At 40.9% G+C, this 288,358-nt stretch overlaps 12 protein-coding genes across 35 annotated transcripts; 7 read left to right on the top strand and 5 right to left on the bottom strand.

Annotated features, from left to right (window-relative positions):
* The first annotated feature begins 13,770 nt into the window (after positions 1–13,770).
* On the top strand, positions 13,771–18,825 carry Mle (dosage compensation regulator mle). Of its 2 annotated transcripts, XM_076375024.1 has the most exons (10): positions 13,771–13,801; positions 13,876–13,963; positions 14,104–14,599; positions 15,074–15,120; positions 15,192–15,433; positions 15,500–17,138; positions 17,213–17,580; positions 17,654–17,923; positions 17,994–18,239; positions 18,320–18,825. In XM_076375024.1, exons 1-10 carry the CDS (start codon positions 13,793–13,795, stop codon positions 18,683–18,685), a joined length of 3,771 nt encoding a protein of 1,256 aa, XP_076231139.1. In that variant the 5' UTR covers positions 13,771–13,792; the 3' UTR covers positions 18,686–18,825. The 2 variants fall into 2 exon arrangements, with proteins under 2 accessions (XP_076231139.1, XP_076231140.1); XM_076375025.1 differs by lacking the exons at positions 13,771–13,801; positions 13,876–13,963; positions 14,104–14,599 and adding an exon at positions 14,862–14,952.
* Positions 18,826–19,047: 222 nt separating this feature from the next.
* Syd (JNK-interacting protein syd) lies at positions 19,048–29,184 on the top strand. Of its 9 annotated transcripts, none has more exons than XM_076393127.1 (17): positions 19,048–19,382; positions 20,044–20,377; positions 20,453–20,573; positions 20,918–21,325; positions 21,428–21,622; positions 21,698–21,733; positions 22,206–22,223; positions 22,311–22,368; positions 22,444–22,836; positions 22,922–23,101; positions 24,407–24,608; positions 24,680–25,554; positions 25,634–25,853; positions 25,936–26,221; positions 26,301–26,498; positions 26,583–26,672; positions 27,466–29,184. In XM_076393127.1, the coding sequence occupies exons 2-17, from the start codon at positions 20,051–20,053 to the stop codon at positions 27,600–27,602; spliced, it is 3,744 nt and encodes a 1,247-aa protein (XP_076249242.1). In that variant the 5' UTR covers positions 19,048–19,382; positions 20,044–20,050; the 3' UTR covers positions 27,603–29,184. The 9 variants fall into 9 exon arrangements, with proteins under 9 accessions (XP_076249242.1, XP_076249236.1, XP_076249245.1 ...); XM_076393121.1 differs by having other exon boundaries at positions 20,453–20,627; XM_076393124.1 differs by lacking the exon at positions 19,048–19,382 and adding an exon at positions 19,396–19,753 and having other exon boundaries at positions 20,453–20,627.
* Positions 29,185–32,871: 3,687 nt separating this feature from the next.
* Positions 32,872–46,389, top strand: Cat (catalase). The gene is made up of 8 exons (XM_076393414.1): positions 32,872–33,101; positions 39,912–40,086; positions 41,117–41,258; positions 43,235–43,385; positions 44,095–44,274; positions 44,811–45,002; positions 45,419–45,655; positions 45,881–46,389. The coding sequence occupies exons 1-8, from the start codon at positions 33,039–33,041 to the stop codon at positions 46,280–46,282; spliced, it is 1,542 nt and encodes a 513-aa protein (XP_076249529.1). The 5' UTR covers positions 32,872–33,038; the 3' UTR covers positions 46,283–46,389.
* Positions 46,390–50,378: 3,989 nt separating this feature from the next.
* Positions 50,379–51,510, top strand: Def1 (defensin 1). Its single transcript, XM_076392946.1, has 3 exons — positions 50,379–50,497; positions 50,797–50,977; positions 51,329–51,510. Exons 1-3 carry the CDS (start codon positions 50,428–50,430, stop codon positions 51,366–51,368), a joined length of 291 nt encoding a protein of 96 aa, XP_076249061.1. The 5' UTR covers positions 50,379–50,427; the 3' UTR covers positions 51,369–51,510.
* Positions 51,511–141,420: 89,910 nt separating this feature from the next.
* Dscam2 (Down syndrome cell adhesion molecule 2) lies at positions 141,421–240,663 on the top strand. 12 transcript variants are annotated; one of them, XM_076392960.1, is made up of 30 exons: positions 141,422–141,573; positions 204,496–204,846; positions 208,427–208,591; positions 215,526–215,672; positions 215,766–215,883; positions 218,727–218,888; positions 219,165–219,448; positions 224,911–225,055; positions 226,333–226,484; positions 227,145–227,417; positions 228,990–229,289; positions 232,481–232,600; positions 233,417–233,590; positions 233,748–233,898; positions 234,131–234,279; positions 234,356–234,487; positions 234,573–234,873; positions 235,413–235,591; positions 235,671–235,840; positions 235,930–236,068; positions 236,135–236,252; positions 236,320–236,771; positions 236,861–237,042; positions 237,118–237,511; positions 237,661–237,804; positions 237,882–238,067; positions 239,048–239,259; positions 239,466–239,619; positions 239,666–239,789; positions 240,382–240,541. In XM_076392960.1, the coding sequence occupies exons 1-30, from the start codon at positions 141,546–141,548 to the stop codon at positions 240,407–240,409; spliced, it is 5,634 nt and encodes a 1,877-aa protein (XP_076249075.1). In that variant the 5' UTR covers positions 141,422–141,545; the 3' UTR covers positions 240,410–240,541. The 12 variants fall into 12 exon arrangements, 11 of the variants coding, with proteins under 11 accessions (XP_076249076.1, XP_076249075.1, XP_076249068.1 ...); XM_076392953.1 differs by having other exon boundaries at positions 141,426–141,573; positions 240,429–240,663; XM_076392951.1 differs by having other exon boundaries at positions 141,427–141,573; positions 237,676–237,804; positions 240,411–240,663.
* A 5,582-nt stretch (positions 240,664–246,245) lies between these two features.
* Positions 246,246–247,589, bottom strand: LOC143188802 (tropomyosin). The gene is made up of 6 exons (XM_076393251.1): positions 247,350–247,589; positions 247,124–247,257; positions 246,832–247,020; positions 246,651–246,726; positions 246,443–246,575; positions 246,246–246,367 (listed from the first exon to the last, which is right to left on the bottom strand). Exons 1-6 carry the CDS (start codon positions 247,587–247,589, stop codon positions 246,285–246,287), a joined length of 855 nt encoding a protein of 284 aa, XP_076249366.1. The 3' UTR covers positions 246,246–246,284.
* A 1,071-nt stretch (positions 247,590–248,660) lies between these two features.
* Positions 248,661–251,433, bottom strand: LOC143188876 (tropomyosin). The gene is made up of 7 exons (XM_076393374.1): positions 251,282–251,433; positions 250,323–250,620; positions 250,097–250,230; positions 249,671–249,859; positions 249,518–249,593; positions 249,316–249,448; positions 248,661–249,257 (listed from the first exon to the last, which is right to left on the bottom strand). The coding sequence occupies exons 2-7, from the start codon at positions 250,560–250,562 to the stop codon at positions 249,175–249,177; spliced, it is 855 nt and encodes a 284-aa protein (XP_076249489.1). The 5' UTR covers positions 250,563–250,620; positions 251,282–251,433; the 3' UTR covers positions 248,661–249,174.
* Positions 251,434–254,006: 2,573 nt separating this feature from the next.
* LOC143177678 (death-associated protein kinase 1) lies at positions 254,007–261,773 on the bottom strand. Of its 3 annotated transcripts, none has more exons than XM_076375753.1 (20): positions 261,650–261,773; positions 260,981–261,062; positions 260,790–260,902; positions 260,569–260,729; positions 260,372–260,492; positions 259,986–260,286; positions 259,833–259,881; positions 259,288–259,404; positions 258,934–259,206; positions 258,681–258,863; positions 258,492–258,606; positions 257,928–258,119; positions 257,618–257,859; positions 256,344–256,433; positions 255,959–256,123; positions 255,666–255,884; positions 255,411–255,596; positions 255,041–255,334; positions 254,643–254,965; positions 254,007–254,568 (listed from the first exon to the last, which is right to left on the bottom strand). In XM_076375753.1, the coding sequence occupies exons 1-20, from the start codon at positions 261,690–261,692 to the stop codon at positions 254,406–254,408; spliced, it is 3,432 nt and encodes a 1,143-aa protein (XP_076231868.1). In that variant the 5' UTR covers positions 261,693–261,773; the 3' UTR covers positions 254,007–254,405. The 3 variants fall into 3 exon arrangements, with proteins under 3 accessions (XP_076231868.1, XP_076231869.1, XP_076231870.1); XM_076375754.1 differs by having other exon boundaries at positions 260,981–261,059; positions 261,650–261,751; XM_076375755.1 differs by lacking the exon at positions 256,344–256,433 and having other exon boundaries at positions 254,010–254,568.
* A 670-nt stretch (positions 261,774–262,443) lies between these two features.
* Cct3 (chaperonin containing TCP1 subunit 3) lies at positions 262,444–264,875 on the bottom strand. Its single transcript, XM_076375756.1, has 4 exons — positions 264,719–264,875; positions 264,559–264,620; positions 263,119–264,256; positions 262,444–263,033 (listed from the first exon to the last, which is right to left on the bottom strand). The coding sequence occupies exons 1-4, from the start codon at positions 264,753–264,755 to the stop codon at positions 262,618–262,620; spliced, it is 1,653 nt and encodes a 550-aa protein (XP_076231871.1). The 5' UTR covers positions 264,756–264,875; the 3' UTR covers positions 262,444–262,617.
* Positions 264,876–265,550: 675 nt separating this feature from the next.
* Positions 265,551–270,800, top strand: Dhps (Deoxyhypusine synthase). Of its 2 annotated transcripts, none has more exons than XM_076375757.1 (8): positions 265,551–265,672; positions 269,112–269,318; positions 269,399–269,673; positions 269,743–269,961; positions 270,024–270,216; positions 270,306–270,409; positions 270,473–270,598; positions 270,662–270,800. In XM_076375757.1, the coding sequence occupies exons 2-8, from the start codon at positions 269,213–269,215 to the stop codon at positions 270,758–270,760; spliced, it is 1,122 nt and encodes a 373-aa protein (XP_076231872.1). In that variant the 5' UTR covers positions 265,551–265,672; positions 269,112–269,212; the 3' UTR covers positions 270,761–270,800. The 2 variants fall into 2 exon arrangements, with proteins under 2 accessions (XP_076231872.1, XP_076231873.1); XM_076375758.1 differs by lacking the exon at positions 265,551–265,672 and adding an exon at positions 268,910–268,942.
* Positions 266,168–268,487, bottom strand: LOC143177303 (protein regulator of cytokinesis 1). Its single transcript, XM_076375171.1, has 3 exons — positions 268,440–268,487; positions 268,396–268,398; positions 266,168–268,347 (listed from the first exon to the last, which is right to left on the bottom strand). Exons 1-3 carry the CDS (start codon positions 268,485–268,487, stop codon positions 266,359–266,361), a joined length of 2,040 nt encoding a protein of 679 aa, XP_076231286.1. The 3' UTR covers positions 266,168–266,358.
* Positions 270,801–271,207: 407 nt separating the features above from the next.
* On the top strand, positions 271,208–287,657 carry LOC143177012 (uncharacterized). Its single transcript, XM_076374735.1, has 3 exons — positions 271,208–271,519; positions 275,265–275,347; positions 286,671–287,657. Exons 1-3 carry the CDS (start codon positions 271,424–271,426, stop codon positions 286,816–286,818), a joined length of 327 nt encoding a protein of 108 aa, XP_076230850.1. The 5' UTR covers positions 271,208–271,423; the 3' UTR covers positions 286,819–287,657.
* Positions 287,658–288,358: the final 701 nt, after the last annotated feature.

Genomic DNA, 288,358 nt, shown 5'->3' with positions numbered 1-288,358 from the left:
ATTTATGATATCGTGAGGTATCCAACAAACATATTAGGGTATTTTACTTTAATGTTATTATGTTTTTAATACGTTGATTGCCATGTCACTAATATATAGGCGACAATTGTTGCATGATTGTGAATAACAATAACAATTATGAATAGTACATTATTTTAGTAGAAGAGGAAAAGCACTTTAAAATAATTATGTAAATGAATTCAGAACAATTTTCTTTAAAGGTGAAGTCACTGCCAAAGTGCTAGTTTTTACTGAAGTTAAGGTGACAGTTAATGTATTAAAGTATACCCAGCCATTGTCGCCAGGGGATTTACCTATATATGTATACTTTTTTGTGGCCCACTTTTTAGAAGAACATATCAAAACAAAAATCGTTTCTCGAAGGTAGCGGTGACTCATTGAAAACGAAATGGACCTCGAGACTCGAGACGCGAAATTTTACGGTTGTCTCTTGCATAACGAAATTTGTGGACGATGTAAAGACTTTGAATTTGATTCGACCATACGGTTATTAGATTACGTATAAAGCATTTCAAGGTGGAAATATAAGATAATATTTCATGCTATTAGGAATCGGTGCCCGAATGAAAAATGTAGCGAGTTAACTACGTTTGAGGGATATAACGTTCTCTTCTTCGGCTGGCCTTTTGACGATGGTCAAGGCCATACGGCCGCCTAATCATGAGAAACTGAATAAACCCACGTCATGCATCCACGACGTTAGTGTGCATCAGCTGAAGAATTCTATTTGCTATAATAATCACGAATACGAAACGCGTGAAACGATAACTCCGACCACTACACATGGTTGATAGAAATTTACATCTCGGAGAACTTCTTACATTGCCTCGCTACAATTGAAGACCTCCACAAGAATTGACATCAATTGATCGAAAATATGAGGGGAAGCAATAATCGATTAATAACTGTTTGCTCTTTGAAATATAGAGTCAGGGTGTCCAAAATGAATATCCTACAAAATGATGAAGTATTAAATGATGAACGAATAATATTCGAGTGAGACACATGTAGTTAACAGAAGCTGTTTATAATTCAAGAGAAATCAGAAGTTCTCAGTTCCATCTAAAAATAATGAGTCAAATATTTTCATACGAATGGATTTAAATGGAACACTCAATATGTATCGCGAAAGAATTATCGAGTAAAGTGGTAGTAAACTGTATACACCAAGCCCAAATATACAAGCATATGGATAAGCAAACGGCTTATCTGCGTTCTAGTTACCAATGATTCCGCGTTTCACGCTCGTCGCAATTGGCCATTTAATCTCCTATTTTTTTCTATTAGGCAAACACAGAGCAATAGGAACAGTTCTAGTTTGATTGAGTTAGGTCTGGGCGCTGGATTTTTGATTTATCTCTCAGATTATGGTTTAATTACTTAACACGTATCTCTTTAGGTCGTGTGACCGTTTTTTTACTATTCGCCCGATAAGGCTGTGTCGTCTTTACATGCCGCGGAGAGGTCACGAATATCATAAAAGTTCAACGAAATTCGAATAAACTAGTTTCCGGAAAATTTCATTACGCTAGTGGACTTTGATAAATGAAATGTCTCCCAAAGCGTAAGTTTCTTTATGTAATTGTTTTCAGTGGACTGTGTATAAGTAACCTTTCGATCTTTGCTCTTGAAACGAATATTACATTTAATGTCAAGTGCAAGCCTAGCTACTTGGACGTACATCATACCACTGTGGATTTGTAATATTTGTATTTTCTACAGCATTATAAATTTATAGGAGACGTACAACAAACGGCCATTATCGATTTCATATATGATCCGTTCACAGGTCAAAGAGTTTAATTCCCCTGTTTGAATGTTTTAAATGTTAGTGTAGAAACACTTGACTGATGCTTAACATTTTATGTTGAAATAAATATGAATATTTGTATAATATATATAAAAAGAAATTTTAGAAATCTTTATAGGAAGGAAAATAGATACGTGAACGATAAAAAAAGTGTTGCACTTTAAGGTCAATATTGAAGACAAAAATTCCAGAAGACAAATAAAACACACTCGCGTAACCTTTGTTCTTTTGCAAATTCAGTATCTGTCAATGAAATCGTTATGAAATAAGCTACCTGCTATAATCTAACGGTATAACTCATGCAGTGTCCATAGTTAATGGGCGCGCCGCAAACAAGCAGGGCTGTGTGGACAATGTTGGGCACAGCGAAACTTGAAGACCAGTTGGTTTCGCCTCTAGAAATTGCTGACAGACCGTGTAAATCGACTATGCTGACTTTACGACTATACTCTGTGAATAAGTCACGTGAATCTATCCATTATTTACACCTGCCGCGTGGGAGGATCGATGTGTGCGACCTGAGCTTACCGCGCGATCGTTAACACAATATTTTGTCATTTATATGCGACAGATAGGGAGAATGCGTAATTAAAAAAACATGCACACAATATAACCTTCTTCCAACTTTAAGTGAGTCATAAATTTACCAAAAAATTTTACCATTAACCTTTTCTTCCTCAGGTAGTACTGTACGAAATGTTGAAACGGAAGTAAGATAATAGAGTCACTTTAATACCATTAGAAAAATAATTATTTAACGACCAGAAACTGTACAATGGTGCAGTTCACCTGTTATATAGATATATGCGGATTGAATAGTAAATTTGGTGGTGAATCATTGAGGTCACAATGCTCTAACATATCAGCTACGTAGATCCGCGTTAAGGGCTTAGGACACTTTGACAGGCTAAAAAAATATTCATGTTTTAAAAGAACAGCAGAAAAAAAGTTTGATAAATGTTTGTGACTTATTTTATAATGATATGAGCTATAAAAAACAGCGTTAATTTTGTTTTAAATACTATTTATTTAGGTTTGTAACAGTATTGTTATAATGGCTTTTTTTAAAGTAGCTAATTTTGAATTTTTGAACAAAAATTAAAAGTACCATTGTAAAATAAGCCACAAAAACTTATATTAATCAAACATTTACTTTCCTCTGCTGTTGTTATAAAATATGAGTAATTTTTGAACGCGTCAAAGTGTTTTAGTCCGAACACCTTAAGAAAATTGTTCCAAGAGGAAAATCTACTGCATACAGTACGAGAAGCATTTGAATAAGAATCCATTGAATTTGTCCTTGATTTTTATTAAGACGATTAGAGAGGAATGTTTTTATTATTAAGACAAACGGTCGCAACGATCGTGTATCCAACATTTTTACTTCAACACAGTCGCACCTCTTTATCGGTCAGAACGAACGTATCAAGAGGATCATCAGCAACGTTGCTGATAACGATGGACTCCGGCATAAGACATGACGCGAGGCTGAGAAAAAATACTAAATAACAGGTATGCAATAACTGTAACAATTTCGTTGCGACAAGAGATAGGTATAACGACATTTACATAACACAAGAGATACGTTCGAACAAGTGAAAACGCACGTGACGTTTCCGAGTCCAAGGTCGATCGACACGGACTTCATCGGAGAAAGGATTAAGCTTGGTGGTTCCCTAGGTCGAGAATGCTCGAATTTCGAAGAAGAATTGCATCAAAATTTTTTTAACATTCGAATGCAATAATTCTGCACCTGAGAGCCAATGTGACCCAAGTTCTTTTTTATTTCTCAAAAGACTCAAAAAATAAATATGATTATTTACTTCTTGATATAGTATTTGAAATAGCTTATATTATTAGATTTCCTTCATTTATAACGTAACTTAATTAAATTCCTATTATTTCAATAAAATTAAGAACAAACAGTAAGATTCTGTAAAAAACTGAATTTTGAGGAAAATGGACTTGGGTTAGTTTGACTCTAAGGTACAAAGTTATTTCTAGAATAATATAAAATATTTAGTTTGTATTCGAGTTTTTCATACATTTAGAATTATTCTTTTATTCTGGTTAAAAATGTAACTCAAATATGAGCATATTTTAAAATATGCTTATGCTTTAGAGTTTACAAGAATTCCGCTAACGGTTTCCCTTTCGATCTACACGGACTGCAATATTCATCTGCAGCTGTCTAGATGCACGTTTGTACATGATGCTGTCAGAATGTTAAATAACATTAAACGCATTCAACGAAAAGAGTTTCTACGTGGCCTGTGCTTAGCGGCACGTGTGCTGCACAGATACTCATGAATTGCGAAGAGATTTTACTCAACTGAAGAGTTCTTTGCACTTTACGATATTCTTTATCTATTTAATGAAGATCATATTCAGGAATTTGAACCTATAAAACTAAACTGGTTTCACTGCCGCCTCTAGAAGTTGCGAGGTCCGAAGCAACTAGTTTGTACAGTTTGAACAAAAAGATATTATAATACTGTATAATTTACAAACTGATGTATATTTTTCAAGAGACTACATTTTACAGCACATCCCGATTCTGTGGATTCGATCTTTAATTTCAATTTACTACAAGGGTAATACAGTTCTAAAAGTATGTTAAAACATTGGATGCCTCGACTATTACAAATACATTCATTTTTCTTATAAAATGTGGAAGTAACTGACAATAAAGTGCCAAGACCCTTTATGCGTGGGGCAAGTGCCTCGTTTGCACAATGCTAAAGCGGTACTGCTAGTTTTATTATTTTTGGGAACAATGTTTTATGTTCTGGATGTGAATAACTTAATAAAAGAAAGTTATGGTTAGTGACGTACACGTTTCGCAATGCAATAAGTGAAACACAAGTTGTACATTTACGTCTTTTCAGATCTATCAATTTTTAACCTCGTTGCTATAGCACAATGCTTTTCACGTGCTTATAGACACAAACATTGTAGAGGAATCGTTGCTTCTTTCAAAATTTCTTTGCTCAGTCTAATTTTACATCCGTTACTGTAGCAACGAATATTGTCAACATGTGTTTCTAGATGTCAAGTATCTTCAGCAATAACCATTGTAAAATATACGCTGATGCATTTTTATTTATTTATTTAAATTTGGTGCCATAAACCATTTAGTTTGTAAAGTAGTTACAAAATATACTAATATATCTGTATTAAAATATATAATTTTATATTTTAATTTTACACCTTTTTAGAAACAATATAAATCATTTTTAATGCCTTTATATTCGACTCCCTTAGAAAAACATAAATATGGGAACTAGAGAACTTTAATCGGATTAACACTAATTGGATCACATTAGAGCGAATGTTTTCATATTCTAGACATTGCCACATGATATGATTAAGGTTGATGAATCTTTATCTAAAACTCACCACTGGTAAAAGGGTCACGCATATTAAGATAGTAAGAAATAATGTTTGTGTAATTCATGTATTTCACTAATAATCACTTAATATCCTATATACCATTATTGATTAGAATTGCTAAATAAAATCATGTCGATCGTCTCTGAAATCGTTGTACAACCATTCGTTATTGAAGCAATGCACCGCTATTCGTTTCTCATAATCGATTGAACGCAATGCAATTGAATATCGCAACGAGCGTTATGAAACGCGACATAGGTGGTCAATTAAGCGTGCGTGCAACCGAATTGGATCATTCGCAATTTATCGGTTTGTTTGATCTGACGTTCGTTTAACACGTGATCATTGTTAGACAGCGACCGGTTGCAGGGAGCTACCTTTTCCAGTAGTTTTCAGATCAAATAGTGAATCTCCAGCCTTTAATTGACCATCGACTGCACATCGAACAAAACGAACTGTACGCGGCGGATGCAATGGTGCTGTAGTTTACGTAATTCTTGAACAACAACGCCAGATACTCGAACGACAAACATGGTAACTTTCCCCAAAAGGAGTTCTACTGTTTACATACGCGTGTGTGTGAAAGAGAACAAGAAGAAAAGGAGGCACGAAAACCGAATAATAATACTGGTTACGTGTATAATAGTGACGAACGATGAGGCCAGAGATCGATGTTAGATCAAAGAGTTATTCTAAATAGATATCAATTTGGAGTATATTCAAAAGTGGATTTCAATTTCTGAATGTGCCAAAGGAAAGTATAAGAAATCTGTGTTTCTTTATTCGGATTGCACAATGTCACAACATTCGTGAAATCAGTATTCGCGAATTGTGCCGAGATAACGAGAAAACAAAATAGGATAATCAAGTAGAAATCTTATCGTTTTTGTTCATGCGTAATTTAGAATTCAAATAATACTGGTTAACATAAATCTTTTCTATGTTATGCATGCCTAATTGCCTTATATCTGCTCACAACTCTTGTGTAGCTCGAATATATGAATATTTTAACAATAAGTAAGAGTTGAAACTGTACAATTATGATTCAGAAAAGCTAAAAAATGAAAAGTTTCTACTTAGGATTTTTCATTTGCATTGTATTTGTATGAATTAGTAAACTGTTTATAATAGTTATACATACATTCTTGAAATTGAAATTGTTTACGTATAAGTTTACGTGAAGAATACGCAAGAAATTCAAATATAGTTCGATTATACTTTTTGCTATCGGCATCATAGGGCCCTCGAAACCTCAGTAGTTACCATATGTACGTTTCCTTATCTCGATTATTAAAATTACTATTTGTATGTATTATTAATACATTTCATGTATCTCTGTAAATATTCAAACCATTTCCATAAATTCTATCCACAAATTTTCCACTGCAGTATCTCAAATAATGTTAATACATATCTACCACTTTCGAAAAAATTAACCACACATAGAAATAGTTCTAATCGCTTATCGTAACTGAAGTATTAACACATGTAACATGTAAACTTCGATAATTCCATGAAAAAAAAAAAAACGTTACTGTTACGAGTACGTTACGTTACCGTTACGTCAGATGACATACTTTGATAAAATTTTCCCTCCCAGAAATTACTATCCATTTCCCATGAAGTACCCTAACAAACAGCCAAATTTTTCCAACGCCCCATTCAATTATCTTATTTCGAAAAACGAGTGAAAGAGAAGCGCACAGAAAAGTTCTGCGCGCGATCGTCAGTGCATTGGCGAGTACTGAAACGGACAGGTCATCGACAGTTTCGCAGCAAAAAACCTGTTGCTTCGGTTACGTTGTCACACGAAGTTCAATCTTTATCCGCGTGGGCTCCTAGGAAGAGTGCCAATCGAAAATTGGAACCTTGGCCAAGTTCGCGAGTGACGCGAGACCGGCGATAGATTAGCCAGTTTCGAGCTACTCTCTATGGGAAGGTGAAAGAAAATCCTGAAACTGTCTCTACTCACCGCAAAGTTCACGATCTCAGCTGCGGGTTCGTTCAACGTTTCGATCTCAAAATACGATATTTTACACGACGCGTCGCGTCTTCTCACGCTTGGAACAATGGACTGTGTGCCAAGGGATAAAAGTCAATCGTCAACAACGATGCCAAGTATCGTCAAGATTTCATACAGATATCTTCGAACACGGTCAGACGGTAATTGACGGAAAGGCACCACTCATAATCGCCAATCACCGTGTACAAAGTCCTTTGCTGCGAATCGTGTACGTTCGACTTTTCTATACGAGGCTTTACGATCTTTTGGATGTATGGACTTACCGAAAGCGACTAATCCTGGCTGTGGCAGTATAAACACTTGGATAGTACGATACGAACGACATAACCCGCGCACCAAACTAAACCGGCCATATTGTTTACTGGAAGAGTATTTGGCCGTATGCCTGCTTTCACTGTTTTGCGGATCTCTCTGAAAACTATGAGAACGCCATCTCATAGAATTTTGAGGTAATTCTGTGGATGTTGTATATCTATCGGTATAGCAATGACATTTTCGAGCGCGAATTTAGTAGAATCACATACGAGTATATACTGTATACACTGTATACAGGATAGACTGGTCAAGCGAAGCTTTTTTCTGTTCTATGCTTTTGGGATTGTAAAGTCCTATTACCATTTTTATGTCACGCTCAACGTTAGCAGCTGGACGTGAAATAAGAGTGCAGCGCTACGAGTGGTAAAAATTCAAATTAAAATACCGATTGGAAGTCTAATACAGGGTGTCCTGATAAGTTAATAATACATTGATAAAGTATTTGCAGGAAGTCAAATAGTAGACACATAAAACTTGAAATTTCTATTTTTCTAAATACTAAAACTTTTTAATTAACAAGAGCTCCTTAATCAATTATTTTTAGACATGAATTAACACGATCACTTTCCAAAAAATTATTTTTCATTACGTTTGTAATCAGATAATTCTAATCCTCCGTATTCTACGGATAAATTCATATTACAGGTGAAAGTTGTCTAGTGATACCCTATACTCGTCTATGAATGATAGCTTTGGGAATTACATGTAAGACAATAATTAACCCCGCTAAAATTAGAAATTTCGAATTTGACCTTTAACCAAGGGAGAAAAGTTATACACACTTTCTACTACTATCTTATATTAATACAATTCGCAGCTATTAGCTCGGTCAGAACCGATTGCCCGGGTCTCACCACGAGGAGGTTGCTGCGAGTCGAGACCCACAGGGAGATAGATGGAAACAAAGTTCCATCGATCTCCCTTTACAAAAATCTTAAACTAACAAGTCAAAGACATGAATGGAAGCTAAGTTGCATGCATGCCTTTTACTTGGACCTTAAAAGTACGAAATTGTCGAGTTATCATTAGGAAGGGTTTGGTTAAGTTAGACTCTACCGCTAATGCAACCGTGAAATAGACGAGCGATGGTGTGAGCTCTACCACCTTGAAGGCCGGTAGGTCGGAGAGGCGCACGGCACTACATGATTCAGTCAATTGTCCATTGCTCCCTGCTGCCACATAGGAGCTACCGAAGTAGACCTAATTCCGACAGGCTGGTAAAGAGAATGTGCAAAAGGCGGAAACGTGTAGTTTCCACAGTCGAGTGTGTCTTTCCACACACCCTACTGTGTCCGTCGCGTCACTCCTAGTACAGACCCCCAAGAGGAGAACACACTCCACCGACCGACGATTCCACGGTTGGTCACATGCTTCTACCAAGAGAAGCAGAGGTGACTTCCTCACCAAAGATGAGGAACAAATTTCAAAAAAAGAAGTTAAGAAATGACAACTCGACAATTGTACAGTGATTTTACGCTAGAGAGGCAAAGACATGGATGGAAGCCAAGTTCCATCCACGCCTTTGCCTTGGATCTTAAAGTAGAGAAGTGCCAAGTAATCATAGAGTGGAGATTGAGAATATTTAGAGTCTACCGCGTAAGGCAACCATGAAATAGACAACCGGTGGTGCGAGTCCTTCCACCTTGAAGGCGGGTACTAGAAGAAGGCGACTGGCACCTCACAGCCCAGACAGTTGCCTGACTGAACTGTGGGGTTTCCACCTTCAAGTGTGTCATACCACACACCATCGAGTGTCCACATCGTCTCTCGCTAGTACAAACCCCCAAGGGAAGAAGAACAAGCTCCATCGACCGCCGATTCCACGGCTGCTAGTTGCTTCTACTAAGAGAAGCAGAGATCACCTCCTCACAGAAGGTGAGGAGCAAATGATCGAGCAAAGATGACTAAAATGTGACTACTCGGCAGTGTTACAAAGATTTTACAATAAAATCTTAAAAGTAGGGTCTTAAATATATTCTAAGAGATTGAGTCTTACAAACTAGGAGCGATAAATCCTTCGGTGGGTGCGACGTCTTCGTTCTTCGATCTTCAAGTAAGGAGTAAAACGAGAACCAGCGATGAAAGGAGAGCATATGAAGTGGAATACATTAAATACTGGGGCAGCGGCACCAGAACAAGAATAAGACAAGAGATAAAGAAAAATGTATGAATAGGTGGTAGGCCACCCCAAGAAGAAAAGAAAAATCATGTATCTTAAAAGAATCTTGAAAGTAGGATCTTGTACCAATTCTTAGAATTATACACTTATGAGCTAGAAGCGATGAATCCCTCGGCGGCTGCCAAATCTTCGTTCTTCAATCTTCAAGTTGAGGATAAAGAGAGATCCGGCGAAGAAAGAGTATGAAGAGTAATATGTCAATGATTGGGGGAGCCTCCCCAAGAATACCCCAACGATGGCACAGCCATTGGCCCGGACAGAACCGGCCCGGGTCTCACCGCGAGGAGGTTGCTGTGCTGGAGACCCATATGAAGATGAGAGAAATGAGAAAGGATCAACAGCACAATCCGTACTCCGAGTCAAGACAGAACACATTTAGACAGAAAACAGAATGGAACAACGTTGATTGCATTTTTCTTCGATGTTCACCTAAACCCTGAAATGTTAAAAATTAAAAATACAAATGAAATCCCTCGGGGGGTACGATGTCTTCGTTCGATGAATGATTTTCGTGTGAATGAAATAGGAATGATAATTATGACCAGCGATGAAATTGACAAGAGAGTAGAGAGACATGCAGCAAAGAGAGAAGAGACGAATAATAGAAGCATATCACTGATCGCTGAAACACGAGAGGAGCCACCCTTACCTAACTACCCTTATATCTAACACAAGATACACAGCCATTAGCACGGACAGAGCCGCCCCAGGTCTCACCACGAGGAGGTTGCTGTGCTGGAGACCCATAGGGAGATAGATGAAATCAAAGTTCCATCGATCTCCCTTTACAAAAATCTTAAACTAACAAGCCAAAGGCATGGATGGAAATCAAGTTCCATCCATATCCTTAGCTTGGACCTTAAAGTAGATAAGTGCCAAGTAATCATTGAGTGGAGATTGGGAATATTTAGAATCTACCGCGTAAAGCAACCATGAAATAGACAATCGGTGGTGCGAGTCCTTCCACCTTGAAGGCGGGTACTAGGAGAAGGCGACTAGCACCTCACAGCACAATCAGTTGCCTGATTGAACTGTGGGGTTTCCACCTTCAAGTGTGTCATACCACACACCATCGAGTGTCCACATCGTCTCTCGCTAGTACAAACCCCCAAGGGAAGAAGAACAAGCTCCATCGACCGCCGATTCCACAGTTGGAGATTTGCTTCTACTAAGAGAAGCAGATGACCTCCTCACAGAAGGTGAGGAGGAAGTAACCGAGCAAAGAGAGCTAAGAAGTGACAACTTGGCAGTGTTACAATGACTTTACAATGGAAACTTAGAACTAGGGTCTTAAAAATATTCTAAGCGATTGCGACTTATATACTAGAAGCGGTGAATCCCTCGGCGGATGCGACGTCTTCCTTCATACGAACAATAAAAAGTAAAGACAGAACTTTACGAACCAAAGGTGCTGAATCCCTCGGCGGATGAGATGTCTTCCGTAGTCTTAAGGATACGGTCTTAAGTTAAAATCTTAAAGTCTATAGTTTGAACTAGTAAACCAAAGACATGGATGGAAATTAAATTCCATCCATATCTTTAGCTTGGACCTTAAACTAGAGAAGTGCCAAGTAATCATTGAGAAAAGATTGGGAATAGTTAAAGTCTACCGCGTAAGGCAACCATGAAATAGACAACCGGTGGTGCGAGTCCTTCCACCTTGAAGGCGGGTACTAGAAGAAGGCGACTGGCACCTCACAGCCCAATCAGTTGCCTGATTGAACTGTGGGGTTTCCACCTGCAAGTGTGTCATACCACACACCATTCGGTGTCCACATCGTCTCTCGCTAGCACAAACCCCCAAGGGAAGAAGAACAAGCTCCATCGACCGCCGATTCCACGGCTGCTAGTTGCTTCTACTAAGAGAAGCAGCTCCTCACAGAAGGTGAGGAGCAAATGATCGAGCAAAGATGACTAAGATGTGACTACTCGGCAGTGTTACAAACGTTTTACAATAGTATCTTAAAAGTAGGGTCTTAAAAATATTTTCAGCAATTCAGACTTATATACTAAATGTGGTGAATCCCTCGGCGGATGAGACGTCTTCGTTCTTCAATCTTCAAGTTGAGGATAAAGAGAGAACCGGCGAAGAAAGAGTATGAAGAGTAATATGTCAATGATTGGGGGAGCCTCCCCAAGAATACCCCAACGATGGCACAGCCATTGGCCCGGACAGAACCGGCCCGGGTCTCACCACGAGGAGGTTGCTGTGTTGGAGACCCATATGAAGATGAGAGAAATGAGAAAGGATCGACAGAACAATCCGTACCCCCAATCAAGGGAGAACATATGTACACAGAAAACAAAAATGAATGACGTTCGTATTACCTTGTATTCTTCTTTTAATGCTTTAATTCGGTGTTCACTTAAACCCTGAAATATTAAAAATAAGTCATGGAAATAAAATCACTCGGGGAATACGATGTCTTCGTTTGATGAACGATCTTTATGTGATGATAATTGTTACCAGTAATGAAATAAAGAATAGAATAGAAAGACATGCAGCAGGGGTGAAAGGGAGGAATAACAGATGAATATCAGTGATTGCAAGAACAACGGATGAATCAGAGATCAAGAGACGTATATAAATGAATGAAGGACTATCCCCAAGAATAAGAGCAAACCCAGAGTTCAAGAGAAATACATAAATGGAACTATAGTTCCATCGACCTCCCTTTACAGAAATTTAAAAATCTTATAACTAGTAAGCCAAAGAGATGACTGAAAGACAAGTATAAGATGTAGAAATGGTAGCTGGATTCCATTGAATCCAAAATGTAACGGTAATAAAGAGACAAAGCATAACATATAGCCCTGTTAGGGGCGGGGTACATACAAAAGGGAGAAACCAGAAAAAAGGGGCACCAGTATAAATAAATTCAAAATTTGAGCAAAAACTCACCGGTTGTCCAAGATGACCACTGGTCATCGGTCAGCTGACCACTGGTCAGAGGTGTCCAGGGGTCCAGTGGGTCCGAGGTCCAGGCAGGTCCAGGGCCCAGGAGTCCCTCCAGGATCCCCAGGGAGGTCCGCACCCACCGGAGGACCCGTGGCGAGTGAGACACTCGTGCTCCTGCAGCGGTATTTATACTGTCTCGAGGAAGATAAGAAACCAATCAGAGAAGTTCGTCGGTTGGTTAGAATTTCGAGATTGATCTAACTAACAATACTTTTCGAAAAATTGATATTTTGCATAAAGTAATTATCTCAGCAACAATTTCTGGTACACGTATTGTTAATAACAATCACACACAGTGCGCACTTGTGTAAATTATTGATATTTGTAATTCTTAGTTAACAAATATGAAAATTATTAACTTTTCGCTCCCCCATTTCTGGTCACTCACTCCAGAGTTTCCGAAGGGTGCAGATCGTCCTGGCGATCATCTTTAGGAACTTCTTGGATTATTTTGGACTACTCTGGGTTACCTTGAATCACATTGACCAGTGACAGCTTGACTACTGTCAGTTGGTCAAACGTCTTTGGTTTACTAGTTTAGGTTTTAAACTTTAAAATTTGAAGAATTTGTGAAGGAAGACCGATGGGATTTTTATTCTATCAGTCTCCCCGTGGATCCTCGTGGCCCGTGTACTATCTACCCTTAAAGTTTTCAATCATTTTTAGAATAAATATCGTTGTTTTGGTATAAATTTTCTGCGATGACATATTTTTTGTAAATAACATTTTTGCTTGTTTTTTGAAATTACAGGGATGAATCAGATGAATGTGGAGGATACTTTAGTGGAACACCTTGTATATTGGATGGTATGGTAGGAACCTTTTCTCGTTTACTGGTATTATCAGCATCAGCGATGAAAACAGAATGTGTTCTCTACATCCACCGCTTGAAAATTGCAGAGGACGCTCGAAAACCAATATTTAGTAGCTTGTCCCTCCACCTGTGTCGCGCATGGTATATTCTCACAAGATGGCACAGATCAAACGCTGTCAACGACTAAGCCTTACACCACATACCGATCCAGTTCTACAGATCTGTGATTGATGTGTGTACATACACATAGGTTCTTGAATTTCCGTTGAAGCTATGCTATGGAAGCAGTAAAGTTTGATTCAATTTCTACGAAGGTTATATTGAGTACTCGATAAACACTGTGTTTCTGTCCCTTTACTAGAATTTCAAAATGGGTGATATAAAATCCTTCTTTCATCAATGGTGTGCGAAAAATACCAAAGAACCACAGTTCGATGTGAGACCAACAGGTACTGCCCAATAGATTCGTGTTTTTTTTATCATAAAAGGGATTTAAGTTGCCAGGGGCTAGCAGATGCAAAATTTCTTTAAGTATTGAAAATGAACTAAAATTTTTGGATGTTTTTTAACAAGTTTTGTAATTTTGTAGGACCAAAACATCGCCAACGTTTCCTCTGCGAATTACGTGTCCCTGGATTCGATTATGTAGGAGCAGGAAACTCAACCAACAAGAAAGATGCACAGGGCAATGCAGCTAGAGATTTTGTCAATTATTTGGTTCGTACAGGACATGTGAACCCCAATGATGTTCCAAAGGATGCAGGCACTGTCCAGCCACGAGATACAGACCCTGTCAAGACTGAATCTTTCAGTCCATCAAAATCTGTGTTTCAAGATGGAATGGGACCTAATGATATAGGCCAAGCATATAGAGCTTACAATGAACATGGTCAAGGCAATTATACATATATGGATAGAATAGCAGATCAAAAAAGAGTCGAAGATGCAGAAGATGTTGATGTAAATTCTGGAATTCATGGGAATTGGACTATAGAAAATGCTAAATCAAAGCTTCATCAATTTATGCAAACTAACAAAATTAATGCTGATTACAAATATACCCCACTTGGTCCAGATCATACGAGGTATGGGTCGTTTCAATGTAGCCCTTTATTTTTGCATTGGATTGGACTTATTGCTGCAATCTCATGACACTACTTGAAGTCCCTGATTCTGTTAGAAATTTTGTACACAGAATATAAGACAATCGCATGAGTGATTTTAATACCATTTGAAACTCAACAAGACCATTTTGGAGTACGCTATTGACTTGCAAACAATGCTGGTGCAAGAGAAGAAAATTGTTTTCTCTTGTGCACAGATGGAGACCATGTTTAACCAAAACTTTTATTGAAATGATTCAATAAGGGTTTTGGTGCAGTCAGTTATATAAACTTATTACAATGTGCTCCAATGTGATCTTGGATATTTTCAAGTGGTAAGTTGAAATTATGTTGTAATAATTACCTTTTGGATAAATTATGTTTAAATATGAATATATGCGCAGATTCTGGTATATTTTAATGTATTAATAATAAAATTTGATATTTCCTTCTCAGGAGCTTTATGGCTGAAATGACATTTTATGTGAAACAACTTGGAAGAAGTATGTCATTAAATTATTCAAATATTTTTAAGGAATATACAACAATAAATTCTCATTGAAACTATTTTTAGATGTTACTGGTCGTGAAACTGGTTCAAATAAACAAACTGCATCAAAAAGTTGTGCTTTGTCTCTCGTTCGGCAATTGTATCATCTTGGTGTTATTGAAGCATTTAGTGGTACTCTGAAGAAAAATAAAGAAGCAGAACAAATAAGGCCATATCCAGTCAAAATTTCACCAGATTTGGCAGATCAGATTTATGACGTTTTGTTAAATTTGAATATAAAACCTATTTCAGTGCAGTCCCCTGAGGTAAGATTTAAGGATTACAGCTATCATATTTCCACAATATTCCTCACATAAAGCTATATGTTATAGCCACCAATAGTTAAAGGAGAAGATTCTCAATCTACAGCCATATCTTTATTGACAAATCAAGTATTGGATGATTTTATTTCATCTGTACCACAACCTGCTGGAGTAGTAAGCTGGTCTCCTCCGCAACAAAATTGGAATCCATGGACTGGCTGCAATATAGATGAAGGTCCATTAGCTGCAATGAGTTTAGAACAATTGTCAGAGGACTTACAACGCGAACAACGCGATAGGCTACAGCAAGATGAGAACTTGCAAAAGAGTATTAAAGATAGATCTAATTTACCAGTTTATACAAAGAGAAATGAGATAATGACTGCTATTAATGATAATCCTGTAATTATCATTCGGGGAAATACAGGTTGTGGTAAAACGACTCAAGTATGCCAGTTTATTTTAGATGATTATATTGCATCAGGTCAAGGTGCATTTTGCAGCATAGCAATCACACAACCTAGAAGAATATCGGCTGTATCAGTGGCAGATCGAGTTGCTGTAGAAAGATGCGAAAGTTTAGGACAATCTGTTGGTTATTCTGTGCGATTTGAATCTTGTTTGCCTAGACCCTATGGAAGTATAATGTTTTGCACTGTTGGTGTGCTTTTAAGAAAACTGGAAGGTGGTTTACGAGGCGTCTCACATGTTATAGTTGACGAAATTCATGAACGAGACGTCAACTCTGACTTTATTATGGTGGTTCTCCGCGACATGATCCATATGTATCCCGATCTGCGAATTATTTTAATGTCGGCGACAATAGACACGACATTGTTCAGTAATTATTTCAATAATTGTCCGGTAATAGAAATACCAGGCAGGTCATATCCTGTACAACAATATTTCTTAGAAGACTGTATACAATTGACTAATTTTGTACCGCCAATGGATTCTAAGAAACGAAAAAATCGTGACCCAGATGATCTACCAACAGACGGAGAACCAGAAGAGAATTTGAATAAAGTTATTAGTGCGGACTATTCCATACAAACTAAGAACGCTATGGCGCAGCTTACGGAGAAAGAAATAAGTTTTGAACTTATAGAAGCTTTATTAAGATATATTAGCGATCAAGGTATTCCAGGCGCTGTGTTAATTTTCTTACCTGGCTGGAACTTAATATTTGCGCTGATGAAGCACCTACAGCAGCATCCGACTTACGGAGGATCTAGCTACGTAATCATACCGCTGCATTCACAATTACCTAGGGAAGATCAGCGTAAAGTCTTTGATCCGGTGCCACCAGGAATAACGAAAATAATCTTAGCTACAAATATTGCCGAAACGTCGATTACAATTAACGACGTAGTTTATGTAATAGATTCTTGCAAAGCTAAAATGAAACTCTTCACGTCTCATAATAATATGACAAATTACGCTACTGTATGGGCCAGTAAAACAAATTTGGAACAGAGAAAAGGTCGAGCTGGTCGTGTACGGCCAGGATTTTGTTTCCACTTATGCTCCAGGGCGCGTTTTAATAAAATGGATGAACACATGACGCCAGAAATGTTCAGAACACCTTTGCACGAGTTAGCATTAAGTATTAAATTGCTAAGATTAGGTAGCATTGGAAAATTCTTATCGAAAGCAATCGAACCACCGCCAATAGACGCTGTGATCGAAGCTGAAGTCATACTACGAGGTACGTTCTTTTCTTTTTATTGAATACAATTTAGTGTATTTAGTTATTTCATAATGAATATTTCCTTATTCTAGAAATGAAGTGTTTAGATGAAAATGACGAGTTAACACCGCTTGGTAAAATATTAGCCCGTTTGCCTATAGAACCACGATTAGGTAAAATGATGATTCTGGGTTGTATGTTTCGCGTCGGTGATGCACTTTCTACAATGGCTGCAAATAGCACAACATTCCCAGAAGTATATAACATGGGACCTGATGTAAGACGATTGTCTGCTCAACAAAAATGGTTCGCTGGTGCAAGATATAGTGACCACGTGGCAATGTTGCATGCTTTTCAAGCATGGGAAGAAGCCAGAGGTGGTGGAGAGTACGCAGAACAAGTATTTTGTGATTCGAAAAACTTAAGTATGCCTACATTAAGAGTCACGTGGGAAGCTAAGGTGCATTTAAAGAAACTTACAAATTCATTTTACTCTCAAACAATGCGTTTATAAAATACATTTATATTTATAGAATCAATTGCAAGCACTTCTACAAAGCGCTGGATTCCCAGAGGAAACTCTTTGCCCTGTTCCATTAAATTATCAAGCAGGCGCAGATGTTCGTCTTGATACAATTACTGCTTTACTATGCATGGGTCTTTATCCAAATGTTTGTTACCATAAAGAAAAAAGGAAAGTTCTTACTACCGAATCTAAAGCAGCGTTGATTCATAAGACGTCAGTAAATTGTAGTAACTTCGAACAGAATTTCCCATTTCCATTTTTCGTATTTGGAGAGAAGGTAACTTAGAACTCTTTTATGAAATACGCCTTACAATTACAGCTTGATAGTAATCTTCATTCTTTTATAGATCCGTACAAGAGCGGTATCTTGTAAGCAGATGACGATGGTGTCTCCAATTCATTTGTTACTATTTGGTTCCCGCAAAGTCGAGTACGTCGATGGCGTTGTAAAACTCGACAATTGGATTAATTTGGACATGAATCCAGAACATGCAGCGGCAATAGTGGCTCTGCGACCAGCCTTGGAAGGTCTTGTTGTAAAGGCCGCCAAAGAACCAGAAACTATTTTAGAGTTGAATCCCACCGAAGAAAAAGTATTACCTTACGATAAAACCTTCAAATATATTTCCGTGTACAATAAAGGAGGAGTACCTATATCTTGTTTTTTTTACAGGTATTAGGTTTAATTAAGTCATTGTGCGGAATGAATGCCTGCCGTTACGAACTGGATCAGATTACAGGCGGTGGTTTTCAGTCGAGAAGGCCACCGAGGGGACACGCGACTGGCTTTCATTCAGATGGCGCGAGCCCTGCAAAAATGATGCGAGGAAGCGGTGGTTTTCGCGGAGGTCCTCGTGGTGGCGGATTCAGCGGTGGTGGAGGTTTTAGTGGCGGCGGAGGAGGTGGCGATTACCCAAGAAACAATAATTACGGCGGTGGATATAGAGGTGGAGCGAATAGGGGATACGGAATGAATAATTCACGAGGTAGAGGTGGCGGAAATTGGGGCGGTAGAGGAGGCTTTAGAGGTCGTTATTAATTACGAACTTTTAAACACATTCGCAGACGCCTGATATGTACCAAACATCGCAAACTATATTTCACCTCTTTATTTAATTCACACCTTTTATGTTCCCCTCTTGAAAGTACAAATAAAACTTTAGAAATTATTAAATCTGAGTATTGATTACTATTCATTATTAATCTTTAGAAGCGTATAGGACGAAGATTCAAGATTGAAATGAAAGATCCGCTAAATATGTATGTGCAACGTAAGATCGTGATCAAAATAGCAGCGGAGCTCTAATGGCACAGCCATCTAACGGGCACGAAGGAAACAGAGAGAAATGAGTTTCCGTATCTTGCGATTTCATAGGTTTATTTGTGAACACGTCAGGGCATTCAACATCACGATACGTCCGTAACACTTGGTCGGTGGAGTAGTGGAGATCGCAGAAAAATGGCGAGAGTTTGCGTGTAAAGACGATCGTCAACAGAGTTGACAGAAACTAATGAAATTGGCTATTGTCAAACATGACAGCGTAATGCATGAAAAATGTTCCTTCTAGTCCGCGCCGCGGTGGTGCGTTTCGTGTAATCGGCCGGACCGACTTCGGTGAAGTGTTTCGAATCAAGTGAGAAAACGACGAGAAAAGGAGAGAGAGGAAGAGGAGCCAGGACAGACCCAGGTGGTTGCGAAACGTCACTGATCACAACACGGAACAGGCCACTTCAAGGCAAGACGTTCCACCTCGTCCTCGAGGGGACAACCTCTGCTATATGTAAAAATAGTGCGATAATGCGAACGATCAAGTATCACGGGGTTCAGCAGTTCTCCGCGACGGACTCGCGATGACCTGATTCAATCGTGGTCATTCTGAAACTATTTTCGATCTTGAATCGGTGCATCGTGCAAGGTTATGTGCAATAATGCGTCTGACGTTTGGATCCTTTACAGCCGTGTTTGGCACTAGTGCGACACAGAGTCACGATTAATTCCAAACCGTGTCAAGAGAGTGCGAATCACGTATTTTAATGATGCCTCGTTGATCGGAGATCTTTTGGTGAAAGAGATACGATACCGCTCAAATTAGTCTAAGTCCTCAGGGTTAAGTGTAATGATCATCTCTATGTCGCAGTAACGTGATCATCGTTCGCTCAATGTTCGCAAAAAGTCATATTTGTTTAATTTTTATTGAGTTGTGCAATAACACTTTTGATGTGTCATTCTTATTCTATAACATTACCTTACTTGGCAAAGTGCCTAAACAGTAGCTCCAGATTTGCCGTTGTGTATTCCTAGAAAAAGAAATATGGTATAAGTTGTGATAGAGTGAATTTACATTTTTGTAAATAATGAAACTGATTCAGTGCTTATTTAGGATTTTTGTATTACAGGTATAAAATGAGTCAAATGAGCCAGATGAGTCAAATGGAAATGGAGCAGGAAACGGTATATGGCACGCATGAAGACAATCATGTGGTCATGTCGGAGAAAGTTCAAACTCTGGCTGGGAGCATCTATCAGGAGTTTGAGAAAATGATAGTTCGTTATGATGAAGATGTAGTCAAAGACTTGATGCCACTTGTGGTCAATGTTCTAGAATGTCTAGACATATCTTATACAGAAAATCAAGAACGTGAAGTTGAATTAGAATTATTAAGGGAGGATAATGAACAATTGGTCACTCAATATGAAAGAGAAAAACAGTTAAGGAAAACATCTGATCAGGTATGAATTCTAATTTCAGTAGTATTGTACCTCTAAATCCTGATATTTTAATTAACATAATATTTTTTGAACCAGAAACTGCTTGAGCTTGAAGATGCTGCAGAGGATGAAAGGAAAGAACTTTTGTCAAAAATTGATAGCTTGGAATCAATTGTAAGAATGTTGGAACTGAAGACAAAGAATTCACATGATCACGGTACAAAAGTCAATGGCTCTCCCAGTCCATCCCTTCACAGAACATCCCTTCACAGTAGAGTAGAAAGTTTTTTTTCGTTTTATGTTGATTTAATTATTTGGTGGGATAAACTTAAGTGGACTGATTGGGATGTAAATTGCTGCATGTGCATATACGGAAGTTTATATTGTTTCTCTGTTTTTATTATTGTCTGCTTTAGTTATATCTTTATTTATATGTTAAATTATACATACACATATTTGTATAGTTGTATTCAGTGAGGTTTAGGGTGTGTTCTGTCGTAATTAATCCTTACAGTGAAGTGAATATAGCAGCTATGAAATATAGTTTTTGTATTTGTTTAGTTATTCGTCTTGAAGAAAAAGAAGCAGAACTAAAACGAGAATATACCCGCCTGCATGAGAGATATACCGAATTATTTAAGACGCATGTAGATTATATGGAAAGAACAAAGATGTTAGTTGGAAGTACAGAAAGATTAGAAAATGCAACTAGCGGTCGTGGTCCATCCCGTTTGCCGTCTCTTGGACTAGCACATATGTCCCGAAGTTCTGGACCATTAAGTTATGGTTTTCAGAGTTTAGAGGCCAGTATGAACGCCGAAGATATAGAAGAAGAGAATCTACCAAATGCTGCTAATTTGAGAACTGAGATGTTGGATAGTAGTAGTGAAGCAGCTATAGAAACCTCAGATAAGAGCCAGTTAACAGATAAACCAGCACAAGCAAATAAAACAACTGCTATTTCGAGACGTAAGTTGATCTAAGTATCGTTAAAATTTAAGTTGCTTCAATTATCTTATGTATGCAGTATTTATTTATTAGTGATACTCATATCTCATTGTTCATTCGCAGATGAAAGTCCAGAAACGGAAGTTCCCCCACCACTGGTCACACCAACATCGCCGAATGTAGAAAAATTAGCTACTACACCAAGTGGAAGGAGTAGAACAGAACTAGAACAACGAAGCGGCAATACATTGTATCAAGAACTCAGTTTTCAAGATGCAGACGCATTGGGTGAAATGGATGAAGGGGCAGATATTACTGGTAATCATTTCGATGATTTTGACATAATCCTAAGAATCTTTTTTTTAATCTAATACCACATCCTTAAAATCATAGGTAGTTGGGTTCATCCTGGAGAATATGCATCGTCTGGTATGTTTCATTAATTAACTAACAATCCATGAAATATCATTCTTTGTCTATTAATCCTTTGAGTTCCAACTCATTTCTATATATGAGGAAAACTTATTACATATATTGCTATATGCTTAATCATTCACGAATTAAATAATACAATATTCGTGTTTTGCGTTAAACCAGCATGCACAATGTTCTTTTACTAACAACAATACAACATATAAATTATCAGTTTTTGTGAAATAAATTATTTTATTTAAAGGTTTTTTTCAATATTATTATTGAAACGACTACATTCTAAGTATAGTGCGATCACGTCTAAATTTGAACTCTCAGGGTTAATATCACAGTAGAAAAATATATTATATATACATATAAGCCATGTACTAATTTTTTTTCTGTTTTTTCGTGTCCGCCTTCTTACCTCTGCTGGGTATGGTCATATTTTGACTATGTAATCGCATGATATAAATAATCCTCCATGCAGTCAATGACAACTTCTTTGGTAAGATATTAATCATTTTCTTTTAGTTTTACAACTATAATTTTATTATACTTTATTAAATATTCTAAACTAAATATATTTTTCTAGGAATGGGTAAAGAAGTGGAAAATCTCATCATGGAAAACAACGAACTTCTGGCTACCAAGTGAGTTTCTGCACTAATATTCAACGAGAGTATTATAATAACAATCACTTACATTTACATTATTCTACTTTCCAGAAATGCGCTCAACATTGTTAAAGATGACTTGATCGTCAAGGTAGATGAATTAACAAGCGAACAAGAAATATTACGTGAAGAAGTTCGAGGTTTACAACAAGCCAGAGAACGCTTACGCCAAAAAATCACTGCCCTTGAAGAAGAATTGAAGAAAGTTAAGGAAGAAGCCGAAGCAGCAGCAAAAGCAGCGAAGAGCGACGATGAGGAAGATGTACCATTAGCACAAAGAAAGAGGTTTACCAGAGTGGAGATGGCTAGGGTTCTCATGGAAAGAAATCAATATAAGGAACGATATATGGAACTTCAAGAAGCAGTTAGATGGACAGAAATGATAAGAGCTAGCAAAACTGATCCTTCTAGTATATCAGGGACAAAAGGTTCGGTGTGGAAGTTGTTAGTATCACTTTCGTAAATGAAAACTAATCTAATATCTGACTGAATAATAATTAATCATTTTCCTCCATTTTTTTGTCTGTAGTTTTAGTAGTCTCTTCACAGGAACCGCGGATCGAGGACCCCTGGTTCGAGGGCCACACACTTTACCACACATTAGGTACAGCGCGCCGACAAATCAAGTCGTTCCAGCACCACCCTTAAACACCATGCGTGGACGTACGTTGAAAGGTCGCCATGAGTTTTTCGACCAGGGAGACACCATGTGAGAAATCAATCAAATTCTAATACACGCACGTAGATATTATTATGTCAATTTGACACTAAACGCCTGCCAAATTCTTCTCTATTCCTTAAGTAGAGAATCGTTACGCTCTCTTTTCACTGCAGTCTCAAACTTCTGTGATTATTACCTCTACAACGAAAGTTTTTACATAAACCAATTTAAAGGGTAACCGCAACGAAAGTTTTATGCATATTATTTATTTTAATATTTTATTCAGGCTGTTGCAAGAAAAAAAGGATTTTATATTCTGTACGAAACAGAATTTTAAATAACTTGATTTCTAAGTAACTTTCTGTTGAACCGACCTCATCTTTACAGATTAGAGTCCTCTTTGGTCAGTTGGGATCCATAATCTTTTGTCGCGACTATCAATTAGTCTTGATCACTTTTAAGAAATGTGAGTCATGTCTGATTAATTTGTTGCCTGAACGATTTGGAAATGTGATGGTTTTTAACAAATTTGTCGTGACGATTTTCATTTCACCTGCCATTTTTTATTGAAAAGAAAGATTGTGGGTTTATATTACGCGCAATGTTAAATGCGCTTGTAATGAGGATTACGATCCATAGCACACAGACTAAATTTTCCTTCTTTTTCATAATTCACTTTTTATTAATATGACTATTTTTATTCTTATTTCTCGTGTACAAAGAAGATTGTAAATTATCATTTGTATGATATATTGTGAATCACTTTACCACTTATAGTAGTGATTATATACCTGATTACAGTAATTTCTAATTTAATTTTATCATTCAAGAATCATGCTTGAAAAGCAGTAGTTTTGTAAATAAGAAATTTGTACATTTTTGAAGGAAGAATAATATATGATCATTATTGATCAAGAAATAAATGAAATTTTGACTATATTATAAACATGGCTTTTATTTCACTCTTGCTCTGCGCTTTAATTTTTCGTTCGGGTTTCATCCTTGCCTCTCCTTCGTGGTATTGTCAAGAGATACCTGGTTTTCTGGTTAACAGTGGGGTGCTTATATTGGCCAGCAGGTAAATCTGTTCTGCTCTATATCTAACATTCTGCTTCTAAATTTGAACATAAATTTCATTATGCAAATAGTAACGAAGGTGAACATTAGATACAAGGGAAAGAACAGTTCAAGAGAATGTCTGGTGATCAAGACAGTCTACGTAGGAACAAATGGTTGAACAAACAACAAAGTGTTCAGTAAATTATACTAACTTCTATGTTTAAAAATCCTATCTTAACCACATATATTTTGTGAATGTGCGACAATTAATTAATGCTGAATACACATTTACAGATCTTCTGAAAAGCTCGTAGCCAGGCGTGCAAATGAACGAAGAGAACAATATCGTCAAGTTCGGGCTCACGTTAAAAAAGAAGATGGAAGGTTACAAGCTTACGGTTGGAGCTTGCCAGGAAAACCAAGTGCACCAGTTCGACAGCCTGTTCCTGTACCAGTCTATTGTAGACCTTTACAAGAATCAGAACCTGGCATGAAGGTATGTTTTGTGCATTTGTATGTTTAAAAAATAATATATTACGTAATACTTCTTTTGCTGCTATCATGTAGATATGGTGTGGTGCTGGTGTGATTCTGAGTGGTGGGAAGACACGTGATGGTGGATGTATGGTTGGAGGAAGTGTATTTTACGCTGCTGAAGCACAAGAAATAAGTACCAATTCAAAGGCTGAAGTTGAAGATGCTGTTGAACATCTGGATAAGGAGCTTCAGGAGAACGAAAATCAGAGAGTGGAGGCGGAACGATTAGAGCAGCAGCTTAGCTCCTTGGTCTGGATCTGTACATCGACTCAAAAGATGTCGAAAGTTACTGTGATAGACGCTAATAATCCAGCCGATATTTTGGAAGTTTTTAACGTTTGCCAAGGACATTTACTTTGCATTGCGAGCGTACCTGGAGCCAAAGAAAGTGACTACACACAAACTGTCAGCGAGGAGTCGATACGGACTACCAATGGTGTGGGCGATAACGAGAGCCATGAAGTGAACGCGAGTGCAGATACGGAACAGGATAATCAGAAGAGTAAACAGGAAGGTGTTTCGGAGCAAAATAAATCTGAATCGGACAACACCTCGGAAGATCAGAGCAACGAGAGTTCTGAGAAACTAGACGATAGTAATCAGAATACCGCTACTGAACCGCAAAGTTTAGATAGCGTGGATAGCGAAACGTTGAATCTAGGGAAAGTACATTTCGTGAAAGCCAACTTAGAAGTCTCATCCTCTCGGGCGAATAAAAAAGAAGATACAATCGAAGAGAAAGAAAGCGATGAAACTGAGGAAGAACCTATAGAGAAAATGTCTTCGATACAGCCGACAATGTGGCTCGGAGCTCAGAACGGTGCAGTATTCATTCATTCAGCTGTCGCGCAGTGGTCAGTCTGTCTACATTCGGTTAAACTGAAGGACGCTGCTTTAGCTATTGTGTATGTAGTCTCTATTAGATCATAACATGATTAATATTTCATATCTGTTGAATATTTAATATACTATCTTTTCTTTTAGACATGTACAGGGTCGAGTTCTCGTTGCTCTTGCCGATGGAACTGTCGCTATATTCAGAAGAGGTGCCGATGGACAATGGGATTTGTCTCAGTACCATGTGATTACATTGGGTAATCCACAACATTCAATCAGGTGCATGACTGCTGTTAGTGGCAGAACTGTATGGTGCGGATATAGGAATAAGATTCACGTGATAGATCCAGTCACGATGACTGTTGAGGTACGTATTTCCTCTTGAGACTGCAATCAACTTTACCCTACTCTAAACATCGTTTTAAATCACGCATGAAATCAATTTTCAGTATACTGTAGATGCTCATCCACGTCGGGAGTCACAAGTAAGACAATTAGCTTGGTTGGGTGAAGGAGTGTGGGTCAGCATCAGATTAGACTCAACGTTAAGACTTTATCATGCTCATACTTACCAGCATCTTCAAGATGTAGACATTGAGCCTTATGTTAGCAAAATGCTTGGGACTGGGAAGCTTGGCTTTTCTTTTGTAAGAATCACTGCATTACTCATTTCTTCAAATAGGCTGTGGATCGGTACAGGAAATGGAGTGATAATTTCGGTTCCTTTATCTGAAAGTAAGCGAACAGTTAATGTTGCGATTATTAATTTACACTCAACAATATTTTGCATAAATAAACTACGTATGTAAAATAGGTGCTGGAGGTTCGATGGCAGTGTCCAGAATTCAAGCGGGGAGTAACAAAGGCGATGCTCCAGGAGTTGGTGTCAGAATTTTCGCATCAGACCGTAGTGTTACACTGGGCAGTTTTATACCGTATTGCAGTATGGCTCATGCTCAACTTAGTTTCCATGGCCATAGGGATGCTGTGAAGATGTTCGTCGCAGTACCTGGTAAGCCTTACCTAGTGCTATCATTCATTTTTAAAATAATGTGAAAGTGGGAGTTATTTTAAAAATTTTTTAATTTTCTTGAAGGTTATGGTGGTCAAAGCGCATTGTCAGACGGTTCTCAACCAGCCATGCTTGTCCTTTCAGGCGGAGAAGGATACATAGATTTCAGAGTTGGTAAGTAGTTAATGACACGTTCAATGAACCATCAGTTTAAAGTATTGGATACTCATGGGGAATTAAGTGTGAAATATTTGTTATGTACCATTTCGTTAATATAAAAAAAATTCAGGGATGATAGAGTATTGTTTTACACGATTAATACTTCCAGCAGATGAGCCGGAAGACGAGAGTGATGTGGCAACTCATCTAATTGTATGGCAGCTGGTCAGGTATGCCCCCAGAGAAAAGTGAAAAGCGGTTAATGGGTCTTATGCTCGATTTATACAAATGTTTGTACGATTGTTTGATGATAATTAGACAACTCTGAATGGAACCAAACCTATACTAACTATTGAAAGTATGTTCTATGCACGGTGTAATGAAATTGAACTAACAAGTCCATGAGTAGTTAGAAATATCTCTAACCTGACATTAAAAAAAGTTTATACGTTTGCCTCGTATCAGTGCATTCAAATGTACAGCATACAGAATTTCTTACTACATACATTATTTCAAATGATAAAAGATGAAAAATCTTGATCTGAAATTGTCCGCTTTTGTACAGCACAAACTTATATTTCTGTAATAATTTTCATTAATACAAAGAAACTGTGTCTGCACCTCCAACTATTTCTCAAAGCAACTATACACCGTACCATTATCTGCTTCCTTCATTCTCTGGGGCTCGGGCATTTCCAGCTGACATGCATCGTGTTGTACAAAGTACAACTGATAAACGCACTTCTTTCTTCCGCATATTTATGGAAACATTGAGAGACAAATTTTATCGAGGAATTATGTTTATTAGGTGATGGAGAAGAAACAGAGGAGAGTATCGAAAGATCTACGAACGTAGTTGCTGTGAATGCCGAAGAACACGCGGAACAAAGTCACCTGATCGTGTGGCAGGTGCAATGTCCCGTGCCAGTGCCAATGAATGGTTAGCCTAGAAACTTTGAAATCACGCTGATCCCGGTGTATGGTCCAGCTTGAACTTCTCCAGGCGAATCAAGCATTTATTCGAATGGTTCACATCATTCGCTGTCAAGGCGTCGATAAATCATGTTCTGATCAAGTGATTCTTACTGCGCCGAACTAACATTCTATCTATTTAACTATACTTATGTAACAATTGTAGCGATGCACGCTAACGAGTCCATGAATAACGAGACAATTCTGTGAGAAATGGGAATACCATTTCAGAGAGTCATAAGGAGTATATTCTCAATATTTGTACGTTTAACAAGTTTCCTCGGAATTTCTTGCCGAACCACGAGGAACAGACTCGTTAGATATTTCCCGGGGAAGTATTTCGTTTTTTTTTTTTTAAATTAAAAGACAGTTAGAATCTCTGAACGCTTATAATCTTCAGCTTGTATTTAAAGCGCGTCTCTTTAAAGTACTATCGGTATACTAATTCGCTCTTACGCAATGGTAACGTAATTTATGGAAAGAATTATTTTAGCGATCCAGCGCCTCTTTCTGGGTCGTTGAACGTATAGTGTTTAGCGACGTGATTGTGAAAACGGCAATATTCAGTTTTGATGTATGTACCATATTTTCTGTAGAAAGATCCAACAAACCGTTTCGGAGTCAGTCCTGATCGAAAAGTGCTGGGAAAATAGCGTTACGTTTCCGTCGAACAATGTGATAATCGATTAAGATACTGGGCAAACTGAGTTTTAAAACTGCCGCGACATTTGCTACCTAGCTGCGACGATAACGTGATTACCATTGGGGGTATCGAAAGAACCTTCGTCACGTATGCGATTGCAGGGACGTGAGGTGCATTCAGCTTGGGCAGTTATTTAGGCATAATATATAATTGTACATTATTTTCGTTAGAGAATATATTATTTTCCAGACCTAAGTGGTTTAATTCGCGCCAATATACATATACATATGAAATGTAATATATTTTTTATGTTCTGCCGCTATCAGCTCTCCCCCTGAAACGTCACATTTGAACGCGAGCGTTCACGTTTATTCTGAAAAAGGCGTCTGAATGAATTTCTGTACATAATCGTGAAATGTTTATATAGCGAGTCTTGTAGATTTGTAATTTATGTTTTTCTGTCGATGAACGAAATAGATGCGATATCTATGCTAATAGCACACAAATACCACAGGAGGCAACACTTAGACCTCTCATTGATCGCTGTTACTTTGTTTTACCGTCGAACACTTTTCCCTTACTACCAAAGAACGACTTATTGTATTCTTTGTACGATTTCTAGTGAATGATCGTTTAAAGTTGCGCGTCTAGATTTGATGTAGCAATTCGACTAGGAATAACTTCTTGCATTCGTAATTGAAAAACGAAATGAGGGATGAGAAAGTAATTGGGCTTGCGAAATTTTTGTAAATTCTTATTTTAAAAGCGAGAAACTAAAATTCGAGAGATGTAAGTACGGCGTAAGGGCTGCGCATTAATTGTGTGAGCTCGCTTTCGGTGTCGAGCTCGGAATTGTACCTGGCTCAGATGAAGCTGCAATGGCGTTAATAAAGAAAATTGCGAAACAGGAAACTGGATTCTTTTCTTTTCGGACTTGTCAAGAATTTTTATTTTTACTGTACAATGTGTAATAATATTTATCTTGTTTTTAGAACATGAGTCTTTAGTTTCTTCCTCAACACATTATTTGAAACATCGTAAAATACCTCTTTATATTTAAAAATCGTAAACCAGTGAGGTTTTCCTTCGGATCTTCTACCACCGTATAAAAAGCTTGCGTAATAAACAAGTAGAAAGCGAATAGAATCACCACCAACATATACGTATATAATGTATTAGATAACAAAGAGTGCTACACCATTTAAGTAAGAATTGTTAAATATGCCTCTGCCTACTTTCTATTTATTTATTTCTCAATATTAATTCTGAAGTAAATTTAAATACGATTGTTTCACAAGTAAAACTAATTACAATAGCAACTGTTCTTTGCCCTCGAACTCGTTACCATATCGAGTTTAATACTACCTCTGGGTCAGAATCTGAAGTCCACTGGATTGGGCGCTAAACAATATTAAACCCAAGGATTCGCATTTGAGTAGTTTCTTGAGCAGTTCAACGCACAAAGGGGCCACTTTTTTACTAGAAACAGATTTCTTTGTGTTCTATTCTGACTAATATTGAACAATACTTTTTAAACTAAAAGGTGGCTAATACTTATGATTAGCCTTGGTTCTCGGAGGTTGAGCCCCTTTCATTCGTTGAAAAAATGTAAATTACTTTTCATAGAAAGGTCATAAAAATGGCTATTGAATACTAAAAAACTACTACGTATTATTAATGCTTAACCAGCGTCAAAATGCTAGTAATTCTGTTGGCCAGGTTTTTAATCAAGAGTGTTTATTCAGCTTCGCTCTGTTCTTTCAATTACACGATCTTATCGCCGCAGAATTTCTAATTAGTTTCGATTGTATGGCAACAATCAATTATTTATACTACCACAATTAGAGTACGGTTTTACCAACTTTATTCACATTACTATCTAAATTTAAACATGCAGTCTGAAGTTTTAAGCGCTTGAAGCATAGTAATAAATAGCACGCGAAATACTGTTGATCTCGAGCTAGATGAGACAGATTGCTAACATTAGGTTAAAGAAACAGTTTTGTTGAAAAAATTGTCTAGATTTGTAGTTAAAAGTGCACTTCGAAAAGAAGAATTTGTGTCCTCGCGTTACCGTCCTCAGACGTGCATTATTACATTTTATGTTATCATGGATTTGAAGAGGGCTACATAAAGAATTACGTTGTTCCAAAATAGTTAACTTTAAGTTAAGGAAGCAGTTTCATTGAAGCAGCTGTGTTTAAATTTACAGTCAAAGGTGCACTTTGTAAAGAAGAATTTGCGTCCTCACATTATCGTGGTCAAATGTGCATTATTATCTGTTACATTATCACGAGTTTGAAGAGCGCTACATAAAGAGTTACGTTGTTCCAAACAATTATTTTTGTGTAAGTTTTTTAAGTCAATTCTTTGTAGTGATACTTCGATAAGCAAATAAATTTTCCCTGCAGCTACAAAACTTCATGTTTGAAGAAAATGAAAATTTCACGTTTGAGAATTTTAAACTAGTTATATAGAATGAAAGTAGATGGTGGAGAATTTTTTTGTTCTGAAAATCATTGGTATATAAAATTTCATTTTTACGTAACAACAAAATTTGTGAATGAATATATTATGGTTTAACGATTCCAGGACGTCCTGTCGTCAAATTAAAACATCGTACCTGATTAGATATTATAGATATAGACTTGTACAGATATAGTATAAACATTTATAGAACATTGGGTACTTTGTTCAATAGAGAGTCTATAAATTCCTAAATACTTGATTAAATCAGCTATATGGTATCAGGTACTTGGGGATCTGATTAATGGTTTACTATACACTTTACTTCTTTTGTAGATATAATTAAATATCTTGTCAATTGAACGATTTATGCCTAGTCCTCACCTGGAGTACCTGATTACGTACTGTGCATCATAAGGTGTTTGATCAATTTTTATTATTTCTGATTTTCTACTGAACCCTTATCAAAATCTAAGGGATCGATTGAAATTTTGTTCTGGCAAAAAAAGTGGAAAGAAAAAATCGTATTCGAAGTATATATTACATAATTATTATTTAATATGCAATATTTCAAATTGATAAGAGTTATACCATTTGGCAAAATAATTCGTCAATACTCCTGAACAGTGTACTATCATATCTCTTCTTTTTTCGAGATGCATATCTCATAGATTAATGTGCCAAAGTTTTATTTACGCAAAATTATCAACTGCTGTTTTGATAATCAGCGCCTGGAATCCATTGTATGCAAATTCCAGCAATGCAATGTGTATTAAGTGTGATCGAACCTTCTTATAATTACAGTGCTGAGATACTACTATTTGACTATATATAGGTGCAGTTTTAATCACTGATAGTAATTGACGTCTTTCTCGAATAACAGACATGCAAGTAGTTGATACTTAGTTCAAAGCATGAATTAGAATATCAAGGTTAAAAAGGGTATCATTATAGAGTCTGATTTCATGAATCATTAGTTTCAAAACGTGAGGAATTCTGTTTCGCCAAATGGATTGCTTAAGAATGAAAGTAGTTCTCAAAATGTTTCGAACAAATATCGCTAATAAAAGATGAGATAAGATAAATGCATATTATTATTAACAATTTGTATCGTTCGTTTGATTTCAAAGTAATTTTTAAATGAATCCAAGTAGAACGACCATAAAACCACCTTTACACCGCAAACGATGCAAATTACACAAAGTCTTTGAATAATGTAGAAATCTAGCTGCACTTCGACTTATCTCATCGTCCAACTCACTGAACATGAGTTTTTCTTTTTTTTATCGCAAAACATATTTTCTCCGCTTTGCGTAACAGAGTTTAGGTACTTTTTCATCAAATCTTTCAGCAACTTCAATTGCAGTAACAGTAAGACCTTTGATTTCTCAAACACGCAAATGACTACTCCTTCACAGAACTGAAAAACATGCGTTCTTCCATTCCACGAAACCTGTCCACCTAAATCATTGTACTCTACCCAAAGTAGCACAACAAACATTTACATAAAGTCCCTCAGCTTCGATTACTCAACAAAGATTCCAAGGAAAAACATATTCCTCTACTCTCAAAAAGGCCACTGGTAACACTCTAGTATCCGCCCACCTAGGAACCTAACGAGTTCAAAGACTGAATATCACCTGGTGACGAGTTTACTATCAATTATTAACCAGATATCGCGAACAGTATCACCAAAACCGATAACATCTTCCATGAACACCTACCTAAGCTCTACGACAGTACAATTTCTATGCCACAATAACATTAAATTTGCGCGCCGATGCTATCGTGCTACAATCATCACGCAAATGCATCGCTGCAGTTATCTAGGCCACCGATAGCAGCAATAACTTCTATATCCAGAAACTGTTTCGGGTTTACCTAAACTTTCAATCTTTTTCCATTTCCTGATTGCCTAATTCTCCCCCTAGAAAGAAGAGCGCCTAAACCTGTTGGCAAAGCGACCGAGGTACAGGAGGATCCATTGGCGAGGGTCGAGGCGATCGTGATACGACGAACAGCACCGAAGAATGTCGAGGAGAGGCTCGGGCCTTATTCAGGTTGTTCGGGCGATCTCGTCGACTAAAGCATCGACACGCAACGTCGTTTCGCTTCGCGTTTACTACTGGCCGGCTAGCCGCTATGATAAAAGTCCGTTGTTATTGCGGCTGATCAGTTGCTGTCCGCAACGTGGCACGCAGAGGAGTGTGTTCCACACAAGAAAGATCTTGACCACCCTGGCTCTTAATCGGCTTTCGTTCAGGAATTACTGTTGCAAGAAAGAGATCGACGACGACGAGATGTGTGCTATGAGACGAGATCCTGCTGCTGAGCAGCTGAACGAGCATAAGAGGAGTTTGAAGGTAAATTGTTGTGAGCTTCTGTGACGATACTGCGACGAGTTGCCTAGGATTCCAGTTCTCTTATTTTTAGCTGCTCGTGGCTATCGATCGTGGCTATAGATCGCAATAGGCGTAGGTCATGGTTGAACTTCAAATTGGCGGGAAGTGGATGTTGACACCTGACTCTGGGTGAAAACAATGTGTGGTTCTTGTTGGATGGGTGAATGGGTAAATGTTTTTGGAGAATCTGTGATTGGATGATCGAGGATGAGGTAGTTTGGTAGAGTTTTAGTGTAGTTGAAAAGGAATGTTATGGTGTGAAGACAGTAATAAGGATGTGTATTAATAGCATTGTTGTAGTTGCTTGTTCCGTGGGAAAGTCGTAACAGTGGTATGATTGTAAGGTTGTTAATTATTATAAAATAGCCTTTGTGTTTCATACATGACTGAAGTTGAGTCACAAGAATATGAAGCTTCCCAGAATGGAGCATTTTCATCTACAAAAATATTACGTAAATGGAAATGAAAATTTTATGATTACAAAGTCTGTGTTTTTTGAGGTAAACTGTATGAAAGCGGTTTATAATTAGTGCTAGAATATTTAGAAAAATTCGGTTAAATAGAATTGTGACATGATGCACTCTATATGCATTTGATAATAACGCATGGTAATTGGGAGTCTGGATAGTGCACAAACGTCGTTCTCGAAGGATTAATGTTATTATAATAATTCTAGGTACGGTTGAAACTAATCTATAGTTGTCAATATACATAGCTACAAACGTATTATATGTATTTTCAATCATTGTTGAGGCTAAAATCAATATAATCGTCACCGCCATCAAATACCTAGTATCAAGTATCAGCTTTAAATGAATTAATTAATCGTGACAACTTTGCAAGTTTTATTCGGTTCTTATAAATTTCTGCGATTTAACGCATACATGACAATACATTTTCACAGAATACTACAGATACTACTGCATTTCATTATAAAATAAAAAAAAAAGAAATCAGAGAAGACAAAGTATTTACGCAAGAAATATTTTTCTAAGCCCCGAAGAATGAGAATACAAATTATGTCCAAGGACTGACTGCAAATTGACGAGGTTCTGTCAGTATCAACAATGTACCAATACACTGTTGATTATACGATGACAAATATGAAAGATGTCATTATGAATGATCATGAATTTCTGTGGATTACGTGTACATCGTACTGGCACAACTGTGATTGCATCTAAAATGACATTAACGATCTTGTTAAAAATGCTATGCAACTTGGATGCGAATTTCTTAACGATTTAAGTCTTCTAGTGAGTTATATAAGATCATCAACATGCAGTAACGTTTACATCTCTCCATCCAATTTTGGGTCAAAGTTAAACTTCGAACACATTGCGGTTTCAGCTGATAAAAGTAATCCATTCTCTCCTGAAAATAGTTTTGGAGCTCTTGCTTAAATTTCTTCATTATCGTTCGTCTTGGTGCTCGATAACTATTCGCATTCATTAGTCATACTATTCATTAGAACCTGAAATTTTCCATTTATCACCGTTCATTGCAGCAGCTATTTTTGAAATCTATTTGTCGCTTTCTTTGCTAAGTAGACATTTGTTGGAAGTCTGACTAACGTATCAAGCAATTACGAAATGATGTTTAAGGAAACAGTAATAACATTATGGTCAGGCGTGCTATTTTTATTGTCTTCTACATTTCTGTACACGTAATGTGAATTTGTCTTGATGCAAATTCAGATACGAGATATTTTTCAAATTTCTTTTTCGACGATTAGTTATCTATAATTTTTATTAAGCGATAACATTGCCTTAGAGAGAAAGATATATTTCTTTCCTCTAAGAGCATGGCCAAGTAAATCTGAATATCTCTTACGCACACATGTGAACCAAATGTTTCGCGAAATACGTATTATCCGCCTGGAATGGTTATGCAAACAAAGCTAATAATAGCGAATTCGCAGGGTTAATGATATTCGCTCCTCAACGCTTGTTGCCGACTTGTCCGTGAATATCTTTGATGCCTCGTATTTGCGTTTTCCTGCTATGTGAATCGATTAATCGTGCCGAAGGACTTTCTCTTCTGCGTGTTTTAAAACTGATAGATAATGTTTACTCAGTGATAGCGATAATAGAGAAGACAAGAGGACTTTGGATAAGAAAGACACGCGGTTTTTTTAGTAGAAAAAAAGAGAATATCTAAGCTATTTAAATGGCAAAAAATACTTAGCAGTACTTAATGATAAAACGATGCGATTTGTGCAATTTTCACTGTTGACGACTCATTTTGTTTATGATGTATTTAGTCAAAGTGAGACGAGAATTGTAACATTAATCAATTAGATGATGGCATGTATATTAATGATTGTCACAGAAATTAAAATATATCTATGCAATATAAGGAAAAAAGAAGTGTCTGAAAAATGGAACAAAGAGCTAGCGAATTTTGTTTGAAGAAACAGAAAGAGAAATGAGTTTTATGGATTACTATTCTATTAAAAGCTAATCATTAAATAATATTTACGAAACATTAGATTATTCATAATAGTACTACAATTAACGTCAACTCTCGAAATGTGACATTTTGGGAGCGTGCATTACTTCTTCAAACATTTGTATAACACTGAATAGTATGGGGTTTAACATATGATTCTCAAACAAATCAATCGTGACAAGTAAATATTCAGTAATCGGATACAACTTCAATAATCATAATGTATATTCTACAGCAATAATGAACCATATCACTACTACGAAAATGTTACTCAAGCAAATCACGATTAAACTTTCCTTCACTTTTCCTCGGTTACAAATAAAAAAATGAAACATGCATACAACATTTACTCAAGCATCACAAACTCTGGCCCCGCAAAGGGTTACCAAGATATAATATTGTTTTGTAGAGATAAGAACAATACTGATATCAAAACTCCGTGAATGTTTAACTTTTACAGATCACACTTGCATTTTTAGTCGATAATCACTGAGCATCTACGTACACCGATGTTGATCTTCGCTTACTTTTTATTTTATTTATTCGTCGATATCGCCTGATGTAAAATTTCAGGACTACGTTTACAACGTGAGAGTTGTCTTTGACAACCTGGGTGTGATTAATTGGAAGTTAAATTGCTCGTTAACTGGGTCATTTTTCAAACAGATCTACGGTGCACTTAACACTACAGTTATTAACGACAGCTGCACGCGTATTCATATTTTCTACTATTTTCAGACAAATGAAAAAATGAATTATTCACATGTTGCAACCAAATTCACAAAAAATCTCAAAATGTAGCACGTTAATATAAAAATTGAGCAATTTTCTAAAGAAGGACTATACCACTGTTCTAATTGTATTACTGATTCACTGCAGAAAGATTGTATGCATGAACGCGATCTCTTAACACGTTCGTTGGCGGGCATACAGAACACCAAATGCTATCGATAATGCTTCGACAGAGGCAGCGAACATATTAAAATATCATATCGCAACGTGATGCACAGCAGACCAGAGAACTAATTTTAGAACAATCCTGGTCGTGAGGCCAGTCGTGAAATAAATTCCCATGGTATCTGCGACGTGACACCATCACGGCTTCAAGAAGCCAGGCAATTTGTTCCGTGAAAAACGTACAGGCTACCAGTAGATACAACCTAATCGCTTAATAGCGAAATCACAGAAGTAATTTCTTAAAATGGAATGCACACATTAGATAAGCCCCTGGTATCTCGAAACTGAGTTACGTAAACAACGATATACATTGATCTATGTTTTCAATTGAGTTATGTTTCTCAAAAGTGTAGAAAGAAGTTTAAGAATTCTTGAACTAAACAGATACACATCATTAAAAATTAATTTCCATTAAAAATGTTCAGTTCTTCGCCTTTCGAACTCAAGGATACTACTATATAAGGAAGACACGCAATTGATATATTGCACCAACAAACGGGGAACATCAATTTCGTTTTAGCGACTACTCGTGCTTATCGAAACGTAAACATATTAGAAAATATTACTTTGCGTCCTTTTATCTCGTTCTATCGCGCATTCTCCCTCAGAAAGGTGGGAGCACTTGATTTATTGCTCCAGTTTAAATATTAACTCGTTTCCTTTCGTTGCGGTTAGTTTGCTTCGTTAAGGAACCTATCTATGCGGTGACTGTACACGCGACTAGGCGAACTGCATTTTTATAATCATTGCTGTTCTATGGCTACGTCATTCTTATTTATCTGGGTTGAATAATTCAACGGGCGAAATGATTGACACGTGCCGCGATTCTCCACGGAATTGCAGAAATTGCGCCACAGTCCACGCGATACATATATCGAACCGCAAACTGCCGGTTAGGTGTCCTGGACTGTCAGCGGCGGACGTCGATAATTGTCCGTAACGAGATTTCGAAGTATGTCCCCGTCGAGCGATAAACTATTTTTGCGATAAACAAAAATATCCGATTGAACGATCCCGAAAAATGTTAAATATTGATGGCTACGTTCGTTGGCAAGATGGACTTTTTATCAGATAAACGTCGTTTAAAGTTGGTCGATGTCAAGCACGATTATGATCTACTTTGCAGATAGAAAACTAGATCAGTTTTAAAAACTAGTGAATTTTTAATAGGTGTGCGTGATATGTTTCGAGACTGTTTTTGCGTCTGTAAATATGTGTTAGGAGAAACATGGGTGAAATTATTTTGTATTTAAATTTTGGCTATTTAGGATTTTTGAATATTCAATTTCTTTCAGTTTTTTCTTTTACTGATTTCGTTCGGTTTAAAATTTAGATCTTTATCTAATGCTGTTTAAGTAGAATTCTGTTAATAAAGCATATATTATTTCAATGGTTAATTTACAATTACATTTATGTAATCTTTATATTGCAATCGTTAATTATACGGGATAGGTAAAGCTTCAAAATTAACCGTTAATTATAGTCAACAACCTTCATTTTCCATGACATTTAAATCAGTATTTAAATTGTGATTATATGTGCGTTTGTCGACGATGAATATATATTTAAATACAAAATTGTTTCATATGCATCGTTACAGTAAATTGTAAAATAAAACTTTGTGATCTAACTGTACTCTAGAAATGGGAAAAATTTTATTTGAGCGTTAAAGAATGAATAAATTCATCAACGAAAAGCTGATACACGCGAGTAAACTTTTAATTGGTTCAAAATTTATTCGAATTTTATTTCCTGGTTTTGGGTAAAATATTTGACTGTCTAACTGTTTGTGTATTTACCTTGAATAAGATAAAATTTGTAAAATTTCAAAATTCAAATAGGAATTCGAAAGAATTTAAATCTTTAATTTGAAAGGACGATTGTAGTGTTCCCGATCAACATGACTTGTTTTGCATCAACAACCAAATATACCGTTAGGGATTAGCATGATATCGTTGCGCAGATTGCATTTTGCGATACAAAATACTCCATAATCGCGTGACACAATTAAAGTTAACACTGACTAATCCGTTGTTGCGGAATTACGCGAGGCTATATAGGTAGGCGGTGAAACTCGCCGCGTATCAGGATAGTTTCAGTCCGCATAGAGTTGTGGATTTGCTACGAGGAAAATGGTGAGAGAGTCCACCTGAAATTGTAATACTCATGTCTTCTGTCTGCCTTCCTCACCTAATATTCACTTTATACGAAGATGACTAATTTTAATACGTCCACACAAAGTTACCAGAACTTTCAATATTTAGCAATTGTATTTTGTTCAAATTTTAAGCGCAATCTCTTGTAAGTCTAGGTTGTCATTCTTTGCATTTACATAGATATCATAGCAGTAATTAGACATTAAACTCTACTTCTAGAGGTTAATGGTAAGGCGTGGATGATTGATTAGTAGGTATAATTTCCATATTTTCTTCAGCCCTTATGCTATTGGCGATAACTATTGTAACGATTGCAAAACATTACATGGTAGCAGCGTTACGGAGCATGACTATTCATCGTAGACTTCGTATTCGGTCTGACGATTCTTTTACCGTGAAGGCTCTATGCGTCTCGTTACATATACTTCTAAGAACGTATCATCGGTGTCAATTATGGTGCAATATATTGCAAGTAGTTGAGTTTGAATCTGAGCAGGTGCCCCTGAGATTTAAAAGTCACTTCTATTTTCTGAAATGAATTCACAATTTCGTTGTGTACCATAAGCTGTACCTCTTCCAATCCAGTCGTGCATAAATCGTAAGCATAGATGAAAGCAACTAGAAATTCTTTCAAAATAAAGCACTCTGTAAATTGAACTCAATTCCAGCCCAGCAAGCACAATCATTTCAAACACTAAATGCAGGAGTATTAAAAAGTCTAAGAAGATTGTCTTCAATTCCTTTTATCAATAGAAGTTACAGTTATTATAGGTCATCTGAAAAATTAAGGTCTCCAGAAGATTTTAATTCGAAAATAGCTCTTTACTTGATCACTAATTTAAATACATAATTCACAATTAAGCTCAATATCCCAGCAGTTAACCATGTTCCAATACCTGAAAAATAGCGTTAATTTTATCCAATTTTAATATCAATTCTAATATATTAGGTAACGCAATTAAAAATAAAAACTAGTGTCATAAAATAGTATCCACAGTTACTGAAACCTCATAGTTAAAATATCAAGACATACAGTTTTAGCTTGTTTACTTACTAGGACATCTGACATCTTAAACGTTTAGGTATTGGGACATTTACCTTAGACACAAATATACTTAAACAATATTAAAAATAAAATACAGCAAAGGTGAGATGGTAATACAAAGTATTCCAAATTCCATCTACATGTAGCCATTTCCTTCAACAGGGTGACTGTCCCGTGCTCTTAACCGGAAATGGAACACCGATCGCGGAGAAGAAGGCGAGTTTAACCGTGGGTCCACGCGGCCCCATGTTGATCCAGGATTTCGTTTACCTGGACGAAATGTCCCACTTCACCAGGGAAAGGATTCCAGAGCGTGTGGTGCACGCGAAAGGAGCTGGTACGTTCATTCGTCACGTTCTAATCGCATTAGAGGCTATTTACTGTATCACAGACCGGAAAAGATTTCTCGGCCGTTTGGGGATTTTCTGCGTCGGAGGAAATATCAGTTGATGTCGGGATTTGTTCCCGTTGCGGGAATTTTCTCCGTATCGCGCGAAACAGAGGGCAAATCGGGAGCAAGAGAAATAAGAGGGACTTATCGAGAACAGGAACTATTTAAGCGTTATTCCCATCGAGTTAGGACGAGTTAGCGAATTCGTGCGACTGGTCACGTGCTGACAGAGCGTTGACTTCTCGCAGCTGATAGCTCGAAACTGACTTTACCCTTTTAAGAAATACATGATGTGTACATGATAACTCGACTGCCGATCTTTATGTATTTATGGGAAATTTTAATAAACTAATATATACGGAGTTCATATAATACGCAAAAATGCACTAAATATCCAAAGTTAAGTACATTTTACAGTACTTGATGGCTAACGCGAATCTTTACTTAGGGTCCACTTTTTTAAATGTATTTACGAAAATAAGAATTTGCATAAATATTCGCAGTTCAATGATAACTAATCATATCGCAACGTATACTTTCAAAGTGGCACAACTGAAGAAACGTGATTTTTAAGTTACATTTCATAAATAATTTTTTCCAAAACTCATATATAATTTTTTCCTTCCTCTCAAAAACATACTTTTTGGGTTTCGTCACTTTTGTAATAGACATGCGACAGGTAAAAATAACGATAATTTGAAAATGTATTAGATAACTATTTTAATTGAGCGATTATTTTAATTGAGCAGTAAAAAATAAGTTAAACAGTGTTGGTTAAAAATTTCGATAATAATTTATGGTCAACTTAATTTCTCGTAGAATTCTACGGTAGTATACTGCAATGTATACTAAATAAGCTCTCTTTCTGATAATATCGAGAAAATCTACATGGAACGTTTTGAATATTCCATCAACTCGAAAGCCCCATAATCTCCTTGTTTCTAACTATTACTTTTTTTCATTCGACCTTTCCCAGGTGCATTCGGTTACTTCGAAGTCACCAACGACATCACGCAATATTGTAAGGCGAAGGTTTTCTCCAAGATTGGAAAACGAACACCCGTCGCCGTGAGATTCTCGACCGTGGGTGGTGAGATGGGTTCAGCAGACACAGTCAGGTAATTGTAAAACTTTTAATAAACTGAATGGAGATCTAGTTTTCCTCATTGAAATTTATAAGTGCACGATCAGTTACAAAATAAGAGTCCAAGTCTTACAGAGTGGATTGTACGTTAAACTGATTTATCCTATAAGTCGTGAGTCCTTGCTCGACACTGCACATACATATTTAATGCAGTTGATGAATCGATTAATACAGCTGAGATAAAGTAAAGTGGTCGTTCAGGCTTGTTTATTTTTCTCTATATTTTTATATCCTAAATATTGTGGCACAAAGTGACTCGTCGATGAGATCCCTAGGACTTTTATGAAATTTTGTAGAATATATCTTAAAGTCATATTGTTACTTATTGATAACAACCTAATTTAAAAATTCCAAGTGCAAGTTGTAGTTGAAAAGTGTGCAAAGTTCGCATTGGTGCAAAATCTTTTACAGGATGCCATTATATGACCTCCAGATATATCCTATCAAAGTTGATAAAAATCTGAAGAAATTTCATCGAAGATGTTCCTCCTAACTCCAATGAGCTACAATGAACAAAATGCCATAAAATTTTATCTCAACTTCAATAGACTATAGTAAAACCATAAATCAACATGAAACCACAGTATTTATTGATATTTAGTATATCATAGTAACGAGAAGAAAAAAACAGAAAATCAAGCTAATACTGTAATCGATAAAATACGAGATTAACGATATCAGCGAACAATATTAGATAGTTCTCCATACGACTAGCAAAATTGAAAAATATAAATCAAGGAAGACGAGTATGACACTGACGACCACTGCGGTACGCTCTTTATGGCTCGTGTTTCAGTTTTACGACAGTAAAATAAATTCGAATACTGCGTCCGGTCTCTCGTACAGCAAATAATCGAACGAAACACGGGAACACGTGACGGATACGACTGCCATTCGAAATTGAACCATTTAAAAGTCTGGCTCGATAAGTTTGAGGGACATCTGATTCGCTGTTCGTTGAATATTCATGCACCGCGTAGCGTGTAACTCGAACGAGATATAAAATAAAATGTTGTAACAATGGAAGCACATTAATATCTCATTTGTAGATCGCTGGAAGGAAACAAGCTTTCGCATTTTTTTTTCTTACTCGCTGTAACATTTGAAAGCTGTAGCATTTATAGATGAAACAGAAAATTAGCGATGCATATGGAATGCGCGAACATTTAATGAATCGCTGTACATCTCCGATTAGTAGCAAATCTCTATATAAATGTATGGTATAGTTGGCAAAAAGAACACGATGACATCCATGCTAATGAGCGTGGGACGTCGTTTCAAATCGTCGTAAACAGAAAGCACACGCATCACGGTTTTTACGATCCGCGATGCAGAAAAACATGACCATACATATGTACGCAGTACATCATTCCAGTGCAAATGGTTGATCATTGGCAATTCAGCGGTAAAAATGTTGCGCTTTCGAAGCACAACTGGCACGAGTTACAACCATAATTGGGACAAAAAAAGTCAATGATCCTGACGATTCGGGGTACGCACGTGCCGGAAGCAATGTAAACGCTCGGATCGCTGCTCCTTCTGTTCAAATTAGGCGACTTAGTCGAATGGAAAAACGCGGGAAAAAGCGAGCAGAAACGCGAATGAGCAGATCGTCCTTGCGAGATCGATCGATCAACCATGCGCACAGGCCCCGTGGCCTGTCGAAAGACTTCGCTTTTTTTTCTTCTTTTCTTTTTTTTTTCGAAATTGTCGGCGCAACGATTTCCAATGAATCACGCGATTGAACTGGTCCTTTTTTCTCTCTTGCGTTGCGTTTATAATGGATGACTCAATTTGTTGTTTCGCCGGTGTGCAATTGGAACGCGAGTTCGCGTGTGGAACGGACCGTTTATCGCCGCCGAGCAGAGCATTTCGATCGACGCCAAAACGATACGCCCTGGGGCCGTTTGTCCCCCCTCGAATAATTCTTATTTTTATTTTTATTCGCAGGGATCCCCGCGGTTTCGCGGTTAAATTCTACACCGAGGAGGGCATCTGGGACCTGGTCGGCAACAACACGCCTATCTTCTTCATCAAGGATCCACTTTTTTTCCCTAGCTTTATTCACACGCAGAAGAGGAACCCTGTTACCCATCTCAAGGCATGTTGACCCTTAATCGTTGCCATTGAGTCAAATTTCGATTTTTATTAATACTTTCATTCCTCGGTTTTATCCTTCTACTGTATCAGCCAACAGTGTGGAACCAACTGACTTTCTATTATTTTCTATTCTATTATCTAAATAATATGGACTAATCCTTGTAGCCATTTTCTATATTTGATATAGTGGCCTTTTTATTGTTATATCTTTCGTCTTATGTATTAAATTTCTAGCAAATAATTTGTATTCTTTTACTGACTGTATGGGTGTGGTTCTATACCTTTGGCTGACAGTATGTATAAAAATTCACGAGATATTGATTTTGCAAATATTTAATACCAACAGGTTTCAATTGAAGTATTCCTATTTCGAAACTGTGTGTCCATAGTTAAGAATCGATAACTGGTCTATGAATGTTTTACAGACTTTTGTGGCTTTTGTTTTGATCGTTGAAGTAGATAAGCTGCCTTCATGGTTCAATATTACGCGGACTTGTAACGAATTAGAAAAAAATTGAATACCAGAAGCCTTTTAATAGTTTCGTGTTGCTTCACTGAGCGGACCTTTCTCATTGAAAGTCGCATAATTGCGCGTTTACGCGATCGTTACGGGAGCAACTCTATTATCGTTCTACCGTGCACTGTATCCAGTGTTCCCTAATTATCGTGCGCCACTCTGAACGACGTGTTAATTGAATTGTCTTGCACAGGACGCCGACATGTTCTGGGACTTCATTTCTCTAAGACCAGAGTCGACGCACCAGGTCATGTTCCTGTTTGGAGATCGTGGTATTCCCGATGGTTATCGTCACATGAACGGTTACGGTTCCCACACGTTCAAACTCGTGAACGACCGAGACGAGATGGTCTGGTGTAAATTTCACTACAAGGTAAGGTTTCTACTGCGACGCAGTCGACGTCCTACAAGATCTAATAGAGGACTCAACTTGTAGGCTACTTGGAATGATTGACTCAGCTAGGTCTTGAATAGTTAGAGAGTAGATGAAGAAACTGTAGAAGTACCAATGAAATGAAAGATCTTCACAAAAATATACTTATCTAAAATATACGTATCTTACTGATTTTAGTCATTTTTTACTCAAAATAAATATCTATATTTATGATTAAACAGCTTATGCAGGTCTTTATGCTGTTATGGAAAATGCCAAAGTTCCAAAAGATACACAATCCATATAATATAAGAAAATCTAGAAACTACTGAAAGATAAATACACTTTATAATATTTGATGGGTGTAGCAAGTTTCATTAGGTTCCATTTCGCTGATATTATTTCGTAAAATCGATCACATTGCCAACATTGGTACGTCCAATATTGGTGTACAAATATAAGCGAAAATTGATTGAAATATTGTCTTTTCTTTCGGGATTACCGTCAAGTCATTTCAACAATATTCTTTCGCGCAGACCGACCAAGGAATCAAGAACCTTCCAGCCGAACAAGCAACCGAATTGAGCGCTTCTGATCCAGATTACTCTATCAGGGACCTTTATAATGCAATCGCTACCCACCGGTACCCGACCTGGTCGTTCTCCATTCAAGTTATGACTCAGAGCCAAGCGAAGACCTTCAGATGGAATCCATTCGACTTGACCAAGGTAACGAATAGCTACCACCAAAGTTTCTATTACGACCTGCTAGCTAGGATGATTACATTTAAATTTTATGCATACTCTGCGAAAAGCAAATTCAACGAGGAAAAAGCAGCGCTGAATTCCTAAATGACAATCAATAATTAACGAGCTCTGCTTTTCCTATAGAATTACAGCTCTATGGAGTTACAATATTTATTAGTGGCGTAGAATACTATAAAAATCGATAGTAGAAGCTTTGTATAACTTGTAAAGCAGGAAATCTAGGTAGAAGCAACTGACAAGTGTTTCAAAAACTTAGAAAGGGTTGAATTTAAGGTGTTCTGTGTCGAATTCTAAGCAATAGTATCGATTAAAATTCTCAAGAATTTCTAAGTGTGTGGAAGTGTGATTAAAGGAGTGGTCCCTTGTAAATTGAACAGGTATGGCCGCACGACGAATTCCCGCTCATCCCTGTTGGTAAGCTGGTGTTGGACCGAAATCCTGAAAATTACTTCGCTGACGTGGAGCAAATAGCCTTCGATCCGGCTCACATGGTACCCGGTATTGAACCAAGCCCTGACAAAATGCTACAGGGCCGACTGTTCGCTTACGGCGACACTCACAGGCATCGCCTTGGCCCGAATCATCTTCAGTTACCAGTCAACTGTCCGTACAAGGTAATTTCACCTTTCTTTACGTTCCTGTGCTGATTTCTCATAGGTTCTATGATAAAAGCAATGAGCCACTCACTCTAATTCCCCTACCACTGCATTTTCATTTTCTGCATCAATTAAACTTCGACTTTCAGTTCATAGACTTTTCCCATTTCCTTAATTTCCTGAAGTTCCCCTCCAAACTCCAAAATTCATCCTCCACCAATTAACAACTGCGTCATCTTTCAGACAATCTCGGCGATGAACTACCAACGAGACGGACTGATGCAGCTGTACAACCAAGATGGAGCACCCAACTACTTTCCCAATAGCTTCTGCGGCCCTAAGGAATGCCCAGCCGTTCGTTCTCCAAGTTTCCATGTGAGCGGCGACGTGGACCGCTATGAGCCCGAGAACGAGGACGACTTTGGACAGGCAACCATCTTCTGGAGAAAGGTCCTCGACGCTAACGCGAAGTCGAGGCTGGTGGACAACATAGTCAACCATCTTCGCAACGCATCGAATTTCATCATCGAAAGAGCGGTGAAGAACTTCACGGAAGTGGACCCCGAGCTTGGTAAAAGGCTAACTGATGGCCTCTGCAAGTCTGGAATCAAGATTAACGTGTTCGGCAAGACCGCCAGCTTGTGAAGCAATATTATTTTCCATTGTAATTAATATTATCGCACCTTAGATACGTACCATCATGTGATTGTTACACATTTTACACGAATAAAGATTATTACTTTTGGTTAGAATTTCTTGTTCGATATTCTGTAAATGATAACAGCGATGGCTTCTGCTGGATTTATGTGCATTTGAGATAACGATACCATGAAGAACATGAATTGATTACACGAGAAAATTGCTTGTAAGGCACTGCCTCTTGTATCGCTCTACAGGGAGTTGTAATTAGAACTGTAATTATTTCTCTTGAAGGAGAATAACGCTTTAAATATCGTACTCTATGATTTAACGTCGTGTCGCGTTTAACAGGTACAAATGATTACAAATTCTGGAACGTTAGATGAAGCAGAAGCTTCAGGAGAAGGATAGTGAATGACGTCTGAGCTAATGAATAAAGTAGTAATTACTCGTTATTGTATCCTGGTAAAATGATGGTATTAATAGTCGAATATTACTTGAGTTTCAAATTTGCTCATTTTTATTATATCTAGTATTACGTAGTTTCAGTTTATTGCAGAGTGAACTGAGTTGAACTGGGGGCACGTGAGCGATGTATGTGTTTGTAGAAACAGATTTACGTGTATGTAAAATTACAAAATATGTTAGAGCCTGGCAGTAAAATAGTATTATTGTACAAGTGCTATTGAACGATCTGTCTTTCGCAATTTGCGTTCACAATCGTCGATGTTCTGAACAGGAAAACACACAAAGCACAGATGTGCGCTGTACATTGACACAAATGCCTTCAGAAAATACACTGGCACGTGGATTCGTAAACTGACTTATAAATCCCTAAGAATTGTTGTAACATAGTATTTTGTAAACTTTTGTTACTATCCATAAATTATTAGGTATAAATAATAATGAGAAGAGGTACTGATATACAGAGTGTCCAGGCTGAAGCAGGCCATCTAAATATCTCCGTTTTTAATAACACGAAAATCTACAAAACTAAAAAATTCATCCTATATAAAAGATTGTTCTTACATGATATTCCAAATTGCATTCCCTACCACCTCTTAAAATACTGAAGGCTATACTTGTTACATCTTGTACATGCACTATTACCTTCCAAAAGAATATTTCACAATGTCTAAAAGGTAAAACTTGGACTCTCTAACTTCTAGTTAAAACGCCTCGAAGCAAAACAAGAACTCAATAAACATGAATATGTACATTGTATCCAAGACCCAGTTTAGACATTCTAAAAAAACTTGGACTCTCTAACTTCTAGTTAAAACGCCTCTAAACAGAGCAAGAACTCAATAAACATGAATACGTACATCGTATCCAAGACACAGCTTAGAACTTCTAAAAAAACTTGGACTCTCTAACATCTCTAGTTAAAACACCTCGAAACAGAGCAAGAACTCACTAAACATGAATATGTACATTCTATCCAAGGTCCAGCCTCGCACTCCCCCGAGTCACATTAAACGAGCGATCGATTATTAAAAATTAATTAGCGCGACGAGCCGCTCCTATTGATCACTGTTGCTATTCAATCTTGGTGCGTCACCAGTGTCTGGCGGCAAGGAACCGCGACTAAACGAAACTCAATACGGGAACGCGTTTCCCCTGTCCTCAGTGGAAACGTCGACGAGAAAACGCTCGCTATGATCGGCGTCAGTAACCCTTCGGGTTATCTCTGCCAGGGGAAGTCCACGCGTGCTTTGAATCTCGATGGTATTCGAGTTCCGTTTACAGAAGATGCAACCGTGTGCAGGCGCGACAGGATCAATTAAGCGTAGGAGAACGAGAGTACGCGCGACTTCGAGGCGCGAAATGTTTGCTCAGATATAGAGGGGCGTTCCCCGACAATCTCGCGGTTTATGTAGAATAGCGGAAAGACAAACGTTCACGGTCGCCTCTATTTGTCAGCGTTTATACCTTTCATGCGCAGGTATTTGGAAAGCGGAGAATAAATAAAATGAAAAAGAATCGATTGTTTTGCGGAATTATATATATGCACGTGTTGCGTTATTTTTCGGCTTAGCGTGTGTGTTTCTGGGGAGACAGAGTTATGTTGAATAGCTTTCGTATAGGATTATGGATGAGGCATCGCAATTTGTGTATGTCACGAAATTTGGAAATGGTAAGCTTCTTAGGAAAAGAATAGGAATATAAGTAGTAAAGGTTGAAATTATATTCTACCGCTAATGAAAGAGAAAATGTGAACAAATTTTTCCATTTCTTTCAAAATTTGTCACTTTGACTACTTCTGTGAAAAGCGATTACGTAAATCATTGGTGATTGTGGTTACAAGAAATGAATAATAGCTAGAATTAATCAACTTAATTTGTAGTACGTGCGTAATAAAATGCAGGAAATATACACCTAAAAAAGATTGTTTTATAAATGTAGATAACAGTATCATATGAAGACAGTAACAGCATGCAGTATGCATGTTGGGAAAACCGAGAGACAAAGTTGCGGGGAAGTACTTGACACTTATGCGATTGTTGATCTGTACGGCAATGTATGACTAGTTGCATATGTCAAGGGTCAACTTTGTTTAATTATTGCAATTTCCTGACTGCACTTCAAATTGAATAACCGAGAATATAACAAAGGTGGTTCAGGAAACATATTGGATGATCAAATAAAATATACTGTCACTGGAAATTGAAAAAGTCACAATAAATATCGAAAAACCACTACAGTGACAGATACACGTCGTCCAAAACATTTCTAAAAAATTGAGAAGTATAGTTATAAAAATATTTTGATGATCTAGTACATCTAATATTGTGTTCAGTATTGGTAAAAATGATATCACATTGCTTTTTATACAGACATTTTTACCTCTACTAATATTAATTAAAGTTTTGAGGCGCACCGAATGCAAAATAAACATATCTAGATGGGTTCAGGATTTATCATTAAAGCATAATACATATTATTATGGAATACTTTCTCATACATGAGAAAGTATTGGATGAGAACTATTGGAAACCTCAACGAGAATCAAAATGGTCAAAGTGTACATACTCGTTCCCTTTTTCCACGTAGTTGCAGCTATTATCATAGCTGCACCTATAGATAAATGAAATTTTTATTAATCCTATCAATATTCACAGCTTTTCGTTTTAATATGTACTTCACTATGTGTAAATATGCACGTTATACAGTATGCGGGGTGGGCTTTCGATTTCATCCACCTTAAGTAGTGAGCACTTAGTCAAACATAAGTTTTGATTAGCAGATTAAAGAGGGAAATGAGGTAAGATATTCGTAGGAATTTCAAATGAAGAGTTTGAGCCTCTCGTGTTGAATACCCAAAAAGGAGAACGTGTCGTTAGACGAAGATGATTTTCACCTAAGAACTTGTTCTTTCCATGAACGTAACCCATGGTGCTTGCACTGCTTATTGTGCTGACAAGCAAGGAAGTATGGGTGGTCGTTGCATAGATGGTATCTGCATTTGTAATACTAACGGAATCTCCCACACATTGATCTTCTTTCAAAATTTGAAAATCTGAACATTTAAAAATTCCATAATTTGTAGAGGGGAAAAAGTAATGGGAATGTATTTGCAATAATATATTTTCAGACACTTTTATAAAATCTTAAAAAATGATTGACTTACGTAAACATTGAGTATTTCATATGTACGTTAATATGCTACCTATCTTCACCTTTCAGAACAACTTATTAGCAGAAGTTCTGAGCCAAGCATTTCAGCTGTATTTAACCCTTTACGTGCCCCAGCGTTAGTCTAATGTAGTGTAATAAATATTATCATAGAATACCTTTCAATAAATGGTTCCCAAGTAAATAAACGTAATAATCTCAACTTTTGTTTAATTTATGTGTCCTATCTCTGGCTTGTCTAAGTTTGACCTCGAATCGAAATGGAAATATTGAAACTGACGTATCGTTTATCAGTAAGTATCTTGAATACAAACTTGCTTCATTGTTCAAACCGACGAGGAAGAGAATACGTCTATAGAAACGCAGCTGTACATATATTTATTAGGGACTTACCCTGACACAGCGATGCGGCTAGATGTCCGTATATAAACTCAACGAGCCTCCTGTCGATCATCAGTCATCTCTCAGTCCATTTCCTGAGTTCAGAACTATTGGAAACCTCCCAGAGAGCCAAGATGGTCAAAGTATACCTTCTCGCTGCTTTTCTTCTCGTAGCTGCAGCCGCTACCATGGCTGCACCTTTAGGTAATTCAAATTTTAATCAAATCAAAATATTTCAATATTCACAATTTTTCTTGATAACTCTCCAATATATTTTCTCATTGCGTACATGGTCTATCGCCAATATTATTTAATAATATTTAAATTTGATTCTGCAAGCACTGTGTATACGTAAAATATGTGTATATTTAAAATATGCTCTGATTGATTCCCTAGCTGCGAGTAAAAAAACAAGGGTGGGACATTTTTTACTTCACTTCCCCCAAAAGTTTTGATTAGCGGTTAAAGGGAGGAACGAGGTAAAATTTTCGTATGAATTTCAGATGAAGAGTTTGAACCTCTCGTGTTGGATGTCCAAGAAGAACGTGCCGTTAGACAAAGACGAGTGACCTGCGACCTTCTCTCCTTCAAGGGAATCGCTGAGCACAGTGCTTGCGCTGCCAACTGTCTCAGCATGGGCAAAGCTGGTGGTCGCTGCGAAAATGGTGTCTGCGTTTGCCGCAAGTACGTAATCCCTCACATTGATCCCCTTCGATCAGATATATTCCAATTTTCTTGAATATATGAAATTAAGCACACACGCACGAAAAGTACACGATAAAGGGAATTGTAATTCTACACTCAAGAATTGAACTTTAAATTGAGTATAGAACTCAATCACAATAGCATAGTTAGGCACAGACTTCGAAATAAGTACAGAAGTTCTAAAATTATAGTAAAGACTTTGAGTACCCCCTTGAGATTTTTAAGTCGTTAATATTGGAAAAGAAAAAGGTGGCGGAAATCTCTTTAGAATCTTAAAAATTTATTGGCTCACGTATACATAAATATATTGAACCATTTTTCTCCTTTCAGAACAACTTTCAAGGAGCTCTGGGATAAGCGTTTCGGCTAAATTGAACCCTTCACACGTCCTAGGGTCGATCCGATGGAATTTTCTACATAACATGAACAAGACTGACTACAGTTCCCCAGCGAACATAAAAATCCTCTGCAATACGTTTCTGATATACCTCTACAATGGATTCCCTATGTTTCGTCGAAAATTCTCTGGATTTCGTGCTCACTGAAATCCATCTTACTTAACGATACGCGTAACGACGGTCTTTTGTATAGATTTTAAGTTTGAAATAAATGAGATTAGACCCATAGAAAGTCTGTTTCTGAATGATCACCCTTGTTCCACGTACATATCTCGGTGAAACTAACGATCCCAGACCCGCTGGGTCACGCAGTCCCTTTCTAATTGAGAAGCTCCCGACACGAGAAATGGAATTTTCATTCGTTAACAAGTTCTCTGTCCGCGTTGTTCCCGCGAATCCCGTGCGAGCTTTCGCAAAAGATGGAATCACGATGGCCTTAAGCTGCATTCCCACGTGCATAAAATAAATTACATTTGAAATTGCTTAAAAGGGAGATACTTTTCAAAGATAACGCGTGACCACTACCTATCGTGAATTTTTTTTCCCTTTACTCTTGCAGTAATCTAGTGAAATTGATAAGTTATAACTTTGTCTAGTTTCTGTTTGTTAAATTTCCTTTCATTATATGATTACAATTTTTATAATAATACTAACAATATTCGCCAAAGTTGATTTATGTGTATATTAATTTATATGCAAGCATTTAATTAAAGAACGTATTCTGCTTCGATGAAACTCCATTTATTATCTTTTGTTAATGTTATACTATTCGTCTCTTGTCAATCTTCCCGATAAATGAATAAATACATTCTTATATATTTCGTAATTAATTTCTCAATGATATCTGTTTCTTATTCCTTTGTTTCATGGAAAGTTGATTCTCCACCATATCAGCTTTATAAATAAATAGATGGGAAATTTCAATTTAGTAATACATGCGACGTAAAGAAAAATCAATATTTGCCGTATCTCATAGTGAAATCGTTACTTCCTTCTTTGATTTTTATTATCTTCATTCGGCTGATACGATGGTTTCTGAGACATGTTTTCCTTTCACGACTTATTCATGGAAAAACGCTCGTGCAAAATATATTGGAGAACCACTTTGCCTTTGTAACTCGAAGGCAAGGCCATCTCTCTGTTAGCAGTTCTCTGAGCGTCGGTATTTGTGTTCTCCCAACTATGCGTATTTGAATATTTCGACTTTAAGTAGCAATCAGGGCATAAGGTAAATGTCTCAATACTTAACTATGTCCCGATGCTTGATCACTAACATTAATTTTATTCAATTTTAAGCTTAAACTCTAACGTATTACCCTTCATTAAAAACAAAAATTAGTGTCGTAAAATAGTACCCTAAATTAAAGTGGGTCTACACTACATGTTACGTAACAAAGTTATATAACTTTTTAGAAAACAGAAGAAAGACATTCGTGTAACATCTCTCTTTTTTGTTTTCTATAGTTATATAACCTGAGAGGTCATAACCACCTTTACTGAGAGGTCATAATTCAAGCATCGAGACACAATTTTTTAGGCTGTTCACTTACTGGAACACTTGAGATCTTAAGCGTCCGAGTATTAAGACATTTACCTTAATAAAATTGCAGAAAGGAGCGAAATGAATTCTCACGCTCTCACTATTCCTACAGCACAGTAACCGCGAAAAGTGTCTTCTTTCAGTTGAAAAGAAGCTCCTACTCCGCTCAAACCGAAAAGCTCGGCGATTCCAGGGTCGAAGGAAGGAAACGGATGAAAGGTCATGGATGAGCAATAGAGAGAACGAGAGTGCGAGGTGAAAAGGCACGAAAGGAAGAGCACCACTGGAAAACCAATATGCCTTGTGCTTCGGTATGCAATTAAAGGGTCGAGAGAGTTTACTGTCGATATTTTTCGACCAGCAATTATTGGAATCTTTTCTCCCCTCCCCGGATATAGCCAGGGTATAACCGAATCGAGTTCACCAGCCATGATGGTCCAGCAGGACTCTCCTGCGTGGAGGGCCCTTCAGGAGCGGACAAATGCGGCCACTATATGCACTTATGGTTCTTTCCACGCTTTCATTAAAAATTGGACTCTACTCTCCAAAGCGGCCAGTGTGCCTTCTCATCTCTTTTCTCTCGTTCTCCCTCACTTTCTAACCCGCGCACCCTCGTGCTCCCACTCTATCTCTCTATTCTTTCATCCATCCGCCAGGTCTACCCTCTATCCCCCTTTTTTTGCCACATTTCGCTCGTGTAGATCGTCAGGATATAGCTCGATGTCAGTCATATTCAGTGGCTGGCTTTTCATCTTTGTTCGCTACCCGAGCTCGGCTCCGCCACGATCGCTGGAAACTATTTTTTACGGTACTTTGTACGAGCGAACCCCCTCTCTTCAACTATAATTCAGATACTCTCGCTGAATTGCAAATAAAATTATCGGGCAGACCTCTTGCATGCTTCATTTGGAAATTATTCCCCATGCTCTGGCTGGTCCACTGTATAGTGAATCCTTGGGGCTTCTTTTGATAACGTATGAGTTGAGGTACCAGGGAGTTCAACTTGAGTCCAAGTTTAGATTTCATATAAGGGTCGCAGATTGGCGGAGCCTGTCTAATGAGGTTCTGGAATTAAAGCACTTGTGGATATTTTGAGGTACGACTAGTTGATGGAGCTTCAGAATTAGTGGAACTAATAAAATTTTCAGTAAATTTCTTATATTTCTAAAAACTGTAATAAAGCTTTTCATACATTTTATCAACATAACGAGTTATTTCTTCTGCCTAGGGCCTACAGCGTGGACTATCATTAAAAAATTCAAAATTCTATGGTCGAAACAGCGTAATCACTATTCACGGCTACCGAAGACACAAAGTCAAAACCCGATGCTCGTAATCTGAGCTTGCATTGTCCATTACACGTTTCATGTCAGCCCAACAATGGCTCCAATTTATCGTGTGATCATTTTGTGTTTGTATTTTTTAAAAATATCGTTCACGTAAACGCGCGCCACCCGCTCAAAGGCATCTCTTTATCGGCGAAAGAACAAACCAATACATGTGAAACACTCGAAAGGGAGGGTTGTTCGATTTTTGTAAATTCGTTCAATAAACGCGACTACGACTGACCTAGCTCACCCGCGCACTGGGTTCACGTACCCACGCCGCACACGTGCACACGTTATCAAATATACGGCCATGGACCGCGCGGAAAAAAACGCAGCTGCGAGCCGAAATTGCGCACTGCGGCGAACAACAAATCCCCAATGAAATTTTTCATTTAATTTATAACAGCGATTCGTGTACTGCACGCGCGTGGTTTCTTTGCATCGCGCGTGTTACACGGCCTCGGATCTTCGATCGTTCACGAAGAGATGTCTCCACGTGTTTCTGTGCCTTTCTAATTTTACTTCATTCGATACGATATTAATATTCCTGGCTGTATTTTCGGGCTTAATTGCTTGGAAAATTAGAGCTCATGGAAAATCTGTAATTTCATAGTTTTAATGTATTTTATTGTACAGGGCACCTGTGTATATTAACAAATATTTGTTACAGGAATGAAACATATTTTTGAATCTTTCTGTGATGGCCGAGCTGACTGGCATGATGTCACTGCATGGGTATGGGAACCACGAGTGTACATTGTATAGCGAAATTTGTGCTAAAGAATTTTTATGGATTTCATTAGGGTTTGGTTTGATACTTCAAATTCTTCTACAGAAACAATTTTGTGAATGGTCAGTAAGTATGACGAGCATAGTACACAGGGGACGGTTCAGGGACAGCCATTATAGTGGCCATTATAATCCAATTTTGCTTCCATATTTGAAACTTCATAAAAATACAAAAATTCAGACGATGAAAAGGTCCATATTTTAAACTAAAAATTCATAGCATTCTAGGATAATTCTATTATCCGTGAAAATCGGTGAAAATCGGGCGATGTGAAGGAAAGTTGATCGAAATATCGAGCGAACGTAACAACAGGTAACGGGCGGCTGAAAGGATTAAATTCGGTCCTGGAACGTGCGATTACAGCGTTCCATTTCGAAGGGGCAATCGTGATCGAGAGCTTTCACGCGGTACGAAAATCGTCAAATCGCATGGACGTTAGTTAATGAAACGTTATCATCGACTATTCGCGATTTACGTCTCGCAAATTTTATCTACGTCCAGGTGCATTACAGACTGATTTTGGGACGCAGCATCTATCGAGTGTCATCCACAGGCGACACGATCGTTGGAGCCAACCTTTCATTTCTGATCTTAAACGACCTTGGATCTTGAACGACAAGCAATTGCTCTGTTGCTTCGTGAAAAGAGAACCGACTACAGCGTTACATAAGGTAATAACGTATCGATGAAAAAGAGGGACCAAGTTGTCTGTTTCAACGATCCTCAACGAGTCCAACTTTCCCTCGAACGAGTTACCGATTTTCGAGCGCGTGATCGCTTTTGCAAGGACGTCTAGACGGTTTGCAAAATTAAATCCTCGGTTGTAACCGAAGACGAAGCGATTGCGAAAGATTCCACCGCAGTGCTGTGAATTTATTGAACGATTCCGCGAGCTGATCAATCGTCCAATTACTGAGTAATTATGCGTTTGAATAACGGCCGATTTAACTCTTCCTCGAGGGAGCTAGTTACTTTTTATCGACCATTGTATCTTCGTTAATGAAACAAATTGGTCGAAGATGCCATTGGTCGTCGAGGGAATACTCACGGCTGAAGCAGATTTCTCTTGCGTACTTCATAGACTGTTACACGATTTATAAAGTCAATTTTCTCTTAATATAGTACATACGAATGTCTAACGAAATGCTAATGTTCTACCATAATTAGTCAGAAAGTAGCTTGCAATATAGATCAAACTAAAACTTGATTTCGAGGAAATCAATACTGTTATACCTATTAATATCACTGAATATTGCCATAGGAATTAGACGATCAGAAATGCAAGAAATATTTGACATCTACTTACAATATTCCTATATTAAAATATTCCTATATTTCTATTCCTATATTCCTATATGTAAATAAATATTCCTATATTTCTATATATTTATTCCTCGAAAATGAGCGTACAAGTTATTCGCAATGAAACTATAAATATTACAAAATCTAGAAATTATATCACTTGTCAAGCCACCTTCGGTATTTACTGTAAACGAAACGACTAAATTCGCCTCTCATTACAACTCGAAATACATCGACTAACTTACAAGCCGCTTAATCGAGGAGTGTCTCGGCCAAGGAGTTAAAATTCATCTCGTAGTAACAATCACAGTGGACCGTGCAAACTATCAGGGAGTGCTTAACGGTCAGGGTTCGACAAGCGAAATCCCGCGTGTTTCCGCGAGCACGTTGTTTCTGCGACTCGCGAATTAGCAATTTACCTCGGCAGAACACTCCCGGGGCAAGCCGATCGTCCTGCAGGCCCCGGGATAAACGCAATTTGCTCGAAGGCAGGCTAATGCAAGAGTTAGTAGACAGGCGGTGCTGTGGGTCACGACGTAATCCGATTTCCTGAGCGTTAATTCGGGTACCAACCGAACCGACCTGTACTCCTGCGCGCTCGCATTATTTCCAAACCGGTCACTCGTTCCAGCGACACACGCGCGCCACTATTCGCCTCCAACGGTGTCTGCCTCGCCTGAGTGCCTTCGGTTCGCCTAATAATCTCGATAACACATCCCCCACGTTGCCCCAAGAATTTAGTACCTTGCTGCTAGTATATAAGCTGATGATACACGATCTTTTCATTTTCGTAGCATAATAAGGTGGTCACGCGAGGATCATAATATAGCTAATATTTCCTTCCCCCAAGCGAACTGAAATTTTCAAATTTAAAAGTTTTTAAACTTTCAAACTTTCAAATTTTCAAACTTTCGAATTCTCAAATTTTCGAATTTTTGAATTTTTGAATTTTTGAATTTTCAAATTATCAAATTCTCGAAGTTTTAAATTTTCAATTAAGGTAGGCGATCACAATTTCTTCAGTGCTTTCAAATTCGCCGCCCATGAGAAATTCATGAGCTATTGATTAAAATTGCAGAATAGTATTAGTGTTCTAGGCGTCAAATAAGGTCTTAAATTTTATGACATTTCATAATCTCCCAAAATAGTTATCTGAAAACATTGTTGTAGAACGCTTTAAATGTTAGCATGGTAAAATTGGGGTCACCTACTTTATTCAAACTTTCAAATTTTCAAATCCTCAAAGTTCTGAATATTCAAATTTATGGATTATAAATCTTCAAAGAATAATATGGGAAGAATATGGAAAATTGTAGGAATTTATGGCCCATTTTTTTTAAACCACTGAATACCTACTCATAATATTAAAAACCGATTGTTTTATAAACCTTTTGAGAAGAGAATAATACAATGCTTAATAAATCGCTCAACAATTGATAAATGACTTCACATGTTGGCATTATATTCCAAATTCTTAGGATATGATTAAAATTCCATTTAAAGATACCTTTGACATCTACGCTTCCTTTTACCCCATTTTCTACAACAATCGAAGTTCTACCATAACTTAAAATTTCCTACATATTTCCTTGTTGAAGGAAGTCCAGAACAACTATCAATCGAAAACACTATCACTAATGTAATAGATACAATTAATAATTACTCAACTGATTCTACACATAGTAGTAAACGAACCTGAACATTAAACTAACAAGTAGCTCTTCCTAATCAAGATCCCATCCTTCACCAGAAAAACCAACCGAGCAAAGTGCATCTGGATCTTCCCAGCCTGGGAACATCACTTTGCCGTGGTCAAGCCACCCTTCCAGACTCAACTACGAAAGGTAAACCTACCCCTGAGAGCCAGTAGTCTCTCGGGGGCGTGCAATGTTTGAGCACGCGAACGATTACGCAAACCTGGAGTAGAATCGGCCCAGGTCGTTGGCTATGGCCAGACGCCGACAAACGTTGCTCCAGGATGATCTTTGTGCTATTACTATTCACGCTGACGCGCATTACCGTGTATCGCGGTACGTATTTGGCTTACGACGATTACTAGAGGATCATAGGTCAGTCGAGCCCATTCAATCAATCAGCTGTTCGAGCATTAGCGTTTCCTGGCACGTACGAGCGACGCAGATCCTTCGCCCCCCGGCCCTGCCCAAGTGCCCAGCCGCCAGCCACTTCGCAGCTGCGGCTCGTCTTTGCCATGTTCGGGCTGTTGTTATTCCCTGTTGCGTCAAGCCATCGAACGATTCGCGGAATCCTAGAGGCAGTTGTGAATTTTCCTCGTAAGCAGTAGGTCGTAGACCACTTTTCTAAATTAATCTTTCAGCAAATTGTTCATAATTCATTTGCTTGAAATTCGGCTTAAAATAGATTTCCTTATAACTAAGAGCTACTTTTTGGGTATTTGATCATTGTGTTGGGATGATTGCTTATTCGTCGATATTTGTTTATTGACAATTATTTAGGATATTAGCAGAGTATTAATTGAATGAATTCATAATAGTAAAATAATTGTTTTAATCGAAACCAGTGACAAAATATCACGTTTCAATGGAAAATGCGTACCTACCTCGCTAACTGATAATTAGAAATGTTAATAATTTAGATCTGTTAATAGTTTACATGGCCTGTCAATTGTTATTAACAACATATGTAGCAGAAATTATTGCTGTAAAGATTAGTTTATGAGAAATCTGAAGTTTTCGCAAATTATTCTTTGCTCGATTAATCTGGCACTTCCCACCACCACAGAAATTATTTCATTGGTTGCCCCACTTCTGGTCAGGCAGGTACATATACTCCTGGAGGTGCAGGAGTGTCTCATTTGCGCGGGGCCCGCCGGCGGGTCTGGTCAGAACCACGTGGCCCCCTTGGACCCCTCCTGGACCCCTCCTGGACCCCTCCTGGACCCCTCCTGGACCCTCCTGGACCTTCCTGAACTCTCCTTGGACCCTCTTGGACCACGGTTGGACCTCTTTGGACCTTCCTGGACTCTCTTTGGATTCTCTTTGGATTCCCTTTGGATTCCCTTTGGATTCCCTTTGGATTCTCTTTGGATTCTCTTTGGATTCCCTTTGGACACACTTGGACACGTTAGTGGTTCTGAAGCCGAGTCCAGTCCAGAGGAGTAACCCTTGGTCTAGCCTTTAATGTTAACCTTTAACCAGCTTTTAGTCTATTGTTTTAGAAGCTCTATCTAAACATGATACAACCATGCACAATTCGACGTTATTCTCGTCGATCGATTCGCGTATTTATCAAACAGAGCGCGGGACAGTAGAGAAATATTGCAGCTAGTGCAATTGTAGACTAGTGCAGTATGTCATGGTATTAGAAATCGTCGTTGCATCGTCAGAAATCATTCGAGCGATCTCTGTTACGCGATACACGGTTAGCTCGGCACAGAATCTCAATTAACGTAGCTAGCGTAAACGTTTGCAAATCCATTTCAGTATTAGCAGTACCTACGTGTAATAATGTTATAACGAGGAGGTTGTGATTGTTGCTGTTGCGTAATAACGCGTATTATTTGGATTTCACGGCGTTGGTTCGTACCGACTGGTGAGCGAGCCATTAATTATGAAACTACGATTAAATTTCCATATTTTAAACTACGAAACTGAAACTACAGCATTTTTTATTCATATGACTGAAAAGTGTATTTTCACAGCAAAGATTTAACATAGCGGTGAATTTCATTTTCGGCATGGACAATATATTAATGGCAAGTCATTTTAATAAAACCTAGAGTTCCTGGATTTTCTACATTATACCACTTTACAAAATCAAGTTAAATGCAAGCCAGAATTGTACTGCTACGATAAAACTTTGACTGACCAAGTTTCATATATTCACAGTCTCTTTTATCCAGGGTTACAGGCATTCGATATAATGTCAGTGAAAGAGTGTTACACCATGACAATTAGTTATCAGAAGATTGCCTCACATTTGAATCTAGCGTTATGTTAATTAATCGAGGTTCCATTGCATTCTCAACTCATTCTATTCTATTTCGTACCATCTTATACGTAATATAATAAAATTATTAGTAACTCTAAGAAATTTCTAGTAAACCATCTTCAAACACAACCGTAATTCACACTAATTATAAATCTCTATACTCTCAGTCTTATTACATTCTCATGTTTGTGCTTATTCAGTCTTTCGAAATACTTCACCTAAGTGGTGTTATACTAGCAAACATTTCGCAATTCAGGAGTTAATTATAAAAATGCTTAAATCAGACGTAGATTCATAGATCTCGCACACAATACACGCCGAATGCAATACACGAACCAGCGCGAGCAGTTTTTCTCAGAGAAATTTATGTCCGTTTCGCTAGTCGAAGGGACGATTAATTGAGCAATAAGGCAAGAGATTTATTCGACGGTTACGTACTGTCTGACTGTTCGTAGCGTCGAACGAAGTAAGTCAGGATAATCCCTCGGCCGTTTTCCCGCTATTGATATTCCATTCATAGGATTCGCCGATTGGAGGGTCGTAATAAAGTTGCGCCGCGCGGTTAACCGATCGCCAGTTAACTGGTACGCTCGGTTAACCGTGTCGGCCGATCAACAATTTTATCCTATTAATCGACGTAACTGCGTTATTCAATTTCTTGCTCTCCAAATGTCCATCGGTCCGGTCGCTTCCCCGACGAAATACAATAATGACCACCATTCACCAGTAGACCGCCGAGCATTGAAAATTTTGAACCCTCCAACGTCATTAACGATGACTGACTAGCGCTAATAACTGTTCGTATTTTTAGATGGGCAACACCACGGTGGATGAATATATGACATAATGAGATTGTCCTCTCTGGCAGAATCGTAACAATGCATTCGATTAAGAGGAATCAGGTCAAAAGCTCAAAAGGCCATACATTACCTTCCTAGAATTTTAAGTAATTGTACATTTTAGGAGGCTTATTTTCTGCATTATCTAATATTAGAGAATTTAAATGAAGATACTGATTGAAGACCTAAAAAGAAGAAAAGGTAATTCTGTCATATCAATATTTAAATTTTCTCAGATCCTACTTGAACGCTGAAATAATAGAATTTTACTTAAGAATGACTCAAATGTAGAAATTACACAACTTCCCTGTAAATAAAGTTTCAAACTTACCCCAAATCTTATCCCAGTACCATTTCATTTGCAGCAAAGAAGTACCCTCACACCCTACTCCTGTGTATTAGCAAAACATGAACGTACACTTTAATTGGATGCCACTCCCCGTTACGTTGGTCCCCGAAAAAAGAATCAGGATCCCGCGGAGTAAGCAGGAATCATTTTCACTGTTTCAGCGGTCCAGGAACCAGGGCCAGGTTTAATGCACTTGTCGGTTAACTGTGGCCACGGCGAACGTAGTAAGCATGTAACGAGCAATCGCAGCGCGGAAATGATTTCATTGTTCAACGAAACTGATAGCGGTACGCAAATCCTGTAAAGATTTATCGCTTTGAAGGAGCACTTCATGCTAACTTCATCTGTATTCTTCCCTCGGATTCCAAGGGAAGGGAAACGAATAATTCGATTCTATCGGTTTACCGAGCTCGCGGAGTACACGAAGAAGAAGATTTACGGTAACGAGATCACGAAATAGAAGAGGAAAAGGAAGCCAAAGGGACGGAGGAAGGCAGAGGAGAACAGGCGTTAGAAACAAGACGGTTTAAACGAAAACGGGCTGGAATTTCGTCGCGAGAGAGGATCCGTGATTGAATATCCCTCTTCTGCCGTAATTATTTCTATAATCTGATAGATGTGATTGAATAACTGGTTGATCAGTTGAACGGAGTTATTGGAACGAAAATGAAATCATTTGGAAGCGAGAGGGTTTGATGGGACATTATATTTCTCTAGGCTCCTGTTACCAATGTTTGAAATGTGTTGAATGATCTGGGTGACACAATGATCATTTCTGTCTCTGGTTTGAAGAATCGTAGTGTCTCGTTTCGCGTTCATTTAACAGGGAAGAGTGGAGGCTTCATATTTTTTTTCACAAAACTACGTAGTATTAATTAAAATTCACAAAAATAAAAAGTCTAAAAAGTTTGTCAATTAGTAAAATACACAATTTAGTTTTTCATCAACCACTCTTTAAAGAAAGATATATCTCGTCTTCGGTTACGTGCAGTACACCCGATATATTCCTATTATTACAACCACGTTAGAATCGAGTGCAAAAGAGTGAACAATTTTAGTCACAAAGGGTGGATCGGCTCAAAGGATGGGCGGTCTGATAAAGCACCGAATACTTGATGATTATGCTCACGTCATTAGTGGGCCAAAATCTCTTTGAACTTTTGCAGGTCACGAGTTCAACCGTTCGCTTCCATGGAACGTACTCTTAAAACGTTACGATCGATTGATCCGGCCGGTTCGTCAGATAAGAAAAAGAGGAAAGCTGATTATGGAAGAGTTACCGTGCATGCGGCGAGGAGATAAAAATATTCGAGATGGAATGGGACGTTCGACAAGGGACTGGTCGATCCCGGTGTATCCCGCAGGAATTTTCCGAATAAAAATTTTGACGTTGTGCCAGCATATGAAAAATGGCGAATTACGAAATATCCATGCTTCATATCCGACTAAATTTCTATTATAACCGTTCGACTCGACATTTCCAGCGTAATGGAAATCTTATCTTCGTTCAAGTAGGGATTCGTTCGATTTTATTGGGTGCGATTCGAGTGAAAAAGTGAAATTTTATCTCCGATCGATCAGCGAATAGATCTCGACATGAATATCAATTTTTTATCGGGGCGAGTCGGTCGAAATTTTATCGGATTTCTCTTTTAACGTTACGCAAAAGCGCGAACGATTTTACCGTGTTACACGGGTCAAAACTAACAGGACTTTTGCGTTTGCCGATTCAATGCTAGCAGAAAATCGCACCCCACATGTAAATTCGTTCGATCCGACAGCCAACAACATATCTTTCCCCGCGCAACTCTTTGCTACCGCGCGCTACGATCCCCTCGCGAATTTCGATTTTACGGATTCTTCTAACTCGTTCGTTACACCCATCCCCCTATTTTCTATCACGATTTACAATCAAACCTCCTATCTGTGTGTCGAATCTACGTCGAATTTGAAACTAATGGAAGATCGAAATTCTAGTGTAATTATTGTAAGTAGGCGAAATCACTGATTCGATCACTATGTTCAGTATCTCGAAATCGCTACTCCATTACTAAATTAAGAACGAGGAATAATGGACTGTAGTCAATATTGATGAGTGATGCCAATTACTATCTGTACATAGTACAGAGGATATAGCACACTCTCGTTCAGGTAACAAATAGATAATTCTTTAGGGTACATAAATTACGCTTCCAGGCGGTTTTATGTACATATTTAATATACCGTAAAATCAGACGAATAGAAATATAATTTCAGGTGACACTAAATCCATTTGAAATACTATTTAAATATATAGTATTTCTATTCACTCCGTTTTACTTTATTTAATAAACCAAAATGGATTACAGACATGAATAGTTTAAGGAGATATGCCACCCTGTTAAAATAAACCGAATAATCTCGCTTCCCATTATAATAACTCTATTAATATTTGACTAAAGGGATTTTTCGAAAGTGAAGGACCAACCCTCAAAGCAAACCGCGTCTTCTGCAGAAAAAACCACCGCGTATCCCATTACCACTGTCTTATCAATGTCAACTATTCAATACAGCCGAGTGCAACACTTCCCAAGTAACAGGAGAAAATACAATCGAGATATCCTCGGCCTCAGCAAACGTGCACCGCGAGTTCGATACCCGCTAGTTGGAAACAAACAAGCATCATCTGAAGAGCGAATCGGACCGTCCGAACAGAAAAATTCAGCGGATGCGAGGCAGCGAGGAATAATAAATCAACGATGCATAAAAATCACAGCCCCTGCAGCGAGCGGACGTCGGATACTCTCGGCGGCAATGTTTCGGCCGTTTCTTGCCGCGGTCCCCTTAAATCGCCCTATGAATTCTCATCCTCTGTCGCAACCCTCTCACCCCCATTCGCCCCTAACCTGCTCTCACCGTTCCTCTCTTGCTACTTTCATTCGTCCTCGGCTCTCCGGGAACGTTTCGGTCGATCGATTTCGCCGTGGATACGCGCGGAGGCACTGGGAACGAGCGAAAGAGACGCTCGAACCGGGCAACGGGGAGGAAAAAAAAAAAAAAAAAAAAGAGCGGGAACGCCGAGAGAGGAGTCAAAGCGACGAACCACGCGGCAGAAGGAGAGGCAGAGAGAAAACGCGCGAGATAGAGCAGGAGAGAGAAAGAGAGAGAGAGAAAGGAAAGGGGGTGGAAAAAAGAAGGGAAGAGGAAGAGAGAGGGGGTTAGGGGCAGAGGAGGATGGAGAGAGAGAAAAAAAGGAACGCCGCCGCGGAAACGAGATCGCGAAATAAAAGGGTTGCGAGAGCCGGTTCCCGGACGCGGAGGGACAGAGAGGAGTGAAACAGAGGAACGAAAGAGAGCAGAGGAGGGAAGGAGAGACAGAGGAGAAGAGACGCAGACGCGTTGTGCCTGGTTTTCAACTACCCGCCTACAGGGGAAAGGACGGCTCGGCTGCTCTCGGTCTCTTCCTATTCCTCTCCCCCTCTTTCTCTGTTTTCCACCTTTTTTTTCCCTACACCCCTCCCGCCAGGTCCGCGGCCAGGGAAAACAAATTTTAGTTCTTCGTGCGGAGGCTGCGGCGTCGCTGTGTGGGTGCCACTACCACCGCTCGCCCCTGACACTATCACCATCGCCGCCCCTCTATGGGCACACTGGCTGGTCCACCTCCACTATTTCCCGCTACCGTCATCGACGGGGACCACCACCGTCTCCGACAGCGGCCCCCAGCATCAGCACCGCCATCTCCATCACCTTCCGAGGATAGCGGCAACGGGTGCACACCACCAGCACGCACGCACAGCGAGGCTCTGCGCGGCTACCGTGCATTCGCGTTCAATCCCTCTCGACGGCGGTGCGCGCCGCGGCGCTTTGAATGTAACTAATTAGTAACTACGTTCAGCGTGACGTAATAAGCAGCAGACGGTTTCCAGCGGCGCGGCCGGGCTCGGCGTACCGTGTGCGTCGACGCTCGTTATCGTTTTATTTCGAAATTTTCATCCCCTTGACTCGGCCGCCCCTTTGCGCCGACAACGACCGCCCCCCGCCGCTTCTTGCTTTTTTCCAAACCTCTCTGGCCCCCTACCGCGGCCGCCTGTCCTCTCGCCTTTGCTTTTCGCCCGTCGCGGAATCGCGTGAGAATTGTAGTGGCACTTGGGACCGATTTGGAAAACATTTCTTTTCTTCTTCTTTTTCTTTTGAAGGGAATAGGCGAGAGTTTAGGATTTGAAGAGATTTGGGGGATTGTAGAGTGACTGGTTGAAGAGGGTCAGTTTTTTTTGGATGTCTCTGGTGTGAAGATAATCAAAGATGCAATGACTCTGGCTTAGGAAATTTGTTCGATTTATCATGAGTTTGTGACTCGTTGGGAATGGGGAGTTTGTAGAGGGTAGGGGATGAAAGTTTTTGTAGCAAATTTATGCACTGATTTGTTTCTATGTTATCAAACAGGAAAGTGGAAGAAAATGAGAAGAATTCCGTGAAATGACAAGGATAACGACAAGTTTATAAGCTGGAAATACTGTTGTAGTCATGGAACTAGGTCAACGTTTGCCAAGGAAAACTTCATCGGAACCCACAAGTAGGTACATCTCAAGAATCAAGGCGATAAGCGGTGATTATTCGGCAAATTGAAACACATAAAATGTATTAACAAAAATGTAGAACATTTTTACTGAATTTCTTTTTAGATAGATTTCAATGAAGCACTAGGATCAATCTAGAATTAAAACTTCATCTGTTATAAGTTTTACATATTTCTACAACAGCTACAAATGAAAAGTGAATTTTCCTCATTACTTTGAGTATTTTAAAATTGAAATGCACAAGCTTGTTTAACACTAGAAGCATTGTTCTTTTATTGCAGGTACAGCTGCAATGTACTTCGTTTCATACGTCAATGGTACTCAAAGAAAATAAACTACACAGTCTGTAAACATTTACTGCAAAGTGTGTAATTATTTACCGAGTATAATCCATCGACTGCTACCATGCTAACTATTCTGCAGCACTTTGATTTAATGCTTGGAGCCATACAAGATCACATATACATTTAAGATACTTTTTTTCATTATTTTAAAATTCCACATTTACTGTCCCCCTCTATTTGAAAACCTTGAATCTCTGTACCTATGTGAACGAAAATTTGAATGTATTAAATATCTGAGAGGGGAAGGACCAGACAAGAGTGTATTTAACGAAAAACGTGAATGCCCAAAGAATTAAAAATCCCTGGATCTTTGTAGACGCGAGGCAGCCGTACGGTGAATTCAAGGAAAGGTAGTTGGAGCACTAGACGATGAAATCGGGAAGCGGTCGTCTCTCTAATTAAAATCCACCACGATCCGCTTACCCCGTCTGTCCGTGAATGACTATCTACCTCCCAGGGATTAACAACGATCCCATGACTATTACGCGGAGGCTGCTAAGTCACCGACCGGATCGCAATTAATCCGTGAAATATTTTTACCCTCAGATTTTCTCACCCCTTTCGATTTCTGGGCAGAACAGATATACGCAGCTTCCTTATTTTCAGAGTATCTTTCTTTATTACGAACGAAAGCAGAGAATATACGAGACTGTAGAGTTTTAACCTAAGAGTAAGCTATAAACGTAGAGACTTAAAGTCTTCTGTGGTTCCTGACCTCGCTGCTCTTGACGTTACTTTGGCTTTGATAGCGAGCAACTAGAGCGCTCTTGCTCTCTGGAGCTCGGTTACGCAAGACTGCAACAGCCTCTTCTGAATGTCACGACGGGGCTTCTGCGCAACTTACAAACGAATTGGTTTCCCTCCAATAACGATAGATACATATAGGTACATATCTGGGCAAACATTGTCGTTCAATTTGCGAATGGCGCACGAAACGTCGGCGCTTACGCAAATAAAATATTCGAGATGTTTTTTTTTATACGGCTATACAACGAAAGGGATTTGTTCAAATTTGAGTTTACACTGACTTTTTCCGGTGGAACCGTGCCCGACTTTTTTCCCCTCTTTTTCGACATCGACGGAATGGACGGTTTTTGTTAAATTGCCGCGTCGTTAGTGATCGATGCTACGAAACGGTTTACTTTGTCTGGATTTGCAGAGATAGAATAGCTACGTCATATTTCATTTCTGGAGATTTCAGAGCGCGATGAGAAAAATGCGAAATGCAGCGGTGGGAAGTCAACGCTTTCGACTGCCCATACTTTTACACTTTATTGTAGTATCGAAATTTATATAACTCTTAATTAACCCCTCAGCAAAGAGTTTCCATATTCAATATTAGTATACCCTGTGCCATAATTCTGTTTGAAATAAATATTATGCGCAATTTTTTCCACAATTTTAAAATCCCTGTGTATTATTTTATCTAGATAATACAAGTTTTTCAAGATTGTAATTTTCATTTCTCTTTGCATAGTGTTGCTACAGATAAAAATCTGCAAACCTTTCGCCAACTATGTTAGTCAAATAGTGGTTTGTTATTAAACGATGTATATAAAATTGGTATAATGCTATATAAATTATAGTATTGATTTTTAACACTATTTAGGATATTCAATTGACTAGCTTCATTGCAAGAAGCTTGACGTTGACAGACAAATTTTTACACAAATCACTTTTTTCATTAGCAATTCTAAAAAAACTGCACGGTCTGATTTATTGAAATTAATACATTCACTTCAGAATATTTCAATATAACTTGGTTCCAATTTTGGCAATGTTCTTGAATATATTTTTCCTATTTCAGATATAAAAAGTGTCTAAGAAACAGTCTTTTTTCGATTCTACCATACGTTACGTTATTAAAATGCATTAAATTTGATTAATAATTTCTCGCTAACTACACCATAAATCCATTCCATATTTTGCATAAGGGTTTCTTGCAGTCCAACCTAAGTTTTCCTCAAAATTTGAACTAAGTCTAACTTTTGTGTTTAGCTAAGAATTACCATAGAATGTGTAACTAACAATAAGTAGCAAATAGTAACACAACAGCCAACTAGTTAATGCTACCTTTAAAGTGTAAATCTCACCTCCCACCCTTCTCAGTTGCCTCGTTCTCCGCGTGGCCCGGTGGCGATATGATTTTAAATTCGCCGTATAACACGTTAAACCGCCAACTCTGTATCCTTATACCATGCTTAAGCCCTTATTTAGTTTATTAGCAACTTACAAACTCCGTTCGCTGCTTAGGGCTCGCTAGCAGCGGCGTTTATACATACCTACGGCTTCGTGTTCGCGGTTGTATAAAGTTCCGAGGTTTACGCACGCAACCGGAAACCAGCAGCTACTTTTACAGGATTAGCAATATTTCTCGCTCTACGTTCGTTACGAACGATTTCCCGTTCCCAGAATTCATTTCGTGCAAAATTGCGCGTTCTAATCTGCTCAGATTATCCATGTAATTTTCCGCAGAAAATGTTTCACCTTCTTCGCGATTATTTACATCAGCCTCCCTTCTTACGGCTTCCCTCCATGCGTCAGAATTAGCTGAATGAGAAGACGAAAGAAATGAATAAGATAATTGATCGAATACTTACGTTGTAACAGATACGTTAATGGCGATGAGACATGATTTATCACTGTCAAGAGTGACTTATACGACTTTTTTTACCGACTGTTTCCTGCTTCTCAATGAACGTATACATACCAGTATAACCAGATCCAGGACTGCTGAATATGAAATGAGTTGTCAGGCTAGTTCCTTCGTACGTGACGAAGCCAAGGTTTATGAACCTGAATTATTTATCAGTGTCCTAAACTTATATCTATTAAAGCTACCGAAGCAAAAGAAAAAAAAAAGCAAATAACGACCTCCTGGTCCATAAAATTTCGTCGTTATCGATTGATCGTCCGGTTATCGGCAGCAATTTACAGGAAGCAGTCCCATCGAGACGATTCGAAGCGATTTCGGGGGTATAGCGAATCGCCACCGATCAGCATGCGCGAGTGCATCGAAAAAGGCGAACGATTCAGGTATATCGCGGGGTGCTCTCAGCAGAAATTTCGCAGACCCATGAAATTTTACGTCGCGGGGATGCGGGCGTTATCCCGATTCCGGGAGCTTATCCGCCGCGAGAGCATTCGTCTCTTTCGTGGCGGTAACGGCTTTTACCAGCGCGTGTATGGCTCAGCCTGATTATAGTTACGCGATTGCCTTTTACGATCGTCTCGGCGCGCTCGCAAGATTCCACGAAACTAGTAATCGATGCCATAACCATCAGGGAAACGTCCTGGGACCGCGAACCGCTTTCCCAGCAGCCGGAAACCGGCCGTCACACAATCGCGCTTGTTTCTGCTGCGACTGAAACTGCCACTGTACTTCGACAGAGCATCGAAATACCCCATGCACCATAGTTAATACTTCAACAACCGCGCATTTCTGGCTGATGAAGCATTGTGCAAGGGAAAATGAAAATTATGTCGCTCGAAAGCGTCTGGTTTCTAAGTTAAATGACTGGGATTACTGGGAAATTAGTTAGTTAAATGGGAGGCTGTGTAACATTCGTATAGAGGCCATTGTTGGGAGATTAAATTTTTGATATTTTTTATTTTTGCATTTCGTACATTGTAGGTAGGTTGAAGTTTGTATTTTGTATTTCTGATTTTGGACTTTATTTTTATATTTTGTATTTTATACTTCCTTCTTTGAATTTAGTGTTCTGTGTCTCTAGGTTTCCAAGAAATGAAGTTCGAGTAATTTCTTTAAAGTTGAGAAAAGAATACATTAAAATTAACATCGTATAATCCCGATAATCTTAAAAATCTCAAAAACAACCCACATTCGATAGCGTACCTGAAGAAGTTCATTTTGAATACCAGGAAGAAGAATGGGATATATTCTAATTTTGCTAAACTAAGCTCTCTTCTTTTAAGGTGGATCATAAACTCTGAATTAATGTCTGATTCGTCTATCAAGACAGACGGAAAACTTTCCAAGAAGTTAAACCTGTGAATTTCCTGGGCCTAATTATTATCGCGTTTGCGTCTGAAAAGGTTTTTTATTATTCCAGCAAGTACCCAACGCGCCTCGACGAGCTAGATTACGACTAACGCTTAATTAGAATTTAATGTCCAGAGTATCGGAAAAGTCCCTGTGCAATAGGCTCCTCGGTAATGAGAGGACTAAGTCTCGGAGAACTGTGATTAAGCATTGACGAGTCATCGGTAGGTAGGTCTTTTGTAACACTTTCAAGTTTAATTAAAGCCCTAAGAGGATATAAATGTCGGTCTATGTTTTAAGAGTCATAATTTCAATCGCGAGAAACGTGGTGTATAATTATTTCATTCCCCTTGTGCTTTTCTAATTTCTATCAGATTTATGTGACCATTAATTTTAGCAAATTGTTCCCTAAGAAACTATTGTCAATAAACAGTAGTATTAACGTTTAATCATAAACATTACAGAAATCTCTTTCGAAGGATCGCCTAATTTTTTTTAGGTGCTACGTACCTACCTATTTTTCATAATCTGACTGATGATTTCCTCAAAGCCACCTTCTTGGAAAAGATTAATAGATTCAGAAGAATCCTCGACTCTTTCGACGCGGGTTTGAAATTTCTGCGAGAATTTCGAAGCAATCCATCACTCAAGTCCATAACAAATGAAGCACGCTAGCTTAATTTAAAATTCAACCTGGGTGGATCTCTCAAACTTAGATTCAAGAAGCAAAAATTAATAACCATTGGCTACAGAAAGGTCCAGTCAAAGGTATCGCTCTTCCTGAAGAAACTTAAAATTTAATTATACCTTTAGCTCACCATAATCAAACATTCTCTTCGAAATCCATTACCAAGAACCCTGAATAAAATATGTCAACTGCCCCTGTAGTCAAAGCGTTGAAGAATATATTGGAAAGCTAATAAAATGTCGCGCGTAACAAAATGATTGGTGAATAGGGCAACGCATCATCGCACGGCTGCGCGCAGAATTCATTTCCGCGGAAATATCGCGAAAGACCGATAGCGGAGGGCGAAGCATGACAAAGGACCGATAATAGCATCGATACGACGGAGATTAACGCGCTTTCTGTGTTGTATTTTTGCGGACAAAGCTCGAAGGTAATAACAAGCGGAAACGTAGGATTCGACCGAGTCGTCCGCGTTCATCAAAATTTAAACGAACAAGACCGCGATCAATTAGTTCGACGCAATTTGCGTTGTATCAATTTAACGGATCGTACACGCTGGTGCTGTTGTTTTTACATTCGCCCAGTAAACTCGATAAATTTGCCCGTGACGTTCGCCGAAAATTCTCGACCGTGAATTACGATCGGCCAGAGAAGAGTTTAAAACGTTGTCAGCGTTCTCGTGCACTGTGCAATCGATATTTGCATTTAGATAAACTTCAGGAGGGGAAGAGAGGGGTAAGATTCGAGAAAGATAGGCTATGACGTGGACGAGGGAAATGTTCTTCAAGCACGTTGAAACACTCAATCCGTTCGAAAATAGGCTTTTCGAAATTTGGTTTCTAGATGTACAGTAGAAGCTTGATTAACTGGATTATAAAGATAGTAGTACAGTAGAATATTCATTAAGATTTGGAATGAAAATTATAATTTAATAGTAAAACGATATAGATAGCCATCGCAAGAATACTTCAAATTAGAGTTCTGTCGTAAGTCGATTAGCCCAGGTTCTACTTCGTTAGAAAAATGAAAGGAATGGTTCTAATTGTGTCAGTACTTATTTTCTACCTTAACTTCAATTGAATATTAATTGTAAGCTTCCTATACTTTCTTCTGTTTTACCTTCCTGTGATAATATTTCTCCAATAGTCACTCGAGTACTAAAGTCAGGCCGTTTTGAGACAGGGAACAGATTTTCCCTTTCCTTCGGTCTGCTGTTGCCTCCACACCTACCACCACTTCTTCAGGCCCAGCACCCTTTGGTGCAGCAGGCCTTCCTTCCTATGTTCTCACTAGGGAGACATCAATTATATCTATTCGAAAATGCTCCAAAAGATGTACTCAAAAGATGACTGAAAAAGTAAAAAATTCTTGGTAAACGTATGTACATATACCAAGGGGCTGCAACATCAAAGGATGCTGGGCTTGGAGAAATAGTAGTGAGTGTGGGAGGCAACAGCAGACCGAAGGAAAAGGAAAATCCGTTCCCTGAATCAGAACGGATCGATTTTAGGTACCTAATGCATATAGTATCTTTATCGAATAAATAATCTAGAATGCGCACGATTCTTTCCTGTTTTTAACCCCTCAACGTGGGAACAGTCTGCCGAAGAGCAGTGTCGTGTTGCATGTAATTTCCAATTGGTGGAAAAGCTGGATCCTCCTTCGAGGCTATCACTATGTAGTTCGTCTGGGAAAGTATTGGCATATTTGAGTACTATTGTCGACCTGAGAAAGTACTGTCACGCTCGAGAACCATTGGTCCTCTCGCTGGAGAAATAAGGACTCGTCGTCCTGTGTCCAGAGCCCCTTTTTCAGTGACGAGTAAGACTCGTCAATCCACCTTAAGGGGTTAAATCAATCCAACGTTGTTTTTACCTAATTCGAAAAATCTTCGAACTTCTCTTCTGTAAATATTTCAACCTGTACGTGGATCAGCCGCGAGTATCCTTAAAAGTAGAGGGTATTCTTCTGTGCAGAGGAACTCATGAGTTTCGGTGGAAAAGCGCTCGAGAACCGACTAACTGCATTACCGTTCCTCACCTAGAAGTTGTCTTTGCCCAACAATTGGGGCGCGTACACGAAACGCTTACGAGAGCCTCGCATAGTTTCTTAACTTCATAACTTGCCTAGAACGAGAAATAATCAACGTTCCCTACTCGAAATTAATCTCGACGTTTCGTCGGGCCCTTCCCTGGAAAATGTTTGCTTCTGAGTTAGGAATTGGAGTAAGTGGTATAAGAGTCTGGGGTCTGAGGAAATCTGCAACCGCGACTGATAACGCCATGTATAAGTAACTTACCGAAGCGATAACAAACAGCGTATCAAAAGTTTGATGTCACTCGTATATAGTGAACGCTAAATCCCATCAAATGAGGGAACTAAAAGCGACATGCGCGATGAATTCAATTATATCCGCATAGCAGATGTTATCCAAATACACATATTCTTTTACCGCGTTTTTCCAGTAGATATTGACGAAACAAAATAACACAGAGCAAACTGGCACAGTGTGCAGAATAATTTTGGAAACAGACGCTGAACGAGCAGAGGAACCCCGTACGGTGGGTTGCCAGAGCGCTAATGTAACGAGAAATCTGGAGCTGCAAGGTAAAACAACAAACACACTACATTTTTAAAAAGAAGTGACTTTGTGTCTTAAATGAAATTTACACGATAAAATATTTTGATTCAATGAGATCAAATTAAATGAACTTTCTCCTTAAAAAAACGAGAATATAATAACATAAAAAAAATATTGTTTCTTAATATTTTATGAGCAAAAATACATATGTGATTTGCGTCATATTACCTGGTAAGCACAGAAATATCAGCTGTGAACTTTTGCTCCACAACCACAGAAAGTCGTTTATCCGATAACAGAAGAAACCCTCTTCGAAGACCTGGCATCGAACTAGAAGCTCGAAACTTTCATTAATAAATCTTCGGTACCAAACTACTGGGTCCAACATTGATACCATTCATAAAATGGTTTCTGCGAACTGTTTCCCAAGCTCTAATTATCCTTAAGGAAAAATCGTCCAGTTGATAGCGGGGATAGAAAGCGAAAAAGTTGGAGACGAGTCTGAGCGTCTCGTCGTTCGAAAACCGCCCACGTAATCGAAGCAACTTTCGGAATTATAATTAGTTCTATCGTATCGCCTGAGGCGCTGACTAGTAAATACTGTTTTGTATATACAGTTACAAGCGACTTGTAGAACTACGTGTAATTGGCAATCGGTGCTACAGGGACGACTGAATTTACTAGTTTAATGATGATATGGTTAACTGCAGGAAGTAGGAAGTTCGAGCTTTTGGGAAGTTCAAGATCTCTCCTAATTCTGAGGGGAAATGAACATCTAATTCGTTTGACCAGAAATATTAAATACAATTACTTTGCGACAAAACATTTAATTGGGTATTGAAGTACAAGAGGTACTTTGTGAAGAAAATAATGAAAGAAAATTCTTCAAATTTGGTGCTCACCTTTTTGGTAAGTCACTGTCAGAGACAACAAATTCTGAAATATATAAATCGAATACTTAATAATTTGTAAATCTGTATACCTGAAAATTTAAAGAGATGAAAAACAAGTCATCTCTTTCAATCCTTTCCCCTTTTCTCAAACACAATACAATACCACTTGCCCCTCAGATTTTAGTCCACGTGACAGTTCATAAAAATTCTCTCGGCTAAACAGCTTCGACTACATTAATTTTCCCAAGCAACACGAAAAAACTCGCAATACCCATTTCCCACCGAAACAGAAAACAAATTTCGAATTTCCCCAGAAGACAATTCCTCTCGCAGCTTGCCCCATCTGTTCCCACCCTCAGCCTCTCTCATTACCAACGACCATTCGATCTCACCTAAACGGACACGTATCACTGCTCCGGAACAATACTACTTCTTTAACGTCACGGAAGCGTAGGACCCCGAGGCGGGGGTGGTTCGCGGACCTCGACAGAGAAGGACACGCGGGAAGAACGTGGTCGATGCGGTGACTGACAGAGAAAGGTGAAAGTCGTGTCGTTGATTCCTTCTTCTGGCTCCCATTAGGAGCACGAGTAACGCGCGTCTCTTTATGCGTTAACGAGACCCTCCTCGGAGTCTCGGGGCTCACGCAAGCGCGGAGGAACAAGGGAAGACAGAAAAAGAAGGGAACGAGAGACGGACGAGTCGGTGGTGGATGGAGGCACAGGGAACAGGCGAGAAAGAGACTGAGGGAAGCGAAAAAGGTGGGCGGACGGGAGGAGCGGGGCAGAGAGAGGAGAAAAGGAGAGACAGAAGGGTGGAAAGAAGAGCAGGGAAAAGGAAATACCTCTGCAGAGGCTGGGAACATTCGCGTTTCACTCCAAGGAACACGCATATTTCCCCCGTCGGCACTAATACAGCCCCTCCGTCCCCTCCCCCCCACAGCCCCCGAGTTCGCGAGCTACACGCTGTACACTTTTATTCTAGCTCGTTCAAGCCCTCCGCCGCGCACACGCGCGACTGCGCGCGCGCGGACGCGAGCGGTCCTCGCGTGTCTAGGGGGTGGCAGGCACCGCGAGCACGTCGACGGTGGATATTGTTCGTCCTGCGACAATGTCGCCTTGATTAGGGAGTCGTCTCCTCTGCCAGTTTCGCGTGCCGGCACGCTGATTCCTTTCTCTTAACCGCGGCCTTCTCCCACCGCCGTCCCCTCTGATCCACCGACGAATCTCGCAGAAATGAGACACGTCGAGATGAAACGACGTCCACCACAGCCCCTAATGAGCACGCACCCGAGGCCTGCTTGCGTTTTATAATATTCCACTTTGACGGGCATCGTCGTGCCCCGCGAACTCCCTGTTCGACTACTATGGAAAATGTGGGACGTGGATCGCCGGGGGGAGGGGGGAGCTCGTTCGCGAGAGAAAATAGGAGGAACGGGACCTCGAGGAAGCTTTGATCACCCGCGAAGTACGAGCAGAAGCTTCTTTGAGATTCTGGGGACGACGAGGTGTTAGGTTTTACTTCGGTTTTCGACCCCCGGGCTGTTCTTTTGGAGGGACTTCTTCTTGTCGGGATGGGGTGGAAATAGGAATGTTGTATAGTGTATATTAAGAGATTGAAAAGGAATCCTGTTTTTATTATTGAGGGGTAGTGATGGCTTTGATTAGATTTTTTAAATGAAATGTTTCTGAATGTGATTCACGTGTTCGGTACCCCTAGTGGTATAAATTTCATGTACGTATAATAAATCTCTGAATTAAGAGTCGATGGATATCTATTTTATATATCTTTTAAGATAGGAAAATTATTTTCTTAGAAAATCCCCTTCTTCTGGTAGTTAAGTAGGTATCTTTGTGTAAATTAATCATTCCTACGAAATCGCCAGTCCGAAAACAAAATTTGATCATCTTATTTATTAAAGCAGAAAATATACCCTAAGCAGAAAAATCTACATAAGAATTGTCAAAGTAGGTAAAACCCCTCTAGTTCTTTCACCAACAAATTTTCCAAAAATCCCCTTTCAACCAAGTCTCCGAAGAAGGTTACCACCTAAATTTTGGATCAAGAAAAACCCTACCACGCAGCATAATCTTAAGAAAAATTGTAAGGTGTTTCAAAGTTTCGGCCAGCAAAGTATATCACCAAAGGAAAATGAGAACGGTGCATAAATAAAAATAGCTCAATGTTTCCAGACGACCTGCCTCGCAAACCAGCAAAGTTTCGCAAAAATTAGGATTTTCGGATCGCCCAAGTTCCCTTGTTAGGAAGAAAAATTGAGCTTAGGGGCAAGCAAAGCGGGGAAGAAGAAAGCAGTGGAGGCGGGAGGCGAGGGAAGTTGTAAGAAATTCGTTTCTCGCTAGTAAATCAGATTTTAAGTACCTGAAGTTTTGAACGAAATTCTCAGAGCGATGAGTCCTCAGTTCGCTGCAGCGCGACCGATTCTTTACGAGCAGAATATGAAATTGTCTCTTCAATTTCAGCGGGCAATTAACTCCGAGCTGGTGCCCGATACGATTACCAGGGTAATAACGTTAATTGGTACTTTTCCTTTGTACACGCTCGAATGTTGTAACTAACGAGGCAAGATGGAGCATTGCAAAGTCGAATCTCGGGAGACTGGGCTTCTGGACTGTTGCTTCAAAGTAATGACAAAAGAGAAGTCTGTACATAGTAAAGATGGTATCTATTATTTAAATATAAGAGTATCATACGCAGTCCTTAACGAATTTAGTACTCAAGTTTTTCCTTTACTTCCCTCTCTCGCAACTCGAGATATTTAAATTAGCGAAGTCTGCTATTTTTAAGTGGCTTTCAAATACGAACCTTTGAGGGAATCATATGTTCCTCTCTAAGAGAAAATGATAGCTGTATTCGCGATTAAAAATGTTTTACATTGAACTCCATTTCAAAAAATGTTTCGAAATTTTTGGGTAACCTAGCACGAAGTGTCGCTAATAAAAATAAAATTGACGCAGAGAAGAACTGGTTTCGTCTTTTTGCGGGGAAATGAATAAAACTCGTGACGCATTGTCAAAACAATCCTGATGCCTTTTACGCTCCCGAGGAATTGGATTTCGCAATGGCAACCTGGCCTTTCGCGACGTTTCGTAAACCGACGTGTCTCGTTTCAAAAATTCCATCGGACGAGAGGAATGGATTCCACGACAGGATCGCTATTTTTCAGGGGACGTTTCACAAAGGACCCGATTATTTTTCATGCTTTCAAACGGGAGCAGTTTGAAAAACGCTCGGCAGCTTCGGCGACTTTGCCAGGGTAAAACGACGTTCTGCTTAACCATTTCCCCTTTTCAGAGGAAAATCATCGTTCAAATGGAACTGTAGATGTTCTAAAGGCCAATTTAACAGAATTTCACTACGGTCAAACTCGAAGCAAACCTCGGAGCAGGAAAATGCATTCCCAGTTGGAATTATTAAGCACCCCATTCCACTCGCTGCGCAGGTCGTAAAAAAGCATACTTGTTAAAAAAAAAAAACATACACCTTTAATCCAATACACGCCACATGCACGTATTCTAAAATGTCTGTAACAAACACAAAGCCCGCTAGGACCTTAAAAAACGGCGAAAATTAGAAACGAGTTTCAGCTTCCATTGTAATGAAACAAATGGATTCAAAATGTACCAACACGTGAGCCCAAACCCTCTCCTTTTCACTCCGCCACGCGGGACAAACAGTCAATCGGTACCTCGCATATCTCAAGCGAGATTGTGCCCAAGTATCGAAAAATAAATCTAGACACGAATGTTAGAAGGATCTCCTACAAGATAGAATTCCAATCCAACAAATTCCGAAATCCTCCCCTCGAAATGCAAGGTTGTAACGACCCGATAAAGCGCTCTCGAGAATCCTCGCAACAGATTGCAACCTTTTCCGATGGAAGATCCCCGTGGAGAATCCTGCTCGTCGGGGGGATCTCAAAGCACGGTACACCCACATACTCCTCCTTCTCGCGGGGAACGCGTGGAACGCCTCGGTTGTAAGAGCTGTTGGAGCAGAAGAAGACGTGCCCGGAACCAGGGTTCGCTCTATTTCCCGAGAAGCGCGATTCGCGGTAGCACTTGAAGCACGGAGCTTCCTGCAACGAGCGGGATTTTCAGCCCCGCGCTAACCTGCACATAACTTACAGGCGTGTTCGTTCCGCTCGGACCGAAGCGATAGCAAGCGGTGCCGAATATCGTTCTTCGGCTTTACGACGCGGCCTTCGCGCGATCGATACGGCAAATTGAGCGTGACGAGTTCACCAGAGACTAGCGCGTATGCCTCCTGCTTTTGCATGATCGAAAGCTTCCTCTTCCCACGCGGCGTACGCTGCACCGTTTTTCCTAATATTCGTCCCTGTCGTCGTGGATCGCTTGTCGGCAAGTTCCTCTCGTTTGGCTTGAATCGGTTTACGAGCCGTCTGCGCTCGTCTTTTTTCCCCTCGCGCATAAATGAGATTGAAGGAGTTCGAGCTGTGGGACTGAGATTGTCGAAGCATTTTAGACGACAGTGTTGATAATAATATAAGATAAGGATCGTTTGGAATCTGGTATTTTAGAGACGGCAGTATTCATGAGTTAATGTATGTAGAACAGATTTGGAAATTTATTTATAATTAATGTTAGCTTAGAGGATTGACGGGGATTCAAAGATTATTTGTAAGATGAAAATCAAATCGACGTTATATTAAGTAAGACATGTGTTTTTACAGTTCCTCTCGTTTGGCTTTAATCGGTTTAGGAGCCGTCTGCGCTCGTTCTTTTTTCTCATGCATAAATGAGATTGAAGAAGTTTGACAAGGTGCGGAATGAGATTGTCGAAGCATTTTAGATGACAGAGGATTCAGCTTTATTTTAAGTGTGAGAATTTTGGGGTAAAAGGAGACTGTGTCCTGATTTGTCTTGAGATTAGTGGTCTGGGATGGTCTTAATGGAGTGATAAATTACAGCGATATTGAAGTTCGGTTTGCCTGAAATAACTGCTCGATTTGGGGGAATTATATTGTGTCTTTGGATTGGTTTGACTTAGACTTTGAGAGAGAGTCAAGTTTGTGAAGAGAAAAGTAATAATAGAGTGTGTTGAAAGTAGACGATAAGAAGACAAATAAGAATATTTTTTCGTCTACTATCTCATTACCTATAATATGTCTTGCTATACATAATTATATATCTTACTATGTATAGTGTAATGTCCCAAATTTTTTGTAGTACTTTTTATAAAAAAAAAACTTTACTCATACGTGTATACACAGTCTCTGCATTTCTCAAAATCTTTTCTCAAGAACTAGAAATCATGATTTCATGTATGATAATCATCTTCTGAAGTAAAAAAGCTGTGAAAGCAGAAGGTACAAATATGTTGTATTTGACGTCCTAATTTGATGCCCTAATACGCCCTTTTGAGAAAAGTGGGAAACGAGCAACCGCAGAATCAGCAGGATCTTCCTCAGTGACTCTCAAATTAAAACTCGAGTCAGCAAATAAAATAACAAAGAATATAGAAATTCTCAGAGATGTAATCTGCAATAAACAACATTCTAAATGACTCAATTTGATACATCGAATATAAAACAGCGTTGATTAAAAATTCTTCAATTTCATGAAAAAAAAGAGCAATTTATTCTCGCGTTATTCAATATAAATATCAGTTATACTATACGTTACTGTTGAATAACAAAAGGCACAGGAAAAATTGAAAAGCCAGAAAAATTGGGAAAAAACTAATACGCCGAGATTCGAGGTAAAATTTGAGAACCAACATTCGCATTACAGATGCAGAGGGACTCCGCATGATAGATACGTACTCACAGTTAAGAAGACTGGATGATGAAAAATAGAACTTTTCCATTGAAGGCGTGGAAGACAATCTCGTTATGTCGAGTGATCGATCAACGCGATAAGACTCCTCGATTGCCGCAAATGCTCTTTGAAGTCACAGTCGACGCCAAGATCGTGGACATGATATCTGAAACAATTCAAGCACAGAACGTTTGCTACCATTGAGCTACTATTGTACACCAGATTTCCTATAGAAGGTGATACCTCTGAAACATCACAAAATATACAATATATCTTCTCAAAATTACACATATTCGCAGTTTCTTTCACTTAAAAAATTCAAATCCCCTCTAAAATTTTTTATCACTCTCCCATTTCCCTTCGACATATTAATATCAATTTTAATCAGTTAGATTTCTCCCATGTGAAGCCCGTGCTTTCATAAAAATCAACGTTCCTCCTTTCAGGCTAGCGTTCAGGGAGTCCGTTCTTTTGGATCATCAGAAATTCTCACAGAAGCGTATCACTTCGCAAAGTTTCATCTACTTCCATAGGAATGCCTGGAATATGCAAATTGGTGAACTGGCAATCCCTCTCGAGTGTACCGACGAAAAAGTACGGAAATATATGTCACGTAAAATACAGAATCCAGCCGTATCGATTCGGGGAAGAAAAATAAGATACAGGGTAGGGTTGTTCGTGCGAGACTTTGTCTTCAACGGGTACTCTCACGAGTGTCTAGGCTTCGCGCTCGAAAAAGCGCCGCTCTTTCTGCCTGCCCTCTTTCTCGCGCGACGCGATGGGGAGAAGCTGGATGTTCGCGGTGAATGAAAAATTACAAGGGTAGGAAGCACGACGCCGCCAGGACATGGAATAATGATGGAAGGAAGAAGAACCGACGAGTCGTGGGCCTTCAACCTCCGCAGAGGCCATTCTCCCCTTCCGATTCAACTAAATGGGAATGGAACGCCTCGGAATGCCTCCGACAATCTGATCGACGATCTCAATGGAAGAACCGTTTACTCAAGGATTTACGAGTTTATTCAATATGTAGGTACAACATTTCTTGAGGGTGGCATTGCTTCGTGTTCGCTACTGTAATCTTTTCTCCCCTAGACAGCTTAAGTATTAGAAGCCTTGGATTGAATGGTTTAGGCTTTTGATTTCATGTTTATTGGAGGCATGTAAAGTTGAAAGGAAAAATATAATAAGAGTTTAAATACTTACAAATTTGAACATTTGATGATTTACGAATTTGATAATTAAATATTTGAAAATTTGAATACTTAAAAATGTTCAGATTTGAATATTCAAAAATTTGAATATTTAGAAATTTGAAAATTTAAAATTTGAATATTTAGAAATTTGAAAATTTAAAATTTGAATATTTAAAAATATGTAAATTTGAATATTGGAAAATTTGAAAAATTCTACATAGGTATATCCAGAAATTTGAGGATATCCAAATTACCAACGGCAATTGTCAACATCTCATAAATCATATCTGAGTCCCCTAAATACCTACATCCACTCCATTAGCAAAATAACCACTGTCCAATCACATAATTCCAATCCTAATTTTAGCCTGCCGTATTCTGCACACGACTTCATCCTCTCCACCGAACACGAGCAATACCCGCGGGTGGATTCGCGGAAAGCGCAAACTTCGATCGTTCCTGACAACAGTATAGCAGGAGCTTCCTTACAGGAAGTTTAGCACACGCTGGATCGAAATCGATGGAGGATACAGGTTGTTCGTTCGTCAGGTTTCCTTCTCGAAGCTCTCCTATCGAATTTCTATCTTACCGCGGTCTACTTGGTCCCGATGGACGGGCCAGGCTGCGTAAATTGGAGAGGCGCACCTTATGGGACCGATTGCGAAACGAGAGCGCGTCGCTGGGCGTCTAGTCGGCTGGGCGTCGAACCTGAAACGGGAGACGTCGAAACGAGGGTTGGAGGCGGCGACGCGATGCTCAAAAAGGACGAGGTGAAAGCACGAGGGTGAACAGAAGGAGACGGTGGCGAGAGGAAGGAGAAAGGAGTGGAGGATCGGAGACGTCGCAATTAGCTTTATTAGGAACGAGATCGAAGAGACAGGGCACGAAGAGGAAACCCCCAAGTAAAGCGGATCGTTTTCTCGGACGGACGACGTCCGTGGGACGACGACATTTGGTTGGTTTCGGTGCACGTGATAAAAGTACACGCCAGGGCTGTTCGTTGTCCGCTCGATTGGAACGCGATCCAGCCCGTCCTCGTCGTGTAAACACGATGGCTGTTAGGAAACTGGAGAGGATGTCCAGAGGGATGCTTTAGAACTATAGATAAAGAGTTGAACTTGTTAGGGACTCAATCTGTTAGGTGAAATTTTTCTGTACTGGGAAAACTGAATCATCTACAAAGTAACACCTGTTTGAAAGGAAATGTCATGCTGAGTTTGAAGCATTCGCTGGGAATTTGATAGGGACTGAGTTGGTCAAAATTTTTAATCTTAACCCTCATACGATGAATGCAGAGTGTCACTTTGATCCCAAATACAATGCAACGTGTCGAAATTTCTTTGTAAGAATCATACAAAAGATACACTTATTTCATGTATTAGGTACACAGGAAACTAGAACGAAGTAAAGTATGTAATCTCCAAAATTCGTTTCTATATATAATTCCTTCTAAAAACTAATTTGCAATGGAAATTCTATTACGGGTCAGAATCATCCTGCATTCGTCATCCACGTCCATCGAAAACCATTCACCGTCCGAGAATTAATTCTGTAATGTAGTCTTGCACTCTACTTCTATAAAAAGTGAATCCTATATATAGACTTTATGCATCATGAACTCAATCTTTCGAAAAATGAGGCTTATGTTATTTAGCCTTGCAGACACGAACCTCTAGTACAATTACTACAGACGCAAGCCATCAATCGCCCCCTTTAATCGGAACAAAAATTGAAGGCCTTTAAATACCGAATCGATGAGTAACAAGAAGCGCCATGAAGCAGAGGGGACGGTGCATTGAATCGTGTCGATGATAAATCGTCATCATGTTACAAAGCGTGTTACGATAATGTCTCGTTACGTATACCGATACACGGCGATTTCGTAAGCGGCACGTCGCCACGGTTATCGCGATTTCCTTCGCATCATTAATGCACCGTCGCGTCGGGCCTGCAATGATTTCTCGTGGCTGGAGACTGCCAGCCGTAATAAGGCGTATCCGCTATTGGGAATACTTTTACTCCGCAGGCTACTCAATTATTTCTGCGGCTTAATTATTGCGAAACCGCCGTGTCTGTGGCTCTTTCTTCTCCCCAGGGTTCGCCGCGCACGGACGGAAACTTCTTTGCCATCGACAAGAAGTTTATCGCCGGTCTTTGCCATCCACAGACGGGAATCCGCCAGAACGTAGCATCCGCTTAATTGTCGGATGGCGGAGGAGGAAATGGTCGTCGTGCAGTTTCATTTCTGCGTTTCGACGCGCCCGAGTTCCAACCTAAAGCTGGGGAAAAACGACCCGCGTAATATTTGTCTAGGGGAAATTTTTAAACTCGGACTCCGACGCTAGGAATTACGAGAGAGTGGCCAGCGCGATTCCTCTGGGGAAAATAAAATGGACATTGTGTCCAACGACAAGCTTTTTCGTCCCTGTAATGCCACGTTTCGAGTTATTAATGTCGTACCAAGGTAATTCCGTGTTATTATGTGGATGTCCTGGAGTTGAATGCTTGGAATCATGAAATGTACATTGTCCATAGTTTTTCTGGGTTTTGCCATCTCTTTAGATGCTCTGGGCGAGTCTGTTGTTAAATTCTTCACAATTGCTTAAGTACTGAGAATGTTAGAGATTTGAATGTTTTGAGACTGATAGAATGGGTAGAAATGACGTAATTGCAGTTGACTAAAGACACGATTTTTTATATATTCCTCTCAATTCCTATTTTACTTCTACGCAAACCTCTTTAGTTTGTTTTATTTCTATGCGAAACTCTTTTCAGAGCCCTTATTTTAGCTTCAAACAAAGCTCTCCATGTTATTTTAGTTCTACACTCCCTTAAGAGTTTTTATTTTAGTTCTACGCGAAGCACTCCACTTTATTTTACTTCCATGCAAAACTCTCTCCAGAGTTCTAATTAATTTTTCCGCAACTTAATATTCAATGGTAGCTCTATCAATTACTGTATATAAATCGAAACAAAATTGGTGCAATGCTTCAACATATGTATTTCACTTTGTCGATATAAAAAAGATTGAAAAATAAATAGCAAGTAGAATAAAAATTGTTGAATCCATTGTGTACAATATCCTACTGAAACAGCACCACAAAGAAGTATCAGTCCTGAAAACATTTCTATCAATCTGAAACATGCCATTATCCCAAATGTCCCAGAGATATCAAAAAAACTGAATCTATTAAAGAAAGTCTTCACATCTTCCAACATCAGCGCAAAAGTTGATCTTTCTCATCGCTCTTCTTTCTTCAGGAAAGAAGAAGCTCTTTGGTATTTCAGTTCACTCGCGCAAGTCGATTATCCACAGCGTTCCCTGAAAGATAATTACTACCATCATTGCCAGGAGATAATGTCAACGTCCGCGACGGATCACGTTCTACCATTTTCGATCAGCGATGTCGACCATCGTCGCGCCTCCCCGTCCTCCTCGACGATTACCGAAACTCCGCAGGATGGTCATCGAAACGCAGCTTCGCTATATCATTACGCGTTCAGAAGCATAATTTCTCATCGCGCAGGACCTCGTTATCCTTTCTTCTCGCCTCTCGCCATGTTTACCCAGCTAGCGGTCTCCTTACGACATCCTTGCGACACATCCTGCTTTTCGTATTAGCCAACAGCGGAGAATCACTCAGCCCGACGCGTTCCCGACAGCAAAAGGCGAAAGGTCGACACCGAGGTGGTTCTTCGCCACGGAGGTCTTCATCCTGCTCCGTCTGGCCGCTCAGCTTCTTTCTCCCGCTGACCGCTCCGCTCCTCGGCGCTGGTCCTTCAGTGTCCGCGGCGACGCGCCTCTCTGAGTGCATTTCCTCGTAACCACGTCCACTTAATCCTAGCGCGGCTTGCGAAATCCCGACGGGACACGGGGATGAACCAGGCCGCTTTGTCGCTCGTTTCCTACCAGCCACGCTCTCGATTGTGTAAAACGCCGAAGTCGAGACAGCCAGGCGCGAGCAACGATATAATTCATGTCGGGAATGATATTCGGTAACGGCCACTGATACTCGATGTTACGTCTCGATTGGACGTAGTCAGCCCCCGAACGGGCGGGCTTGACGGGCTGGTCAGAGTTCGGATGATTGATCGATGGCATCGCTGTGAGTTACGATCATTGCGACCCGTGTTCGACTGCCGCACTTTTTGGATACGTCCTGCACGTGGAATTTGTGCTGTTCGATTGGGAGCTCGGGACGCTGTGTTTGCTGGGACCCTGCGATCTTGGGAGTGGGTGAAACGGGTTATAGTTGCGATTATTGATATTTGAGGGGATTTTTGCTTTGCTTCTGTTTTTCATTCTTGTAGCTTTGAAAGGTTTTTTGGAATGGTTTGGTTAGAGACTCGCACACGAGATAAAATTGTCAAGATGTTATAGGAGTTTCCTAAGTACATTCAAATAAGGTAAATTTTTGTAGGATCTGTTACAGACCTTTGCGAAATTAAGGAAAGTAGTATGACTGAAACAGTAGGTTTATCAAATCTACATTACGATTCTATTAAGCTCAGGCCAGTTAGAGTATTTTTGTGAACTTTACAAGAAATTTCATTAACTGCAACTTAACATTTTTTTCTGTGGAAGAGAGTGGTATTTTAAGGAACTGTTTGTATCCTTTTTTGACTTCTATGGATTCTATAGAATTACGAAGTTCTACGGTCGCCTAGAACCTAATTTTTCTTTCAGTATTACTGCTACTTCTCGCAGTTCTGAAAATCTTTTGAGTCAGTTTGATATCTGAACCGTAGGGGATTAGAATTTCAGAAAATTGCTTATATCCTTTTTGGGTTTTTATGGATGCTATAGAACTGCAAACTTCTAACAATACTTAAGACTTAGATTCTAGGATGTGCTAAGAAGTCTTATAAGACCCTTATAGCGATCAGAATTCAGGCAAACATAGTACTGGAGACAACATGAAACCCCATTAAACCCCATTAAATTATCGTGGTGTAGTCATCCTATTCCACGAATCCCTTTGATCCTGGACTTATCTCCTCTGACTCCTGCGAATCAATAGATTTGATTTGTATCGGGTTCCAACAGGTGCTTCTTTGTCCATGTTGAATCTGATTATTCTAATACCATCAATGCTGAATCTCACGGGTCCAATTCTGCGTATCTTGCAGCTAATGTAACTATTGTCACTCGAGTCGGTATTATACACAGATATGGAATGAGATCTGCATTTCCAGAGGTATGAATATACATACACATCAACTAACGAATCCAAATAGAAAAAACCATACGACATTATACATACATAATTCTCAAGTTTCACAACGTAACAGATTATTGACGAGGAATATTATGCCACAGAAACGAATTTAAAGAAACATTATCGCAGTTAAATAATTCAACATCCAAACATACACTATTCGATAACAAACCCCTCCACTCCTTCCATCAATCATTTACCATCCCCACGCTCCTCTCCGTCAAATTCGTTCAAGATCGTCAATCGAATAACACTTCCTCCTTCATCGCGGGATAGAGTTCAGAGATCGTACGATAGAAGTCTATTCCATAATTCAGCCGTACGTGTCGCGCCACTTCTGAACAACTTTGTAACGATCAGTCGGTTATCGAAGCAACTTCCCTTCGAATCGAGTTGTTTTCTTTCCCTCCTCGTCGCTCGAGGGTACCGCAAAAGCGGCCGCGATAAACGATCGAAGGCTTGCGGCTGGGACGATTGTGGAACGCGGTGTCGTCGGCCTCCGCTAGCCTTGACACGGTGCACTCGAGGCTGCAGAAGACTAGATGCTGCCTCGCGTAAAGGAGAAAACACGAGGCCGAACTGTTCCCGCCGAGAGATAGAGAGCGGAGTCGAGGGAGAAAGAGAGAAGTCGTAAAAAGGCAACGCACATGGTTGAAATTGACCGTGCGCGATGCGACTCGCATGATCGTTACTCATAAACTGCAATTTTTTTCCTTGCTGGAAACTGCCCCCCAGTTGCGTCGACGTTCCATGGAGCGCAATTAACATGCACGTACACCGACGACGAAGCGGATGATCCAGTCGCGCGATGATTTTACTTTCGTCCTCGTCGGCTTGACTAAACGATGGGAACTGGTCGCAAACATACCGACGCAATCGATTGACTCGATTCAGTCTGTAGAACGGCCGACTACCAATTGCCGCCGCCGTTCTACAGACTGTTTAATTACGAATGCAAATTTGGCGTTCGCGCGACGGTGTGCCCTCTGATCGCATTATTATCGAATTCGCGTTTCATTCGTGTTGCGTTCAATGATTTCGGAGAAATCATATTTCGTGTAATACCGTAACACGATCGTGATGTTATTTGTTACAGCGATGGAAATAGCTGGAACAAATGTTTATGATTCGGCTATTGAACTTAATTCTTGCGCGATACCGTAAATTACTGAATAAACAAGGGACTAAAGGCTAGAAAATGTGAATAAATAAACGCCCCAATAAATAGATAAACGAATTCACTAATGGGGTAATATTTGAGGAAAATAAGAAAAGATCTTGTGATAATTGTTTTTTGTTAGGAAGTAGGTACAGTAGCTTCTGGGAAATATACTAAGGTGAAAATACAGGAGAACTTCAATTAACAAGGTGAACATCCGATTCAAAATTTAAACACTCTCATATAAAGGTTCATTTTTGTAGCATGTGATCTTAAAGTAGAATATTATTAAATCAGGGTTTGAGTTTCAGCCAAGGTGCTAGTGGATATTAAAGATAGATTAATCAAGATCCTACTGCACTATCAAACTTACCATTGCAACTAATATACTTTCTAATCTTAAGTGAATTTTTACAACTCTTGCTGCTCATAAAATCCAACATCTTCTCATCAACTTAATACTTAATTGCCCTTTCAACTCTCCTCATCTACCATAATCTCTACCATTATTCCACAGGAGGAGCTCATTACTCGATGTTCTATTTTCAAGCAGTCATGAATAAGCAGCTAACTACGAAACCCATAACAATCATACTACGAGGCCGCCATCCTAAATTCCCCACTGTAAATCGAGCTAGACAATCGAAACAGCGATCCAGCTAGTCCACCTTGAAGAGGCACAAACACACAAGAGCCGTATTTGCTGTTTGTCCAGTGTCTCGTCCTATTGCATGCCCGAAAAGCCAGTCTCGGTCAGTCGAGCCGACCTTTCCCATAATCCGCTTTCGCATCTCTGCTCGTGGCGCGACCAGCCGCAGGCATCGCGAGATAAAATCGACGATTAACGATTCAACGAGCGCGCTCCTATTCTTTCCAGGTTCAGTTGTTACTGCGATTCCATGGATCGTCTCGCGACTGGATTTACTCAGGAGGATCGTTCGAAACAGGCGCCTTAACGCAGAAGAAAAATCACGAGACGAGAATCGCAAAACAGAGACGAGGATCTAGATCTCCACAAGCGATTTGCATCAGCACGCGTCGAATCAATGCACGAACACGGTCTTACCCTATTTTTAATCCGCCCATTAAACGGCACTCTCACTCTCGCGTAAACTGTGTCAACCGACGACAATTAGTAGCTCCTTGCGCCCCAGCTACCAAGAAGGTAAATGGCCAAATTTCGAGCGTCGGCTCATTGTTTGCGAACAAAGAGCCGCGCACTGTTGCAGCAAATTGCACGGGCCCGGGTGAAAGCAGCGGCAGTTTTCAGAGTTGCTGGCTCCGCGCGTACCGATAGCGCCGACTTCGAACCCGTGGAACCTGATTTCTGGCGGCTTTCGAGTTTCAGATTATAACAGCGACAGGAGCTGTAGAATCCGGATGGGGATCGCTTCCCAGTTCAATGTTTTAGACAGTGACGACTTCGGAACACCGGAACCTGATCGCGATGATTTCCCAGTTCAGCTCGCCGAGAGGGACGACTTTGGACCGGTGGAACCTGATTCAAAACGGGATTTCCGATTGCAGAGCGCCGACAGTGACCGCCTCGAACTCGTCGAATCTCATTCAGGCGACTTTCGAATTTTAAGCGATGACAGCCAACTGCTCGGGGGCCCTGGTATTCGAATGGAATTATTGGACTTCCAGTCAACGGAACTGGAAGACTTTCGATTTGGAGGAACTAGTGGTCATCTGTGTTTTTGAAAGTGAAATGATTTTTATGAATGTGGATATGAAGACATGAAGGCTTCGCATATAGAGATATTTTTCTTTTCATTGTCTATGCAACTGATCAGAGAAACATCTCCCTTTTTTATTAAAATTTCATCGAGAATAGTGATGGTCGTAGAAATTGTATCACCTTAGAAATACCAGTATTTATGTTCGCTGCCGCATGAGTAGTAATCATTTGTGCTAATAGAAATTAATCAGCTTATCCAACACTTATTTGTACACATTTGCGCGTAAGAGTTTTATTTATCTATTTTACTCTTTGGTATAGAATGATTCATATCCTTACTGACTAATTACTGTGTACAAAACAGGGAATGGATTACGTGTGGTGTAGACGGAGCAGAAAAAGTTAATGCTATCACTGTACTTGTTTACATTCATGATCATTTTGTTGACATAGTTATATTGCCTATAATGTGTACGATGAGTTTCTGGCTAAAGAAGGTAATTATGTTTGGACGAAAGTGGAGTACGTGTAGATTGAATAAAGATAGAATTTCAGGACTATTTATAGATCCGTTTAATACCCCATAGCTAAACGTTAGATCATATACCAAGCACTTACTTCGAGAGTTGATAGATTTAAGCAGTTAAGTGCCTGTGAATAGTCATGGTCGTTTAAGAACATTGGATTACCTAATACACGAGTAGCTAAGCGTAAAAATTGATACTGCACGGGTATAATAATGGTGATTAGATACCTATGATGTAGCAACCAAATAACAGAACAATAATCAAAATGAGGCCTTACATATAGCACAGAGACATCTTAAAAACGTCTTAAAAACATCGAGTAAAGATGTCTAAATTACGTCTATATGAGGTTCAGACAAAAAATAGACATCTTTAAGACGTCTTATGAACGTAAATTCCAGAAGTCTTGAAGACATACATTGTTGCATGTTTTTAAGACGTCCAAATTATGTCGTAAGACATTCACGCATAAAATGGACATAAGATAGACGTCTTCAAGGCATCATGTGCTAACTGGGAAGGAGCAGTAGAATAATCTTAACGTATTAACAGTCCTAAAAAAAGGAAATTCTTAATCGAGTGTTTCATATTCGTTAACTATAAGCCTTCAATCGTCTCGCAGAAACCCAACAAGGAGGATACTTCAAAGCGTCTTCAACAATAAATAACCCTTTACCAATTCTTTACAAAAAGGAGACACCTCAAATTTAACAACTTCCGAGTGATAAACTTAATGAACTGTACTTCACTCTAGTCGTATTACAAATTCCTCACAATATCCACTTTATCTCCAAATCATATACCTACAACCAGCTTCACTCGCGCGCACCGCCACACTCACAGCAGTGACAGGACCGCCGTAAACTACACGAGCTGACGTCAGAGTCGTCCCCGTAAAATCGTTGACAGTAAGCCCTCATCCTGTAGCAAGAAGACGTCCCTACCACAAAGCGAGAGAAGCCTCGACAAAAACGATGCCCCATTTTCGGCAGCTGCAGGTTGCACACGCCAGCTGGCCGTTGCATTCTTATGCCCTTGTTGCGTAACGCTGGTCACGAGGCCGCTGAAATCGTTACGATGCTCGCGTAACAGGACTTTCTCCCGAGATATCGACCGTCGTCCAGGGATTACTCTCGTCCAGAGATGATTCTCCGAGCGAATGAACCGAGGTATCAAGGCAGAGGGACTGGGTTGGTAATCAGTGTCTCGGCTGAGGCGTCCCGCCAGCGTTTTCCGTTTCGCCGTGAAGCGGTAAGCAGGTGCGCGTGTACCGTGAACCCCGATAATTGTGGCTTCCTCTTAGCCTGCAGGTGGACGGAACGTTTAATACCAAAATGCGTCTCTGTGCGTCCTAGGGACACCAGCCGCGATTAGCCATAATGCACGTCGGCCTACTTTCGTGGATTAGTGTGACCACGCTTATGGTTCGCGCTCTCGAAATTGCATAAATTGTGAGGGCCATTACTAGGACGCTGTTGTGCACTTTTCGCTTCTCGCCTACTATTGTCCTCTCTTGTTTGTCGTCTCTGTTGGGAGAGGTTTGTGATCGCTGTGCGGACTCACGTTTATTTGCTCTGACGATGTCAATTACTATTTTATGTCCTTTAAGATAGGGGGAACCTGTTCTGGGATTCATAATTGGGTACAATTTATGTAGTCTTATGCTTTGGTCTTAATAGATAGTTTGTAGTTTTTTGCTGCGATGTAATTAGCGGTGTTAATGTATCTGAAAATAGTGTTGTCTGATAGTATGGGTTTTCTGTGTGTAATCGTCATTTTATCTGTCGTAGTATCATGTATTTATACATATATGTGTGTAGATATTTGGAAATATTGAAGTACATAAGTAGCTTCTTTAGGAAATTTTATTTTACTTTGTAGTAAGTTTGTACTTAAATAAGGAAAGTCAAATTATTTCAAATTAAGGTATCTTTTTGCTTGGTAATGTATTTTTCTTCAAGCAAGACTTCAATTATAGCATTGTTCTCGAATTACTCGTATTGCGATATTTAAAAGAATACGGACAGTACTCTTAAGGTACTTCACTTCGTAATTTAAGAAAGCTTGAATACCATGTTGCGTTGTTGGGCAATCAGTTCGTCTAACAGGGAGAGCGATGATTTGCATCCCGATAAGAAGCATCCAGAGAAACAAGGGAAGCGTTTTTACCGTCTACGCAACTTGTGACTTAATCTAAGCGTACTTAAGGCTTCCATTTTGCACTGTACTGATGGGAAAGTATTACTTCTGAGGTGTTATTACGATATGCCTGACTTAAAAATACAGTTGCAGCCTTCATTTCTAATTCAATTTTGCAATTCCTTCAGACTGAGGCACTTATTGGCACAGCAAAAAGTAGAGTCGATACTATGTTATATTACTATCTAATGATTTCCTTCGAAGACACACAATATTTCAATTAAGTGTGTCTGGAAACGTGGCACTTTGCTTTTTAATTAGTTAAACGTTCGAGAGGATAAAAGACATATAACAGTATAGAAGTTTAATTATGAAATACCAAATAGCTCGGTGGATGAGGTCAATTTTGCACGACATGCGGCGTAGTACAAAGAACTCTTTCATAGCCTTTTACGCTACTTGGAAACTCTCCATAATTTACGAGTCAACAGAAATCTATTGCAGCAAATGTGACTGTTACTACACAGACGATAGCCGCATTTACTGACTAGTATTAAAAAACCGAGGTTCAAGTCAACAGCGTTTAAGTAGTGCCATAACTAATTAAACATAGGTTATTAACAACTTCTCGTAAAATATGAAAGCATGCAGCGGCTTATTGATGATCAGACACTCGATGGAAAAATGGGAACGCGGAAAATGGGTCAAAAGTGATTACCACAGATACAAAGATTTCATTTTTCTTCGCTCGTTAGCAAAATATCATAAAAGTGATGCAAGAAAACTGTATAAACCTATCCTCGAAGAATCAGAGTATCTACTGAAATTCGCGGAGATTGCGAGCGCGATCACTCCGAAGATACATTTCAATTAAATCGTGTTGTGTATGGCTAAACGAATCCCTTCGAGAACGAGGGGACTCGCATGTCCACTAATTAACGGAAACAAAGAAGCGAGGTCAAAGATGATCTCTCGAGTTTCGCGTACTGAATTGAGGAATTCACACGATGTAGTCACAGTTATGATCCCATCTAGTCTCAGAACGACCTCTTTTGCGAGACAGACAACGTTAAACACGGTGTTGCAATCGACTAGATACTAAATATTCTTCTCATTGAAAGGTGTCTATTAGTCTTTCTTTGAATGATGTCTATTGAACTATCTACATCTGGACTAGGTCGAGGACACAAGGGAACAGTTAGTCACACGTAAGGTACACAGTGAATTTTAATTGTTTTGTTCGAAAAGAGAAAATTCATTTGTATTATTGCAACAGTGTAATTAAGGTAGACATTAAGATAGTCATAAATTATGAAACTGTTTTTTAAATAAGGAGATTTTAATGCTAAAAACTTCAAGTTTTGTTGAATAATCGTTGACAAGCTTGCAAATCCTGTTTATCGGGCCAACATAAATAAGCCAAGAGGTATTGTAACGATCTGGGCGGAAAATAGGAAAATTTCTAAAATGTCTCGAAGGAGCATGTAAGTTTATATATATAGGATAGCACTTGCAGGTTGCTTATGTGACCATTAATGATTTTGAAGAGAAACAAGAGGTCATCAACCAGTCTTCTAGATTCGAGAAACTTCAGATTTAGCTTACATTGAACAAGCTCACAGTTACGATCGTAGATACTCATATAGTATCCAAGTTTATAAGATGCAAATCTCAGAAATCTATGTTGAACCTATTCAATGAGGGTTTTATGCTCCACTTGCTCAGGGGACCAGATCATCGATGCATACTGCATACGCGACTTAACTAAAGCACAGTATAAGACCCTTACACCTTGTTCAGATTAGCCAAGTTACTTGGAATCAAGTGGTTTGAATTGAAACATAACTTGATTCAAGCTGTCACGCAAAAACAGATGCTGATTATTTAGTTATGTATTCTCCAAACGATACATATATTTTTGACAGCTTCCTCGACGTTCACATGTTTATCGATTTACTTGAAATTTGCCGCGTATTCTACAGTATGCATCATGGTATACATCAATTAATGTATATTTCAAGGCAAGGAAAAGTCGAAAGGACGACAACTTGACTGGGAATTTAAAAGGATATTTCAAGTCAAGTAAAAGAACAGGTTCCCACTGATCAAGTTCCTTCAAATCACTTTGCACTGAAGCTGCTTGAATTCCAGTAACTTGCCTAATCTGAACAAGGCTTTAGGGAATTCACATTCTTGAATTCGGTAGCGCATCGCATAATCAAGCCTAATGTTCTACAGACTTTACTGACGCTTTCTTTAATTTTCGGATCGACCATGAAGTAATAGCACAGCGTCAGCACATGACACGTCCTCCTTCGAGAATACGCTCGTGGTGACCACAATCAAATGAGCCATCTGCGCGCAGTACAATGGCTTTGCGTGCGATTGACTTGCACTCGGATCGACCGTCTTTCGCGCCGCGACTATCCTCGGTAATTAGAAGTTAAAGCGGATGGAGCGCGGCATAATGCGCGATACACGCGTTTCCCTTTTTTCGTTTGCCATCCCGCGCGTCGTATTCAAGCCGTCCTGGCGCAAGATAGTGCAGGGGACGCGGGAACGGAATTAATTGCCGCGCGTTACGCGCCGCGCGAGAACGGCCGCGGACCTTCCGATCAATACGAGTCGTTACACGGGAAAATATTTTCCCGCGAAAGTATGGGTACCGATGAATGGATCCACCATTGCGCCCCTGTGCAAAATAAAACAGGGAATGAGCGAATGAGTCGATGCTGGAGTAATTGGATGTCTTCTACTATCCGTCAATTCGAACAAATGCTTCCCCATTTGTCGGTGTCTACCTCTGTTTTATTGCTTTTATGTTTCTTAAGTAGAATCTTTTTTAACAGGTTTGTACTAATAATTTTGTGATACGAGAGAGTGTGATAATTGCATCTTTACGGAATGGTGCATTATTTACAGATTAATGGAGTTCTATCGTTATCTCAGGTAGTTTAAGTGATTACTGAAAAGTATATTCTGTTATAGCAAAAGACATTATAGGTTTATTGAGTGGTATGGTGGGGTCAGGGAATTTATACTATCTTAACTCTTTGTGTTTAGTGTAAAAAATATTTAAGGGTGCCTTGAAAAAATTTATGAACTAAAGAATTATAGAATTTCATAGAGTATTGTAATACTAGCATCATTGTAAACTGAGGATCAAGATTTTTAGTAGGTGAAGTATCCTCAATTTTAATTTTAAATTTCTGTTTTCCTTGTTCCTTATTCTTCTGCCATTTTGAATAATAATACAGGATTATTACGTAGCAACTAACAAAGAGTTCTTAGCTTCCATTGTTCTTTCTTGGCTTAAAACTGTCTCAAAGATAAAAGCCACACATCTATCTCCACATAATGTAGTAATATTTTTCTTTCCTTTACCCAACTCTCTGAAGAAACATCTTGCATTTTAATTAAATTTGATCCAAAATAATATTTCTCAAAAATGTCCTTTAACATTTCCTTGAACCGCCTTGCACCGGGAGGAATCATAGCAGCCAAGGAGAGCTAGGCGTTCAGCACCGAAGCGAGTCCTTGAAGAATAAAGCAGTCACTGTTGAGGAACTTCCCACTGGCTGCAATCATTTTTTATTGTCGATAAGTAAAAGCCTGGGAGTCCATAATCTCGATAAGGAGTAGCGTTAATCTTGGTAGCGAGCTGCAAAACCTCACGGAAGTTTCGCTCAGGATGAGTAAGCGGTCCCGACGCCAAGGACGAGAGTCCTTTCGAACTGTTTCGGAACCAGTTGAAAAAATTTGCGGGGGCATTCCACTCGCGGATATGGTAGGTGCCTTTCTCATGTTAATACTCATGGTCGCAATAAGGCGGCAACCTTGGTCTACCTACGAATACGAGCGTTTGGAGGATTCTCAGAAGCAAGTTGCTTCTTTCGCGAGCAAGATGGGCGATGAATCACGAGCGAAACGGAATTGCTGAATTTTTAAACCTTGGACCACGAATGGTGTGGCAGCTCGCATTCACGAGTTTTGACGTAGATTAGATCTTTCTCTTTGTTCTATTTTTGGCGTGAAACGAGTCACAGTTTGCTCATTAGTGTTTTTATAGAATTATTTTCGCTAATTAACTTTCGAGGACGATCTCAGAGAGGAGTCCCTTAATCCTCTTAGGGGCTTGTAGGGTATACATATGTAGAATGTTCGGCGATAGATGTCAGAAACTTTAAGGGGTCACTGTACGTGTCAAAACGGGAGGAGAATAAATAGTAACAAAATTGGGTTTAAGACTTTGTTTAAGAGCTATTAAGTGTTGAGACAATGTCTAAAAGTTGCATGTAATGTGTCTGACTTGGCAGTTATTCTACTGACTTTGCTGTGCCTGATTTATGATCTAATTTCTATTCTACTAACTTTAGTATGTCTGACTTGGGACTCATTCTACTGATTTTCCTATGTCTGACTTGGGACTTATTTTACTGATTTCGCTGTGTCTGATTGAACTAGAGAACGTTGGCAGTAGAATAAGTCCGAAGTCAGACACATTTCACTCGAATATTAACCGTGTTCTTAGTAATCAATATCTCTAAAAACGAAGTCTGAAACATGTTTCCATCGTTCTTGACTTTCGGTACAGATTGGCGTGTCGAAACTTCCTTTAACATTTCTGACACCTGTCGTCGAACACCCAGTTTATATGTATACGTAAAACATTGCATCTAAAACAATACCTTTCTTGGATGAAAGAACAATTCCCATCTTTCAACTCTCCGTTGCCAATAGTCTCCAAACAATCCCACCCCCTAATATCTATTTTCTCCATAGTCCATAGCTAGTACCTCGACAAAACAATTCTGTCCTACGAAACATCGAGTTTCGATCGCATCTTCCCTATCGCTACATCAAAACGCTTCTACATTCAGTCACGAACAATTTCCAGCAACTTCGCAGCCCCTCCGAACACATCACACGTCCTCCCCCTCTTTCACGCGCTTTTACTTTCCAGACGACGTTTAGGGAAAGCGATCGCTCGATCCTCCTTTATGGAGGAGGCGTCAGGGCGAACGCATCGGTCGCGAACTTGCCTGGAAATTTGATTTCTTGCTACAAAACTTATCGAGGCTGCGATCGATCTTTCGCGACGAACGAACATCGTTTCTCATCCGTCTCCTTTTCTCTCCCCCTGCCGTCCCTCGCTAGCTGTCGTTCTCTCAGCTCGAGGCAATTCTTCGTCGCTTCGGCGAGACGTTCGTCCGCGGGACGGGAATAGATTTGTGTATATTTCTCGAAATCGATTTGCCTCCGCTTCTGAATATTTTTCACGGTTCCCCGAGCACTTTGCGAGCCAGCCTCCTATTCCACTGGTTTATTTCGCGTCCCCGTCTGGAAAAATGCAAAACATCCGCGACGCTATCGACGTACCGGCTCGAAAAATGAACGGCATTCTTCATCGGGCGTAACCAGAGAGAAAACGTTTACCAGGACCAGGAATCTGGAGCATCTGGTCCACGTTCATCTTCCCCTCGGCCCTAGCTAGAGCGTCGACGTTAATTTTTACGATGACAGGACGTCGATTCAGGAATCTCCAACAACCTTGCCTCGACCGTCCCCTTGGTCGTTTCTCGCTCGAGCATCGATTCAATCTCGTTCAGATTGGAGAATGAACGTGTTTCAGTGGTATTAGGAGGTCCGAGCACCTTTTACCAGGATGCATCTTCCCGTACTCGTAAAGTCCAAGGTTATAGCGGAAGTTTGGAAACTGGAACAGCCAGAAAGAATCTGAAACTTTCGGCGAGTTCCTTGTTGGACACGTTTAAACCGCGATAAATGTTTCGCGAGTTTACGTATCGAGGTACATAGTCGGACCCCTGTTCGCGAAAAATTAGGTCCAACTTCTTAATTATTATTGAGGTTGCGGAAGATAAAATGTCTGCTTCTCTGGGAATTCAGGTTCAATCTGGTTCATAAAATACTTTGAAAGCTCAGTAGTTTTGATTTTATTGCTAGAGTGTAAGTATCTATTATTTGGTTAAAGTTTTCTGAACAGTATATTACTTGTGTAGGCGAACGTTTTCTAGAATTTTAAAAAGTAAAGTATTTAGAAATTTGAAAACTTAAAAATTTGAAAATTTAAACATTATGTAGATATCTAAAAATGACAATTACTTCATATTAATCAATTAGAAAGAATATGGTTCAGTAATACGGTCATTTTATCATCAGTCTCAGTGTCTTCAGCATCAATATCTGCGATTGGCATCACAGCATTAACCAGATTAAACTAAACAAAATTGGCTGTGCAATTTACATAACTTTGCTGTTATTATCCATTAATACAACTACATAAAAATAAACATGCCAACTCCAAATCCTCATTCAAAAGTACAATCCAATTTATCTAAACAACATCTGTTCTTACATCTATTTTTACCTTCAACCATTCTCTCTCACATAGACTCTTAACATCACCTACACATACACAATTCCAAAATTCCCCAAAAATTAAAATTCAAGGATCCCCCGTTCACCATTTCACGTGACCCATCTTTCACATCCTACTCACCAGCTCGCATCCTTCAACACCCAAAAATAGTTCCTCCCAACGAGCACCACGTTTCCCAACGAACGCATCGATTAACGTACTCCAAGGAGAAACAGAGAAGAGAATATCCGGGAGTTGAAAAAAATTTGATATCACAGAAACAGGACAGGGATCAGAAGCGAAAGAAGCTGGGATCAGCATCGATCTCGGTACGTGCCGCGCGTTCTACAGATTCCACCGAGAAAAGCTTGAAATTCATAATGGAGGGAGGCGAGGCGGCACGGCGGGGAAAAAAGCGTTCGAATTCCCACGCGACAGAATTCTCGTGTGATTCCTCGAGTGGAATTCCAGCGCGTCGACGAGCCGCCGCGCCGCTGGCGTCGGCCACCTGGAATTGCGACATCCGCGATTGGCAGCCGTCCACTGGCTCGCGCCGATGTTCGATCGCGCCGATAGATCGCCGAGAGACCGACCAGAAACCTTTTCGACCCGCGCGCGGACATTGTCCCGCGCGATCCTCGGCCCTCCTCGCTCGCGAACAATCGGCTCGTTTGCCAATCGCCTGTACGTGCGAACTCGTCCTCGTGCCTCGGACGGGTTCGCCTCTCTCAACGATTCAGAACATAGCACTAATTACCGGGGATTTATGTGAGAGATTACCGCGCTTCGCGCGACTAATTCCCTCTTAAATTGCATCTTCTTTTTCGCTGTTAGCTGCCTCGACGCGGCAGGAGGATTGGTCTTGCTCGTCTGCTTCTGTACGCACGTGTTTTGCCGCGCCTCTTGTACGTATGAAAAACGGGACGGTTACTACAGACGGTATTCAGAAGCCTTTTTGCAATTCTAATGGGCTTGTTTGCTGGGTGGTACACTTTCGCGGGTGACTGGGTTTTGTAACTGTTGGTTCACAAAAGTTGGAGGAGCTTAATGCAATGGCGGTTTCTTCTGGAGAATGTTGTGCAGTGTATGGAGGATTCGTGGAGAAAGTAGTGAATTCTAAATTTCATTTATGATGGTAATCAGTGGTGCCAGAAATGAGAGTTGCAGGAACTGCCTTTTCACTTTTGACGAATATTTAGGCTGGTAGGTTGGTGGGTGTGAAGCTGTCGATCATATATACTTGAGATCGTACAAATTACCATAATAGAAATTAGGAACACTGCTATTTGAATTTGAAAACTATTCTCTCATTTCCTTTCTTTAAATTAATGAAAAAAAGACGACTTTAATAATACCCATAAATTTTATAAAAAATCCAAGAACTATACACTACAGGTTCACTAGGCATAAAAGCGTCTCAACCATCTAAACTGCAAAGTTTTACGCTCGACAAAATTCGACAGTCAGAAACACATCTTACAATCCAGACCTTATGAGGAATAATGGACTAACCCCACTACTTTGAAAAATCAGAAAAATAGGCAAACTAAAATGTAAGGTTTCTTTGTTAGAAATTAATACTACCAATTCAATTATTGAAAAAATCTGGCTTAGTTCACTTTCGCAACTCATGTCTCAATTAGAAGGGGAAGAATCAACATTGATGGTCCAGGTACAAGCGAGAACGAGCCAGAAAGTATGGACAGAGGAGATGGAAGAGGTGGAAAATCAATTCCTGGAGAGTCTGGACCGCAGCTTTCTCGATAATTCGCGCGAACACCCTCGACGCTTACACCTCGTTTGACACAAGAGAACCCGCCTTGGGTGTCGGTTGTCAAAGTCGATGATAGACCCTTAACCTCTCCCTTGGTCCTATCGATGTACGAATAGCTTCTAGATGTTAATAGAGTGATGAGATTTTATCGTGAACCTCGCGAGGGCTTGGCGAACAATGGACAAGCGTGTCTGACTATGCACGGAAGATTCTACTTTAAAATTCCTCGGATGGCAAAAGCGAACGTTTGCATAATCCGCGGAGTTTGTTTAGAGGAGATAATAGTTTTGTTAAAAAAATTGTTTCCTTGAAATTAGGAAAAGGTAAAAGAAGTATGTAAGGAATTGAATCCTTTCAATTCTGAATGATCTATGTGTTATTTCTTAAAGGAGTATTTAATGTAAGTACTTCGCTGAATTTAATACTATTAGAAAACTAAAATTAGCGTTAAACAATTTCTTATGTTTACTCAACAGACTGGAATATGAATTACACAAATGGGATAACAGGTCTTTAAATGGTAGATGATTCTAATACCCAATGCTACAAAATTCTGAAATATACGAAAGATTAAGAGATAAGTCACACGACCTAAAAATTAAACCTAGTTACTAAAGAAATGATCAGGCAAGAAGAGACTACAATAAAAACTACCTTCTGAGATCCCCAGAATCTCCATACTTTAGTCTCCCTATTTCACTCTCGTTCAAAGTCAATCTACTCGCCGGAAGCATCGCGAAAGAGTTCGCGAAGTCGTAGAATCCCGAATAGGAATGGATTTCCAGCGTGGTGTCTGGGGGCCGTTCGCATTATGCACCGATGAAAATCCAGCTCTCGCTGACAGCAGAGTAATGCCACTTTTGAACCATCGGCATACATACTCTGGTCTAGCTCGGAAGCTGGTGCCCAACTATCCGTAACTTCATTAAAAGTTCGGTCGAATTTACGGAATGGCCTGTCAAACGTTTAACGTCCCACGAAATCGGTTCTTTCGTCCATCGAGCGTACAGTAGTCGAACCGCGCGACGTAACGCATCGTTCGAGGCGCTTAGTTTCAGAGTAGTCCCTTGTCGGATCGGAAAGTGGTCGAAATGTTTCAGCATCCGCCGCGCGCGAAACCAAGTCTCGTTCGACGACACTCAGACGACGTGGATGAGGGTAAGAAGAGAGAGAGAGGAGAGAAAAGTGAGAGAGAGAGAGAGAGAGAGTGGGAGTGAGGTTTCTTCGTGTTCGTGGCACGGGATTCGCGGGCAAAGACGTTTACGAGGAACGAGTTAAGTTGCGGATAAGGGTGGCTTTAAGTTCTCCCACAAGGAGCGCGGGCTCTTGAGTGCTCGTAGCCGACGGAGCGGAATCGATTTCTTGATAGACGTGCGCACTGATTCACGGCTCCGACGCGAGGCCTCGAGTGCGACGTCGACCAGACGACGAGCAAGACGAGCACGTTATCGCTTTAATCGCCATTGTCGGTAATGAAATTCATTAGAATCTCTCGGCTGTCGTGCCGCGACGAGAGACGCCGTCTGTTACCGACGACTATCAAGATGTTCGACCGGGCTCGAACAATATTGCACTGATTGCATTCGAAAGCAGTTGGTCGATCGAGGTGGCGGGGACTGCGGCTTTGGAACTTTGCATACTAATATATTTATTAAATGTATGTATAGGGTGTTTCATAATAATGAAAAGAAGTCATACAAACTATGTTCTGTCTGTCTTCGTAAAGAAACGAATTCTATAAACAAAAGAAAGTCGATGTTCGGCCTCTCTTTCCATGGATCGCAATAGTTCGTGGTTGCCACCTGATAAGGTCCTAACAACAATAATAGACAACATTGTATCACTTCGCTATTCAAAAAACGTTGCTTAACATGACTTTACAAATCTCGTTATTCAATAACTATCTAGAAAACAATTGAATTCTATTAAATTTCACTTCCGTATTTCTATGATTGTTTCAGATAGTACAAACCTCTAAGTAAAACAGGTAGATATTACGAAGTCAATGTAACAATTCCCAAAACCCCTAACAAAAGCAACGCCTTTTTAATCCTACACCCTCGACTTCCATTCTGTCTAACAAGGACACACTCGATCATTCTCAAAGGTTCAACACGTTGCCCAGCAATACGATTCGAATGACGATGTTAACAGCAGCGATAAAATTATAATGGGAAAGTTGTCGCGTTTAGAACACAACGATCGAAGTGGTCGAGGGGTCTCGAGGCACAAGTGCGTCAGAAACTTTCAATAGATGCTGTCGTTGTAGGAAGCCAGATGGTCAAGGAGAGCTGAAACAGTCAGTCGGTGGAGCTCTTGGCTCCTTAGGTTTCGCGAGCTCTATGGATCGCACGAAATTCAAAGGGTGCCCGGTCATAAATGAAACGTGGCCACGAACGATTACGAGACACGAGGGACGGAAGAGCGTGACCAGTTCGGACAAATTGCTCCTCGATTTATGGCGACAGCCACGAGAACTGTCCTCATGGTGGCCGTACGATTTGTGAGCTTCGCATGCAGGAAATGTCTCGGCGAGAAATACAGGCGGATAAAAAAGAAGGACGGTGCAACGACGTAACCGTATCGCTCGATGTCGAGCGTATCGATTTAAAACGCGACGTTATCGCGGTGCATCGTGGAATAAGAAATTAAGCGCTGGGACATGCATGCTTGATTAGTTGCAGAGAGGCGTGTGATTGAACATAATTTTTGTACGTGTCTGTACGTGAAGAGATATTGGAGGGGGTGTTTAAATTTATTTAGAAAGATTAAGAAGAAACTCCTTAGAATTATTAATGAGGAAATCTTAAATATGTAACTATATGTATACTTACTAGTTTTTCTAGCGTTTCTCCATTTTTTTTTTGTACTAAAAGAATCGAAATTTTATTTGATTAAAAACATATCTAAACTTCTGTAATTTTAATCGAACCGTATGTTTTAGGGATTTACTCCACCTTAAAACTTCTGTTACGACCATTGTTATTTTTGGAAAGTTGCAAATGGATCATTTTGGGTTATCCGGTCCTTTCAGTGCCAAATGCAATTTTCTGTTACCTAGAATTCTGTAGCTTAGAATTCGTTCAGAAAAAAAGAGAATGAAAAATATTAAAACCAGTGAAAAATTTCATACTGCTATTTATGAAACTCTTCCAAAACTCTGGGAAAGTGTACTCGAGGAATCAAAAGCGGGGATCGAGATGTCATTACGAGACGTGAATTCTCGGAGAGCAGAATCCGATGTAACACCGAGCCAATTATCGTCGTAGCAACTAATTAGGTGCACCAGCTCAGTTCAACGAACACGATGCTCTCCTATCGACTGTTCCATTCTGCTTCCTCACGGTGCATCATTATTAGCTCTGATTAATTAAAAGTACCAGAGGAATGAGAGCGCTTTATTGTTCCTCAAAATCTGCTCCGTAACCGTGTCACATGTTGTGAAACAGAGCGCTGTACCTCGAGGAAACTCATCTTGTTTTCTGTTCAACTTCTGATCATCGTTCATGACCTATTTACAGCATCGAGAGTTAATAATTTTCGGACTTTTACATTCTGTCTCTTTTACAGAGAAACATTGAGCAGGTATTTTAAAGCGAATTTCCTGCAACATTTTGTGAAAGTAGAAGTATCATTTATCTGATAAATAATAACGAAACGAACCGAAACGCTCTACTATTATTATGAAATAAGTAATAATTACTCCTTTCAAATGCTACATAACATATAAGTAGAAACAAACTGCAATAGATAGACACACAAGCTAGATCCTGTTTCTATTAAACCAGTCTACACATCGAAACTTTTCATTTCATATTGTTAAGTTTCCTCTTACTTACCCTACTTTTCTTCTACATCGCAAATTACAGCTCTCGCAACCTCCCATTTTCAAAGCCAATTTCCGAGAAAACGAAGATTCGCGCCAAGATATCATACTTCACCCTTTCCACCAGCTTCTTGAACAGGAATTACTTCACAGTTACACCACTGGTCCCGCCGCGAATCGAATTGCGACGCACGTAAGGAGGAGGGCGAAGAAAATTCGTACGCATTAATTATTCATACGCGAAAAAGAACATCGTTCTATTAAAAGGAGCAAGTGGCAAGAGGGGAAAAAGGGAATCGCCACGATGAATACTCATGTCGACCGCTTCCTGCCCGACAGCCCGACGGACAAATGCCGGAAAGAGCTTTAAAGCCCGCCTCGAGAGACAAGGATACATCGCGGACAAAGTATGCAAATGCAGCCCATAAAGCGTGCACCGGATAGATACAAACGGGAAGGATGAGTAATCGACGGTGGCCCGACGAACGCAGAAGTACAGGGTTCATTGCCACACGCTTCGTAAACTAAAATATATGGGAGGACCTGATCTTTGTTAAGATAGAAAGGCGAGGGTGGATGAATGAGCAGGGAAATTAAGCCTTCGTCAGAGTTGTCAAATGATCGAATCTTGATCATTTGAACATTCGTGTGAATGTGTCTACTGAAAGAAGTTGTTCCCTTTGGAAATCTGAGTATGAGAAAAATTATTTTCAGTCCTTTTTTCTTCTTTTTTTAGAACTCTATAATGTTTTGGCTAATAATATTGGGCAGTAATGGAGATATTTAAGTTTGCCTCCAAGAAAGTTCAGCCTGAAGTACAGAATTTAGTGAAAAAAATTGAAGAGTATTTTTAACTTAATGATGTCAAATGTTACATCTTTTACTAAATTCCAAAACTTTTTTCTTATATTGGAATTGCAAAATGGCAAATGGTAATATTGATATTTCTTTAAAATCTGGCATCGTACATTCCAAGATAAAGTGAATGACATGCAAATACAAAATTCGTATCGTTTAATACAAAACAGATAGTGATGGATTGCCATATTCGGAACGACGATATTCGATTGATGATTTGAAATTTAAATAAGGAGAAAATGTTGAAGATATCGTTTACAAAGTTCAGGTATCGTTACATCTAGGGGGATTAAGAATCTTAAACGCACGGCTCCCCTCTATGCAAGAAATTAAAGAATTCGCGGAAAAATTTCATAAAAAGGATGTACTCGCATAGAGAAAGCAGGAAATCCTGGTAAATGTGAATCCACGAGCAAACCTTTTCAGAGATAAAACCTCTCTTTAATCTGAGTAAAAACTTCTCTTCCTTGCCGATTCCTCCTTCGTCTACTTTTGTGCCCATCTCTCTGAATACCTTGAGCAATCTGTAAGATAATGATCGCGAAATTATTTTCCTAACGTTGACGAAGATGAAAGATTTTTACAGCGGTGTCGGAAACATTTACGTGGAAAATTTTACATCTCTATTTCAATGTAATCTCTTTCGTAGCGCTCACTTCTTTGGTCTATTTTTTTCTGGACATACGAGTAATTTAATATTCGTGTTTACTGCATCCTGTTTTCTATGCGCTTAGTGCAACTTTAGAAATTTATTACATTTAATTAAACTTATGTTTCGTTTACGAAGTATTATATTCTTATATTACAGCATCCCTCAAGATTTCCTGCTCCGCGAATACGCAATACCGATGATAAGGAATTACACGTAAGTTGCGAAACTTCTCATGCTAGGTTTCGCCTAACGAAACTTCCTCGTTTCGCGATCCACAGTGATCCAGATTTAATTAGACTTTCGTTTAATTGTACCTCTCTGCTCGTATACCAATGCACATCCGTGCCTGAGCCTGTACTGCTTACATTATGAGTCTTGCCCGTGACAAGTGCAGTCGTCGATATTTATCGTCAAACATATTTTTGAGTTAGTGGAATTCGAACTATCGGTAAATTAAAATTGTTAGACACCTAAGAGGATTCTTCCTCTAATTAGATTTAAATACAGAGGCTGCAGTTGCGGCGTTTTTGTTTGGAAATTCTAGAGAAGCAATTAGCTCAATATAACTTTAGATTTATTTCCAAGTTATTAGTAAAGTACACATAATTAAGCGATTACCTTCCTGTTTTTTCACATACAGGGTGTTAAAAAAAAGTGATTCAAGATTTTAAGAATTTATAGTACTATTATGTTATAGATTATCAATACAAGATTATTAGACCAGCATCAGGAAGGATTAGTTCATAAATAAATGCAAATTTAGTACAAACCTTCTTTGTATAGTAAATGTTCGATATTTCTCATTGAGAAACTCATTCGCAGTATTAAATATATGTAAGTAATAGAAGTCAATTTTTCATCGAAAGGATTGACTTTATGATGTATATTGATTGGACATCTTTTACCTCTCTCGTTGAGTACTATAAGTCCTTAAAGTCTTGAAACACTTTTTCCTAACACCCCGTATACTCTGGGAAAGGCGACAATGTAGATAAGTGTTTCATGAAAACTATTCTTGCCTATGCCCCTAATAGAGTCAAGACACGCACAGCAAGTTACGATACTCGAAGATAAGTATACTGCTTCTCCATGCTCCTTAGTTGAAAACTAAGTAAAACTAAGTATAAGGAAGTCCTGTTCTCTTCACTTGACGAAAACAAAGTAGAAGCTGAAGCATTATCAAACCACCGTATCTAATTGCAGCAGCACACCTTTCCTTTTCCTCAGTGTCCTATATAAATGCGATGACTCGCGCACCGTATTTTTGCGCAAGAGACACCGTGACAAACGAGCACTTTCCTTTGAAATCTACAGCAATTGAAAACGGAAGTCTACTCCTGGCTTCCTCCAGATTCCGCCACGCAATCCAGGGCTCCCAGATAAACGTTGAATGCCATCGTAGACCGTTCGTGACTTTTATTCACAATCAGAGGGGGATTGTCGATTATTCAAAGGAGTGGGGCGATGTTAAGAACTCCGCGGCGAGCATAATAGACGGGCAGCGAAGTACGCGCTTAATAATTAACGACGTATCCGTGGATGAGGAGAAATGAAAACCTACGGGGAAGCATTGGCCGACAAACAATGCCGCTCATTACCGCCCATATCGAAGGGATTGAGTCCTCATAACGAGATGCAAGTAGCGGCATTCGTGATTTCCACCGAGATAACCTAATTATCCGAAGGATGACCCCTACAACGGACTCCTTCGAACCCCTGATACGATATCGGTTATTAATTCACCTTTTAATCGATAGAGCGTTCATTCCGTGAATTCATCTCGAGTGCATTAATTCATAGGAAATAATCTTGGAGTCAAGAAAGTTTACGGTAATAGGGTTCTCCATTTCGATTAGTCTTCTTCATCATTCAACCAATAAAGATGAGTTAACTCATTGTGCGACAATTTTATTGTATTAGGATTACGGTGACAATTGATTTTAGATGAATATTAAATAGCTTAAGGAGAAATTATCGAGGATTTTCAGTGGAGGAAATGAAACTGATTAGTACTTACTTAAGAAATTGTAGGTAGGTAATTTTGAAACTTTGAATATTATCAAAAAGCACAAAAACTGAAATGATACATTATGTGCTCTTTTTGGGTGGATAGATGTACGATACTATTTATCTAAACGAATTGTAAATCTTCAACTAAAAATTCTTAATCATTCTGAAATGATTCATTTTAGCGATCAAAAACTGCACCCATTAAAATATTAACGCACCTCCTTTCTGTTACATGGATTTTAATTAAGCACAAATGCATTATTTACAGCTGTAACGTATAGTATATTCATACGAGATATTTCACACTATCTCCACACCCCAAAATCCACGTCCGTATTAATCATTCTAATCGCAGAAATCGACGTGCAAAATCTGACGAAACTTTAAACGGAGTCAGACTGCAAATAATGCTTCGTTAATGCGAAATTAATTGTTATCCACGGGCAGGAATTAAATGGATGTTTTCATCAATTTTAAACGAACGGTGTGTGGGTGCGTGCGCGACTACGTGCCGAGGACTACGGGTAATTAAAGAGAAATTATAAGCCAATTATAAATGATTAATTTGCCCGTTAAATCGGAATAACAGAGCAAACTGGGAACTCTGAACTGTCGATACTATGTTCCACGGACTACTGTACAGGCGGAGTTACGCAATTAGTGCAAGTTATTAGCAGTCCTTTCTTTTTGGAAGTTAAAAAAATAGGGTGAACGAAAAAGTTGCATGATACAATGAAATCTAATTTCCTATAACTGCGTATCTTTTTCCCGAGTAGATCACATGCATTGTGTAATTGCACTTGTTTTTAATGAATCCAAATAACTATTCTTTTAAGCGATTATTTTTTATGACGAATATTTGAAAATTTGAAAGTTTGAATATTTGAATATTCAAAAATTTGAAAATTTAAAAACTGAAAGTTTGAATATTTAAATATTCAAAAATTTGAAAATTTAAAAATCTGAAAATTCGAAAATTTGAAATTTTAAAAATTTGAATTCGATCATGTTTAGGGAGAAATATTTTCAATGTGTCTGAATTAAACCATCCCGATATGCCAAGGATTAAAAATATATAATTCTATTTTGAACCCTTGCACTTGCGTGGTACTTACACATCATCATAAAGATTCAATTTTTTCTACTGCATTTCTTTTTCAATTATAACCGGGAAAGCGATACATGGCTCCTTTTGAACACTATTTACTGTTCTCTGGTGATCGACCATCGTTCGCTTTCGAGAATTCCGTTTCTATTTCTACCAAATACTCCTTCGATACCCATTAACCCTTAACGACCGCAAGAACATCGGATTTCCGGTATTTCCAGGACACCATGGACGTTATTTTTCTTCTCGGTGGTTGGCCAACCAGAGCAGTCGCTTGTTACGTACTTCGAGACAACTTCCAGGACCGTCCACGGAGGACCGATTCGATCGATCGAATCGATAAATCAATTGGCCCAACCGCGACACCCTACCTCGGGTGTCTTAACGGAAAAGTTTCTCCATCGAACGCTGAAAATTCACCTGTTTCTCTCTTGCTTCGTTCCTCTGTTTACGACATTACACGCGTTGTAGCAACTATTAATTAAACTAAAGAATTCTTTTTCTTCGCTGACCTCATACACGAGAGCACTCGACCACTTCGTTTTCCCGGCTCTAAAACGCAATTTACTTGGTGTCCTGTGCTTTAAAAATATCCCCCACTTTTCTATTTCACTGCCTACAATTTCATGAAATATTTTTCGAATATTTTGTGTGACAGATGTTTCACTCTCGAAATTATTATGTCTCTTTCATGAAGCTAATTGTGCTGAATATGAAATACTTAATGAAACTGGTATCAGGTGATGAGAAATCAGTTATACAGATTAAACCACTGCTCCAGTTCAATCTTTTGCAAACTCCACTTTAAAGAATTTCATGAAGAGTGTAAGACCTTATACTCACTATACAATCCTATAACTTTATTCTATTTCTAGGTACCTAATAATAAATTATATAATATATTATTTTGAAGCAGTTGCGGTATGCTTCTTTATACTTTTACTACATCAATGCCTTCTTTGAATCCGCGGTTTTCACACTTATTACATCTCAATACAATTTTCAACTTACTCCATTTTTCACTCTTCCGTACATAGTTCCTCATAGTTATTTAATCCCTCGATTAATTTCCGCGAAGGATAAATTAAAATTTTTAATTATACCGAACACTGCTGTCAACATTGTCGTATCGCGTCAAGTGCAACCTGCTACAAACGCGATTGCAAAAATTTCAATGCATTTAATTGCATCTTACGAGCTTGCTTCTATGAATGGATTTACGCGTTCAAGCGGGAGCAATCGTTCGTCGCAGGAAAAAAAAAACGATAAAATATCGTCGGTCCTTCCGTGCCTTCGCTTTTTCCTTTCTTTGTTGCCGAGCGGTTCCCTCTTGTTGCTTGTTTTCCTTACTCGAGGCACGAAGGCGCACGCTTACAAATAGCTATGCACACACTTTCGAGCCGCGAGAAGGACCTCGGGCAAGGAAGAACCTCGGGGGAAAAAGGAAGAAACCGATCGATACTCTCTCGGCCTATAAACTCAACGATACGTGGGGCTTTTCAGTGAGAAAATCTCTCAGCGACGGCGAGTACGACCAGTTTTCACCTCTTGACCGTGAGGCACGTAATATTACGTCACGTGCCGGGGAAGCATCTCTCGCCGCGAAAGAGGGACAGAGAGGAACAGAGAGAGAGAGGAGCAGGAGAGAAAAAGAGGCTCGATTCTTGCTCTTTCAACGGGTTGGGAATGCCCGCATATTTCGTAATTCGCTATCGATATAGGTGCATATGCTTGATTATATATGAAGATGATATTTTATATTTATCAAGCATTTATGATTACTAACCCGTAAATTACGTTTCGCAAAAACCAGCTTTGTGCCTTTCTTTACGGTTCTTGGTAGTCCTTTGAATGTAATTCTAGTAATATTGCAATCGCGGGAAGTCGAGTAATCAGTTGAGAAAAATTAAGAGTAGTCATATCCTTTACTTCATGCGTATATTAAGTTACTATTGTGAGCAATTATTTTTTAAGTAAATAAATAATTCATATCGCAAGTGGAGCTCATATCAACCAAGGATCTTTTTCATACGAGACCATCATCACCTCATGATTCAGCAACTGAATATTTTTCGACACACGAATTTCAATTTTAACCTATCATATTTATTAGCGCACGAGTGATACAAAAATACAGAGAATCCTACTCGAAATTAATCAAAACTCTTCCCTACGGTCGCTCGCAACCCTTCAATTTTAATTTTCATTGAACTCCACTCGCTGGCAAAATGCAACTAAATGAAACATTGAACAATAAACACACGGCTACCTGTAACAGGTGTAACAACCTGTTTATGTGCTGTGTTAAATGGATCATCGAGAGGTGAACAGCCCGTGCTGGACGAGCAAACGTAATGGATATATACTATATACACGCTGCATGGAAATATTAATTGTACGGAAACGTACTAGGTACATAGGCGAATATAACACAGCAGTGGATTATCGACTTCGGAGCAGGCGAAAAATCCGATTAATATCGGGGATAACGAAACAGCTGATGACGAAACAGTCATTTGGTTGAGTTCGATCGGCAATTGGCACTGAGAAGGAACAGTGGATCCATTATTGCTCGTGAATTAACTTACCAACGCGACATTAAATTATTAAATTAGCCGCCCCGTGTGTTCCGCGCCCAGCGATAGCTCTGCGTTTATTCCTCAGCATCGCTACAACTGCGGAACTTTCACTGTTACGAATAATGTTGCACCCAGGATTGCGGAACGGTTCAAAGCGTTCAATTTGAATCCAGCCCGTTTTATGAGCAGAGAACAGAATTTCGTAAGGTTGCACAGACGTCGTTTGAGGTATATTGTATCGAGGAATTCGATTTGGGATTGGAGAAGTTGATGCCGCGTGACTGGGAAATGTTACGAAAATTGTTACTGTTAGTCAGCGATATATTTTAAAGGAAAATGTAGAGGCACCATTAATTTTTGAATGAAAGTTCACTTAGAACTGCAAATAATACTAAAGTGGTATTGCGTTCCACTTGAAAAATGGAAGTTCGATTCCTAAATCTACTGACGTGAAAAATTGAATGTAAAAATAGATCGATGACAAAATTGTATTGATTGTTACAGATGCAAGATGTAAGTTTGATACAAGGTAATGTAATTCTAGTTTTGAAATGCCTATAGCGAGTGATTTTTTGATGTTCAACTGATCTGCAAACTGCAGATGTAGATAATTAAAGAAGACAAATCGTCTATGTGCTTTATATTACAATTCATCTCAAACACTATGCAAGAGAACATAGATGTTGAACTCAATGGAAGACAGAGATTTATGTTCCCTTGTGCGATCAGAGGAAAAGGAGGAAACAGTGCTAAATTGCCAATTGAACATATAAAATTCCTCTCCGTGCATATTGCACTCGCTCCCATACCTTTCTGTGCATCTTTGTTCACGGCGTAACAGTGCAACTTTCACCGGTGAAGTGCAGGCTCGATAGGTCGATTCAGGCGTAGCGACTCACGAGCATCATTCAAATCCACGCGAGCTGCTTGCCTCTCTTGGCCAGCGAGAAGGGTCATCGTCGTCATTACCGTGAAAAGGAGGAACAAAGAGCAGCCAGTGTACACTGCGTGTACTCAACGTTACTCCAACGGAGTAGGGTTCGCCAGGATTATTAACAAAGGGGTGACCAGTTATAACAACTACTTACGCGACCCTTCGATTCGCGATCGATACTTTGGAACCCATTTTGAATTTCAGCTAATGATTGCTAATAATTAACGGAGGCTACTGATTAAAAGTTATGACTCTACACTGTTATAGCTGTTGCGATTCAATGTCACTGTATGGGGGAAACTAATTTCACATTGTAGAAGGTGGTAAGTTAGACTTACAATTAAAAAATTCTTATATTCATGTATTATATAAGTTAAGTATTACTTTGTTTTTTAAAGATTGAAGGAAAACGTCTACGTTGAACAGGGTTCGAGATAAAACTGTTACTAGTTAATCAGAAACATGCTGTTTCAGTTTCGATTGTATAATATTGAATAATTGAACTTTGTGATGGAATTACGTAAGCAGAGCAAGAAAAAGGTCGACAAGAAATGAAAGTGACAGCAAAAACTTTCAAGATCGCTGAAGCTAGATCAAGAGATTCATAAGTAATGGACATTAGCGAAATAGAAAATTCTTGCTCCCTCTGCGAAGATTCATTCACCTACTTCAATCTACTAAGCGCCAAAGTACAAATTTTTGAATCCCCTATTTTCAGCAGCTTGTCCAGATCGACAACTCATAGTGAACTTTGCACAACTCCAACATGAGTTCGCAACACTGAAAGGATTAACCTATTAAACAAGGAATTTCTCTTTCAAGAGCTCACCCAGAATACGTAATCGAACATGAAGTCTGCCAAATACTGATGAAATAACTCATAGAACAATATTGCAATTCTTAAGCAGCAGTAAAATGCTGGGGCTAACACAACTCCCTAGGCTCACTGTCCTCAACAGAAGAACTACCAAAGCAGTCGAAAAGACTAGCACGATGATTCCTTAAACAGGTTTGATGTTTTACAAATGTATTTTCTCCGATAACGTCGAATAAAATTAAAAGTATCTATAAATAAACGTTGCTTCTATGAATCAGTATTTTTCCAAAAACCTGCAACTAAAGTTTCAGGACACCGTTAAAAGTGGACATTCGTTAATCTCGACAGGTCTACTATCAAGGATTAAAATCCCCTCGAAAACTGAACTTGCGGTACCCAACCTCCAGAAATATTTACATAACGAGTGAGCCCGCCATTCTCGTTCAACAGGTTAATAATTGATGCTTCGAGACCAGCTCGAGATTGTGGGAGTCCGCTTAGACGAGCACAGTAGTAGCCATCAACGAAGACAAAGCCAGAGACAAAGAAGGCCGAGTGATCTCGTATTCCCAGCAAACGTAATTTCGAGGACCAGCTGAGTAGCACGAAGAAGTCTCTCTCTGTCCAAGCTCAGTGAAAGGCCAGAGAGGACCGCGCCGTCTCACGAGCGCGTCGTCCAACGTCGTTACCTTTTAATCTGTCGAACGAGAACGAAGCTTTCGCGGACATCACGCGCGAGACGATAGACTCGTCGCGGCGTTACTCCGCGTTTGCGGAAGCGAACCGATAACAGTTCGTCGCAAGAACGATCGTGCGCCGTCTCGAATCCATTAACGCCAATCCATTGTCTCGAGATCGGCGATTAAACGCGCGTATACGCTTGCAGACGAGCGTGTCTGATTCGCCGAGGAGCGAGTCGAGCGAGAAGTGAGCCAACGTCCCCTCGAGTTACCACGTTTTATCGCTGATTCCCCACTTACGCCGCGAGTAAACGGCTTATCACTCGAGACGCTGATCGATTATCGTCGCCGACGGAAAATCGCCCTGTTCAAGAACGAGATCGTTTTTAGGATTGAAAATGAGTTCATAGGGATATATGCGCAACTGGCGAGAACCTGGTTGGTTCAGAGAGAAGGTCTGATCCCTGTTGCAACTTTTCTCTACCGTGACAATAATGTTCGTTGCGCTTTATGTCGTCCAGTTACGGCCCGTTTTGTAACGTAACGTTCATGCCAGGGTTATATAATAATTAATTGAAGGAATCATGGTGGAAGAAAAATCTGGGGACTGGAGAGACGGATTGCGATCTGTGAACTGGGTCATTTTGTAACCAGAAATCCCTATAATATACTCGATAGTCGTTATGGTACTTTTTTTATGTTTTATGGTTCTTTGGTTAATTTATTAGAAATGAATTCTGAGATCAGGAATTTGTGAATGTGTTTGTAATATTATAGGAAAAGTAGAACTTCCGTGAGGGTAGAACTTGATAAAGCTTACAAGAAATAGTGAAAATTACTTCCCTTTAGTTTCTACTCATTTTCTACTTATATCGTAAATCGTTGATCTAATGTAGGTACTCTTTAAGGAAGACTCCAGGTTCTACGAGGATGAAGAGAAAGTTTCGTTTAATGAAATTATTATGAGTTAGTCTGCCCCGTAATACGAATGTTCAACGAATATCCTGGAACATATTTGTATTACAATATACCTACGCTAATAATAAGGTTTCGCATAGGAACCATCATCCACAGACAATAAAACTCGAAATCTTCAGCTTCAAATACACATCCCTGTCTCACCACCACAATAAAAACAAACGAACTTAATTTTATCGAACTGTTAATAATTCTACCAGTAAAACTTCCAATCCCCCAAAGTTCCTCAAAAGGCATCCACCTTCACCACAACGAAACCCAGCAACGATACCCTTTCCCCATTAACCAACAAGTATTTCGTAGTTAAATCCCAACCAGTTCCCAGGCCCCTTATTTTCCACGAAATTGCATAAAATCCCTGCATCTCGAGTCGCTGGTGGAGATCTGCCCGCCCACGCACGCGTTTCCCGCACAGGAACATCCTCTCCTCTGCTCCACGGCGTGCCAAGAAAATGCCGCCGACCTCGTTTAAGAAGAATCCCCCTCGCCGTGCCATCTCCAGCGGGTAAACATTCTACGAGCATCGAGATTATCGTCGGCTAATGAATCATCGTGTTTCCTCCGGCGAGGCAACGAGGTCGGCGAATTTCCACACGACGATCCTCCCCCTCCGCGGGATTTTGACAAAAACAATCGCGACCTGGGGCCTCGGCGGATCGCACGACCCTGTAACCTAGACAGCCTCCTCGAGGATTCACGATCGCTCGGTTAGATTAAACCGTATGAGCGCTTACGATCGTTACGTTGTTGCAAGGAGACCGAGAGAGAAGGAGAGGAGTCCACGCGCAGAGGGGGTTCGAGGTGCACCGGGGCAGACGAGCGACGGGTAGGGGATTTTTGTTGCGAGACGGTGGCGGTGGTGGGCAGGCACGAAAGTTAGGCGTTATGAACGGGCAGAAGAACAGGGAGCCAAAGGGGAGGGCGGAAGGGCGGGGGTCCGCGAAGAAAGGCAAGAGCTATAAAAGAGGTACCGGCGCCGACGATGGGCATCAAACACCTCAACATGAAGGTACGTGGTAAGAGCTGTGCGTGAGCGCCAGCATTTCTACCGTATTTTCCTTCTACTGGATCCTCTCGACGGATCCACGGCAGTTCGGTCCACTCACGTGATCTTTTCGTTGCAGGTGTTCGCGGTCACTATCTTCCTGGCGCTCGTTGCCACCACCTATGGTGAGTAGCTCATTCGTTCACGGGGAACACGAATATTTTGGTTTAGTGGAACTGTGGGGTGTATCGAGTGCGCGGAGGGAGGGTGGGACTAAGTGGGCATCGTTAGATTCGGGAATGGACTCTGAAGTGAGGATAAGCTTCTGACGTACGTGAGTCTGTGATCCACTTGAATTTGAGATAGTCATTTATAGTGGTATTTCTTATGAGTATCATTTCTTATAAGTATTTCTTTGGTTGAGCATTCTTCAATAGTCTTAGTAAGTTATTGTTTTAAGCATTAGTGTTTTTGTGACATAAATTTGAGCTGCTTTAGAAACTTTGTTGAGAATAGGAAAATTCGTCTATAAATTCTGCGACCCAGTTAGACTTAAATTTAGTTTTATAGTTAATGGATGAAAGATTTCGTGAAAATCGTTTTCTGTTCGATTTAACTCGACTCCGGACGATCGATCATTGCTTCCGTGGCTCTTCGCGCAAAAAGGCAACACGCTCGAAATTAACTTCTTACCCTCCCGGTGGGACGACTTAATCGAATCTGGCAGTAGTTAGGAAAGGAACAAAAAGCAGGACATTTTAAGATAGCTTGGGTCCATTTTCAAATAAAATATTCAGTGACTAGAAACTCAGAAAAAATGACAATCCATAAAACACAACAGACTATATCTTCAAAAGTAATTCTTCATACACACCCTATAAGAACAGACAAAAACACGATAATAAAAAATGTCGACTAAAAAACCGTTCATCTCTAGTTTCTTCAGACAGAAACCAATGACACCACAGACACACCTCTCCATCTACTCACACCTCCCAAACTGACCCACCAAACCCAACCAAAATACTCTCCAGCTTTCCAACCAACTCAGCAAATCCATACTAATCATCCGACCCAATCATCTCTAAAATCACTGAGTAATACGTTTCGCGTAGCTCCCTAGATAGCCTCGTAAATCGAATCTCTCCCGAGGAATCGCCTGAGAGATACATCCGCGAGTCAGCCTGGGGGAAGGCTCGAAAGTAGCCACCACGTATACCGGTTTTACGCCGATGGCTAAAGAAAACGATTTTGTGCGTTGCAGCTGGTTACATAAGCAGCGGCTGGTCCGGCGGCGGTGGTAGCGGCTGGTCAGGTGGCGGTGGAGGTTGGTCTGGCGGCGGTGGTGGCTGGAAATTAGGAGGTGGCGGCGGAGGCTGGTCAGGAGGAGGCGGCGGTGGAGGAGGAAAGATCATCAAGGTGATCACCGTGAGCGGCGGAGGCGGCGGATGGCCTAGCGGAGGCGGTGGATGGTCTGGCGGAGGTGGCGGATGGCCTAGCGGCGGTGGCGGATGGAAAGTTGGAGGCGGTGGATGGTCCAGCGGCGGTGGCGGATGGAAAGGTGGCGGCGGTGGATGGAGCGGCGGCGGCGGTGGTGGTAAGAAATGATTTTTACTCGAAGACACTTTTCTTAAGTTTGAGGACGAACGCACACGAGCGATATTTTAACGCACGATTTGACTGCGATCGCAGTGTTCTCTGTTTTCTTAATTACGAACAACGAAGACAGACATATGGTCGCAACGAGATCGTGCAGATCCCAATGGATGCACTTTTGAAGTCAAAATTTGAGGACGAGATTTTTGTTTCCTGTTTGAGAGTAGATTACTGCGTGATGTAACTGGAGTGCATGGGATAACTAAATTGGGGCACTGTCGAAGTCACTGACATGACGTCCCATTTGTACATTCAAGAGTACTTACTGAAGATTCAAGTATAGATAGAAGTTCAAAACTTCTTGAATATCTATATGATTCTTACAAAGTATAACAAGAACTGCATAAATTGGAAAGGAAAACGAATTGCATCAAAAAACATTCACTTTTAAACAACTACGAAAGCCGCTATAAATTATCCAAAATGAAGTAACCTAGAAGTATTACATTAGTGCAATTCATTTCCTATTTATTAAAAATAAATACGCAATCTATCAGAGTTTTCTAAAAATAATCTACGCAGCAAATTTTGCATTGAATTGGAGCAGTAAAAGAAACAGAATCGTCAAAAATATTTTACCCAGCACACATAACTACCCCAGCGTTCGCGTTAATATTAATGGCCGATAATATATGCTAATAACTTTTTCCCCGAACGCTGAAACACCGGAAAATTAGTCGCGTGGAATCGCCAAATGCGATATACCCTTCGCGGAGATAAATGGACGTCGAGCTTGCGAATTTACCGCCAGCAGTTTAAATACCAATTAAGCTGTTTGCGTGGCCCCGATACGGCGATAAACTCTCCCTAAACATGGGCTGGGCCAAAAAAGGGGAAGCGAAAAAAAAAACAAAAAAAAACAAAATAGAACAAGCAAGGAATTATATCAATCCACCGAAACGCTCATCTAGCGTTCGTTACGCGCAAGATCGGGCCCCGCGAGGCCAGTTCCTCATCCGGGCCGATCATTTAATTAAACAGAATCCGACTGGCGCAAAATAACGCGGGAATAACTTTCGACTAGGAATAATTGGGACGAAACGGCGTAACAAACAATCTCCCCCCGTCGCATTGTTTCGGTGCTTTTGATTAAAGGGGACGCGCGTTACAAAATAATTAAAAAACAACCGACCAGCCTGGCCGGATTCTGGGAGACAAAGGACACGTAAACAAAAGCCTCGAGGCCATCGTCCGATGAAGAGATGGGGGTGGCCTTCCGCCCCCGCAGCCATCCTTCGATTAACGCACGAAAAATTCTTTTCAGGCTGGTGGTAAAGGAGGCAGCCGGTTATCCACGGGTAATTGAAAGGAAGTTTGCTCACCGATCACCAACGCACATCTTGGCTGTAATATCACCGATCGTCGGTTCTACGAAGAGACCCTGACCCCCTCTGCCTGCGTCACCCTTGGAGAGACTATCGTCGGAGAGCGGAGAAGAAGCGCGACGATCCTAGAGACGCTACTGCTTCCACGGTCGAAGAAGAAATATACGTGCATAGAAAGAAATGGGTCGAACACCAGAGATTCGAGACTACGAACGCAACGACGCTATCGAGACTCCCCTTTCACCCAACGATCCACGCGTTACCCTTGAGGAAAGCCCTCGGAAGCAGTGGTCGAGATTGCCAATTCACTTCCGTCGAGACTCGCCGTCTCGTTGTCTGGACACGAAATCTCTGCTCTCCGTATACGATTCGAAATTCGGTATTCACGGACCCGTAAATTGGAACGCCAACGTACACCCTCCCGAGGAGGACACAGGGCGCTCTTCGACGAAATATTTAGGGAATATTGTATCGTAGATTTTCTTTGTACATTTGGAACACGTATCGCGAGGAAAACACACGCACCCTGTCCTGTGCGACTAAAACGACGACAAATGGAAAGGCGACTGCACTGTGCAGTATTTCTCCTCTCCCCTTTTTGTATATTTTTTTATAACCAACTTTGACAGAACGACGAGCAATGATTAAATCACATTGACACGAATCAAACTCTTGCTGTTGCATTTTATTTCTAGCTGTAATTTCCCGTCTATCATCCAGGGTTCGTCCATGATCTGTTTATAAGAATCGGCGAACATGTAATGTGTTTGACGCGCGAATATGCATCACGGGAGAATTAAACGCCTGTAAATTCCCGCTTCGACGATCTCCTTTCGATTTATGAATCCATGGCCACCTTGTACGCCGGGGAAAATTAAAATCGTAAATGGTTGCAGGGCGGGCGTGGCCTGCATGCGATATTGCTGAACGAATGGATTTACTATCGCTGCGACTCGGCAATAACATTCCCTACTCGCGATATTGCAACGGTGTAAATATCATGGACAAGGGGACGCGGTGGAAATGATCGACTCGAACATTTTTCGCGTATGTGGCAATTTGGTGACAAACGCGATACGGCCTTGATCAATCCTCGTTAGACACGCTTTCCGCGGCTTCAAGACGTTACTGTGAATTATGATGTGCGTATCAGTGGCACGATTTTACACGCTACACCGTGATTTTAAATATTTATGAGCTAGATTGAAGCAATACACGATGTTTTGAGGTTTGAAGATGGGTGTATGAAATAAAAGAAGAACTGACCATTAATTGGTATATGATGGAGAGCACAGTATTTGTATTGACTCTTGTTTTTAGGAAATGTATTCATGGACGATTTATAGAGATTCATAAACTGAGTAATAACATATAATAATTCTACTGATATTCTATAGACTAGTATTATTTATTCATTTTTTGCAGTTACTCAGTCTTTCAGTCGGTGTTATGATAATAAGAATACAGTAGAATGTAAACTGATTTAATAGCGGTCCATCTCGAAAGATAAGATTAACCATCACAGGGGTACTTCAGGGTTTAGTCTCGTGCTAAACCAGTTAGTAGAAGTGTGGTCTAATATTATATTTACTATATGACACCATAGCAGCTCAGGTTTGAGAGTGAACCGAGAGGAGTTTATAGTAGACTGAATTGAGAAGAATATAGAATTTAATTGGAGAGTTTCCTGTAGCTCTACAGGATTAGAGGTACAAGGTGAGAAATACGCTTTCACGTATTTCATGCAGATGTTAACTAGATCATGTCGAAATTTATTGATATAGTATCGATTGAATCAGACATTCCCTATATCCCCCTCTGTTTTCTAACACTTATATTGAAAAATTTAACACCAGTATATTAAAAAATGCTATTTAATTTTTACTTGTTCAAATAAGGCCCCTGAAATATAACTTTGGAGCATGAACGATAAGATTTACATTTCATACAAATATTTATGGGAAAAGCTCTCACATCGACATAAACTACGATCTGTGGCGAAGATACGTATCACATTTCGAATTCAAACAACAATCGAAATCTGTCGATTTATTCGTGCATGGTTCTTCTGAATAATTGATCACTGAAATTGTATCTGTCTGTAATAAATTTCAACAGATACCATACTGCAGGGTTCTTTTGATTGAAAATTTAGATACCATCAGTGGGGTAATATTCTATCTCTAAAAATTTCCAAGTGAAATTGCTCGAATTCCTTTGAGACGCACTTTGCCGAGTTACCGTTCCAAGTTGCTGACGTACCAGATAAGGGTAGACGACGTTAAATAGTTGAAAAGCGAACGTCGCGCGTCGTAACGTCACGTGAAAATGTTACAAGTCACAGTTGCAACTTTCATTCACTCTGCGCTGCCGTTTGCTCATCTGGGTTTCCTTAATTGGAAAAGTACGCCCGTTCCGACGCGACCGAGCGAATAACTTGTTAATTACTTCATACAGAGAACCGGTTGACAATGCGTTTCCTCGAATTTACACGAATCGATGCAACAGACCCATATACGCTCACATTCCCCACTAATATCGATGAAAAATCTACACTCGTATCCTTGCGAAACGCCTCACTTGACCATTTTAAACATGCAAGTCTCCGAGCCTCTGCATCTTTAACCCCCGTATTCTTTGAACTAATAAGAAACAGCGGAACTTGGCGTATACTGCAGCTGCAGAAGTTTGCGCGTTTCGTCGCGAACGAGCAAACAGCATCCCAGAGGCAGATGTACCTTAAAAATGTAAGACGCGCATGGTGCAAATTTCTTGGGCTAAGAAACCGGCTCGTGTTTCGTTAATGGCTTGTAATTCTTTCATAATCCTCTGCAGAGCTTTCTCCGAGGCTCGGCCGAGCCGGAGTTTCGTTTCTTAATTTTGCGCGCAATCGGTTCATTGGACACCGCGCGAAGGACGCGTGAGAAATTCAGCTGGGTTTTGGCGCACTTTCCTCAGGACTCGTTGCACGCCACGAATAGCGAGGAAAGGTGCGCGGTTGGGCCAATATCGCATTAATTAATTAATTTACGTAATTGAGTTACGCGGCAATTAAAGCACTTACGCGGTTGCGCGGCCTGAGAATTCTCGATGCGGGGATAAAATTTCATCTCGTAAATTAAAAGCGTGCCACACCCTTCGAAAACTCCTTTGCCGAGGAAATCTTGATCGCACAAAAGAAATTCGCGACGCGGTTAGTTTCAATTAACGACGCTATTATCGACCAGGCCAAATGCACCTCCAACGTTTGAATGTTTTGAGAAGAACCCCCTCGCAACCATTTTGAACTAGTTATGAAGTTGGTTAATTATGTACGAAATGGAAAATTTAAGTGAGCACAAGTGGTATCACTTTTGATTTATTTTGCGGGAGAAATCGCAGCGAGCGTTGGTTTGTGATACACAGCTATTGTTAATTGTTAGCTCGATGCTGGGGTCGAACTTTGTTCGTGACAGTACTGTATGAAAAGCTATTGACGTTACTGTTACGAGAACAGTCAACATAACTACTACAATTATTTATTGTGTTCTGTGTGCTTTTTGAGAAAGCTATATTTGTTTTTAATCTAGACTATGTAAAGTTAAACACTGTGTATTCATCAAGAATTTGTGTAATGAAAATACAGGTATGGTCTAGTTTAAAAGTGGAGAGTAAAAAAGTGTCATACTATGTACCGAACATTTGTTTCGATGATAGAAAAAAATACAAGCTTCAAATTTAATCGAAATAAAAAAACATACCATTAACCATCCTTCAAAATAAATCTTTATTTGTAATCTTGACCAAATAAACAATTCCGCAAATGCTCGTAGGTGGATGTGTACTACACAGTTGCAACTCTGGAAATATCCAGGCGTAATGATCCACTCGTACTACTGTATTGTAAGTTGCAAGCGATATCCGTCCAACTTAATAACCCACTAATTAGAAGTTTCTCGACCACTATGAGTGGCCATCGTTGCATCCCGCAGAACCATCCACAATTACAAAATTCCTAGTGCGTTATTGCTACACTAATAATTCTACCGTCCATCCCCTCACCTTTTCCTCTACAAACTAATTACTAATATTCCAATGAATATTCGTAAGCTCATTCTCCTTCACAAACTATGGCGCCAAGCGTGTAATATTTAAGTCCAGATAATGCATCAATCGCCAACTGTATAGTACGTGATATGTTTTCACGATAAATATTTCATTCATTTTCCAATTCATCCCTTTACTATTTAATAAGATATAAATTTTTCAATAAGAAGTAATCAATTTTTTCCTATAAATGATTCAATGAGCCAGTTAAAGATATTTTTATGGCACTGCTTCTAAAAATATAATACGATTCTTTTACAAATAAAAGTGTCTAACTAAATAAAATTTAAGTTTTAATAGTTTCTGTTGCTATGTAATCAGTTAAGAGATTTATTTATTTCGGTTTATTAGTGGGCATTTAAGTATGTATCAGGTTTTATACAGTTGAGACCATGAGTCTATAGTTAGTTTATCTTACTTCGTACTAACAATAAACGATTGCAGTCTCCTATTGATCTATAGACCGAAATACACGAAGTTCGCTCGCAACTATCGAAGTTCTACTGTCGGTACTAATTGTTAGTAGAAGCAATAATAATTGGGTTCAATGAAACAAAACCAGAGACTTTAGCGGGATCGATGTTCCAGCGTTATTTTTAATGCAACCAATTTACAGAATTGCTGGGCGCGCTCTTGAAGAAGCTTCGAAAAGCATCCACCGCTAATTGGACCCTTCAGATATCTGCTTTGAATAATTACCAAGCGTTCGTCTTGGAATTGTTCGCGCGAATACCGCATCCAACCCGATGCTTTTCTTTCTTCCCGCGTTGCTCGCGATGTTTTATCTTTTACGCGGTTCGTTCTAAATGCCCGCTTTCAATCTTTCCACAGACACGATGGGGGCCATTCTTCTCGATGGGTTCGTATCGTCAGTGCGTCCAAGCGAGATTTTTAAATGTCCCGAGCAATTTCGATGCCGCTCGCGAGCGTAATATACAATTTCCGAGAAGTTAACCGTGCGCTCGGGTTAACTCTCGATGATTTTCAACAAAGTTACGCTGGGTAACCTCCCCCCTAGAGTTTCCCTCGAGAAGTTTTTCATCAAATGTATGCAGTGGCCTCCATTAATCGCCCCTGCCATGCTGTGTTCTCGAACAATGTCGGTCAGCTTCTTGTCTCGGATAAAGCTGTTGATAAATTCGAAAATGAGCCTTGGCTGAATCGAAGTTACTTCCAAATCACCTTAAACCGAAGAACAGCGAGGATGTAACGATTCAACATTCCCAGAATTCATGAAACTTGCATCACAATACCATTCCGTACACCTGCAATTTTAGTCTCAAGCCGACACTTAATTCAAACGCATTCGGCCGACATTCAAATGCATACTAAACCTTCCACTGGAGAACACAGTCGTAGTCAAAATATGCTAACGCGTTCACTGTTCACTTGTTCACTAACCCACATCTAGGTCAGGATAGTTTTGACACAGTACCTATAACCATGGATCCCCCTTTCCCTCAATCCTTGAAGAGTTCTGAGCTCTGGAAGACTTAACCCAATTGAGTAACTCAATTACCGAAATAGCAAAATTAATCACTACTGCGTCCCATTCGACTGCTCTCCCAAACCTAAGGGTAACTGTAAGTTAAAGCGATGACAAACGTTTATTCCAAAACGACTACGTAACTAACATCGAAGGAAACTACGGAACTTCAGTTTAAAGAAAAAGGGAATCGAAAGCCTTCCTCACTAATATCAATACTCCAGTGGAACACTTTTTCAGCGAAGTCTAATGAAGCAATAACGAGTTCCTAATGGAGTTTCAGTCTGTAAGATCCCCTCGATAAAATGGCGCGCCGAGGAGAAGAAATCCAAGGGAACTAACTGGACGAGCATCGAAGAAGCCTCGGCCAGCGGAAGACGCGAACGTGACGAAGTTCTCGGTACTTCGTTTCGCTTAATGGCATATTGGACGCGCGTTCAGCCGCGCGCGACCAATTAGATTCCTGGTGAAGGGTCTTCAACGTAGACGACCGGGCTCCGGTCACATCAATTGTCGCATAAATTTATTGGACGCTGATGGGTTCGCAGCGGTGCAATCGACTGACACCAATTTACGAGATCGCCGTGCCCGCCATCCAGCTTGACCGACTGTTAAAACCAGCGACGCGCTATCGTTTCGCCCGCGCAACACCCTAACGCCTCCACTTATCCCTATTTTCATATTCAACGCGTATCGGGCAGGATGCAAATCGCGTTCGAGTCAACAGAGGCCCGGGGCTGATCGATAACCCACGCCCGCCAACATATTTATATTCAATTCCGCCGACCGTTATATCTACTGTGCGTTGCTGTTGGTAAGTTGACACAAGGGAACAGTATAGGGATAAGAGAGGCGAGCATGGTGCAGAAATGAGAAGTCAAGAAGGGCTTCGTAGGCCCCAGGCCTTGTCTGTTGATTTGTGTATTAATTAGTGACGAATGTGACTAGCTAATGTCTCTAAGTTCTAGTTTTTTGATTTCAATAAAGCAAGATTAAATTTGAAACTTTTTCGATTCTGTATATTGACAATGAGTTACAATTGTTTATTTAACAGCAGATACTTAGTTATTGTCGGGAGTTCAAAATATATCAGATGTCAGTGAATCCGATTGGCTCCACAGAAAAATAGAAAAATGGCACACACACATTTGGCTTATTGGTCGAATTGGTTCCACCTATTACTACTACTTGCAGCGAATCGAGCACCCCTCTTGTCACTGTGTCGTCTCTCTGACAACTCCTGAGATCCTAACAGTACTGTTCGTACTGTACTGTACTGTACTGTATGGTTTTATACAGATGCGCGAAGGAAACTTGGTATATAAGTACTATCCGTGTTCCATGAGAAGTCCCCTGGATAACATTGTCTCTGATGCTTTCCATGTGGGGTATAGCAGCCAATCTTGCTCAAAATTGCTCCCTACGAAAATTGAACTCAGGCAGACTGACTCCAGAAGACTCCGAGAGCCACCCAAAATTAGACCTAACATACCCAATAATAGGAAATAAAACTAGTGGGGATGTAGGCGATGACTCAATTCCATATGAAAAGGAATTCTTCCACAAAACTTTCATCCCCCATATCGCTGTCTCCATCGCAATCTAGACTAAACGAAAAATGTTTCTGGTTAGAAAAAGGTCTCTCCAAATCATATAAGAAACTGAAACATGACTAACCAATCAGACCCTCACTTCTACCGACTACCAATTTACCAGCAACGCACAGTGCTCTGCTCCCGCCTAACGTTTAACTCTTTCCCCAATGACCGTCTTTCGAGACCACGTACCCCGAAATTGCGCCTTGTGCCAGGCGTCGATATTGCCGACAATTCTATTCCGGTTAATGGCCATCGATGACGAGGAGCAATTAAATTAGCGCGGATTACGAAATGCTCGTCGGTGTGGGCGCGCGCGTGTGAAGTAGGGGTGACCGTGTGGGCGGGCGGGAAGGAGGGGACGGGTATAAATTTGGGGTAGGCCTGGTAGCGATACCATGTTTCAAACACATCTGTGCCACGCGCGACACCTCTCGCTCCCCCTTCATCCCATTCACTGCTCCCTATCTCCCTCGCCGTGATTCTGTTTCTGTTTTCCAATCGGGGACGATACGTGCCTCTCGCTTCACCCATCTCCCCTCCCTCTCACGCCCCGTTTTCCGTCTTCCTTTCACACCTCCCCTGTACCTCTACCCTCGTTTCGCCCCACTGTTCACCTGTCTCTGGCGCTCCACCTGTTCCAGAAGGGGGCCTGTAGCTCCACGCTCGTCTCACGTTGCGTTGACCCTTCTCCTCCACCCTTCACGGTCGTGTTTCACCCCTGGCAGGGAGGGTTGGTGGCATCCCCAGACTCGAATCGACCTGACGCTCACCGTGGCCGATTACAAATCTGACCAATTAGGCGCGCAACGTGTCCGCCGGATCCGAATTGGCGGACGTTCCAAAGGCGCCACAGGGTTGATCGGGTCTCCTCGAGGCCGACCGACCGCCCCGGTTTAATGACCCAAGCGAGGTGTCGCGGGAGAGGTTGCATAAGGGGTGCGTTCTGACGTTCTTGAATACGGGAACACGGTGAGTTTAATTTGGGATTCGGGGGCATGATTGATTGCCGATCGCTGGTCGCGCCGACGCGACGGAGTACCAGGCTCTTGGGTTAAAGCTGGATTCCACGTGGACGGAATTTGCTGCAGCCATTGAAGGGTATGAACGTGACGTTGTTGGATTCTAGGTTTGTGGAATATTTGATACTTTTAAGTAAAATTGAATGGAGATTTAGGTTGCGTTTATGGTGGACATATTTTCAACGTTGTCTAAGTCTTCTTTGTTACTTTTCAGGAGAGCCAAATGACAAATGCGATTAGCCATTTCCTAACATAATATTTAAAGTAGTTTGTATTATTAAATTTCCTTCACTTATAGAGTACCTGTTCGTCAGAAAATGCATCCAGTGTAACTGCTGTATTATTCAATAAAATATTCAGTGTAACGTTGCCCAGAAATCTATCCCTTGAAGAATTTTAGGGAATTCTTATATGCTTGGGTTTTCGATGGGGAGATAATGAAGACCTTAGTTTTTAGCTTAATCACCAACTAAAATTGTGATTTGGAATCTGAATTAGAGAGTACGCACAGAGTGACTTAACTGTATTGAACGGAATATGTTATCATAAGTATTCATCCTTTATGAATCTGGACTAAAGCTAGTCATCCAATAGGGTAATGACGAAGTAGCGTGTGATTTCAAGGGGAAAATTATTATTAATTTAATGAGTCGAGTGGTGAAAAGCTGGAGTAGACGGTAGTATAAAGTGATTTGTCATGAACCGCATAAATTACAGTTAAATTTAGCATGATACCCAACGTATTAAGGAAGATACATAAAACTCGAATATAAAATCCAAAAATACACATAGAAATGTACATATCGTAATACTATCCCTTCATCTCCAAAAGATAACACACCAAGTGACATAATGCCCCAATATTAAACTGCACAATCCCCTGCATCCTCACAAAGTACAAAGTTTAGCAACGCGCTAATTCCTCCCCCGGCAAACACACAAAATCAACCACCGTAAACGCTGATATTTGCCATACCACAGAATCCTTCTACGACCGCACAGCAGCGCATCAAGCGCACCCCTTGTCGTGTTCCGCCGGCGAGATATAATCGAACCAAAAACGAGAAACGGCGAGCAGAGAAGAAAAAACGAAGTAAGCGAGAGATCGTACGAAACGAACGTACGCTGGACGTAAAAATAAGAGCTCGCAAACATTTCGAGCGTCGGCCTCGATTCAATCGACATGCCCTACTCCCCCACTCTCCCTCCCCTTTCTCTCGCCCCAGTCGACCGGCTTTCAAATGTTGTCTTTTTTTTTTTTTTTTTTATTCTGCTCGAATTACCCGCCACGGTATTCTCCCGCGTACGCAACACACGGGGGGGCGGAAAGGAGAAAGAGGGCAGCCGAACGGGGCCGAAAAATTCGGATGCACGCGCGCTACCGGCGACGATAATTTATTATTCGCCGTTGGCCCACCACCGGCTTCGATCCATGCAGAGTGGCTCCGGGATCCGCGCGCGCTAGCAGCCGTTTCGAAAAGGGAAAGAGACGGAGAACGGGACGCGCTGCGGGTCGGAACGGGGGTGGCGATGCTCTGGGGTCAGCGTACCGCGGGAGGGGAGAGGTTAAAAAAGAGGAACAGAGACAAAAGGACGGGGAAAAATGCCAAAAAAGAGAAACGGGAAACGCGCGAGTCGGTGTTTTATTGCCGGTGGATTTGTCGTATTGACCGACGGTGGGACGGGGCTGGCGGGGGGGTTGAAAGGCGGAACAGAAGGGCAGGAAGATCCAACGGGAACGGCAAAAGTGACACTCACCTGCCACCGGTCGATATAGTCGATAAAAATGATGCTGCGGTGTGTAAATGATTTCGGGCTGGACCAGCGATTGGCGAACAATCTCCAGCCTTCTGCAGGTCTGATCGATACCTGGGCAACTTCGTTAGCTGGCGTGTTTTTCCTCGCGGCTCGTTTCAATCGCGTTCAATCCGACGCTCTGAAACAAGGGAGTCATTTTTCTGAGTTAGCCCCGGTGATTGGTTTCTCCGATCTCTGATTTCAGGGTGGGGTTGGTTTAAGGATTATGGCGGAATTCAGGGTGTGTCAAGGTGGACGTTCAGTAGAGAATCCAAATGTCGGAGGTGTGATACTGTTTTCAATATTTCATGAGGCGCGAGATTTAGTATTCTATTTGTGTAAATTAAAACTGAAGTTGTGAATGGTAATAGTAGTAGTAGTCCTTTGAAACTTTAGAAATCACCAAATTTTGAAGTATAAAGAATTATATATTTTTAAAAATCTAAATATTCAAAAATTTGAATATTTAAATATCAATATATTTGAAAATTTTTAAATATGAAAATTTAAAAATTTAAAAATTATAAATTTTAATGTCAGTGGTATTGAAGAAACAAAGCATAAGTGGAGTAGATGTACTATCAAATACTGCAATACAATATTTTCAGAAACACCTGCTTTAAAATTCCACATGAAGACCCTCAATCTTTTCATTGTTCCATGTTCACAAGTATACATGTATCTCCTGCGATCTGCAAGCCCTGAAATCGTCATTTCCCAGGTACAAAGGAGACAGGAGAGGTTGCCGCGCTAAACGAACATATGAAAATTTACGAGGCATAACTAATTCGTGGGGTGTTGGTGTCCGAATGGCGGAAGAGCTTTAGAATTTCGACGGTGCAGACGCGACGATCGCGAGAGGCGTGGGCGTTATAAAAATTACACGCATTTCCATCTGCGAGCGATACCATCAATCCACAAGTCTCAGGAATAAAAGGAAGGCGGAATGAGTCCCGCTGTGAATCGTCGGTTGATTCACGGGTTCGCAACCCCCTCTTGCTTTTTGTGCGACCTATCCTTCTTTGCCTACCTTGCACACGCCTTCCTGGTGTTCTCCTGCTCCCGCACTCGGACTCCGCGCTTCTTTCCGAGGAAGAGAGATTGAAATTGCGGATTAGAGACTACCTCTGGCGAGAGAGCAGGGGCGAACCGACAACTTTTGACCCCTGTGCAGGCGCGATGCGATTCATTGCGAGGTGAAAAGAGATTCGGTAGAGTACAATGTTTCATTAAGACTCTGAGCTACTGGTTGATAATAATTTAGGCGACTCCAAGTGGTACGAGTAAGAATTTTCAATGTAAAGTTTGCTGAGGATATAACTGCATTTATGCATCTTGAATTTCAAGATGATTCAGAAATAGATCAGAGAGAATAGGACAGTCGAAGTAATTGGATATTTATAGGTCAGTTTAAAGATCTAGATTTTTTTTAATTTGACGCATTAGGAAAAGATACTGCTGTTTGTTAACATAAATGCAGTTTTAATTGTAGAAAAAGAAAGAAAAATTCAGAAAATGTAAAAGTAAAGTGCTTGTATCCACCCTGATGCGAATGTTATTCTACAGGGAGTGTCGCTATCATCTGAGAACTACAGATTAAAACAGAATAGTAAATGCAGCTGTAATTTGCTAAAATCTCGAGATGCAGTGTTGCTAAAGAAACTAAACGTGAGTACATCACGTCGTCCTGAATATCTCCGAGCGGCGTTCAAAAGAACTTATCACTCCTGAGTGAGTTGGTGAATAATTGCAAGCTTTTACAATAGCAAGCTCTCGCAGGAGATTAATAACCTGTGAAACTAAAACATACCGACATTGATAGTACATAGGTTGAATATATTGAAAATATCATTTTTCTTGACTTGTTTCTACTGCAAAATTAAAAAATGCCCTCTAAAACAGGAACGACAAATTTTACCCATCTGTATTAATTAACTCTTAAATATTATCGACTATTAAATTATTTAACGTTAATTAATTAAACCATCACTTATTCCACGGTTTCTCATAACGTTGACGCAGCCACACCTTTACGTTAACCTGATTCATGATAGATACTAAAAGTTTTACGATAGATACTAAACATTTTAAAGAATCAACTAACATATGCTACGCGATTACTTTGACACGCCCGACTAAAATGATCCCAGGTGGTTGATTAAATAACCTCCAACGTGTGGAAGCGGATTCGGCCACGAAAGGTTTTCCAAGCATTAATCTTTAATCGCGACGACTAATGCTGCACCCCCCATGCACCAGAAGAATGATCGCGCAGCGTGTAAACGAGTGAAGGGAACTGTTTGCGAAAACTTCAACGATACGGCTGAGTAATTGGCTGACGGCTGAGGGATAATTAAAAATAATTACCATTCCAACGTTCCCTGCAGCGACAATCAATTAAACAGGTAGCGTTTTCCTTCGTCAAGTAATCCAGCCTTATTCTTTCCATTTGTTTTCTTTATCTGCACTCTAATGCTGCCTTCACTCCTGTACTCTACTTCTGTAATTAGTTTACTTCTTGGAGACACAAATGGGTTCTCCGTTGCAAGAGAACAGGTTCTTGTATGAGATGAAGATTATTATTATTTTACACTGATACATTTTTAAAAAAGGGTACGGTAAAAAGCAGTAGGTATTATATATTTTAATGGTGTCGTTCACTGGAAATACTGTGTGAATACCACAGGAGAAGAACTTGATAAGTCCATCTTTGTTCATTGTCTGTTTCTTCTTTTGTTATTTGGTAGCAAGAAGAAAATGTTTTTATATATCAGAATTGAAAAATCTTGACAAATTTTAAGATATAACTGCTTTCATAATCAGTGTACAGAGACATAATCTGACAAATCCTTGTGAAACAGGAAAAGAATATGATAAATTAACGAATAACTCAAAATTATTAAATAGCTTTTAATAAGAATGTAGGCTTACATGATTCGTTTTTATTATTTTGTACCATGCTGTTCAACGTAATTCTGAAAAACATGCCACTATCAGTATCAGACGCACGTGTGCTCAATGTCGTTTCACAGTGATTCGAGACCCGATATCTATTGCGTGTGCTATTTAAACATCGGAAACGGTAAGTAAGTGACCGACTGGCGAGGCTCACTGGTACTTCCGAGGATGGTCGAAACGTGTCAAAGTGGATAGCGGAATGGCATTCGTGTCGTTCAGCCGGAAAAGTCGACGGAGGGAGAGAGAGAATCCGAAGGAAGGAAGAAGCAAGCGATGGGATGGCGAAAGGGAGACTCTTAACTCGGTCCCAAGTTCGACTCGAAAGGCTAGAGTTCCCGTCCTTCAACGGCCGTCGCTCTTTAAACGCGAGGCAGAAAGACTCGCCCCGCTCAACACCCTTTTCTCCGATACGTACACACGACCATTCTCGTACTCGAAGGAAAGCGCGAGTGTTGCTGCTTCACATACAACTACTCACGCTTCGTGACATTTTATGATCGAACGCGGCCACTGTGCAACGCCAATTCGATTTTCCATTGCCTAACGAGCATTGCGTTACTCAACTGTTGCAGCTACCTACTATCGAGACGGTGAAGGAATTTATTGGATAGAGGGAGTTTCAGGACATGTCAAATTTCGTTCCTTTGTCGAAATTCTCGAAATGTGATTTTTATGTGGTATAATAGGAATAATTTTTTTGGTAGAAAGTGAAAAATTAAGTTGTTTTTTTTTTATAGTTAAAAGGGATGCATTATGTTCAAAGAATGAGTTCGGCTAATCAGAAAGCGATAATGCGTTTTGACATATTAGATATATGGTCATGTATGTACTATTCGTCTTTCAGAAATTCCCTGAAAAGCATTGTCTCTAATGGATTGTAGAGGACTTCTCGTAAAACTCGAATAGTACGTACACAGTAGAATATCCCAGGTGTAGTCAGACATCACTTGCAAGTGCCTCCACTGGCCTGATATTCATATACAAAAATCACAAGTGGTACAAACCACTTTAACTACTCATGAATGACATCAATACGACACAAATGATTAAAAAAATCAATAACAAATTAGAGCTATTCCTCACCTTCTAGTAAGACTTCTATGAAGTATAACACAAACAATGTATTGCAACAACCATATCTACAGACTATCTATTACAAAAAATACTAAACAATTTGAGACAGAATTCCAATTAAAAAAATTCACTTGTCTCAATATCATCTCAGCGATTAAAATCTTCAACCTATCAAGAGATCTTTCTCCGGAAACTTTCACGTCAGTTCGCTACACCAAAGCAACTGTTCGAAAATTAGGTAGTAACCATCAAAATCACGTTCCCGCTTGCGCAACGGTACCTCGATGCGTAGAGCATGAAGGTACATTGGTTTTAACGATAACGCGTTGCAAATGCAGACCGACTTTTATGTTCGTGAATAACCATCGGCTACGATAACTTTATCGAGTGGCGCTTTCATCGCTGATGCCTTTCAGTTCGTCGTGAAAAACGCGTTATATAACCCTCCCGGTCCGAAATGCGACAAACTCTCAAGCGTCGTGATTAACAATTTTCAGGCGGTAAGTTCAACGACCGTAAGACGCGAACAAATTCCGCATACATTCGCCACAGAAACGTGTAAAGTTTGTTCCCAGGGCATAAATTGGAACCAATTTCAATATTGAATACATGTCACAACTTCCAGGGAAACGCGCTCACGCGCGGTCGTTTAAAATGTCTCTCCCCCGCGTATACATATACATATGTATGCATGTATGCGAGCGAAAGCCATTTTATTCGGTCGAAGCGAAGTAAAATACGCTCGTTCTTTCTCTCTCTCCTGGGCTTCCACACGGGAAGAATTCACTTTACATTTTTACGTCCCGTCGAAAGAGGAAGAAGAAATCGACGCGAGATTACCACCGAGAGATGTATCCTTCAATGGCGGTGGCAGCCTTTCGTTTCTCCAGCCGACTTCCCAAGGCTTCACCCTCCTCTCTTCACCATTTAAGGTACTCGTCTCTTCGACGATTCAAATTTTAATTTAATTACGACGACGGCGACGTCGACGACGCGTTCCCCCCGCCGTGCCCCCTCCGCCATGGCTCCATCCTCTTTTTCCCCGCTATTTTTTCCTCCGGATCTCCCGGTCGGCCTCTTTCTTCCGCCACCTAACCCTCGCGAAATCTGAATTTAATTATGACCCTTCACGTAGCAGTTTTGCGCCCCCTCCCTCGCCCCTCGTCACAATTCGTGACCTATCTCACTCTCGCATCAGCAGTCTTCTGAACGCTAAGTCGCACCTTTCTTCCACCCCTGCACATCCCCTTCTCAGAGCTTCTCTATCCGAGAGCTAGGTAATCGTAGACAAGGGCGAAACGCTGGAAAGTGCCTTAAATTTTAAACGACGTTTAACCCTGCCGCGACCCCACGATCTACCCCTACTACCCCTCTGGCGCTGTATCTTCGTGCCTGATTGGCGAAACGCTTGATAAACGAGTCCCGTGGCCCTCGCGTCGCTGCAACTCTTGTGACTTGTCGAAGCGGACGAATCTTCTTGCTCCTGGGACTTGAATGCGTTTCGAGACGTGAAAAAAAGGTAGAGGAGAATGAGTAAGGGAGGATAAGTTGTCTGTCGATGAGTGCTACCGAGGTAACTCAATCATTTCTTTAATTGGCCAGGATTCCTTGGCCAATCTGAGTCGAAAGTCGTGAGCGTACTATGCACGCTACCAAGACGGATAATATCGATTGCGCGTCGAATAAATATTCCTATAAGGGAATAATAATGGTGCATTATGAAAAGTTGTAATAACGTATTCAGTATTGGTAGAAGGATACCCGCTTCAATCTTCATTAATTCACTTTCTGCTGCGTTCTGCCTTCGCAGAGACGTCTTACTCGTCTCCCGATTATCCTTCAGAAAGCATCTGTTGTATCGTCAATGCTTTCTTCCGTTCGATTCAACCCCCGACTCTTTCTCTCGTTTTCCCCCTTTTTTGCATTCGCTCCGCGGCTCGGTCTTATTACCCTCGATGCCGATCTCGTTCGAGATCCCGCGAGTATCAACGGCAATTAAGCTGATGCCAATTAAACAAACCAACTACCGTTAATTGATGATTTATACCTGTGATAGATTGGATCACACAAATTTCGAGTTTCGCGAGCTTATTTGGATGATTAGGGATTGGAGTGTCATTCACTCGGTTACGGCACTATCATCGTGAAGGGGCAAAGTTGCTGTATTTAAATTAATAAATTGATTTAAAACGATTGCATAATTCGTACAGAATCGAAGCAAATTCTGGGAACGAAATCATTTATTGGAAGCATACAGTAGTTAGTTTAGAAGCCCCTGCAAGCTGAAGTATGTGAAGTAATTAACTTCTTGATCTAGTTATGATTCTACCTCCTCTAATTTTAATTCTATGATCTGTAGGTACCTCAATACTTGTTATACACAGCTCCTTTAACTCTCGAAGAGCGGCTGTTTTACATTCATGTGCAGTGCCAGCGAACTCAGGATCACTTTTGACACAGCGTTCGTCGTTCGTGGGTTAATGTTGCTGTTAGTAGTGAACTACAGATATAACAAAAATATCATTCTTATCACAAAAATACTGTCGCGAAGAGTCGTGAAAATCATCGAATTTTCCTCGAGATCATTCCAATTCAAATTGAATGAAAATCCTTGAAAAGAATATTAAAACTAAATATGGGTACATTATTATATCATCCTCAATTGTTTCCCATTTCTATAACCCCAAAAGATTCATCTTCACCGAGCCTTCAGCCTCCATAATCAAAGACAACAAGACGAAACTGATCAAAATCATAGCTAAAACGAGCCAATCCCGTTCAGACTATGAAAATCTGTAGAAATCGATGCAGTTCGTCCGAGCTTTCTCGGCATTTGATGCAGCAGAACAGCCGTATTCTAATTAAACGGTACAACGGCCTGATCTCAGTATGGAATCCCAAGACCGGCATCGATTACCCAGCCAATTTGCGACGAGTCACTCTCCTCTCCCGCGCTCCTCGTCCCGATTGCTCTTCCATCAGCTTCGTTCTTCGAGTCCGTTTCGACGAGTTTCCTCGAGGAAATCCCACGAATGCGCTTGCATCGTGTCAAAGGGAGGCAGAAGTTAATACTGAAACGAGACCCTGACTGGTGAAAGGGTTGCATCAATGTATCGTCTCTGATACGTCGCCACAGATTTAAGGGGGAGTGACGAAGGCGAATATTCAGCAAACGTTTCGCAAAAGTTACTCATAATTTCACTTAGCCCTTCTCTTCCTCTCTGTCGTTAGCTTGATAGTTCATCAGTGGCTATGAGCTTCAACGCCGTGCAAAGGGGGTGCACGCGAGGAATATGAAGAAGAGAAGGACAGGTTGGTGGTATGAGGGAAACAAGGGACGGTAGAGCTACTGTTTATGTCAATTTCGTGCCTACGGTGCATCATAAAGGAAATAAAAGGGAACAATTGCACGGTCGCCAAGTGCAATTTACGCCTAGATATTATAAAAAGGGAAGAAAGCCAGGGAGGGGCGAGCGAAAGAGAGGGAGCAGAGAGAAAGAGGACTAATGGGAGGGACGAAATGGTCGGTAGAACGCGGAGAAAAGGGGTAACTAGTACAAAACAAACGGCCCTCCCCTGCTCCTCGCTACTCCTGCTGAATTGATATATCACGGCACGTCTAACCTCGCGTGTGCCGCGAGTGTTCTCACGTTCGTGCTTTTAGGATTCGATTATCGAACCGTCGATAAATCAATGATGAAAATAAATTTAAGTTATGAGTGTTTTTCACTATCAGGAATATGGGAAAAATACAGTCGCCCATAAGTACCCAATATATCCGAGCAATAAATTTGCCAGAACGAACACATTAAATAGTGAAGATTCAGTTCACTCGGTACAGCAATACAATCCCTGCTCAATACTGAAAAACTGAAAATTAAATTAGGTACATATTCTGAAACTAGGTCGTTGAACTCGTATCAACTTCCCACCGCTGAACCACTAACGAATTAGAGTTCTGAAAACTTATTTTTCAGCAATCAATCATTCCTGTCCCGTGGATCACTATTTTTTCCAAATACCCACGATAAATCCTCCAAGTAGTACATAACAATGACTCATTCAAACCCAAAAAAACAATTACCCTAAATTCCCAGCATCCCCGATACCCCAACAGTAGCAGTTACATCAAAAACACGCAGGTATAGAAAAGCAAAGGAAGATCGACCGCGTTTCAGATGCCCCGAGGGGGTTCACCTAGAAACGAGCGCGTTCCCATACCACTTCCGAGGGTCCCTAATTCGCTTCCCCCTCCGTCTACAGGGAGAACGTGACCCGGGGACAAATTTGAATTCGCGCAAACCGTTGCTTGGCTCTTTACGAGCGTCCGTCTCGCGTGGCGCGGGCTGCGCGACAGACAGAGAAAAAGAGCGTCAAGACAACAGCCTTAATAGCCAGTACAATGGGCGGATCTTCGAGTCTTTTACGTCGCACTTGACGAAACAATAGTCGAACGAGTAGCGGGCGATAGACCGACGGTACTGCTGCCGCCGCCGCTGCCAGTGGCGCTGGAGGGTGTCGAGGGTGTCGAGGATGCCGAAGAGGGGCTGCTGCTACCAGTAGACGACTCGGAATCCGTAGCCCCGGGTCGGGTTTTAACGACGTGCTCGGACACACGGCAGTCGTTGCATCCCTCTGCCTCGGATGCACGCTCTCCCCCATCCTCCCTCACCCAGTCCTCCTCGTTCCAACCCCCCCTCAGAGTTCCCCGCTGCTTCTACTTGGCCTGGCTCCATCTATCTCTCGCGCTCCCGCCTTCGTTTCGTTTTCGTGCACGCTGCAACCCCGGGACGCATCAAGCTCTGCCTGCACGCACACTAACCACCACCGCGCGCCCCCTGTGTTCCTCCCTGTTGCTCCTTTTCTCTTTCTCGTCAAGTGCTCCTCCTCCATCCTCCGCCCTCCCGTCACTCGCCTTCCCCCTTCTTCCCACCCGTCGTACCTCATCTCCCTTTTCAACCCCATCGCAATCTTGCTGCCTCCGTCCCTCTCTGACCACCCTGTGACAGTCACCTCCGTGCATCTCCGTCGGTCCTTTCATGCAGTTCAAGCTTGCCTGCGAGCTCCCCCGTCGCTTAACGTCAAAACTTTCGTGTCCCTAGCCGCTACCCAGACTCGCAGCCAATCAGCGTGTCCTTTCGTGCACAGGGTGTCCGGCTCTATTACGGTAACATCTACTCGAGGAAAACAAACCCCTCCTCGACTTGTTCTGGGAATTTTGGCAAGATGCTTCGTGGAGCACCGACTTTCAGGGATTTTCTGTATGTTTTTCTTATATCTTTAGCGATTCAGTTTTTGTGACTTCATCTGTTTTTTATTTTATTTGATGTAAATTTTGTGTAGTAAAGGATGGCTTGTAGTTTTCAGGGAAAGAAGCGTAAAAAAGGATAGCCTTCGCCTTGTCAGCTTTTGGCGAGCTTTCGAGGCACTGTGCTTCAGAAATTTGAATTTAATACGATGGAGTGAGAGAATCTGTTAGTCGAACTGTCTGCTCAACTGATTTTACTACGGAGTTTCTAGTTTGTTGCGAAAAGCTTTCGAGAAGTACAAAGAGTAGAACGCAGAGTGTATTCTTCCTATAGAGTTCTACAATCATATAACTCCACGTAGATTCTAGAAATAGTTTGTTCTGGAAAGTCGAGGAACAACGAGAAAAGGAAACCGAGTGTAGGATATTTTAATAAAGTCGTTAAGGGAATTCCAATACTATCATCTTCTGCAAATAATTACGAGATGAAAGTTGAACAGCTGAAGTACCCCGCTATTTTATTGGCTTCATTTTTCTTCTCCCCTCCCTGTCATAATATTCTTTGTTTTCTGAACGAAAGGACAACGTTGCGAGAAATGCGAGAGAGAGAGAGAAAGCAGGTCGACGAGACTCGTTTAAGTTGGAGTGAAAAATGTAAAGGGGGAGAGATAGAACGAAGGAGAGAGAGATGAGTATAAGGAAGAACTTCAAAGAATAAATTATACATTCCTACCTATCTTGCTGCTCGCCTGCGTGCACATAACTTACAAAGTTCCTCAAAGATGCAACGACTGCAAAACGTACTCCCTTTTTTATACGGCCGACGATACTCTAGCATCCACCCACTTTTTCCACCCCTTACGACGCACTAGCAGCTCGTTCAAGAAAGCTCAAGATGACAACAGGTAACAAGGAGGCAGTTCGGGTGCAAAATATGTACCGGGAGACACGATAAATTTTGAGGAAAACCATCATAAACTTCTTCGTAGAATATGAAATGTATGATACGTATAAAATGTTTAAAACAGAGAAAAAGTAACGTTTCACGCTAAAGTAGTTAAGAATAAACGTTAAACGTAAAAACATAAGAATAAAAGCTGAAACGAAATGAATTTCAAATATCTCGTTTCCTGGCAATAGTGGCAATCTATTGCACTGCAGGGTGTCTCGAACTGTTAAAAATGGAAACGTCATGAGGGTAAATTCATCAAACCGAATACATGCCCAACAGAGTGAAATTTCATGCCGCCAGACACTTCAAAGCTCACCCACACCACATCGAAAAGTTTCTGAAAGTTCAGTGTATGCAATCGTTACGCAACGTCCACCCTTTTGTTTTACTTCCAACAACCGCCGCATCTGCATACATCAATGGTGACCAGAATGAACGACCGCGAGTCGCGCGTGGCTTGCAAGGATTATATCGCAACTAGGACGCCCAAGTTTTAATCCTTGTATGGGAAATCATGAGTTATTTGCGTGAACGTGTTAAACATAAATGAAATTGCCTGAAATATCTCAGCTAAAAAGCGGGGCGTGAAATACCACCTAGTTTGCGTTTTGAAATTACTTTCGTTATACTGTTTTCTCGTCGGTGAACAGTGAACTGAAAATGTCACAGCGACAACTGTGATTACAACCCGCGATAAATTCAAGTGAATAAAAATTATAGTTTTCAAGTAAGCTGAATCGTTCAAATTGTGTTAGATGTGTATTGCATATTTGATGGTCTGGCATGATTCTGGTACAGTTAATCAAAATTTACAAGTTGTGATATTTCGAAAAATGTCGAACTTTAATAAAAGGAGTAAATTATTGAAGAATTAAAATCATATATGAGTATTAATCCTTCTGCACTGATTAAGAGATATTGACTGGAAATTACTTCTCCATTCATAATGCATTTTTAATAAAAATGCAATTTTAATAAAAATGCAATGTTGGTGCGTAACTCGTCGACTTTTAGTGATATATTTAAGATATGCTATAGAAATTACTATTAGTTATTCTAGTAGTAACTTCACAAGGGTTGAAAAATGGTAACAGTTATTATATAAATTAGAAATTAGTAGAAGAAAAAAGTTTCCATAATACGAGGACACAACTGACCTCAAAAACACTTCTATCTAAAGTAAAAATTATTGCTCTTGTTCTGACAGAACTAGTACTCAGTAGATACATGTAGCTATTAGAAACAGCGATACTTCAAGAAACACTGAAAACACAAATTAAATCAAAGATCAATTAAAACACAATTTCAACACACTCGTCTGCTCTTACCGCTTCCCAAATACAAACCCATGATCAACCTCAGTAAAGTAGTAAGAACATTCTACAAGTACAATTCTACCCACCCCTAAGTTCCCCACCACTACTCGCCTACATCTCCCATCACCCATACGCGGAACAGAGCGAGATCTTCGAATCTCAGCGCGCAAGAATCGCGAGGCATAATACGCGTCGCCTCTCCGAGCGCCTCCACCCCTTCGGATCGCTTGAAGCACGAGGGCACGTAACAAAGCAGGGCAAAGATCGCGAGGGGTCGGCTCAGTGGGAGACAGACTTTCCATCGGTGCAGCGCGCGAGACATCGAACCGAACCTATCGTCCTGGCTCCCCGAACCGAACGTCTTCGTGGATGGAGCCGGGGGCGAACAATAGCAAAACAGAAGTAGAAAAACAAGAGAAGGCAAGGCGGAAGCGGAGGCACGGAAAAGGGTAGAAAAAGTGTAACGCATCGTATCTCGGAACGGTGGATGCGTGCTGGTCCACGCGCAGCCCACGTCCTCCCTTTCATTCTTTGTGGCACCTGCAGCTACCCTCTCCAACCCGTACGCGGTACGCGGGCAGCCCGCGGAAGCGAGAGGACAGAGAGCAAAGGACGGAGGGAGGAGGATCGCGAGGAGAGGGTTGAACGCATGCGCAGGCTAAGCCGCGGGGGTTCTCCGGCACGATCAGTCGTGGCCGGCGGTGCCGGAGGCCAAAGACTTTCGCGAGGGTGGACGCGCCGCGTTTTCTGCCGGACCTCTTTCGCTCTACCTACACGCCTGTCTGTCCCCTTCTGTCCGCTTCGATCGCGCCGACTGCTCTGTGGTACTCGCTCCACACGCACGTATGACCCTGCCACCGCGTGCACTGTCGCGGTCGGCTGCACCACCATCGAGACCGACGTCGCCGTCGTCGGCGAGCTCCGCGCGCGCGACAGCCTCCTCTATCCCCGTGGCCGTCGATCTCGTCTCGTCGCGTGACTCGCCGAGTACGTGGAGGCGGAGAAGACGAGGAGCGACGTGAGGAGCGACGTGACAAGCGCCAGGACCAACACGAGGACAGTCACGGTGACGTTCGACCGGCGACTCCACGCTCTCCCTCCTCGCCTTCGCTGGGTGCAAGGTTGACCGAGGTCCAAGGACGCCGAACGAAAGATGCTGGCCCGCTGCCTAATTTTCGTCGGTAAGTGTACCAGGAGTCTTAAGAAGTTCTTAGGAAGTGCTCAGCTCGCGTGGTCTTAAGATCTAAGACAATCTAAGTGGAGGATGTCGGGGTTGATAGGGGGATAGACGAAGAGAACGGAGGTCCTCGTGGCTGGAGGATTATGAGAGATGCTAAAAGGTGGAATCGCTGTAGGATCTATTCGTACCTGTGCCCTGAATCGATAAGTGTCTCTATGGACACTGGGAAATTTGTTTCGAGTTCGGGCGTCAAGGTGGAGGATGGATACGTGAGGGGTGAAGGGAAAAGGGTATCTCGCGCGCAAAATTGCCGCGGGAATGGAAGCAGGACAGTGATTGTTCGATTGTATCTTTCGTGGAAACAATTAGAGGTTCGTGTACGTGTTCCGAAAAGTTTCGCCGGGTCGCGTACCGGAAACGAGATAACGGCGAGCACGTGACACTCGTGTAAATCTAATTTGTGGAATGCAGACGGCGAATCTGCCCCGTATCGATAGCACGGAGCAAAAGGATCGTTGGAAAAGTTCCCCGTGGTTGAATTGCACGGAGGCACTTCAGACACTGTGAATGATTCATGCGTGAAAGCGCTTCGCGTGAATCGTGCCGATACACATGTCCCTGATAGGACGTGCTATTGTTTCGTCGATACGAATGTCCAGCGAAATTCATTCACGCGTGACTTTGTTAATAGCTCTGACACCATTCGGAATCGAGCTCTGAGATTTTCGTGGCGAGTGGATTCTTCCTTGGAAAAGATTTGATGACTGTTGTTTCGATTTATGTAGAAATACTTCAAATACCTGAATAGAGTTATACGAAACTGCTTTTCATTTCCAACTCCGAAATTGCTAATAAAAATGATTTGACGACTGTAGTTTCGGTGTGCGTAGAAATACTTCAAATAGTTGAGCAGTGATATTCGAAACTGCTTTTCATTTCCAACTCCGAAATTGGCAATAAAAGTGATTCTATAGGGATTCTGAATTCGAAGTTGTCATGAGAACCGAAGAAATTAAAATTGTATTACTGTCGAAGCAAAACACGCATATTTTCATTCGCCAAACTATCTTTCTCATTAACAGATTCAGGAAGTATCAACTCGTTTCCGAGCATTTAACCCATCACAGTAATTTATGCGTCAATTTAATCTAGAAAAGTTTCATCTCATTAAGCTTCGGGTTTCGTAACGATCCAATTAGGCCCACTTTAATTCGAATTAAAAATCTAAGCGTAATTAGAAAAGACAACAAAGTCAGTTTATTCGGACTCCTTTTAACGCAGAGAAATCCTCGATCGGCTCTCCTCGTCAACGACACGTTGCTTCGAAGAATATTCCTCAGAAATTTTCTCGGTGAAAAAGTCTCGTTAGAGAGCGACCTCTCTCGAGTGTTCACAGGAAAAAAGGACGACCGTAATTTTATTCTGAAGAGAGCGCGTCTACCTGGAGAGCACGTTTTCATTCGAAATTTTGTTGGAAGCGCGCGCATAAAGGATATACTTGAATAAAAAATTAACTCCAGGTCGTGGTAACAAACGATACGGGAAAAAGAACAGTCAAAATCAACGGCGGAGCACTCTTCGCTACGGAGCGCTTTAAAATGTTAACTGCTTCCCCGTAATTACGATTTAGCTACCTATTTCCCTATCATCCCCATAACATCAATTTAAAAAAAAAAAAAAACGAGAGAGGAGAACGAAACCTCGCTCGAACTTAAAAATTGGCCTCACTAAATTAAACTCTATCTTCCAGTTAACTTGTTAATGGGAGAAAACGAGCTAACTCGTCGTTTAAAAGTTTTACCGCCCTGGTCGAAATGAATTCATTCACAAGAGATACGTAGGAGGCGTTATGTGGCTGAGAATTTATCATCGGTAATCGATGCAGAGTCAAATACCTATATTAATGAAAAAAAACAAAAAAAAGGAAAAACGAGCGGATCGTGGCTATCACGACAAAGTTGCTGTCGTATCGGAATCCACAAAGGGGTAAGGGGCGAGAAGGACATCTTATTCGCGTTCCAACGAAGAACAATACATTTGTCTGGCCAAGGAGAAGGCGACATCGCTCAGACAATGAAGAACGTCGATAATGATCGCGACGCATCTTAAGACCTCTCTCGTTAACGTTCTGCCCGGTTCTTTCGCTTCTTGCAGGAAGCTCTCTGTAGTTTCCTGAAGGAGCTCAACCCTCCCCCCACCAACCTGTTCCCAAGCCCCCCCTCCTACCAACCCCATCCAGCTCGACCACCCACCAGACCACTGTCCTCTCTTCGCCTCTACCGTTTTGCACTAATTGCGGACAATTCCAGACTTTAAATCTCTCGAATCTTGAAAGCCTTTAATCTCGACGGCCGAGCCTTAACGACGTCGCCGTGTTTCGTAGAGCGACAGTTTGAAATTTAAGCGCTCGAGGGGGCGGAACAGACACCCTTAATAAGGTTCCTCCATCCCCTCGTTTCCCTCCTCCTACCCTCGTACGTCGCCAGCTCTCTGTCTTTGGCTCATCTTCCCCTCTTTCCTTGTCGTTCACCTGACCTCACCTACGCGCTCGAATGCACAGAGGCGAGGCCGTTAATGGAATATTTTAATGGCTAAGCAAACCTTTAATCAACCCTTGCCCAACCGCCAGGACACATACAGCGGAATTAGGGATAAGTGGATAAGACATTCGCGATGTCTTCCGATTGGAATCGCTTGATGACACTGTGTCGAGGTACAAATGATTGGGTTTTCACGTATGGCTGTCTATGAGTCTTTTTATGCTTAATTGATATGATATCTGGCTTTCGCCTTGTCTCTCTAATTTTGTTGTATGAATTCAAAACGTTACACGGAGTTTGGAGACTATAGTAGTTTTTTCGTCACGGAAATTTGCGCGTCAGTGTAAGATGAAAGCGTCGGTGACTCATTAGACTTGCAAGAGAGAAGATTGGATAAAGTTTGCGAATTACTGTCAACAGCTCGAGCAAATGTAGTCGACGCTGAAGGCAGCATTGTGCTTAGAAAGCACATCGAGCTTTGTTCAGAGAAGTCCGGGGCGCAGCTATCACTTTGCGACGGACTTACGTACAATGAGACTTGGAACACTGAAGTTTATGACACATTACTTCAGGCTAGACGATTAGTACCTTGAAAAGTATTCAACTTTAAAAATTTGGCAGTAAAAAGCACCTTCTGTTGGTTAAAGTATTCGCCCAGCAATGAAATGAATCTTAAGAATGTGCACTTTATTTTTAGAGTCTAATTTCGTTGCATTATAACTGGAGTTTTAAATTAGTAATTTTCTTCACTTAAACGGCAAGGATATTATATCCTTATTTATGTGCTTTTCTTTAGGATAAACATTAACTCGATTTATGCTGTACCAATTAACCATGATAACCGAGGGGTAGATGTACTTCCCACTAAATATAATGTTCATCCTACATTGTGGAAGAGTCGCACCACCCTAACTTCCACATCACTGAATTTGATTCACCCACTGATCAGTTGCCCCGACCCCTACCTTGACCTATCACCCTCGCTTTTATTTTATGGACCTTTCAACACTTCTGCATTCACTGTGTTCGGTGAGACTGTATATCTCTGAATACTTCTATATTAGATCTGGAAGCATCTAGGATTGGCACTTCCAGCAGTACGTGATTGACCAGATAATACACTCACAGTCACGGATCAGAATCTATTGAGCCGAAGGTACACTGCCTTCAGTCAGTTCGATTCCCATTCACACTCCACTGCAAATCCTATTTTAGAATCAACTATGACCTCAGTCTCGTATCTGAATTTCAGTCTCGTTGTACCTCACTTTTAGTCAGTTTCCACTCTACTAGAACTTTTATTTCAGTTCATTAGACAGTCTCAGTTTAGCCTAAAACCACCCAAATTATTTTTTTCGCAATTTCAACCCACGAATAAAAACAGAAAGCCCCTTCGTTTTTACGGAATGCCCAATTACGGGAAAGTAAAAATATGGTTCGTTTCCACGAGTATCCCTCGGCCAGGGAACTAATGAAAAGCAGAATTGAATTCGGAATTTTTCTCGGCAACACTCGTGGAAAAAGTAACTCCCCGAAAGTGCCGGAAGTTATTCCTGCGAAACGAGATTTCGAACTCCCCCTAGCGAGAAAACTAACGGGGGTAGAAATGTTCGATATAATTACAGAGGATCGTGTAATTAAAGTTATCCACGCGCTCGAGGATCCTCTCGTCTCGGGTCGCTTTTCCAACGACCGACAGTGTCCATGTGAAACACGAAAAGAAACAAGAAAAGGGGCGCGGGTGGTCGGGGAGGGAGGAGGAACGTGAAAATATCGATCGCGAGTTTTATCGCGATACGTTGAGCGGAAGGTTGTCAAAAAAATAGCGAAACGTCAGGTGAACAGGCGAATAGCTTAACACTCCGCCTCGAAACACAAAAACGGGGAAACAGTGCGCAACGGGTGGCAGGGAGGCCAGCAGGGAGTGCTGTCAGTCACTGTGAAAATTATCGCTCAAGTATCCGAGCTTTGTACACGGATCCCTAGACAGTCTGAAGGGTTGCTCCTAGATGGTGGAAGCAACGCCAGGGGACGCAGAGACGAGAGGCGCGCTTCTCTCGTTGGCACGTCCTCCGATTATGTGGATAATGCGAGGCAACGTGACGAGCCTACGTATACATCCCGATGGGCATACGCCAGGGGTGGCTGAAACCACCCACCCCTCGAATAACTTATTCGTTACGGATAGAAACTCTGCGGAACTGATTCCGTACTACTGTCGCGCACTGGCAGAACTACCCTCATCACTGGACGGAAGAGACGGGACACTTGGCGACATGTAACATCACGAGCTCGTCGCAATGTTTAGTCATTCCTGGAACTCTGTTACATTTGCTTCATTATATTTTGCGGAAGTCCGAATTGCCATTTCTCAACGTGGCTGGAGAGTGTTGGAGTTAGACTGAAAGTGTTTGGGGATGGAAAATATTCTTTTTTTAACGAATTTCACAATGTGGTTGTTCTGTGAGGAATGAACCCAAAGGCTGAGGGTAGATTTTACGAATGATCCTTAATCGTGTATTCGTTAGTAGTAGTGTGCAGTTTTTTGACTATTTTCTTTGATGTTTTTAAAAAATAAAAAATAAGAAAGTATAGAAATTTTGTTAACTTGCTCTTGTGATGATATGAAACGATTTATTGTGAAAAAATAGCAATATTCGTGTAAAACAAAAATGTAATATTAGATCATATATAGTAGATGCAGTAAATTCATTTGCTTTTAGTTAGTTTTAAAGACTAAAGAATCTTTATCAAGAGGTGACCCAGTTAACAGGTTAATTACTAAGATATGTAAGATCTTCTGTATTACTTCTGCAAGACATTTTCAAGTTTAAGTTCATAGCTGTGAGTTAGAAAGTTTGTAAGCATTTTCTGTGTCTTCCTGCAGATGGTACTACTAAATGCACTATCACTCGACAAACTTAGCTTACAGTATCCAAGTTCTCTAGATTCTATGCTAGTTTTTATCTCCTTTTGTACCCTTTCCGTCCTTTCCTTAATTGCCCTTACATTTTCCCTAATTTTCTTTCACAAGTAAAGAACATTCTACTCATCATTAAAGACTATGTACACTGGTCAGCTCTTGTAGGATCAAAAAACAAATTGAGACTTCAATTTAGAAGTGATATAGCACTTGCTACTAGAAATAAAAATATTATAATAAAATTATAGTAATGCTGATCATGAGAACAATAGAGTTCCATTATCTTCATAATTAATAAAACTTATAATTTTCCTGAATATTTCCAATAAAAGTAAAGAATGATATAATCAAAATCTAATTAGTACTTGCTACATGCGAAGTCTCCGGTGCTGCATAAATTCACACATTGCTACTCCGCACTTGTTACTCCGAATAAATAGATATTAAGGGAAGAAAAGTGGAGTAATAACTGTTAGGGACGCCGCTATTCTCCGTATCGAGTGTAATACTCAACCACTCAGGATACTTTTTTCCTCATTCATTTAAACAGCTACTTCCTGTGCTTCTTTCTTCCACTAATATCGTCGGCACCAAGAAACTTTTACGACTCACAATTGCGAATCATATCTCGTCTCGTTTTACTTTATTTTTAATTCCATTCCTTCCACTCGATTTCTTCTGCCTTTTCCGCTCCGATCCCAGTTTTCAATTCTCCCGCAGCGTTCAACAAATTCATGTTGCGTATGCGTAACTGTTTGTCTATCATTCTCGACGAATAGAAGGAAAGCACAAGAACAGTAAATGATATTCCTAACCATTTCTGTTTTCTCATAACACATGCGAAATTCACTCGTGCACGCTCGCTTCTATTTCTATTTTACAAGTTGTTTCCTGAATTTATTTTTCCATTTGATGTCGCATGACATGAAAATAACGAGAAAGATTTCAATCTCTTCGATACTTATTTCTTCCTTTACGAGTATACAAACTGTCGTAGACGTTTGCAAACTCTTTGATGGGCTCTTGTGTCTCGTTCATATTGCCTTTCGTTAATGTCTCATGTTTTCTACTCGCTTTTGTTCATCAATCTATTCCCCCCTCCTACTGAGAGTTATATCCCGAGCTGTTAAACTTCGCTACCCTTTCATCGATCATCGTTCGCTCTACACGGATCGTTTGTACGACACGTTTTCTTGACAAATATTTCCTAGTTCGAGACGATTTATCATAGATCTATGAATAATAAAGTACATTCATCCGATACATTACTGGAGGAACATTTAATGCTTCTCGTATAGAGTGATAATCGATGCCTTCAATCTCCTATTTATTCTCACAAATTGCTTGTTAGTATGATCTCGAACTGCGTCGAGTAAACTACTGAGCTTTAGCTTTTCAATATAACCTTGTTAACAGATTTCAAAATTTAACAAAATGAGTTTCATGCAATTTTAACCTTTTGTACTTTAATAATATCTACTACCAGTGAAGTATGTCATTTTACATATTCATAATAGAGTAAATAATAAAATAGAAAATTACGAACAGTTAAATGCTCTTATTAACAGAAATCTTAAATTTCTAAGAACTGCAGCACAAAATTATTTGTACCAGTGAATTATATAAAATGATTGCTGCAATTTTTAAACTTTGATAGGAAAGGTAAAGCGCAGTAGATTTTTCGAAGCTCCTGGCTCTTCTTTCTGACCTACCCGATAGTTACGAACTTTCAATCGAAACCGCGAGCATTTCATGATAACAAGCCTCAACCATCCCCCAGAAACCACAATAGTACCCTTTAACTTGCCGAACGTTGACTCAGAGAAGGTGGTTATTGCGGGGAGAAAATTGAGGGACTGAAAGAACTGCGGAAAGTCGAGCAAAAGCGATTTAGATGCATCAGGATTGAAACTAAGGCTGTCCTTCCCTTGGGAAAGAAACTTCGCTCGAGATTATTCTCTTCGCTAACCAAAATTCACAATTGCAGATTACACTCTCTGCCATTTTCACATTATTACTTTAAATTGCACCCACCGACGCTGATGTAACTAATTTACGAAGATAATTTTTTGAATAATTCAAACACTTCCTCGACCTTCGCTCTCCATACTCTAGCAGCGTTTATTCAAACTACCAGAATTTCATCTTAAATGTTGATTTTTAAACTTTCTTACCAGTCCATGAAATATCATCGTCTGTAAGAAAACGCCTGTAAGATCTCAAGTTTCAACCAAGAAAGCGAATCATACGAGAAATCAGGCTTTAGTAAAGAAAAAATTGAAAACAAAAGGCAACTTTGAAGGAGCGATCCAAAACTCCCAAAACTTACAGACGTTCTTTTGCGAAGATTGGCAATCCCCTTAGCACTGCAAACAGTTTCCTACGAAAAACGATCACTGACTTGCGAGGACGCGGCAAGAAAAAGGATCAAGCAGCTTCGAGTCTTATGAGATGAAACAGTTCGAGACCGATCGAGCGGTTCTTCCCTTCGATAAAACTTTCGATGTTATGCCAGGGTCCCTCACGCGGAGTAGTTACAGCGAGATTGCATGTGAAAATCGTTCGGGAAATTTTGAGGGGAAGAAGAGCGTGGGAATGTCAGAACCAATTTTCAAGCGGGAGAGTTTGAGGAACATACGTGAGGGAGATCGACACGCGGCCAACTTTCAACTGTTCTGCTACTTCTGTACTTCTGTCATCGACCTTTGCGATGACGCGTTTCATGGTATCTTTGTATGTACATACACAGACGGTGATAGCTATGTTTCTCTTCGTTTAAAAAATTGAAATGTTTGAATATTTAAATAACTATCGGTATATTTGAAACTTTGCATATTTGAAAATTTGAAGATTTAAAAATTCAAATATTTGAAAATTTAAATATTCGAAAATACAAAAATTTTTAAGCTCGAGATCTGAAAAGATGAAATATCTGAAAGTTCTCACATTTGAAAGTTTTTAAATTTCCAACTTTTGAAATCTCTGAAAAAAGTAAGTATCAATTTTACTTATTGAAGGGGCTTTCCTTGTTAGATTGATCCACCACAGAAATGGACCATCAACGTAGCGAATACCCTCGGAATCACGCTATACCATCTTCGCCCTCATAAAATCTCGAAATATTAAACTATTCGATTAATCCCATCTCTTTTGTCCCGAATAATCCCTATCTCGGTACGCAGAAGAACGATCCAAGAACGGCAGGGGTTTCAGGGCTGAAGTCCTCTCGATCCGAGGCAGAGCACCATTGTGCCGGTAAATTAAATCGTCGTCGCCGGGTTAAAGGCGTCACAGTTTTACGCGCGATAAAACGACGAAAGGAGGGCCAATTTCCTGATCGACCATGGGTGAAACGTCGATCCTCCTCGCCCCCGCCCCGACAACACCGCCTTGGAACGTGTTCTCCTTGGCGCCCTTCTCGCCCCGCAACCCTCCCCGATCGACCCTCTTTCAGACTCTCAACCGTAACACGCACGCCAGTTGGTTCGTCGAGTGGTCCGTCGGGCCGTTTATTTTCATTCGCCGGGATTGCTTTTCATCGACGCTCGCGCGGGTGCACGACAAAAGCCACGCGCACACGCGTCTGCCCCTTTCACGCTCCGCGCGAGCCGAGGCTCGCGTGTGCGCCAGCACGCACCCCATGCGTGCACTCGCCTTCCTCCCGTAAAGCTTCGCTTTTTCATGGCTCCTCGCTTTAATGCAGCCTCCTTCGCAACATTCTCGATGACTTGTACCGCCCAGCCTGCTATGCACCCCCGCCCCGAGGCTCAGCGAACGAGTCGCGGGGCTAATTTGCACGGTAATGAGCTCATTATCCTGACTACTTCGCCGTGACGACGATATTAAGAGATAATTTAGATGGCGCCTCGGAACGGTATCAACCGGATCACCTTTGAGGGCCGAGCGGCCGATTACAACGAGGAAAGGAAATTGCGGGGGGCGGGGTGGTGAGAGAAGGAAAGCGCGAAGGAAAAACTTATTTTGGAGACGGAGGCTTGCTGGAGGTCTGATCGATAAATTAAGAACTCTGGTTTGTGCTGGTGGAAATGATTGGTACTGAGTGGGTTGTTGAAGGGGTTGTTTGATATCGGGGGTAAATTGGAGTATTTGTCTCCTTTGTCCTTGTTTCTGATTTACAGTCAGTTCTGTCAGTTAAAGTACAATGGAGCACTCAAAGCATCCACTGTTTTTTGTCAAGATATACTACAGTATGGAAAATGTATACTTGCAACTCAAAAATAAAGTTAAATAGAGAAAACAGTAACGATAACATTTTTCAATATTGTTGTACCTTCGAATTACCTCGATATTTTTATTCAGAAGTAGCCCGTCACCCTTTGCAGATGAAAATAATAAAAATATTTATTATTGCATACAGTAACTGGCGTTTGCAATGCAAACTTTGCATCCAGTGCCACAAAAGAATTGGACGCGTCTGATCATACACCGACCAATTCTACTTAACAGTACACTAGGTCGAAATCACGAGAATTCAATCGCTTCTCATTTGCTTACTCATTTGCTTACTCATTTTCTTCTGTATTAACCGTATCAGTAACAAAAGGTCACGGGAGTCAACTTTAAAGCCGTGAAAATTGATTCACACCTTCCACAGTAACACCGCCGCCACGTAACGACGTACGTAACGCGAGAACGGAACACGTCGATTAAATTTTCAAGAATCCCGCTTAAACTTTCGAGGGCGATCATTAAAGCACCGTCGATGTACAATATGCAGCAGCGCGCACGTGCTATTCGAGGGATCCCCGTATAACCAGGGGCGCTGGTCCGCCACGTATGACGGCCCAGACTCGGCTACGTTGCTCGCCGCTAAATTATTCCAGGATAAACGTGTTTACGTACGTTTAGTCGCGCGTCGTGCCACTTTAATCGGCCTGGCAAATAGGCGCGTCATCCTCGTCGAATTCGATCGAACACGCGCACGCATCAGCGAATAAACACCACGAACAGTCGCGACGCCAAGCAGACACGCTCGTTACCCTTTCTTCGCTTTACCGATTATCGCTTTATCGGCGACGTAACACGTCAATGCAATTTTCGAAGGAAGCAAAGGCCGAGCGCCAAACGCATGCACATCTATTTAATTCAGTCTCAGTGCACCCTGAAAAATTTAAATGGAAGCTCCATATACGGGCTCTGGGTCACGCTAAACGGTTAGGTTGATTTTCTTTCGATGTTTCGTTGTGGGAGTGGAATGGTGGTGCGATGAGGGATTATGCGCTAATATGAATTTAGAGAATAGAAATTTGGGATGTTTGAGCAGTTAGAATATGATTAGGGTCGGGTTAGTTCCTGGTATACCAACATTGAATCACTCAAGGACTCCAAAACTATTTCCTCATTACGATCATATTCAAATTTACAAATAATGAAATATTCAAATATACAAATTTTCAAATATTACAATATTCAAATATTCAAATATTGCAATATTCAAATTTTCAAATATTCAAATATGTAAATATTCAAATATTCAAATATACAAATTTTCAAATATTCAAACATTTAAACATTTAAATTTTCTCAAAATAGAAAGAAACATTGCTATCATCATCTGCAATAGACAGAGGCTGAATTCAGAAAGTAGAATCATAATAAAAATAATTAAAATATGCTAATTCTATAAACCCAGTACTTCATTGATAAAAACTCAAGAATATTAATCACATCACGTAACTATTCATTTACTTATATGTCATAATCAATAGCACCAAACATTATTCTACACAATACTGTCCTTTACCTATCACCTGACAAGAGAATTCTCTAACAGAAGTTTCTGTCACTTCCGAAATAAATTCCCCAGATCATGTTCCACCCTCTATGCCAGAAAGTCTATACCATAATCTAGTATACTTCATCGGGAAAGGACACGTTCAGAAAAGATACACTAAAGAAGAGACGTTCTCTGTGTCACGTTCATCGTACGTGTAATATCGCCCTGAACCCACTTCGAACCTTCGGTCGATCCATCGTTCCACAAAGAGTTAAGTTTCGAAGTTCGTGTCTGTAGCTGTACGGAGTTGATCGCTAGAACGTATTGCCAGGATAACCTCTGCTCCGACAGACCGGAACTGTAGCGTGAAAATTTAATAAACACCGCGTATGCAAATTGCAGAAGCCCGTGTTTAGATCCAGAGCGAACTTCTAACAAGTAGGAGGCATGCATCGTGCAAACTAAACCGCACTTACGCCAACATCCGCTCGCATATTCATCGGAGGGTTGACCGATCATATGACAGGGAAAGATCTTTTAATTCCTCCAGGAATCGCCAAGGAACCCTGTGAAACGAAAAGGGATTAAAGAGAAGATACGAGCTGAGCTGGGCTCAAAGCCAGACGGAAATCAGTGTTAAAACTGATCGATTCTCAATTCGAGAAAATTGATTAGTTCAATTTTCCGCCAAGGAAATTGAAGTTCGTGGCGTGCTTAATTCGGTTTAGAGAAACGCAGGACATCGGTTGAGACGAATGAAAGGGTACGGAATAAAGACGTCTCTCCTGGAAATTATATCGTACGATTGCTATCGGGCTTTCAACGTTGTCTTTCGTTAAATAAGTTACAACGATCGTGGAATTATCGAGGCGCCTCGACGGGACACCAAACCCGTTTCTATCGATCGAAACGCGAGTGAAAATCGAAATGCAACGCGCGACGCGTATCTTCTGACGCACTTAAAAAATTTCCCGCGCATTAGTCCAAGGTAACACGATTACCAGAGAGTTAATGCACTCACAGGAGTATGCGAAGCGGGAACAGTCCAGCATATTTCTCGCGTCATTTCGCGAGACATTTTGAGGAAAAATGTGCGCCGTTACGCTCGAACAAATAATTTCGTCGCTATCCTCCCCGCTGGCACAGTCGTAAAACAAACGATGTCAGTCCGTCCTCTTATTTTCAGCAGTAATTCACTGGAAACGTCGTATTTCCTGCGAGTTCTTTCCGAATAATTCAACTGTTTATGCGAATTAATTATTCTAATTAGTGTTTTGCGTGTCTCTCTGTGTATTAGTGTTCATACACCTGTGAATTATTTTCAATTAGCGTGGATCGATTGCCGTCATTAATCTTGATTTGCCTGGTATTTAGTTCCTCATCTTCCAGATTGCAGTATAAACTTTTTAAAGTGTTTCGTGACTGCTCATTAATCATAGTATCAGTCTGTCATAAATTCTTTTCTTAGAAGCAAGGTTTAAGGATGGTACCAGTGAAGGTGAACTTAATTGATGGAAAAATTGAAACAAATTGACAGTGCATGTAAAGTGCTTTTTGAAGATTTTTCTACTCTTTCTCTTCATTGAGAGACTGCAATCTGAATATACTCAGACTCATAAATAACCATCGTATTTTTTGCATATTAAAACTTCAATTTAAAAACTGATTAGAGCATTCCATACATCCCCTCGAAATATTGTCCTTTAATATCTTTAAAATAAGTGTATTGTAAAAAATACAAATTTGACAAAATTTCAAAAACTAAATTTTGCGAAGCGCAATGTACCTACGAGTACACGAAACTTTGAAATCGACTCACACCAAATAATCGAAACCAATAAACAAATAACCCCATCTCGTGAACAAACATTCAAGAACACATTGAGTGTTTCGCACCCCCAGTAATACGCCACTGAATCTCGATCCACCGTCACACCTGTTTCACCACCTGCTCCCCTCCAGTCTCCAAAACCTCCAGGACACGAATACGAATAGCTCCCCAAGAAATAGCGAAATCCTTCGCCACCGTCTTTAACGACTCCACTTCATGTCCAAGGGAGCGTGACTACTCTCGAACTACTTCGATAGCCACTTCTCGCGCCTCTGTTCTTCGTCCCTTCCGCCCCTCGTACCGCGCAGATTTCCATATCGGCTACGTGACGTTCTGCAAATTCCCCACGCATCACGGATTACGCCACGGATCAAAGCGGCAGAACGAACGAAGGAAGGAATTCTTGGTCGACGTTCTTGCACGTGTGTTCACCTGTGCACACACACGTACGCGCGCATATGCACGCCCATAACTCCACCCGCTCACACCCTTCTCCTTATCATACTCGAGCAGTGACCGACGCGGCATTATGTACCGATGTATCGCGATCTCGATAAAGCAACTACCCCCCAGCAACCTATCGTCCTCTTATGCTCTTCAAGAAGCTCCTGAACGAGCGTAGAGGAACAGAGAGGGAGGAAGGCCGAGGAAGGTAGACGGAGCGAGCTGGCTGGCACAACTCGCTCGATATCCATTAACCCCCTCCCCCGTGGCATCCCGAGTCTCTGTAGAGTTTAGAGGAGGCTATTCCCTCCTCGTTCATCGGGAAGACACAGGTCTATGGCTTCGTGAGAGGGCGAAGGCTCCTCTCGTTCGTTAACCTGCTGGAAACTGGAACTTTGGAAACGAGCCCGACTCGGGGATTTTTTATTTCTTTTTTCTTCCTTTCCCCTTTCCTCGTCGATGCTTATTTTATGTAGCCACGCACAGATATAAATTAGCGCGTTAATTACCGTGATCCTTTCAGTAGAATGTTAACTAGATACAGGGTGGTCAGTTTGGTAATTTGATTCATTTTGAAAAGTCTTTCTGGAACGAATTTTTTGTACACTATAGGAATGTACCCTTTAACCCTCGGTTAGTGGACTGTTTTACATTCATGTGTAGAACCAGCGGACTTAGGATCACTTTTGACCCAGCGTTTGCCGTTCGAAGGTTAAGAAGCTTCAGTTACTTTGATGCATAGGTATGTAAATTAGTATTATGCATTGCTGTATATATCATAAGCTGTGTATAGGCGACGTGACAATCAAAGTGCACGGTACAGACGTACGCTACATGACAGAGATATAGTGGGACTGTAAATTTGCTGAATAATCCATTTGAAGCCCTTGATTATTACCTATGCAATAGAACTAATGATACTGTATCATAATCTTCTTATAACGAAATGGATTCCTTGTTCAGCATTCTTCCCTACTTTTTCTTTCGCATCTTATTTCGCTCCTTCCACGGTCACGTCGCTACGCCTCAGTCATTTAATATTCATACGATATAACGCGGGGTCCCGTGGCCACGATGTTCGCGGGTGGCTTTAAAAAATGAACGACCACGAGGAAAGGACGCGTCCTCTCTGGCTTCTCTTGCGAAAAATAAGAAAGTGCATTTCATAGTCGCTGCCACTCATCTCGAAAGCTTGATGGCCACTCCCGTCGGTTAATTATGCGCATTTTATCGTGCCGCGCACTTAATGTAATTTCGCGACAGAGTGACGAGTGGCGACGGAGGGCGGGCTTGTTTACTGGCTATTGCGGATCCTTTGAGATGGGTGGTTTATCGCGGGGAACAAAGGCCGGATGATCGGTCGCGATGGTCGGGCGTGAAATCGAACGCACGGGATAATTGTAGTTATAGGATCACGATATTGATGGTTCTTTGAAGTGTAAAGCTGCTTTCGGGGGTTAGATTTGCGTTACTGGTTACGGTGGCCATAAAAAAATAGTCAGGAAGTTGGGTCAGAGTAGCGAAAGATATAAAGTGTCTGTAACTTCGAAGAATGTTTTGAAAGAAAACTGCATAAAGATGGAAAAATTGAGAAGCTAAGTGTTACTTAAAATGTTTGAAGATAGTGCAGTGTTTAAGAGATTTAATCTGAACACTACCAGGAAAATAAATTTTTCCACTCAGAGAAATTTCTTCGTATGAAAGATTACTATCTACTGTTTTGCATATTCCAACTTTTTGATATTTCCATCAGTATTTTTACACCGGGTAAAACAAATATGAAGTTACAATAAAAAGTTTATCGAAGGAAAGTGGGTCGATGCGCGAGCAAAATTTATCCAAAAACGTATCAGCAATTTACCGACAGTGTCCTATAAACGAGCGTATCGATTATTCCAGTGGCGATTAAAACTTCGACCTTTCTACTCGCTCCACATTCCCATATGGACATAAATGTCGTTTAAAAGCATCGATTCGAAAACTAAATCCTCCACTTCACCCGTCTCTATCGTGGAAAACGTAGAAGTCGATAAAAAAAAGTGTGGGTGCTTTTTCCACAACGCAGTCTCCCTCTTTTCCCTCTTGTGCTTACTCGCTGCAAATATACGGGGTGTGACAAAAAATGCGCTGCCAGGGAATACAACAAAAAATAAGATAAATGTTCAAAAATCTCCTCACACTCGCTTATAAAAGCATCACAAAATTTCAATGTTTCGATTTGATTTTAAAATTTCTTTCCTCCAGAGTTAGACAAGAATGTACTATTTTAATTTTGTATTCATCATCTAGGTTTTTCATCATTCCAATTATTATTCAAAACCATCAATTTTCGAAACTTTTCTTTAAGAATCGGATCCTATTTAAAGTAGACAGAATATTTGATATTACTTCATATAAAGGGCTCCATAATACTCTCTTGTTTCAACACACTAAGTACACATTAAAATCGTACTCCTATTTCACAAAACTATTGCGAACCAGACTTTAAGAGAACCATGATTCATAGCACAACATCCGTGACACCCCGTAAATATCGTTCGATGCGTGCACAGTTTTCGTTGCAACTGCACGATACACGATAGCCGTGACCGGGGTGGTAGCGGCGTGGCACATTCAATGGCACAAGGACCGCGCGCCGTGGGGGTACACGGTGTGCTGCGGTGAATGTGGCCACCCCCACCCGTTTTCGTGCAACTGCATGGAGATGCAGAGACGTGGATGCATCCTGTAGGAGAGTATAACGAGCTCGAACCCGACTCTCGGGTCGATGGCTCATGGTTTCGCCTTGCCCTCTCGAACGACCCACCCCTTTCCTGTCACCCCCCCCCCCCCCTCCCTTCACCCTCGCTCTCACCCACCCTCTCGCTCCGCCACGCTTCCGCTTTCCCTCGCGCACCCATTGCCTCTCTTTCCAGTCGTCCCGCCGCCTCACCCCGCCTCGTCCACTCTTGTTCCGTCTATTCGCCGCCAGTGGCGTAACTTTAAATTCAGGGCCAGCCACGGGGGATGACACGGGGGTGCCCTCACCTGTCGAGTAGGACAGCGCTGGTTACGCCGAGGGAAAACGTTTTGACGGCTAGTCCTTGAGAGACGACAGCCTTTGTAAACGATTCGCGACCCCGCGATCCGTACGCGCCAGGCTCGTTTCCACGCTTTTGTCGCGACGATTCTGAAAAATCCGCGGACTCCTGCCGCCTCCTGCGCGAGGAACGGGATTTCCGTCGATAGCGAGAGAACGCCACGGACGGAATGTTTATGCAAACGGGGTGTGCAGTAGGCGAGTGCAGTTTGTAACGACGCGAAGACCGAGAACACCATTAACGTGCAAGTGCGCGGCTAATGAGGACAATAAACTGCTAGAACCGGCTGCTTGCTACTGGAAAATAAGGAACATCCGGTGGTATTCATTAAACGGCCGTTAGAAGTGTTCGCTTGTTGCGAAAGTGAATCCTTAGCTACTTTTCTACGATGGGCGCTCGGTAGGCGTGGATACGATGCGAGAAGTTATCTATTGGAGTTTTAGTTTCGAAAATGAGAAAATACGTGGGAGAGAGAAAATAAAGTCTGAATACGTGAGATGAAATGCAGTAATTGTAAGGTACTTTGAATATACTTAAAAGGTTAGATACTACTTTCATAGACTGTGTAGAATATAGTCATCTAATGCCAATTTGTTAATTTTTTAACTAAACATTGTTTAACCGGTTTCATTTGATACTTTTGGTTTTTTTTCTACACTTCTATTTAAACTTTCCCAGTCCTGAATACCCTTCCATTACTTAAAAAAATATTTGATGCACTCTTCCGGTTCCAATTCACTGAAGAAATTAAAATCTACATCAAACATTTTTTTCAGTTCTTTTTTCAACACGTTCAACTAATTTCACTTCGAATCTCCAAGCACATAACTCTTTCGAATATAATAGTATATATGTATAAAATTCTCAAATTTCCTATAAAATTGGTCGACTTTAAAAGCTCAGTAGCAAAAGTAAGAGATTCCCTAAAGACAACCCTTCACGTCTGTAAGACGAACAGCTTCCAAGATAAAACGTTTTGTACCGCATCATAGCATCTATCCCGTAACTCTGACACAGTACAGAAACGATGGCGAAGGAACCGGAAGAAGGTGTCGTCTCGTCACCTTCCTCGAGCAAATACGACGCAAATTCGATACGAGGCGTCTCGTCTCAGTCGACCTGACGCGCACGTCGAGGATGAGATACGGCACGAACACACCTGGGAATAGTCGAGCTTTCTCCTCCTTCCTTCTACTCTCCCCTCTTCCGTTTTCCCATCCCATTGCTTCACCCCCCCAGCTACCGATGTGCCTCTTGCCCCCCTTTCACCTTCTACCTTTCCCCTATACACATCCACCTGCCTTTCACGATAACGCGTCGACCGAAGTAACACGTCGGTTTGACTGATGTCGCCTGGCGACGTAAACGCCCTCGGGGAGATACCTTCCGGTCTGATCGCGCAACTGTTCTCCGAGCTGTCTTGTTGCCCCAGAAAGACACCCCAGTCCCTACTGGCAAGGATCGACCGACCGAAGTCTTTGCTTCTCGCCACTAACGCCTCCCTTGTTGTTCCAGTTAGGGAAACGAGAATTGGAGTGATTCTTGATGATCTTGGTCACTGGGCATCTATCAGCTTTTTAAAGGGCACTGATTGCGGGAGATGTTCGGTTGAGGATGTAACAAGGAATGTTTCTGATGCTTTGCTTTATGTAGATTCGGTTATGAAGATGATTGTTGGGGAAGTGAAAGTGGATTGAGACTGATGAATCACTTAGGTGAGAGAACAGGACACTGATGTGCATCCTATGAATGTGTGGAGATTCTAATATATGAATCCATATGATCTATGAATACACAGAACTTGATTTTGGTTCTATGCGTGAGAGACATTTTTCTATCAGGTACTTATTAGTAATAGGAAACTAAATAAGATTTATGTATACACAATTTTTATCAGAAACAAATGCATATAGGTGTATGGATATTTGTTATCTAACTTTTGCGACTTAGAACACTTGATCGACTTGCTCAGTTAGCCAACTCCTTCACGCATTTCTCCTTTAAGCGATGCTCAAAGGGAACATGTCCCCAGTCCATCCCCTCAACAATCTCTAGTGCTCCCCTTCTGGCAAGAATCGGAGAACAGTTAAAATACCTCATAAATCGTATCCCCAGCGATATCCCCGATAAGGGTTAAATTCCTCGCAGCGGCAAGTCTCCCCATTCGCGCAGGATAACGTTTCACCAGTCGCGTGACGCTTCAACTTCACGCGTCGATGGCCCTCTGGATCTCCAAACGCTTCTGTCGCGAGTCCCGCGCGGAATTTCATCGAAACCCCTCGCTCCCGATTTTCAGAGATATTTCTTGCGGAGATAAGAGCAGCCTGCTTCTTCGGTCGTTGACTCTGCGCGGGTAAAATATCATTTCCGCCTCTACCTGCCGCTCTCTCGTCCTTCTCGAAGCGGCAATGTCGCATACGCGTATTAGGCGCAGCGCAAAGGACGTCGCTTCTCATCCTATCCGCTTTTTTTTTTTTAAGGGCTCGAGAGTAGAGGGTGGATCAAAAGGATGCACGTTCTCGACGAGACGTTCATATGGGAATACACAATGCAAAAGCGGCACGGTAAACGCACCGTCAAAACCGTGGCCAGCGTCAGACTCGAGCCTGTAGCACTGGCGGTTTGTTTAAAACGTGCCAGCCGACTCCCACTCGACTTTTATTTATTTATCAGCGGGACAAACCCTCCACAACGAGAGATCGGTGAAAGCACTCACGTTGCAACGGGATAGGGATCTCTAAAGATTGTAGATATATCCGGTCCGCGAGTATCGGGTTAATTCAGTCTTTGCGTATTTCGTACATTTTTGAATTTCAAATAAACTGGATTTTTTTAAACGAGAAAATAGAGATCGCTTTGTGGGACTGACTTTTGTAATTGACTGATGTCTGAAATATACGTGGAGTATTTAATCGACATACACTTTTTGGAAGCTTTCGAGCGTAAGTGACGTAGAGGATTCTTATAGCAGAATATTCTATGGTGCGCTTTCAGCTACAGCAATGGTTTTAATGCTTTCGTTTAAATGTTGGCTATAGCTGGGTAATTTAGTGTGAGCATATGATGGGAATATTTGTGAAGGCTCTTTCTAAATTTTCAATAGAGCTATATTTACTGAAAATGCATTTCTGTGGAAATTTTTGAAAAGAGAAATTTACGAAGGGAATAACATAAAAAAAGGAGTCATAATTGTGATAAACAGTGTATAAAGAATACAATTGGAAGTAATTCTGAAATTGAAGTGCATATTTAAATTTGAAACGTTTTAACCTCGAAAAAATTAACACCATTATCGGCTAAAATCGAATTTCATTTTTATTCAATACAACCAAGCTTGACTATACAAAGTGAGTCACGTAACGGTATCACCGGAATTTTCTTCTAAATTATTTATTGCATGGAAAAATGTTTCAAATAAAAATTCTTTGGTATCGACAGCAGCATACCAACGAGAAGCATACTCTCCATACCAAATAACTTTTGTTTGAAATACTTTTTATGTGAAAAATGATTTACAAGAAAATTCAGGTGATACAGTTCAGTGATTCACAGTTGAGTGATTCATCTTCAATAAAGATTACATACCTACTTATTTTATGAAATGTAAGAAAATAGAGTAGATAAATGAAGAACTATATCGAAGCAAACTAAGCAAAGTGTTTTTAATGAGGATTTCAAGCCAAATGCTTTTGAAGTTAGTATCCTCAAGAGCTGGATCGAGAGACGGTGGTGATATATTTAATAAATCCTCGAGGATTTTCTCGGAGATCCGGTAAAGATTACTGTCCTTTGATCCAGACAGGATATACGGCTAACAAACGCGCTGATGTACACCTCTTCGAGGCTCCTAGATGCCCCGAGAGATTGGATTTCAATTTCAGTTTTATGAACGTCAATCAAGACGAGTTTTTCGCGCGAGTTATCGAGAAAACTATTCTATTTCACGCACGAGACAGTGCCTGCAATTTTATTTGTCTATTTTATTAGTGACGTTCATGTTTCCTGTTTTATTGTGTTGTACTCGAATGGAAAGATCTTTCATTTATTTTAGACTACAAAAGCGTGGGCGTTTGACCACTTTTAAACAGAAGAGTGAAGATGAAATCTAGGAAAGTGGGAGTTTATCGATACTAAATAAATATTTTCATCTATTCAGGCTGTTTAGGAGATCCTAAACTCCGTGATTTCTAAATACTTCCTACATCACAATCCTCAGCATAACTGGACAGAAATGTGTTACAAACACTAACAGAAAATTCTTTATAAAAAAGAATATCTACATCCTAATATCAGAGCTAACCAACTTTTCTTTCTAAAATCTACTGACCTATGCAATCCCATTACTATCCAAACTAATTCTAAATGAATGTTTACCAAAACTTAACAAAAAAACACCATCACGTATATTAATTAACGCTATATTTCTTTAACTATTTTTTTGTTTTCTTCTTTACCAAAGAATTAATTTTTCGCTCCAGCTGTTTTCAGGAAGTAATGGCTGTGCTAGCTTAACATTAATCTTTATATCAGCAGTGGCCTTTTTAAGTGGCTACGCTAGCAGCACCAACTCAACATCAATCAAAAACCCCCGCCGAAAAGTGAATCCGACAAAAATATTAGCAGATTGATTATCCCCAAAGATAAGGGATTGCGCTTCTTGTTTGCCATCCGAGAGGAAGGCGAGAAAGATTCGTATCTATCCGCGTTGGTCCATTCGACGACGGATTCGCTTCGGCTGGGTATTTGCTCCCGTAATCTTTTTATCCTTTCCCTCGTGTTCATGGTCTGCGGGACAGAAACAGGAACCAGTGGCAGCGTCATCCTCGTCCACCTCGAACGAGCAATATCGTACTCCTTCGGGCGAGCGCTCATCTCCAGAGGACCTCGGCTCCACTGTCGCTCCCGACGATCTCTGTTTATCCCTCCTCCTTCCGCCTCTCTCGTTCCATCTCCTGTCCCCATGTCCCTGACGTTTATTTTCCTCTCTTTCGAACAGGAGCACCGTCCGACTGCGAATTAGCCCGGATATCTCGGGCAAGCTCGTCATCCCCTTTCCAGGCGTGTACGTGGACCGTAACACAGCATTATCCCCCCAAGACTTCGCCCTCCCGCAGTAACACGGTTATGTGACCGCCGTAAATAAAACGCGCTCACGTAGGACCCCAGCTACTTTTGCCAGAAGCGCAGCAACAGTTTGCAGCGTCGGGGGATCGCGGCAGGACCGGTTTGTTTTGTTGGCCCACTTTCTTGCGGGTGCCGTCGCGACGCTCTCCCACGAAGCCACGATCGGAACGACCGAGCATCTTTCTTGGCCCGAGGTCAATACGACGCGAACCTTGGCGAGGGACATTGATCCCGATCCTATGGTACAGCCAGTGAAAGTGCACTGCTGATGAAATGACGCGATACGCGACTCGAGCGAACTGTGGGGAAATGGTTCTTTAGAAAGTACAAGTACATACTTGTGGGTTTGGGGAAAACGAGACTGTTATTGATGTTGATATCTAGGAAACTTGGGTTTAGAAAGGGTTTGCAGTTGAGTCTTGAATTGAGGCAATGTGTAGATATTGCCAGGATATATGGAGTTTTAACTATTATTGCGTTACTCAGCCGACAGCAAAAACTAGAAGAATTACACGTGAGACTTTTGTTTCCGCTCAAGGACTTGAGAATGATTGCCTGCATATATGAGTTAGAGTCATTACGTTTAGCATAACGATCTTTAACGATGTTCTTACATAAATATGAAATGAAGAGTGATTGGTTATGGATATCACATAAATTGACTTCGCTTAGATTATAAATGCCTGATATTTTTCCTGTGATTTCATCATCAACTGAGGTGTTCGATTGCACGTACTGTTTCTCACTAAAGCAACTCCTAAAAGGGAATGATACTTTGTAAGAGTTCTATACTTCCACGGACTACCGAATAAGGAAGCTCTGCATGCAGTTTGTCTGAAACGATTTTAGAAACAAACAGAACTATTCGTGGAACTGTTCGAAATGGGAACCAATTATGTAAGGAACTCCGTCGATCGGATGTTAATTGACTAATGTATCGTTCGAAGTCGACGAGAATAGTTACAGTAATATCCAGTTTGTAAATTGGAAACCAATTTTGGTAATAAGAACGCTACTTGCTTTCCCTTATATCTCCACAAACATAATCTTGTTCATTTCAATAGATGACAATAAATGAGTATTTTCCTTTCTCTGAAATGGAAAAGAGAACCGTGAAGATTAATCCAGCTGAAAAGCAGCTTATCGCATGGTAGATGCTATTCAACTCAGAGTTAACACAGTTAACAATGGGCTGGTTATCTAGCAACGTAATCCTCTCAAAATCCACAATTCAACTTAAATTTAAAGTGCCCGAAATATGAATAACCCTGTCGTTTTCCGAAACGAGTCGCGAAACAAAGCACCTCGGACAGCCTGAAAAAGACTGTTCTCCAACTCTTCGGAGGATAATGTTTTCTCAAAATTGTTTCCACAAAATTTCGACCCAAGAATAATGCAATACACACCGGGCAACTCTTTCTCCGTGAATATATGCTTCCAGACCGCTGTTATTTTCAACCGTGTCGCGATGCAAAGCGATTGTTGCTCCATGTAGTGAAATAAAGTTTCCTGACGCAGGACGCAGCTTGCACGGCCTTTGTATCAAACTTCCCGCTCGTGATAAATGAATTTGCCGTGTAAAGTGCGGCCGTCTAATGCGTTAATTAAAAAACTTTTACCAACTTTCGCGACTCGTTACACTGATATCACGTTGTTTCGGAATTATCAAGTATACACTGGTCGAATGCAGGGTCCACAAAGGGCCTGTTTGTAACGATAATTAACTGCTCTTCCTCTGAATCTACTTACTTCCAAGCAACATTGTACCCTAGCTCTTTGTTACGAACGTTAATACTCCACCAGACATTCAGACTATTTTAAAGTTAAAAGATCAAAGTGTGTCACTGTATTCTAGAAACAGGTATAAAAAAGTGTCCTGCAAACGGGAACATGGAAGCTCTCGTTAAAAAGTTGAGACGAAAAGGTAATACCGTGATGTCAGTTACATTCATGCATTTTATCTGTCTATTGAATATTGTAATACGTTTATTATAATACACCTTGTAAGTATCTACATGTATCGAGGAAGTTTAAATTTACATGGTAAAATATTTATATGCGATGGATGAATCTTGCAAACTTCTGGTAAACTATACGTGATACGTTCGATTTCAAATTATGCTAATAAATTCCGTATAAGATTTAATTCACCGAAGAACTAATTAAAACTTTTCTAATTCCCCTGCCTCGTTACGGCAACATCGTGATCGGACATTTACGACCGCCAATATCTCGCATTGCTACTATAAATTCGTTCTCTGGATTATTGAATCACTACTCAAGGAACTTTCCAAATGATCCAGTTTGAAAAACGTGGCTGTCAAACTTAAAATTAACTCCCTCGAACTGGCTCCATCGGCCTGTAGAATAATGCAAATTTTCCAGTGAATTTCGAACCGTAGAACAGCAAGCTAACTGTTTCAGAGATCGAGATAAAGTCATATTCATTTTAATAAAAAAAGATGTTAATTCATAAACAAGTAAACAATATCGACGAGTATGTCCTAAAATACCTCTACCCTATCTTAACCTACAAGAATCTTTACAAAGACCCTATACCAAATTTTGTTCACGCCTCACATATCAAAACACAGACACAAGAACATTTCTCACTCGCAATACTACATAAACCCATTCGCAAATCATCCTGAAAACCACTCCCCGCAATCGACAACCCCACAATCCTATCTCCCATCAATGCTAATCAAACTTTCCTACTCTTGCGCAACCATTCAAGACCGACCACGACCGATCGCCAAAAAGCCATCCCCGATCGTTACCTCCGGCATCGAGAAGCCGATTCAATGGCCGTCCCTCGAAGATACTTAAAACCATTCTCCCCATCTAGCTCGTCTTATCGATACCATTATTCCCGCCGCGGACAGCGTCGTGTCCCGTGGCGGCGGTCTAGCCATTCCCAGCGTCCGATTGTTCCTGCACGCGACATTAATGAATCCCGTTAACGGCTCCCTTATCGAGACGCGCGACTGGTCGAAAAAGTTGCGCCGATAGGTCCGCCGCCGCGCCTCGTAACGACAGTATCGGCGTCTGAGGCGAGGAAGAGTCTAGTCAGCCATGACTCGCCACCGCCAACACGGCCAATTGTGCGTTACGCAGCAGATACGGCAGCGTTTGCAGAGGGGTTGCCTGCCTGGCTGCCTTAACGCCGCCAATTCGCGGACCAGAGCCTCCGCTACGTGCCTGCTCCTCCGCTCTCCTCCCTCGCCCCGCGTGGCGTCATTTCCGGCTGACACCGGTATTGTGCAGACTACATTGTCCCCGCGTGTATTCAATGAGACGGCCCGCGGCAACTAACCGTCGCCAGGAGAGACAGAGACGGAGGAAGAGCAGGTGGGCGGGGGAGAGGAACCAGAGCTTCCGAGGAGAGACACATAGCTAGCGTTGGCTCCGTAAGCGAACGACCTCCCTTCTCTCTCTCTCGCTCTGTCTTCCTTGGAACAATGAATTGTTCTGGAAGATGTCATTGTCCGATCGCTCGCGGGCCCGCGTCTCGTTTCGCATAGTAAACTCTCTTTCTCTCGCCCTTCCGCTTTGGTACTATCATCCCTTGGAGTCGCTGTCCCGCTAGGCATCGACCTTTTGTCCGCGTCTTAGCTTCTGCGTCCAGCGATCGAGACTAGAGGGATGTGTACATGGATGGGTGGGGGTATTGTCTTGGTTGGTTAGTTTTTGAGGTATTTTGAGACGAGAGGAGTAAGTGTATGGGCAATTGAGGGTAAATAAATGTAGGGGTAGAAAGAATTTTGCACCTAAAAGTAAGGGTTCAAGAAGACATAAGTCCATAAGACAGTACTGAAGCCAATTTTAAACGCTAATATCTCGAAAGCTGAAACATGTGACTTAGGTCATTTTGCCTCACAACCACAGATGTTTGCACGTATATATTTATATTTTTATTATTGCTATTAAGTAGATACTGAAAAGTAATTCTTTCAAGTATCGGAGATTTGATCAGAGATTTTTCAAAGCCTAATGTCATCTTTTGATTTTGAAGTCTACAACCAAGCTTACGTATTTATAAAATGCGCCACTCTTTTGCTAACACCCCGTATATTTAAAAATTTAAACATTCAAAAGAGGAATACTCTCACCATAACAGTTGGTTGATATTCGTTTGTACACCCAGGAAAGTAACTTCAATCGAATCAAAGGGGACTTTAAGGTAACTTTTATTTCCAGTTCCGCAATTACGCTCTGAACAGCATAAAGCCGACTCTCACGGATCAGTGTTCACGACTCTTATCGCTGCAAAAGATTCAATGCGCTGTATGTTCGGCGAAATGATTTCATTGCAGGTATGGCTGATATGGTCTGTTACACAGAATGAATATCCTATCGATGGCTGATGTAAAATTCGAACCCCGCCGATAACAGTGAATTTTTATTCGCTTTCGGTAAGAAGAGTTTTCCGCTACCAATGATCGAACGTGTGTTCGGGGAAACACGTTAAAATATGTACAGGAATATATCGACATCGAAAACGTATTTTCCTATCCATGGCCTTAAATATACATACTACAGCGCGCTCGCGATCGAAATCGCATTTTGCACACCTAATTTTCCATATAACTGTCCGCGATATTCAAACGTAATTTCGTTCCAAATTTCCACGGTCCATGATTTTCCGTCGTTTAATGACACACGCTCTTGGAATATTTAGAACGCCTCTAGTATCAAATAATGGATTGCGAATCCCATTGGTACGTATTTCGAGAAAATCGATCGGCTGATCTTTCGTTTGAATATTGAAAATATCTCCGTGCAAACGATATTATTAATGTAAAAGAGTTTATTTATCGTTGAGTAATAAACTGTATTCTAATCTTTAAATATTTTCATTGAGCCTGACTACCGAGGAGAATTTAGGTTAATTGAAACTTGACCTATTAAACGACAAATTCCCCGAGAAAAGTGTTTACACTATATTCATGGTTCTGTACTTAAAAATAATTAAAGGCTTGAATAACTTATGATATTATGTTAAACGAGTTTCAATATGAAATTTCAATGATAAATCAACTTCATTTCTCATTGTCAGTCTGCACATTATCCACTAGTTTCTGTTCCTACAACTTATATAACAAGTGAAACTAAGACAATTGAAATGATTTACAGATACCTACTTCTTAAACGATTACTACCGACTACGAGTTCGTCAACAATGATTAAAAATATTTCCATATTTCAAACGAAATATCACTGAACTCGAAAGAAGCAATTTCAGTTCCCAAACTTTTCGCAATCAAAGGTTCGTTCGAGTCACGTAGATTGTTCACGCTAACAGGAACGTCTTTATTACATGGAGGAAGAGGCTCAGGCGACTGTAAGAGCAGCGAGATTCAAATATAGCCAGCACCCATACGGCAGACAGTAATATTCCGTTTTCCTCGACAAGAGAGCGAGCTTGCGAATTAGCGCGACGTTACTGCGGCAAGTGCTCGCCACGATGGGAAGTAATATTGTCCGACTGCCGGGCTAGGGTCCTGTTTCAACCACTTCGGCTCCTTTAAACAACGGGCTCCGCGCCAAAACTGCCTATCCTATCCGGGCGGACCTGCTCCCAGATTCCCGAGGAACTCTGCATTCGAGTCACGGCATTCGGTTAAATCCAAGATAGCTCTCCCTAACCCGAGAATGAATTCGCACGGTATCGTACGCTGACTACCGTGTACACGCTGGGATATCGTGTTCAAGAGGAATAATGAATTTTTACGATTCACCCTGGAAACTTTCAAATCTTCCTTTACACGTAATCTCTATTTCCTACCTCTAACGTTGCACGCCATTTATCTAAAACAGTATTTTATAAATTGAAGTATGACTTTGCGTTTTGAATCTGAATGTAGAACTTTGCAAATTGAAACTTCCAATGATATTGGATAAAGGAATTAAATTATCCTGTAAATTTAAAATATGTATTCTTGAAGTTTGTGAATTGTTTATGTTGAATTGCTTTTGCGAAGAATTTATTATTTTAATATGTTGGTATCTACTATATATATGGAATATAAAAGGAGAGTGTGAAATAATTGTTATCGTATCATTAATGTAGGAAGTGAAATAAATAACAGTATATTCAACATTTAACATTTGAATATTTGGATATTTGAAAGTTTGAATATTTGAAAGTATGAATACTTCAAAGTTTGAATATTTGAAAGTTTGAATATTTGAAAGTTTGAATATTTGAAAGTTTGAATATTTGAAAGTTTGAATATTTGAAAGTTTGAATATTTGAAAATTTGGATATTTGAAAATTTAAATATTTGAAAATTTGGATATTTAAAGATTTAAATATTTGAAAATTTTGTCGTCAATAGATCACGTAACATTCACACGTACTTATCTAAGGTAATATCTCCATATCTATATACATACAATCTCAGAATAGAATGAGTTAAATATCCTTACACTACAGAAATAATTTTCACTCTCAAAATTTAATTTTACATTCAAATAACTTGAATAAAGCTTAAGATAGTAACAAAATTACTCTAAACTAATTCATCATGCTGATAAAAGTTCCACAATCCACAACAAAATAAACGAATAAACCTAAATACCACAAAATACCGTGAGACGTTCTTCCCATTCTTTCCTCCCTCCCCCAATCGCATCGTTTCAATTGTTTCAGAACTGCCTCGACAACCCCGGACCCAAGCAATAACTCACCGCCCGTGAAGCTGCGTCTCGGTCGGTAAAAACTGACACGGTACAAATTGTACTCGCACAGCCTACATAAATCATCTCTATCTTCCCCACTACTTCAAACCACCCGCATTCCCTGCACCTGTATCGTGTGGGCAGGAGTCAGCCTGCACACGGTTGTCGACTATGTCCGCGCCCATTCCATCATCGAGACACGAATTACGATAAACTGACACGGGCGCATATGTTATGACAGCGTTTCTTTTTTTCTCGTGTCTGCCGCGACGCTGCAAGAGGAATCTGGCGGCTGTCTCGAGGAATTACGTGACTCGAGACGTTTTGTCGCCCGAGCGCGTAATGCGATCCCACGATACCCTCCCTGTACATTCTGAACAACCATTAGCGTAAATCCAGAATGGAAAACCGAGGAAAGAACGACGAGACGAAAACAGGGAAGACGAGAGAAGGAATCGATATCTTCCTTGATTTTGTTTTTTCTATAGCAACCTACTTGCCTTCCACACGCCGTTTTTCGGCACACGTTCACAATTCGCCTCAACTATTTTTCGCAGTTTACAGTCATCCTGCATTTTCATCGGTTATCGTTCTCTCTCTTACGTCGACTTTGCCAGTCAGAGATCGGCTCGCCTCGCGACGCCAATCTCGGACGACGAGCGAAATCTGAGAAAAAATTGAACTCGAGCACTTGAGATTTATCAGAATTTTGGCATTCTGCTTTAATGTTCAACTTTTTCGAAGTTATATGTTGATATCAAGTGATTTATTGTTATTCTGCAGATGCTGTCTTTCGCTTTTCTGAAACTGTTAGGTTAACATAGAGGTAGAATTATTGCGAGTACATAACTGTTCCAAGTAAATGTTTTACAAATAGCATGTCCTTATGGTTAACAAATTGACACGGCTGACAGCATTTGCTGCTAACAAATCGATACTCTGTGTATTGAATCGTGACGAAGGTACAGGTTACGATGTAACTTTGAGAGAAATTCACTTACCTTTGCGAAGATATATTACTGCTTCCTAGCCATTAAGAGGAACTACCGTCTACTGGCGTCCCTTGTATGCTCAGTGTCTTCGAACTCGTCACACACTTCAAATTAACGCCAATCTATTCACCATCTCGAGCAACGGCGTTTCCCGCGAAAAACTGCAATTATATATCGTCGAATGAGCTACAGAAATGGTAGCTGTGCTGTGATTGGTTAGCTATTAGACACGCGTTTTGGAAGTTGCTTTTTTATTGGTCGAAAATGTCATATTGGATCTTGTGCAATATATTTTTTTAAATATTCCAATAATTTAAATAATTTAACCTAGACTATATTGTACTCAAGATTACAAGATGCTACTATAGTTCAAGTGTTACAAAAAACTATCGCCATTATTGATACGTAGAATAGATTTATCGCCATGACAGTTACACATCGACCACCAGTGATCGATTTTTCTTCAAACATTTAAAATAAATATAAACTACTAGTTATAGACATTTAACGCATTTCTACTTCTGCCATATGTGTATTATCGAATTACAAAACGTTCTTTTCTTTAGTAGTAAATACAATTTATATAAGAAATCATGAGAATTCTAGAAAAATTGCTTGACAATGAATGTATCAAATATTTTAATAAAGACTAGAAAATTACACTAAAGAGCCTATTCTTTGCTCAGTACTAATTCACACTCGATTTATAATATTTCTTGCTATCAAAATGTCTCAAATATTAGTATACTTCACCTCAAATTAAAGCACAAGTAACCACGTTGCTTAAGTGCACCCACATTCCAACAAGTGTCACGAAGAACTGCCATGAACTCTAGAACAACGATCTGGTTAAATCTAATCTGCTTCCTTATTGGTTGATTTCTGTAGTGACGTGTTATGACTAAATTACGTTCTTATTGGTTGAAACTTATAATAATACTCTAAGTTTAAAAAATTCATCACTCAAATATGTTCGATATTAATATATTTATATTAGTATAATATAATATTTATTGTCTCGGTAATAAATATTAACCTAACCTATGCCTTCTAACGTGACACGAAAAACAATGTTGCCTACATGTGAAGCATATCTTCTCTCTAATTGGTTGCTTACCAAATTGGCGCGCGAATACCTATCTGTTCTGCTATTGGTCAGGAAAATTACAATATTATTACAATCGACCAATGAAAAATCCTATACCTGTGCACCACTCTTGTAGCATCTTCAAACTCATTTGCGCGTCAACCGGATGACGGATTTGAGGTTTTGATTTATAGTACAGTCAAAATTATTTAGAAAGAAAATTCTATAAAGACATAACGATTTTCACGGTAATCTGTCCCACGAGATATTTCTCGAAACGTGAACAATGCTATAGGTGTGTAGTATAGTGTATAATGTATGAACAAATGCAAATAGTGCAACGCAGAAGTAGAAGTCTAGCAGTGAATCGAGTGGTGAGTCAATTTATTCTTTCCTATTAACACTAGAACTACTAATGTCGACAAAATGACAGATACGATTACATTTTACATTTGTAAAAATAAGAAATAACATTTTATTTTTACAAACGTTATATTCATCTTATTTCTGGGTAAAACTAAAGGAACATGTAAATAAGCGTTATTTCTATAATTTACGTACTTCTATAAAAACTTGTAATTTTCACATACAATTAAAAATAGACATACGTTAATCCCAATAGTTCCAATGTTAAACCAGTGCTTGAAAAAAGCTGTACTTGACTTTTGCGCAAACCATCAGTGTATTGCAAAGCTTAATCGAGAAATATTATGTAATAGTGACACAAATATGAAAGGGAAAAGAATTTGAGAGAGAGTCGATCAAATTTTGCTCGATAAATATTCTCCCTTTAACACCAAACCCTCTCGATACTGTGTGCCTAACGAACGTATCGAAAAGCAAGACGGTTCAATACATACAAAGCTAAAAAGAGAGGGACAGGTAGCAGCTAGGTCCGCCGTAGCAGTTACAGAGTAACTTGGATCGAAAATAAGACTCCTCTGTAGCCCGCGGCTGTTCACTGTGTTATCCATCGAAAGAGCAACTAAAAGCGATGAAAAATTGACTCCACTCGTTGAACCGTTGCAGAGTTGCCGGAACTTCCGGCGACTTTCCTCTTCTTCGTTCGTAAAAACTCGTCGAGGTTGAGAGCGAGATAGCAGAGAACTAGGGTGGGAAAAAGGAGGACAAAAAGCCAAAGAGGGTAGACTTAGGGCGTTCCAGTTCGACAGCCAGAGAAGAGAGAAGTTTTGGCTCGTTAGTAGTTAGAAGAGTTGATAGGAAAGCTCGAAAGAGTCCGATTTTCTAGGGATTCCACTTCATCGATGCTCACTATCGCTCGAACTTGGTGAAACGCGTTTTCGATCAGTGTCGCGGGTCTTTTAATTAAGGATTATCGTGAAGAATATAGGCAAACGTGGAGACGTTAAAAATCGATTATTCCACTGTCGAAACGCTATAGAAAATCGTTGAATAACCGTCAAACAATTTTTCGCTGATGTGGAGATTATTTGCATCCACACGAGTTGGCTCAAAAGATCGTCGAAAGTGTGGGGAATATCGATACTTAAGTAAATGGGTCACATTTTAGCCAGTTCTGCGATTTTTCAGCCAACTATATACCCTCGTGGTGTTAAATGATAAATCAGCAGATTCTATCAGCGTTCGCTGATTAATAGAACGATTCGGTGTTTCGCTCGACTCGAAACGGCGGGGTGCCATTTATTAGCAGGAAAGAATGCCAACGTTGGTACCTAGGTCCACTTGTGGCTACCTAATTTCGGACAACTATAGCGGTGCAGCTCAATGCAAACTGTATAATTTCAACAGAATCGAAATCCGATAACGGGGGGCTTTGAACGTCTGCGAGCCTGAATATCGACGCGATTAATGTTCCATTCCGATAGGGGATTCATAAAGCCATTCACCCTTTGGAAATTAGAATTTTCGCTTATTCGATAATCTTATACCGAGAACATATTTTATGGCATGGAATGGGTCGAAACAGAGATTCAGTATTGTGCTTCGAGAGATAATATTAACTGTTACATATACGTACGAGGTGCCCCACACGACAGAGGTTATATTATAGGAAGTTATAATATGATATAATAAATATTTAAAAATTCTACCTCGAAGTTTAATGCATTTTGCAACTCCAGTCTTTCTAAGAAGCAAACACATTAATATTAATTTTTCAACGAGCAACCTTATAGATGAAATAAAAAACGCTCGTTACAGTCTATGCAACGTGTATTTATCCTCAATCCACGTCTAAGCATTGCATCTCATTTTTCAAGGCAGCTCACTGCGAAATTAATTCATCATAAAGCCAATAGTAGTACATTCCAAGATCAATCTCCAGCAGCCACGCGCTGCCTGCCGCAGGACGATTAATTACCCTCGAGGGGTAGACGGGGAGAACGCGTGACAGGGTGGACATCCTACAACGCAATAAACGGTGGATAACTTTTATTTCAATTTCGTTTATTGCGTTAGCGGTCTGGGGGTAGCTATAGTCTAGCTGGGTTTTATTAAACCATGTCCGAGAGCGCACGGTCGACTATCTCTGATATCACGCCGCTACGTACATACCTCACCCTCTTTGAGATGAACACCATCCTCGAGGCAACCAGCGGTAAAAGTCCAAGCAGGCAGGACTAAAAGAGGTCGACAACCCCGGCTTCGATAATTACCGTGGGTGGCGTGGGCGAAGCTCTTTCTCTCTCCCTTCTTCCATCTCCTTCCCTCGTTTCACCCTTTCTCTTCGCCTCCTCTGCCCTTCTTCCCCTCCCCCTTTCTCATTGCTCTTTCTCTCTCTCTCTCTCTCTCTCTCTCTGTCTCTCTGTCTCTCTGTCCCCCCTCTTCTTCCATCTTCGTCGCTCCTTCTTCCCTCAGTTTTCATCTACCTCCCTCTCTTTCTTCCTCTCATTCTCTCGTCCTCTCCCTCCTCTTCCCTCTTTACCGTTCACGACGAAGCTTTTGCGCCTCGGTTGCGACGAATCGATGGAGCGGCCCCGATCGCCCGATAAAAATATACCTCGCAAGATATAGGTGTATTATTTTGAAAACCGCCTGGCTGCCTAACCCCTTGCGCATGCCGATGCACGGCGAACGGTTTCGATAATGGTAAACGCTGGTGAATAGAGGGGTTTCTTTGGCGCAATGCTGGAAGGGGACAGGCAGAGAGATGGTTGTGGAGGAAGCGTGGACAGGACTGGAAGAGGGGGTTTGTTGGTAGCGGTAGCAATACTCCTGGCGAGCAGGGGGTAGTACGACATTCTTTGATGTCGAAGACTCGACGTTTACCGACGTCGCAAGAATTCCAACACGGACGCGGGCTATTCACTCCGTGAAATATATCGTGAGCGACGAAGAAAGAAACGCAAAAGGGGAGGTCACGTGGATGGGGGTGGACAGAGACAGGATACAGAAGGAGGGAAAAGAGGGAAACGCATAAAAATATCCGCTCGAACGAGCCCGCGAAATAGTTCCCAATTTCCGATAAAACTCGTGGGGCCGCGGTTCCGCTAACCGTCGCGGATCTAACCATCCTGAGAATTATTTTTCGCGATAAAACGTCCCGCGATATTGTATCGTATCGGCTTACGTGTCGGTGAAGCTCGACTGTATTTCGAAATTCGTGGCACCTGCGACACTTCGCTGGCACGCTCGAATGTATGAAACATTTCGACCGGTTTGAATATTGTCGACGTTGACGAGGGATCATCGACGCCTACCGAAGTATGTATTTTAATTGCGTGACTCGCGCTCGCAGCGGATCGTCGTTTCACAGGGTTAACGTGTGGCTGCCCGAAATGTTATATTCGAGTGGAACGTCGAGTGTAATTAGACGCGGAGGTGTCTATTTACCTTGGTACACTGGCTGTCTTAATGCTCTGTAAATACGGGGCATCCGCGGGTGTAAGCGCTCGTTCAATTCATGTCATCTGCTATGAAGTTATGAAATTCATTTCACGCTCTTACCTTACACTTTGAAGTAAGAATACCCCTAGGGAGTTACGAATACGCTAATTGCGGTTTGGAGTGGCTGTTTAAGATCTGATTTACTATTCCAGCCGGTGGCGCACAGGGGAAGCTTGCTTAATTCCTAAGGTGGTAATTATCGTTTCAGTGTCAAGTCAGGTGGCGTGAACAAATGGATGTGATTAGATTGCGTCCCTTTATCACGCACATCGGCCTTTCGCGATAACACTGTTGAATTATGGCCATGAATTGTCGCGATTAGTGGTCACAATTTTATTTTTGTATCTGTTGAGATCATTTGTTATATAGTATCTTTTATTGTTTAATAGATGAAAGATAGAAAGGTTTATGGTCATAGAGGTTTTAATAACAAAACTAATTTTTTACTACCAAAATTGTAGGAAATTTAACAAAATACTTTTGCGCAATTTTCCAGTGCCTCAGTCAACTAATACTATTTATAGTGATCGTAAATGTGTTTTCGTGGATATAGAGCTTCAGTTGACACTCGATACGTTATTTGACACCAATTTCAACCCCTCGAAAGTAACAGAACCTATTGTGCTCCGTTCAAAACGCATCAGCTTCTTTCCAAGTATTCTCCTCAGTATGTTGAAACTATTAAATATCGGAATAGGTTGCTATGACGTAACAGGCGCAGAGTTTCAAGTTTCACAAAGTCTCTCGTGTTCTAGATAAACGAGCTAAATAGCGTAGTGTAGTGCAAGTTGATAGCTGCGCGTTGACCTACATCAAGGTAATTTGAAGTACAACGAAAGATCTCTGAAATGAAGAGAATGAAAGACGGAGTAACAGTTAACAGTTAATATGCATCGAAAATTATAACTCGTGAATAGTTCTTAGCGAGTTCTCCGCTTTTCATTCAACCTCTTTCATGGAGCAAGCAACGAGCAGAGTTGGCAGTAGAGAAGTTTCGATCTGAAGAGTATCGCGAAGAGAAGGCTTTGTAACTCTGACTATAGAAGGCAATTCTAGGCAATACGCCTCTATTAGCTATTCGTGTATGTGGTATAAGGTAACACAATAGCCAATGCAGTATTTTGTTTGAACCTGTATTCAGAATAATAAACTGTAGACATATTTCTTATGTATATTCAATGGTTTAAAGAGGCGATTGACCATTTTAAATAAATTCTATTTTTGCTACGTTATTCAAAATACAGAATTATAAAATCGTTAGAAATTTGTTATGTAAGGTTCTTCTTTTTAAGAGTATTAAGTATATTCAGGTTCTTACTATCTCCATAAAGTTTTCAATACCGTTCTATGTCTTTGAATTACGTTATATTAGGCGTAGATTAAACCCGAAATAATAGAAACGACTCGCGTGGAACCGAATCAAAATTCGGCCTATGCAGAAAGGCGAAATATTAACACTCGAGCATGAACGCGATTTTCCACCCTGCCTGCCGCGTTAATTTGTTCGCTCGAACAAACGTGAAGGGAGAATACGTCGGTGGAGCAATTAGGGCAAGAGGACATTGCTTCATCCACAGTCAGAAAAGAGATCGAAAAACGCGAAATTTTACCGTGGCTTGGTCAGTCTTCTGTAAACTACATTGCTCGCCAGGGATCAAAGGTCACAAGAATCCAGCTCAAAAGTAGGTCAACGATGAAATCAAATATCATCATATAGCATGGCAAACGGGCAGAACTGGGCACCCGCGTCGTTCCAGCTTCAAAGACAATCCTTTTTACCCCCGGAAGCGTGATTTAATTAAGAACGCTGGTTTAATTAATTTCGATATTATCAGCTGGGCCCAGCGTCATTCGCATGTGAATCTTGCTACCTATTTACAGTGCCAACGGAACCATGACTACCAACCGGGGAAAAGTAATTAGCAGTAAATTTTCGTTGCTGCATCGCGCAGCAAATATATTATTTGAAGAGAATTGTGTCGACGTGGTTCTAATTTTACGTGCATTTCAATGACAATTTCCGCGAATTAAGCTTCTTCACGGGACGTCTATATGTAGATTGTTTGGGTGTTGGTGAATTTCAAAGAATTCGAGGTATTCGTTATATCAGACCTTTGAAGCCAATTCTCCCATTATAAAGCACTCTTTTTAACCATTCAAATATTCAACTCTTCAAATTTTCAAATATTCAAATTTGACCATTATAGAAAGATTCACTTTCACATATTGTCGATCCTCAGAGCCACATGTCCAGTTGTCCAGCATACGTAGGCATCATCCAAGCTACCCTTTCAATAGACCAATACTACCCAATATTCCTCCAGGTTGACGTTCTTCTTTAGAGCCCAAATCGTAGGGCTAAACCACAAGGAGGTAGACCCAATGCAGAGTCAGACGTTCGACAAAAATATGTCTTCCATGTTAACACCCGGGCTGGAGACTTAATTTAACTTTACGACTGGCACCGACATTTTTCATTTCCTCCCCCGATCACAGGTGAACATAAAAAATTTTATTTTCCCAAATCTTCCAGCTGTTACCACTACACCCTCACTTTCCCCAGCCCAGTTCGTCGGTTTCGCATACATAAGGTAAATATCCCACTAGTTAACAATGTCCCCATACCTAAACAGTGACATCAATTTTATTCAATTTTAAGTTTCAGATGCAATGCACTAGGTATATCTAATTAGAAATAAAAACTAGCGTCATGAAATAGTATTACCAGTTTCTGGGATCTCATAATTAAAGTATCGAGACATACAGATCTAGGTTATTTACTAACTGGGACATTTAACATCTTAAGCGCTTAGGTATTGAGACACTTGTCTTAATTTCCTGGCGTTCATACATGGGTCACCGACGAAGGGGTAAGAAGCGCGGTCCTCGAGCCATCCGCGAGAACAAATCTCTCGAGCTTTATCGATTGTTCGCGGTGCGCGCGGTGGGTGGTGGGCGTGGTGATAAAAAATCGAGCAGGATGGAATTCTTGCTACCCCTTCCCTGTACGCGCGCGTTCACACGCGCTTCGCACACGCCTGCGTGCGGAACCGCGAGAGTGTGCGCTGCTGCACCTGCGGCCTTTTAAATTCTGCGCGATTCGTATTCATTTCGAGGCCTCGCGACCAAGTCGTTATCTACGCGTGCGGGTCCTGCGGTCCTCGGTGCTGGCGTGGTAATAACTCGGGGCTGGAAAGGGGGCTGGGAGGAAGACAGATAGAAAGAAAATGGGGGAAACGGTTGCGGGAGAAGGTTGGCCAGAGATGGAGGGAGAGAGGAGATTGGCGGAGGAGCGTACGCCACCCCCGCAAGGGGTAGCTTGCGGAAGGTACAAAGGTACAAAGCCCCGGTAATATATTTTGGATTACCTTGGCTGGTCTGTCCCCTCTTTCTTGTTCATTCCTCGTTAGAAGTATTCAAGCGTGCCTCTAACGAGGCTACGGTTACGAACAAACAGCGGATCCGTTGATGAAAGAAAGGAGGAAAGAGTGGGGAGGATATCTTAGGAGATTCGCCGCTTTCTCGTGCCGCGATTGCTCGATTAGTATTCGAACCGTGCCTCAAAGAGATGCAATTTCTCAGAGAAATAATAGGCTGTCACTTGTGACGTGCTTTGTCCTTTTGATTACCCTCATAAACTACTCGGCTGTCGCTGTTGAGTGCACTTGCTTGCGCTCCATTGCTTATAATACCTGTTTTCTTAGATTTATTCAGAGGAATTAGATACTCCATAGACTCCATAATGCCACGTAACTTGAGTCAATTTTATATAAATCTGCCACTCGCTCAGAAAGGAGATTAGATAGAACTTTACTACTTTTCTTAGTTTTATACTTACATGTTTCGATATGCTCACTTTGCTCACTTTACTCACTACATTCACCATGCTCACACTTCGATAGTCAGTACTCATTATGACACCAGGAGAAAAGTCATTCTCACCTTCCTACAGTTTCCTATAATATACCTACTCATTATGCATAAATTGCAATTTAATTATCACCTTCCACCTAAAAAAATTAAAAAATCCAGTTATAATATCAGCAATCCATTATCTATAACTACTATAATAGTAAAAGTACTTTACATACTGGGCTGTTTTGCTCTCATATTCGAACGACACACAGAAGCTTGCATTACAAAATGTCGCAGTTAGAACAGCAATCCAGCGAACTTCAGAGCCAAGATGGAACGTCGTATTGACATTCGCGACTCTGAATGGATAGTGTTAGGAGTAACAGAGAAGAAGAAAGTAAAAGTTTACTTGCAAGAGCGTGGCGAAGTCAACAGGTGCAAACACGCGAACGAGTTAGACGACTCCTTTACCGAAGGTTTCTAGTTCAAAAGACAAACGCTTGGAGTATATATAGGCAGTCTGCTGGGGACAGTAATATTTCGTTGTCCTGGCTAACACAGGAACGTTCTCGTTTCCGTATCGACAGTCGGACGTTGGAATCGAACGTGTTCGTTCGTGCGGAAATAAGGAGACCGTATACGAATTCGTATTCGGGAAGCCAGTACGTTTCGACATGTACGATAAGGATCGCTAGGATTTTTAACAATGATGTATAATCCGTTTAGTACTAAATTCAATCAATCTTATTTAACGTGGATGTGTGGGTTTGTAATATTGCATCATGTTTACCAGAAATAGAATTTTTATGAAATTGATAATATTGATATTTCTGAAGGCACTAAATACATGTATAAAATTTCTAAAATTCCTAAAATGGAAAGTAAGAAATATACTGGAAGTTATCAAAATTGCGTTTGCGAATTTTAGGGTTGAGATTTCATGGAAAATCTAATAGTTCCATAATATGACGAAACGTGTTAATATCTTTCCTCATATTACAGCTTTCATACGCCTAATCACTTACAATCCTTTAACTCGATTATAATTGGAAGGGCAAGCTCAGCATATTCGATGCACCACATTGCTTTTATGCTTGTACAGTAGCTCCTGCAACACACAACAGTTTTGCTCAATTATCGCTTTCCGCTTAAATGTTTCATTAGTGCTGTAGATGCACAGAAATAAATTACAGGAACAAAACGCCCGGGATGGTTTCATATTTCGTTGTTAGAGGTAATTCCATGAAAATGTAGGGAAAGCCATTCCACTGTAGCGCCGGTTTTCCAGCTACCACAACCGTAGTCGTATCGCCATTCTGTGGAATTGTTGCTGTATCAGCTCAATACTCCAAAACATTTTCCCCAGCGGGTCCAGAACCGCAGACTTCTTTTTGCGTTCTAACTACATAGTAGTATACTGATCCAATGTGCCGCCAATATTTGCACGCATTCGACCATTTTCTACGACTTTCTTGATGCATGTCCATGTCAGCTTTCAATATTTTCGGTTGAGAAATTTCGTTCCCAACGACAATTAGTTCTGCAGTAGATAATTCATTACACTTTATTGTAAAATAGAATTCTGTACTTAACGCCGATCGAATTGAAAATTCACAACGCTAAAGCAATATTCCTATTAGAGAAATCAGTCATAAAGGGAATTTTTGAAGGAAAGACTCTGATTTGTAATATTTGGAAATTTTGTACTCAGATTTATGAGTATTTGGAGTACACTTTGGATTTCTGTAGGGAATAATATTATGTATTGTAATAATTGAGACATTACTAAAAAGTTAAAAAATTGTTTACCAGTTTTAACACGTCTGAGAGTATATTATAAATAGAGCTTTTAAAAAAATTTCATTTCGGTAGCCCTAGTTCAGACTATAACCACACTTAGCTAGATTAATAATTTTGTACCAGCTTTTCCAAGGATATTCTCAAATAGCCGCCTCTATCCGAGCCTACCAATACGAACATCGCTTCAGTGTTCCTTTTCTGCCCCCATCTTCTTCCTTTTTCATCCCCCACACTTGAAATCCCCTCCCCGTTTACGTAATTGCACATCTGTCCACAATCGGGCTACGAGGTTTCGCGTTTCGCATAATTTCAGGACCTTTTTGCGAATGCAGGTTGGCCGAGTTCCTGGTGAATGCAAATTTCGCGAATGTACCCCATCCTCGAGCGAACCGAGCGCATTATAATGCGTACCGGGAATTATGTATGCCTTCTGTATTATTTCGAGGGAACGTCTGTGGAGACTCTTTGCAGTTCTTTTCTATCCTGTCTGACTATGATCTTCCCGTACTCCTTGCTACGGTGGCTAAATGTACATTTGTTTCGATTAATATTTCATGCCGACCGCGGATGTGTACTTTTGGAAATAGTTTCTTTTCTTCTCAAGAAATTGAACGGGAAGATGGTTATGGAAATTTAATATTTAATATTAATGTTTCTGGAGAGTGAGGTTTTTCTTTATTTGATTGACTTTGGAAACTCGTGTTCTGTAAACGAAAAGGATAGATTTCATTATTTGATATCTTTACTGGGAGTTTTTTAATTGATATTTAAATAATATTTAAGTTGACATGTTGCAGTAGTAATATGAACTCAATATAGCAACTGAGAGCAGATGTAGGTACAAGGAAAACAGAATCTTTCATTTTGATAACTGAGAGTCAACATAAAACACGAGAATTGAACTGTTTAAATGTTTGCAATAAGAATCCAAGAATAGTTTGTCAGAGGATACAAATATTTGTACATACTACTTTTCCCTTTTCACTTTTTCGCCAAGTTTCCAGTGACGCAAATCTAAACGTATCCCGTGATCAAATATAAAGAAATGTTCTCGTTTTACTTCTTATCCTCCTCGCATGTATATGTGTTTGCTCTACCCAGCTACAAATAATATATACCGTCCCTGGATTTTCCTGTACTTTTCACGGATAAGCCTGTTGAAGATGTTTCCTCGTAGGAATCTCGTAAGAATACCAACGACTTCTGCGCATGCATTACCTACGAAATACAAAAGCGAGAATCTTTTCAATCCAGCACATACGGGGAGGTGGAATTGCTTTCGCGAAACTGCAGGAAATCCTCGCGCAACTTTAAATCGAATAGCTCTGATAAAACATGTATAACTAGCTAAAAAATACTTTGCATTCTAGCACACATGCATCGCCACTCAGCCACCTGTAAAAAATGCATAAGTTGGACAGTAGTCAGATAGCAGTACTAACAATACAGCTGTTTTGAAATGTAAGGTATTTCTGCCTAACTGTACATTCAGTTAACTACTTACAAAGAATCACAAAAATATGATCACCAGACTGATTTTATATTCCCCCTAGCTAATTTTATAGTCCTTGAAATCTGATCATGAACTTATGACATCACTGTGGTTTCCACAACCGTGACCAAAAAATTGTAGCTCATTTTCACTTTCATCGCAAGCCCTTATAAACATTCAATCCCTCCCCCAAGCAAAAAGACAACTGGTCAAACATAAATAAGCCCTCGAAATCGTCGAAGAATCACGGAATAATCGAACCGTGAAGAACCCTTGTACGCGCAGACAAACCTAAAAGAGCTACTCCCCGAGCAGCATTATCAGTTCTCATAGAAAAAGTCGAGGCACGGTCCTGCGACTTCCACACGCTTCGAACGTTTTGTCGTTGCTCCTCCTGTAACCCAAGCCGTGTATTTCCGACCATTCTGCCGCCTCATTATTCCCGGTCATCTTTGTTCTTGCCTCCCGAGCAGCAAGAAGCCGGTGTTTCGCTTTCGTGCGCCGCTGCCGCTAATATTTTCATCATCCCCCTGGCGCGCGGCGTAAAATATTCTCCGCTGGTCGTTGGCTCGGCCAGCCGGAACGAGAGAGACAGAGTCGTCAAAAAATTTATTCCCCTCCCCCAGGCCACGGCCAGCTCTTCCTTTTCTCTATCTCTTGGAGCCATCAGAAGGGTAGCCAAGGGGTGGGAGAACGTAGAAGAAAGAAGGGGGCGAATTCAAGGGGTCGGGGATAGGGCAGCGGCGGGAAAGGCATCCTCGTCGAAATTTCCAGACGAAAACTTTCCGCGGCGATTGTACGGTGCAGACTCTCCGGTCCAGCGCGGAAGAAAGGCGGACGAGAAAGATGAGGCACGAGATGAAAGGACGAGGAAGCCGAGGGAGGCTGAGGCTCGACGCTGAGGGGCAGATGGTGGGAAGGGGGCAACGTGGCGCGGGGGAGGATGGCGGTTGTGAACGGGCGAAGGAGGTACGCGAGAGGGTAGAAGGTTGTTGGTGCGCGAGTCAAAGAGGCGAGCACATAAAGCGAGCAGCAACGTCTACGGCGCACAGGCAGCGAGGGAATTGCTTCGTCCGGCCCCGAGATTACCGCTAAATTTTTCGTCGTTTGTCAGGCCGACCTCGCTGCTGCACGCCATTGCAGGCTGGTAATTTCAGGCATCCTATGAACGTTACGGGCCTTTATATGCCCGATACTTGAACGTCAGCCTGGCGCCTCCCTGTATTAGCCCTTCTCTTGGACATTCAGCGCGTCGACTCCGCGAAGAAAGGAGGAAGAAGATGAGGAAGCACGCGGTCGACTCGTTGCCCAGCCCTGGCTCGTTTACATTGACGCGCCCAGGCTCGATTTTCGCCCCCCGACTTACGTCCCCGTTTCCCGTATCTTTCTTTTGAGCGGATTACGCGGGAGCTGCGTTCAAAGACGAACACGACCGACGCGAATTCGTTTACACGGGTCGCCGTTTTGATCCTCGCAGAATACGACTGGTGCGTTCGCTTCTGATAGAGACTTTATGTCGTGAACTCAGTCTTGTGGATTTTTGATGGCGTTTGTATTCTTCTCTTCAGTTGGGAGATGGTTTCTTTTGTAACTGACACGATACTTAAATTGTTTAGAGTAGTTTTTATGGATGACTGGTGATCTATACCAATAAGACAACTATTATTTCTTCCCTCACATTTCTATTTCCCTCACAATATCCAAGGAGTGAATTCGTGTGGCAACCCTGGATTAGCCCCTTGAGTCCTGAAATTAGTTTCATTGTTTTTCCCCTAGTCCCTAGTAACGATTAAAATAAACACAGCTATTACCTCCAACAAATCTTACTTTCTTGTCTAAAATAGAACTATATTACAAAGTGTGTACTAGTATACTCCACTGTGTATTCCACGATTTCACTCAGCATGTTTCTAAATCCAATTCCTGGCATCGATTTGCTCGAAAACACAAATTCTGTCCCACAGAGGCAATGTATGTGGACGCCAACAGAACGTTAAACATGTTGCATCTGTGCCCCGCGTTGTACTACGACTTGAAATCGCGAATCCGCGAACCAGCCTCGTAAACGTGTCTCTAGCATATGCACAAGCGCGTCCTTAGAATACAGGCCAAGCTCTGTTTGAATTATTCATGACCCTAGCGTACACCAGACCGATTCGAGCCGTTTTTTCTCCGCTTTTGACAAGGATGTCGCTCCTTCTATCTGCCATCGATCGTAAATTGCGATTTCAATTTGAAATCTGTAGTTGACTGCGTGCCGCGTTACGTGCGCGGATCAAGCAGGTTGAATACATTATTTAGTAAGATGAATGGTGTCCAGCCTTGCACGTCGTGGCGCCGTGTATCTATATTTCCAAAAGGGATTTCGAAATTTCTTGGTAATGTGAAAATACTAGCAGGATTTAAGTTATCGTTACTCTTCTGCGAAATCTTCATTCGTGATTACTGTTTTCATTATGTAAGTAGATTATAATGGGTGGCTTACTGAGTAGAAATGAAATATAAAATAGTTATTTTACATTAATTGTTGATTAAGAGAAAATTTGATCTAGAATACTGCACTGCTATGTTTAGACTTTGAATTTTGTTTATCTATCTATCCATTTAAAAACATTACTTAACAAGACTAAGATTAAGGTAGACACCGACTGGGTTCAGTTTGCAAATTTATAGGTATAAGTAGATCAACTTTATTAAATACCAGGAACTAACAAATCTTTAAATCACTTAGTTATACGTATTACTACTTTCTTAGCCTCTCCCACGATTTCACCATCCCACGAAGAGCAATAGCGAGCACCGCATCCATACGGAATAAAATCGCAAAGACCTGGCAGGAATCGGCTTTGCTCCCCATATTAGGGTCATATTCATTGACATAGCTCGCAAGGTATGCGCACTCCGATCCTTCGGAAATGTTAAAACGTTCCCTGCCTCTCGGTCGGGAAGTGCATTCCCCTCTTTCCAAGCCGATGCGTCGCCGCACTCGCATTTCCTATGAGATCCAATTCTTATTCGAACAGGGAGGTGAAGAGTTGTGAGCTGCGCGAGTTTATACGCCAGGGAGGCTGACGGGGAACGGTCGAGATCACCGGAAGTTACGAAAGTCTCTTCGACGCGAGTTCGTTCCAGCACACCGACTCTTACGCCGTTTCTCTTCTTGGAATGTTTCTTCGATCTTCTCCGCTCTCGTGGATCCTTCTGAATTTTCCGCAGCCGTCGCGAAGATGTATACACAGCGGTCGATGCACTTCGGTGCAGCCTGAGAATTTAGATTGCGTCGTTAGGAAGACGCGGAAGCACGTCGCGGGTCCCGACTTTGATTGGGAAGCGAACGAACGATTTACATATTGTTTTCCTGCGGCGTCGTTGCCCCATTATCGTTACAGGGATGAAGTTCAAGCTTTCATCGCCTCTCGTTTCCCGATTCACCTCCGCTATTCTCGTCTATCCCTTTGCCTGACTTCGTTTCTTTGTCTCCCACTTTTCCATCGTTCCCATTCCGCGTCTCGTTTCCTCTCAGTCGACGCTCGCTTCGACGTTCGTCGGCGTACGAGGTTCCGGGCACTAGCTTCAGCGAGACTTTTAACCGAGAATGAAATTCGCGATGGAACGTGAATGAAACGCAACTCGACTATAGGTACCACCCTATTTCCTGACTGTTCGCAATCGTTCGCCGAAATTCCTGGTTGTTTTCAGCGAGACGAAATTCCGGCGTAGCAGACGCAGCACAGTTCGTTTCGCTTCTCTACTCGCAGAGAACGGCAAATTCGAATTTATTTCGCTATTCCTTGCTCACTTTGGCTATGTTCGGATCGCGACGAGGGTAGTCTCGCGTTCAAAACGGTACGATGATTATTATTTTGGATTATTGTTGTGAGTGAAAGGTTCGATGGTGCACGCGATTCCATTTTTTGGAAGCATTTTAAGATTGAACAGACAGTAGCTAGAATCAAAAGTGATGGACGCAGAGAAGGTCGCGTTTATTTTAATTGCTTCTTCTTGAAATTTTGTATACTTCTTGGATATTTCGTCAACTTTCTCTTTGCAACTATTGAACTTCCACGCTCATTAACTTAAATGATCATACCTCAAGCTTGAACTGTAGTACTCAAATGAGATATTACTGAAAACACTTATGGTCATTTTAAAGAGTATCAGTCACACTCATTGTGTCTGTGAGAGTATTCGAAAGTTCAGCGAGGGTGAGTAGCTCCTCAGTTTACCAGAATGACGCCTTCAAACGAGCTGAACACCCATCCTTGACACAAAATAGAATTACTATCGTCGTCGTATTTCTAGTTGAACAGTTTCTATTTAATTAACGGTCTCCGTGCAGCCGTAAGTTTGTATTTAACAAACATCGTTTACACGGAATTACGTGTAACAAGGGACGTTTTATCAACTCGACTCCGCCTCGCTTTGTAGCTCAGTTCTTAATGAGACGATTCAGCCAAGTTAACGGTGTTACAAAAGTTAATCGTAACTTTATGTGCTGGGAATGGTTAGGGATTAAGAATTTGACGAATATCCAATCAATTGGTAATGGAATTAAAAAGTGCATATTTATTGAGGAATGATTTATGTCACAGAAATTCGCAAATTGTATTCTAAATATCAAAATTGCAAGTATCTAATCTTCCACTACATACCCAAATATCTTTGTAAATATACAAAGTAATAACATCCTATTATTAGTTCTCAAAACACCTTCAGTAACAGCAAACCTCAATGTCTTTCTTAATCAGACAGCATTAAATTCGAATTCTATGAGCTCAACGCCTGAAACACTTCCGAAATCGTTACTTCGCTAAGACTTTGACTCAATCAAGTCGTAATTGGACACGAACCCAGTAGATTCTTTCGCGAGTATTTTCTACAAGCAAGAAACTTCATCGTGAGAGGTCTTTCAAGATCCAACACAAAGGCTATCGAGAATAAGTCGAGAAAAGGCAGGATAGCACGAAGATCCTCCGTTCAAACAATCGAAGTCCAAGCGGTCTTAGCTAGCGTACCCTGAGCTCCTCGGGTATCCTATCTGCGTTCTGGTTTCGTCAGGAACTCGCGCTAAATAGAAGTAAGGAATGGCCGTCGTGTGTACCGGTTCACGAGCGGAGCAGATAAGCGCCAGTGATAAGGATGCAAGCGGTACTTCGAGGCGTTCGTGGTCGCGTTGGTCCCAGTTACCTCGACGCCTCTTATTACCAAGGGTCGGCGTCGTTAAACCGGGACTATCGTAGTAGACTATCTACACCAGTAACCTTTACACGTGTTTAGACGCCCTGCTACTAGTAAAAGGCGCCGCCAATTTTACTGCTGCGCCAGAGATAACGTTTGCATTCAACGCCGAACCATCGAAGCTGATCCGACCTCACCCCTTAGCTGATCCTCGCGATAAGAAGTTTCGGGTGTTTAGGGAGAGTGTTTGGCTTAATCTGTCTCGTGTACGTTTAGCAGGCTTGGCGAAAACTGTGGTCTGTGGATGTTCAATTTTGGGAGGGAGTGTGAGATAAAATCTGGTCCCATGACTTTTTAGCGGAGATTATACATATTGAGTTCGTGCATATGCGGTACTTTTTTATTTTTGTTAGGAAATATCGAAATTTGTTAAATAATAGATGGTTATATTTATTAAGTAATTAATATTTTGAGAGGGTATACAAATTGCTTTTTGTCGCCAGAATATAAACGGTATTCGATATTATTTAAATAAAATAATTGTATCACTTGTAAAAATTACTACTACTATCAAAAACTTTAGAAATACAGATAGAATATATCTCCATTTTCACAAGATGAGACTCTGAGTAAAACTTTCGGGATTAAATGCGTGTTTCCCAGTAGTAAAGCTTGAAACATTGAATTAAGTAGTATATGGCTTATAGAGTCAGACAGCTTCTGTCTTGCGCACCGTATCAAGACTAACAATGAGTAATATCGAAAGCTGTGCATAAGTAGAATATCTCAACAGCATTTAGCTATGAAAGATAGGTACATTCTTTCTTCAACAGAAATAAATACACGTCATTTATTAGAATTTCTAATGCTAAGGGCAGAGACTGCTTCTACCTCAAACAATTTCCACGTTCTCCATCAAAAGAGATCACACCAACATCACCTTACTATTACGACCTCATACTTGCTATCACTCTTACTATACAGGATGTTAAAAGAAGTATTTCAAGACTTTAAGACCTTATAGTACTCAGCGAGAGTACTATCTTTTCGACGAAAAATTGACTTCTATTATTTACACATATTTAATACCGCGAATGAGTTTCTCAATGAGTAGATGTATCCAACATTTACTATACACAGAAAATTTGTACTGAATTTACATTTATTTATGAACAAATCCTTCCTGATGCTACTCTAATAATCCTGTATTGATAACCTCGAACCTACTTCTGAATCAATTCCTCTATTCACATTCAATGCGTCACGGAGAAACTCATTCACGTTATTAAATATTCTTAGATACTAAAACTCGATTTTTCATTGAAAGGATTGACTTCTGGACCTTTATTGATTCGATATTTCTTATTCGTCTCACTGAGTACTATAAACCCTTAAAGACTTGAAATACTTTTTTAACACCCCGTATTTAGACCCACCTTCCCCAAGAAAAGTGTATTTAATCCCCAGTTTGCTCCTGATTTTATTTTACGACTCGTCTTCCATTCCGCGCATGTTTGTATTCAATTACACGCGCGGCAGGTTAAGCACGTTCCGGCAACGCGATAACTAGAAGCTCGTACGGTATCAGGCAACGATCTCGACTCTATCAAAAGAGCAACACGGTTAACGATCCGCCTTCGCCCAGCCGCCGCACGTAACATCGCGTGTGTTCGATAGCGCCGTGGGGAATGGAGTAGGTATCGCGCGAAGCGAGGCGCTCGCAATCAAGACAACGTCGCGTCTCGATGCGCCACACCTGCGGGCCATTACGCCGTGAATTATGGACGCGTACGGCAGTTAAGGGCTGCTCTCGCGTTTCCGTAACCAGACCCACGACCGATAGGCCCGCGAATTCGCAATCCTCCTAAGAGCAAGCGAACACCGCCGTCTGAGAAGGAGAGGGGAAGAGGGTCACGTTAGGCGCGCCTGAAGCCTCGAGATAAGCGGCTGTGCAGGTGTCAGGGGCGTGAAAAGGAAAGGGGTGGCAATGGCGGGGGCAGGAACCTGGATGGCGGTGTCCAACCCCTCGAGTTGGGCCGACGGTGAAAAGAAACTGGTCCCGCGCAGCAAGAATTTGTACGTGGCCGATGCAATAGCCGCGGGAACGGCTGGAATGTTCAGATAAACGATTTTTCACGACGAACCGGAAATTGGACTGGGAATACGCCGTATTGCATTTACGTTTCGTGTGTAAAGAACACGCTCCACGTCTCGATTACGGGGCACTAGGTGCTATAGAACGCGAGAAGCTTGGAGCCTTTGGGAGTTGCATTTTGAAGATATTGTGGCACTGAGTTTCCGAGATTTGAGTAGGTAGTCAAGTGTGAATGGGGGGTTGCAGCTGGAGATGTTTATCAGAGGAAATGGCTCTATAGAAAACTTGGATCAAACATTTAAGTACTTTATGCAGTTTTTAAATGTGGGCTTCTCAAGTGTATCGCCTTTGTTACACTGCATGGGCTATTCGTGTTAGCTGTTACACAGGGCGTTCGATAACAGGTGTGAAAGATTATAAAGAGTGATTATACATAATAAAGCGAACATTGAAAATTACGAAATTGCTTTCAAAGCTTGGTTTCTGAGTTATTAATTATTATGACAAATGAACTTACAATTCGTGAGAACTGTGCCTGACTTGAGACTCGTTCTACTGTCAGCGTGCATCAGTTAAGCTCCTAGGCTAGCGATACCTGTAGAATGAGTCCTCAAGTCAGATACAATTAAGGTATTATATATTTTAGATGATTTCTCCACAACTAACAACTTGGAAACTAAGCATCAAACGCAATTTCAATATTTTCGATTTTCCTCTTATTTTGGTACACAGAATTACTTCCTAAAATTTCTGATACCTGCTCTCGTACACTATATATAAACTGTTCCATGCAAAAACAAAATTTCATCTGCATCGACCCAATATTCATATTTCTGTTGTCTAGATTATATTATTAAATTATATTCACGTAGACCATGAGGAATGCATAAAATGGTCTGAAATCTAATTGTACAGGCTAGTGCCTGGATGAAGTAGAGAAAGTCATTTCTCTGAAGTTTTTCTTAAAATGCATGATTGCATTGAGCCGCGAGAGTGCAAGATGGGTAACCGAAGCGTGGCTGGTGCAGCGAGATAAGAGCTTCCGCAGGTGAGCGCTGTGGCAAACGAGGAAATGAAAGAGGACAGCGGTAGACCAAGGCTTTCCATCCGAAAGGGGATCAAGTTATGACTGCCTCCTCTGAATTACGGCACCCCTGACCCGGGGAAAAATAAATTGATAACATTTTGGATAGAACTTTATGGATGGCATGAAACACGGAATTCATTTCTTTGGTGTCTACGGCGAAATTGAAGTTGTTAACGTAAAACACAGCGTTATAAATAAACAAGGTGAATATCATAATTCTAAACCACGTGATCCGTAGCACTCCGACAATGTTAACTGCCTATAAACTATGTGTATAGTTTCAGAGTAAAATACTTTTTAAACTTTATGTCGTTTGTTTAGTACAAATGGTTTCATAAACTTCGACACAGTCGTTACAAGTAAAAATATTGTATTGTGGATATTTACAAAAAACGTTGGCATAACTTTACAAAGTAACATAAAAGAGTTTATAGCTATGAGCATTTGTTCTACTTCCAAGGAGTATTGTATTTCAATAACTTCTGTCGCTGAGTGAAAAATATAATCTCATAACTAAAACCAAAAACTAGGGTTGTAGAACACGTGAGAGTAACAGGAACTCGCAATGGGGTGGGATTTTTGTTACTTCGATTTCTTGCCTGCGCGGAGGTATTGACCGACAGTATTATTTATTTTGCGAGGAGATATATCCGCTGAAAATCGGCAGCAGAAATAGAAATTCCGTACACGGATGGTTCCAGCAAATTGAGAGATGAAGTACGATCGCGAAACGTTGGTAAACATTACTCGGTGGAATTCAAATTAATTCGACGTTAAGTTAGCGAAATTAACGAACCCCGACGCTCGCAAAATATTGAAAATAGAAGCTTCCCGCGGTTGACTAAAACAGTGATTCTAATTTCTCGTGCGCGAACGTGAAATATTAAAATTTGTCCAGCTGCATCCTAGCTTGTTTCCAATTCTCTCGGCCTGGAGACAAATTGCTGGCAACGGACTAGACAAAATAACGACGTAGTCGAGCAAGACGTTACCATGGTAGAACGATGGAAGGGAATAGGAAAAAGGGGCAAGGGAAGGAGAACGAAAAGCGCTAGACAGTCTCTCCTGGGAAATCATGGGTGTCCTTACCCATCCTTACTTTCTTCATGGTCCACCTTCTTCTCCTACCCTCGTACCCCTTTCCCTCTCGTAAAGAAACGTTGCCATAATGCCGCGCGACAAGCGTCTCCACTGACTTCTTGAATCCGTCGAAAGCGATAAACTTCGAGACGATGAATACACCCTCGTTAACTTGTCGACTATAATCCAACACTTGTTCATACGTAGGGTGTCTCAAGCACACATGACCACACGACCACAGTGAATGTTTCAGTTCTATATTTCAATCATTCTCGTCGGAAACTGAGTAAATACCGAATACGAGTGGCCCAGTATTATATTTTCTCATTTTCTGATAATATTACTAGTCAATTTGAATGAAGTAATTTTTAATGGTAAACTTTCGAGGGAAATTTTATTAAAACCGTTTTTTCCAGTTCTATAAAAATACTCGTTCAAATGGTTCGGTGTATTTGATGTTCGTGCATTCACGTTAGGTTTCCATTCACGAGGAGCGAGTAACGAAAACTCTTCGTTAAAATATCAACGGCTGTTTAAATACTTTCCAATTAAACTCGTTCTTCCCTTCCACGAAACGTCGACAATAGGTACATATGATTCGTAGCGAACTGTTCCACAGCGTTCCGCTCCGAGAGTCTGGAAATTTAAAAAAACGAGAGAAACTCGACTGTTTCCACGAAACATTATCTATAATTATACGCCGCGAGACAGATGCATTTATCGATCAACGCTCGAGGTTATTGACCGCGCGAAACGTCGAACATCCGGCAAGGATGCGCCGCTGGATGCATCTTCAATTATTTCGCGTCGCTGCCAGCCGACATCAAAAATCGTCCGTTTCAGCCGATACGTTAATGATAACAATTCGATCGTTACCACTCTTGAAAACTCTCGATTAAATTAAATCACTTGCCGCGTCATTCGGGCGATGTTTCCATTCCCATGAACTTGCATCGCGATAAATATGTAATCGAATTCTGTTAACAAGACGTAAGCCCGTGCTCGATACCCCTGACTAGCGGCGTCGAGAGAGCAATCGATAACTACGTGTAGTTATTATACCGCGCCATTAAAATCGTCGCACAGTGGCGATCCTCGCCATTCGAACCTGTTATCGAGAGTAATCCGAAATTTCGTTCGTATCGACGAATTCCTCTCGGTCAGCCTACCATGGCGAGCACAAGTGTTCAGTTCAAATTTCGATCCACTTTACGAAACGCTAGAGAGTCAAGCATACGTTATCCCTCATCGATTTTGACGCATTGTTGCGAGATAGTAGTGTATAAGGGTAGATACTCGATAATATTGGAGACTTAAATTGTCAAATGTGACCCTACTAAAGATCAGGGAAGAACTAGTAGAAGAAAATGGGAAAGTAGGCTTAAGTCTATATTTCCTCAATAACTTCTTTTAACTGGTTCTCTTTTTCTTCTTCTTAACCCCTAATAAGAAATGAAGGATTTATTAGAGGCCAACAAAGAGCAAAGATGAGAAAATAGTCCCTTCTCCATGGTGGTCTTTCCTCCTTTAATAGTCACTAAGAATAGAATAAAAAGTCTAAACAATTCACTTAGTTAAAATTAAATCAAAGCCCAAATCCCGTGAATGTTCACAAGCAAATCGTCCTCTCAAGTATTCCGAAGCTATAATCTTTAACTAAAGAAAAAATGAAGAGGTCCGTAAGAGGCAGTAGATAATCTTCTCTGTATCACCCTCCAGACGATTAGCAGCCGATCAATCAGTCAACACGGAGTACCCACGCTCACGACGTGGGATTAGCGCTTTCACTTGCTCACGTGTTACGATAATCGATCGGCGCGTGTCCCCCCCTCGGAGTGCGTTCGAATCAACGTGCACTCTCGCCTATACATTACCCCTCGAATATACATATGTATACATATCACGTACGCGCTCGATTCAAGAAGATGACCAGGGAGGGGTTGGCCACCGAAAGAGAGGGGTAGCCCGAAGCAGCGAAATTGGGTCGTGGACTGGTCAGTTCTGCAATACGCGTGTCGCAACCGGCAGTATTCGGCTGGAATTCGCCCCATTTACCGTGCGCTGCAATCTCCCTGTCCATCCTCACACCCCTCGGCTCCCTGCACCCCATTCGCTCCACGACCTGGCTCATGCTCCCTCTTCCCGTTCCCTCGTTCCATTTATCGGTTTATCCTCCTCACACGCCGTACCGCTACCTTTCTCCCTTCCCTCTTTTTCGTTCGTCCTTATTCACGCGCTGCCGTGCTCTTTCGGCCCTCTCCACCCCCGCCAGCGATCCACCCACAACCCGTTGCTTTCCTCTCTGTGCACGCTCCCTTCCTATCTGCGCCGATCGGCAGCATCATCCCCGTACGTCCGGTTCCCCTCTTTGTCGGCCCGGACGGACACTACAGGGCGACAAAAGGCAATCGGGGCCAATAGGCTAGTGGCGCACACACCGACCGTTTGATTGACGTCGAAGGGGTGCCACACCGCATTGATTGCGCTCATTGTTCCCAGCGTGTCTATATCCTTGCACTTGCGAGACCGTTCGTTGCCTACCACTAAGACAAAGGGAATGAAATTGTTGAAATTGTTATACCTACACTCGGGAACCTAGAGAGCTTTTTAGTATTGCTGATCTAGACCAAGGCGTTGGCGACCGATAGTTGGTGAACGATAATTTTGACGATTCTAGGGCTTAATGCACAGTGATATTTTAACGCAGAAGAAAAACATATGATCGCGATGAAATCATGCGTCAAAATATCGTTCCTGTGCATTGGCCTTAAAGATTGGCTATGGACTTAACAGAATATTGTATATCGACTGTCTTCTTATTTATTAGATCAGGGCTGTTCGAGTGAGCTCTGTGGGCTCTCTCACTTCCGCTTCCGTTGTCAAGGAAACCACGGGACGCTATGAAGGCCGATATGATATGTTAGTGTCTCTGTTTATAAGAAAGCTGAAATACTACGAGTAACGTATGTGTTGGTGGAGTCACAAAACGATTGGAAAAGGAATCAGGCGAGTGAGAGGCTCCTATGCTGGACAGCCCTGTATTAGGTAGTAAAAGGATTGTTCAGTCTGTAGTGGATCCTTAGAACAGACAAAATTGTCTAAGCAAATCTCTTGCCAAATTGCACTCGTCATAAAGCTCAGAAGATTAATTACATTGTCTCGGATCTCTATCGCAATTGAAGTCACGTAGGACGAGATAGAAAGTAAGCTTCCTCACGTCCCTCTTCTAAACGTCCACGCTGAAACTGCGACAAAGTGTTCCAGCGAAGGTAGCGCATGTCCGTTGACCGCGGTAAATTCCAGGGGAACTTAGTCGACCAGAGAGAACAGCAAGATTTCCGCGAGAACTTTTTCACTCGAGAAGATTCTTTTATCGAAAGTATCAACAAGAAGCTGGCGGTGTTGTATGAAAGGCCGAGACAGGAGAGAGACGAGAAATTGCTATAGCGAGAGGAGGTCCGCGAAGAAGGAGGAAGTCGGCAGGTGAACAGAGCACGATAAAACTAACGTAGCCGGAAGAAAAGCAGCTTTTTGTCCCGAAAACTCTGGCCAGGCTTTCAGAACGTTTTAAAATGACGAAAAGGTTACGCTACGGAGCACTCGTGGTATGTTGCGAAATCTGCGCGTACTAGAAGACAGGAAAGAAGGCTGAAAGGGAGGGAAAAAGTAACCGAGAGAGTGTATGCCCGAGGAAAAGACAGAAAACGAGAGGAAGGGAGAGAGAGTGAGAGAGAGGGAGAGGGAGAGAGAGAGAGAGAGAGAGAAGAGACAAAGAGAGAATGGAGAAGGTTGGGTTCGTCTTAACAGGGCGGAGATACCCGTGGGGAGGAAGTTGGGGTTGAAAGTTTTCCTCATATTTCTAACAATCACCCCGTCTGTCCTTCTTCCCCTTGTTTCTACTTCTATTCTTTTCTCTGTTCGGGAAATTGAAACGACTAACACCTCTGAGAAAGTCGACGCCGTCGTGGAAGGTGCGTTCACCCCCTCGCTAAGATGTGCAAGACTTTACATTTTCCATCAACTACATTTTTTCTCAAGAAATACGCACAGCATCGAAGAACATTACATTTTTAATTTATACTCTTCGAACACCGCAAAATTTAATATTTCTCTAATAAGATAGGCTATTAATACACTTGAAGGTTCTTCAATATGATGTAAATTATTTACTACAAGTTATATCAGGATTTTGGAATAAGTATATTCGTGAGACACTGCTTCCATTTTGTGCTCTATTTTTACACGTACTTAGGTCAATCTTTTAAAGATAAAAAATTCACAGAATGATTTAAAATAAGAGTATCATAAATTTTAAATCTTTCAGATCATTAGTTCCTTAAGCTCTACTCTGTTCGATTTAAAGTGCATCTTTAAATCTTCGTATTTTTAGAATACTAAAATATGAACGCCCATTTATTTCTCAAATGCTTTATCAAGTAATTGCTTCCCATAATTTCACACAGAAAAATGATCTTCCGAAGTCAGCAGCAAAAAACTTTAACGTTAAAGATTAAATCTAAATGTTCGCAAGTTTGTGGTAATTTCGATGGATAGGAAGTCATGTGGTATAGAACCGAGAGAGATTGTAGATTGTCGAAGCGTCGGACCAATGGAGTTCGCTTATCTGATGAACTCGCCCGTGTTCCCAAAGATCGGCGAAACTTTGGACTCTTTCACGTAGTTTCATATCGACCTTTCTCGAGAACCGCGAGATTAGTCGTTCGACACTTTTCGAAACGCTCTCGCAGAGCGTTCCCGAAGCGGTGGCACAGTCATAACAGAAGTTTCCCAACTTGTTGCCGGTCACGGAAACTTTTCCACGGAGCTGCATGCTGTAAAATCGCTCGTGTCCCTACACGGTCGTAGTTTTTCAGAAGCGATTCTCCTACCGGTTCGAGGCCGTCTAAACAACTTTCGCAACTTGTTGCCGTCGACTATGCTCCTGTCCAAGCTGCTCTGTGCCATCGCTTCCTGAAATTGATCGTTCGCCTTTTCTTCTCTTCGTTCATTCTTTGCAACTGAACCATCCTCAGTGATCAACTTCTGTGAACTTACTGGATACACATGATCAATTTAGTGTTACCTGGTCGGCTGGAAAATAAGGGAGAAAATGTTATCGCTTGACATATTCAGTGTCTGGTTCTCTATATTTTAATATGTGCACACGAAGGTTCTGGAACATGTTCCACGACTTCGTGACAGTAAAGCTGAACTCGGTACGTCTGAAAGTTGCAACAGACGACTGCGCGCGTAGCCGCGGGCTAAACTCTCCAGCCGAAAGACGAAGCAGTATCGACCTCGAACGAGCTCGAGGCTCTTCCCCAGCACAGGCAGGAACACAACGACGTCGCACAACGGCGAGCAGGTCTCCTTAAACTTTAAACCCAGAGCCCTCGAGAGATAGAGAGGAGAAGCCTGACTCAAGACCTACCCACGGGGACGAGGTGAATATTTCAGGTGACTCGAGTGTCCTCTAAAATACGCCGATGAATCCGTTGGTGGCTATGCACGACAAGATACCTCGAATTTATCGCGTGGCTTATCCTACCAGCGACGTCCCAGGAACCTGATAGGACATGCATTAATGCCACGTTATTTCACGGCTAAAAGAACACACTTCGCCAGGGTGCAGCATGTGTAAGCTGTGTTCTTATAACGATCGCCGCTGGAATAAATTATTGGAACGGAGGAAGATGCTTCAGAGAATATCCTAAAGCTTTTAGGGATAACTTGTAGCTCGTTGGTTTTATAGCGCTGGATGTCTGAGGAAGATTACGGTGAATAGATGCATCGATTTTCTAATGGAATTTGATCGCTAATACTCACATTTTAAGGAGCTAAAAGAATGTTGATACCATATTCTTACATTATTTCTGATTCAATAATAATTGATATTTCATTACATAATGAAACTTTTCCAAGATCTGAATCTAAATTTTGAACGACTCATAAACATTCATATGCAATCCCTGGACGCGTAATTGGAATAATGGAACGAAAGGCAAATTTACTGAAATGCTGTTTAATGTTTAAAATTTGCTCAGCTGTGGGGATATTGAATTATTGCGGGGGAGAAGCGACAGAATCACAGGAATACGGGAAGGGTGCAGCCTGGAAGAAGACATGGCTCGCGAGGGGGTACCAGCAGTAGTAGCCGGATCAAATAATTGCTGTCTTGATCGGTTGAGCAAACAGTGGGTGCCTTCGCAGAAAAGAAGAGGAAAGGGAAAACAGACGAGGTTCGCGAGGATTCACCTCCGTGGGAGACGCAAATCCGTTCTGGATTTGCCCTCCACTCTTTCCCTTTTTTTTCCTAGACGGTGCTTTCTCGCCGACAAGGGCGGCAGACTCTGCAAATTCAATCTTACCAGCGACCTCTACCCATCCTACACAGTTTGTTCCGCCTATTGATTCCAAGTTCCTACGCCGGACCCGACGAGAGCTGGTTCGTCTCATGGAAACTGACTCCACCGACGCTACGAGACCCCCACAAAAGGTCAGATTCTGGAAGCAACCCAATTTTTCACGGGAGGAAACTTGTCCCGAATATAATCCTAGCTTTTTATCAATTTTTCTCGACCCCGACGGTCGAGCCGTCGTTTGCACGGAAATTCCACGATGATTTACGACAATAGATTAATCTCTCCATCCATCGATAGAGCGAGGGAGCGATGGCATGAATTCTCTAGCTTGGACTCGCATGTCTACATTTGAAGAATAATTATTTAGAGGTTGTCAGATTTTTGCACCTTAGAACTTTCAAAGTTTAAATGCAATATTGATAATATTTGTGAGATAAAACCACGCAAGTCAAATATTTCTGTTTTAGAGACGTTTTTGTGACTTAAGTACGGAATTTTGCATTAGTCACATTTTGAACAAATTTGAGTTGAATTTGTGGAACTTAATAAATACAATTATTACAAGTGGAATTTCATACATAATATCGGATTATTAAATTTTGAATGATTGGAATTACCAGTAAATTTCAGGCTGGAACAAAGTCTGAAGCGACTAGTCTCCCGCAAGAATCCGATTGTACCACAGTTAGAGATCAAAGGCCGATTTGGAAATTCATGGGAGTAGAACCGTAGATGTGCGACATAGAGCAAAGTGCAAATGCCACCGCTATGGATGCGCATAAACGGTAATCCACGTGCAATGTGATTAATAATAATTTGCCGGTCGGCATAAGCGGAACCGATTAGTCGGCTTAGCCAAGCGTTATGGTAATTGGGAGCTATTACCCGTCGAGTGCTCTCTCCCCTTCTCGCCTCTGTTCTATCACTACCTCTCTCTCGCCCTCTCTCTCGATACTCTCTGAACTTTCTACTCTTTAGCTACTAACACGTTTATTCTCTACTCTGTTTTCAGTTTCCCATTTTCTTTATTTTTTACTTCCTGCATTATTCACCACTGGTCAGTCACTATTTACCCCAAGCTCGCTGTAGAAATAAGAGCACAGACGAGTACACAGCAAATAGACTGTATAATAATATGTATATAGTCGTATGAATGTAAAAGTAGAAATGTCAATGACATCCATGGGTGGATGGGACATTTTAATTTGATGCAGACCTAAACAGTAATAAAGAAGGAAAGTATAATATCGAGGATCGGAGTGAGGCAGGGTATATACAAGATAGAGGAAACAGAAGAAAGGGGTAGGGTACATATAAAATAAGCATTATAGAAGAAATAAATTTTAAAGTTGAGTAAAAGTTTCCAGTGGTCAAGGATGATTAGTGGTCAAGCTGCCCACTGGTCGGGGCAGTCTAAGGTAGTCAGAGACCCAGGAGTCCCCCCAGTGAATCTCGAGGAGGGTCCACACCCGCCGGAGGGCCCGTGACGAGTGAAACACTCATGCTTCTGCAAGGGTATTTATACTCTGTCGAGGAAGAAGGGGAACCAATCAGAAAAGTTCTTTGACTGATAGGAATCTCGAGATTGATCTGACGAGCAGTATTTTGTGAAAAATTGATATTTTCTATTAAATAATCATCACAACAACAATCTCTGGTACACACATTGTTAATAACAATCGCACACAATGTGCACTTGTACAAATTATCAACATTTATAATTGTTATTTAATGAATGTGGAAATTAACTTTCTGTACATTATTCTTCAATTAATCTCGCAATTCAGTGATTGGTTGCCTGCTCTTCTGGTCACTCACTGTAGTATCTCTAAAGGACGCAGATCGTCCTGGTGATCTTCTGGAAGAACTTCTTGGACTATGCTGGACTGTCCTGAGATACTCTGAACCACTCTGGCTAGTGAATAGCTTGACCGTTGGCCAGCTGTCTTTGACTTACTAATTTAAGTTAGTCAGATGACTTTGGCTTACTAATTTAAGTTGGTCAGATATCTTTGGCTTACCAGTTTAAATTTTATGCTTTAAGATTTTTGTAGAGGAAGATCATTGTGACTTTGATTCCAGCTATCTCCCCATAGGTCCCCGTAGCACGTATATGATCTACTCTTAAAGTTCTTAATGATTTTTCTTGATCACCCTTATTAAACGATTCGTATTCATCACTAGAATTTATTATTTACGTATTCGTTTATATTTGTTACCTATTTCTCAGATATGCTAGCTAATCCGACGCATATTTTGGTTAATATAGCACTTACAACAGAGGGTGCTCGAAAATCAGTATTTTTCAAGTAGTTTATCAAAAAGTGGGCATTCAGAACATGAGATATGAAACTCCATTAGCTGTCTAGTCTATGTATCCTGTACACTCGTCTGTGACAGGAGAAACCAACGTAACATGAAGACCCATTTCTAAGGTTACACTCGTAATTACTGTTGGTTACCACGCTGGCCATACACTACCCTATGGCAATGACTCGCCAGCTTAATGCCTTCTTTCGTGTGCCATAAAACGAAATGGCGAAACACACAGTGTACCCTCGACTTTGCCAAGCGCTCGACTCGTTTGCAACCCTTTACTGACCGACTTGACGAAAAGCCATCCCCATTTTTATTCGCTTAAAACGTCCTCTTCTCCCTCATTTGCCCCGCCATCGCGCGGCACGCATCACGTCGCTTTCCTCTCGCCTCAATTAAACAGAAATTTTTCTCGTAATTTCCCCGTTAATTCGCATTTTAATTACACACCAACACCGAATGAAATTATCCCGATGAGCTTAAGCATAACTTACTAATTAGCCGCATTGAATCGTAAAACATTCAGTCTGGTCCGATATCGCAATATCTGGACGATTAACGCACCGAGACGAGTGGCGCCTAAATGACTAAAATTCGCGCTTCCTTGTTTTTTAAGGAGAACCACCGTTCCTCATTTCCCATTCACGCGTGGGGGAGCGGAGCATTCGGGGAAAATTGAAATTAATTACAGCGTGCTCGTGTGCCCATAAAACGACAAGGCGTGGGTGGGGATGAGAAAAGGGGGTAGCGTGCGTGAAATTCACGGTGAAGCTGGCCACCAAAATACTTGGCTGGAATTAGTAATTAAGTGCTCGAGACAATTCCGGAAGCGAGTCACCGTGACGTTCTGTAATTGCCGGACACTACGGGGATTTCAATTCCTGGCCGCGGCGCGGCGCGACGCAGCGGGGATTTGCATACTTTGTGTTTTGTATGCGACGCGCATACTGGCCGACGCTGGTATTACGAAATTCGGTCGCGACGCGAATCCCTCTATTTGTCTCTCTTTCTCTCTCTCTCCCGTGCACGACCACGCTGCTCGAACGTCGTTATAAACGAGTTACGTCCGTCCCTTGGACGTCGTTATGAGTGCCACGTTTCACCGAACCCGGCTCGTTCTCCTCACTTATGGACGGTGCGCTAGAGATATGCAATATCGTGTCCTCCCCTACACGGTTCGCCTCGTGAATTGCCGCGACACTGCTCTTTTTTAATAGCTACTGCCACCCGCCCTCCTCGTCTTTCTCTCCTACGTTCTATCTTCTCGAAAATCACGCCCTCCCGTTTATCGGTGGAATTAATTTCGTATTATCGTTCCTCCGTTTCAGACGCGCGATGCAGCGGAAATTTTTTAGACGTCCGTTAGACGTCATGCCCTCGCCCCCTTCCATATGAGCGAGATTGAATTTAAGATAAATGAATTTTTAATTAACACTCGGGCAAGGGGAACCGTGATCGATACGCGGGTTTTAGAACCCACGTTTTAAAACTGAATGAATGGGGCTTTCTAAAAAATTGTGGCTTAACAGCGGAGTCATTGCAAGCGGAATTTTAATGAAATCTGGTATTATCGGTAGTGTGAGGTGACTTTGTATTTGTGTTAGTGGGAAGGTTGTTGTATTTCTTGGCCAAGCAGAGGTATTTTAAGTTTTGTGACTTGCGTGGAGTTTAGGTAGTTCACAGTTTTGGGGAAAATATGAGGAAGCTGGAATCTCTCCTGTGGATATTTCACCTAATACAGAAGCCAGAAGGAGATTGAACCATCTTGGTTTCTTTAATCCTACTATGAGTTGAGCGTTCCTTATTTTTATCCTGTGATTTGTATTTCTAATATTCAAAAGAATCCACCGTCTCACATAGACCTCTTCCTAGACCAATAATATTTGAGTAATAGAACCAGATGCTATTTACTTTTAATTTCAATTGGATTTGAAATAACTTCTGAAAGTTTTTTCGAATATTGAACTCCAAAATCGACAAGGCAGGATAGCCTTTAAATATCAATCGTCGAGAAGAGGACACTCTATCTACTCTCATATTGAACTCCACTCATAGTTTCTTTTGCTAACCGTGTACGAATACCTCGACAATTATACCGCACTCTCGACGGGGAGTGGCCTGGCCGGAGTTATTAGCCTGAAGTGGCTTCTAACGATGCAAGAGCCGAGTACTTGCTGACTCGTGTTTTCGCACCCCCGATCAAAGCATTATGTCGAAGTACCACGTGTCTGATACACTTCGAGTAGGATAACTTGCCCGACATGCTGCCTCTACGACCATCCTTCGTTCGAGAGTCGCGATAACCGAAGCGTTTAATCAATTCTGAAACTCGACGAACTGCTCCCTATAATCAAGTCTGCGACGCGTGAATCGTTTCAGTTAATTTCGCATCTAAACGGGAGTTTGCTACAAGTCAATAACTGATTAATAACTACACTGGCGCTGGAGGTAGAATTACACAGGACTTCCCTGTAATTTCTTGTGACTATCTTGGCGGGGGAAAAATTAGTGTAGTCTTGGATCAAATAAGCTTTGCCACTTCCTGGAAACTGATTCCTAGAATAAATCTGTAGTCAGATTTACTCTAGTCAGAATTAAGACTAACCTCAAAAACAATCAATTCTTTTTACATTAGACAAACTATTACTAAATGATACTTTGAGGATTGCTTGTGGTCCCTGTATAGTTTCATTGCTAGTACTCTAAATACTGAAAATTCTAAATGACAAAAATGAAGGAAAATCCAGTTCGAATAATCGAGGCTCTACTGTATTGCAATTAGCACATTAATTATATATCGTAATATATTACACGGTAGTGTACTCGTATGTGTATGGAAGAGTACATTACATATTTTGATGTAGAAAAAAAGTGGCGTATCAGGCTTTGCCATCTGACTACAGGAATGATCTACGTGTAGACGAACGCATCTACAATTCAGTTTTCACCAAAAATGTAAAACATCGAATACATCAGCCGTAACTTAACGCGAAACACCAGAGCTGTAATTTACCGCAAAATATCAGAGTAACAATCTAACGCACGTCGGGCGTCGAAGCGTGTCATCGGGATTCAGTTATTTGAAAATTTACAGTCGCAATTCCGACTGGGCGTCAAGAAACGGCGCGCAGACCGTGGCAAACATTTCCACCGGTGATATTTTATTGGCGACGATAGAAAATATGCAAAAACGGAGGGTGGTTCGGTTCGAGGAACGAAATTTACGTCTCCAATTAAATTCTCGCGGCTCGACGAGCGACAATTCGCCGGCGCAGCTTTTCCGCAATCAGGTCGTCCGGCGGGACGATTTATGCGAATTTTCCACGGTGACCGTTCGTTTTGTTCGCAGGTGCAGCCGCGGCGGTGACGTCCGCGGGTGGCCACGGGTTCGACGCGCATTTGCGCGGCCCCAGCTTCGTCATAGAGCCGCCGTCGAGGGTGGAATTTTCAAATTCGAGCGGCGCCTGGTTGGACTGCACCGCGACAGGAAGTCCGCCGCCCAACATCGATTGGTCGACCGCGGATGGGCATCCGGTGAACGACGTACCAGGGGTACGGAGGGTGCTCAGGAACGGCACGTTGGTCCTTTTGCCATTTCCTGCCGCCGCGTTCCGGCAGGACGTGCACAGCGCGGCCTACAGATGCGTCGCGAGCAATTCCGTCGGCAGAGTGCTCAGCCGTGACGTGCAGGTCAGAGCAGGTAAGAATCTATCGATCAGTAATAATAATCCCCCCAAAAGACCTTAAATAGGTGAAAGGAAGCACGCTAAGTATATGCGTTTCCTTGAAAAATCTAACTTACAAGAACTAATCTTCTACGAAGCATCAATCATTTGAAAAAAGCAATTTAAGAATTTGATTCGTAGAATTAGAACAATTTAATAAAAAATTAAGAGCAAATTGTGCCTATCCACTTTCACAATAGTTTTGGAAAGAAAAGGTCGTAATAGTAATTTGTTCATCGTACGCGAAATATTGCTGAAATTTTTCTTCAGATTAGCTGCTCGAAAGAATGATTTTACATAATTTTGCACTCGTTCACTTTGCATCTCTGTATTTTATGGCACGCTGCATGCACAATAAGCATTCAGTTGTTATTATTCGATACAAAATTACACAGGTTATATTTAAATATTAACACAATTCGCTTAAATTAATACAGTAATGCGTAGTATTTAAACATTCATTTATGATTATTGTTTGTCAAAAGCTGCATGCATGTATACTACTAAAGTAATCGGTTCATAAATTAAGTGGATCGTATCGAATCAGAGTGTTTACATTATGCAGTATGATTTTTATCGTACATACACCTATACAACCTCGGTAATCAAGCGCAGTAGAAAGACACACGTATGATTAATGTTAGACCATTCCACTTACACGCATCAGTAATCTGCGTATAGAAGTTACCTCTCAACCCCACAAAATTCGAAATCGTCATTATTTGCACTGAATTCCTGCTGAATAAACAACGACAAATAAGACTGCATTCATCTTAACAGTGCAGCTGCCTTTTCATCGTGTTGCACTGTCCACGACAGCAAGCGTTTCCGATAATGAACATAAAAGCAAATCGTCGCTCAATCGTCGGGGCTTGAACCCATCCCTGATTGCGTTCCGTTTATTTTTACCCAACGCCGTGAAACCCAGCTAAACGAAGCGAGCGAACGTTGATTGCACCCCGAGCGTTCAGAATGATAGGAGAAATAATTAAAAAATCGTTAGGACGCAGTTTGGTCGTATTCTTTCGAACGAAGAAAGCAGCGAAATCCAAATCCAGACGAAGGATGTCCTGTAACTGACCGAATGCAAATGAGACACGGACCAGAGGCCTCTGGCCAGCTCGGTGTAATTACCTGTTTAAAAAAAAAAAAAAAGGAGGAAAACGAAGAAAAAAAATGCAATCTGAATGCAAATCCGTGTCAGCTGGGAGGTCGACTCGACGCTTTCAGGATTGCCAGCTACTCCCTCGCGGCTATAAAATTCTGGCTTGGACGTGTGGCCGTTAATTAAAACTTTACTTCCTGCTTTCGATTTAACGAAAGAAATTCCTGGCCTTTGCCTCTACTCCGAACGAAAGTTTTCTCGGTCCATTGCAAGCCGATTTGTCGTGCGACGCTGGTAACTCAGCAGCCTGTTTCACCCCATTTCGTCGATATCTGTTCCCCCTGAACGCTTTTACAGGGGCGAGCACTCTTTGCCACGATTTGGGAAAAGGGTTTCAATGTGTTACCGAGTCTGGAGGGGGAAAATAGCTTGAAAAGTTCAGACGAGGTTTACGGTCAGTGGAATTTTAAATGTGCTGACAAATTCAAACTCGCGGATTTTCGCGTCGGCTATCGATGAGAGTAAAGTTGTGGCTAAGCTGAATGAAGCAAAAAATACCGTTATTAAATTTATCGAATATTCCGCGTTCTTTATTGCGAATTTTTCCTCAGTTTATTAGACTTCCATATAGATTAATACTTGAGAATATAGACAAATATTTCGAAGGATTGCGTAACCTTAGAGGAACTAAATTTAGGAAGGTTCAAGTTGTTAAAAGCCTCAAAACATTTATAACCACAGGAGCTACTTTCAAGCCCCTCAAAAACATAAATTTTTCAAAATTAGAATACACCCAACGAAACAGAAAATTAGTAGCTTAAAAGCCGAAAGGTATTCTATGGTCAAACAAATACCATTTTAGAACAGCTACTAAAACGCTAATTGAACAGTGACCGCATACAACGAATCAGGTGAAAACCACTCATCCTCCCCAGACCCGCATGGAAATCGACGCATAGTGCTGCCTGAAATTCCAATTTCGTTTTGAAAACCGCTCGACAGCCGCGCGCGTTAAGTGTTTTAATTTCCAGAAGAATTTCCCATCGGCGTCGGTGCCGCGTTGAAACCCCGGACTGTGCCGCCGATCAACGTTATTAGTTTCCCCGTAAAACGGAGGGCAGAGAAGGGAGACGTGGAAAACATTCCCTGGGAAAGGCGCGGGGTGTTCGAGAATCCCCTGAAAAATTGACCGAATATCGCTACCGCGAGCGTGACACTCCGCTGGAAACGAACGTGTCGGAATACTGGAGCGAAACGCGCGAGGGGCAGCGAGGAAGATGAAGGACGAAGGAGTCGAAGGTTGCAGAAGCGACGAGAAGAAATTCAGCGTGTTACGGTGCACAACACGAGAGGAGAAGGTTCGCCGGCGTCGCGACGTCGGCGTGTCACCGCGACTGCAGCGTCGCTGGCAGCTGGCCGTCGCCCTTGGAATTTCCACGTAAATAAAATCTCCGGAAGGGTATAGTGCCTCTCGAGCGGCTTGGTGGGCGACGGGTAGAAACAAAAAAGGAGAGGAGAAAAACGACCGGCAGACGTCGAGGAGGACGAGGCGTTCGTTACGCCCGCGTCGCCTCACGCCTCGCCGCTTCCCCGACGTCGACGTCGAGATTCACCCGGTTGTCGACGACGAGTAACGACGTGACACCCTGCACATAAGTTCCTCTATGTGCACGCGTGCGCCCATATGTGCAACGCCCGCGACCTTCCGGAGCGACACGATTCGACGCAGAAACCGACACGATTCGCACGCGGCCACCGACTCGAATCGTGTAACGTGTTTTAATTACCGCCACCGCGGCCCATCCTGCCGTGGGATTATTTGAATGGCCCTGTTTCGCAACACTAGGTCGAATGTTCAAATTAATGCGACCTCTGACGGCCACAGCGCCGCGCACACGCTCGTTAAAGACCTCGCTTTAACCGTCGTTACGTTTATGTTTGACGGTTATGCTGGAGTTTTGCTGTCACTGGGTAGAAATGATGCTGAAACGAGGAGAGCGTTTGGTTTTTAAGGTTGTGGAAAGAGGTTCATGGAAACGCATGCGAATTTGTGGAAGAGAGGTTCTAAAGCTTCGAACGGGCAGCTTTAAAATTTGGGCACGACGGGGATGAAAGCTTGTGGTTTATCGATGGGGAAGGATCAATTTGTTCTTGATTGAATAAGTAATAATAGCGGAATGTACATGAGTGTGATTATTGTTATGCTCTATTATTTTGTATTGAAATTTAATTGATATAATTTTTAGATCAGTTTATGAATATTGTTACTTTATGTACTACGTTGAAGTTTTATTTATAATAATTACACTGTAGATGCAAATTTTCATAAATTCATAAAAATGCGCAGTCTGATAATAATAGTACTACATGGCGTCTTATCCTTCTTGTGAAAAATGAGTTACATTTTTGAAGAGGCAAATATAAACAACCTTTCTTTTATTTGTTCACAGTGGTGGCGCAAGCATACAAAGTCGACGTGGAGGTGATCGGAGGTGCATCGAGAGGATGTACGGCGGTGTTACGATGCGTCGTTCCTAGCTTCGTGAAAGACTTGGTGCGCGTTGTTTCCTGGCTACAGGAGCCTTCGTTTTACATTTACCCATCTCTACAAGGAGGTAAGATTTTATCTCAGACATAAATCTCTTCACATTAAAGATAATAATCTCGTTCTCATTTATACGGTAATTATCTCTCTAATAAGCAGTTAACATGAATCATAGAGGGTACTCTCGCGTTATCTTCATCCATTTTTCGCTTACCGAAATTAAGTTTCACGATAGTGGGATGCGTTCTACCATAATTCGATAATGAGATCCGATAGCATCGATACATCAATTTTCCATACATTGTGTGCGGGAAACTATACAAAGATTAAACGAGATGATACGACCTTATTTCCCTACGAAATTGCAAATATTTCTTCAATGCTCCCATCATTTTTACGAAAAGCAATCGGGAACATATAGATTTTAATTAAAAATTAATTTCGCTGCTTCCATTCCCCGCGAAAAACAGTACAATTTTTTTTCCTCCCCGTTCCACTCTTTTTCACGAACCGACGCTGCACGGGAAAAATTCCCGACTATAATTACACAGGGCGGGCCGTACGTCTTCCTGAAAATTAATTTCGCAGACTGATCGCGAGTGACGCGCGCGGCCAGCGAAAAAAAAAAGAAAAAAAAAGAAAGAGAGGCAACATTCATCGCGACGTTTCGGGAGTGTGCAGTATAAAAAAGAGGCGCACTCATGGAGGAACATGCGTGGAGAGCTAATAGCCTGGGCTCGGTGGCACTCGGCCACTCGAACGCTATTATTCTATATGAAAAGCGGCGCGCGCTATCGTATAATCGATAATTTCGCCTATCTACCAAAATGTAATATTCCGCGGGGTCGCGCGCGTGGTGTGGTAGGAGACGGCAATAAAAGCCCAAGAGACATTCCAGGGAGTGGGGCGCAGATGCAGTAACAGGGCCGATAGGTGCACGCCACGAAGAATTATACGGGGAAGCGGCGGTCGGGCGATTTTCGCGTACAGGTGGAGGGCAACGGGGCAACTATTATGCGAGGCCGCGCCATTGCTTACTGGGACTAAAATTTAATATCCGGCACACGGGCGTAGCCGGCCTGGCTACGCTGAAATTTAATATCCACAATAATCTTGCATCACCTTCCGCAGTGGTGTAGGTCGGAGATTGTACGGGCGAGGGTCTGGCAGCGGCGCAGGCGGCAGAAGCGTCAACCTCGTAACGCGCCACGCTACTCATTAATAGTCGTAGAAATTAATTAGATTTAAGAACGTCCCCGGCTTGTTTCGCCGCTGTGGCCATGGCTGGATTGAAAAAGATGATACTCGGTAATTAAAACGTAATATCGCTGAGCTCGGCTGTCGCGCCATTAATTAGTAAGCTTAATTAGTAATCCTTTTAATTGGACGCGCCGCGGCGTTGTTAATGCCATTTGACGATGATCTCGCGCGATCTTCCGCGATCCTACGTTTTCTCTCTAAAGTCACCGGTAATTATTTTTCTACTTCAGCTTGTCTGCTCTGTCTACTGTCTACTCCCTTTCTCTGTAGCCTCGCCCCCTCTCTGCGGCGTTTCGATAAATTTTATAATTGTGCACCGCCGACGAACATATTCATTGTCGATAACGGGCGGCAAAGGAAAATATACAGGGCTGGCTGCTTTCCAAGGGACTATTGTCGTTCGGTTTTCGAACGAGGAACGGGCGGACTGGCGTAAGTTTTATGCGACGCTGCAAAAAGACCCCGTAAAAACGGGCGCGCCACTCTCGACACGAAGATATTGGAGCATGTGAACTGCCGCTGTTATCGTATGGCGACATAAAATTCCCTGCGTATCGCTCTGTTCCGCTGTTCTTCTGCATATCCGCTTGACTTTTGAATCGGCCGTGTCTGCTTATGGCGGATGGATTTTAATACTACATTCTGAAATGTTTTGGTGAACTTGCAATATTTGATATCATTTGTATTTAGTAAAATTTTGACTACAGCTGTGAAAAAGTGTTTTAGAATATTTTTTTAATTACTCGAAATATTAGAATTTGTGGTGCTAGTTGATTACTGAAACTATTGAGATTAGTGTTTTTTGTAGTCTATTTTCAGAGGTCCTTAGAATTATTTAGATTTTCTAGGATTATGCTTGAGGACTATTCAAACTACTCAAGATTAGCGAATCTAGTAGAACTACGAAAGTAACTCCAACTAATGAGGTTACAGAGATTAATGACTCTACATCAAGTACTTTAAACAACATTAACGTCACTGACAATTAATAGATCTAAAATAGCCATAACCAGTGCTCTTCAAAAGCCACCATCCATCAATCTCTCCGATTGCTCCGAACATCAATTATATTTTCACGTACCAATTCTGACTGAACTAATTCTTGTTAATTCCCTATATTCCAACATCTTTTGTCCCCCGTCGTCTCTCGTCACAGATACACCAAGAAACTCGAGCTGTCGACAACTGGGAGTACAATAAAAATGCAAGAAATCCTGAATAAGTCCTGGAACGAGATAGCAATCGAAACGAAGACGTGTTCAGTGTACCGAGGATTCACGCGAAATTAAATTCACCCTCTGTTGTCTCTTCCGCTTTCGCCGATCTCCTAAGCTCGCTAGACGGAAACTCCATCTTCTGACCGGAATCATAATACGCTTGATACAAATCGAAACAATACCCGTGTCCCGTATATCTGTTACATCCAGCTCTGCACATATATCGAAATCCGGCTGCAGTTAATTCTGCTCGAACGGCTCATTCCCTGCAGGAATGTACGTGCGCAGTCAGGCGACCCTAACTGTCTCAAATTCATTGGAAGAGTCGTTTAAAAAAAAACAGAGGAAACATATACGTAGGGTAATTTACTAGGTACTGGATCTGTAGCCAGTAGTCTATGACTTCAATAAATAATAAGGTAGCTAAGGTGTTACTTGAACTTTCTTAAATTGAATACACAGTAGGTTAAGATATCTCATCATACAATTTTTTTAATAACAAAATAGATAAGTAAATACTTTGAAATCATTATTTCAGTACCTGAGAGTCAATGCCATTGAAATCCTTTTCTGTTACGTTTTAGGAGAGCTGAAAGAGGAATGTGACTATCTATTTTTTAACGTAGTAGTTAAAGTAGTCTATACTATTTAATTTCCTTTATTTATGGTGTAAATTTAGTAAATTCCTGTTATTTTAGTAAAATGAAGAGAAAACAGTAAGGTCTTGTAAAAAATTTAATTTTGAAGAAATTAGACTTGGATTAGTCTGGCTCTCAGGCAGATAGATTTGTTGAAGTGAATGACTACTGTGTACTGATCGAGTATCGAGTCAATTACCTTACGTACAGAATTCAGTCATCGATTTTTTTGATATTTTTGAATTTGGGAGAGCTCAAAGTATCGAGAAATTAAAAAAAATGAGGGGGGTAAGAATTTGACTGATAGTAATATTCACCTCTATGTTCTATAGTAACAGTCGGGAAAATAAAAGGAAACAAAGGAAAAAATATTGACGAACATTTACATTCATGGGGTTCGTACACGTATAGATGCATTCAAATTGTCGCGGGAAATGACCGAGAAGTTTTAATTGCTCCGCACCAATTGAATTGTCTTTGTGACACGAGCCAGATATTGTAATGCGTTTGAATTAATTCTCTGAAAGTCGCCTGCGCTCGCTGCTTACGATTCGTTAAAAGCGGCGCGCGAAAATAAAGTATTGGATGGCATTGACACGATTGTGTTGCACCGCTTCATTGTTGCCCCTACGCAAGCACGTCGAACGTCGTACCCGAGATTTTTCTCGGCGCACCAATTGAAAATTCTACGACGAACAGCATGGAAACATGCTTCGCTTTTATTTCTATTTACGGAGAAATCGTTGAGAAGCTGTGAGCATTGATCGGTTGCTTTTTGAATGAGAAATAATACAGACTGTTGGTGCTTGATAAACTTCAATATGGTTTGTAATCGCTGGGGAAAGGATGAGTTGTTTCCCTGGATATTCTTGTTTATAGGTTCTTCGCTCTCTTCATTCCAGAAAAATTGACGCAGCTATCTAAAGCAAACTTTCGTCGCCAATATCAGTGTCTTTCATCGAGAGAAATCCTTTTTCGAAGCGTCGAGATCGGTATTATTGCTTAGATACTGTTTCCTCTCATAATACATTCGGGAAATTTGTCGAATAAGAGGAAGTAGGTGAGGCGTGACCTGGATATCGTTTCTTTCATTTATATATGAATGTAAATAGCATTAACTTATACAGTTATAGAGGGTGATATAAAACATTTCTAAAAGGAAAATGTTGTCACAAACAGAACAGTATCAGAAAGCGAAAAAATTGGAATAAAATACAGGAAATGTAATTTCAACATCGTATGGTAGTCGAAGTGCCAGAAAGTAAGCCTAATAAAATTCAGCAAAGACAGCATAAATGTCTGAAAGCAGAAGAAGTATCTTAAATACTATTTCACATTGCTTCTGAGCCCTTCATTTATTGTATAAATGATATAATATAATTACAAGGGAGGGATCCACAATATCACAATGTCTCCCACTACTCTCACAATTGATCCAATCATTCTACAGCTACATAGACTACGAACAATGAACCTTAAGGTACAGCCTTATTCTAGAGAATAGGATGATAAGTGAGGTCATTGTGACAGCACCACACCAGTTAAGGGCCAATCCCTTCCTAAATTAATGGACAATAATTTGTCATCGTAAATTAATGGACGAATGATTATCAACGATCTCCCCTACCCTTTCGTTAAATTCAACCACGGAACAATACTTGTACCGAAGATATTAAAGTCGAGGCTCGCGATATAACTCCTGGTTAATCTGCTCCTACGTTTAACCGATCCGTCCTGGTCTACCACCAACCTGTCTGGCATATTTACGTTCTTGTAAACAGTTCGAAATGTTACATTTCTGTAAGCGTAGCGTGTCCATCTTACTAATGGCGGGCTGGCCTGGCTACACGTAATTCGAGGTAGCCGCCGTTGGTTCCCCGAGCTTGGTACATACGCGCATATACCTTTCTATGTAACGTACATACGCGGCCTATCTACCCTGAATAGAACCGAGAGAAGCAGACATAGGTAGCAGCATCGAGTGTAATACCGAAACTACATAACCCATCCAAGCCGGCTGACTTGGCCGACAATCGCTATTTAGGAGGGCCGCTTATCTCAGCCGGTCTTAGCTGTGCTAATGTCTCGTGGCCGAATATACCCTCGCGCGTGGGTGCAATAACGCGAGCGCGGAGTCTGGATGGCGCGAGGGAGAAGAAAGGAAACGGAAACGCGAGGGACGGAAGCGAGCGGGTGAAAGGGACAAAACGTTCCTCACGACAGGGAGGCAGGAAACCAGCGAGGGGAATTGCGAGCGATATCGGGAACGAGGAAAGAAGTTAAGCTCGTTCTGCGAGAAATTAAGAAACGCGAGGGTGGGGATAACGAAGATAATAGAGGAAATTAAGACCGAGAGGAAGTAGCGACAAGGCAAACACAAGGACAGAAATTTAGGACCCGAGATAATCGTAAGAGAGACAATGAACGGGATCGTGGATGGGCTTGCAAAAGAATTGAGAATGACGAGTGACAATAAGGGAGGCAGAAATTGGGGATGAAAGAAGGATGAGGCAAACAGTTGGGAAAATTGCAAATGGCAGTCAGCGGAAAAGTAGCCCGGGAAACTGGTGAAGCGAGGGCGAGGAAAAAGGTGACAAAGTGGGGAACTAAAAAATGTAGAAGCGGTCATTAGGGGGGCAGCGAGTGGAAAGGAATTGGGGGAAAATACGAGAATGAATAAGGGGGCAAAAACAGAAATATGAGGAAGACAAATGACAAAGATCGCTGGAGGCAGGAGGAGAAAGGGCGTGAAAGGATCTCTGCCGCGCAAACTAATCGCGTATTCGCAGAGCCACGTTAAAGATTCCCTTGAGTGGGAGTTTCGCAAACCGACTGCAAATGTTTAGGATAACTGCCGTCATTAGCGTTGCTACGACTTATCTAAGGAACGGCCGCGGCTTAAGCAGTACAAGAACCGAGAGATCGTATCTGGTGTCACCTCGAACAGGCCACTGGAAATCCTGGAATTAGTATAATTATCGTAACAGTAAAATCGTTCGGTTAGAGCAAAATATCGTGCCCAGCGAAACCAACGCGCTGCTGAAGGCGAGTTATTAAAGATAATACTGAATCGCGCGTCCTGCTTTATTGGAAAACGTTGGGACCAATTATTGCTCCGACAGATATGAATAATACAAAGACTTAGGAGTTCTGTGTTATACTCCTAGCCGAATGAGCGGGTGTTCCCTGTCGACTAGGGAATCGCAGTGTCTCGCTTAAATAATTCACTTGACGTACTACCTCTCGGGGAACGATTTAATCCCATTTAGCACTGAGGCTGATAGTTTTCGTTATTCTCGCGGCTGAAGTTTCGGTCACAAGTCTTATCCTCTTGACATACGGGATATTGGGAGCAAAACTATGTATTTCTGAACAGGAAATGGTTTGAATATTGTGACTGCTATTGATCCTTAGATCTTGAAGGAAGTATTAATAGGCTGATTTAAGAGGCTAGACTTGATGGCAAACCCTGCGTGACAGGAATCATATTTCATTGGAAGAGTATTTCATACATACAAGTATTAATTATTATATGTACCATGTTTTGTCTACTGTTGTACTAGATCTTTAGTTTCAATAGATTTCCAAAAATTCAAATTCAAAAGACTGGATCGAATATGTGTCTAAAGGGACTTTGCAATTTCGTTAATTCAAAATTTGAATATTCGAAAATTTAAAAATTTGAAGTCTCTGAATGAATTCATCTTAATATGCTAAATATCAAGCAACTGTTTAATCACGATCATTATAGTGTTCGCGTGTGTCTGACCTAATACTAAATTAGTGTCTTAAATTCAATATTTTTTTAATAATCCTACTAGTTTACATCTATGCAATGCAAGCATGCGTACTTTAAAATTGAAATGCAATTTTATTTCGATTGTTCCAGATGGAAAATTTCACCTACTGCCCACGGGTGAACTTCTGGTCCACAGCCTGGAGTTCAGCGACCAGATACACGGTTACAGGTGTCGAACGATGCATCGTCTCACCAGACAGGTCGTCGTCAGTTCCGTGGCCAACGTCAGAATAGCGGGTAAGTCCCCTCGGTTCTTTCATCGTCAAGTGACTGGCGGATTTTTTTGCGGTGATGCTCGACCCAGTAATCAATCCTCCCTGGTTTTTGCAGATCACAGAGGGGTGATGCCTCCGGTGATTCTTGAAAACTCCGGCATAGTTTACGTCGCTCAAGATGAATCAACGTCATTAGTCTGCGTGGCGCAGGCCTGCCCTACTCCAGAATATCGGTGAGTTTCCATCTCGAAGATTAATTAACGCAATCTCGTCGAGCGTCCAATTGTTCGGGGCCAGATTGCCCAAGATCTGTCTACTTTTATTCGCTTGCAAGTCGCCACAGATTGACAAGTACAAACTGAACCAATTATAAACACGTTCGAGCAATCGTTGCAATAATTCTGCATAATGGTAGACCTATATGCTGTTTGTTTCTGAATGTAATGATAGATATTCTATTATTATCGACCATGTAAACAAATATAATACTGGGTTTGCAAAACCGAAACAACTAAACATACACAGGATTCATGAAAATCGAGGAACGAAATTTTCAATTGCTACATTGCACATATTCACGAATATATTTCAATATGACAACATTAGCTGGATAAACATTGATATATCAAAATCAGTTTAAATTTTCACGCCATCGTTCATTCTTTACCATCCTGATAAGACTGCACATTACGTAAGATGAAAAAAGCACACAGCCGTGTCTTTGTGCCTTTGAAGCGAGCGCTGCAGATGCTTCTGCATCCATCGTTCCATGCATACAAAGCAATTTGCGCCTCCTCTCGGCACTTTTGGGACAGCCTCGGAAGGCAATAAAAAAAGGAGCACGTACATACTAACTCGCGGAAAGAGGAGTCTGGGAAGCCAGCCTGCCTGCCTCTAATCTGTCGGTTCTTCTTGGAAACAAGAGAAAGGAAGACTTACGACCGTTTCTTGGTGGCAACGGAAGGGGATGGAGCAGATGAGAGAGCGAAAATGGAGAGTGGAGGAGGGCGAAAAGGAAGATCGAAGAGGGGAATGGTCGAGGTAGAAGGTGAGTAAAGGAATAAGGACTGGGCGCGACTTTGATCGAGGAAAAGTGGGAGCACTCGAACGTGAAACCTCGCGAACGGTGCACAATCGGAAACTCTCCATGTCGCTCCAGGTCGACGAGAAGCCTTCGACTCTAGACCCTTTTTCTCTCTTGGGATTTCCGGATCTCCTTTGCCCGGCGGATGTGCATCTACATGCACTCGGCAAGAAATATCTGGGGAGGATGAAAATTTATTGGCAATTCCGATGGCGCAACCTGAGCTCTAGCAACCGAGAGACTTTTGCTTTGTGAAAAATATGACGAAGCAATTTTATTGTATAGAACTGATACTTCATGACACAGGAGTGGATATTACTTGTAAGTGCGATATGATGCATAGAGAGTTTTCAGATTCTTAACACTTAACTGCTATGCTCTTTGGAATTGGTTCTATGTATTAATAAATTCACAGTGGCTGACGTTGCAGTGAAACTGTAAATTTTGATAGGATGAAAATTTACAGTGATGTTTACTACATGTATTTTGTATTATAATTTTTGCGAAAAGATACCTCAAAATTTGATAGCGTTATAGCAGATAAAATTGAACCGAAAACTAAATTAATCCTCTCGGAGTAAACAATGGCTTTCCATTTTAGTAATGGAATATCCGATCAAATTTTACTCCATGCGCTAAATTTACACAGTTATTTTTACAATTTCATGAATATCGAATACCTACAATATTTATCCACTGCGGGTCATCTGGGACACATAACTCGTAACTAGCAGAAACATTCTTCATAAAATTTTATATTCGGATCATATAGAAAACTCGCAGATATCCGTAGTAAAAAAAATCGATCTTCAAACTTCTTCAGAGTAGAAAACTTCCAGGTACTTCAAATCGAAGTTAACGCGTACTGCCATCTGAATTCCTAAAAAAAAAAAGAAGAAAAAAACAAAACGAACTTCAAGATAACGATCCACGTTCACAGGAAATCAGATCAGGGAGTAGTTCTATAACTCTCGAATATTATTTTTCTTTTCTCCCTTATCGACGTCCGACCAGGATCAAGCTTCAACTTCACGACTTGAACTTTTACACTAAGAAGCCCAGAGGAATTTGTGTCCATTACGTATCGATGAGTCCCAGAGGACGAAGTGGGCGAAGAATGAGCAGTGAAGTGAAAAGTGAGAAACAAGTAGGCGGAAGAAGCAAAGAAAGAAAGGGAAGGAAAGTAGCGATATCTCGGGGAGATCGAATCGAGCGGGCTGATCGAAAACTGTCAAGAAGCTGTGAAGCCAAAAGAAAGAGGAGTCGCGGGGATAAATGCTCGACAGTGGATGTGACTTGATGTCGTTTCTAGGTCGACGTACCCGAAAGCCAGTGAAATTGGAGCCCCCCTTCGTCTCGCTTTGCCTCTTTCCTCCGCAAGCCGCTTTGCCTTTCGATGAAAAATTATTCCCCGTCTCGACACAGCGAGAAAGCGTTCAGGAAAATCGAAGTAGCTGAGGGAAAGAGAGCAAAGGTAGAAAAACGCATTAACTTGCAATCGTGCAGACTGCATTAAAGGCTGGCTAGTCTAATGAGAGTATTCGATCATTTTTCCTGAACCTATTTGCTGGAAAGTATTCTTGCGTTATATTCTGCCTGATGCTTCTAGAGGAATTGTTCAGTTTTGATAGGAGATTTCGTTTAGTTCAACTGGTTGGCGTTTATATTCCAGAATACAGTAAAAGTACAGAGAAGTACTCGCCTCAAACTTTGATCGTAAATTAGTTCCTGGGGAAAGAGAATGAATTACGTGTTTATTAAGAAGGCTGACGAAGTAAGAAATAAAAGGCTGATTAATCATAAACTTTGTTAAATGAAGCTTTCATTACAGTTTAACCGAGACTTTCAGACGTTTAAGAGGACATAATTCAATTTCAGGGTTGAGAGTATTCCCAAAATTTATACTTTCTACATTTTATTTCAAGATTTATGTTCTGTTTAGACTACGTAGAGTTTATATTTTATTTCACGAATTAATCATACTCTTTTCAGTTGGTACGTACAAACTGGTTCCGAGCCAATGTTGGTACTCTCTGGACCCAGGACCAGGTTGCTTGGTTCCGTTCTGGCACTCGAGGCTGTGACGTTGGAAGACAGTGGCATTTATCGTTGCTCTGCGGCTAACCCTGGTGGCGAAGCCAGTGCCGAAATTCGGTAACAATAAGCTACTTCTACTTTTATTAATTCATTTAAAACATATACGCCATCACTTTTTATATTATTAAAGAACGCCCACTTTGCTCTTTTATATTAATATAAATATGACGGCTAAAATATATTCCATTTAATCCAAAAGCTAAAGTAATAAAATTTTACTGCTAATATCTCAGACACCCTGTATAACTTTATTTATCAAACTGGCCCAAATTTCAATCCATGTATCCCTGTTCCTCGAGCTAAAATACTGACACAAAGGGTCATCTTTTTCAGGCTCATCGTGACTGCTCCGTTGCACGTGGAGGTGACTCCACCGTTACTGAGCGTCCATTTAGGAGGTAATGCCGAATTTAGATGCGAGGTCAGTACACATCCACAAGCAGGACCACACTTTGTTACTTGGTACAAGGACGGTCGACAGCTGCCAGGAACTGGCAGACAATCGGAATTATTGAGGCTCAACGGCATTGGCAGAGAGGACCGTGGAATGTATCAGTGTATAGTCAGACGCTCCGAGGGAGATACTGCACAGGCTTCTGCCGAGCTTCAGTTGGGAGGTACGTAAAAAATATTCCTCCTCTCTGTGTGTCTCGTAGAATCGTTACAGTATAGTAGTGAACTTTGCTGAAGTGATAAAATTATTATAGAAAAAAATGTAAGAATTTCTTCAAATGGTTTGAATGTTTGAAAGCTTGAAAAGTTAAATATTTGACGATGTACTAACTTCACATAACACACGACATCGGTATATATCGGTGTACTCAGCAGGGTGAAATTCGTACACTTCAAACACTTTGTACGCCTACATTAATCAATTAAGCCACACCCAATTAATCAGAATTTGCTGTTTTCTCGTTGATAAATATGTTACTAGTCATCAATGTGGGATCCTGCATTGACGCGTAGTACCTACTAAATACACAGACCTGAATTCCACTATGCTATGTCAATCACCTCTGACACTCAATAATTCACGATGACTGCACCCCTTCTAACACATATACGTTTGAACCATTGGTATCGCATGGAATCTAATTTTCCTATAACTTTTCTACATTTCTGGGCTGGGAAGGCAAACAGCAAAGCGGAGAACTCGGCAGAGGGTAATCCAGTGGTTCTCGCGGAACGTAAACGCGGCAATGCGAGCATGGTGCCGTTCGATCCAATTTACCCGATCTCAATTACCAAATTCCACGTACTCAGCTTCATTTCGACTTTGACTGCACAAAGGAAAATTACGCGGAAAGTTGCGGAGCAGTTTCGATCGGAATTGCAGATGAGTGGGAGGGCTTGAATTGGGAGGGTCTATGCATACGTATAAATTCACTTTTCCACCTTCGCCGGGGCACAAAGCGAATTAGGTCATCCGCGAAGATTCATTTTCCGTTTCTCTTGACTTCACTGCCGCGCACAATTCACTCCGTACAATTAACGTGCGGATACTTGCTGCTCGGTACCTTCAAACGAAAAGTACCATCTGTTCAAAGAACGTGAGATGTGTGTACTGATGCAGGTACTGAAAAATGAGAGCCAAGTATAATTTAGGTTGAACGACCTTGGCTGGGATTAGAATTATTATTAAAATGAACAGCCTCTTCATCGTAGCAAACTCTCATTGTCTCTACCTAATCGAAGAAGTCAGCAAATATGTGAGACACCTGCTTAGATACGACTGTAGACATCTACGAAATTAATAACAAAAAGTTCGTAATTGAAGTCTGTCGATTCCTCTCTTTAGTTCCAGAAATATTACTAATTTTATCCCTTTCGTATTAAATTTTTCATCACACAGTTTCCACTAACTTTTTGCAACGTGCAGAGAACCACAAGAATATGTTCTCACAAGAAAGATCGTGAAAGCAAGGGTTGTTTCCTTTATGAGTCCCTCAATTTCATCGACCTCCAGCACTCTGACCTAACTGTCCTTGAAATACTTCCCCGAATCGATAAAGAGCCCGTGACGAAGACGCGGAAGGTGACGTGTCAGAAGTGACGCAGCGGCAGCGCGTCAAAGTGGCACAGAGCGTCGTGATCGGTAGGGAGCATTGCCGATCGCGTAACAGGGAACTCGATTATTGTGGAAATAGGAAGTCGGCCACGTGGCCCGTTACCTCAAGAGAGAGAGAGAGAGAGAGAGAGAGAGAGAGAGAGAGAGAGAGAGAGAGAGAGAGAGAGAGAGAGAGAAAGAGAAAGAGAGTAGAGTTTCGCTTTGAAGTGGAGGAGGCTTCTTTTATGCCGCTTTAGCTCCTACCGTCCTCCCTTGGCCTCTCTACGTTTCTGTCCCCCATGCATCACTCTTTGGTAACCGCTACGCGGCGTCTCTCTCGCCCGTTTGCCCTATATCTGGACCGCCCACCTATGGATGGAGGAGTGCTGCATGAAAGAGGGACGGTTCCGTTGGCGAGGGACGTGGAGGCAGCTGGTAGCCAGAGGAGGGCCTTTGAAACAACAATGAAGTTAGCGTCTCTCGCTCGTCAGCGTCGGTAATGCACGGAATTTACGTCAAAGGGAATTCGTGCAAGCGGTGTGCCGCTGTATAAGGACGTACCATGGCCGGGGAAAAGATAGAGAGAGAGAGAGAGAGAGAGAGAGAGAGAGAGAGAGAGAGAGAGAGAGAGGGCGCGAGAGGACCACCGGCTCGTTGCAATTTCGTGACAAGCACAGAGGAAGGGACAATACCGCGTTTCTAATACCGCGAATCAAGGGAATGGCGGGAGAAAAGTAGACAGTTGCTTCTGGTACTTTGTCTTTTCGAAAGATTTTCGAGTTCCGGTGCTTTCTCTTTCCCTTAGAGGCGCACACCTACCAATACTCTGAGACGACAATTTTATCGATTTAAAGACCGATCATGGACTTCACACAATTGTATATGCTGATTATCTTCTTGTCCATTATACAGGGTGCTTCATGACATGTGGGACCCATGTAAAAACAATGAAAAAGTGTCAGAGAAACACGTGTTCGTGTTCGATCGATCGTGTCTTTTCGTGACAATTGCCTGTTCCTTATGTCTTCGAAACCATTGAATAGTTCATGATATGAATTTCTAATATTTCGTACCTATGCAAAGTTTTTCTTATACCTACATTTCTTTTCATAACAATCTTGCTTAGGTTTTCACATATGAACTCGATGGGCAATTTTTCACTGTAGATTATTTTTCTTTTCGAAATTAAGAACACTGTGATCGGAAATCTTGCCAAAGGGTTACGATTAGACAATCTGCTTTGATCACTCGAACACTGTGGACAATCTCTGTTCAAACAACCCTGTGGCTGTTTGGAACTTCTGCATACGATGGAACTTCAATACCTGCAACCTCGATAGTTGCAGGCAAACTATGTTGCATTTTGTCGCAAGATATAGTAGACTAAAATGATTACTTAGCAGCAAGGATAGACAGAGTACAATATGCCAGCACAAAAGGGAATTCTTGTACCATGAACACTCAGCTGATTAGTTATCTCAATCTGTCTATGCATTCTTAATCCCTTTCCTCTGCAACCTTTCAAGCACTCCAGTAGGTATTTACCTACTTATTTTACCATTAATTACTCTAATAATTCTAGACACTTGTATTGCATTAATTGAACAACATACCTAATACGATCCAGATCAGTTTCGTAATATAGAAGCTCCGTTTGCAATTACAACAGTACAGCGTATTTGATAAGTTGCAACCGCATCAATGGTGAATAGTTTGGGTTTCGATCGTATTCTGATTACCTCGAACCTATTCTACTCGACAGAACCGCGTGGTTGTTTAATTTTCCTGGCTGTACGTGGCTTTGAAAGAGAAGGGAAAAAAGGCAAGCACGAATTTGCGTATATTAAAAACGCGAGGTGGCGAGCGGTGAATATTACGTTCAAGTAGAAATTATAGGGTACTGTGCGTTATGAAATTTCTTTTTGCACCGTGGATGTGGCATGCTGGCTCGTATTTTGTCGAGGAATGAAGATTCACGGTTTCAACAATACGTAGGTAAATCAGGAATTTTTAAATCTTCTCGTGATGAAACACAGAAATTCTAGAAAACCTGTGAGTACAAAACAGCGCTCTGACAGATGCCTTTTCTGTATAGAACACAATTCTTAATTATACCTAAAAGCATACTTAACTCCGAAACTATGGGTAAAAAAGTTAATACGTTGAAATACCTATGTCGAAGAAATTCAAAGCAACGTACTACGAGTCTACCTTTTTTTCTTCATAATTAGCAGTAATTAGTATAAAAAGTCGACTACGACATTTTCAACGTATAATTCACAATTTCGTACCACGTTCAAAATTTCCACACGTACTCATTTCAAGCTTCCATTCCAATACAAACTTCAGCGAGCCCATCCCGAACGCTTGTCTTTCACACCCTCTCCTCGCCCTCTCTATCTCCACACTCCGCTGATTACAGTATTCAACTATCTCTAGAATACCTCGAGACAGAACTCTTTTCCACGGACTTTGAGGCGTTTCCTTTCGCCTACATTCCAACACCCACATACACAGACATTGCAGATTCTTGCGACGCAAGTTTCCTCGCAAGCAGACAGAATAAATAGCAGCTGGGATACCGTGTTTCATTAAAGTCCGAGATCGAGTTCTCGCGGTCCCGCGACTACGTATTGACGATCGCTCGGAGGCATCGAGACGAGATTCATCAATTTCCGCACGGATCCGCGAGCACGCCTACGAAGACTATCCCCATTCACCTAGCCGAAAGTACTCCGTGCCAGCTCTGCGTCTGCCTCCTCCAGACTCTAGACAGGACGGAACTGTCCTTTGTAACGGGACGCTCGAGCATTTTTAATGACGACGAAATCGACACTTTTAATTATGAGAAAGTTCCTCGTCCTTGCATCGCCGGAGAAACTCTCTCCAGCTTCGATCTTGGAACTTTCGCCCTCCCACCAGCCTCCATAATACCTTCTCTCGTTCTTTCGTCCTCCACTCACCTTGCCATCGTGTCGTCGAGATAGAAACATCAAGAGAAAAAAAAAAAATATTCTCCGTGCTTCCGTCGCAGCGAACCCATTGTCTTTCGTTTTCTATCGCGATGCGCGGCAGGCGTGGCGGCTTTCAGAATCAAGAATCTCTCCCCCTGGCTCTCTCTTTTCCTCCCCCAACGACAGCGACGGTCTTTCATGCTATTGCCTCTTGTTCTCTCTCCTCTACGACCAGCGGGGATTCTACTTTCGTTGATATATGTACTATTCGTGTCTCATGAGAAGTCCCCTGGAAGGCATTAGAGGTAAGGCAGTCCAGGGGACTTCTCTTGGAGCGCGAATAGTAGGTATGTATGTACGTACCATCCTTGGTGGCTCTCGTTCTTAACGAGATGGATTCGATTGCTTCGCCCCGCGGTCGCTGCGTGAATCGAATGCTCGGGATTGATCGCTGACTTGGACACGCTCTTTCCTTTTCATCGGCGCCGCCAGAGAGGCTGATCGAAACTTCGCTAGCGCGGGAGTCCCATTGGAAAAGAGGAAAAACCTTGCTTCGCGTGTCACGTATTTCTTTCGATATTTCGCTTCGCGTTTCATAACCGCGCCGGCTTTAAATGATTCTTTGATGTTGTATGAAAGCGCGCGCGTGAAAGTGTTGGAGGGAAGGGGGTTGAAAGAAAAATATAGGTGACTAGAAATGGACGGAGTGCTGCGTTTCAATCGATTTTTACGAATGACGTGAAAGCTCGAAAAAGGTTTTTCGAAAAGGTGAGAGGGGTTGATGCGTTCCCAAAAGATATCTCGAGAGTTCAAGTCTTTAGAAGTAGAAAGAGGTTGCGCGTACTTGGAGTACTGTTTGAGTTTGTAATGTTCTTTCAGATTTCTTTAAGTAAGAAAGTTGAGCATCTATCGATGACTGACTATTGAATATTGAAATGCTATTGACTATTGAAGAAAGAGTATTAACTATTCAGTAGAGAACACTGAAATGGAGACTAGAAAATGTAACCACGTCCCTTTGGACATGGGTCGTCGGCTAGAAGGCAGCCTCTAACCCATTGTACTATTTTTATTTCAGATGCACCACCGATGTTGCTATATTCATTCATCGAGCAAACGTTGCAACCTGGACCAGCCGTATCCCTGAAATGCTCTGCAGCTGGAAACCCCACACCACAAGTCTCCTGGGCTCTGGATGGCTTCCCTCTGCCAACAAATGGAAGGTAAGCTTTATCTAAACATTGCTAACAAAATATCTGCATATTGAAAAAGGAAAGTTATAAAAGTATGATGAAACAAACGATTGAAAAATTGTAACAGAAGAAAAAAGTGATGTCCAATTTTTCATTTCCAACCTGAATCTAAAACTAGGCCTATCAATATTAGACTTAGAAAAGATGAATCTTCCCAAAAATTAGAGCAATTTATTAAAGCAATTTATTAAAGCAATTTAATTTAATCTTTAATCCTCACCAACACAGTTCAGGTTTGAACCTCGATACTTCCCCGATAAACCACAGTAGCACCGACATCGTCTTTATTGTAGCGCAACTTATGACACAAAAAAAAGCACGTCCGTAAAAGGCAAACAACATAAAAAGAAAGGTAATACGCGTGGTTCGTCACAAATTGCTACCGTAAAACGTAATTCTTCCGGGAATCGTTTCGTTGAAAACATCTTTATATTTGAAAGTGAAGGAAACGTTTGGAATCGGAAATTTCGCCTGCGATCGTTGCGCGAACTGTAGGTACCCGATCATAACTCGCGCGAACGATGCCTTTAACGCGTCCTCGATACCTCGTAATTAAAATGCAATCCCCCTGCGAATGGCGGAGCGGTGGTCGCGTCTGCACCGGGGCCAATTTCAATTTCAAGTGCAATATCCAGGCAAGAAGGTGGAATATTTATTGCGACGGCGGAGGAACGGGTGTGCTCGAGGGGAAAGGGAGAGGCGTGGACACACAAGGGTATGACGAGGCGCTCTCATACGGTTTAACGACTGATCGGCATAAAAGACGTTCTGTGATTCTTCGTCCATGCCCGTTTTATCGCTCTCAACCATTTCCTTCCTTCGTAACGGAAAAACGACCATCCGTTTGCTGTCGCGCATCTATGCCCTCGAGCATAACGCGACCGATCCGCCTGGATTGTCATAGGAAACCTATTTTTCAGTATGCACCGAACGTATGATTTCTCCCTCGGTACTGTTAGTTTCGAACTGCACGTTCCTGGTCTGTAATTAAAAAGTAATTTCACCAACGTGCAGTGAACCAAAAATTCAAAAGCTCCTGTTTGCTGTAGGCACGCTCAATTTGCAGAAGTTTGTTAATTAATTTCGGGGATTTTTAGCTGAACTAGTAATTTGTAGTTTTATTCGAAACGTTTCATTTTACATTGACTGACGTATGTAGCTGCACACGAGTATAATGGCGCATACTGTTTCGTATGAGAAGATTTGTTTAAATTTGATAAAAAACGTTTTTGTTTTCATGTTCGAAGGTTCGTCATAGGTCAATACGTCACAGTCCACGGCGATGTTATTTCGCATGTCAATATTAGCCATGTAATGGTGGAGGATGGCGGGGAATACTCTTGCACTGCTGAAAATCGAGCTGGAAAGGTCACTCATGCTGCTCGTCTCAACGTTTACGGTAAATTTCATAATGAAATTTAATAGCCAATGTCAATTGCTCGACATGATATTCGAAACCCTTCTGAATTCAATACTGAAGCACTTATTTATGAATGTATTTTAAATATCGCGTAATATGAAACTATAGTGCAGGAAAGGGTGGAAGTGGTATTATCCCGTATAATATCAGACTGCTTGGCGGATACAGAGCTAATACACAGCCTTAGTCTCGACGGAAAAGCTCGGTGATACTAGTTGTATTCCATTTTGTATGAAACCAACAGTTGAACTATTATATTAAGCTTTTGCGTCAAGTTTTATCCGTGGGAGGGCAATTTCGTTGCGCAAGTAGTAGAACCATAGCGTCCGTAGTCAGACCATTGCAACTCTAGAATACTCGGAAAGACCTTAATGCTGATTGTGGCGAAATTCTCTATGAATGTGTGGAAAATGAAATTTTAAATACATAGCTTCTTAGCTATAATACGAAGGGGAAGAAAAATTAAGTACGTGTAATTAAGGCTTCTAATTTAATCGATACCAACAAATGAGATAAAAGATTTAGTGGTAAAAAAAGTAAAAGAGGAATCCCTTAGACAGTTGTTTCTATTTTCTTTAGTTCTATTATCAAGCACACAATTAATACTAATTATTTCACAATAACAATTTCCTCTTGTAGGTCTTCCATACATCCGACTGATCCCAAAGGTAACCGCAGTCGCAGGGGAGACTCTCCGCTTGAAGTGTCCAGTTGCTGGCTATCCCATCGAAGAGATTAAATGGGAACGAGCGAATCGCGAGCTGCCCGACGATCTTCGTCAAAAGGTTCTCCCAGACGGCACTCTGGTTATTTCGAGCGTGCAGAAGAAGGGCGACGCTGGTGTCTACACGTGTTCAGCGAGGAACAAGCAAGGACACAGCGCAAGGAGATCCGGAGACGTCGCAGTGATCGGTAAGATCATAGCTTCGATTTCCTATTCCACGATTGTTCCAGGCGTTCTAAAGACTGGACGGTTCCAAGGTTCGGCCATTCACTCGATGGCAAAGACGAAGCAATCGCAAATACGCGTCGGGAGGACCCGATGCACGAAAAGCGACTGCGCCATAAGTGGGGAACGAAAGTGCGATTTCTAGGATTCGACGATGCTCTTCCAGGCTTCCAGGATGTGTTTATCTCCGAGTATCGTACTCGAGCTCACGAGCTGTCGTTGTTATTATTCCAGTTCCCCCCAAAATTAGCCCATTCACGGCAGATCGTGATCTCCATCTCGGCGAACGAACCACGCTGACATGCTCGGTGACAAGAGGCGATCTGCCGCTGTCGATCTCCTGGCTGAAGGACGGACGATCGATGGGCCCGTCGGAGCGAGTCAGTGTGACCAATATGGACCAGTACAATAGCATACTGATGATTGAAAGTTTATCTCCAGATCACAACGGCAACTACTCGTGCGTGGCCCGTAATCTGGCCGCAGAGGTATCACACACGCAGCGGCTTGTGGTTCATGGTAATCCTCCTCTAGGCCCCCTTCACTTTTGCCCGACGACCGCCTGTCCGCCCGAAATCTGTACGAGTGACGATCGTATGAGTGCGTACACGGTTGCCCACTCGGGAATGAATCGCGTGAGGATCGCACAGAGTGTGCCCTCCCACGAGAACGTGGCGTCCGTCGATGCGACTCACGTTTGCTTCCCTCTGGAACTGAACATGTACCAGTGCGTTTTCTCTGTCGTCGCTGTAAATAGCTTTAGACGTGGAAGACTCTGTGAGAATCGCACAGCCCCGTTCAATTCTTACGCGTTCATTCGCGATGGATCTCATTACGATGCCTCGGACGTCACACGGGAACGTAGAGACCTGGTGACGTGTACTCGACGACGGCTCACGCTTAGCGTGGTTCATCCTCCTGCACGAGACCTGCCACTTATCATCTCCTACGTTTCTTCCTCGACTCCTTGCATCGACCTTTCGAAAAGCTGCTTCACTGACTTTACCACTGGCTTTACTGTTCGGTAACAGTACATTTTCGACTCTGTTACATGGGAATGATACACCCAAGTCGCGAATCTGACAAAATTTCTGACTACTAGAGACCTTTGAGAGAAAGTGTTTCCGAGGGGTCGACGAATGCTAGCTCTTGCGTTGGGAACGACCGTATGCAGCGTGAGTGTGCGATGCTAAATTATGTGTACAAGGTGTTTAAGGGCGGCAGGGGCAGGTCCGCGGCGGGGCCACCCTCTCTCTCCTCTACATTGCTACGTTACTATACTGCCTCTATTGTACATATTCTACGTATATATATATACATATTATATTCTATATATATCTATACATATACATGGACGTACTACTGTCTATATAATATATATACATATCGCTACTATATGAACCATATATATATATTTATACATATATATATATAAAAACACATGTACCTGGTACAAAGGTTCTTGCGTTATTTTTTGGTGCCATCTTTTTCTCGCTCTCACGTATGGTTCTCTCTTCTCTCTTGACCTTTTCCAGTACCCCCTATTATTGAGCCATTTACGTTCCAAGAGGGACTATCCGAGGGGATGCGGACGCGGACGGTGTGCGGGGTCGCGGCGGGTGATCTACCCCTAACTATATCCTGGCTAAAAGACGGCCAAAGTCCCTTTCCCTTGCCGCCGAATCTCGCATCCGTCGCAAACGTCTCCCAACTGGATCCTTACTCGAGCCTCCTCAGAATAACGAACCTCGCGGCCGAGCACTCCGGCGACTATACCTGCGTCGCCGCGAACCCCGCCGCCGAGGTCAGGTACACGGCCAAGCTACAGGTAAAAGGTAACTAGATGATCGGCGACCCTTTTCCACCATGATCTCCCACGACCCATTCACCCAAGTAACTCCCCAGCCCATTCTTCACTTCATCGATCTCGACGGATACGATTTCTTCGCGATGGAAATCCCTTGATCCGCTCTTTGATCACTTTGTGACCGGGGCCATAGCGATATATTCTTCTTGAAGTGAATTACTCTAGTAGCCTTCTCTTGTGGATTTGAACGAAGGGGCAGCTATTGAACGGTGATATTGATTTTTTTTTCTTTCGCCTCCTCGTTGATATAGTTCAGATGAAGTTGTTGGAGGAAGAAAGTTTTAATGCAATTTTGAAGTCATTAGTTTTTGCATTTAAATGTATATGGGACGATACTATTTATCTAGAAGCGGGTTTAAGATAATATTGGAGGAAGTTGGAGTCTTTGTAAGTTGTATCATCTGATTAAACTTGTGGCTATATTTGTAGAATATTATATTAGTTAAGTTTGACAAATTAGTGATTTTTAATATTTGTATCTCTTTTACATATCGGTTACATCTCGGTTCTTATATTAAGAGAAGATAATTGTAAAACATCGTCGAGGTCGAGAATGTACCTAAAGGACCCAGTCCTACGTTCCTGAAGAATTCATCAACCCCATTTCCTTCATGATCACCGTTATCATCGTCCATTACCATTATCATATCATAACGCTTACTCACTTAATTCCTGCGTCACCATCGTTAATCATCGTTAATCTCGCTTGGATCAAAGACGAGGATCTAACGAATTTATCATATGATTTTAAGATAACTGTGCGTTGTTACTTATCGAAGAAAAGTCTGCTCCCAGCGAGATCATGTGGTCATCATCGGACCTCCTAGTCATCAGTTTCTCCCCGTTTCCTTCGAATTCCATTGAATCCAATTCCCCCAGACACAGTGTGTATTACATTTACGTTGCTTTGGCTCTCTGGGAATGCGTCGGTATCTCGTGGACCCCCCGAGGTTTGCTTGACTTGACCGAATAATAAAGGTAACAGTTTGCACCTTTCCTTATTTTACTGGTTTTTGTTTTTAAAACGGAGCAACCAACAGCAGCAACAGATTTGTTACGAAAAAAGCAGATAAAAAGTAATGATATGTACGAATCAAAAGAAAACTCTCTCTGGCCTGCGTACGTGCGTGCGTGTATGTGAGCATAAAAAGTACACACTTTATCTGCATGATTAATTTTTTCTACAATGTAGTGATTTTCTCTCTATCTATCTCTCTTTCTCTGCATATACATATATATATGTGTGTGTGTATATATACCTTACGTGTGTATCTCTTTGTATATATCGTACTTACTTTTTTATATGTAACTCTTAAGCGTTCTTTAATCACCCGAGTACGAGCACGTGCCCACTCTGCTCACGACCAAAAAATAAATCTTCACCAACCTATGCGCGCTGACTCTCCTTTGGGCTCGTTCGAAGGCAACCTCTTTTTTGATTACACTTCTGCATGTTTTCTCACTGTCTTTTCTATCTGTCACGCTCTCTTTTTTATATTTCCTTGGTCGCCGCGAGACGCCGGGCACGAGCGCGACGAAAGTCATTCATCCCCTAAATTACATCGCCCTTCCGCGGCAAATGAAGACTCAAAAGTGGATTCGAAAAGCAGAACCTTCTGACATATCCAAAATTTAACGATCGAATTTCAGCCCGATTATGATACTCGCAAAATACGTGCCCTGACGTTTCCAAGCGACCTAGTAATGTAGGCTAGTAGTACGTATTATTATTAATTAAATTCGTATTCATCGAACTAGTCGTTAGAAGCGGGTACTTGATATATCTATATATACATATATATATTATTATTCGCCTTTCCACGAGATATGTATCTTTCGGTCTTCCGCCGACATGCTCTTCATCCGTACCTCACACGTCCTACCTAACTTGCGCCTTTTTCTTCCGAGAGTTCTTGTTTCTCTCTCTTCTCTATCTTTCTCTCTCTCTATCTCTCTCTCACTATCTCTCTCTCTTTCTGTCTCTTCTTTCTATCTCTATCTGTATCTCTCTATCACCAATATATATATATATATATTCACACACACTTGTTGGACACCTACATGCATACACCCACATACACGGATACATATATATATCTATATATATATTATATTGTCGCACGCGTTAATGCGTGGCCGGTATTTGCCGTCTTGTAAAACGTTGGAACTCCCACTCACAGTATCTCGCTTGTGCAGCGTTTTTCACCACCGTAAGAAGTAGAACCCGCCAAACAGTACACTCCGAAACGACAAGCCTCAAACTCTCGATACAGCATCGATGCGCGGCGTACGACGGGCAACAACCACCTCCGGTCTCCGCATTAGACGATATGCACTGTCTCTCATAGTGGCGATATTTCGTTTCAGCCGTAGCTAGATATTGACAGAGGTCTCGATAGACGCTTCGTTGTGCACTAAACCACCTCTTGTTTCAGTTCTCTTGTACGTCTCTCGTTTTCTTTCTTTTTTCAATTTTTCTGTCTCCTCTTCTGTTCCCTCTCTAGTATCGTACCTTTGGGTTACTGGTCATGAGTGTGTAAATTGAATCGCTTACTGGTGGATCCTCCGTAGAAACAAAGTCCGTCGTTTCCGTCCGAATGACATTGCGAACTAGTAGAAGCGACGTGAACGCTCGCCTCATCGAAGACGCCTCGCATCGACCTCCAGCCCACTTCCATACTGTACCTCACCCACGAACCTTCATTCACTTTGTCTCTTAATTGTCTCTGTCACTCTCTCATGACGCGAATTTGCCATCCACCATGTGTACCCGAAGAAACGAAAAAGAACGGAAACTACTTCTGAGATCAGAGTGTCAAAATTTGTTAGCGCGCGAAACGATATTGGCTCGCGAGATTGTAGAGTCACGACGAAGGGAACGATTGGTACTCGTCGACGGCAGGCATCGTCGTTCTGTATTCTGTCTCGCGTTTCCACTTTGTACAGTGTATAGTACCGTTGTACATACTGCGGGTCTTGGTGGCTCTCCTTCGACGACGTCGCGCCACACCGTCGACGAGCTCGACCTTCTTTGACCGCGCTTTTCACGACTCTTTATCACGACGTACCTGTCTCTAAATCACTAACGACCAGTAAAACGTAACGTGAATGCGAGTTTGCTCGGTGGATCCATCTAAACCTCTCTGCTCTGGTTTCCAGTGCCTCCGCGATGGATCGTGGAACCCACGGACGTCAGCGTCGAGAGGAACAAGCACGTCGCTTTGCATTGCCAAGCACAAGGCGTGCCTACCCCCACTATTGTTTGGAAAAAAGCTACAGGTCAGTGGTTCTTTATTATTTGGAAAATAATATAACTGAAATACGACTGAAGTCAAGAATAATAAAAATGCGTTTGTGGCCTTGTTAAAGAGTTATTAATTGCTGAGAAAACGCTTTTTGTGTGAAATGTCTGACTTGGGACTCATTCTACTGATTCTGCCATGTCTGACTTAAAATTTATTCTACTGGCTTTGCTATGCTTGACTTGGGACTCATTCTACTGATTTCGTTGTGTCTGACGTGGCTAGTACACATCGCCAGTTTCTCAATAATTAATAACTCTGAAATGAAGCTTTAATGTATAAGTAGATGAAGATTGAGAGCAGAGTAAAGTATACGATACGGTAATTATTTACAACAGTTTCTTTAGTAACAGCATTTAGCAAGTATTTCCTCTAAGAAAATTTCTCAAGTAGAGTTTCATGACATTTTAATGACTAAAATATTACAAAAATAAATGAATTAAAATTTTCCAAGAATATCCACCCAAAAGTGTATGCTTGACAATCTTTAACTATAGATATTATTAACGAAAATTCTCAACAATTAAAAAATTCATTCTTCTGAATTAAACTAAAAATGAAAATAATTGCTTTCTAAAAGTTTCGACTTCATCAACATACCCATGTTAAAATTCGAAGAATTAAAAACTATAGAAGTCTCAAACGTAGGATTCTTTTACAAAGGATTAGATTAATTAGAAAATATATTCCAAAAGGCAGGTACCTGCCAATACTTTGAAAGCTTTTTATATTGTATCGTCTTCTGGTACACTCGACCAACAATGCGAAATGATTCGTTATCCCTGCGGAACAGGGAGCAAATCCGGTGAATACGAGGAGTTGCGGGAAAGAGCGTACACGAAAATCCTCAGTAATGGTACGCTACTGTTGCAACACGTGAAGGAAGACAGAGAAGGATTTTACCTCTGTCAGGCGAGCAATGGCATCGGGAGCGGTATCGGGAAAGTGGTCCAGCTGAAAGTGAACTGTAAGTATCGCGTCCGTGTTTGCTTTGTACTTGGGGAACGGGACGGTTACGAAACAATGAAACTTTCTCCCGGAGCGAAAAATTCTTGCTCACGATAAAACGTAGCAGAATGCACAATGCATCGCTCTGAGAGTCTCCCTTCTTGTTATTTTGATAGCGTCTCCGTACTTCGCGGCGCCTTCGAGGCTCGTCACCGTGAAGAAGGGTGACACTGCAACCTTGCATTGCGAGGTGCACGGTGATACACCAGTCACCGTCACTTGGCTGAAAGGCGGAAAGATCGAGTTAAACCCTTCGACAAACTATCGGTAAAGCCACTTAGCATGAGAGCTAATGAACACTTTGACACTAGTTGGTCTAATCTGCTGATCTATGTCGTGGATCAAGGTTCAAGTCTAGCAACCCTTTTTTAATCGAATATACGATTATCTTAGAAAATTTGTTTATTAATGGTTTAATGGATTTAGAGCAGATCTAAGTAAGCTTTTTCGTTTGGTTATTTTTATTTTAATAATAATGAATATTCTGCTGGACGTGAAGGGTCACAGTGAAGCGAGAAGTAACGCCAGATGGTGTGATAGCGCAATTGCAAATCTCTAATGCTGAAGCGTCCGACAGTGGTGCATACTTCTGTCAGGCGAGCAATCTTTATGGTCGTGATCAACAGCTAGTGCAACTCCTCGTACAAGGTACGATAGTCGCTGTAAAATGTAATGCAGGCTTCATAGAATAATCCTTAAAATAAAAAATTGTACCACACCCTAGAACCACCACAGCCTCCAAATACCTTAGAAACCGCAATGGTTGCCAGTCGAAGTATTAACGTTAAGTGGCAGCATAAGTCTCAGGACACCAGTGAAGTGACAAAGTACATTCTTCAATATAAAGAAGGCGAAGGTGAATATTGCCCTAAGATTAGCGAAATATTGTAATTCAGTGGTGAAGTGGAATACCAAACACAAAATAATTTCCATCATAACAGGTGGTATGTGGCAACAGCAAGAATTCACTGGACCACCCCTCCCCTACGCTGCCCTCATAGACGAGTTAAAACCAGCGACTAGGTACACGATACGTGTAATAGCCGAAGGGCCAGCTGGTAGATCAGTGCCCTCGTCAGAGCTCGTTGTCCGAACCGAGCCACAGAGACCTGCTGGACCCCCGATTAATCTTGCAGCGAGGGCACTGTCCTCCTCTGAAATCTTAATCACTTGGTCACCACCGCTGCCTGAACTTCGACACGGCGACATCCAGGGATTTAACGTCGGCTACAGGGAAACGAGGTGAGCGTGTTAGTTTGTGGTAGACGGACATCGATCGATTCGAATTTTAGGATTTTATTAGGTCGTTCAGAAAGTTCATAAAGTTTCGCGATATTTCCGCTCTGAAAATGTCCTTTATAGTTAAGTGTTCGTTTAAAATTATATTACTTTGAAATACACTGTGATCTAGTTGAAAGAATTGCTCAAATTGCCTCAGCGAACTTATTCATTTATTTATTTCTTTATTTAATATATAGGTGAGTACTATAAATAAGGCAATATTAGAGTGTTCCATACTATGATAAGAGTGGGAAGTAAAAATAAAGGAAAAATAGATGCAGAAATTAAATAAATTACGAAATTCAATTAAAAACGAATTAGATGCAAAAATAAAATGACTTGTTCTATTTTATGAATGCACACTTTATTGTGCTTATTTGTGGCTTGAAGATAGAAAATGGACATGCTGTATACATTCCAGAATTTAATTATGTAAATAGTTTGAAATGCACTTAGCGGTTCTAGTCGGGAACTCCATTACGTTAGGAATCTTCTTTCAGCTCGGCAAATCCCTCGTACAACTTCAGTTCCGTATCTGGCGACGGAGAAGAAGGGGGCGCGGAACTTCGGCTAACAGGTCTTCGACCTTACACAAAGTACACTTTGGTTGTTCAGGCGTATAATCAAGTTGGATCCGGACCACTTTCTGAACCTTTGCTCACACAGACACTGGAAGACGGTGAGTCACATTATTGCGTGAAAAAGTGGAGTCATTTGAATTTATGATATTCTTATACAAACGAAATTGATTTATGCAGTTCCCAGCATGCCGCCAGAAGACGTGAGATGTGCCGCGTTATCCGCACAATCTCTTCAAGTATCTTGGCAGCCGCCTCCTAACACGCACAGTAATGGTATTATTCAAGGATACAAACTGCATTATGAGCCAGTTTTGGCTGACATGTGGCGCAGCGTCGATGAAATGGAAGTAAGCATACATTCTTTCAGTCTTTGTATACAATACTTTCTATACAATAATTTGCAAATTCAATTTCTTTCTATTTTACCTTTTTTCAGGTTCGTAAGACCAGTGCTTTAACCGCTGTCCTCTCGGGACTTAGAAAATACACGAATTACACCATTCAAGTGTTAGCTTTTACAAGGGTTGGAGATGGAGTGCCCACCACAGTAACCTACTGCCAAACTGAAGAAGATGGTAAATTTCTTGCCCTGAAAATAATTTTCTATAACAATATTTAACCATTACGATCTTTCTGCACAGTGCCAGGCAGTCCTGCAGACATAAAAGTGGTAGTCAGTTCGCCACAGGCACTCTTCATTTCTTGGCTTCCACCTTTGGAGCCGAATGGGATCATTACTAAATATAATCTATACACAAGGTTGTAATAATCATTCTTAATTGTGTTTCTAGAAAATGATTACTACTTTAAAACTTTATTTTAATAGAGTCATGGATGGGCGAGAGGAACTGAATCACGGTAAAAAAACACTGCCAGCGACCAGTACCTTCTTCGAGGCGACTGATTTACAGCAACATGTAGAATATCAATTTTGGGTGACCGGTAGCACCCGCGTAGGTGAAGGTCAAAGTTCCAGGGTAGCCGCTCAGGTGCCGACGAATCGAGTACCAGCGAGAATCACGTCTTTCGGGGGCCACGTAGTGAGACCATGGAGAGGGTCTGCTACTCTAGCTTGCAATGCAGTTGGAGACCCTACCAGAGAGTGGTATAAAGGGTCGACTGAGCAAATCCGTACCGATACCACTAGAAACATTCAAATTTTGCCATCGGGAGAGCTAGTCTTATCAAATCTGCAGTCTCAAGATGGTGGGAACTATACTTGCCAAGTGGAGAACGCTCAAGGAAAAGACAAGTTACATTATACCTTGACCGTACAAGGTAAACTATAAATATTTCATTCCTGTCATCACAGATATCCTGCTTTTCCTTGTGGACGTAACAAGAAATTTTATTTCATCTACGTACAGTACCACCAAGTGCACCCGTTCTTTACGTAACAAGTTCCACATCGAGCAGCATTTTATTACATTGGAAAGCTGGACATACTGGTGGTGCTCCACTCACAGGATACACGTTGCATTACCGAACGACTCATGGTAATTTGGATGAATTACAACTCTCTCGCCATGCCACAAGTCATGAACTCAAGGTACAGACCATCATTTCAAAAGGGTATTAATATTAAAGCAGAATTAATGTATAGAAACCTTATTACCGAATTCAGGGGCTCCTTTGTGGAAATACGTACCAACTGTATCTAACATCCCATAATAAAATCGGAAGCAGTCCATCTTCGCCAGTGCTGTCGGTTCGAACACAGGGACAGGCGCCAGGGATACCTCCAGCAGCAGCTTTCCTCAGTCCAAACTCGACCACTTTGGTCCTGAGACTGCACGTGTGGCCCGACAATGGTTGCCCCATCCTTTACTTTGTGATTCAATACAGACCCATAAACGAGTTTCATTGGACCCTCGTGTCGAACAGCGTCAAAATGCAGCGACGATTCGTGGTAACCAACCTACAGCCTAGCTCGGTGTACCAGCTGAAGGTGGAAGCCCACAACGTAGCTGGAAGTAATCAAGCGGAATTCACATTCGTAACATTGACGAAGGAAGGCGGTAAGCTTGAAAATATCGCTACAGCTTTTACCAAGCTCGAGCTCTGAGCGACTAGGGAAAGGTAGAAAGATTCAAGTCCGCTTGGCTGGTGATACTATTCAAGTTGAAAGAATTATATCCAAAAGCACTGTGTTCCTGAAACTTTGCAGAACCGCCACCCCCAGAACTGTCAAAACGTGGTATCGCCTCGGCTGTTCCATTTTACGCGGACGTGAAAGTGATGCTGCCATTGCTCATAGCCTCTGTCGCCCTAGTCGTCGCTATAGTGATCGTGGCATTCCGTTGGCGGAACAGTAAGTTGTTGGCTGTATCATGCTCGTTGAGCCTTGAAATTGGGATCGATTACTAGTTCAAGATGCATATATCTTAGGATATCTAGGAGACAGAGTGCAGCGACCCATGAAGGAGTCACAGGAGAATCAACAGAACGCGGAGACGCAAAGGGAGCGTTACTACGCCACCATTCATAAGGTGGCTTTGCAGCAGGCGGCGAATACGGGCGGAGGGCCTGACAAGATTCCAGGTGAACCTTTGTTACGATACGGACGACAGCCAGGTTTGGTACTATAATTGTTGTTCAGGTAAAAGTCGCACGCGTAGCGCTGTTCAACCGGGGCTGGGACAGACCCGTTAGCGATCGATTGCGGTTCACGGGCGGAGGTGGATCATTTCATTACATCATCATGTTCCATGCGATCACCTGTAGATCTCACATGCCTTCTGTGTGATCGTTACATCATCGCTCCTTGCATCGATCATATCTACGATACTACGTTTACCTTAGCGTATTTTGTTGAACATTTTTTCATGCATCGCTTCTACCTTCATTAATCATCCCCTTCATTCTTTAGACTAGGGTTCCCATTCGTCCTGATTTTTCCGGGACAGTCCTTTTTTTTGTTCAAATTCTACAGTGTCCCAAATTTATTTTAAGCGGTCTAGGATTTTATTCCGTTTTTAGTATAACTACATAATAGAACTTCTGGTAGGTAATCCATGAAACATTTTTGACTAATTCATTTTTATTTTCTTATTTTAACTATTAACGTGCTCCATTTTTTAAAGAATATTCCACGATTGGAAATATCAAAATTAAAGAAAAACATTATGGGAACCCTACTTTAGACATAGCATTTCCTCGCAATACAGTATCAATTTTTAAATGACCAATTGAAGAGTATATGGTAGAGACATGATGCAGTTACCAAAGCTTGTAGCACAGAGTGAAGCGATGAATTGATCGGTTCGAAGGGGATATTATTAGAAACTTGTTTTGCTGGCCTCTATAATTGAAAACTTCGGCTAAAAGTCTGCAACTATGTTATTACATATTGAAGTTGGAATTATATGAGTATTTCGTTATACTAAGTTCTTCTTCAACCGATCAGATTCATTATGCAATCCGCTATGTCCATCATTAAGAATGAAGAAACACTAAAGTCATACTTTGTAACAAAAAGCTGAATATCGATTGACACCTAAACAAGTCATCCTGACGCGATTTGAAAGGTAGGCAATGCCTCTAATGGGTTACAGAGACAGCGGAGGACATCTCTCCGTACGCTACGTTCCAGCTTTCGGAGGGTGGCGGGGGAAGCCTGGCAGGGTTGGGAGGGCTGGGAGGACTGGGAGGCGCGGCGGAAGCCTCTGCGGCAGGTCTCCACCCGAACAATACTCTTCTACACAGTTTCATGTATCACGAGCACGCCATGACCGAAGGGTGCGCAAGCCCTCCACCTGCCGCGACGGTACGTTCACTTTGTAGTGAAGCAGAATTAGCCACTGTCTCCCAATTTGGAAATTAATCGGAGAAATTCTTACTTGATTAAAAGTAGATACATTCTATCGTGGAGAATATGCTCCTTAAACTTTTCATCCCTTTTACGTTAGAAACAGACATTTTGCATGGTGAGAACTGTAAAGTAAAGGCAATTCATTTATGGTAAATTTGTAGAGCATGAAGAGTGTTTCGTCGAGGAGACGGCAACAGAGAAAGCAACAAACTCCGGGCGACGTGGAGAGCGACGAGAGCGAGTCTGACCCGGACCAACTGACGAGCTCTCGCACGGAGTCTTCCAACCAGCTGGACGCTGGCAAACTAAAACACAGTACGTGTCCCTTTATCGTACGTAAGCCATAACTTGAGTCATATAGTATCTGCGATCTTCTCCCCAGTTCGGGCCGTTTCCGATTTCATTTACCACGGTACGTCGAGCACTTCATCGGACATCTCACCCATGTCAGAACAGAAGTCTCTTCCTCGAAGAGGACGATCTAGGTATTTAAGATATAATTCTAGTTCTTCTACATATGCCAAACATCTAACACCCATACACATAGATGAAAAATACTAATTTGCAAATATACATATAAAAAAGTAAAGACTCCACTTGTATTGCCTTGAGTTCTGCATGGTCATACATCAAATATCGTGCAACTATCGTTTCCAATAAGTTTCATATCTTGTATATCTAGGAAAACTACCTCGAGACATGGTATCATGTAAAAAAAACTCAGATCCAAGTCTCCCCAAGTATACTACGCAAAGAAACATAAAGAACCTTCCTAACAAATACAAGGATTAATTTTCAATATACGATAATGAAATAACAGTAAAGAGAAACGTGTTTAGTAGTATGTACTATGCTCTGCTCAAGAGATGGTCCCCGAGATGGTACTCTTCCACTCTGACCAATTACACCTGCATACCTTTCGAGGACCATCTCTTGAGCGGAGCACAGTACCTTCTGCTTCAAACAGTTCATTATGTTTCTTACAATCGGTATACAAAAAGTCTTCTGTACAGTCACTCAATCAGCAACGCTCACGAGACAAACAAAAAATTATGCTAATCGTGTTTTCGCCCGTAGTAAGTTCATTTCTTTGGCTGTCCCGTAAGATGGCATGTTCCCAGCAGGAGCTCTCTACGCACACTATTACCGCCGATATCGGTCGCGGAGACCACGTTCGTAGGAGGCAATCAGGGGAACGTTGTGACGGGGAACGGCGATCGTTCCGATCGGCCGGAGCTCAGCGAGGCCGAGTGCGACATCGACTCCTTGAAGAAGCTGAAACTCGGCCTGAGGAGCTCTCTGTGGTCAAGGCCGAGCACCCAAAATAATCCTTCCTCCGACTACTCTATCGCCGTTTAATCCACCTCTCTATTTCTCTCTCTATTCCCCTGTGTGCCTCCTGCACTCTTCTTCCCGTACGATGTTCACGGTAGGCCAAAAAAAAAAAAAAAAGAAGTATGTCCCTTCTCCCTCTCCATCCCGTGGTCCAATGCGAGGTTAGGTAAATGAATCCTTCTATCTGGTGTCTCGTCGACGTTGCGACGTGGTTAGATGTAAAAACACACAAAAAAAAAAAGGAAAAAATTCACAAAACCGGAAGAAAGACAAGACGCGTCGCGAGCTCGCGCGTCCCTTTCCCCTTTTTTCTCTCTGTCGATCATAGGTGAAAATTCAAATTATATTCGTTGCTGGGAACCAGCGGGTGAATCGTTCATAGATAACGAGGAGCAACCGAAGAGCGGGGACATCGTCGAAAGTATCGAAACGCATGGTACAAGTGTATAATTCGTTTATTAGCGTGGTAACGAACACGCGAACCCGTTGCCCTTCCCTCCTCCTTATCTATGACCCGACGAGATTATATTACATCCGCGCGTGGATGCGTGCGTACACGTTACGTGACGAGTGAATGGTCAAGAGGTTGAATGAGAGTTGACCGCGTGTAGGAGTGCGTGCCAAACGACAATTTGCTCAGACCGCTGCGACTCGTTAGCCGGCGGGCGACCCATTCGAGACCAAAGACTTAATCGTACGAACAGAGCACGGGAAAAGTCCTTCGAGCACCAGCGTACCCCGTGGGAAACGACGCCGCGTACGATTCGAGAAAATTTTCGCGTTCTAAGTGAAATGGACCCTCCTACCCTCCCTCGAACGCCACTTGATCGTTGGATCCAAGATGACCCATTAGAATTCAGTATCGGTGGAATTAGCGTAGCTTGCGAGCAGAAGTGTCTCACGTATCGATTGTGGACGGTTGAATGGGGAGCAGGAAACGTCAGGACTCGATTGGAAGAACGTCCACTCGACGTCGGTGAAATTGATCATTGCGTAACTAATTGCCGCGACGTGAGTAGAGTATCCATGCTAGGTACAGACCGGGAGCATTTATTTTGGTCACGCTGGCCTGCACGAATCGTTCTTCGATTCTAGACAAGTCCGTCGTTATTTTTTGCAACCGCGTTCCGCGCTCGCCTTCAATCACCCTCCCCGTCGTCATCGGCCACTCGGCTCGTTGCGACACGCTGCAACTTTTAAGCGGCCGTTCTTGAGCAATGCGTCATTTTGCAAGCGCCACAGTGGAACACGGTGCGCGTTGCACTTCCTTGACCCTTTCAGAGCGACGAATGAAAAGATATTTTGAAAGCAGAAATTAGTTTACGTTGTGTCACTTTGATTATTGGCTATTTTGTAATGAGGTTGAATATTCATCTTCTTCTAAATGTAAAGGGACTTTATAGTCTTGAAATTCGAAACTTCTTCTTGTAGGACTTTTCATGATGAAGCCTGGAAGCTTATCCTATAGATCACAACATATCTGGTATCAATTGAGTAAGCTTATGTTAAGAAGCAAGGAAAATTTCTAAATTTCTTGTGAGCTTGTGACAAACTTCTCTAGTCTCCAATATTCCTTAGATGTACGGTATTTTCTCGATGTAAACTCATTGATTACTGGCCAGTTTAACATTGAACACGTTTTCAAGGCCAACTCCTGCTAATGGTACCTCATCTTAATCTTATCAAACAATAATTGTAATTGATATTGGACTAATTAAACCTTTTTCACTCTAAATGATTGAATCGGTGAATTGAAGAACAATACAAATAATCTTAAAACTACATCTGGACTCTAAAGCCAAAGTGTATTAGGTCACACGGAAAAAGTGAACCTAACTGGTAGTGTTCGCTTACACTGACTTTGAGATCCAGATATATAAAATGCATAGAAGTACACACCTGGCTCAAGTGTCTCAAAATGTAGCTTTTGGACTTGTATCTACTATTCTTTAACTCACTGATTCAATTTCAACCTATAGAAAATATAACGAGTCTACAGGGTGAGACACACAACTGTCACCTGAATTTTCTTATAAACTATTTGTTCCATGAAAAACAATTTCAAACAATAGTTGTTTGATGTAAAAAAATAATTATTGAAATGTCTGCTCCTTTCGATACCAAACAACTTTCAGTTGAAACATTTTTCCATGTAACAAATAGTTTACAAAAAATTCAGGTAATTCAGTTGCGTGACTCACCGAGATGGCAAAGAAGTACGAGATACAGGGTGTTCCCAAACATGTGGGACATTTTGGGAGGATAGATTCTAAATACAAAGACAAGAAAGGAGGTTCAAATGCACATACACCTGAAAACGTATAGTTCTTTAGTTACATGCTATTTTATATTGCGTAAAATGCTGGCCCCTTTTCTTACCTGCACGGTGTACTATCCTCTTTAAACTCCAACTAGGCCTAGAAATATTCCCTTAACCCTTCCTAGATTCCTAGACCCTTGAACGAGTGACACACAGTGATACACCTTAAAGAAGGTATCACACCGTACGCAATATAAAATAACATATAACTAAAAAACTAATTTTCCAGACATACAGTGCATATAAACTTTTTTCATCGTCTTCGTGTCTAGAATCTACCCTCAAAAAGTGTTCCACATATTTAGAAACATCCTGTATATCACTGAAAGAGCAGGCGGCGTTCGCAGAGAAAGGAAACGGTCCCGCCACATCGTAAGACTGATTTTCTTAGCCTCCGTTCGATTACGTCTTCAGGAGCCATTAAATGATTTCGCCACGCGGATCCGCGGCGTCGTTTGGCCATCGTCGTCGGTCCGTGCTCACCTGTGTCCAGTGCGTGCGTGGTATTAGAATCGGGACGAGAGTGCGATACCGAGTGTGCCGATTTGGCCGTAATTGCGCAGCTATTCGAAGTGTTTCGTGGAACGTTATAGAACGATAATCGCGAGGGTGGCGACCAGCGTCTCCAAGACGCCGCGCCTCGAAGGTTGGGCTCTGTTGCATTGTAAAGTTTATACGTACGTCTAACACACCGTTGATTACTTTAAGTCCGTTATTAATCCTAAGACTTCTATGTAAGCGAAAGAACCGATCATTTCCGTGCGGGGGCGTCGCGAAACGAATCGGCCGTCGCGCGCTCCGACTCCCGCTCTGTAAATTTCTGCCGTGCCGAGGGAACGACGCTGACAGAGTCCCCGCTGACGTCGAACGCCGTCTCTTTTGACAACGTTCGCGCCGTTTCAGACCGACATCCCTCTTCGAATGTCGCGCACTTTTAACGTAAGGCTCGCCGACTATTTTTAAATCCAACACGCGACCGAATTAAACGCGTCGCGAACCGATCGTGCACGCTTCTTCCAGGAACTGTGCTCGCTCGATCCTCGAGCGTCGAACTTCTGATTGCTTCCGATGGGAATCTTCGAGCCTGCTAAGCCTCGCGGGTTGAGACTGCAACCTTTCACCAATTTCCTGGATGTAAGATCATTTTTTAGTCTGACGCTACTTTGCGATTGTTACTGACGAAGACTTATCTCGCCGAGCCTCGAATCGAAACGGGACGACCAACTCGCAACGAATTCGAACTGATTTTGAAGGTGCACAGTTAGGTCCCGGGATAACGAGCCTCGACGAATCCACGACACTGCCATTCCTGCAGACTACATACGCTGATGAGTGCCAAACCGTGGCCGACTTCCTACTTCTGGAAACTATTCAATTTATGCGAGTTTTTTATCGATAACGAATTTCTATGGGATTTAAGGTTTATAACGATGTTTTCGATGGATTTTAGGAAATTTTATGATACGGTAGATATCGATCATTTGCCTCTAAGGGTTTTATTCGATTGATACATTGAGTTCCGAAAGCGTGCGCGACACTACGAAGACGAGGGCATAGGTATACGTATATATAAATTTATATAAATAAAAAATGAATATATATATAGATATATATGTATTTAAAGCGTGTGTAAACGCATACATACGATACATAAATGAGTGTATATACGAGAAAGCACGTCAATCAAACTCGTAGAATCGGATTAATTTGTTAGATCCTCTGCGGGAAGCGGGTATCATTTATCGACGTAACGATAAAGGTTTTGTACATTTTTTCTTATGTCACCTACCGACTGACGTCCGTCGAACAAGGACTGCGTACATTTCTCCGGGTTCTTTCGATGTATTCCGTTATTTCTGCTTCCGGAAACATCTGGCTCTCAGATCAAACAAATTTTAAACATACTGTAGGCGCAAGAATTTTAATCAATTTCATTTTCATTCACTTTTACTCACTAATGCGTGGAACTTTCTAATTTTCTGATGTGAATACTTCTTATACCAGTCATTTATTTGATCAAAATTCGTGTGATTAATATAGGTATCATATCTTACATTTGTAAAAACATCGTTCATTTCTTCATATTCTTTCAAAACATATCAATATGACTGACAGATATCGCACTTTATATTCCAAGGCGGAACGATCGTTTTGAATAATACCGACGGTAGATTTTACAAGCCTCAACGAACGAGTTCATCGACTCGATCGTTCAATTTCCATCCGAACGTCGATCTGTGTCGATCAGGAGCCAGAAATTCCTCGGATGCACGCGACTCTACTGCCAATCATTTTTTCTGCGTTAATCGTTGGGTCAAACAATCGAGCCTCACGATGCTACGAACGGTACGTTTTAATTAAATCGGTGACGTAACTTGGAACACTTCGAAACACACTTAACGCTTCGCGCTGCACTGTACACATAATGGAGCATAACGGGGGGATCTGAAACGCCAAGTGACACAAGACCACGGAGGCTTATTCAAAATTGAGAATAACAAAAACTTCTAATTGACTGTTGTAAAAAGAGAAGATTAACAAACCTGGGAATATGTTCGATTCGACAAATAGTGGACTTCGTATCACTTGTTATCTAGGTCCCTCGCGTACCAACATTTCGATGTATCCTTGTAATTCAATTAAAATCTCTTTTAATCTCGAACTTTCACGCGGAAGTACGTTCGTTTCGTATCGACGCATCCGAAGTTACGTCACCGGTTTGTCCGCGTTTGCGAAGGAAAGAAGGCGTGGGAAGTGAGCAAATCAAACGAACAATTATTACTGTAACTACTATTAGCGTCGTTGTAAAAAAAGAGAAGAAAAAATAAAAGAGACGAAGAAAGAAGGAATCACGCTGCAGATGTGAAGGTGTGTCTATACATTTAACAAGATATTCTAGAAGGTGGTGTGCATGGACATGAAGAATCACGATTTTCCTCGTTGGTCAACGCGATTACAAAACAGGTAAGACAATGTAGTTTGCAAATCACTGCTGAGATCATACGAAATCGATGATGTGGCTTTCCTAAGTGTTATATTGATATATATATAGAGTGAGTTAATTTACTGTAGAGCATCAAAAAAATCGATTGAGGTGAATTTTCATTGTCTTTATTCTTGAAAAAATAGCTAATCTTAGTCGATTGATGATAGCGTAAATTTTTGCTCGAGTTTCAGAATTACTAAAACAACTTGATCAAAGGATGTTGACAAATTAGTGAAGACCAATTTAATAATAGGTAATTAAATTTAATTTTTGTAAAAAATATTGTATAATAAGGCCACACCGACGTAAAAAATGACAAATAGTAATACAAAAATTTGGTTAGTAGCCGGTGAGTTCAGCGAAAGTGGAGTCCATATCGTCGCAGATGTACTTGTACTTCTCTTTTTCTCGGAACAGGAAATCTAGAAAACAAGATAAATATTCATAAAGAAGATACTTTCAGGAGAACTGAAGAAAGACAAAATCTTGGTACGTACCTTCTCTTGCATCCAATTCCTTCGAGAACACTTTGACCATTTTTTCCGCGATAATGGCTCTTTTCTCAGCAGTCTTTAATTTCGCCTTTAATTCCTTCAATTGCATCTTAAACTCCTCCACCCTTTGATTGGCCTATAAAAGTACCGAAGTATTATAGAACACTGATCAATTGTCAATAATTTGATTGAAAGAAACAATACCTATTACCTTTTCTTCAGACACTTCCAGAGACTTCAATATGTTGCCAACGATGAACAACTCATCCTCTCTTTCCATGATCTTTCTGCAAATAATTTCACAAACTATACATGATATGAAATAACATAAGAAAAAGTCAAATGAATAAGGTCTTCCACAAGTAGAAATTGAATTAGTTGGTCAGACTCACGCCTCGCTCGATTTGACTCTCTCTTCGGCCGCTTCTAATTCGTCCTCAACGAAAGCCAATTTCCTAGAGATCTCGTCCGATTTCGTGTCAGCATCTTCAGCGATCAGCCTCGCCTCCTTCAGCTGCGCCGTCAGCTGGTCCATCCTCTCTTCGTCCTGCTTGCTTCTGTTCTCCAAAACTTTACAAATACTGAAAGGTATCGTTTCCATTCTAGAACTCTTACATCGAGAAGCTCAATGCCTAAAACTTGTTCGTTCTCAATCTTTTTTCATTCTTTTAATCTACAACAAACCGTTTCGCGTCTTCCGCAGTTTCCATCGCCTGCGCCAGTTTGGCTTGCGCCGTCAGACGACGTTCCTCGGTCTTTTCTAAGTTCTGCAAGCACTGCTGCATCTTTCTGTTCAAAACCGCCAACTCCGACTGGGTCTGTCCCCGTCCAAAGCAGAAATAGCGTACTATGTTAAAGCAAGCCGATACCTCGTCCCTTTCGTATTGCATCATTTCGACAAATTACCGACCACGATGTAGACCCTTTCCTTTTGCTCGAGGTCCCTGTTCGATTTCTCCAGCTGGGCTTTGCTAAGCTCCAGGTCACGCTCCATTTGGACCAGCTTCTTCGCCAACTCCCTCACCTCGTCCCGAAGCTTCTCTTCCCGTCGCTTCGCCTCCTTCGCCTGTTGATCGCACATATCTGCCCTGTCCATCGCCAGGTCCTTCTCGATCTTCAAGGTTTGCAGCCGCTTCTTGATCGCGTTCATGACCTCGAGGACCAGTCGGAGACTCTTCGATGGAAAGCTAGGCGGAAGATTCAATCAGGTAATTTTTATTCCCTAGCAAATTCTCGATCACTATGTCTCGTTAATAGAATTTTTAGTTGAATATAGAATGCTAAGTACGAGGTAGGAAAAGTCACTGTCAATGCAAAAGGTGTCTACAGACACTTTGGATTTATCAGAATTTCATTCCCTTCAGGAGGGACATAAACTTTTGACAGACAATTACGGGATAGTTAAAATTCTTGGATACTCGACGATCCAATGATAAAAAAGCTTGATTCAGACTAAAAAAACGCGATGTGTGACAGTGTTTTGTAAGGAGATAGCGAGCAATCAAACGTAAAATTTTTCCTGGACTCGATTTCGTAGAAAACTGAGCTTCTGCCTCGATAATGCACTTTCAAATGTATCATACATTTAATGCACTTTAACACTTCAATGACTTTACGTACTCTTGATTTTTTTTAAAAAAATAGGCAAACAAGGTCTATAGAGACCGAATCTTAGAGACTTCCAAAGCAAAGCTCGCGGGTTACTGCACTCCGTGACCGGCGAGGACAATGCTTTATAGACTGAAAGAAATGCAAAAGAACCTAATCGTCTGTTTCTTTAGTTAGACGCAAACGGATTCCACGACTTCTCTAGACGTTTAAGCTTTTCCGCTCGCTCGATTGACGCAAGTCGTGCTCGAGCGCTAACGAGTACACAGGTTTTCAAATAATGTCATTAAAAATGCAATTAACACTATCGAAAACATTTTGTCTGAAGAAATATTAAGAAAGTATTATGTGCAATAGAAATTAACGAAGCTGTTTTTTCTTTCCTCATAATAATTATTTTGAGACATACATCTGAGATTAGAAATAATATATTTGAGGGAAATTAAAAATTTATTGTTAATATTAAGGAGAGTATGATAGTATTACTTTAACAGAATTTAAGATAGTGAAAAGAAGTCGGAAAAATTGATCTATTTCAATAATCTCTTTGTCAATGATTGTACCATTTACTATATTAAATTAAGGAATTGAAGAAATGAAGAGGGCATGCGGATACGTCTTTTTCAAAATCATTTATTGAAAATTCTGATCTGACATACAATGATAAAAAGGGGTGGGGCACAGTATCGCGCTTATTTTTATGTATCGCGGTCGGCAACTCTTCTTCGAAACCTCTGAAAGAAAAATAGGTAATCTATCATCAATTCTATCAAAAAAGAGAGAAAGAGAGAAGACTATCGTCTCTGAAGCGATTGCTGTCCAGCTAGCACCAACTCCAAAGCCTTAGCAAAGCGTGTGTTACACAAAGCAAAGCAGTTACAGTAATAAACTAGCGAATACACATTATTTATTTGCTGGGTTAATTGCAAAACTCGCGTAGCAAATCCATGAAGCCCCTAAGTAATTTCGTTTTCACGGTACAAGCTAGTTTTCACAGCTAGAATCGAATCCAGGCACAGTCGAACACGGCTGAAAGACTGAAGCAAGTGTTCCGTGTTATATGTAGCGAACAAGCGAAAGAAGCAGAGAAATAGCAAAATAGAAGGAATTCCGTCCGTCCAAGGACTTTAATATCCTGTCATTTCCGCGAACGTGGCGTCCATGTCGTCGCAAACCGCCTTGTATTTCTCCTTTTCTTCTCTGAGCTCGTCTGAAAAGCAACAATCGTTCAGAATATGTTTCGTTTCATTTCAGAATATGTCCCTTACCTTCCTTCATGTCTACTTCCTTCAACAGCTTCTTCACAGTTCTTTCAGCGTGAATGGCTCGTTTCTCGGCTGCCCTCAATTTCTTCTTCAGTTCCTTCAGTTGCACTTTGAAGTCTTCTACTCGTTGGTTAGCCTACATTAACGATTTCGACAATTAAAGCATAGAAACGCCAGGACTCGTTGGTATTCGTTGATTAGCTACCTTTTCCTCGGATACTTCCAAAGATTTCACGATATTCTGCACGATGAAAAGCTCGTCTTCTCGTTCTATGATTTTCCTGTTGACATGTTTGCATATGTGAGTAAGAAGGTATGGATATGGTTGGAAAAGTGAATGTAAAAAAATTATACAAACGCCTCGCTGGTTTTCACTCTCTCCTCCGCTGCTTCCAGCTCCTCTTCAACAAACTGCAGCTTCTTTGATATTTCGTCAGACTTCGCGTCCGCGTCCTCGGCGATTAATCTAGCGTCCTTTAATTCCTGCATCAATTTTTCCATACGTTCCTCATCGAGCCGACTCCTGTCTTCTAACACTTTGCACATTCTGTGGTCAGAATTAGTATTTGTGTTGGCGACAGTCTCTAAATAAGCGTACAAGATGGCTATGAATTATCAGGTTTGTCCACAATTTTTAAACAATTATCTTTAACTGGCTGAAAGTAATCGATGTCACAAAAATGAAGAACGAAGAGAAAGAAATTTCATTATTCGCACAATAAATGGAGAACATATAATCCATAAAATATAATACATAAAAATCGAAGAAAAATGATCGACAAACCGTCGCGCATCATCAGCAAGTTCTGACGCTCGTCCAAGCTTTAGCTGGGCAGAAAGACGCAATTCTTCTTTTTTCGTAAGCGTAGCCTCAATCTCCTGTACTCTCTTCGTTAACGTGGTTCGGTCTTGCTCCGCCTATCAATGCAATTTTTACATTCCATCAGCCTCTTATGATCTAATGAAGAAAATCGTTAATAATTAATAAATTTAATCGGCCTCTTACGCACTCTAGACCAAGACTTCTCGCACTGCTCCAAATCAGCAGTGGACTGTTCCAAATTGGCCTTGGCAACCACGTAATCTCGCTCTAGTTGGGCCAGTCTTTTCTCCAGATCCCTCACTTCGTCGTTCAGCTTGTCCGCTCGTAAATTCTCCTGTTTCTGTTTGTTCTCGTTCGCCTCCACCTTTTCATTCGCGGCGTCCATCTCCATCTTCAGCGCCGCAATTTTCTTCTTAATCGCCTCCATGATGACGATCGGTGCTTCTTTCCCTTTTTATCGAATATCCTCTGTCGGCTCTAAGAACCTGACAAATTGATTAAACCATTAGCTTAGTAATTATTAGTCTATGATAGAAAGAGAGTAACTAGAGCAAATGAACAGGGATTATACATTTACGAATATCGAAATGTCTGTCAATACGTTCAACTAGTTTAACTATGATCACGAACACCTCGGATACTCACAATACCGAAAATTTATTATTCAGTAGAAAAATGGATAACTGTCTTTATGATACATACTAACGTGACTAATATAATTACTATTTAAAGCTGTTAATAATGATTCGCATAAACGTGTAAATAGTTTCTCCCGAGCATCCATCGACGCCCTCGAGTAGTCTGACCAGGGACGTTCCATTTCTACTGCAATTCGATGTTCCATAAAGAAGATAGCGAAAATATGTAATTATAAAACGTAAACAGGTTTCCAGACGCTGAATATTCAAAACTGTATCACAAGAATAATCACTTCTTTAAAAAAGATTCAGACCCCAATTTGAATACTACGCGAGGTACTTACTTCACCCTCTTTTGATCAACGTGCCAACGGTATTAAGTAAGCGACGAGGCTTTGGAACGCGTCGTGTTAGCGTTCGCCGCTCCACCGATAAACAGCATTTATTTAATAACAAACGGCACGTTAGGAAAAAGGGATCGGTGTTAAAAAAGGGGGACAACACTCACTGTAACCGTAGCGATGATCCGCGATGAGAATGCACAACCGGATGCCTTCGAAAGCTAAGCTAAAATAAAACGAAACCGGCGACGCGGGCCTCCTCGAACTCCTCGATCCAATCCAATTCTATAATTGCTTTGTCGCCTCGTTGGCCGTCGTCCCGATTTTATCCCAGGCTCTTTACTGGTCGATTCTTCGTCACCGTACTGACTACACCAACGAAACGCGATCTCCGCCTCCCGTTATGCTATTCTCGGCTCGAAAGAATTCCGTTTGTTTCCCGTCGGCGACGTAACCGTGTCTCCACGGTAAACACCATACCGAAATCTCTTTTATCCTCTCGCCTCGCGATTTCGTCAAAATCTCCTGTTCTGTAACCTGCACCCTTTCGAACGTTTGAATTTTCCCGCCGACACCTAAGTGGCTCCGATCGATCCATCGAATCGACCACGCTTTTCGAGTAGCCGCTGCGAGCGCGGGAATTCTGTTGTTACGGTTATAAATTTGGTCGAATTAGTATCTTTTATCTTTGAAATAAGTGGAAAGAAAATTTAAGAATAAGTGGAAGGAAATGTAAGAAGAACTGTGAGTGGATTACAGGTGAAGGTAATAGAAAATTCTGCTGTAGTTTTTTAATTGGTTAAATGTGTTCTTCTTGTTGAATATTTTACTGTGGGAAAATATAGGATATTGTGATTGTGAAGAGAAAAATAATGTTCCGTTCAACTAATATATTTTTCATTTTTTGGCATTACAAATGAACGCGCGAGATACAGTTACTGTAAACCAAATATTTTCACGTAGCTTCTTCATATTTTGTAGTGTTTAATTTAAAAGCATCTGTTTTTTAAATCTAATCTACAGTACACTGTAGAAATGTACAGAGCTATCTTATATTACATTTTAGAACTTTCTTAACGTTTAGGAATATTCCTAGAACGCTACACGAGTGTTTTAGACGTGATTTTGATTGTAATTTTAAGAATACAATTTTCTGGTAGTATATTTTGCTTAACTGTGTGTTTTTGTAGAAAGTTTTTAAGCAAATTTACAGGTCAGTGATGGAGAAAATAGTTTTGTTTAACATTGAAGTTGTTATTATAAAAACTAGAAAAATGTAAATGCCATCGATTGTAACAAAATCAGGGTCTTCCTATTTAAAAAAGTTATAAGTAGTCTTATAATTTATTACTTTATGAAATGTCCTTGTGTACACTCTCGTACCACTTAATTTTTGTCTTAATAATAGCCATCTTTATCATTTCTGTATGATAAGAAGCAAAAGCTATAAAACACAAATGAAGTGTATAATATGTAGACAAGTTGAACACATTGTTAAAGTTAATTATGTAAAAGCTGATCTTCCAAATGAACTTGCAGTACGTTATATAATTAACAATACTGAGCAATCTAAAATACTTAGAAGCCAACATTTTCACAGTTGAACATACGCAATATGAAAACAATTCCTTAACACGCACACAAAAGAGTTTTTGTAGTTTAGACACTGATGTGTATAAGATGAACACAGTGCTTAAAAAACATAAATTACAGAGTACAAACTTCAAATGGTAATTTGGTGCTTGTATGTTTGATAATTTGACTCTGTATTATTTTATAATATTATATTAAATCTTTGTTTCTATGATGAACATGTACAGGTAGAACAGAGAAATAACATAAGTACTTTAGATACATTTGATGCAAGCAGAAGTAGAACTAATTATTCTAAAGTTATCTTCTAATCAAAAACATTATCTTTATCACGTTCATTTTTAATGTAGACAATTTTCGCATCTTTAAGATGTATATTGAACATTTTGTTGTAAAGTAAGAATATAATCTATACCTTACTCAATGTACTATATTTACATAGTATCCAGTGGACCAAATTAATACATAATAAATATGTTTGAAGAATAGATCTTTTACGAGCAATAAACTTTTAATTGTTCTTATAATACATACCCATGCGCATTGCATATGAACAGTGCAATCTTGCTTAATAGTCTTGTGCTACAAAACATGAACACTCTTAAGTTGAATGCACTGTCTAGAATCGACTATTTTACAGAAATTATTTTTATTATATTCTTAATTTACTGACAAATGAAATGCTGTTTAACAACAACAAAAATTAATTTAGATATCAGAAAAAGATTTTAACGCTTGAATAGATATAATGAGCAAATATTGTTTATGGCACACAATAAGTACTTTATGAATGTCGATTTAGTAAAAAATACTCATTCAAAAATGGAGCTTCATAGATAGTTATACCAAAAAAGCGAAAAGTTGTGCGAATAGTTTCACTGTTTTTTCGCATAAATAGTTTCTAAATACGATAGAAGTCAAAAAGCAGCGCATATTGACACTGAGTTTTGGCAAGATATAATATATATGCATATCAAGAAAAGCCTTAAAAACAATATAGTATCAAATACAATAATTGTCGTGTTTATATAGTGTGGAAATGCATTATTTTGTGGGCCACGCATGCGCATATACATTATTTAGAATAATTTATCCGATGTAAGTTTACTTAAGAAATTCGATCACGGATCTGATTAATTATACAATATAATATCACAATACAAAACTTACAAATATGATAGAAAAGAAATCCTAAATATTAAAAAAATTAAAACTTTGTTTATATAGATCTCCTTAAGTAAAAATTTTCAAACCTAACGAAAACAGAATTATAAAAACTTCTTTTATACTAACAAGAGTGCTTAAATTATGATATATATACATACATAGTAATTGTTATAAGAACTCGTAAGAGAAGATACACAAATGTATGCAAATTATGCAACGTTGTAACTTATATGTATCTTTAGCTATTTAACATATATGTAAAAAGAATTTTGTGCCACTTAAAGTGCTTTCTAGTATCTTAATATAAAAGTATTCATCAGTGCGTGTGCATATTCGACATATTTCTAAAGAAGTACACAGACCATGTACTATAACTTTACATACTTAGCTTAAAGAGCGATGCAAAAATTTACGTTGGGCGGAAGCGGTGATGTTAATAAGTCTATCAAACCCACGCAAGATGGAAAAAAATTCCTCTCAGAAATACATCTTTTAGAAAGAATTAATGCACCTTCGATAAATGCAGCATTATCATCTAGAAAGATTAGATCCCGTTTCAGAATCATTACTTATTGATATTATATACGTTGGTGTATAAGATAATAAGAGGTGTACAGCATCTTCTCTGTCAAGAGCTCGCAACTGTTGTATTAAGGAACCTACGGTGCAATCAGCACCTGCAGTATTAAGTAATCTGAAATAACAATTTTCATGTGAAAAGACTGATTAACACATCCTGCAACTCTTTATGAAAGAAATTCGACTCACCTTAAGGTTGGACTGTCCACTGTACTATCCAGTTGTGCAACTCGATCTCCCAAACCGAGTCTTACGGCAAGTAAACACCAGTCTCTTCCATGGCGATCAGGGGGATCGAGCATCTGTGCTAATCTTCTTTGGACAGCAGGCTTTATCTGCTTCACCGGTTGCTTTGGTCCAGGAAGACAATTTTCCATTAAAGGCAAACCACAACCTACTATTTCCCATACAGTTTCTTCTTTACCATTTAATGGATTTTTCAAGGTTGCTTCTTCTAGACCTTTATCTACTAAAGCCGATATAATCGGCGCTGGTTCCCAACAATGCACAACCTACGAATGTACAGAAAGCTTAGTTTCATTACTTTACAGATGAATCTTTAATTCATTTGTAATTGAATGACTAACTTCGTCGTATTCTCGGAGTTGGCTGGGACTCAGCCAATGTTTCTCGAGTAACATCCCAGGAGCAACTAATTCAATAGTTGTATCGATAGCATCGAAAATAATGCTGAGAAGCGCGAAACATTGGGGAGTTGAACTCCGCGTACCGCGTACTCTTATTTCTATGCAACTCTGATCTTCTTCTTCAAAAGTTATTATACATTCGCAAGGTCCTCTGCATAACTTTGATCCTCGCCACCATTGATATAAATCTGAGTTTGAAGGATCCCATGACTGTGTCATTTTTCTCAATTGCGCCTAAATGGTATCATATCGCAATCAGTAATGTATTTCACAACAATATAACAAAGTAAATTGATGTTATAACACATACTTGCAAATGTGGAAATATTGCAATTAAATGGTACAAAGGTGCTTCAGATGGACAAAGACGGAGACCTGTGTGAGGCAAGATATTGGAAGATTTCCGTGGCTTCCATGGTTCCCATAATCCTGGTAAACGCTCAACAAAATTCAAGCACGGTATTTCGTACTCCACTTCATCCTCGTCCACTTCACACTAATATACAAGTAATTTTAATACGTAAATAAACAAATCTAAGGAATAGGAAAAGGTGTGAAGACTTACTGGAACACATAAGTTCACAGCTTGCAAAGCTTGTAAAGCCTGATTTGCAGGACAAGGACAACGAGCCTGAAAATCTTCCAAAGCGTAAACTCCTGTAGTACGTCCTCCAAGACGTCCTCTTTGTTCTGGACTTAATTGCCAATTTATTACGTCCTGCCAAAACCACTCGGGACTTAGAACTATCAAGTTTCCAGGAAGAAGCATACATTCCCCTAAATTCTAAGAAAAAATACTTCCTTAGCATTTTAAGGACAAGAGGTAAAAGAGCAAGGTACAATGGCAGAAGTAAGAACCTGTAATTGCAATCCAAGATGCCTACAATGTTCTAAACAAACTAATGGATTAATTTTTCTCACTTCCCTCAAAAATTCCTCCTGAGTAAGCATTACTGGAGGTACTTCTAAAGTTTGCACATATGATCTCCATGATTCAGCAAGACCAGTCCACACTAGTGCACTCTATAATAAAATGTTTGAATCCTCAATGATAAAATACAAAAGAAAAAACAATTAAGTAAATACACTGATGCAGAAAATATATACAAGAGTTTTTCTTTTATTGCATTGGACAGTAGTGCATGTATGTATTAATGGGATAAAGCGTTAGATTAATTATTAAATAAATTAACAACTTCATTATTACACATCACTTATCAAAGGAATTGAGAAATAGTTCGACCTGTTTATCAAGATTCGCCAAGGGCACGTACGAGGCCGCAGCCCGCGGCGTGTCACGTCGGAGAATACTTTCTGCAACTTCCGGTCCTTCCTACATCATGCATTGCATGCAGTAAGGCTGATGTTAATAAACGTTAATGACCAAATAATCAGCAACTAAAATATATGTCGTTAGTAAATTGATCATGTGGTAGAGTGATAGCAGATATAAGAAAAAAGTTCATTTGTAACAATAGTCTTTTCATTAGGAGTGTGATCGATTTGACGTTATAAACAGTTACTTTAATTACGAAAAATTCAAAATATTACTTTCGATGAGCTTAGTTACTTGGTACATACATATATGTGTGTATATATATCTATATATATATATTAAATTAACCATGCATCATGAATGACCATGGATTACTGAATCATAACTTCAACAAAAGTGATTGCATCATATTAGGAGTTAATGATTTGTTTAAAATAGTGTTAACATTGCAGGATTTGAAATCAAATAGAGATGTGAATTATACAAATATAATCGGCGTTATGCAAAATGAGATGACGATTCTGATCAGAATTGTTTCGAAAATGTTAATGCACACATTTATTGCATGCTGTACAAACACTGGCGTGTTATCCCTGTAAAAAGATGTGAAAGTATAATTATGTACATGAAGTTATCAAAGCTCAACCTGAACCTTTTGATATTTAATGTATTCTGCATAAATGTTTCAGTAATATATTATCCGATATTTTCGGAGAGAACGGAATCGCTCGTGCAATCAAGCATGAAATGATTCAAAATTTGAAATTTCGCGACCATAGTTGTTATTAACCTGAGTTGAGACTTTTGAATATGAATTATATCTGAAAGTGTTATTATACCTATAATATTCTTCAGGTTGTTTTATTCATTTTGTTTTTGAGAATTAAATGCACAGTATAATAAAACATTTAGATATCACTTACATTTTAAAATCTCAATTCAGATTATATGTAATATGATCTTTATATTTTTTTCATTTGATGGTATATACGCCGACATGCAATGATTTCATTAGTTTGGTGTATTCTAAGACTTTTGTACAAAGTTTCGAAATCTAAAATTTGTTAGAAAAAATGATATTAGAGAAGTAGGAAAAGTGAATGCAAGTTTTCAAAAAAAATTCGGTTGGTACTGGATTTGCAATATTTTTTTTTCTCTTTTCTTCTGATTTTGTACTTTTTTGCATTGATTAATAGTAACAAAAAATTCATTTAGTACGATAATTATATTAATCACTTCACCTCTAGGAATTCCATCCTTGCATTATTCAAGTAAGATCTTAGAAGTTTCAGACCAGGACTAGAAGGATTAGTTGCATCCACCGCGACCATCTGAGGATCATCTCCCAATATTGATGTGAATTCTTTTAAAAAAGGTAAAAGTGGAGCAAGAAGGCTACCACTATTTGTATTTGGTGCAAGAGGTTCTGGTGCGTAAGTTCCGACTAAGATTATTTTTACATCACTGTATTTGCCACCAAAACCTATGTTGCAAGAAAATATTTTAATAATTATAATTGTACCATAAGAAGTTTATAATAATTAAACTTACCAAAATGAGTTGATCCAATACGATCGGAAATAAACCGTAACCAAAATTTAACTTGCTGTAGTTGCACAGTAAGAGGTTCTCTAAGACTGACTGTAATGAGATGTACTGCAGGTTGTTGAAAAGTAAGTACGTAATGATAGGACGCTAAGAATTCCTCACGTCCACATAATTCCCAAAAGACACATTCTCCACCTTAATAATTAAAGTTACAAATACATTTAACATTGCAGTAGTGTCAGGTTAACTGGCCAGATTTTCCAGAATAGCTGGTCATCTCTATCAAAATCAGTTTTTAAAATTGGGTTTGTGAAAAGTCTTAAACATATTCGTTTTCATAATCTATCGACTTTGGGATCTCACTGTCTCGTATTAGATGTCAACATCTCACTTGCGTTCATTTTTTATTATTTTACCTATTTTGAAGCAAGCGATTAAGAGATAGAAAACACTCAGAAATTCTTGGAAATAGACCTCTCAAGATACGTGATCAGAGCTGGTCCCAAACCATGACCAACTAACCCGGTACTGCCATAGTTATCATAAAAGTTGAAGGGATTTTCTCACCTACATTACCACGGCTCCATTCTACTCCTTGTGTACCTTCATATTCGCTATCGCTATATTCAAAACTAAGCGAACCATGCTTACTAGTTACATCTAATTCGATACTTGGTTCCCTCTGAATTCAAAAGAATAATTCTCAATAAAATACTCCAGTTTACTAGTATATCAGTAAGTATACGAAGTGACTACCTTTGCTGTATAATTCTGACTTCTTGACCTTCTAAAAAACCCAAAACTAAAAATACCAGATTTCAATGAATTTATTAAAGATGATTTTCCTGATGCGCAATGTCCTAACAGTCTTATATGTAGACGATCTATTGGTCTATGTGTTGGTTGTAACTGTTTAATGTAATTTTCACGTTGAACAGGCTACAACATAAATGAATATTAGAATCGATAAAGAGACCCTCATAAAGGTACGTCGTTTAATATAACATACATTTCGAAGTTTGTCCAACAATGATGCAATGTCGGGATGTCCATACTTAATTGCTGTTACATCTGCTCTAATTCCACGATTTGTTTTGTCGACGTCACAACCAGCAAGGCACAAATGTCTAACAAGATTAATGAAACCATGCCTAGCAGCCACATGTAGTGGTGTTAAGCCCTTTTTATTTGGTGTATCCAGGTCTATCCCATTTTCTATTAAAAAAGTTACCATTCCTTCATCTCCAGATTCACAAGCTATGTGCAAAAGTGTATCTTCTTTCTGTTTGAAAAAATATAACTGAGTATATCGTATTTTCATCCTATATAATTTAGAAAATATGTACAGAAGAAAAACTCTCACAGAATCTTTCACGTTTAATGGTGCTCCTTGTAACAATAACTGAAACACAGCCTCAACACAGCCTCGTTTGACGGCACTAATCATAGCTCCACCAAGACCTTGAGAGGCTTCCGACTCCTACAGAATAAGGAAAAAATTCCATTGTTCAATGTTATATACATTATTTCTTATTATTTATATTACAACATAAAATAACTTTGTCTAATTTTGGATAATTGAATCACTAAAAATATTAACATTATCTTTTTTTAAAGGTAAAATCACCAATATGTGAATTTGTTTAATGTTAAGTAGCACATAATTAAGGTGTATATGTTTAGTAAAAAAAAAATATAATATGTTTAAGTTAATGATGTATATTCTGTGGCAAATAATTTGTACGTGTAATAAAACTGTACAAATGATACTAACATTTCATATGATGTACATAAATGAACATTATTTCATAAGAAATGAAAAAAATAATGTGAGCGATTAAAAACAAAAGTAATAATCAGCTCTGGTAATTATAAAAGTAAATTATAATAGTGCATTCAGGAACAGACCGTGAGGATCCAAGGATGTTTAAGGCACGATTGTGCAGTTCCTCTCTCTCTGAAAATTAAATTTCTTTTGTATTATTTCATACATTTTTAAGCTCTTCATATTAACTACAGAATTATAATACTTAATATAACTTGGAAATTCCATGCACTTACTTTGGATCCCTGATCAACAAGGATCTTATGAAATCTTTGGCAATTTCAGATACATTGTTGAAATATTCATTGTCAAATTGATATTGACAAGCAGAAACATTTTCATAAGTTTCTTGTTTGTCTTCACCTAAAAATGGAGATGCTCCACTTAAAAGAATATATGTTAAAACACCAACTGCCCAAAGATCAGTCCCCAAACTGAGTGGTTCATAATTTACAATTTCAGGAGCAACAAACTCAGGTGTACCAAATAATGCTCTATGTTCTGATCCAGGAACTAAACGATGTGAAAGACCTAAATCTGTAGAAAGAAAAACTTACACATTTTTCCACTACACATCTACAAGTGAATTTTATCAAATAAATTATTAATATTTATACATTACCTATTAACTTTATACTTGGCATAGGTGGAGGTGTGGATAAAAGAATATTTTCAGGTTTGATATCTAAATGAGCAACTTGATGAGAATGTAAATGACTAAGGGCCATTAAAACTTGTCGAACCTGTAAGTTAGGATTTTCAAACAACCATCTGAATTTAAAATATATTTATTATATTATTTAGAATACAGCTACACACCACATGAGCAGCCTCTATTTCACCAGATGGTACCCAATGAAATAGCTCTCCTCCAGAAATTAATTCTAAAAGTAAAACAACTGTTGTGCCTGTATCTACAACTTTGTGCAAAGAAACAATATTTGGATGCCTTAGTCTAGCTAATAATCCTGCTTCTCGAGCTGAAACAAAATACTCAGTCATTTACCAAACATAACAAATGTGTGATTAAAGATATCTACCAATGTCCTCTGCTGCCACACCTCTGGCAACTCTTCTCTTTCTCATAATTTTGGCAGCATATAACTCTCCAGTCTTTATTTCCATACATTTTCGTACTATAGCAAATTGTCCCCTGTAATTTACAAATGTATACATAGTTCAAAAAGGTATGCACATAATATTAACAAAAAAATGAATACTGAACACTTACTTTCCAATTTCTTCCAATAATTTATAATTTTTTTCAATTGGTTCATGATGAACTTCCATTAATGTGTCCCACTCAGGGCCTACTAACGAAAGAAAATTACATTTTCTTCTTTCGTATTCTCACCAAACTAACTTAGTAATGTATGTTAACACAGAATTTATCAACATACAGTTAATAATGTAAATACATGTAAATTATAGATATACATGTAAATTAAATAAATACATGTAAATCCATTTGAAAATTTCATTTATTTATTTATGTTAATTGAATATTTAGTTATACTGTACAGCAAATATAAAAACAAAAAAAGAGATAAAAAAGCTAGAATGGACAACACGTTGTTCAAGTTTCTACTATAAAATCGCAGTAATGTACAGTAATAATTATACGTTAATGACAGACATCCGAAATCGGCAGAATATAGACACCTGTCAATCTCGTAGTAAACAGATATGAAAACCACTTCCGTATACACGCAACCACGTGGATCCATTCTCATTAACAGAACAATAATCGTGTGCTAAAAGCCATTAATGATACGACGTGCATCACTCGATGGTATTGAGTCGCAAAGAAATATTAAACATCTGCCAGCCTTGACAGAAATATCGGACGCAATATCGCATAAAAAGATTAAAAACAATGGAGAAGGAAGTCGGTTTTTACCACCGTTCGAAGTTCCCGATTGGCGAGACGTGCCTGGCATCATCACACGTTCATACTCATCGTTTAATCTATCCGAACAGTTTTAAGTTTCGCAAAGAGCCGTTACGAAAATTCTGTCGTATTCGTCGGCCTTCACTCATGCCGGCCACCCTACACACACAATCGATATACCTGTGTCGCGTGAAACGCCACCTTCCTCAAAATTGCATCGCAATCCCATAGAACCTTCTATGCATACATGCACTCTAATCTTTTTTAAACAGGTTGAACCACTTTCGACGGACCATTAATCGTTACCAATTACACGCTACATAAGGATATTGAAATTGATATTATTTAATTACACGAGGATGTTATCCTATTATTACTTCGAATTTTATAGTATTAGAAGCAGGGAATAGGCCAACAACTTTTTGCGATATTCCGTTAACGTTCTATTTATCATTCCGTTGCATATAGGGGAAAAAAATTCAGATGCTGCGATGCAAGTGGTAGGCAAATGAAAGGTCAGAAGGTGAAGTTTAAGCAGTTTGTATTGCATACTTTTATGGTATATTAAACATGTAGTAAAACAATAGCGTTTACAAAATACACCGTTGCTATTTATATACATGTATCGATCGTTGATTTGTGAAATAGATTTTTACTTTCGCTGGATTTTTGCGTGAACATGCTACCAAAGCAGTAAGTTGATTACTGTGCTTTAAACGCAGGAATATCATATCGTTAACTTGTTATAGTAAGGAAGCGATCCATTGAAAATGGCATATAAAGGTATGCAATTATGCGCATCGTTCTTTAATAGCTTATCAAAGTACTTTTATTATATGAAAATGCATACAGAACAGGCAAAGAATGCTTTTCGTGGACATGAATCGAGGTTTCAATAAAATTATCGTGGACACGAGTTATTTAAATGTTAATACAAATAAAAGCATTTCGAGCTCAATATAAATTTAGCGCTTTTATTATTCTTTCATAGCTTCTTCTGCCACTTGTGCAGGAGGAGTGGGTTCGTTATCTGATTTCTTCTTTTTACTTCCTGATACAATATCGTCGATTCTCAGCAAGAGAATAGCAGTTTCAATAGCAGTTTTGTACGTCTGTAATTTAACAGCCAATGGCTCCCAAATACCACGTTCTTTCATATCTACCACTTGACCAGTTTCGCCGTCGATACCCCATGTCATTCCTCCTGTGGCATGTTTTGCGCGTAACGCAGTCAACGTTCTAATAGTGTTTGCTCCACAATTCTGTGCAAGAGTTCTTGGAATTATTTCTAACGCTTGCGCTACAGCTTTGTACGGCCACTGCTCTACACCCGCAAGTCCTGCTGCTTTTTCTGTCAATAGTCTTGACACTGCCATTTCCACTGCTCCTCCACCTTTAATAAAAATCATTCCAATATTAATACAATATAATGCTGCAATATGTACCATAAGTATTTGTAGCAGTAAAATATTAAGTACCTGGTACTAGTTTGGGTTCAATAAGAAGGTTCCTTGCAACATGAAGAGCATCCTGCAGATTTCTTTCAGTTTCATTCAATACATCTTTGCTGGCACCTCTCAGGATTATAGTACATGCTTTAGGATCTTTGCATTCTGTGATAAAGCAGAAGTATTCATCCCCAACCTTTTTGATTTCAAATAGACCAGCTTTGGTACCAACATCCTCATCTCTCAATTCTTCTGTACGATTGACAACAGTTGCGCCACATGCTCTTGCAATTCTGTTGATATCACTCTTCCTCAATCTACGAATAGCAGAAATTCCAGCTTTTACAAGATAATGTTGAGCCAAATCTGATACTCCTTTTTCAGTGATGACTACATCAGGTTTTACAGATATAATATCTTCACAAATCTTTTTTACATGTTCTTCTTCTAGTTCTAGGATCCTGGTGAAATCAGTGTCTTTCATAATCTCTATATTGGTTTGAGATTCTCCCTTTTTGTATTCTAAGGGACAATCCAACAAAATTATTCTTGGATCTTTAATATATCGTCTCATTTTTGGATGTGTGACATCTTTATTGAACATTACTCCTTTAAGAACAGTGCTGTCTTCAATGGTACCACCAGGAATTTTTTCCACTTTAGCATACCGCTTTATGTCTATCTCCTTTCTACCATTTTCTTCAAGCATGACAGTATAAACTGCATCCAAAGCAATCTGACATGCTAATTCAGACCAACGGCCAATAAATTTAGTTCCCACACATGAATTTATGACTTGAATCAATTTGCTTCTATCATTGCAATCCAAGTTCATGCTAACTTGTTCATTGAGAAATGTCACCATATCTTCCAAGGCTTGACGAAATGCTCTTATTATAACAGTTGGATGCATATTCTGCTCTAGAAAAGGTTCTGCAGTGGCCAAAATTTCTCCTGCCAATACAATAACTGAAGTAGTACCATCTCCAACTTCTTCATCTTGAGTTCTTGCTATTTCTATCATCGACTTTCCAGCAGGATGTTGTACAGTTATTTCACGTAATATAGCATTTCCATCGTTCGTCATAACTATACCACCCATTGGGTCCATTAACATTTTTAACATTGCTTGTGGTCCAAGACATGTTCTAATGACATCTGCAATTGCCTTTACAGAACATTTTAATTATAAAAAACTTACTCATTACTCTTACAAATAAAAATAATTTATTAAGAAAGCCTAAAATGAAACTTCTAGAACTTTGCAATTTAGATTAAAATTGATTATCTCTGATAATATGATAATTACCTACAAAAAACACTTTTTAATATGTAGTATATGAATTATTAATATTACTAGACGTAGTTATAAATAGTATTAATCAGTTGTTTTCTAAAGAAAAATACACGTGGGCGTGCCGATGACTGAAGACCTTAAAAGGTAAATACGTGAATCTGTACTGGACTTACCTTGCCGGCTTGGATATTTTCTCTCTGTACTTTACGACCGGTATCCCGTTTTGTATTCTGACCTGCGATAATCAAAGCACACGACATCGTGAGAAAGAAGCTTCTCAAACCGAAAATTTCTAAACAAATGAAAATTGAAGTCGTTATTGTTTTAACTTACTCAAAACAACGATCGGAGCAGCCCCTGGCCCGAACATTTTTTCTTGATTTTTTTAATAGATGCTTTGACAGAAAACAACACTTAAGTACACGCCTGACTTTTCTAGAAGAAAATGAAAGACGAGACCTTACAATAATTGGTTAGAAATATACGCGTGAGAATCGAGTGAATAGTACTATAGTAAAATACACTTTAGGAAAGTGTATAGTGCCAACAAATTCGAGAAATGTCCCTATCGTTCCGAATGCTCTGATCGTTAGTAATTTTGAATGTTCTGGAATAAATGCCTTGGTCATAAATAAAAAAACATGTGATACTTTTTAAATTTAGTGATGACATTGTAAGTTTATATTTTTTTCAGGAAATAATGCAATAAAATTGTGCATCACAGGATCGTCAAAAATGGAATTTATAATATTGACAGTCGATAGGTATCGCATTCAACATTATCGACTTAGTTTGAAATTAATTTGTAATCTGGCTTACTGGCTATCCTCTGAAAGAAGGGCCTGCTAGACTAGCCCTTACTGCGCTTCTTGAAGTAGCCCTTGGTCAGCTCCTTAGATCCATTTCACTAGTTTTTTATGCAAGTTCGATCGAAAAAATTACCGAAAATTGAAGGTAAAATATAAACTAAAAATCATGCATTTCCTGAATATTTTTTAAAACGTATCATTCATTTATGTAATTAATCTTAGAATCTCCTTAGGCTATAGGTTTTTAAATTTCAAATAAACATAATACAGTACTACAAACCATGTTTTATTTTACTACATGTATATGTTAAGTACACAAGTGCTGTTGCTAGTTGGCTACATTTGTGTTCATAAAATTCAGAGACAATAAGCAATATGTAAATAATTTTATAACTTTATAAATTATCTTCAAAAAATTACATACAAGAAGCGTTCAAAAAGTTCCTCGTTGCTAACGCACGATTATAGGTACAAAATGGTAAGGAACCTCCTAAACATTCCTTATATAACTAAAGTTTTCAAATAAAATATGAGAAACATTACACAAATTTTCAAACATGCAATATATTAAATATTTCGTTTAACGACACTGTGCTTTTGTTAAATATGTACATGTCGTTATTATTAGTTACACTAATAAACACCCCTATATTAATAATAAAGATGAAGTTTTATTTACAATGTTATTTCATAGTTACACTAATTTGTATACACAACAATTTGTATTATAATTCATACTAAAAGAAGTGCATACAGAGATTGCAGTTAAATATTAAAATATGAAAGACGGATTAACAAACTAGTAATATACATACAAAGAAATAACATGAATTTATGTTATTTATATAATACTTCTTTATATTATATTACAATATTATTATAGCATATTGATATATATAACATAATATGAGTGCATATTAACATATTACTATATAAAATAAAGGAGTATTATATAAGTGCAGGTATCTAATATAAATACATAATACACAATTGCCTAAGTTAAGTAATTCTTAATTTCTGTAAAATAACTGTACTTGTTACTCTTATGATACTGTGTAATTATAAAATTAAAATATATAAAAAGTATGTTCTTGTGCACGAATATTAGCAATCATCTAAAAGGTTTTTCATTTTTTTTTACTTTGCGATTAAAATATAAAGACTTTAAAATATGATAGGTAAGGGTGTTGATACAGCTGCCAGCCTCGATGGTTGTGCAGCTCTAGGACTACGGGGTGATTTGTGTAACTGTGATTGTGATAATTTTGGCGTGAGTACTGTAGGCGTTACCGCTACCGGTATATTTTTCCTTAATGGTTTGATTGGCGTTCGTATTGGTGTCCTCATTTTTGACTTGTTTGCATTTGCCAATACTTGTTCTGGTATTAATGAACTGCGTAATTCTCCTCTCTCTTCTAAATGCTCCTTAAATTGGTTATACGTTGTGTCTACACCAGTTGAATTTTGCGATACAGAATTTTCTTTCTGATTTCCTTTAACTGTTTTCTTTCCTGAGTTTAGTAACTTCTTAGAACCTTTATCACTTTTTCTGATTTTCGATCCATTGGCTATTATGCTCATATTCCTACGTTTTGCTGAAGTATTTGGAGAAGGACTAAACAACAACTTCCTTTTTGAAGAACTCAGTGGCGTATGTCGACGTGTACTTAATATAGTTGGTGTCTTTTTAGCTGAATTTGTAGCATTTTTCCTTGATGCACTTAAAGTTATTTTTTTTACTGATTTGTCTTTTGCTTCTTTTCTAGCTTTCTTTATTGTTTCTTTTTCTTCATTTAAATGCTCCCATGATTCTTTTAATAATTCTTCAACTGACATTCCATTTATAGTAAATACCTCCCCATGTACCTGTTCATATGCATTTATTAAACCTCTTAATTGCTCTTCTATTTTTGGCAATTTTTTTTGTATTGTTTTACGTTCTTTTTCTTCCATAAGTAATTGACCACCACGATTATAAAACCGATCTGGATCATTTGCACGTTGCAATAGTTCTTTCATCTTTGTCCATAAGTTGTCACGTTCTTCCAGGAGTTCAAATATAGACTTATTGGCTTCATAATATTCTTGTAATCTCTTTACTTCAAGTTCATGTAAAGTCAATAAATCTTCTGTATATGTTTGACAACTGAAGTAATTAAACTTTCTTCTTTGTTCTTTACTGAATTTACACATGTCCCATAACTTTGTCAATTCAGATCTTACTTGAGACACATATTTTGATATATTCTGTCTTCTCTTTTCTTTACATCGTTCTAATTCTGCTTCTAATGCATTTATAGTTGCAGCACTGTATCCCATATAACTACTGAGAAATGATTGACACATGCGTTCAGGTTCATCAAGGTGTTTCCACAATGCAATTAAATCCTTTTTGATATCCTCTACGTGTTCCTTTGCTTTGTTTACCTGATGTTTAAGTTCATCCTGAAGTTCCCTCAATTTGGTCATATTATTATTCGTAAAGACAAAGTTTTCACTGTCTTTGTAAACCAAATACTCAAAATTAGAAGATGGAGATATGCCCAAATCATCCATCATTCTAACAATTCCTCTTCGCATTTCCTTAAAAGTAGATTCTAAACGATTCTTCTCTACTTCTTGTGTTTCAAGATACAGTTTAAGACTATTAAGTTCTTCCTCTGTAGGTAATTTTTCTTCTATGTTAACAGGTTGAGTGCCTAATGCCTTACAAAGACATTTCTCCTTTGCAAGCAATTCTTTCAAAACTGTCAGGCGTTGTTCCTTACAATACTGTAATTTGTGTAAATCATCGCTCAGTAATTGCTCTATTTCTTTTAATGGTAAATCTTCATAACCCTTAATTTCTATTTCAGTTCCTAACTCTTTCGATAACGTAGCTACTTGCTCCATGAGTTCTTTAACATTGTTGAGTACTGTTTCCTTCTTTAACTCTGACTCCGCAACCATATCACCTAACAGTTCACTTATATGGTTCAGTGCCTGCTTACAATATATAGTACGAGTCTCTTCGTTAAATCCAATTTCTTCCCATATTTTATGTAAATGGGATAATGTACTTCGAAGATTTGCAAAAGTTTTTTGTAGTATGGGTTCCCAATTAGACAAGTCGGCCATTCTCGTATTTTCTTTCGTACACGTTTTAATGAAAGACTATGACGACCAGCGTTTACTAAAATAAGTCACAAAGTTTCGTTAGACTTTCTTCTGCATTTACGAAGTACGCGTTATACAAAGAACAAAACAATTTTAACTGGTCGAGACACGATTGACCGTTGTTCTTTTGAATTCATATTCTACTGCAACGCCACTACGGTCATTCAGGTACTTGTTGGTCCTTGCGTTACGCTATGTTCCTTTCCCTTTACAGTTACGTTCTTCTGATTGGTTGGAGAGTGGTGGTTGGTGGTGGCCATTGGCCAATCACACGACAATAAATTGAATCTTAAATTGTTATCTTAATACATTGAATATCAATTAAATATTGTTAAGTATTAACAAAATTTCATACAATTCTGAGTACAAACTTCACAAATTCGTGATTTATAAATATTTGCTCTGACATATGCGTAAATTATTATTATTTTGTTTATTTGTGGTTTATCATATAATTAATTTTTCTTTATCATTTAAATGTTGTATATGTATCTTGATAAAAGAAATATTCATTAGTTTCTTAACTTTTCTGCGACACTTGACAGTACTACAAAGTATCCTGTATTGTATGAAATGCTTTATCACGTGTCGAGTTAGTATATGACAGTTAATGCTAGTGCAATAAACGTAAAGTTATTTAAACAAACGACTGTGCAATTTGTACATACATAATAAATAAGTCAATCACGAATTGATATTTTAATAACGTGTTTATATGAATAAACAGAAATAATGTTACGAATGTAGCGTTTACTTTTTAGGTTATATATGTATGTAAACATAATGCGCGCATAAAAATGAAAGTATAAGAAAGAAAGTCATAAAAGTGTAAGGAAATATCGAAGACAAAATCGACTTGAAAATGAATAATATTAAAGAGAATTCACATGACAGTGTTCCAGAAGATCTCAAAAATGCTGTATTAGTACACAGTTCTCCTCTTCCACCTGAAACACCTACAGTGAAAGGTGTTTAAAATCTCTAAGAAATCATAAATGTCAATAATACCATAAACAAGCAGAAAATAATTGTAAGATTGATGTTTTAGGATATGATTGGAATGAAGGAATTGACTATCATGCATTGTTCAAAACATATAAGAATTCTGGATTTCAAGCAAGAAATTTTGGATTAGCTGTAGATGAAATTAAAAAAATGATAAATGTTAGAAATATTCCACTTGAAGAAGATCAAATTGATATTTTGGAAACTGATGACTTTATCAGAAGAAAGTCTTCATGTACAATATTTTTGGGGTATACATCCAATATGGTTTCTTGTGGAATTCGAGAGACTATAAGGTTTCTTGTACAGCATAAAATGGTTGGTACAGATATTTGAATACCTTATCATTAATCATTACTAATCCAAATATATATATCCATGTTGTAGGTTGATTGCATTGTTACCACAGCAGGTGGTATAGAAGAAGATTTAATAAAGTGTTTAGCACCAACATATATAGGAGATTTTCATTTAGAAGGCAAACGTCTTAGAGAACTTGGTATTAATAGAATAGGAAATTTATTAGTACCTAATAATAATTACTGCCTATTTGAAGACTGGGTTACACCTATATTAGATGCAATGTTAGCTGAACAAACAGAGAAAGTATGTGTTTGAAAAAGAGTGGTATTTCTTGAAAAGGAATTACTTTAGAACATGAATTTTAGGGTACACTTTGGACACCATCTAAAGTGATTGCTAGATTGGGTGAAGAAATTAATAACGAAGACTCAATTTATTATTGGGCTGCAAAAAATAAAATTCCAGTTTTTAGTCCAGCATTAACAGATGGCAGTCTTGGTGACATGATGTACTTCCATTCTTTTAAAAATCCAGGCCTAGTCATAGATATAGTCTCAGGTCAAAATTTATTGAAAAATAAGATATTTTGAGATTTATATATGTCATCATAAAATATTAACAAGTGAAATCTTTCTGTTACATAATAGATCTTAGGCGCCTAAATACAATGGCCATGAAAGCAGTCAAAAGTGGAATAATTATTATAGGTGGAGGCGTTATAAAACATCATATTTGTAACGCCAATTTAATGGTAGTATTAGATTCAGAATAACAACATTAATAACTTATTTATGAAACCTAAATTTTATTTCAGAGAAATGGTGCGGATTATGCTGTGTTTATGAACACATCTTCAGAATTTGATGGGAGTGATAGTGGTGCTTCTCCTGATGAAGCTGTTTCATGGGGAAAAATTCGAGTCCACGCGAAACCTGTAAAAGTAAGAATATTTGTATATCAATATTAAAAACATCAAACTACAATTAACCTATTAATGTTTTAGATTTATGCCGAAGCATCTCTGGTATTTCCGCTACTTATAGGCGAGACGTTTGCTCGACATTATCATTCCACAAAAGAAAAAACTGTATCAGACGTTTAATAAAACAAAACTAAATACATACAGCATCCAACAATCCCAATATCGCTCCTAACTTTATATTATTTCTATTATTTTGATATATAAATAGCTCGTTAAAAATCACAGAATTCCTATTCAGGAATCTTTTATCCCGCCTAAAGCGCCACACAACAGAATCCAGAAGAAAGTTTTCAGTTTATTAGATCCGCAAGGTAATTTCAATTACCTCGTAAAATGATCATAAGACTTTTATTAGCAGAATATAGCGCCAATTAAATTACTGTCCATTTCTCTGCTCCATATTTCTACCTTTCTTTTTCGATTTCAGGATCTTTGGCGGCGCGACGCCTGCGCAATGGCAACATTCCTGCGCGGCAGGTGTTGGCGGCGCAGGTATATAGGCGCCGCACAGTGGTTGCTGTCGGTGGGGGTAACGTCGCTTGTCAGTTGTTTTCCGTAAGTCCGCGCTCGTGGACGGGCGCACGAAACCAACCCCCAACCCCTCGTTGAGCCCTCCGACTTTATGGTTTCTGTCCCCGCGGATTCGGACGTCGTGAGGCCGGCGGGCCTAACAAATCAGTCATTTTTCGTGCGCCATCCCTCCTGTCGTTGCTCTCGTCGCCGTTTGCTAAAGTAGTTCCCTGTAAATAATTCTGACGTTCACACTGATCCGTCATCGTCGGTATGAATGATGATGGACGTGGAGGAAACCAATACTGCCTCCACCGCGAGTTCTTCGCCAAGACCTTCCAGCCCCGCGGCAGATTCGACTTTCATCAGGTGAGAATCAAAAAGTTTGTATCAATTAAGGTTAGGGTGCGCGCGATTCTGATGAGGGTAAAGTAAGGCAAGTATAGTCATAGGCCTGCTCAACAGTTGTTACTGGAAGTACTTGTAGAACTTTATCGCTCTGTTCAATGTAGAGAGCGTTTTGCATGTAATGTATGTATAATGTTTTGACATGTGTTTGTGAAAAGGTAGAATTACATGTTCATACATGCTGCAAGTATACCTTATGAGTATTAGTCTCTGCATTGAAGGATCTCTGACGTAATGGCGGTAATTTTTAAAAAGAGTAAATCGAGAGTTACGCTTCGAGGAGTCTTCTCTTATGATTCTATCAGAAAGTTATTATTTTGTTGATGGTAAGAAAAGTTTTTACAGATCTTAGGGATGTTCATTTTGGAGATTTAATTTTCATAATATTTGCATTTTTAAGATCAACACGTGCACGATCTTTTAAAGCATCCCTTAAGAGAAGCTATAGTGCTAGTTGTACTGTGTCCATATTTCTGAAACTGAATGCAACTGTGCAAGCATTACTTAATAATGCAGATTTTCGGGGCACCGCATCTTGTCCCAACATTTCAGGTTCATTTTTTATTTAGACGATTTAAATATACAATTGGTCAAGTGTAAAGTTGAGGCAACAACGAGGGACACTTTGTTGCTTCTTGTATAAAGAATAAGAAAAACGTAGGACACTTTTGGAGTGTAGGTTCTAGTAGACACAAAGCAATGAAAAGTTCAAATGCATACATGTTCGAAAATGTTTTTTAGTTATACGTTATTTAGTTAGTTATTTAGTTATTTCTTATCGCTTGTTAATCAAAGTTTGATATTCGGTATATAATAGTTAATATTAGGTACCTCATATTTAATATTTAGTACTTAGTACTCAGTGCATAATGTCTAACCCGTGTTAAAATTTTAATCTTTAGTGCTCTTTTAATAATAATTCAATTTACATAAAATTCGTTAACTTTCACCAAAAAAATGTAAAATATATGAAAGTATAATTTGCATTATTTTATGCGATAGAAATTAATTCGACCATAGTTGCATGTAACAGTTATTTGAATACTGCATAAGTGTTAGATACATATTCAATATTTCGTGTTCTTTACATATGTATTTATAGCATAAATGCTCCATTCAGTTATTACTGAAAAATGGATTTCCTTCTGCAGCGGTATTTTTATCCGCGACACCTCCAATTTATCAGCCTAGTTTTAACCTCCCCTTGTTCTCTTTTTTCGCCACACGAAAATCCATTTCCATATCTTTCCGTGCCATCTCCAACCGCTCATCATACAATCTTTATTTCGAAATGAAAGTTTTCTCTGGCGGTGCGAGCACGAACTCTGTTTACGATGTTGCTAACTTCTTTTCTTCTTTGCTCGCATACTTTCGGCGCAAGTAATTACCGTTAACTACGTATCTAGGCGGCAGAGCTCGCGGGAGATTCTTTATTCCCGTACTTCCTAGCGCAAAGTGTAGCAACTCGTTCATTATGTTCTTCTATTATGATTTATTAATGTAGACTGCACATTCATGTTATGCCCCTTATTCTCGCGATCTTTTGTGGAGGATCCAACAAAAGTCCATTGTAAGATTTCGTTATACATTATTCATCCAGACTTTACAGTGATTCCGCTATTAGGGTGAAGCAAAAGTTCTGTTAGAAGAATTTTATCAGAAAATCCGATGAAATATACCCTCTACGCATACTCAGACCTTTACCAAGCAATTCATATTACCTCCCTACACAGAAAATCTATTTATTACAGTCGATACACAATCTAATCGAAAAATTACACTGAAAATACAATATTTACGTATAACAGATGCACAAATAGCTCTCAAAGATTGCGATTCATCATCCTTTCAGAAAACAAACCCTTTTCTTATTGAACATCCTTAAGCTATCTTACAAATACTCTCTCGTAATATCGATAAATTAATTTTCTGTCGATCTTTTTATCTCCTTCAAACTTTCTTTTATTTTCTACTTCATATTGAAATCAATAATAAGTAAAAGAATATTCAAAAAAATTAAGTTTGAAAAATATTTCTAACAGCTCTTTAAGGTGTCGCGAGATTTCCTTACAGTGGCTTAACTTAATGTCTCATATCGAATATCACATTACATATCGCATTACAGTGCAATCGATTAACCGTAACCACCATTTAATTGCAGCAGCATCTCGAGTGGTGGATCCTCCGATTACATTCGTAGGGCCATTTAATCGTGGCACGCGTGATTGACCATGTTTGGGTACGGATATTTTCGGTCCGAGCCTCTTCGTTCCACTTACTCGAGGGTAATAATTATCGACGACACTCGGAATAGTGCGAGTCGAGGTACTTACTCTCGACGGTTTCTGTCATCGTCGCTGCTTCGAGTGATAGGGCAGCGTCGTTTGCCGCTCGATAATACGTACTTCGGCTTCCGAAATAGGATATCTATTCATAGAGGGGCTGAGTTCCCCTCCAGATGCCGAGGGTGTCGATCCGCGTCCCATCCTCTTGGATCTATCGGTTATTGATGAGCTTCGATCTTCCTTCAAGGAGCCTCAAAAACGCCAGGAAAATATTTGCCAGAAGAATTTTCCGATCTGTAGACTCTGAACGTCTCTGCCGCGACGATGTCTTTTAGGACATGGCAGTTTGTGTTAATGTAACCTTTTACCTTTTTGCACGATCATTTCGAACGACAAAGTAGTCCTTTGTCGAATTCCCCTTCGATTTTGAGCTACTGGTTTCAGGATATTATTGGAATTAAAATACTTCTTGTTATTTAGGATTTTCATATGTCGAGAAAAGTAATTGGTTCCATGTTGAAATGTTTTTTAGTAAGTAGTCAACATAACATTTTTTATTTCTACCTAAAACTGATTTCATGCTCGACAGAGTACTTTAACAAAATAATGTAGATTAATTCGCTCAGTATTGTAGCTATTTGAGAAGAACAATTCAAATGACAGAAATTTTCTTTTGAGATTTCTTACTTCATAAAGGTAATTACTATAGATACAACAAGGGAGAGTCAACAAGGGAGAATTATAAAATATCTCACCACCTTAGGAATACATAAGGAATACCCAAATTCCATTTTAGAATTGCTTAAATCGCATTGTATGACAAAGCTTTAGAATCGAGGTCAGATTCCTTTTTACTTCACCACAATTAAGCAGCCAAAAACATTTGCTTACAGTAACCCAAATTTTTTAATTTAACGAGGACTTCCTCCATTCTTAAAACGGCTGCAAACTTCAGCACTCAAGTCGACAGAAAAATTGACTCGCGCAAAGACAGAAACCCCTTAAGAGTGCAATCGTTGAGGCACAGTGCTGCGTCGGTCTTGCAATTAGACCGTTGAACAATTAATCTTCGACTTTTTTTTTTTTCTCGTGGCCCGTCCGTTTTCATTTCGGGCAGCTTAAGGGAAAACGCGCGCGCGGCATCGCGGCGCAAATTGAACTCAAAAACTGGGTCACCCCTGATTGCTCGGATCGAGTCAGGGCCGTAGTCAAAGGACCTCTTTTACGCGCAAACAGAGCCGCGCCACACGATAAGAAGGCGTCCCGCGAACAAAATCATTCGGGAGAGGACCGAACGACCCTGGCTCGAGGACTCTTTCGCCTCGATCTTGGACTACTTTCGGCTGATTTGCCCCCTCTGATCTCCCCCTTCGTTCCCTGCTCCCGTTCGATTGAATACATAATAGATGTTTCCATTTCAGCGTGAAGAGGGAGCCGAGCACGGAAGAACCCAGCAGCCCTCTCGAGGCGACGAGTCCTGGTTCCATCCTGCGCAACAACAACGGTGAGTATTTATTATAAATGATCTCGTTTTGCCTTCCCGCCTGCAATTTATGCTCGTGGTTTATTTCGCCCGCGAACACGCGACGTGGCCTTGCCCACTGAGCACCAGCTCTCCGAGAACTCTTTCTAATAATCTTCGTGGTCTCGTTGGAAATGCATACGCAATGAGGGAAGATTGCGATCGATGAGTTTTGCCAAGGAATTGCTGAAATTGCTTCGATGTTACGTTAGCTCTATGATTTGACAAGGTTAGTATCATCTTGGAGGTGTTGATCACTGTTAAATAGTGAAGCAATTGGCTGGATGGTTCGAGGGGATTGTGATTGCTTTGTACTGGAATGATAACCCTTTTCTTAGAAAGAAAAATGTAATATAAAATATATGTGTATGTGTAGAATAGGTATAGTACATGTATAGAATAGATTTTATTAATCAAATTTTTAAATCTTTAAAGTTTTTGAAAAGATAAAGTTTAGGAAATAACTTGAATTATCAATACTTCATAAACTATCAGCCCAGAATGTGTACTAGTGCATTCAGCTTGTACAAACTGACAAAGACTCATTAAAAAGTGATTGTTACACTTGAGCAACTCTGCTCGCGAGAGTTATACAGCTCCTAAATTTGCAATAAAGATCTAATACGTTTTCCGGCACGGAAGTCAAATATAGAACAAGAAATTCCATTTCCCTCAACATCTAAATCATTGACAGACACTTATCAGACTTTCTCCATAAGACACTCCTAATTCCGTCATCGGACTCGCTCCATTCGCGGCGACACGATTTCCAATGCGACAGTTTCTATTATTACTTGTAAACAGAAAAAGTCCCTGCTCGTTTCGCCGTATGATCCAATGGAAATCAGCTATTTCCGCCTCCGACGGTCTCAGGATCGACACCCACGAAAGCACGTTCGAAATCGAGCGCGCCTGTTATCAGTCGTGACTTCGACAGGCATTGGTCAATTCGTTCACGAGTTAATGGACAGCAGGTTCGATGGGACACGATTCTCGGCGGATCTATAAGCTAATAGCGAGTGGACCGTAAGGCGTTATCTTGATTTACTGTGTAGCTTATTCGAAATCGACGTTTGGGATAGGCCGATGACGAATTAATAACTGGCTGGCGCGCGTATTCGAACGGTTCGAGCTAACAAGTGTCCTCAAAGCTCGCTCATCCGTACTTGACACGTACATGGCGAGGCATGAGCCGCCGATCCACGACCCATTTTACCCTTAGGAGTTTGGTATCTCGACAGTGTTAAAGCTGGCGTTAATCTAAATCCAATCACAGCCCCTGTACTCCTACCTCTCCCTAAGTCGTTTGTCTGAACATTACTGGTACATTCTACTGGTTGTATTGCTCCTGTCGGGTGGCAAGTGATTCCTTCGTGAATCAGAGTTTCTGAAATTTGAGTATTTGAGGAATGTTGAAGAAGCATCTATTACAATGCCATATCTTTTTCTGTTTGTTGTTTCTTTTTTATTTTAGAGGTGGTGTACTTATTTCTGATACTGGATGAATAGATAATTATAACTGAATTTTTTGAAAGTATTGTTTAGATAGTAGATTGTAGATTGTAGTTATGACAATTACTACACGTTAGTTCTACTGTAATTTCATGCTATTCGGTGTTTATGATAAAAACACTTAAGTCACATCTTGTTTGCAAGTTTATCTATGTGTTAAACTAAGTCTATTATAACGTTCTATTTCTGTCCTTGCAACTCATACTGGAAGTCCTTACGGGGCTCATGGTTACAACACATTCTTTCGTAAATGGACGATGTACTGTATGCGTGTTCACCTAAATAATTCAAGACCACCCCGTATAGTCACGATAAACTCCATCCCACGATAAGGGGTGTAGGATATCCTATCATCTTATAGGAGTTTGTTTCACACGAGCTAGAGTACCGACCTCTTGAGAAATCTAAGAATCATTCAACTCGATCAGCAATATCAGTAAAGTTAGTAAACGTAGGACTGTACAGGGTGTCCTATAATCTGTCCACTAAACTTTCTGCGACTCAACTGTCCTCAAAACAAAGTAAAGCACATCTGAAACGTCGTTCCCAATAATTGTTCGACAACTAATCACACGCAAACTTTTTCTTCGAACACTCTTTTGTCCCTCTTTAAATCTTCGCCAATACCTGAGAGCCATCCTTCACACAGCTCTACTGTGCACTGCTACCATCGTTTTTAGATCCACTCCATTCTGCATCAATAACACAGAGAGACTCCCAGGGTCCCGTACCGAAAATTTCCATAGAATGGCAGGAGTCTATCTCGTACCTCCTCCACAGTGAAAGCAAGGGATGGTGAATGAGAACCGCTGACCGAACCTGGGGGATGAGACTCCAGCTGTAGCCGGCGTTGGATCGATTCAAAAGCGGCAGCAAAGCGCCCCACCCTATTATGTGTTTTCTTCAACCTCCCCAACCCCCTCTTTACCTTTCCCCTTCCGCTATCCTGGCTCTGCTACTTCTCGCGTTAAACCCCTCGGCCCCCGCCCCCTTGAACACCCGGCAACCCCCCTCGATACGTACCTTTTCCCCGTGAGCTTTCTTCCCCGCCCCACCGCCTCCTTTATCCCCCTTTCTTCGGCCTTCCTTTCATGCCGAAACGGTTTACGCCGAGCCGGAAGATCCTGGCAACCGGAAGTTCCGCTCTCGCCGTTTCGCCCCGCGGTAATTGAATCCCAGCATTTTTTCCTCCCCTAAGACTCCGCCTTTACCACCGTCGAGTATCCAACCCTTTCTGCTCGGCAATGAAACATGGTTCATTCAGGGAATTCTTTCTTCAGAGTGGTGTGGTAGGGGGTCGCCTCTGCTACGATTACAATCATAGACCAGCGTTAACCGAGGGAAAAAGGGGATGAGGGAAGAGGGACGGTAAGAGGGTTCAGATGAAGCACGATTGATCGATCGTTTTGAATTTATTTAAATCGAGATCTCGCGAGAGATGGAAAGCGCGTTCCAGTTATCATTTTTACTCACCCTTGGGGTTCTGTTCGCGGACTTTGTTCCTTTCTCGCAAGTCGCGTGGGACCCGCGACGAATTTATTTCTGGCACGGTGGATGTAGGTGGACGGGATAATTGAATATGAATAAAGTAGATTTAGCAACCGTGCCAGATACGCTCGCTGCATTATTATTTTTTCAACGATTGCCGCGGATGTACAGCGGCTGCATCCAGGGGATGCACTGTTGCCCGCGGACGTGTCCGCGAAAGGATGAAACCGTCGAGACCTCCGGTACGTGTAATGTTTTCAGGACGCAGCCTCTTCGCTATTCTCCCTGGGGAGCAAAATTCACTGAAGTATAACGGATGTGCAGCTTTCGCTGCGGAAATTTGAAGTATCGTGGCACTGGGATATGCGACCTCGATTGAAATCCTTCAGAACGCTTGGAGTATACGGATATTAAAAATTTGAACGAACTGAAAGTCATTTTATCAAGTGGAAGTGCTTGTCTTAAGCTTCTAACAAAATCTTCAAAAATTGTAATTTGTGTGTGTTTAAAAAGAATGATTAGGTAAGTTATTACTAATATGCCCAGAAGATAGAAACATCTATAAGAATTAATATTCGTGGAATAATCCAAACTTTAATCATTTTTACATTTCTCAACATTCTTTTGTTATTCTCAGAAAAACTATGTGTGAAGTTCAAAGAAGCGTATTTTAAGAATATATCAATACTTTTAGATATCAAAAATATGAATGCATAGTAATCTCCAAGATACAAGTGAGAATAAATAATTCTTTGAAAATTTTGAAGATAAGAAAAGTAACTTATTTAAAACAGTTTCTAAATGGTGGGTTTGAGCCCCCCTCTGGTCTTTCTAGTGTTAAAATTTGCCATATATATCCACGTCCAACCAAGAGCTCCATACTAAATCTCAATTTCTCTACACATTCACGCAATCAAACATGCCTACTCGTGCTCGTGCACCAAAGTGGTAATAATACCCAATCGTTCGCTCAAGTGTTAACAATCTCGTCTTGAAAGCCACTCCCGATACCTCGATGTCTAAGCGCCTAGTATAGTCGATGTCGCTTATACCACAATTGACGCCACTCATCGCCAATGGCACCCATCGAAATTCCTCCGTCGCGTCAACCAACGAGCTCCTCCACCGTCCCATCGACGATCCCCTGGATCGCGGGATGGCCCTCGATCGCGGCTAGTAGCAGTCCGCGTAATGTAACGTAAGTAGAGGTCGAACCGATCCGTATATATACGCGTGCGCGCGAATGCAACCGGTTTCCCAGGTTCATTACACCGAGTTGCGCATCTCCTTTCCCGACAAGTGTGCGGTCGTGTGGTCACCGGTGCATTCGACAGACTTTACTTGCACGGGGACTTCATCCCTTTCCCGTCGGTTTCTCCGCCATCTTCCTCGATCCAGCCTCTCCCGGTCGAGTCGATCAGGAAACGCGCGCGATCGTCGTCGCGTTCGCTCGAATGAGATAAGTCATCGAACCGATCGATCGCCTTAACTCGATCGTTCGCGTCGATACGCCGAGGCTTTCCGTGTCGGCCAGCTCCGATAACATCGATCTAATGGGCCATCGCCGATCGATCGACTTCTTCCAGCAATCTGTACAAGGGTACAAGGGACGACAAGCTTCCGTGCCAATCTTCAACTAGCCGCTATGATAGTTTTATGATTCGATCGCCGATGATAGAGTCCACGGTTACGAGGGGTGCTCCCTGGTGTCTTCCAGCTATACCATGTTTCCATTCCCTCCAAGTGGTTGTCGCTCGGAGCCTCGTCGCAACTTCTTGCCAAGTGCGCGTTCCAACCGACTGGTACCTGCATGACGATTCTTAGAGACGAAACGGACTGGGTAACTCGACGAACTTGGCGCTGGCTCGCTCGATCGTTACGCCGGTGTAATTACGTTCGACGACGCAGTACCGCTGGTGGTTCACCTAACGAGTACGACACGTGTCTGTAGGTTGCCTCGCGACGATTAACCCATTCGACCTGGGTGCACTCTGCTTGCCGTTGATAAGATGCAACGTTAAATCACGCCTCGGTTGCAGGCTTCAGTCGTGGACGCTCTTCCTCCTAGTGGGGTGGCTCGTTAGGCTAGATGAATGGGTTCAAATCGATGGGAGTTGACTTGGGTCTTAAAAGGAACTGTCTCCTCCCGAAGATGAAAAATATCGGAGACAGTGTTATTTATAATCTGTAGCGTTATCTCGTTAAACGAATGACTAATACTCTCGCGTAGAAACACCTTGTACAGACGAGGTTCCCCTCGCCTGGTCCCCCGCGAGTCCATCTGCTTCCATACCAGGAACCGGCGTATGTTCGCTTAATTGAATCATCAGAATTCGCAACGAGTGACGGAACCGTAGCCACCATCCGCCCCTCCTCGCCGTTCCCCCATCCCTCAGGCACCTCGCAACCCCGTGTCCCACCCCACCATCGTTCCCCATGTTTCAAGCGTGGCACTGCTCATCAAGAATCTCCCTCTCCCAAAAAGCTCGCGAGCACTCTCCCGCGTCAACTCTCGCGAAATCTTCCTCGCGTTCGTTTTCCCTTTTCCTCGCTCCCCTGACCCACGTAGCAGCCCCTCCCAGCTCCCCCTGGTCAGTTTCGCGAGTCGCGCGTAGATGAGACACGCATAAAGTGCCGGTACAAATTCTGTTTTAGCAGCGGGTCGAACACGGCCGACCGTTCGGCTCTCCCGGCACTTCTCGGTCAATGAACCGCGGGTTGCTGGCGAACCCAGTTGGTCCACTCGCGTCCCCCACCCCTGGGACCACGGTTCGCGTTCGCCCTCCCTCCCCTCCTGTAGGTAGCGTGCCTTGGTCCACGCTACCCCCACCGAACGATACGAACGACACGGCTCACCTCCAACTCGAGCTTCCCCTCTCCCCTATGGTATCGTGCCTGCTCATCCCCTCCCCCCCTGTGGCCCCCCTTGCGATACCACAGCCCCTACCATCTCCAGGACTCACCTCCGACCCAGTCGCTTAATTCTCCCTTCCCTCTTCCTCCGCGTTCACTCTCTCTCTCTCTTTCTCTCTTTCTCCCTCCCCCTTTCTCTTCCCTGACTCCCCTCACCCCTATACGCTGCATTACCATCGTTACCACCTCTTCCTTCTCCTGCCACCACCTTCACCACCACCTCCTCCTCCACCCTTTTACTCGATCCCTCTCCCTCGCCCTTCGCTCCCTCTTTCTCTCTCTCTCTCTCTCTCTCTCTCTCTCTCTTTCCCCCGCGCTTCCAGTGCCCCTTGCCCCCTTCCACCGTGGCAGCAGGCCGCGGAACCCCGCGCTCGGTGGTAGAGCGTGGGGCTACGAGTCGGGCGAGTCGCGCAATGCCGTAACACGTACGACGAAACGCCGGTTTTACTTACCTCACAGGTAAGACTCTCTCGCGCGTTCGCGGAGAGAAAGAGAGGCGAATGAGTAGAGGAGCAGGAGGGAGGGGACGCGGCGATGGTAGTCATGGAAGAGGCAGATATCGCGGGGGGAGCCCGTGCATGCGTGTGTGGAAGACGGAGAGAGAAAGGAGGGAGAGAGAGAGACGCGTGGTCGCCGCGAGTGAAAGAGAGAGGCACGGCTCGCGGGAACGAAGACGGAGCGCGGCGAAACACACAGAGAGAATCCGGCATCGGCACTCGCGCGAGAGCGAGCGAGCCGGCTCCGTATACACCATCGCGACTCGTGACAAACGCACGTGATCGTGATAGGGCAGCTCGCGGCTATCCGCCCGGTTCCATCCCCTTGAGAGATCGGCGCTCCGTTCATCCCCGTCCTTCGACTTGGCCCGCGCCTCGGCCACCCGTCGACCCCCGCGAAACCGTCGTCGCGCGGCCGATCCTCTGCGACTGGAAGACGCGGCGACCCCGTCGATCGTCGATCGCCAGCGAGCACGCGAGGGCCCCGCGAACCCCGTCGGTGGTCGCGCTCCTCGTGATCGTCGTCCGCGCCACGGTTCCTCTCGCGCACGGACAATGATCCCGCAGTGATCGTTACGGAGCCTCGCCGAGTGACATTTCAAGTGTATCGGACCGAGTCGGCCGCTCGAGCCTCGTGGACAGGAGGTGGTTCTCGCGTTCCCTCGGCCCGGATCGAATGCGTGCTTCTCGAGGATAAGGAAGCTGGTCGGTCGGTCGACGCGCGGACAGCGTCGAGCGAGGTGTGAACGAGGCTTTAAAGCGGAACCAGTCACGCTCCGCAGTTTCTGGTGTCGTCGTTCTTCGCTCGCGGTGGCATCGTCCTGTTATCCTGGAAGGACGGGCCGCAGCCACGGCGCTCAACCCGCTGGAAAGTGCGATCGTGTTTTCAGCAGCGTCTCGCGCAGGTAAACTCGTCGAGTGGCTCGCGCCTCTCTTTCCGTACGTCTCGACCGAGTCGCGTGCACCGTGCTGATAGATCGTTGCCGAGGAACTTGCAAAAGATCGTTGTGCGCGCGTTCCGCGGGTTCTTCTGTTCAGCTCAGAGGATTTTATGTGTCGCCAGGGAAGTCGATGGTAGTTGAGGTAGAGATGGAGAACGGGTGGACTTGTTACGCGCGCTGACGATGGGGAGATCGAGATCGATAGATCGTAGAGGGAGATGAAACGCGGTGGTTTTGATTTTATTTGGGTGATTCAGTGGACTCTTGGATTGGTTATTTAGGTGTCATTGGTGGATATGGAGTTTTGGGTGGTATGGGTGTTTGAAAATTTGTGGAGCTAATTTTGTACACGTGTGGTAGCCAAGATGTTTTCGTGCAAATTTTATTATTAGTCAATTGAGTTTTTATTTGTATTGTTGGGTCTTAGTAATTGATTCAGAGCACAGTAAAGGAAAATTAAATAGTGTTTAGGTGTATGAGGTAGGTTAGAAAGGGAAACAGTGTCGAATGGGGGTTCGATGAGTTTTCAGTTTACTTAATTCATTATGCTGTATTAACGTTGGAAATATTAAAGTAGACAGAATAATTGATTCTATGTCTTGTATATTTATTGTGAATCGAATTAAAGCAATTTTAACTTGCCTATTTATATCAGATATATAAAGTTAATAAAGGGGTAAACATTGATTTCCTGTTATAGAGGTTCTTATAATTAGTTCCTTTCAACATGACACATCAATTATTGGAATAGAACTAATGCATTAATCATTGGCAGTTCCAATATTAAACAACAGAAAGGTGCCACTCACAATTACCACCGAATGAGTCATATTACTTAACAGTGACAGACAATTGAAACAAATTGTTTTAGCATCGAATCTTATTCAATAAATGTTCATCACGTGTAGTTCAATCTCTACTTGCATCGAAAAACAAAGCTTCATAAATCATTACTGACAATTTTCCCCGTCTCAACAAACATCATTCCCATGCTGACTTCGCAATCTCCATGCTACGAATACATCGAACTTCTCGTGCATTTTTCGGTCATCGCCCAAAACTTCTGCAATACATTTCCCCTATTGTGACGTCCAATCGACGCATTTAAAACCCCCAAGAGAAAGAAATCTCTATTCGACAATCTGAAGGCTGAGGAGAGAAAGAGACGATCAATGGAATACAAAATTCTACCATTTTTTCCAAACTCCCGCGTAGCACGTGGTGCAACGGGGGAGCCAAGAATACGCGGTGTATCGCATCGGATCCGATTTTGATAACTCGAGGCAAGGTGAACGCACTGACTTGTGACGCAGATGGAACGCGGAACCGAGCAGGCGTTGCAGGAGACAAATGACCGTCTGCGAGGCCGCGAAACCGCCATTCGGGCCAGCCTCCCTCTCCTTCTCACTCTTTCTCTATCCTTCTCCCTTTCTCGTCTATTCTTCTCTCTCTCTCTCTCTCTCTCTCTCTCTCTGTCTCTCTGTCTCTCTCTCTCTCTCTGTCTATCTATGTATCTTCGTCCCTCTCATAATAGTTTCTTTCTCTGAAAGCCGCGGTTTACGCGAGCGATTTGTCGGACAAGGGCTTTAGCCGTGCCCCGTTTCACCGATGCAAATGCTAATTCGCGATTACCCGTTTTTGCCCCGTGCCAAATCGTGATTCACTCGATTTATAAATCATTCGCGGCGGATTATGCCGCGGGTAATGCATATCCCGCGGCGCGTACGCTCCGGCGAGACTTTGAATCATAGCCCCGCGGCTTCTCGCGTGATCTTGCCCCTAGCCGACTAGCGCGGGTATCCTTAGTTCGCCGCCTGGAAAAAGGTGATTGTTGAAACGCGACGGGAGGAAGGCCGGTGAAGCGCAAAGTAGCCGTAATGCCGTGTTATGCTGCTCGCTTAACGGGCTCTCTGTTAACACTCTGCCGAATAATATCGCGCGAGTCGGGATTTTACCGATTGTGAGTCGCGGTTCGCGTAAGGCGAGTTTGATTCGTGTTTATGCGAGTTTAAGCGAGTTTAAGCTCGATTGTTGGCGCAGTTTTTATGGGTGTCGTGGGCTGTAAGAATATGTAGTTGGAGGATCGCACCTGGGAGGATGTACCAAGAATAATTTAGTGTTTTCCGGTGGCTTTGGAAATACAATGTAGGGATTGGAAGTTGTTGACATGGGTTCATGTAGGAGGGCGAGAGTTTTGAATGGGTAGAAGCTTGCGAGGGAGATTGAGATGTTTTTTGTGTTTCTTTCTACTTTTGGTGCTTCGACTTTGTATTTGTCTTAATTATGGCGAGTTTGTGATAGATATTTACAAGTAGTGATCTGAGTATGTATTCTATAGATCTGTATTTTGAGCAGTATGATAATTTCGTATTTATGAAAGTTTTGGTTTGATCTCATTTCCTGTGGTATGAACAATTTTTGAAGGTTGCATTATTACTTAAGGATCGATAGTGTTGCATAAATAGTACTGAAACTAGTGATATTAGCTTCATAAATTAATAAATGAATGTTTTTGGCGAATTAAATAATCTAATTATACACGAGATTTCAATTTTACATTTCTCGTATTTTACCTTTCAAATTACTACTCGTTATAAATGTTTCAAGAGAATTGGAAGGTCCGTCACGTCAAGTTTCTATAATCGAATAGCTTTTATGGTAATCAATTTATCTCGCTCCGATGCTGCTTTACAAGCTCCATCTCGACAATCCTACATTTTGAAAGCAGTAACTAAATATATGTTGGATATTCAAACAGTTTTATAACAATCCATAAAAGCACAGTGATTTAATGCGTTAAGAATCTCTATGTTTCCTTATATCTCCACTATCAGAAAGAACCAATTCGCGCAACCCATTTCGAGCGCTCCTCAAACCAATCGCAAATCCAAAATCATGCTCCTAATCGTTCGCAAATGTTTAATGAATACCACGGCCGCCCGAGTCGGCGGCCTCGCTCATTTCGAATTCACGGCGTAGTTCCGTGGCGATTGTGTCAGACCCCTCCATCGGGCGCAATCTATTTCGTAATACGTCGTCTTATTACTTTCGTTCGGACGTTTATTAAAATATTCCATTGGTGGAGGAATTTCACGCGCGGATCGCCGCGAAAAATACTTGAAACTTACAAGCCTCGGTGTAACGAGCCTCTACAAAAAAGAGAGAGAGAGAAAGAGAGAGAGAGAAGAGTGAAAGAGAAAGAGAGAGAGAGAGAAGGGTGAGAGAAGGTAAAATAGAGGGGGAGAAAAACAGAGAGGAAAAGAGGAAGCGAGAGGCGAGTAGGGAATCGCGAAGGAGAACGCACAGGTGAGAAGGAGAGGATGGGGAGAACACGGAGGGAGGGGGGGTCGAAGAGGGGTTAAGCAGGGGGGTACGTGCTGTCGGAGGGGGGCTGGTGACCAAGAGGAAGGAGGGACGAGCCAGGAGGAAGTCAACGTCCGAAGATTACGGCAATGACATTCGCTTTTTCTCACTCTCCTCCTCGTGTTCCTCTCGGCCTCGTTGTCTCTTTCCTTTCGCGATCTTTTCCTCTTTGTCGAGCTCGCCGCTCGTCTTCGTCGTTGCCTCTCTCTGTCTCCCTAGTCACGCGGAAAACACAGAGGAAAAGCAAGACTCGGTGCCATTCGGCGATCAGTGATCGAATCGCCAATGGATCGACCGAACATCGATTTGCGGGAATGATTTTCACTAGCGTCTAATACGACTGTCGACATCCTCCAATAGGCGGGGACGTCCTTCGGGACTATCTGTTCGATCTCTCGATACTGTTTAGGAGCACGCGTGTTTCCGCGGGGATGTTGGCGAGGTCGAAGGGGAACCAACAGGTAGGAGGGTGGACTAACGCGCGCGCGCGCTGCATGCTGCGGTTTTTCGTTTCTTCCGTCGACCGCGTGAACGAGCCCGTGGTTTCGCCTTTAGTTTCTGATTTTCGTTTCGTTTTGGTTTCTCTTTCAGCGATGGATCACGCGAAAAGCCAAGGGACCACGGATCCACTGAAAATCGGCGGGGAGGGACGCGCTTCTTGCGTTACGCGAAAAAAGCTTTCCCCGTAGAGCGCTGCAGCGTTCGAGAGCGGCGCGGACAGAGAAAAAAGCTGTCGTGAGCGCACGAACGGGGAAGAGAAAAAGGCAGAGAGCGAGAGAAAGAGGGAGAGGAAGCCCGAGAGGAGAAAACGAAGAACTGATCGCGATCTCTGGCTCGACAGCAGCAACAGCAACGAGACAAGAACAGGCGAAGAGAAAAAAAAAAAGCAGAAAATAATGGGTTGAACCCTCGCGTCGTTTTTATTTTCAAGCGGAAACCCGGAGAGCGAGCCAGGAGGAAAACGCGAGGGAAGATAACGAGATGCCGATGAGAACATGCCAGTGCACGAAGACGATATCGCGCGTCTTCACGAACGACGCTGAGCCCGCTCGAGGATCGCGATCCCACGGATTTTCACAGCCCGCGGGCGACTAGCTTTAACGAGGGGCTGTCCTGCCTTTGCTCCGCGTTGTGACACGGTGCCAGTGAAGTGAGAATTCTTTTTTTCCCCCGTTATACGGTGCTCCAGTTGTTACAGTTCACAAACATCCACGACGATTCAATCTTCCCGAACAACACCGCGATACAGACCGTTTCGTCCCTCGATATCCGTATCGCACGTTCGATCGTTCCCTTTCGTTCTCACCGCGATCACCATCGATCTGTCGCGTCGCGAGTAGTCTGTTGGACGCGCACACCGCGTCAAAGAGCTTTGAGACAAGCTGTTATTCTAGCACATCGCGAGAAGCGACCGTATCGCCCCGAAATTAATCCCCTTCAATCGAGCGATAAGGATCGCGGTGAATAGAAACGAACGTCTCACGCCGCGGTAATAAAGCGCTCGTAATCGTATCAGATTGAATAACGCGCTACTCAAGGCTACCAAAAAGCATTGCCCCCAGTCTGGGAACAACGAGAATCGCGCGAAGTTGATCGCGACGCGGCGTTTCGTCGAACGCGCGAGAGATTCACGGATAAAACGCGCGACAAGGGTCTGGGCGAGGAGACACCAAAATTGTTTTGCCGCTCGGCCGTGGACAGTTTCATTGAGAATCCGCCGCGAGGAGCGACGGCCAGTGACCTCGGTGATCGAGAGTCCTCGCCTCGTTCGAGAGGAATGCTTCCTCGAAACCGTGGCATCGCGGAGTCTCCTTGAGAAATCCTCGTGTCCTGGTGGATCGGTCCGCGAAAAAACAGGATGCGCTCGAAAACCGCTCACGCGTGAAGCTTCCGAGGGATACTCGCGACAAGACTGACGAGAGTGGAACAAGTGAAACGAGAAGTTCCGAGCTGGATCGAAGGTAGATCCAAAGAACCCCGGTTTAAAGTGAGTCGTAGTTCTCCGATTGTTGCGTTCGCGAGCGGACAGGGTGGTGAGACGGTGGATGTGGATTTTCTGAAGAAAGTGACTTGTGGATTCATGAAGAGACTCAATTGATGTTACGTGATTGGACCTACGGTATCATCGAATTCGTCAAATGGAACTGTAAGATCGTATTATCATAGCCCCATCCCACACAGTTCTGAAACAAAACAGTGCAGCAACCCTCTGATATCAAAGGCTCCCTCTATCATAAAAGCACAGTGAACCGAACCTCAGCTTGATCATCACCAATATC

The sequence above is a fragment of the Calliopsis andreniformis genome, chromosome 3, assembly GCF_051401765.1.
Source record: "Calliopsis andreniformis isolate RMS-2024a chromosome 3, iyCalAndr_principal, whole genome shotgun sequence".
Classification (NCBI taxonomy): Eukaryota; Metazoa; Arthropoda; class Insecta; order Hymenoptera; family Andrenidae; genus Calliopsis; species Calliopsis andreniformis.
The sequence above is the reverse complement of the archived record's forward strand: the minus strand, read 5'-3'. Positions and strand labels throughout refer to the sequence as shown.

Coding starts and splice junctions, on each gene's coding strand:
- LOC143188876 (XM_076393374.1), bottom strand. CDS start 250,562: ATGGAGGCGATTAAGAAGAAAATTGCGGCGCTGAAGATGGAGATGGAC. Junction 249,860..250,096: donor CTTGCTGATGATGCGCGACG/GTTTGTCGATCA, acceptor TTCTGACCACAG/AATGTGCAAAGTGTTAGAAG. Junction 249,449..249,517: donor TGGAAGTATCCGAGGAAAAG/GTAGCTAATCAA, acceptor TCGTTAATGTAG/GCTAACCAACGAGTAGAAGA.
- Mle (XM_076375024.1), top strand. Junction 14,600..15,073: donor CTTGGTCCAGATCATACGAG/GTATGGGTCGTT, acceptor TTTCCTTCTCAG/GAGCTTTATGGCTGAAATGA. Junction 17,581..17,653: donor GAGTCACGTGGGAAGCTAAG/GTGCATTTAAAG, acceptor TTATATTTATAG/AATCAATTGCAAGCACTTCT.
- LOC143177303 (XM_076375171.1), bottom strand. CDS start 268,487: ATGAATTCAAAAGAACAACGGTCAATCGTGTCTCGACCAGTTAAAATT.
- Dhps (XM_076375757.1), top strand. CDS start 269,213: ATGAATAATATTAAAGAGAATTCACATGACAGTGTTCCAGAAGATCTC. Junction 270,217..270,305: donor AGTCATAGATATAGTCTCAG/GTCAAAATTTAT, acceptor GTTACATAATAG/ATCTTAGGCGCCTAAATACA. Junction 270,410..270,472: donor TTTGTAACGCCAATTTAATG/GTAGTATTAGAT, acceptor ATTTTATTTCAG/AGAAATGGTGCGGATTATGC.
- LOC143177678 (XM_076375753.1), bottom strand. CDS start 261,692: ATGATGCCAGGCACGTCTCGCCAATCGGGAACTTCGAACGGTG. Junction 260,287..260,371: donor GCCAAGTATAAAGTTAATAG/GTAATGTATAAA, acceptor TTCTTTCTACAG/ATTTAGGTCTTTCACATCGT. Junction 255,335..255,410: donor CAATATTTCCACATTTGCAA/GTATGTGTTATA, acceptor GATACCATTTAG/GCGCAATTGAGAAAAATGAC.
- Def1 (XM_076392946.1), top strand. CDS start 50,428: ATGGTCAAAGTATACCTTCTCGCTGCTTTTCTTCTCGTAGCTGCAGCC. Junction 50,498..50,796: donor TACCATGGCTGCACCTTTAG/GTAATTCAAATT, acceptor TATGAATTTCAG/ATGAAGAGTTTGAACCTCTC. Junction 50,978..51,328: donor GGTGTCTGCGTTTGCCGCAA/GTACGTAATCCC, acceptor TTCTCCTTTCAG/AACAACTTTCAAGGAGCTCT.
- LOC143188802 (XM_076393251.1), bottom strand. CDS start 247,589: ATGAACGCGATCAAGAAGCGGCTGCAAACCTTGAAGATCGAGAAGGAC. Junction 247,258..247,349: donor AGGAAAGGGTCTACATCGTG/GTCGGTAATTTG, acceptor GGACGGGGACAG/ACCCAGTCGGAGTTGGCGGT. Junction 246,576..246,650: donor TGGAAGTGTCTGAAGAAAAG/GTAATAGGTATT, acceptor GTACTTTTATAG/GCCAATCAAAGGGTGGAGGA.
- LOC143177012 (XM_076374735.1), top strand. CDS start 271,424: ATGAATGATGATGGACGTGGAGGAAACCAATACTGCCTCCACCGCGAG. Junction 271,520..275,264: donor GCAGATTCGACTTTCATCAG/GTGAGAATCAAA, acceptor TTTCCATTTCAG/CGTGAAGAGGGAGCCGAGCA. Junction 275,348..286,670: donor CATCCTGCGCAACAACAACG/GTGAGTATTTAT, acceptor TTTCTCTTTCAG/CGATGGATCACGCGAAAAGC.
- Cat (XM_076393414.1), top strand. CDS start 33,039: ATGTGTGCTATGAGACGAGATCCTGCTGCTGAGCAGCTGAACGAGCAT. Junction 44,275..44,810: donor GGTGTAAATTTCACTACAAG/GTAAGGTTTCTA, acceptor TCTTTCGCGCAG/ACCGACCAAGGAATCAAGAA. Junction 45,003..45,418: donor ATCCATTCGACTTGACCAAG/GTAACGAATAGC, acceptor TAAATTGAACAG/GTATGGCCGCACGACGAATT.
- Cct3 (XM_076375756.1), bottom strand. CDS start 264,755: ATGTTCGGGCCAGGGGCTGCTCCGATCGTTGTTTTGA. Junction 264,621..264,718: donor TGCTCCGATCGTTGTTTTGA/GTAAGTTAAAAC, acceptor TGATTATCGCAG/GTCAGAATACAAAACGGGAT. Junction 264,257..264,558: donor AAAATATCCAAGCCGGCAAG/GTAAGTCCAGTA, acceptor TGTTCTGTAAAG/GCAATTGCAGATGTCATTAG.
- Syd (XM_076393121.1), top strand. CDS start 20,051: ATGAGTCAAATGAGCCAGATGAGTCAAATGGAAATGGAGCAGGAAACG. Junction 22,369..22,443: donor AACGAACTTCTGGCTACCAA/GTGAGTTTCTGC, acceptor TCTACTTTCCAG/AAATGCGCTCAACATTGTTA. Junction 24,609..24,679: donor AATCAGAACCTGGCATGAAG/GTATGTTTTGTG, acceptor GCTATCATGTAG/ATATGGTGTGGTGCTGGTGT.
- Dscam2 (XM_076392950.1), top strand. CDS start 141,546: ATGCTGGCCCGCTGCCTAATTTTCGTCG. Junction 215,673..215,765: donor GGCCAACGTCAGAATAGCGG/GTAAGTCCCCTC, acceptor TGGTTTTTGCAG/ATCACAGAGGGGTGATGCCT. Junction 239,620..239,665: donor CGCTGGCAAACTAAAACACA/GTACGTGTCCCT, acceptor TGAGTCATATAG/TATCTGCGATCTTCTCCCCA.